At 35.0% G+C, this 242,676-nt stretch overlaps 8 protein-coding genes and 1 long non-coding RNA gene across 13 annotated transcripts in view; 3 read left to right on the top strand and 6 right to left on the bottom strand.

Annotated features, from left to right (window-relative positions):
- The window catches only part of prkag2a (protein kinase, AMP-activated, gamma 2 non-catalytic subunit a), an 84,359-nt gene extending 78,321 nt beyond the window's left edge, over positions 1 to 6,038 (bottom strand). Inside the window, exon 1 of the mRNA XM_051097743.1 lies at positions 5,630 to 6,038. Within this exon, the coding sequence (XP_050953700.1) occupies positions 5,630 to 5,760 (131 nt within the window). The 5' untranslated portion in view covers positions 5,761 to 6,038. The remainder of the gene's footprint in view (positions 1 to 5,629) is intronic.
- A 2,037-nt stretch (positions 6,039 to 8,075) lies between these two features.
- On the top strand, positions 8,076 to 21,593 carry sh3glb1a (SH3-domain GRB2-like endophilin B1a). Its single transcript, XM_051098746.1, has 9 exons — positions 8,076 to 8,332; positions 9,970 to 10,111; positions 12,061 to 12,189; positions 12,426 to 12,559; positions 14,860 to 14,952; positions 18,431 to 18,520; positions 18,629 to 18,729; positions 20,946 to 21,165; positions 21,238 to 21,593. Exons 1-9 carry the CDS (start codon positions 8,270 to 8,272, stop codon positions 21,343 to 21,345), a joined length of 1,080 nt encoding a protein of 359 aa, XP_050954703.1. The 5' UTR covers positions 8,076 to 8,269; the 3' UTR covers positions 21,346 to 21,593.
- An 8,500-nt stretch (positions 21,594 to 30,093) lies between these two features.
- Positions 30,094 to 35,139, bottom strand: nrros (negative regulator of reactive oxygen species). Its single transcript, XM_051098647.1, has 3 exons — positions 34,674 to 35,139; positions 33,682 to 33,802; positions 30,094 to 32,362 (listed from the first exon to the last, which is right to left on the bottom strand). The coding sequence occupies exons 2-3, from the start codon at positions 33,787 to 33,789 to the stop codon at positions 30,422 to 30,424; spliced, it is 2,049 nt and encodes a 682-aa protein (XP_050954604.1). The 5' UTR covers positions 33,790 to 33,802; positions 34,674 to 35,139; the 3' UTR covers positions 30,094 to 30,421.
- Positions 35,140 to 42,137: 6,998 nt separating this feature from the next.
- Positions 42,138 to 47,806, bottom strand: fbxo45 (F-box protein 45). Its single transcript, XM_051097528.1, has 3 exons — positions 47,160 to 47,806; positions 45,186 to 45,542; positions 42,138 to 43,031 (listed from the first exon to the last, which is right to left on the bottom strand). Exons 1-3 carry the CDS (start codon positions 47,490 to 47,492, stop codon positions 42,846 to 42,848), a joined length of 876 nt encoding a protein of 291 aa, XP_050953485.1. The 5' UTR covers positions 47,493 to 47,806; the 3' UTR covers positions 42,138 to 42,845.
- Positions 47,807 to 49,892: 2,086 nt separating this feature from the next.
- On the top strand, positions 49,893 to 104,866 carry arhgap29a (Rho GTPase activating protein 29a). Of its 4 annotated transcripts, XM_051098152.1 has the most exons (23): positions 49,893 to 49,998; positions 52,070 to 52,442; positions 78,208 to 78,351; positions 83,715 to 83,811; positions 85,626 to 85,698; positions 86,063 to 86,123; positions 88,057 to 88,203; positions 89,065 to 89,129; positions 89,275 to 89,385; positions 89,501 to 89,581; positions 91,245 to 91,415; positions 92,688 to 92,825; positions 94,285 to 94,475; positions 96,564 to 96,736; positions 98,493 to 98,621; positions 98,911 to 99,009; positions 99,197 to 99,360; positions 99,467 to 99,655; positions 99,756 to 99,893; positions 100,364 to 100,596; positions 100,693 to 101,008; positions 102,634 to 102,739; positions 102,825 to 104,866. In XM_051098152.1, exons 2-23 carry the CDS (start codon positions 52,160 to 52,162, stop codon positions 103,787 to 103,789), a joined length of 4,074 nt encoding a protein of 1,357 aa, XP_050954109.1. In that variant the 5' UTR covers positions 49,893 to 49,998; positions 52,070 to 52,159; the 3' UTR covers positions 103,790 to 104,866. The 4 variants fall into 4 exon arrangements, with proteins under 4 accessions (XP_050954109.1, XP_050954112.1, XP_050954111.1 ...); XM_051098155.1 differs by lacking the exons at positions 49,893 to 49,998; positions 52,070 to 52,442; positions 78,208 to 78,351 and adding an exon at positions 78,571 to 78,721; XM_051098154.1 differs by lacking the exons at positions 49,893 to 49,998; positions 52,070 to 52,442; positions 78,208 to 78,351 and adding an exon at positions 78,666 to 78,815.
- Positions 104,867 to 106,549: 1,683 nt separating this feature from the next.
- abca4a (ATP-binding cassette, sub-family A (ABC1), member 4a) lies at positions 106,550 to 152,917 on the top strand. Of its 2 annotated transcripts, XM_051097897.1 has the most exons (51): positions 106,550 to 106,694; positions 107,246 to 107,358; positions 107,611 to 107,704; positions 109,159 to 109,300; positions 109,380 to 109,519; positions 110,284 to 110,411; positions 115,511 to 115,708; positions 120,320 to 120,409; positions 122,563 to 122,803; positions 122,900 to 123,039; positions 125,299 to 125,415; positions 125,515 to 125,712; positions 127,404 to 127,609; positions 127,691 to 127,867; positions 128,824 to 129,046; positions 130,637 to 130,858; positions 131,004 to 131,208; positions 131,288 to 131,368; positions 131,441 to 131,656; positions 136,413 to 136,590; positions 136,674 to 136,805; positions 136,911 to 137,050; positions 137,180 to 137,317; positions 138,535 to 138,725; positions 138,799 to 138,904; positions 138,994 to 139,199; positions 139,640 to 139,694; positions 139,831 to 139,905; positions 141,310 to 141,485; positions 141,603 to 141,727; positions 141,805 to 141,903; positions 141,988 to 142,177; positions 143,415 to 143,509; positions 143,595 to 143,627; positions 143,736 to 143,841; positions 143,938 to 144,012; positions 144,105 to 144,274; positions 144,395 to 144,572; positions 145,284 to 145,399; positions 145,926 to 146,073; positions 146,212 to 146,335; positions 148,118 to 148,247; positions 148,327 to 148,447; positions 148,531 to 148,593; positions 148,677 to 148,783; positions 148,916 to 149,057; positions 149,139 to 149,273; positions 149,350 to 149,453; positions 151,425 to 151,517; positions 151,636 to 151,885; positions 152,228 to 152,917. In XM_051097897.1, exons 2-51 carry the CDS (start codon positions 107,293 to 107,295, stop codon positions 152,342 to 152,344), a joined length of 7,002 nt encoding a protein of 2,333 aa, XP_050953854.1. In that variant the 5' UTR covers positions 106,550 to 106,694; positions 107,246 to 107,292; the 3' UTR covers positions 152,345 to 152,917. The 2 variants fall into 2 exon arrangements, with proteins under 2 accessions (XP_050953854.1, XP_050953855.1); XM_051097898.1 differs by lacking the exon at positions 139,831 to 139,905.
- Positions 152,568 to 163,029, bottom strand: tecrl2a (trans-2,3-enoyl-CoA reductase-like 2a). Its single transcript, XM_051097908.1, has 13 exons — positions 162,728 to 163,029; positions 159,477 to 159,527; positions 159,332 to 159,383; positions 158,226 to 158,270; positions 156,719 to 156,822; positions 156,534 to 156,649; positions 156,321 to 156,426; positions 156,060 to 156,132; positions 155,945 to 155,988; positions 155,741 to 155,798; positions 155,574 to 155,662; positions 153,821 to 153,866; positions 152,568 to 153,607 (listed from the first exon to the last, which is right to left on the bottom strand). The coding sequence occupies exons 1-13, from the start codon at positions 162,749 to 162,751 to the stop codon at positions 153,480 to 153,482; spliced, it is 936 nt and encodes a 311-aa protein (XP_050953865.1). The 5' UTR covers positions 162,752 to 163,029; the 3' UTR covers positions 152,568 to 153,479.
- A 27,969-nt stretch (positions 163,030 to 190,998) lies between these two features.
- On the bottom strand, positions 190,999 to 208,563 carry olfm3a (olfactomedin 3a). The gene is made up of 6 exons (XM_051097906.1): positions 208,227 to 208,563; positions 199,693 to 199,836; positions 195,515 to 195,670; positions 195,087 to 195,306; positions 192,152 to 192,258; positions 190,999 to 192,047 (listed from the first exon to the last, which is right to left on the bottom strand). The coding sequence occupies exons 1-6, from the start codon at positions 208,293 to 208,295 to the stop codon at positions 191,370 to 191,372; spliced, it is 1,374 nt and encodes a 457-aa protein (XP_050953863.1). The 5' UTR covers positions 208,296 to 208,563; the 3' UTR covers positions 190,999 to 191,369.
- Positions 208,564 to 237,873: 29,310 nt separating this feature from the next.
- LOC127155586 (uncharacterized) overlaps positions 237,874 to 242,676 on the bottom strand; it is a 10,625-nt gene continuing 5,822 nt past the window's right edge. Inside the window, exons 2-4 of the long non-coding RNA XR_007825623.1 lie at positions 242,265 to 242,330; positions 239,379 to 239,443; positions 237,874 to 238,341 (exon numbers count right to left, since the gene is read on the bottom strand). This is a non-coding gene — a long non-coding RNA (uncharacterized LOC127155586). The remainder of the gene's footprint in view (positions 238,342 to 239,378; positions 239,444 to 242,264; positions 242,331 to 242,676) is intronic.

The following is a 242,676-nucleotide window of genomic DNA, read 5'->3' as shown; positions in this document are numbered from 1 at the left end:
TTCTATTTAAATATTTATTAAAATGTAATTTATTCCTGTGATTTCAAAGATGAATATTTAGCATCATTACTCCAGTCACAAGATCCTTCAGAAATCATTCTAATATTCTGATTTGCTGCTCAATAAAGTGTTTATTATTATTATAATGTTGAAAACAGTAGAATTTTTTCAGGTTTCTGCACAGAAAGTTCAGAAGAACAGCATTTATTTGAAATAGAAATCTTCTGTAACATTATAAATGTCTTTATCATCAATTTTGATTAATTTAAAGCATCCTTGCTAATTTAAAAATATTAATTTGTACAATTTATTTCCCCAAAAAATCAAATAAATGCTGATATTTGGATCTTTCTTTTCCTGAAAAAAATAAACAAAATTATTTTAAATATTAATAATAATAATAATAAACAATAATGTCAAATCAGCATATTAGAATGATTTCTGAAGGATCATGTGACACTAAAGACTAATGATGCTGAAAACTAATCTTTGATCACAGAAATAAATTAAATACATTCAAATAGAAAACTTATTTTAAATAGTAAAAATATTTTAAAATGTAACTGTTTTTGCTGTTTTGAATCAAATAAATGCAGGCTTGGTGAGCAAAGAGACTTCTTTAAAAACATTAAAAATCTTACTGTTCAAAAACTTTTGACTGGTAGTGTACTTAGACAAAAATGTATAAAATAAGTTGGCCATAACATGTAAATAATTTTCAGAATATCAGAATATTAATATCAGTGCATCCTTAATAATAAATACTTATTTTAATACACCAGCTTTACATTAAACTAACAAGCATGCAAAACAAACCAAATATAGCAACAAAGTTGAATAAAGCTGATAATTATAAGCATTTAATTAATTTAATAACTGAATCATACAGTTAATGTCAACCTCAGCCAATGATACCTTTCTCACTATTAGCACTACTTTTATTCCCATATCCGATGCATTTGTTATTCATTTTTTTCACAATTTTAAAATCCAAAACTGGCTAATTGCTTTTAACATCCTTTCTGTGTCTTCCTCATTACAACCATCCATTATGGCCTGACTCATGTTGCTCCTCAACATGCAAATCTTCTCTTGTCTCACAACAGGTCAGTCATATCCATGGTAACAGGATTGACTTTCAAAGCCTGAGACAGCAATTCCACTCCCGACTGATAGAAATGTGAGTAAAAGCCAAGAAAAATCAAACCCATGAGTTAGAATACAAATCAATGTCTTTGAAAATCTTTTCACAACATGAGAATCAACAGTGTTTGATTTCAACACCATGATCTCCCAACGTACAAACCGGTCAACAATAAAAATCCGAGTCAGTTTCCTTATCTAGGAAAGAAGGACCACAGCCAAAGTAGAAAAGCCATCTGTCCTGTAGACGGGAAGCTCAAGGCACCCCGCCTCCATATCCTCGGAGCCCGAGACCCGATTACAAGCCCATATTTGCAGGCTAGAGATCAGTACAAAATATTACCTCTGCGAACAAGCACTGGAAAGCGATCAAATAAATAACACCCCCTCAGATTCACAGAGTTACAGCTGTGCATTGAAATGCGAGCATTCGGGAATCCCATTAGTCGAATGCAGGGTTACTCCAAGAAGCAAGGACAGTCATAACTCACTGACATGATACAGCACCTCCCTTCACTAACATGGAGGTCAGTGGGGCAGGTCTGGGGATTTGTGTGTTTATGTCTAAATAAACTTAAATACAGGAAGGTAACAAGACAGCTTGCAGCTCTGTCTGTTTGTGTATGGATAAACAGAGAAAAATACACTGCAGGTAATGACCGAGGGAGAGATTCAGCCTGGCGTGGGTCTGCAAATCAATTTGAAACATGACAAACATCATCAAATTGCATCAGGCATGTCCAAGGCAACCATTCAGCATCTCACTGTTGCCATGAGTCACAAAAAGACACAATGTAGCAGCATATGTGATTCACAGACACAAAATACAAGCACTTGTTATGTTGAAGTTCTTTTGGTAGTGTTTACACAGACAGCAGGTTGTGTACAGATCAATTAAAGTACAATATTTGAGACTTGAAGACTCATTTTTACCCTCAGCAAACTCCGGAAGCACAAAAAAAATGATCATAAATAAATCTCAGGACACATATGGTCACACAAACGTGGGAATCCTTGTCAAAAAGTAGTGCGCTTTAGCATTTAACACAAAGGAGCACTTACACTTTAATATAAATGTTGTAGCCTACTTTAAAGTCAGTGTAAAGGCAATGCAGAGAATTGTTTCTAGACACATTATAAATGTCAGAAATGTATTGCTGAAAACACGTTACAAAGATTGTAAACTGTGTAACGTTAAAGCTAACTTAGTACTGAATTGTGGAGTTCAACCGTTTTTCACAATTTTTTTTTGTTCAGGATTTTTTGGGCGGGCCTGAAATCATGTCTTGATGACACACCCGGTTTTTACCGTGGGAACCCCCTACCGAAACGCGACTGGGCTAGTTTTAGGCTAGTTTTGAGTAGCAATTTTGCGTGTTTTGTTGTGAAAACCTGGCAACCCTGTGCCTGCTCATTCGCCAGTTACTGTCATCACCGTTAGTTACTACAGCCTATAGTTTGCTAGCTAGCTATGCCTTCATCACGTAAATACATTACCTGGTTGCGTAAAGTTACAAAACAGCTCCGTCATTCATTCAAGCTTGTAACGGTATTTGACAGTTGAGAAAGGCGGCAGCCGCGGCATTACAGCGAGTGGGCGTGGTTTCGGCGTCGCCAGCGGACACGCCCCCAGCGTTTGAATACTATTTATTTCTTCAATATTTTGATAACTTATTTTATTTACTTCGCGATTTTTTATAATTCAGATTTGGCTGGGCGGCTAATACATTTTCTGTGTTGTGACAAACTCAGAACACATATTTAATATTGCTTTACACGGACTTTAAAAGAATATATTTACATGCAAACTGTTTTCAGACACTTTGATATTATTTACAATTAAATGAAAAAGCATTAGACTTAAGTACATATTATATGTAATTTTATAATTCTGTTGTCTTTGAAATAGGTTAAAGTGAATTATCACATATAGTGAAAAGCACTTGTGGTAAAATAAAATATAGACTACCAGTCAAAAGTCTTTGAACGGTAAGATTTTTGATGTCTTTTAAAGAACTCTCTTCTGCTCACCAAGCCTGCATTTATTTAATCCAAAGTACAATGAAAACAGTAAAAAATTTGAATAGTATTTTTTTAAATAGTATTTTTACTATTTAAAAGAACTGTTTTTATTTTAAAATATTTAAAAATGTAATTTATTCCTGTGATTTCAAAGCTTAATTTTTAGCATCATTACTCCAGTCACATGATCCTTCAGGAATCATTCTAATATTCTGATTTGCTGCTCAAATTATTATTACATTGAAAACAGCTGAGTAGATTTTTTTCAGGCTTCTTTGATGAATAGAAAGTTCAGAAGACCAGCATTTCTCTGAAATAGAAATCTTTTGTAACATTTTAAATGTCTTTGACATCATTTTTTATCAGTTTAAAGTATCCTTGCTAAATAAAAGTATTAATTTTTATAATTTCTTTCCCAACATTTTTTACTGTTTTTGCTGTACTTTGTATCAAATAAATGCAGGCTTGGTGAGCAGAAGAGACTTAAAAAAAAAAAAAAAAAAAAACATTAAAAGTCTTACTGTTCAAAAACTTCTGACTGGTAGTGTACTTTAATTTTATTTTTATTAAAACTTTAAAGTATTACAAAAGATTAATAAATCAATAATTTAAAATGTACTTTAAAGTAATGCATTTAAATTTACATTATTACAAGGTGCACTTTTTAAGTGTGTACTCTGGTAAAGTGTTCTTTTATTTCTTTAATATCTAAGATTTAATAAGTGCATTACAAGTGCACATGCAATACAATTATGCACACTTCTTTGTCACAAGTCTGTAGTACAACATTGCAACAATTTCAGAATCTCAAATAACCAAAGTACACATCAAAAAGCATTCAGAAAGATATATTTGTGTCATTTTGATATTAATACAAAATGTAGGGAAATCACTGAACCTATTGCTTATGTACACAAAAGTGTATGCGGGTTCATCCGGGTTGATTACAATAAAAGTATGTGTATACATAGTAACAATGCTGACTTTGTGACCTTTAGTTTAGTCATTTATTTATAACATTTTAAGAGCAGTAAATGTGGTTAAAGACCCTAATAGTTTACCAATTCAAACTTGAATGACCATAAATGTCATATGTCAATATGACAGAGTTAATTTTGGACATTTTATGAGTGACAAGAAGTTCCAACCCTGATTTTTATATTAATCCTTGATGCAAGATTCATAAAACATTAAAAACCTATTCATGCATTCTGTTCAAGAAAGCCAGAGTAGCTATAAAGAGATATTTTTCAGTGGACATTTACAAAGTGTTCAACTCTATGGCTCAAGATTGTTTACCCTCACACATATTTCACATACACCTGTTAAAATGTCAGGAAACTGGCAAAAATGTCATGATGAAACAAATTATGCTTGCATGCCCATGCAGAACCTGCATTCTCTACCGATAAATATTGTTTATATATTCATAGGATTACTCAGTAATGACACTGATCTGATAATAACTGTAAACAGCTAATTAGCAGGTGATTACTCAGTGGCTCCAGCGCTGGAAGAAACAGAGACTTATGGCTCCATTACAGCTTGAACTGACTGAACCAAAATGCTGCTTATTGTACAGGGATTTATTTTAAATCTAATAATTATACCTACTTCTTATGCTATGCTATCTGTCACATATGTCGCTCTCACTATATATCTGTCTATACAGGATCAGTACTAATCTTTATTAGATCATAAAAAGACTTTGTGTTTCTATAATCATTCGTTTTAGGAAAACCACACATTAACTGATTGACATTTGTGGTTTTTGAAGCCATTAGAGATGATGACAGACTCCATGTTTAACTCAGTCAGGTGTGGCCAATTGAAATATGGTCCACACCTGGTCAAAACACATTCATTACTATTTATGTGAAAAGGTGGCTGATTTGAATATAATAATGCTTATTAGGATAGCAAGTGCTAACATTAATTATCTTGAGGAGCAAGAAACTTATCTGTTTAGCTAAAATACAGGTACATATGCAAACCATTATATCTAGCTAATATCTCAGAGACCATGCAGTATATGATGATAATGATAATAATACAAAACATAAATAAATACCATATTCATCTAAATTTATATTTATTATACTATATTTATATATTATATTTATTACTATAAAAAAACAATCATGATTAATCATATCCATATATATATATATATATATATATATATACATAAAACTTTTATTTTGGATGTGATTAATCGTGATTAATCCATTTAATTATAATAATAATAAATCTAATAAATACAAATAAAACGTAAATACATTTTTGCTGACAATTTTGCAAACATCGTCTGTTTAAATATGAATATATTAAATAAACACAAGACAAAAATATCTGAAATAAAAGTAATACAATTTACAGGTCATTTCGCAATGTCATTGCGAATATGAATTAAATATGATTGCCATTTCTGTGTTTGTATTATGTTCCAGTCCATGTCCACAACTTTCGGCTTTGGGAATCTGTGAGAAGAATCGTCAGATATGAACTTACAGGCATGTTTATCCGAAGCGATCTCCTTTTCTTTGAATTTTTCTTCTCATCTTTCTTCTTAGGATCCATTGCAGTGCTGCCCATCTCCCAAAATAATGTTTTTGTTCTTTGGCAAAACCTCACTTAACGCTGGCAACGAGAACAAAATTCATCGCTCCTACATATGAGAGCAACAGAATAATAATTATAAATAATATTAAAAATAGATTTTTACATTTATTTAATTAAGCTCTGGTACGAAATAATATCGTGTTCATTTCTGTCGGTGTCTGAAAAAACACTTGCACCCTCAGCTGCAAGCGCACGAACAGAAAAGGTGTAGATTATAAGATGCTCTCCGGTTCTCTGTGTGGAAGCATCAGTGTGCGTGTGTATCGAGCATGGTGAAACGGCGCCGCATCCTCCTGTCAGTCAAATGACGTGGAGTGAGGGGGGGCGTGGCTACGAGTAATATTCAGTTACTACGGTTACAAGCGCGGATGCTGCAGTGATCAGAAACAAGGTACGAAGAAAAAACTCATTAACTATAAAAACACGCGATTGCTTGCTCCAATTAATACGTAACAACTTGTCTACCTGACCTTTATAAAAAATAGAACACAACCTATCACTTAAAATAGATACTTTTCTTTATATCCTTCTATATTTATCAGTATATAGATGTAATAAAAGATCTGAAATCCCTATTTAAACAACAGATGGGTTGAATATTAACATCAATGGCCTATAAATAAACTTGACATTTAATATGACGCGATTTATTTTAAGTATACCAAATGTCATAACCTTCCTTGATCCTTTTCATTCTTCTGTTATTAAAGTCTTATCTCTAAATTACAGGCAGGTGAGTCGAATTCAAAACACATGAATTAAGAACACTAGCCTACTGTTCTTAAATGCTGCCATCTAGCGATGATAACCATGCTGTGAGACGAAAATACTTACCACACACAGGAAATACTGCTTTTCACACTGAACGACAAACTAAAAAGGTCATTTAAAGGTCAGTATTTAAGTATTGGCATATATAGGCTAACTTAATTGTTTAATGTTTACATATCAATAAAAGCAGTGTCAGTGTCAAAGCAATGTCAGTCAGATAGATAGATAGTCAGATAGACAGATAGATAGATAGATAGACAGACAGACAGATAGAACAACAGAACAATTGATGGATAGACAGATAGAATGATAGATAGATAGATAGATAGATAGATAGATAGATAGATAGATAGATAGATAGATAGATAGATGACAAATGATAGATAGATAGACAGACAGACAGACAGATAGAACAACTGATGGATAGACAGATAGATAGATAGATAGATAGATAGATAGATAGATAGATAGATAGATAGACAGATAGATAGATAGATGACAAATGGATAGATAGATAGATAGACAGATGATAGATAGATAGATAGATAGATAGATAGATAGACTGACAGATGATAGATAGACTGACAGATGATAGATAGATGATAGATGATAGATGACAAATGGATAGATAGACAGATGATAGATAGATAGACAGACAGACAGATAGAACGATAAAACAATAGATAGACAGACAGACAGACAGATAGATAGATAGATAGATAGATAGATAGATAGATAGATAGATAGATAGATAGATAGATGACAAATGGATGGATAGATAGATAGACAGATGATAGACAGACAGACAGACAGACAGATGATAGATAGACAGATAGATAGATAGATAGACAGACAAACAATAGATAGTTAGTTAGATAGATAGACAGATAGATAGATAGATAGACAGAAAGACAGATAGATAGATAGACAGATAGACAGACAGACAGATGATAGATAGTTAGTTAGATAGATAGACAGACAGATAGATAGATAGATAAATAGATAGATAGATAGACAGACAGACAAACAGAAAGACAGACAGATAGATAGATAGATAGATAGATAGATAGATAGATAGATAGATAGATAGACAGATAGATGACAAATGCATAGACAGACAGAAAGACAGACAGACAGACAGACAGATAGATAGACCGATTGATAGATGTAAACAACCCACCATCATCTTGCATACTACTCTGTAGACCCGTAGAGGGCGCTATACACAAATAATTACATAGACAAACACACATCCTGATTAAAGTTTAACTACATAAGAAAAGAGCTCAGCATGACAGCTTGACAAAATAAAAACATGCTACGCAAGTCTCAAACCTCAAGCAACAAGTCTGACTAACTATGGCAGTCTGGGCTCTAAAACACAATATCCCGGATGTATATGCCACGCAACAGAATATTAATAAAAAATTATTCAGTGAAAAGTCCCGACAGCGCATTATTTGATATAATGTTAATGATATTAGCACACATATGATGATACCGGACACTTTTTGTGGTCCAAGTCCGGTTCTGTGCTTGCAGTAATCAGATCTGTGGGTGGTTCTTCCTCTTCTCTGCCGGCTGTCGCTTCAGTCATACTTTTACAAAAAACCCGGCCGTTGTAATAAAGGACAAAATTGATGCCATCACATTTATTTAAACCATCCCGACGTGCGCACTCCTTTTTAATAAATAGTTTTATATAGAAAGGATGGATTTTAACGTGAAGAGACTGGCAGCGGACGCTGGTACTTTATTCAGTCGGGCGGTGCAAGTAAGTGCCAATTCAGATTCGCTGTGAAGACGCTTAAAGTTTTTATTTAAGTTTTGTTTCAACACTTTGATCCTAAACGCTTGCGTTTTGGGGCAATAAGGCGCTTTGGGGGAATTTTAATGTACTGGAATTCTGTGTCTTCCTTTCTCTCTTACTCAGGGCCTTTCTTTCTCTCTCGTACTATAAATCTGTTTTGTTCATTGCACTGAAATGTCTTATTTTTCATTTTACTGCAAAAGCAAACATTAAATGCTTAGTTATGACGATTAGGTATGTAAACTTTGTTACATGGCCAAAATATAGTGATAGTTTCACTTTTTATCCAGGTTCGGTTTGTGAGGCTAACGCTAACGGGCTAAAGAGGAGTTTAATCCGGCAGAGCTCAGCACTTCCACACACAAAGGCTGTGTCTCAAAACCTACCGAGCGGTCTAGCTAGACAACATTTTTAACCATCAGCATAGAGATCATATTTGTGATATTTGCTGATGACGTGTAAAAAAACGCGGATATGATGCCTAAAAATGCTGCTAACTAGGATTTGAGACACAACCACTCACATAACACTTTGCAAAACAGACACCTCAGTGTGTTCATCAAGCGTCAAACACTTAATACGCCTGTTATTGGTATAATTTTAAAAGTAGATACATGTTTGGACACTTTTTTTCATTTAAATCAGTCAGGAATACTTTTAAGTATACATTTATTTTGTGTTTTGTTGTTGTGTAACTATACTACCAGTCAAAAGTTTTTGAACAGTAAGATTTTTAATGTTTAAAGTACAGCAAAAACGGTACAATTTTGAAATATTTGTACTATTTAAAATAACTGTTTTCTATTTGAATGTATTTTAAAATGTAATTTATTTGTGTGATTTCAAAGCTGAATTTTTTGGCATCATTACTCCAGTCACATGATCCTTCAGAAATTATTCTAATATTCTGATTTGCTGTTCATTAAACATGTATTATTATCATTATTATCAATATTTAAAGCAGCTGAGTACATTATTACATTATTATGTTAAAAACATCTGAGTAGATTTTTTTTTCAGGTTTCTTTGAATAGAAAGTTCAGAAAAACAACATTTACCTGAAAATATTTTTTGTAACATTATATCTTTATCATCACTTTTGATCAATTTAAAGCATTCTTGCTTAATAAAAGTATTAGTTTCTATGATTTCTTTCCCCCCATATATATATATATATATATATATATATATATATATATACACTGACAAAGCTTTTTATTTCAAATAAATGCTGATATTTGGATTTTTCTACTCAAAGAATCCTGAAAATAATGTACTCCACTGTTTTAAATATTGATAATAATAATAAATGTTTATTGAACAGCAAATCGGCATATTAGAATGATTTCTGAAGAAGTAGTGATGCTGAAAATTAATGACATTTTAAAATATATTCAAATAGAAAGCGGTTATTTTAAATAGTAAAAATATTTCACAATGTTACTGCTTTTGTTGTATTTTCGATCAAATAAATGCAGGCTTGGTGAGCAGAAGAGACTTATTTAAAAAAAGAAAACATTAAAAATATTACTGTTTAAAAACTTTTGACTGGTAGTGTTCTCCTCGAATTTTAAAAAATGTTATCTTGTCTTTACAAACAGTTCACAGAAGAAAAATTCGGCCAGGCTGAGAAGACCGAGTTGGATGCACACTTGGAGAATCTCCTCACCAGAGCTGAAACCACTAAACACTGGACAGAGAAGATTTTAAAGCAGACTGAAGTGTTACTGCAACCAAACCCAAGTAAGATCCATTTCAGTGATCAGATGATTCGTTAGCAATGACATCTGCATCTAATTAGAGATTCTAGTGTTTGTCATTTGTATGTGATATAACAGTACAATTTAATTAACATTTTTCTCTCAGAAAGTTCATCTTCCTTGGATAAAATATCATCATAGTGTTCAAATTTCACAGTAATGTCAGAAAGTCTCTATAACTATAACTACAGCTGCTTTCCTCACTATGGTGCCACAACACTTTAAAAAAAATCAGCAGGACAGAGAAACACTCGCACAGCAGGAGGGGACAAACAGCTGGTCTAAACACAGAACTAGCACGCACACCTGTCGACTCAATCACATCTAGAAAATCACAGTCCGTTACTTTTTGTTGTATTTAGAGATTGCTTTGCAGGGATGAAACTGTGATGCTTTTAGTATTTATTAGGGCTGTCAAACAATTAATCGTGATTAATGGCATACAAAATAAAAGTTTGAGTTTGCCTAATATGTGTGTATATGTATTTATTATAAATTTTACATAAGTTATATTATATATAAATAAAAATATTTAGTACATAAATAACATAAGTCTCTTAAAAAAAAAAAAAAAAAAAAAAAAAAAAAAAAAAAATATATATATATATAAATATATGTAAATATTATATGTATATAAATATTATCTATAAAAAAAATATATATATATATATATATATATATATATATATATATATACACTACCGTTCAAAAGTTTGGGGTCAGTAAGACTTGTAATAGTCTTTAAAGAAGTCTCTTATGCTCATCAAGGCTGCATTTATTTGATTAAAAATATAGAAAAAAACAGTAATATTGCAAAATGTTTTTACAATATAAAATAATGTTTTTTTTATTTTAACATACTTTAAGAGAATTTATTCCTGTGATGAAAAGCTGAATTTTTATCAGCTGTTACTCCAGTCTTAAGTGTCACATGATCCTTCAGAATCATTCTAATATGCAGATTTATTATTAGAATGATCAATGTTGGATAATATCAACAGTTGTGCTGCCAAATATGTTTTGGAACCTGTGATTTTTTTTTTTTTTTTTTTTTCAGGATTCTTTCATGAATAACAAGTTTAAAAAGTACAGTGTTTATTCAAAATATAAATATTTTATAACAAAGTAAATTATTTATTATTAACTTTTAATAAACTTTTAATTATTAACTTAATACATCCTTGGTGAATAAAAGTATTAATTTCTTAAAAAAAAGAAACAATAAAAATGTACTGACCCCAAACTTTTGAACGGTAGTGTATATAAGTTAAAATATTATTGAACACCACTGAATCTTCTAAAAACATAAAGATACACCAATGAGATTGATCAGGTAAAAAAAGTAGCTTTTTTTATATATAGTGTACTTATAAATATTTGAATTAGTCTTTGTATGTAAAAAAAAAACCTTTACCTGTGACCCAGGAACACAAAACCAGTCTCAAGGGGCAATTGTTTTTATTGAGATTTATACATAATCTGAAAACTGAATAAATAATCTTTGCATTGATGTATGGTTGTTAAGGATAGGACAATATTTGGCCGAGATACAAATATTTGAAAATCTGTAATCTGAGGGTGCAAAAAATTCAAAATACATAGAAAATCGCCTTTAAAGTTGTTCAAATGAAGTTCTTGGCAGTGCATATTGCTAATCCAAAATTAAGTTTTGTTATATTTACGGTAGGAAATTTACAAAATATCTTCATGGAACATGATCTTTACATAATATCCTAATGATTTTTGGCATAAGAGAAAAGATAATTTTGACCCATACAGTGTATTTTTGACCATTGCTATAAATATACTTGTGCTACTTATGACTGGTTTTGTGATCCAGGGTCACATATATAAACAGAATCAACCAATTTAAGAGTTTAATAGTTACATAGGTTTCCATTGTAATGTTATTGATATTATCTGCATTTTCAGATGTCAGAATAGAAGAATTCCTGTATGAAAAACTGGACAAAAAGGTGCCCACACGGATGAACAACCATGAGCTTCTGGGTCAGTCCATGATCGACTCTGGGAATGAATTTGGGCCTGGAATGGCCTACGGTAAGCATCAAACACGAGTGCAGCATAGTGACCCAATTACCCATAGTACCTCATTCAATAATAGTAGTCCATTGCTGTGTGCCAATGCCCCGTTTTCACTTGCTTGAACATAAACGCCTACTAAAGCACTAGTTGTCTGTGAATTAGATGTGAAAGCCCATTTACTGTTATGAGAATAGCCTCTAGGCGTCTCAGAATTTTGTTAGAATATTGATTCGGTCTGTTTCTGTCCACAGGAAACGCTCTGATAAAGTGTGGTGAGACGGAGAAGCAGATTGGAGGAGCAGAGCGAGAGTTCATTCAGAGCTCTGCCATCAATTTCCTCACACCTTTCCGCAACTTTTTAGAAGGAGACTTCAAGACTATATTGGTGAGATCAGCCAACCCTAACAACACATGGATTTAAAAAAAAAAAAAAAAAAAATTGTAGGAAACATTGCTATTTACATGAGCGTTCATATATATACACTGGCATTCAAAAGTTTTGGATCAGCAAGATTTGTAATGTTTTTTTTTTTTCTTTTTTTTAAGTTTGTTATGCTCATCAAGGCTGCATTTATTTGATCAAAAATCCGGGAAAAAATAGTAATATTGTTATATTACTATTATTTTAATGTAAAGTAACTGTTTTCTGTGTGAATATGTTTTAAAATGTAATTTATTCCTGTGATGCAAAGCTGAATTTTCATCATCATTACTCCAGTTTTTAGAGTCACATGATTCTTCAGAAATAATTTTAAAATGATGATTTATTCCTGATTCCTGAAACAGATTCAGGATTTTTAATAAATAAAAGGTTAAAAAGAACACCATTTATTTAAAATAGAAATATTTTCGAACAATATAAACTGCCGTTTAAAAGTTTGTGGTTGGTAAATTTTTCTTTTTTTTTTTTTGGAAGAAATTAATGCTCTTATTTCTCAAGGATGAGTTAAATTAATAAAAAGTGATAGCAAAGACTTACATTGATAGAAAAGATGTTGAATAATAACTTCTTAATAACTTTTTATTCATCAAAGAATCCTGAAAAAAGTATCACAGGTTCCAAAAAATATTAAGCAGCACAACACTGATAATAAAAGTAATAAATCAGCATATTAGAATGATTTCTGAAGGATTGTGCGACACTGAAGTGTGGAGTAATGACAGATGAAAATTAAAAAAATAAAAATTAAATAAAAAATATGTTAAACTTTAATATTTCACTCATTACTGTTTTTTTCTGTATTTTTAATTAAGTAAATTCAGCCTTAATGAACATAAGAGAATTCTTTAAAAAACATTATATATATAAAACTCAACATTAATGCATTAAAGTGATAAAAAAAATATAGGACAGTAATAACTTTTACATTCATATTTCAAATAATACTGTTTTTTTTAAGCAGCATAACTGTTTTAAACATTAATTAAAAAAATAAATAAATTAAGTAATAAATGTTTCTTGAGCACAAAATCAGCATATTAAAATGATTTTTGAAGAATCATGTGACACAGAAAATTCAGCTCTGCCATCACATGAATAAATGACAATTATTTCATTATTTTAAAATATATGGGGGAAAAACAGTAATTTTAAACTGAAATATTTTTTTATAACATTACTGTTTTTGCTGAATTTTACAGGATAAGAGACTTATTTCAGAAAGTCAAAATTCATACTGAGATTAAACTCGGTAAACTGAGATGCATAAAATCAGATTTTGATTCAATTTTTAAACCATATATGGATTTGCTTTGTAAGTTTTCACCACTGAATAAAAAAGGTTATTGCAACTTTTTATTTCACAATTCTGACTTTTTGTCAGAATTATGAGATATAAACTCAAAATTGTAAGTTATAAAGACAGAATTGTGAGGTATAAACTCACAATTCTGACTTTAATTCTCAGAATTGAGCAATATGAACTCACAATTGTGAGAAATAAATTTAAAATTCTTTTTTTTTTCTTGCAAATGCGAGTTTGTGTCTTGAAATTTGGACTTTTTTTCTCGCAATTCTGAATTTTTTCTCAAAATTGTAAGATATAACCTCGCAATCGTGAGTTATAAAGTCCAATTTTAAGGGGGAAAAGACTGATGTTCTCAGAATTACATTAAGTTATTATTCTGACTTAATAACTTGCAATTGCGTGTTATAAAGTTAGAATTTTGAGATTCTAAGAAAAAAAGAAGCAGAATTAATTTTATATCTTTTATATTCTTTATATTCTAGTAATTCTGATTTTATTTCTCAGTATTGCATTACATGTTAACAGGTCATCAAAATCGCAAGTTATATCATGCAATTCTGACTTCATTTCTGAGAATTACGAGTTTATATCATGCAATTCTGAGAAAAAAAGTCAGAATTGTGAAATAAAAAGTAGCAATGTCCTTTTTTTATTCGGTGGCAGAAAGGGGCTTCCATAGCTTTTGTAAAAATGTGTGTGTGTGAGTTTTTTTTGCCATTAAAACTAAAGAAAACTAAATTGATTTGATTTGGATACACTAAAAAAGACTAATTTTGCAATCTGTCTGAATAAAAACTATAGTTTGTTGTTTTGTTAAAAGGTCAAAAACCATCCAGATGTGTGTAAAGCTGCAACAGGTTTAACTTAAAGAACTTCTGAAGGTATTTTACAACAAAAATCAAACTTTAACAAGCAAAACTCAACTATTCCTCTACAGAAAGAGCGCAAACTGCTTCAGAACAAACGACTGGACCTTGATGCCGCGAAGACCAAGCTAAAGAAAGCCAAAATGGCTGATGCCAGAGCTCTGGTGAGTTATTATTGCTTGTACACAAGTTAGAATTGCAATTTCCTATTGAAACGTCTTTACAAATATAAGCTACAGCCTAGACAACTAGTAATCAGAGACTTGCGGAAATGCGTCTCTTCACTCTCTTTTATTTTTGTGTCGGCACTCGGTAGCCCCTCACAACTACCCCTCCACCAGGGGACGCTGGCTATGTTGCCAATTTCTCCTTCATGGTGAATTTCCTCCATGTGAAGTGGCTGAAGGTTGGTCTATGTGTTTCACTTGAGTGCCAAGCACTGTTCTGCTTCAGGAGAGCCACCTTTAAGACGCACTAGTTCCTCTTCAAGCTGTTGATTAAGCTCTTTTGTCCCGGATATTAGCAGCGTGTGTGTTCCCAGGTTCCTTTTTTGTTGTGCATATAGAGTTTGGAAAGAGGATATCCATGTTTGCTCAACATCGTGATGACATTTCAAAACTGCTCTTCGCTCTTGGCCCCAGTTTCAAAAGAGAAGTAAAGAAGTGCTTCAAGATCTCCTCATGACTAGCACTCATCCTACACACACACACACATGTATATATATATATATATACACCCACTTAAACCCATCAGTACCCAAACAAACAGCTGCCTTCTTCCAAATATGGGAAGTGTTTTGTTTGCTTCGATTCGCTGTGAATTGCACAAGTAATTTTTCAGCGAGTTTCTGCAAATAGTTCATTTTCCCTGCAGTGGTAGTGATTTGTGTTGAATCCTTATTCATGCTAACCATAGTTTTTGACAAAATACCATGTTTTGATGATTATTACTATGATAAAATTGTGTTAGCTTGGTATGTGTATTACTATAATCAAAATAAGAAAATGAGTCTCAAAGTGTCTGTTTGAAAATATCACATAATTTTTTTAAGTTTTAAAGGGGTCACCGGACGCAAAGTTCACTTTTACATGTTGTTTGAACATTAATGTGTGTTGGCAGTGTATGTACACATCTAACCTATAATTATAAAATTATCCATGCAGTGGTTTTTAATTAATCTGTAAAAATAATATCCCCTTTTTCAAATGTGGCGTCACACAGACAGAGGCTGCTTCCACGATAGTTGATTGACATGAGCCTCTTACCTCAGACTGTCTCTAAATCAGCTGTATTTTGCAGAGCTCATTTTGACACGGTAAAAAGGGTGTTGTTTTACACTACCATTGAAAAATTTTAATCAAAGTATATTATAGACTTTTCATTAAGACCCTAAAATCATATCAACTTGTGGAAAATGGGCATCCGATGACCCCTTTAATTACAATAACTAAACCAAAATAATAATTACATTATTGTACATTATTGTAATTATTGTATTTAATTACAATAACCAAAAACTGGTATTTTGGTAGAAACTTTGGTTGCTATGTTAGCTGCTATTAGATGTTTAGTGTTAACGTTCAGGTCTGTCTCTTAATATATTATTGATGTTTTCAAATGCTGTGCAGATGTGGGCAGAGGAAGTGACAACGGTAAGAAGAATGTTCTGAATGTTCAGACATTTTGGTTCAGCTGTGAATCTTGGCACTAATGTAAAAAGTGCAATCTGTGTCGTGATGTGTTGCTTTCTTCAGTGCAAAACTGGAAATAGACCAGTTGGACTTCATTGCTTAATGTGTCTGTTTTAGCATTTTGTGTTTACAGGGCTTTTTTCTGTGTCTGTAGTTTCCAACATCATTTTAAGTTTTCAGTGTCATATGTGACCCTGGACCACAAAACCTCTTAATTAGCATGGGTATATTTGTAGCAATAGTCAAAAATGCATTCTATGGGTCAAAATTATCAAAATTATTTTCGTTTATGCCAAAAATCATTAGGATATTAAGTAAGATCATATTCCATGAAAATATTTTGTAAATTTTCTACCATAAATGTATCAAAACTTATTTTTTGTTTAGTGATATGCATCGCTAAGAAGGTGGTTTTCTCAATATTTTTAATTATTTTCTTTTTTTTTTTTTTTGAACCCTCAGATTTTAGATTTTCAAATAGTTGTATCTCAACCAAATAGTGTAATATCTTAAGAAACCATATATCAAAGGTTATTTATTTTTTTTAAAAATCGACCCTTATGACTGGTTTTGGGATCCAGGATCACATATAGGATTCCTCACAATGCATAGTCAAAAACAGCAAAATATCCTGTTCTAGGCAATCTAAAGAACTTTTCTTTCAAATTTAGTAATGTGCTAAGGTGTTAGGTTGCAAACTAGAAATACAAAGTAAATGCAAGGTCCACACAAAGAAATCTTGCATGTCACTGACTTTACTGAGGTTGACTGGTTTATCACTTGTTTTTTTTTTATATATATATATATATATATATATATATATATTTATAATGACCACACCAGTATTATTTTAGTAGTATTCTTTTAGTTAATAATGTTTTGAATTTTAAATAGTTCTTATGTATATTTTCAGTTTTTCATTTTGATTCACTTTTATTATTTTATTTGTTTTTATTAGTGTTTTAACTATTCTGTTAGTTAATAATATTTTTAATTTTGAATTATGTAGATTTTTTTTTTATTTTTTTTAAGTTTTAGTAATTTTTCTGTCATTTCAATTAGTTTATTAATTTTTATTAGTCTTTTAACTTTGACTATTATTTTAGTATTCTTTTAATATTTTGAATTTTGAATAGTTTTTATGTATATTTTATCATAATTTTAGTTTAAAGGTTTATTAATTTTTCTGTCATTTTTTTATTAGGGGATTTAATTAGTCTTTTAATTCTTATTACGTTTGACCACACCAGTATTGTTTTAGTATTCTTTTAGTTTAAAATATTTTGAATTGTTTTTATGTATATTTGTTTTTGTTTTAATTTTTGTGTTTCTGTTTTTTGTTTTCTGTTATTTTTAGTAGGTTTTTTTTTTTTTTTTTTTTTTACTTTTTCAGTTTTAGTCATTTTAGCACTTAAGTTATAACTAAAAGTTATTTTATTTTAAGTAGTTTCCATGTAGCATTTCTGATTTTGTAAGTTTTTCCATCTAATATTTAATTTCAGCTTTATGTCATTACCAAAAATAATTTTATTTGTTTAAGTTAACAACACACTGCATCCAAAATCCCCATATTTCCCTCATACGCTATTCACTTCCTAATCTCAGCAGAAGCACTACTTTTCACACACAGGAAGTACACATATTCAGACACGGGTTAAAGATACAACTTCTCAAGAGAATTTATGCAGAGCTTCCTTAATACCGACTAGCTGACTGCTCATCTATCAGCTAGTAAAATACATCGCTACGACTCCAGAAGATTGTTTTCTCTATAAAACCTCTCAACAACATCTGTATGAAAACACACCGGCTGTTTTTCGGTTCCCAGGTGCTTTGTTCCCTTTGAACAATGTGAGGTCTTTTAAGTGCACCAGTTGTGATGAATCTCACATCTTCCACTTGCCTCAGTTGTATATGTGAAACATTCATTGTCTCTCTCTTTCTCTTTCAGGCTGAGCAAGACCTAAAAATGACACAGAGTGAGTTTGACAGACAGGCAGAGATCACCAGGCTTCTTCTGGAAGGAATCGGCAGTACGCATGTGAGCTCAGCTGAAAACCTGCCGCCCAATACAGTTTTATTCTACAATCCCAAAGTCTGATCTATAACAAACCATATAATATTTCCCCCAACCTTCTTCTTGTCCCAGGCCCATCATCTCCGCTGTCTAAATGACTTTGTGGAGGCTCAGATGACATATTACGCCCAGTGTTACCAATACATGGTCGACCTCCAAAAGCAGCTGGGAAAGTAAGACATTTTTATCAGTATGTATTTTTACTGTATGATTATACGGAAGTGGACTTCTCCTTTCAGGGAGTTTGTAAATGAGGTACTGATTTAATACAACAGTTAAATACAAGAAGTTAATATTAAGTGACTTACATTGTCTGACTGTCACTATTGCTCGATTTTGCTCTATTTTGTCGTTAAAAATAGTCTAAAACAACTCACAACCAAGCCGCTGCACATCTCCATTCAAACACAGCGGTGTTTAGTTTATGAATGAATGTGCGTTCAGGAGAAGTCCACTTCCAGAACAACAATTTACAAATAATTTACTCACCCCCTTGTCATCCAAGATGTTCATGTCTTTCTGTCTTCAGTTGTAAAGAAATTATGGTTTTTGAGGAAAACATTTCAGGATTTTTCTGCATATAATGGACTTCGTTGGTGCCCCGAATTTGAACTTCCAAAATGCAGTTTAAATGCAGCTTCAAAGAGCTCTAAGCGATCCCAGCCGAGGAAGACGGGTCTTATCTAGCGAAACAATCGGTCACTGTTTTCGAAAAATAAAAATTTGTATACTTTTTAAGCACAAAAGCTTGTATAGCACAGGCTCTGGGGTGCACGTCCACGGGTCGTTCTTGAATGATTCGTTCATTTTGATGTGACTTGGGAAGAACGAGTCGTCTCGGGGAGTGATTCGTTCAGTTGCACAACATCCTATTAGGTTCTGTAGTGGAATTAGTTCACCTGTTTCGAGTCTTTGTTTTTTGAATCGTTCGTTCGTTCATCTTATGGGGCTGTCACGTGATGCTGATTTTGTTAAAATTAACGAAATGACTCGCAAAAAGTTACGTTCATTTTGCTGAACAAGACTCAAAGGTCCGAGTCGGTAAAATGATCCGAACTTCCCATCACTACTACGAATCATGTCTTCGAATCACCAGAAGTTCATCGTCTGTGTACTCCGGCTCAAAAAGGTAGAGTATGTTGAAAAACTGCATGTTATTTTCTCCTTCAACTTCAGAATCGTCCGACATCGTTGTACCTTTTTGTTTGTAAACAGCATTTGACTTATTTGCACTTTCTTAGACTTTGGGCGTTCGCTTTGTAAACAGTGGGTCTGTAGTTCCGCCTACGTTCTGCATGACCTTGCGACGTGATTCAATAGTATGTGAACGCGCAACCCAGAGCCTGTGCTACACAAGCTTTTGTGCTTAAAAAGTATACAAATTTCTATTTTCCACAAAAAAAAAAAGAGCAATCGTTTCCACTAGGTAAGACCCTTCTTCCTCGGCTGGGATTGTTTAGAGCCGTTTGATACTGCATTTAAACTACATTTTGGAAGTTCAAAATCGGGGCACCAGTGAAGTCAATTATCGAAAAATCCTGAAATGCTCAAAAACCATAATTTCTTCACAACATGACATGAACATCTTGGATGACAAGGGGGTGAGTAAATTATTTGTGAATTGTTGTTCTGGAAGTGGACTTCTCCTTTAATCTAGTCAATGAATAAATTTCCCATTCATAAAGAGTCACTTGCATTCATGAATGAATTAGCCATTCAAACGAATGGAATGATTTGGTAATTAAATCAGTGACTTGCTGCCACCTACTGGCAGTTTCACTTTTAAAGTATCTTTTCAGTTATTTAAATCATTTAATATTTCTGTATTCAAAATTTTATATTTAAAACATAAACATAAACATCTCAACATGAGTTTATGAATTTAACTGCACTCATGCCACCTCTGAGCCTTATTAAACATATGAAAATACACCTACAAGCCACTTCTGTGTTTTTCTGTGGCACCTTTGTAGTACAAACAAATTGTGTTAGTACTGATTTCATTTGATTGGTAACTTATTCTACTTGTTCTTATTCAGTTTTAATTAGAAATTTTAAAATGCTTAAAAACATATATATATATATATATATATATATATACATTAAATTTGACATAAAAGATGACAATTTTAATAAAGTTAGAAAAATGCCATTACAAAGGTAAAAACAAAATTACCCTGTTAATCGCTTTAAGGAGTCAAATATCACCTCGTAATGGGAAGGCTAATTTTTTTTTAATCAGATTTTTTTGATTATTGATTAGAAGGTGCTTCTGAAATTCTGACTGTGCTTCTAGATTTTTTTAAGTTAGGAGCACAAGTACTCCTAAAGAGAAGAGTAAGCGTAGAACCCTGTATATAACTCATCCGGACTTTCTTTTCTCCTCCAGCTTTCCTTCGGCTTTCTCTTCCAACAACAACCAGTCAACCAGTGGCGCGGCTAGTGTCTCCATACCCGTCCTGCCACTCTCAACTTCTCTTCCTGCCAGCTCAGCTAACGCGTCTTCAGGTTTCACCGAACTGCAAAACTTCAGCGGGAGTCGCAAAGCACGGGTGCTGTATGATTACGACGCTGCGGGCAGCAAAGAGCTCTCGTTATTGGCCGATGAGGTGGGCGGCGCATTTTTATTTTGTACAACAGTCTTTCAATTTGAATTCCTACTAACTTGTCTCTTATTTTAGGTGATCATGGTGAGCAGCGTTCCAGGCATGGACTCTGATTGGCTGATGGGCGAACGTGGGAATCAGAAGGGAAAAGTGCCTATTACTTATTTGGAGCTGCTAAATTAAGAGAAACCAGAACCAAAACGAAAAGTTTAGTGTATTCCAGCTGTGCTGCGTACCGTATATGCAACCTTGACGTCTTGTGCTGCTCACACACAACAGTATTTTATCAGACGTGACGTCTTGCGGTTCCAAAATGGGACGAGGTTCTAACCAGACGAGTGTTTACAGATTAAATAATGCAGATTTTTTTTGTTTAAAAATGCTTTTGATGTGACATGCCTTGATTTCATAGAAAAAAAAAAAACAAGCAAGAGTCTTATTTGAGTATTTACATGCGTTTACAACAAGTAAGTATTAAGACTGATTGTCATTTTAATGTTTTTAAAGCGGTTTCCATTATGTACATGAGCTCATTTCAGGTTCTAGAACATTTCAGAGGAATTCCTGTTGAGGTGGAGACGTAAATATGCCATAATTTATTTTCAGGGTCTCGTATACGGCCCCACCGTAGCTGACATGTGCCTCAACTATTATCTTCCGCGGTTTACGTTTCTCTTTGTGTTAAAAGGTTGAGCACACAAAGAAAATGCTTTATTTGCACGCAGACAGCCTTTCCTGTTACACATTATGCCGTCTTCAAAAACCACATTTAGCATACATCCAGTTATGATCAAATTATTCATTTCATGATAAAAACAATTTATCTATTTAGTGATAACTGTACTTTTTTATACCTATGTGCCTTACATTTGTCTTGGAGTTGATGTTTTAAACTGTTTAAAGCAAAAAAAAGACATCGAGTGCTAATTTTATGCATATTGTGCCATCCTCTGTCTAATAAAAGCACATTTTTTCGTTTACTCTTTTACAGTATAACTACAAAAGCACAGGTTATCTAACTGCTTAAATTCTGTGATTACTTCTGTAGATTTATAAACAATGTTTTTGTTACATAATAAACAAAAATGTGTTTACTCTTCTGTTGTCTCGTCTCATTTCATGTGCTGTTCAAATTATATATTTGTGACCCTGGACCACAAAACCAGTCTTAAGTAGCACGGGTATATTTGTAGCAACAGCCAACAATACGTTGTATGGATCAAAATTTGGCATTTTCTTTTATGCCAAAAATAATTAGAACATTAAGATCATGTTCCATGAAGATATTTTGAACATTTCTTAGCGTAAATATATCAAAACTTAATTTTTGATTAGTAATATGCATTGCCAAAAGCTTCATTTGGTCAGCTTTAAAGGTGATTTTCTCAATATTTAGATTTTTTTTTTTTTGCACCCTCAGATTACAGATTTTCAAATAGTTGTATCTCGGCCAAATATTGTCCTATCCTAACAATCAGTGGAAAGTTTATTCATTTAACTTTCAGACTATGTCTCAATTAAAAAAAAATAAATGACTCTTATGACTGGTTTTGTGGTCCAGTGTCGCATTTAATTATTTCTGCAGTAACGCGGAAGTAAGGCTATGGCTGAGACATCCGGTTCTTTAGCCGCTATGGGAATATAATGCGAAGAATAACAGCAAGCAGTAAACGGTGAAACTGTTTGCACTACAAACCACTGTGCTCATATAATACATTAAAATAATATGGCAAGACACAAATTTGCAATATTAAGGATCAAAACAAGCTGTTTTGTCCAGCTAGCTGGACTCTGATTAAACCAAAAGCCACACCCATAAAATTTCCAAAAGGTCACGCCCACTTACGGGGTTAAGGCCAGTGTTGCCAAGTCTGCGGTTTTCCCGCGGAATTGGGCTACTTTTACACTGTTGCTGCTGGTAGTTTTTGATGTCCGGGGGTTGAAGCAACCCCAATATTGTCATATTTATCCCCTGAAATGGGAATTTTAATGGGAAACCTGCCAAAAAACGTGTATTTTACCCCGCAAAATTCGTTTTTTTAACGGGGACCCCCCTCGAAACGTGATTGGGCTAGTTTTGGGCTACTTCTGAGTAGCAATTGCACAGGTTTTGTTGTGATTATATTATGAATAGTATCTTTCCAAATGCACAAAATACAATATTGTATAACTGTAATATATGCTTCTAAAGTACAAACAAAAGGTAATTATGTGGCCAAATTTGCCAGGGGAACACAGTCAAAAAAATGTGTATTTTATCCCCCGGAACACGTTTTTTAACGTTGACCCCGTTATGCAATGAGGGTAGTTTTGGGCTAGTTTTGAGTAACAACTGGGCGGGATTTGTTGTGAAAACCTGGCAACCCTGGTTAAGGCTAGGCGGGATACAGCTGCGGCTACTGGGCAGGCGTACAACAATATAGCGTAATTTTTGACACTGTACAACAGTGATTACTGTTTTTGCATTATTGTAAGGAGTAGGTTTAGAGTCAGTTCCTTCCCGAAAACAGCAATGTGAAAGCCGACCTCCGAACTGCTCCTTTCTGTTTCTGCAAAACACTCAAAGCCTGATGACCAGTGAGACATTAAAATTTAAATACAGCTCTGACTACACACAAATAGATTGATTTTTAGATAGATATATTTTGGTGTATTTTCATCTGACTGCAATACTCAATCTATTTCCTCACTCAGATATCGAATCAATTGAAGTTTGAGTATTGGTTTTAATGAACACATCACTATACCACATTCAACCACATCACGAGGTAGGTTTATACGTTAATAAAACATAATCTAATATGTATATAAAAAATGAATTTATTTATTATTGCCACTAATTTATATGTATTTATTGATAGCTTCCGGCCGTAGCTGTATCACTGTAGCGGAAGAAAACGGTGGATATACTTAACATTAATAAACTCAAGATGTTTTAACTTAAAACCATTGTTTGAGGCTAAAATATGGGTCCTCTGTCCATAATACTACTTTCTCCATCTACAGTTTTGGGATTTGTTTTTACTTATAAACACACACCTTTTCACTTCACAAGACGTTAATTGATGGAGTGGAGTCGTGTCGATTACTTAAATACATATTGTGAAACACATGGGAAACACACATGGGACCCACATAAATTGCCCATTTTCAGCCTATGCCCACATAGATCCCATGAAGGTCCCATATGTTCAAACCTATATGGGACCCACATAAATTGCCCATATTCAGCCTATGCCCACATAGATCCCATGAAGGTCCCATATGTTCAAACCTATATGGGACCCACATAAATTGCCCATATTCAGCCCATGCCCACATAGATCCCATGAAGGTCCCATATGTTCAAATTGCCCATTTTCAGATCCCATGAAGGTCCCATATGTTCAAACCTCTATGGGACCCACATAAATTGCCCATTTTCAGCCTGTGCCCACATAGATCCCATGAAGGTCCCATATGTTCTAACCTATATGGGACCCACATAATTTTGCCCATTTTCAGCCCATGCCCACATAGATCCCATAAGGGTCCCATATGTTCAAACCTATATGGGACCCATATAAATTGCCCATATTCAGCCCATGCCCACATGGAACCCATGCTGCCCAGGTATAACCCATATGGGGCCCACATATCAATGTTGGCTGGGTTGTGAATGTTTTTATCAGCCGTTTGGACTCTCATTCTGATGGCACCCATTCACTCCAGATAATCCAGTGATGGTCCAAATGATGAAGAAACAAACTCATCTACATCTTGTTTGGCCTGAGGGTGAGTACATTTTCAGCTAATTTTCATTTTTGTACGAACTATTAAGACTATTATGACATTCAAGACACTAACTAAAACCGTTTTATTTCAGAGATGACAACTGGACTCCACGCACTGAATTAAACATGAGGTAAACTGAAAACAGTATAGCATACTACTACTATATAATCACATGCTAGTTTCATATGCTATTAAGCGGCGTATTAGTATTTAGCACAACATCGATGTTAAATATAAATAACTGTTCTGTCAAATGTCAGTAGAGGTCAGGCTTTTCACTAGGTTGTCATTTTTGGTTTCTAAATGAATATTAAAAAATCGGAAAGTACCTTAAAGTTACACATAATGTGTTAATTCATACATACACCTGTATAGGCCTTTTTTTTAGTATACGTCTTTTCATTGAACAGAGAAAAAGCATCTAAATAGTCACTGACTCCCCTTCACTGTTAATCATAATTAAATCATACGTCATTATATATATATATATATAACATGCTGTTGTTTACATCTTGTGGTGTGGTGAAGATGACAGCCTCATGTGTTGGTGTTGCTCTTGTGTAAACAGTGTGTGGATGGTCAGCAAGGGGAGGGTTAAGAGGAAGTTGTGCTAAACAGGCTGTTGACTTCCTGTGCTGTTGTGGCTCAGCAGGCGTTCATTCTTGCTGTCCGTTACTCAGCCTCACATGCCGAGAGGGCAATGCTCAGTTCCTTCCCGAAAACAGCAATGTGAGAGCCGACCTGCGAACTGCTCCTTTCTGTTTCTACAAAACACTCAAAGCCTGATGAACAGTGAGACATTAAAATTTAAATACAGCTCTGTCTACACACAAATATTCATAGATAGATTTTTAGATAGATATATTTTGGTGTATTTTCATCTGACTGTAATACACAATCTATTTTCTCACTCAAATATCAAATCTCTTCAAGTTTGAGTATTGGTTTTTAATGAACACATCACTACACCACACTCAACCACATCACGAGATTTCCCTCTGGTATACATATAATGATTCATAATGAAAACAAAATGCAAAAGCAATGCCTGTATATGCTAACAGTGCAAAAAAAAAAAAAAAAATGAAGCAATAACATACTTATGTTTGCTTTCCCATACCAAACTACAATCCAAGTCGTCACAGATTCTCACGGAAGAAAACAGCACATTGGTTAACTTTTTTTTCTTGTCATTAAAATGACTTTGGTTAAACATAACTGTTTCTAAAAGCGCATTTCCTCTTTGGAGAAAGTATCTGACAACAGCTCAACTTTTATTCTTACTTTGAAAGTCATGAGCTTCAGCTGAAGCTTGAATACTGACAGATATTTGAAGGCCTACTCGTAAAACCCCTACTTCCTACCCCCTACCCATTTCAAAAACAGACTTTTTAAGACTGAATTTGATCCAAACTATGGCAGATGTGCCTCAGAGCCCACGCTTGTGACTGCACTCCCTAGTTTCTCTTTTTCTCTCTCTTTCTCTGTTCAAACCGCCATGACCTAGAGAAACACCACAGCGGTATTCTGGTTACACTCTGGTTTAACATGCACACATGGCTCTCAGTGTAAACAGCACACTCATACATGCCGACACACAGTGCCAGGTTCCCATGCTCGTTGACTCACTGACATTTAGCTTTCCTTTTGTCTTCTTGTCGCACACTTTGTGCCGCAAAATCATGAGAAATCCCACGTAGGCTAAGGTGCTAGTCTGCGTGGTTTAGGTTTAGTGGTCTAACCCTGATGATCCCTACAGTGAGAAGTCTGACAGTGAATCCTTGCATTGGTCAATGTGGATACTCACTGTGGCCACATAATTACCTTTAGTTTGTACTTTAAAAGCATATATTACAGTTATACAATGTTGTATATTGTGCATTTGGAAGGATACTATTAAAGGGGAAGTCCACTTCCAGAACAACAATTCACAGATAATGTACTCACCCCCTTGTCATCCAAGATGTTCACGTCTTTCTTTCTTCAGTCGTAAAGAAATTGTGTTTTTTGAGGATACATTTCAGGATTTTTCTCCATATAATGGACTAATATGGTGCCCCGAGTTTGAATTTTCAAAATACAGTTTAAATGCGGCTTCAAACGATCCCAATTGTGGTTGTAAACAATCCCAGCTGATGAAGAAGGGTCTTATCTAGCAAAACGATTGGTTAATTTCTTGAAAAAATACAATTTAAGTACCTTTTAATCTCAAATGCTCATCTTGTCTTGTTCTCCCTGAACTCTGTGTATTCTGACTCAAGACAGTTAGGGTATGTCGAAAAAATCTGATCGTATTTTCTCCCTCAACTTCAAAAATCATTTCAAAATCATCCTACATCGCTACAGAAGTTCCGACCCAGTCTTTGCAAAGTGAACATGCAAAGAAGATCAAACACTGTTAACAACAAAGGTAAAACAGCGATATAGGACGATTTTGAAGTTGAGGGAGAACATGAGATGGGAGTTTTTTGACATACCCTAACTGTCAAGAACAGGAAAAAAAACAGAGGTTGGGAAGAGCAAGACAAGACGAGTGTTTGACATTAAAATGTATATAAATAGTATTATTTTAAAGAAAAAAAAAAAAACGATAGTTTCGCTAGATAAGACCCTTCTTCCTCGACTGGGATCGTTTACAACCCTCATTGGAATCGTTTGAAGCCGCATTTAAACTGCATTTTGGAAGTTCAAACTCGGGGCACCATATCAGTCCATTATATGGAGACAAATCCTGAAATGTTTTCCTCAAAAAACATAATTTCTTTAGGACTGAAGAAAGACATGAACATCTTGGATGACAAGGGGGTGAGTACATTATCTGTAAATTGTTGTTCTTTAAGTGAACTTCTATTTTAATAATATAATCAGGGTTGCCAGGTTTTCACAACAACAAAAACCCCCCGTCCAATTGCTACTCAAAACTAGCCCAAAACTAGCCCAATCAGGTTTAGTTAAAAAACACATTTTGCAGGGTTAAATACACATTTTTTGGCAGGTTTCACCTGGTAAAATTCTCATTCCAGGGAATAAATATTACGTTTTTGGGGTCGCTTAAACCCGAGGACATGAAAAACAACCCGTTGCAACAGTGTTAAAAGTAACCCAATTCTGAGGGAAAACTGCGGATTTGGCAACACTGAATGTAATCTCCATCATATGATTGGATATGACAGGTTGTGTTCGGCTGTAATTGGTTCATGCGATAAATCCCGCCCCTTGTGTTCGTGCGCATACCACGTTCGCGAATTAGTCTGAATGATCAACAATATGCTAATGAAAGACTCATTTTAATGGAAAGACTCAAGTGAACAACTCACACACTTGGATATAACCACTTTGTTATGTCAAAATAAGACTTAAAAGGCATGAAAATTAGTTTTTAATGAGTAATCGGCTTGGTGAAATTTAAAGTAAATCTCGGTGATGAATATTTACTGAGCGTTGATGACTGATGATCTGAAAAATTTAAAAATAGTTAAAAGTTAACTATTAAAAAGAAAAGGTGAACATAAGTTAACAAAAAATATATATTGCTTAAATTGTTACTGCCTTGAGTTATTATTTTGGAATAAATGTAAAGTGTTTAAAAACACTAACTTAATGAGATTCATACTTGGCTTTGATAAACAGAATATTGATTACATTGTTAATGTAAAAATACAAAATGTATTTTTTTTCTTTTTCTGATAGTGTAAGTAATGTTTATTTAACCAAGGAAATGTGACATGAATTTACATTTAATTAAAAAAAACAACTTTAAGGACTTTACATCCTCATTTCAGAACACCACTCACACCGCTGATATATATCAGCGGGGTTTAGAGTTAAATCCAGAATTGTTTTAGAGTAATTTGATCGTGTAAATGACTGTGAGCCGCTAGCAATATTTCAGATGAAAGATGTGCGAAATATGATAGCGATCCTTTACGTCCTGCCACAACTGCCTCTGAGAACTCGACATGGAGCAAAACCACACCACCGCCACCCCCTCTGTGATACCGAGAGCTGGGCAGTTGCTACAGGTCTTAGCAAAACAGGAAATTTCATGTTTCCTTTGCTACTTTTAGCGACTGCTCTTAACGCACAACTTCTGTGAACCTACATACGAGCACTCGCACAACTGGGACTGATATACAATAAAAAAAGTCTGTACAAAGAGCAGGCTTGTAGTAGGTTGCTCCCAAAATCAAATCCAAGTCAATCAGTGTGACTATAACAAGTGTTAAATTCTTACCAGTAGTCGAGTATGGAGATTTTAAAGACGTGTTTGTGAAAGCTTTATGTATTTGAAACAAGGACATAATGACGTTTAATATATAGGGTAACCATATTCACACGTTTAAAAATCTGCGACTGAAAAACCCATGTTGATCGGCCACTACCGACGTCTATCATGGTTACAGACCAGATTTGAAATTTAACCTCACCTCACACATTAATATTTGACTATTAAATAAATGAAATTAACATTTAATATAGCTCTGTGCTAGAAAGAACAAGCTCATGAGTTTGATTGCCAGCGAACACATACCAATAAAATTCTCACCACGTTCTTTAACAGTTCTATAAGTGTTAGGATTAAATTTTTTAAAGTAATGTTAATGGAACATTCTAATAACTTCATTAATATTATATATACCTTCTCATAACGTTGAGAGAAAACGTTCTGAGATCAACATTCTCAGAGCAACATTCTACGTTTTAAGTAACATTTTTGTAACCTTTAAATAACATTCTAATCACAAGATTAGAATGGACATTTCAATGTTTTTAGAATTTTAAAAATAAACATTCAAACACAGTTATATTTTGGATAAAAATAACGTTTGTAGAGCACTGTAAGAAACGATTTTGTAATATTTACACTACCCGTCAAAAGTTTTTGAACAGTACGATTTTTGAGCAGAAAATCAGAATATTAGAATGATTTCTGAAGGATCATGTGACTGGAATCACAGGAATAAATAGACCAGAATAAAACAAATAGAAAACAGTTATTTTAAATTTCAGAATTTTACAGTTTTTGCTATACTTTGGATCAAATAAATGCAGGGCTGGTGAGCAGAAGAGTCTTTAAAAAAAACATTAAAAATCTTATTGTTCAAAATCTTTTTGATTGTGTAAATAATCATGACAAGAAAACATTTCAAAACAATGTTTGTTATAAAGAAAGTTTTTATAACCTAACTTTGTTAGGATATTGAAGTTCCTTAGAATCAAGCTTTTACTAAATGTATAAATGCATATCTAAAACATCATAACTGAAAGCATAACTGCAATATCTTTCACATTTACAAACTATCAAATAAGCAAACACTTTCATGCATTTCAATTATGATAAAATGAAATACATTCACATTTACAGACCAATATGGCCTAAATCTTTCACACTGATATCATATTTTTCTTCCGTTACGTCCAGTCCTCTAAAAGTAGCAACCTTTAAGAGCATATTTAATATGTCAGCCTTATATTAGCATGCTTCTCAATAAGGAGCCGGCCTCCAGCATCTCTTTTTAATAGCGCGAGGCAACATTCTTGGCTTAAAGGTGAGCATGTAAATGATGGATATACCCATAATGGAAACACTGACTGTTACAAAGAGAAGAATGTACCAAACAACAGACTCCTCATTGCTAGAACCACCACAATAGACGGCGTCCAAAAGCACGACCTTGTGACGCCTGTGGTTTAAGTCCAAACATGTAATCTCTGAGAGATCTACAATACTGATGTCTCTATTCTCCCCGAAGGTCCTGTACCAGTCTAAATGGCAACAGTTGAAAGCATTTCCATTCATATAAACAGTCTGCAGTCTTTGAGCTAACATGCCAGCATGTTGGGACGGGATGGTTGTCAACAAGTTATCCCTCAAGTCCAGAAGCTTCAGGTTTAATGCCATTAGAGATTCAGGAAGTTCTGGTAGTGAGTTTCTACCGATGTTTAAAAACTTCAAATGGCTGTATGGAGAGAAGTTGAAGTCTTGAAGACCGGTATTACCAAGTCCCAAATGCTGCAATGTGTTTGCGAGACCTTCCAGAGATTCCTGTTTGAGGTTCAAGTCTGGATTGTTGGAAAGTTCGAGATGGGTTAGTGGCGTGCCTTTGAACGCTGAAGACGGGATGTTCTGAATGCTACAGCTGGCAAGATAGAGCTGTTTTAGGGAAACAATATTAGTCCACACAAGACATCCTGAGGAACTTGGCAAGTAACACACGTCCACAGCGTTGTAACTCAGATCTAGTGTCCGAAGTTTTGGTAGACTGGCAAAAATCCTAGTTGGAAGGTTCTGAAGGTCATTTGCACTCAGATTGAGATGTGTGAGATTGTTCAGCTCGCTAACAGAACGTTGGCTTGCCTTCAGCTCGGTTAACCTGTTTCGACTAACGTCCAGTTCATAAAGGGTAACTGGTAGATCTTCAGCCGTCAAACTGAAGGACTGTAAACAGTTACTTCTCAGCCTCAGCCAGTAAAGATGCGGCATCTGTTGAACGAATCCCTGAGGGAAGTAGTTCACCTTGTTTTCACTTAAGTCCAAGAGCTCTACTGAGGAAAGATCACCGTGAAGGTTCTCGTTCCAGAGCTCTACTGTGACACTGCTTACATTTTGTGCCAAGTTGTAGTACTCAACACTAGTGGTCCAATTTGCACTGGTGTAATTTGATAAGTGCTGGTAAAAACCGACTCGATTGTTGGACAAGAGCAAAGTTCTTATTCGGTTTTTTGTCGGAAGGAATGGAAAGAACATCAAATGGTTGTCGGAGAGATCCAGCGTCTCCAACTGAAAGGTCTCAGTCAAGTTTTGATTGGTTATGAACCATTCGATGGAATTGTGGCTGGCGTTTAGGACCAGCAGTTGGGTCATTTCAAAGTTGACCAAACATGGTAAGCAGTTGAAGGCCAGGTTTAACCTCTGGAGCTTTGTCATGTGATCAAACGCTCCATCGATCTCAAACAACAAGTTTCTCTCGACGTTCAGCTCCCTGAGCTGATGAAGGTTTCTGAATGTTGACTCATCCAGCCTCAGCATGGTATTCCGTGACAAGTATAGAGACTCAAGCGAGGAGAGATTCTGTACCAGCACAGACACCATATCCTCCGACAGGCCATTACCCGAAAGATCAAGGGCTTTTAGCTGGGACAGAGAGCTTAAAGACTGGGCCAACTGCTTGTGTCCATTGTAAAGCTCGTTGTTAGCTAAATTGACGTTTTCTAAACGGGAAGTTTCAGAGAACACACTCTCTTCCACCGTCTTTAGCCAATTGTTCGCACAGCTGAACGTCCGTAGAAGAGGATACCTGGAGAGACAACCATCTTGAAGATTTAACAGAAGGTTCTTGTCTAAGAAGATCTCCTCAATTTGATGTGGTAAATGATCTGGTACGACGGAGAGCTGACAGCTGCTGCACAAAGCTGTGCTTTGGATCTTGAGACGTGAAGAGAGACAAAAAAAAAAAAAGAAGGAAAGACTGATTTAGATTATTTGTACACACAATGGAAAATAATTTAAATAATATCATAATGAGATTAATAATTTCCACTACAAGTCATTTGGAGCTCACGGAGAACATCAAAAATAGACAAACAAACAAATGTAGCCCACTTGTGGTTTGCTGTTTAGACTTGCACTAAAAGTCAAATGTTTTTGAACTGTAAGATTTTTAATGTTTTTGACGAAGCCTTTTCTGCTATTTGATCCAAAGTACAGCAAAACAGTAAATTCCTAAAATAGTTTTACTATTTAAAATAACAGTTTTTTATCTGAATATATTTTAAAACATAATTCATTTCTGTGATTACTCCAGTCTGATACTTCAGAAATCATATATATATAATAGAATAATATACTATGCTGATTTGCTGCTCAAAAACATTATTATTATGTTGAAAACAGCTGAGTAGAAATTTTTCAGGTTTCTTTGATGAATAGAAAGTTCAGAAGAACAGCATTTATCTGAAATAGAAATCTTTTGTAGCATTAAATGTCTTTATTATCAATTGAAACCATCCTTTTATTAAAGCTACATAAAACTATTATTATCTATAATTTCTTTTTTAAAAAATACTGACTCAAATCTTCTAAATGGTATAGGTTATAATGTTACAAAAGCTTTTTATTTCAGATAATTGCTGATCTTTTGATCTTTCTATTCATCAAAGAATCCTGAAAAAAAAAATTTTAATAGTGATAAAAAAAATAAAAATGTTTTTTTGAACAGCAAATAAGCATATTAGAATAATCTCTGAAGGATCATGTGACACTGAAGACGGAAATAATGATGCTGAAAATTCACCTTTGATGGCACAGGAATAAATTACATTTTAAAATATTTTCAAATAGCATTTTTTTTTTTAAATAGTAAAAATATTTCACAATATTACAGCTTTTACTGTATTTTGTATCTAATAAATTCAGGCTTGGTGGGCAGAAGAGAATTCTTTAAAAAACATTAAAAATCTTATTGTTCAACTTATAATAGTCTGTACGTGGTAAAAATGTTTAGTCAGTTAGCCTAAAAAAAAATTCTAAATGAAATGGTTTTATAAAATTTAAAATAACCTGATCAACCTGAATACATCAGGTTACGCCACAAGATAGCAACTGTAACGTCATACTTTAAGAACTTTAAAAACTTCTATGTAATACGCTTAAGCAATAAGTTTATTTCCCTTCCAGAGAATTATCATGCACATCAGTGTTGTTCATCTAGATGTATATGTACAGTCTTCCTTTTTCTCACATACCAGTCTGCAGGGGAAGATCTGCGGATGTCCTGAGACCGAAAGCAGGATGACCAGCAGCGGCACCACCGCGTGACAGAGCACGATGGACAAGCGATCGAACACCGGCATCTTAACATGATCACTGTGATAAAGTAATAAAACATCATGACCACAATTGTACATATATAATATTTATATATAGTGTCCATGTAAAGGTGCACTTACATAAATAAGTACTTTCAAAGTTTTAAAACATAATTTTGCAAATCCACTTGAAATTACACATTTCTGTTGCATCTAAATGTCATTTTTCTAATATAAAATGCATCTCAAATTCTTCCTTTAAGACACACTTTCAATTTTTATTTCATAACTGAAATTACTTTGACACCTAGTGGTCTACCTGTGGCAGGGACAGCGGAAATCTGTGGCTACAACTAACATGAATCTACTCCAGCCAACTGTAATACAGGTTATAAATCAGATCGAATAGGCACACGTTCTGTCACAGTCAATATTCGATATACAATGCACTAAAAACATTTGGACACTTAAGTCAAATTTAAAAAATCGTATTAGCGTCACTGCATTACCAAAAAACAAACTAAATGGCATTTATGCAAAAGAAAGATTCGTTGTGAGCTTAAATTAAATAAAAGTAGTTTTGGTATAAGTCTAAAAGGTCATTACTGAAAGATCTAAAAAGTCATTTGTAGATGCCAGTTGGTTTGATATTTTGTTATCTACTTTTTTTGACATTTTAAGTGTGCAAATACTTTTGGCTCCACTGTGCATCAAAAGTAAGTCACAAAAACTTGCAAGCAGTCAGAACGTTCGATCGCCACACAAATTGATAATATTGCGCACTTGAGTAAGATACGACAGGTGACTGTCCCTGTAATGAGTGTACTGAAAGTCATACCGAATCAAAAATAACCAGCTGGTATTAAACGTTCACCCTGTCCGTTTCATATTTACACACAATCTCACGTGGGTATAACGTGCACACTTACCCCAGTGGCCAGGATCGCGCCCTCCGCTCTTCTGTGAAGTTCACAGAAGACCATTACATCGGTTTGCGGGGAGGTTCTGTTGGCTTGGTCTCTCCGGAGATGCAAAGTACATCTGCATCTCTGCAATGTCTTTAGTAATTGCGGAAGCAAGCAAGCAACGGAAACGCAGTCACATGAAGGCAGCCAAGATCATAAATTTCACACACACTCAACACACGCACACTACAGGGTCAGAAATATGCACGTTAAAAATGTAAAAATCTACCACATCCCACAACAGCAAGAGTATTTCGGTTTCGGTAGACTAACGGAGCCTAGGAATGCGCGTGAAGCACATTGAATATTTCTTCCATAAAAAAAATTTGAAAAATATTGACGCGATAACCGTCATGCAAAAGGTGCAACAGCACCTGTAAAAAAAGTGTATGTTGCACAAACATTTCGACCTTATTTCTGTCTTGTTCAGACCACAAAACCTACCAAGTGAACACACCCAAAGCACCCACTACTGGTTTCACTCATCAGATACTACTCAAGAGGAAACCACCAAGAGCTCACACCCTTCCTGCTAGAAAGATGCAGGCCCATCACTTCTGCTCGTTGAAACTGTCGCGTTCTTCTCACAAGCTGTGCTATTGTGAAAACGTGTGAAAACGTTCCCGTGTGCCATATTGCTTCATTTACAAACACCTCTGCTGATAGCCATCAGCCTAAAAGTGATCTAGTTTGTGCAAGTACACACAATTAATTTGCTGACAGTAATGTACCTCCCCATAGCCTATTTTAATTTCTCTGCAGGCTAAATTGCATAGCAAATAAAAGATTATATTGTTACATCTTAAGTGAATAATAAGAATTAGGTTGTTTAGGGCTTCTAAGTGCAGTTATTAAAAAGTTAAAGAAAAAAGAAAAAAAGAAATACCATGTGGAAAGTTGGTCAACTGTGACCTGTTTTACAGAAGTAAACAAATGTGGTATGCATGCAGTTTTCACACAGATAAGGCATTTCAGTTTCTGAAGATAAGGACATTTGTGCTTATGCAAAACTCGATGCTAGCCTGTTGTGTATGGTTTCTACATGGTTGTAGTGCGTTGCTATGGGGTTGCTAGGTTGGTCGTCAATTTTGAGTCATTTTAGTGAATTATTTGGTTGCTAGAGTCATTTTTTGTGCAGTATAGTGTTTGCTACGGTGATCCGAATCCTTTTTAGTGTGCTCCATATGCGGTTGTTAGGGTGGCGAGTCCTTTTTAGTGCAACAGTGTTTTTTTAGTGCGTTGCTAAGGTGATCTGTGTCATTTATAGTGCATTTCTATATGGTTTTTATGGTGTTGAGTCGTTTTTAGTACTGTAGTTTTTTTTAGTGAGTCGCTAAGGTGATCCCAGTTGTTTTTAGTGCACCCCTATGCGGTTGTTAGGGCGTCGAGTCGTTTTAGTGCAGTAGTGTTTTTTAGTGCATTGCTAAGGTGATCCTAGTAGTTTTTAGTGCGTTTCTATGCAGTTGTTAGGGTGTTGAGTCGCTTTTAGTGCAGTAGTGTTTTTTTAAGTGCATTGCTAAGGTGATCCTAATAGTTTTTAGTGTGTTGCTAAGGTTATCCTAGTAGTTTTTAGTGCGCTCCATATGTGGTTGTTAGGGTGGCGAGTTGTTTTTAGTGCAACAGTGTTTTTTTAGTGCATTGCTAAGGTGATCTGTGTCATTTATAGTGCATTTCTATATGGTTTTTAGGGTGTTGAGTCGTTTTTAGTGCTGTAGTTTTTTTTAGTGAGTCGCTAAGGTGATCCCAGTTGTTTTTAGTGCACCCCTATGCGGTTGTTGGGGCGTCGAGTCGTTTTAGTGCAGTAGTGTTGTTTAGTGCGTTGCTAAGGTGATCCTAGTCATTTTTAGTGTGTTGCTAAGGTGATCCTAGTAGTTTTTAAAGGGGCGTCAATGCGATTGTTAGGGTGTTGAGTCGTTTTAGAGCAGTAGTGTTTTTTAGTGCATTGCTAAGGTGATCCTAGTAGTTTTTAGTGCGTTTCTATGCAGTTGTTAGGGTGTTGAGTCGTTTTAGAGCAGTAGTGTTTTTTAGTGCATTGCTAAGGTTATCCTAGTAGTTTTTAGTGCGTTTCTATGCAGTTGTTAGGGTGTTGAGTCGTTTTTAGTGCAGTAGTGTTTTTTTAAGAGCATTGCTAAGGTGATCCTAATAGTTTTTAGTGTGTTGCTAAGGTTATCCTAGTAGTTTTTAGTGCGGTCCATATGTGGTTGTTAGGGTGGCGAGTTGTTTTTAGTGCAACAGTGTTTTTTTAGTGCATTGCTAAGGTGATCTGTGTCATTTATAGTGCATTTCTATATGGTTTTTAGGGTGTTGAGTCGTTTTTAGTGCTGTAGTTTTTTTTAGTGAGTCGCTAAGGTGATCCCAGTTGTTTTTAGTGCACCCCTATGCGGTTGTTGGGGCGTCGAGTCGTTTTAGTGCAGTAGTGTTGTTTAGTGCGTTGCTAAGGTGATCCTAGTCATTTTTAGTGTGTTGCTAAGGTGATCCTAGTAGTTTTTTAAGGCGCTTCAATGCGATTGTTAGGGTGTTGAGTCGTTTTAGAGCAGTAGTGTTTTTTAGTGCATTGCTAAGGTGATCCTAGTAGTTTTTAGTGTGTTTCTATGCAGTTGTTAGGGTGTTGAGTCGTTTTTAGTGCAGTAGTGTTTTTTTAAGTGCATTGCTAAGGTGATCCTAATAGTTTTTAGTGTGTTGCTAAGGTTATCCTAGTAGTTTTTAGTGCGGTCCATATGTGGTTGTTTGGGTGGCGAGTCCTTTTTAGTGCAACAGTGTTTTTTTAGTGCGTTGCTAAGGTGATCTGTGTCATTTATAGTGCATTTCTATATGGTTTTTAGGGTGTTGAGTCGTTTTTAGTGCTGTAGTTTTTTTTAGTGAGTCGCTAAGGTGATCCCAGTTGTTTTTAGTGCACCCCTATGCGGTTGTTAGGGCGTCGAGTCGTTTTAGTGCAGTAGTGTTTTTTAGTGCATTTCTAAGGTGATCCTAGTAGTTTTTAGTGTGTTGCTAAGGTTATCCTAGTAGTTTTTAGTGCGTTTCTATGCAGTTGTTAGGGTGTTGAGTCGTTTTTAGTGCAGTAGTGTTTTTTTAAGTGCATTGCTAAGGTGATCCTAATAGTTTTTAGTGTGTTGCTAAGGTTATCCTAGTAGTTTTTAGTGCGCTCCATATGTGGTTGTTTGGGTGGCGAGTCCTTTTTAGTGCAACAGTGTTTTTTTAGTGCGTTGCTAAGGTGATCTGTGTCATTTATAGTGCATTTCTATATGGTTTTTAGGGTGTTGAGTCGTTTTTAGTGCTGTAGTTTTTTTTTGTGAGTCGCTAAGGTGATCCCAGTTGTTTTTAGTGCACCCCTATGCGGTTGTTAGGGCGTCGAGTCGTTTTAGTGCAGTAGTGTTTTTTAGTGCATTTCTAAGGTGATCCTAGTAGTTTTTAGTGTGTTGCTAAGGTTATCCTAGTAGTTTTTAGTGCGTTTCTATGCAGTTGTTAGGGTGTTGAGTCGTTTTTAGTGCAGTAGTGTTTTTTTAAGTGCATTGCTAAGGTGATCCTAATAGTTTTTAGTGTGTTGCTAAGGTTATCCTAGTAGTTTTTAGTGCGCTCCATATGTGGTTGTTAGGGTGGCGAGTTGTTTTTAGTGCAACAGTGTTTTTTTAGTGCGTTGCTAAGGTGATCTGTGTCATTTATAGTGCATTTCTATATGGTTTTTAGGGTGTTGAGTCGTTTTTAGTGCTGTAGTTTTTTTTAGTGAGTCGCTAAGGTGATCCCAGTTGTTTTTAGTGCACCCCTATGCGGTTGTTGGGGCGTCAAGTCGTTTTAGTGCAGTAGTGTTGTTTAGTGCGTTGCTAAGGTGATCCTAGTCATTTTTAGTGTGTTGCTAAGGTGATCCTAGTAGTTTTTAAGGCGCTTCAATGCGATTGTTAGGGTGTTGAGTCGTTTTAGAGCAGTAGTGTTTTTTAGTGCATTGCTAAGGTGATCCTAGTAGTTTTTAGTGCGTTTCTATGCAGTTGTTAGGGTGTTGAGTCGTTTTTAGTGCAGTAGTGTTTTTTTAAGTGCATTACTAAGGTGATCCTAATAGTTTTTAGTGTGTTGCTAAGGTTATCCTAGTAGTTTTTAGTGCGCTCCATATGTGGTTGTTAGGGTGGCGAGTTGTTTTTAGTGCAACAGTGTTTTTTTAGTGCGTTGCTAAGGTGATCTGTGTCATTTATAGTGCATTTCTATATGGTTTTTAGGGTGTTGAGTCGTTTTTAGTGCTGTAGTTTTTTTTTGTGAGTCGCTAAGGTGATCCCAGTTGTTTTTAGTGCACCCCTATGCGGTTGTTGGGGCGTCTAGTCGTTTTAGTGCAGTAGTGTTTTTTAGTGCATTGCTAAGGTGATCCTAGTAGTTTTTAGTGTGTTGCTAAGGTTATCCTAGTAGTTTTTAGTGCGTTTCTATGCAGTTGTTAGGGTGTTGAGTCGTTTTTAGTGCAGTAGTGTTTTTTTAAGTGCATTGCTAAGGTGATCCTAATAGTTTTTAGTGTGTTGCTAAGGTTATCCTAGTAGTTTTTAGTGCGCTCCATATGTGGTTGTTAGGGTGGCGAGTTGTTTTTAGTGCAACAGTGTTTTTTTAGTGCGTTGCTAAGGTGATCTGTGTCATTTATAGTGCATTTCTATATGGTTTTTAGGGTGTTGAGTCGTTTTTAGTGCTGTAGTTTTTTTTAGTGAGTCGCTAAGGTGATCCCAGTTGTTTTTAGTGCACCCCTATGCGGTTGTTGGGGCGTCGAGTCGTTTTAGTGCAGTAGTGTTGTTTAGTGCGTTGCTAAGGTGATCCTAGTCATTTTTAGTGTGTTGCTAAGGTGATCCTAGTAGTTTTTAAAGGGGCGTCAATGCGATTGTTAGGGTGTTGAGTCGTTTTAGAGCAGTAGTGTTTTTTAGTGCATTGCTAAGGTGATCCTAGTAGTTTTTAGTGCACTTCTATGCAGTTGTTAGGGTGCCGAGTGTAGTAGTGTTTTTTTAAGTGCAGCTCATTAGAACTTTGTGAGCACGTCATAAATAGTATGCAGATTTTTAGTGCGCTTTTATGCAGTTCTTAGGGTGTTGAGTCATTTTTAGTGCATTTCTAAGATGATCTGAGTCATTTTTAGTGCGCTTCTTTGTGGTTGTTAGGGTGTAGAGTCGTTTTTAGCGCTGTAGTGTTTTTTTTGTGCGTTGCTAAGGTAATCTGAATCATTTTTAGGGTGTTTCTATGGGGTTGTTAGGGTGTCAAGTCGTTTTTAGTGCTGTAGTGTTTTTTGTGTGTTGCAAAGGTGATCTGAATCATTTTAGGGTGTTTTTATGGGGTTGTTAAGGTGTCGAGTCACTTTTAGTGCTGTAGTGGTTTTTAGTTTGTTGCTAAGGTGATCCAAACCATTTTTAGCGCACTTCTTTTTATTAGGGTGTCGAGTCGTTTTTAGTGATGTAGTGTTTTTTTGTGTGTTGCAAAGGTGATCTGAATCATTTTTAGGGTGTTTCTATGCATTTGTTAGGGTGTTAAGTCATTTTTAATGCTGTAGTGTTTTTTGTTTTGTTGCTAAGGTGATCCAAGTCGTTTTTAGCGCACTTCTTTGTGGTTGTCAGGGTGTGGAGTTGTTTTTAGTGCTGTAGTGTTTTTAAGTGCGTTGCTAAGGTGATCTGAATCATTTTTAGGGTGTGCTTCTGTGTGGTTGTTGGGATGTGGAGTTGTTTTTAGTGTAGTAGTGTTTTTAGTGCGTTGCTAAAGTGATCCAGGTCATTGTTAGGGTGTTTCTATGGGGTTGTTAGGGTGATGAGTTATTTTTAGTGCAGTAAGTGTTTTGAGTGCATTGCTAAGGTGATCCTAGTCATTTTTAGTGAGCCTCTTTGTGGTTGTTAGGGTGTTGACTTGTTTTTAGTGTAGTAGCATTTTTAGTGCATTGCTAAGGTGATCCTAGTTGTTTTTAGTGTGATTCTATGTGGGTGTTAGGGTGTTGAGTCTTTTTAAGTGCAATGCTAAGGTGATCTGAATCATTTTTAGGGTGTGCTTCTCTGTGGTTGTTGGGGTGTGGAGTTGTTTTTAAGTGCATTGCTAAGGTGATCCAGGTCATTTTTAGTGTGTTTCTATGGGGTTGTTAGGGTGTCAAGTTGTTTATGGTGCCTTAGTGTTTTTTAGTGCGTTGCTAAGGTGATCCTTGTAGTTTTTAGTAAGCTTGTTTGTGGTTGTTAAGGAGTTGAACTGTTTTTTGTGCAGTAGTGTTTTTTGGTGCATTGCTAAAGTGATCTGAGTCGTTTTTTGTGCACTTCTTTCTGGTCGCTTGTTGCTTTATAGTGCGTTGCTATACAGTTGCTAGGGTGTCAAATAGTTTTAGTGCAGCGCTATGCACTAAGGTGATTTGAGTCATTTTGAGGGTGTTTCTATGTGGTTGTTTGTTCTTTTAGTGCACTTCTTTTTGGTTCTCAGTGTGTTGCTGTGGTGTTGAGTGGTTTTAGTGCAGTGCTAAGAGTGACAAGTTGTTTTTAGTGCAGTGCTATGCACTAAGGTGATTTGAGTCATTTTGAGGGTGTTTCTATGCGGTTGTTAGGACGTTGAGTCGTTTTTAGTGTAGTAGTGTGCATTGCTAAGGTGATCCGAGTTGTTTTTAATGCACTTCTTTTTGGTTCTTAGTGTGTTGCGTGGTTTTAGTGCAGTGCTAAGAGTGTCAAGTTGTTTTTAGTGCAGTATTGTTTTTTTAATGTGTTGCTAAGGTGATCCGAGTCATTTCAAGTGTACTTCTATGCAGTTGTTAGCATGTCCAGTTGTTTTAGTGCACTTCTTTCTGGTCTCAAAGCTATTTTTAGTTTGTTTTGCTATGCACTCGCTAAGGTGTTTTAAGTTTTAATATGTGTCTAATGCACTTGTTAAGGTGTTTCTAGGTCAGTAGTGTTCATATAAGAATTTTTACAAATATTTTTTACTCACAATTGTCATCTGATGAAATGTTTTTTATGTTTTTGAATTTGACATGAGTAGAAAAATGTATGAATGTGTAAAAACACTAGTGGATATAAGTTTTAAGATTTTATTAATTCACATGACTTTTCCAGGTCTATCAATCTCCAATTTATAATTAGGTTACTTTATATATTTAGATTTTCCAAGACAGTGGGAACCCTGGTTCTTCAAAAAAATAAAATAAGCCAATTTTTCATTGTTTTATCTTATTTTAAATAATTTTAAGTCATCAAAATGATGGAATTGTATTTTCCTGCCATTTTAGGCAACCCGCAGTAAACATACTAAACACTCACAGTGTTTAGCAGTGACTGTCAACCATTGTTTTGCCTTGTGGAGGAACTCAAGATGACGGATGCCACCTTGTGGTGAAATAACAACAATATGGGCTTTTCATGAATTCCTAGACACCAATATGATAGACTATTATACCACCAGATTACATTAATCCACATCAAGGGCAACAAAAGAACAGGCTGGGATACGTTCACAGTCTGGCACAATTTAGAGTTTATTTGGAGTCTCCTTAACCTCAGTTATAGCAAAGATAGACCTCAATAAATAAATACTATACACTTCTACATCACAGTTAAGATGTACAGTAACAAATGGAATAACGACATACTACCTTTGCCTCTCCTGAAAAATAATAATAAAAAACAGAGGAAGAGACTGGTATACTGCATGCAGATAACTGCTCTGGAAAAAAAAAAAAAAAAAAAAAACGGTAATATATCAGTACGTCGTTTTGGCATGTTTACTTCATGTCGTTTACCTACACGTACATTTTTGTATTTGTGTGCGACAGCTCGAGCCGTCCTCGTACTCGTATAGTAGCTTCTCGTTCCATGCGTGTGTAAAATGTTTGTAATGAATTAGAAAACTTTGCCACTTGTTTCTTCTGGTTTGGCTTCATTTTTTAACATTTCATAAAATAGTACAGCTGCTCCCTGTGCGATTTCATAAATTAGGTTAAAACCAGGTTAAAAAAAATGTCCCAGGTCTTCAAAAAGGATTAAAAGCAAATAGATGTTCAACTGAAATCCGCAGTTGTGTGTTGGACATCCATCAACAAGCCCGCCACCAACCACCAATTTCCCAATTTTTTGAGTCCAGATGTGAAAAGCCAAGAGTCTTATCTATGTCAAGCAGCAGTTCCTATGATGCTCTCCGGTTCTAGTAGTGGCACCAAGGTCCTACTTATCCATCCAGGGGTCTCCCCAGATACACCATAGTCACTTCAGTGTTCCCATAGACGGCTGACACAGCTGGAAACAGGCATGTTTTGGGCAGCCCTCGGAACGCCACTCCAAGGAACTCAAAACCTCGCTCAAAGGCTAGTGTCTTATCATCCATGTCCAGGATTACACGTATTCTCTCCCCGATCTGAAAAACAAATACAAATGTATTATAGATATTTAGCTTTATAAAATTACAGTTAAAACACTGATGTCACATGGACTATTTTGTTGATGTTCTTGGTACCTTTCTTGACCTTGAACGTGGTAGAACCCTTGCTGTCTATGGAGGGTCATAAAGCTCTCAGATTTAATCAGAAATATCTTAATTTGTGTTCCGAAGACGAACTAAGGTCTTGCGGGTTCGGAAAAACATGAAGGTGAGTAATTAATGACAGAATTTTCATTTTTGGCTGAACTATCCCTCTGTAACCATTTACAAAAGTTGGGAAGTGATGCATAGTATTTTAAAATCTATTACGATTTTAGAAGTCGTGTGCTGTATTCTAGTCTTTTGCAGCAATGAAATAGCTTTGTACAAACAGCATTTGATAGTTTAGACTAAAGCTTTGGCAGAGATTCTCATCGAATAATGGATAATCTGGTGGATAATAGTGTTTTTTCCATTTGTGCCAAAAATCATTAGGATATTCAGTAAAGATCATGTTCCATGAAGATATTTTATAAATCCCTAACGTAAATATATTGAAACTTAATTTTGATTAGTAATATGCATGGCTAAGAACTTCATCTGGACAACTTTAAAGGCGATTTTCTCAATTTTTTGCACATTTAGACTCCAGATTTTCAAATAGTTGTATCTCGACCAAATATCGTCCTATCCAAACAAACCATACATCAACTGATGTATAAATCTTACTTATTATTAAAAAAAAAAATGACTGGTTTATGGACCAGGGCCATATTTTGGAGCTTGTGGTCACTTTAAATGTTGTAATGACTGCACAAAGAGCTGCACAAAATTATTCTAAATATCTCCTTTTCACAGAAGAGATTACATGTTTAGAAACAGTGTTTTCATTCCCATTTTTCGAGGTAAATTATTTCATTATTTATAAATGAACATTTAATACATTGAAAGTCTGACATAATTTAACTTCATGACATTTCTCTCTTCTGTTTTTAGCTTTTCTGTGAAACACAAGAATGTCTGAATGTTTGAAGACTATTTCAGCTGTTGTCCTTCTTATGAAAGTCAGTGACCTTCAATAATCCAAAAAGGACATAAAGGTAACGTAAAACTAATTCATATGACTTGGCTGGTATATTGTAAGTTATTTTGTATGATAAACAGAATTGTACACAATTTTCAACTTCAGATCAAATCAAAACATTGATATATGCACACATGAAGAAGTTCTGACACAACTGATGCACTATAGGCTATGTTTTCTTTGTTTTCTATTATAGTGTATGGATTTTGTAATCGAGCATTGGAGTCTGATAGCGTAAAAGTGGTCAGCTTTGACCACTGAGTGTCCAACATTTCACACTTAGTCTTTTCAGTTAAATGGACAGTTCACCCAAAAATTAAAATCCTGTCATTAATTACGCACCCTTATGTTGTTCCAATACCTTAAGACCTTTGTTCATCTTTAGAACACAAGTGAAGATACTTTTAAAGAAATCTGAGAGATGTCTGACCCGGCATAGACAGCAATGCAACTACCACGTTCAAGGCCCAGAAAGGTAGTAAGGACAGTTAAAATAGTCCATGTGTAGTCCAAATGGTCCAAAATAGTGGTTCTGCCGTACTGTTACAAAGCTACGAGAAAACTTTCTGTGTGCAAAGAAAACAAAAATAACGACAGCAATTTATTCTCTTTCCTGTCAATACCTTTCTGGGCCTTGAACGTGTCAGTTGCTGTCTATGCAGAGTCAGAAAGCTTATGGATTTCATTAAAAATATCTTCATTTGTGTTCCGGAGATGAACAAAGGTCTTACGGGTTTGGAACAAAATGAGAATCAGTAACTGATGACAGAATTTTCATTTTTGGGTGAATTAACCCTTTAATTAAATGCAGTGTGAACACACTAATTACACTCTTTATACTACAAAATGGCATAGAATAGTGCATAAATATGCACTATTCTAAAAACTACATCAAACATGAAAAGCCTAAAGCCCAAACCTAAAGCAACCTCTTTTATGTTTTGCAGAAGAAAGTCAATCATACAAGTTTGGAATGACATGTGAGTAAATGATGACAGAATTTATTTTTAGGTGAACTGTCCTTTGAAATGGCATGATTTGTTTTATACAGTATATTCTCAAGCTACCTGGTATTTTGGTGCGTTGTTGCACTGGGGGAAGTTGCCGTTGACCTCTCCGTTGTGAAGCAGGTTGTTGTCTACTAGATTCCATCCCCAGCTCTGGTCATCGCTGCCTAGAAGCGCCACGTAGCCCTGGCACTGCATGGGAGCCCTCTTGGTCGCGATGCCGATCACCGCCACCGTGCCAAGAGGACCCTCCCACCAGATCTCCCAGGCGTGCCGGCCCTCCGAGAAGCCGATCTTCCCGCGGGCACCATCTGTGCTTTGGGCGATGGGGTTGCGGTGAAGAGTGAACCCGTTTTTCTTTATATACACATTCCTGGAGCAGTCATGGGAGCTCAGAGCGTGCTGGAAAGACTTCAGCTGAGGACAGAAGAAAACGAAAGTTACGCCAAACTTACCTCCAATAAAATGTTATCTAGAATGAGATGGTAATACTATGATACCACACTGTCTCTATCAGTGCTGGGAAGGTAACTTTGGAAATGTAATAGGTTACATATTGCAAGTTACTTTATTTACAATGCAGTAAGTTGTGCAACTATTTTAATTATTTAATTAATATAACTGATTACGTTTTTTGATTACTTTCTAAATTTCTGTCAAATGTTTTCAACTGTTAATCAGTTCTCAGACAGGTTGTAGCCTAAAGCTTTTTCTGCTCACCAAGCCTGCATTTATTTGACCAAAAATACAGCAAACGCAGTAATATTTTGAAATATTATCAAATTAGCAGTCTTCAGTGTCACACGATCCTTCAGAAATCATTCCAGTATGACATTTTTATTATTACCAATATATTTAAAACAGTTGAGTACATTTTTTTATGCTCTTTGATGAATAGAAAGATCCAAGATCAACATTTATCTGAAATAAAAAGCTTTTGTAACATTATAGACTATAACATTCAAAAACTTTTGGGAAGGAAATGATAGAAATCAATACTTTTATTTAGTAAGGATGCTTTAAATTAATTAAAAGTGATGATAAAGACATTTATAATGTTGCAGATAAATGCTGTTCTCCTGAACTTTCTATTCAAGAAACCTGAAAAAAAAACACTACTCAGCTGTTTCAACCTAATAATACTAATAAATGACTAATAAAAAATAAGCAGCAAATTAGAATTTTAGAATGATTTCTGAAGAATCATCCGACTGGAGTAATGATGCTAAAAATTCAGCTTTGAAATCACAGGAATAAATTAAATTTTAAAACATATTCAACTAGAAATCAGTTATTTTAAATAGCAAAAATATTTCAAAATTGTACTGTTTTTGCTGTACCTTGGATCAAATAACTGCAGGTTTGGTGAGCAGAAGAGATTTATTTAAAAACATTAAAAATCTTACTGTTCAAAAACTTTTGACTGGTTATGTGCATGTTCAAAAAAAAGCATGGTAATACTACGGTTTATTTATTTGGTTGTTTTATGCCATATCAGCATCTATTCTAGTGTCAAGGACTGGGTAAAACAACTTAAAATAGGTGAATAAAATTATTAAACGTATTTAGAAATACCATGGTGTTTTTGCATGTTCAAAACACCATGGTGGTGGCAACGTAAATGTCTAATAAAACACGATAGTACCATGGTACGTTTTGTAACCGTGATGATAGAGGCTTTTAATAATTAAGTGATTTTAAACGACCAATTTTCTGTAGCTCTGTGTCTATAAATTGCATGCAAGCTATTGATGTTACAGTATTTGGGTCCAATATTTACAAATGACGTCATACATTGGAGACCATTTGCACTGTTCTGACGGTCACCTACTAACATAACTGTATTCATAAAAATATTTAATATGTTTGTTAATCAAAACATAAAAGCAAATAACACAAAATCTAGTCTATTTAATAAAAAAAATAAATTTTTAGAAATGCACATTGACACGATGCATGCTTTTAAGCACTGCATTACTGATTCAATTAATGAAAATAAATTAATAACATATGAACTGATTGTAACAATCTTACTTTTGATTTATATGAAGCCAGGTTGCAGAGGATATCAGAACGCAGCGCTTCTTCACTGAGCGAGCGGGCGCACAGACTCCGCCACACCTCGCTGTTTTCATCCGCCAGACAGTTGTACCAGTGCCAGCAAACGAGCGAGCAGTTCATGAGATCCGGCAGCTCCAGATATGACAATACATGCTCGAGAACTCGGGTGGGTAACCGGCCCGCGATGCCCGATCCTCCGCCTAATAATGCGGCAGAACCGGCGCCCGACGAGGAGGAGCAGCAGCCCGCGGCGGCAGCGCCCAGCCCCGCAGACTGCGCCCCTCCACCGGCCCCTGCGCCAGACATGTCAAACTCCTCCGCTGAAAGCAATCGTTATTACAACCGCACAGCCGGATCGCACAGCGGGTCAGAACCCCACCGAGGTCCCGCGAAACGCTTTCGGCTGACACATCTCCCGGTGTTATTGCAGTTGCGGCCAAATGGATCAAAATCTAAGCTATGTGACTATTGTAAAGGTCCTGGACGGCGTGCGGTCAACAAATCCGAGTTCAATAACCAGAATCGATTGTTCGAAAGTATATCGTTCAACGAAGTCGCTTTATAAATTAATATTAATGATCCACTTATGGAATGTAACACGTTGTACGTGCTACTCTTTCTGTTTCTGTTTCACAATAATGATGATTCATTCTTGAAAGTCGGATTTGTTCAGTGAATTGATTGAACTGGTCCACAAAGCCGTTTGAACGATTCGTTCGCTTTTTGAGTCTCAACTGACTCGTTGAATCGACTCTTTTGAACAGGTCTTATTTCGAATCATTTGGAGTGAATCGAAGATTTAACCAATGAAACCATATGTAAATTAGCAACAAAAAAGCAGAAATATTTAATATAAAATATTCTGTGAATAAAAGACTGTATTGGGTTAAATGGGATTATATGACTATGAAATATAATTCAAATTATAATTCGTTTTTTAAAATCCTGTACGAATTGTTTAAAAGAACCGAATCGCCGAAATGAGCCTACTATTACTCTTTTTTATTATACACTTCTTTAAGGACCTCGCAGTTGGCTAGATTACGTCTGCAAGGGAGGGGGAAATGTGACGTTACAGGAAAGACCACTAGAGAGCGCCGTTTAATTTACAATTCTGTAAATATATCAAACAAACACAATTATACTGTTATTATAATCTAATATAAATTCACATTTTGATACATAATATAATTTAAAAGTATTATTAAATATGTTTTTAAATTAATATAAAGGCTAGCCATTGCTGATTAAATGTTTAAAATTAAATAAAAGAGACATTAACTCACATGAGGTGAATTAGTTTATTATAAAAAGGAGAAAAAGATCATATGCATGGTTTATGTAGCCTAGTACATGCCTTCAGTGTGTTTCTCAGAAAAACAGCAGCTGGGGTTTGCAATTATTTTACTTCCTAAATGGCCTATTGTTAATTATTAACTATTATTAAACCTCTAGGGTTATTTAGTGGCTTAAACTGACAAGGGCTAGTGATGTAATTTAATCTTAACACTTAAAAAAAGATAAGATGTCCTGATATTCTGTGATATTTTATAGGATGTGCTGTTTTTTCACCTTGGTTATGTAACTGTCTGTATGATTCATTGCTGTTGCTTGAATGCTGTCATGCCTGATGGATCATTAGCTCCATACACAGGGTAAGGTAGTGAATGCTTATATTTTCCCCAGAGGAAGATGAGTATATCAGAAGTAGCCGACATCTACTACAGTGGGTTTAATGGGTTTATTTATGCATACAAGTTTAAATATTGTAAAGTCAATGTTTTCATATTCTGTGGCTGTTGGGCCGGATTGACTGGTTGACGGCGTACGATGTATGCTGCTTTATGTAAACCACCACCACTATATGCTGAGGGTGGGATGACAGTATTAGTGCGACTGTATTGACTATAAATAAGGGAGTAAATATGATTATGCTCCTGAGCTGTGAGCAGGGTAAACCATTTAAACTTTTTCGTCTGCTGCATTGCTTTTGTTTTTATTTTTCTGGTATTTTAGTGTGGTTGATCATGCAAAATAAACCAATAGTTATCATTTATTTATTACTGCTAACTAAAACTAAAACCATAAAAATATTTTCATTACTTGACATAATATAAACATTAACTGAAATAAAATAAAACATAAAAAACTTTAAAATGTAATTTAGTTATTTTATTAAAAATAACTATTTATTTATTTATTTTTAAAAAATAAAATTATTTATTTAAAAATTAGTTATTTACTTAAAATGTAAAACATTAAAAAATAATAATAATAAAAATGATAAACTTTTAACTAAAAAAAGAAAAAGTTTTAAAGCTTAAGCTTTGTGCTCGCTTTATACAGATCCTGTATAAAGTAACACTAAAAAGCAGCCACTAGATGGATCAAATACCTTTCCAAATCAGCCTTCCCTTCGATTTCTAATCTTGAGCAGCTATTTTAATTTCCCTAGTGATTCGTGATAACCTTAAATATCATATATGAACAGTAAATTCAGGAAAATTATTTATATACTCCAAAAGAAGAGAAGCCTTGTATATCAATAAATCGTCCATAGTGTACGTACACCTGTTGTTAGAGGGTGGAGACCAAGGCCCCGCCTCTTTTCTCACCGGGACCAATCAGAAGTTATAATTCCGCTAGAGGGCGGGGCGAAGCCGAGCGGAATGTGAAGCGCACTTTAGACGGCATTATTTCGGTTTACGGGACAGGAGCGATAGAGCAGACCGGGGATTTAACGGTATTTCGGATATATTGTGGTTTCCAGTGTACCTGCATATCTGTGCAATGATCGAGATATGCTCCTCAAGTAAGTATGCGTGTTTTAATTTCATATTTTATATAACTAAATTGCTTAAACTGGTAGGAATTTGATTAAATAGCTTTGTTTGAAGAACTACTGCCTATTTTCAATAGAAACTGAGGTGCTAGATGTCGCATTAAAAGCACTGACACAGAAAAAGTTAAACAAATGTACAACTTTTGAGTTAGTTTGTGGATAGTTTCATAAAAGTGTTCTCCTAACATTCATTACAGTCTTTTAAAGAAATGTTGTGTTGTTCAGTCTGTGTTAGAATTTACTCGTTTTATGTGATTGTTTTATTCTTTCAGTGCATCGTTATTTCACTTTATTTCAGTGAAGGTAGACTATGGTATTTAAATTTCAGTGTTTTTTTAGTTAGGGGCATTTAAGGAGTGCATTTAGGTAGAAATTGTGTTGTGGATTTGTCATTCTGTGTTTTGGTTGTTGCTGAAGAAGCTTTAGACATGCTAACACAAGAAGTTACATAGAAGTCAATTCATGTTTCCTTCTTAAAATTCTCAAATAGTGACCCGTTTGGCAATGACATGAAGCAACTAATGTAAACATGTTATATTAATGATATTTCTGATCTTTAAACTGTCTTTCTGCTCATCTGTCACTTCTCAGTTTCATCATAACTCAACAGAAACCTTTTTAGGAGAAAACAGTTGCTCTGTAAAACAATTAGTGTGATGGTAATGACAGCAACATTAAACTGTTAACATAAACACCAGTTATGCATGAAAATTGCAAAGCAGTATTTCCATGAAAATGTCTGGGTAAATGTTACCGTTTCTGTGAAGTTCTGACTTTATTTTTATAATGTGATTAGTAGATTTTAATACTTAAGACTTTATTTATACAGAATAACTTGCTTGGCTGGATCTTGTTTTGGTGGAAAAATAGATGTTTGGAATTCGTTTTTACTAACCTTGTTTTATCTCCTTTCTTATGAATAAGAGCAACAGGTTTATTTACAATCCACAGTGTGAGTTCTTTCAAAAATGAGGGAAATCTTAAAGATAAAGTGAGATGTTGCTTCATTTTTAATCTCTGAAGTTTGTCATTTGGCTTTCCTTAAAATGTTTTATCTTGAGCAAAGTTTAGACACTGGAATTGTATTTACCTATATTTTTAAGCACTTGCTATAAAGATTGCAAGTCTTATACACCACCAGTCAAAAGTTTTTGAACAGTAATATTTGTAATGTTTTTTAAGTCTCTTCTACTCACCAAGCCTGCATTTATTTGATTCAAAATACAGAAAAAGCAGTAATATTGTGAAATATATTTTACTATTTAATATAACTGCTTTCTATTTGAATATATTTTAAAATATAATTTATTCCTGTGATCAAATCTACATTTTTAGCATCATTACTCCAGTCTTCAGTGTCACATCCATTAGAAATCATTCTAATATGCTGATTTGCTGCTCAAAAACATTTATTATTATTATGTTGAAAACAGCTGAGTAGATTTTTTTCAGGTTTCTTTGATGACTAGAAAGGATCATGTGACTGCAGTAATGATGCTAAAATTTCAGCTTTGAAATCACAGGAATAAATTACATTTTAAAATATATTCGAATAGAAATCAGATATTTTAAATAATAAAAATATTTCAAAATTTTGCTGTTTTTTTCTGTACTTTGGATCAAATAAATACAGGCTTGGTGAACAGAACACTAAAAATCTGTTCAAAAACATTTGACTGGTTGTGTATGTGAAACAATACAGTCGGATAGAGAGGTTTAAAGCGAAATAAAGACTTTTCCCAAGCTTTTCCTAAGCCTCAGGTCACAGTCAAATTATGCTTTTGAAATTCCAGGTTTGCTTGTAACTAATATCCCCATCCCAAACCATATCCCTTTAAGTCGTTTGAAGGTTTCTTTATTTGAGATGTAAATCACTGTTAGGGCTCAGTGAAGGCTAAACCAATTTGGTGTGTAAAACATCCCTATTAGAGCACAGCTTAAATTTCCCCATGTGTATGTGCGGTAAAGTCCAGCAAATAGAAGTGTTTTTGTCTTTAAACATTAGAGGTTTAACCATACGTTGACTCCATTGTGCACACAGGGCTAACTGTCAGTGGTGAGGAAACTCTTGGAATCTGAGAGTCTCCAGGGAGCGTTGCACTGGGATCCTTTCAAACTGGCTGCAGCTGGGATGTTTGCTGCCGGGATGCTGCAGCAAAGCAGCGGAGGACTGAACAAGCGATCGCAGGGAATGGCACGGCTTCCCAACTCCCACTTTTTCCCCCTGTCCTCGGGCTCAGGGTCGTGGGGTTTGGGGCGTTCGGCGAAGAGCGGCTCTCTGAGCTCTGTGAGCTCGGGGTCGGACAGCGTGGACATGGTGGGTGCCGATCCCGACTGCATTATGCAGCTGGTCAATGATGTGCGGAGGTTTGCAGATGTGCTGCTCCACCTCAAGGAGGCTTTTAACACCAAAGGTAAGAGTGAGACCGTATTGAGTTGGTGAAAAGAGCTCGTTTTGTTGTTGTGGGTCAACGTTAGCCTTGGTTTCACGGTCACTAACCTCTCGTTATCTTTTTTGGATAATGGCAAAGGAAAGTTTGTTTGCCATTGACACTGTGAATTCATTCAACAATGCCAGCAATCTTAAACAAATATAGTCACAGTTGGAAATAACTTTCTCTGTGGTGAGTAAATAGGCCCTATCATTTTGAGGTAAATGTGTTCAGACGTATGAAAAATCTGTGTGTAACTTTAAAGAATGTCATTACTGAACAGCATTTTTTTATAATTAACTTTTTTGGGAGTTATTTCATAACATTTACTTTTTCAGAACTGTGCTGGCCAACCATGTGCTGATTAGCATCTTTAAGCTAGGTTTAAAAATATCTAAAATTGCCACTACTGAAACTTCAATCAATTTGGTGAAGTTTCGGTAGTGACATCTTTGTTTTTTTGGGGTTGTTATCCCATAAAATTGTAACTGCCGAAACAGTCATGACCGAAACATGTCATCAGTGTTTTGGAAATGGCAAAGGGAAACACATAATCCTTTATTTGGGGGAAATAAACAACATTTTACTACAGTTTTGCAAATTTGTAGTATTTTAATATATTTTAGTACCTGTATTTGAGTTACTGTCACTATTGAAAATGTGCAGTTACAATTGAAACATGGGATATTTTGACAAAAAAATATTATACTGAATTATCAACTAAAGTGTTATGATAGTGTTTGGTTCAATGTCTATTTAAACTAATGAATCCTTAAGTTTGAAATCAGCATGATCAACGTTTTCCCTTTTGCGAAGAAAAATTGGATTCAAAATACAATAAATCTTATAAATCACACTTGAAATATTGTTAAAATTGTAGTTGTTATTGATTTACCCCTGAAAACCTTTTAATAAAATAGAAAAAAATATTTATAAAAGGTAGATGTAAGCAAAATCTTAATAGGTCAATATAATCCTTCTTATTAAATTATAAATAACAGTGTTTTGGTAGTGACAAATTTGTGGAGAGGACAAATATTCCAAAACATTCTGAAAATACAATATGAGAATTAACTGCACAATTACTAGAAATGTGTACCTTTAACATTATACAAGTTGCATACATACAAATTTGTGGAAGAAGATACATTTTTTATTTTTTTCAAGATTTTTCCAACTTTGAACCAAATATGTAGAATGTTATACAAAAAAAACCCCATAAATTAAAAATGGCTCAATGTCCTTCTTTTCTAAATAAAATACAGTCATTTATATATATAAATGATTATTATATAAATATATATTTATATATATATATATATATATATACATAAACATATTTTACTGTTACTGTGTTGTGACCAGAAAAATAAAACTTAATTGAAAAATATTTAATATATGTATTCAGTAAACATTGTGGAGGAGTTATTAATGGCTTATTAAAGGAGTAGTTCACTTCCAGAACAAAAATTTAGAGATAATGTACCTCGTTGTCATCCAAGATGTTTATGCCTTTTCTTCAGTCATAAAGAAGTTTTTTGAGGAAAATATTTCAGGGATTATCTCCATATAGTGGACTTCAGTGGTGCCTGTGTGTTTGAACGTCCAAAATGCATTTTAAAGGCAGCGTCAAAGGGCTCTAAACGATCCCAGCTGAGTAATAAGGGTCTTATCTAGCGAAACGACTGGTCATTTTCTAAAAAAAAAAATTATTATATATTTTTTAACCTCAAATGCTTGTCTTGTCTAGCTCTGCTGTGCGCATGCGTATTCTGTGTAGTCCGGGTCTGTACAGTCAGGGTATATTGACAAACTCCCATCCACTTTGGATGACAACGGGGTGAGTACATTATCTGTAAATTTTTGTTATAGATGTGAACTACTCCTTTTAGTATTAATATGGCAATGTGAAATTGTGGGAGTATTTGATAAAATAATACTAAGCTTTTCCTCTATACTCCGTAATCTTAAGTGAAGTGTTTTAAAACAGCAAGAAATGTTTTTATAATAGAGGAGTGAATGAAGATTAACGGGATGATTGCTCTTGCATGTGCGCTTACTGCATTCCCAAGGCAGCGGCGTTTGGGTCCGTTTGGATCGCATCCAGTGCTCTAATCCTCGCCTTTGCTTGAGAGTTCCTTAATAAGGAGGAGATGGAGGGGTGGCTGTGTGTGTATGTGGTGGGGGGTGTTTCCAGCCTCCCATTGTGTCTGTGCCATGTTGTCCAGGGTTTGTAGGAATCTCTCCTTTTGTTCGGTGGGGTGATGGAGGGTCCTTGACCCCGGCTGGGTAGGAGAGTTACTCTGAGAGCCGCCAGTGTGTGACCGGTGCTTTTGGCCTCCAGGTCTCTCCTTCCCAGCAGCTTTGGACCTTGAACAGTAGGAACACCAGATCTGAGCCGGGGGTGTTGCTCTCCAGATCACTGAAGACTTACAAACTATGTGTCAGTCTTACATTGTTGTCATAGTTCTGAAAGTGTGGCGCTTTACAAATCCGTCTCAGGCGTGGAATCTTTCCGTAGAGTGACCTTATTAAAGATCTGAAAAAGACCATTGGCAAAACAGTTGCACTTTTAGAGAGGAAAGGTTAACGGTTAAACACGCGTGTTGCATTTCTGAAAAGATCTCTTTGTGTGTCTGCCTTGGTGGCATATATATCGGCAGGAATTATGTAAATAAGCTTAGTAACACACTAACATATGAGTCATGGCGCAGTGCTTTTGCCGTAATCGGCTGAAATTCAGCTAAATGCAGGAAAGGAGACTAATTGGACAGGAAGTTGATTTTGAGAGAGTGCTGAGAACGCAAGAGCCACCTTGCCATGGAAATGCTTTAAAGTGCAAACAAACAGTAAATCCCTACTTTTACTTTGTAAACCGTAAAGACGTTTGCGTCATCATAGAAATGCTGTTGTCAGTGTAAATTTATTACATTTATTTAAGGCTGGGCAATATAGTTACACTTTTTTTCTGTCAATTTTTCTGTCTAATATAATATAATGTAATATAATATAATATAATATAATATAAATTATGTTTAATTTTATATTTTCAGGGCTTTGAAAAATAAATTAAAATATGATCTATATTTACATTAACTATATTAATATTTAAATGTTGGTGTATATGTATATATATATATATATATATATATATACATACACACATATAATATATCATATAATATAAATTGTTTAATTTTATATTTTCAGCCTTTTGAAAAATAAATTAATATATGATCTATATTTATATATTAACTATATTAATATTTGAATGTGGGTGTATACATAAATGTATATATACACACATGTAATATAACATAATATAATATAACATAATATAATATAATATAATATAATATAATGATATATTTCTGCCTTTTGACAAATAAATTATTTTAAATCAATATATTTTAGTTTGATTAAATATATATGATATATTAATATATTTATATTATATTAATATTTAAATGTGTGTAAATAAATAAATGCATATATATACAAACATTATAATATAATATAATATAAAATATAATATAATGTAATATAATATAATGATCTATATTTATATATATATATATATATTTATATTTATACCATTTATCATTTATATTAATATTTAAATGTGTGTGTATATATATATATATATATATATACAGTGACACACATTATAATATAATATAATATAATATAATATAATATAATATAATAAATTATGATTAATTATATATTTTCAGCCTTTTAAAAAATGAATTAATATATTATCTATATGTATATATTTATATTACTTATATTAATATTTAAATGTGTGTGTATATGTAAATTTATATATACATACAAATAAATATATATATATATATATATATATATATATATATATTATATATATATACACACACATTAATATAATATAGTATAATATAATTTTAATGTTTAATTATATATTTTCGGCCTTTTGATAAATGAATGAATATTTAAAAATAAATATAATTTAGTTTGATTAAATATATAGGAAATATATTAATACATTTACATTAATTATATTAATATTTAAATGTGTGTGTACATGGAAGTAAGTAAATAAATAATATAATATATATACACACATTTTGACAAATAACTAAATAAAAATATATTTATTAGTTTAATTTAATATATGTATACTATTTATGTATTTATATTACTAATGTTAATATTGAAATATGTGTATATATATATATATATATATATATACACACACATATATAAACACACATACATAAATAATTTTTATATAATGTATAAATAATGATATTTTAAAAATTCATAACATTCTGTATATCACCCAGCTTTACTTTCATGTATAAAGGCAGCACCAATCTTCACATATCATTGTATTCCTTCCACAGCCACTGATTTATTCCCAAATTGTACATGAGGCACTTCAAATGTCCATTTAAATGAAGAAATACCCCAAGTTTCCATTCACAAGTGGCTCTTGAGGCTTGTTTACACTGGTGTGCGTAGGAAATGAACATTACGTGGCCGGTATCTGGGTGATTAGTGTTTTGCATCAGCGCACATCTTCAAAGTGGTAATTGTTGGTAGTGAACTGGGTGGGTCTGAAGCAGAGCATAAAAGAGCTTGTTGGGAATCAGTTGCTCTGGTGTGATTAGAAGTGATTTAGATCCTTTCAGTTTATGGCTGTATTGTCTCTGCAGTGCGTGGCAGCAGAAAGACACCCCTCGTTTCTCAAAGCCTCCAGGAAGAGAAACCGTAGGGCCATTATCACACTGCAATATTTCGGCCCATTACAAAACAACTGCTTTATTCACTTGCGCTGATGTGAGGGCCACTTCCTTTGTCTCTCATCCTTAGTTTTGTTCTTCGAGCAAACTGGCAGCTTCTGGCAGTGAGTCGACTTTCCCATGCAAGAATAGCAAAAAACCTTGAGATCCCTCCTTAGGGAGTAGTGGTCTGCTATAGTAGGAATTCATTTTTTTTTTTTTCTCCGTCTGAAGTCAAGCATGTCACCTTAAATGGCAATTATTGAACAGCAGCTCTCATAGACAGCGCTGTTGAGAAGCCGAGGCTGGTCGCTGTATTTCATAATCAGCTTTTAATAGTTTTTATGGATTCGAATCAAGGAAAAAAATCTCGGTGGCTTGTTTTCACATCGTTCCTAGTTATGAGGTCTAGACAGCTTCCATAAAGATGTCTTCACAATGAGAGGGATTTTTGAATATCTTGAAAAGGTCGCGACCCTGCCTGGGGGCCGCACATGATGGACATGTTGGTAATTGGATTGGATTATTTTGGGGTCTGCACTGGCCTGGGACATAACTGGCAGTTTGGGCTCTGAACTCAGAGGTCAGTATTGAAGTATGTAGTTTAATGTGGGGGGTAGAGAGTTACTTCTTCTTTTTTTTCCACCTATTTTAAAGATCAAAAAGCTTTGTAAATTGTGTAGATTTGATGTGTTGATTTATGTTGTGTGGAATTTTTTTGTGACATATTGTGACAATCTAGGATGCACAATACATATCAGTACTAATATACCGGTTATCAGCAGATGTTAGTGTTTTTTTGTTTGTTTGTTTTTTTTTAATTTTGAATTGCAAATGTTAATTTGCCCTGTTTTTACATTCAGATTATCTTTGCCGTCATTTAACTTTTACTTAAAGTTAATCTTTAAAACACCAGTACTTTAATAACACTGTTAAATGCAGTAAATATCAAGATAATAATAACAGTTTTTCCGTATTTTATGTAATGTTGTTGTTATATTACCTCAAATGCTTTGTTGTCAGTATGAATTTATTAAACTTGTTTATTTATTAAGCTTTTTTTCTCTCCTTTTTTGGCTTATAATGATGTATATTAAATATGTAAATAAACTACCAGTCAAAAGTTTTTGAAAAGAGATTTTTAATGTTTTTTAAGAAGTCTCTTCTGCTCACCAGGCCTTCATTTATTTGATTCAAACGTAAAAATTTGAAATATTTTACTATTTATAATAACTGTTTTCTATTTGAATATGTTTTAAAATGTAATTTATTTCTGTGATTTCAAAGCTGAATTTTTAGAATCATTACTCCAGTCACATTCTCCTTCAGAAATAAGTCTGATATTCTGATTTGCTGCTCAACATTCATTATTATTATTATTTTGTTGAAAACAGCTGAGTAGAATTTTTTCAGGTTTAGAAAGTTCAGAAGAGCAGGATTTATATCTTTTATAAATGTCTTTATCGTCACTGTTGTGTTTCGATCAATTTAAAGCATCCTTGCTAAATAAAAGTATTAATTTCTATAATTTCTTTCTCCAAAAAAAAAAAAAAATATATATATACATACATATATATATACATATATATATATATATATATATATATAAAATAAAAAATGTTTCTTGAACATTCAAATCAGCATATTAGAATGACTTCTGAAGGATCATGAGTAATGATGCTGAAAATTTAGCTTTGATCACAGGAATAAATTACATTTTTAAAAATGTATTCAAATAGAAAGCAGTTATATTAAATAGTATATTTAATATATTTTAATATTTTACTGTTATTGCTGTTTTTGTGTTTTAGATCAAATGAAGTTTTGGTGAGCAGAAGAGACTTTTTTAAAAAACACTAAAAGTCTTACTGTTTAAAAACTTTTGACTGGGAGTGTATATTTATATTTTATTACATATTTTCAGCCTAACAAGATAAATACATAATTTATATACAAATTACTTTATAATATAAATATAAAAATTTATAAAATATTTAAAAATTTAAAAATGTGTATATTTTTAAATTTATTTAAAACATAATATGACAAAATTGTAATTTTATCTATTTATTGGCTATACAAATAAAGTAAATATTTGGCTTATTGTATTGAGTGTTTATTTTACATGATTTGTGTAATAAACAATACAGACCTCTTAAAGGGGTCATCAGATGCCCATTTTTTCACTAATTGATATGATCCTTTAGGGTCTTAATGAAAAGTCTATAATATACTTTGGTTAAAAATTCTCAATGGTAGTGTAAAACAACACCCCTTTTACCTTGCCAAAATCAGCTCTGCAAAAATCATCCCATTCTGGTCGAGGTTGCTTTAAATGTTAATGAGCTCTGCTCGCCCCGCCCCTCTCTTCTCTCTGTGGAGTGACGAGCCTGTTTACTTCAGCCACTTTTACCCGCACGCCACTCTAACAAGCATCTGGGAATGGCTCGATTTAAAAAAGAGGATATTATTTTTACAGATGAATTAAAAACCACTGCATGGATTTTTATCATTATAGGGTAGATGTGTTCAAAGAACATGTAAAAGTGAACTTTGCATCCGATGACCCCTTTAAAGGGATAGTTCACCCAGAAATAAAAATTTGTCACTAATTACTTGCCCTCATGTTGGACTATTTTAATGATGTCCTTACTACCTTTCTGGGCCTTGAACATGTCAGTTGCATTGCTGTCTATGCAGGGTCTCGGATTTCATCAAAAATATCTTGATTTGTGATGAACAAAGATCAAACGGGTTTGAAACGACATGACATCATTTTCGTTTTTGGGTGAAATATTCCTTTAAAAAATATTACCATGTAGAATTGCATATGAACAAACCCTGACATACGTCTCTGTATTCAAACACAGTACTAATGCTATAACTATAAAAGCATGGCAGGTGGCAATTACAGAGCATCCATTGTTGCATTGACCTCTAGTCTTACATTTTGAGACTGGTGTCTTTGATTTGCTGAGCTGGTCAGGTGTTGCATTTATCCCATGGGCGACTCATTCAAGCAGCAGGATGGTTGGCATGTGTCAGCTATTTTGGAAATGAAAAACAAGATGGGCTGTAATGAATACCGGCCCTATTCACAGAGGGAAATAAAGTGTGTAAGGTTCACTGCTCTCTTTATGATGTTTCAGAAACCCTCCATTCACGCTTGCTCGTTTCTGACGGGAACCGCGGCGAGCTTTTTGCCTTTTGGAGAATCGCTGTGTGAATGCACAACTTCCAGTGTCGTTTCTTCAAGACGCTTTGTTTAGAAGGCATCACTCATATTGAAATTATACACAACTGTCCCATGCTGAGAAATTGACACAACCGCCCTCACATACACCAGAATCCGCTGCGATTGGTTGACGGCGAAACCTGTTATTCAGTTTTTCTGTGTTTATCAATGCACTAACTGCTTTAGTCGCCCTGAAGTCTATGTGAACTCGAGGCTTCTCAAAGCGGAGATTTGTTTATTAGCAACTCCCAAGAGACAGTAAATTGTTTCTATTTTCCCCAAGTGCGGGACGGGTAAATAATCAACTGGTCATTTATGTAATTTCCCTCATATTTCAAATACTTGCCTTATAGCTCACAGATGTTTCAAAGGCTTCCCAAACATAAACACTTGTTTGGTTATCTCAACTTTAGGACAATCAATAAATCTCATGCTTTATAATATCTCAGCATTGTGTGGTTCCTGTTTGATTGTGCTGGTGTAACCTTGAGAGGACCAACCTGGTGTATTTTTAACTGTTAAATCAATATTGACCCGTTCCCGGTCGGCCGTTACCGCAGTCTGGGCGCATCATTTTGATAGGGGTGGGAAACGCAGTCCTCTCCTCTCCCATCCCCCCCACATACTCTGCATTCCTCCAGAACAAACGCTCACTTGTTGCTTTAGTGTCTTGGATCAACAGTTGCTGAATGTTGGACACTTTGGACAAAAAGAACCGGCATGAAACATTGACAGCGCTACTGTCCTGTCCTAGTACAGTGACTTTATAATGCGTTATGATGAATGTTTGAAGTCAAAGAAAAAAAAGTTTGTCTTTGTAATAATCAAAATGTGCTGTTGTTGTCATTGAGGCCATACAGGCTGTTGGGTTACCAATAGCTAAATAGCATTTTAGCATGGATTTCATTTTTTACATTTACATTTTAATCATTTATCAGATGCTTTTGTTCAAAGCGACTTACAAATGAAAACAATGGAAGCAATTTGCAGTTAGCCTAACGGAGTACACGCAGCAAGTTTTTTTTTTTTTTTTTTTTTTTTTTGTTAATTGTATAATAAATAAAAAGAAAACAAATAGAATACAAAAAGAATAGAGAAACTACAGTTTTTATTTTTTTTTAAAAACAAGCAATTAGAAAATGAATTTAGTGCAAGTCTTGAAAATTTTTTTTTTTTTTTTTTTTTTTTTGTTTATTTAATAATATGATAAAATGTATATTTGAAATGCAATGTAACTTGCTTTGGATAACAGAATCTACCAGACACACAAATATAAAGTTAATTTTATTTATGCAATATAAGTATAATTAAATATGTGTGTGTTTATTAATAGTTATAGCATATTCATTAGTATTTTGAATTTGCTTTTATTTTATATTTGTTGTTTTATTTTCACTTTACTTTGTCATAAGAATTTTGGTATGTGCTCTTGTCATGTTTACCATTTTCTTTATGTTTTTTTTTTTTTTTTGCATTTAGCTTTCATTTATTGTATTTTAGTTTTAGTAATTTTAGTGCTTCTTTTATTTCAGGCAACATTTAAGTTTTGCATTTATACATTTATAATATGAAATAAATAATAAATATATATATATATATATATATATATATATATATGTTATATTTTATATTCTATATTATAAACTTTTTTATTTCATATTTTAGATATGTATTATATTACATTTTTTATATATACTGCACACATAATACTAAATTCTATATTTTTATATATTATAGCTACTGTATTATAAAGAAATTTTTTTGGTCTATTTTTTTTAATTATTCACGTATATTTTTATATTATAAATGCAAAACTTTAACTTTGCCTGAAATAAAATAAACTAAGCCCTAAAATTACTAAAACTGAAATAAAAATAAATGAAAGATAAACGTAAGATATATATATATATATATATATATGAAATGTTATATTATGAAACACAATTAAGTAATAATATTAAATTCTATATTATATAAATAATTTTTTATAATTTATTTGTAATAAAATTATTACAAATAATTTTATAAATAATTTTATTTGCCTGAAATAAAAAATGAATTTATTTGCCTGAAATAAAAAATGAATTTATTTGCCTGAAATAAAATAAATTAAAGTAAAAAAAATTCAATGTAAAAAAGTGTGTGTGTGTGTGTGTGTATATATATATATATATATATATTTTTTTTTTTTTTTAAATTATGATACACAATAAATAATAATATTAAATTCTATATTATTACAAAATTATATTAAAATTATATTAAACTTTATTAACTATATTAACTACATTAAAAAAAAATATATATATATATATATATTTTTTTTTTTAGAATTCTTACATTTTTTTTAGAAAAGTATAATATACAAAAGGTCAAAGAATTTTTTGCATGTAGCCCATGACAAAACAATGTAAGATCAAAGTTCACTATTTTTTTATTTTAGTGTACAAAAGGAAAACACTTAATTTCCAATACTGTGCAAATTTGTTGAAAATGGCTTGGAAAGGTCTCAAATTGTGGCTTTGGACTTTGTGGAGGGTCCAAGCTGCCCTCGCAGTGGGGTGCGGGCCCAGTCTATGAGTGGGATTAGACCCCTCTTCATCCCCAGTGGCACCACATTGTGCTCCAGCCTGCTGTGCATGGGGGGCTTCCTCTGATCGGCTAAAACTGATTTTCTGGCCCCCATTGTGAGGTGATTTGGGGGCTGGTGACCCTCACCATTTGCCCTATGAACGTCGACCTTCAAACACAGGCGTGAGGGTCTACATGCACCATATGCATGGGCTGCTTTGATCCGAAAGAGATTTCAGATGCGTTTTGTTCTAGGAAACATTGCTCATTCATTCATTCATTCATAGCACGGCTGATTTTATGTTGTGAGTCATGAGTGCTTTACATTTAAACTGAGTCATATCTGCATTTTAAGTGTTTGGTTGCATAAATCTTTCAGTAGTTTCAATGAATCATTAGTATCAGATGACTTCATTGCTTGGCTGAACAGTAAAAGGTGAGCAAAACGGTCATTTTTTCACAGTATTCCTGTGTTTTGTTTGCTAATATGTAACTAGGCGCTGAGAACTTCTCACCAGGTGTTTCACAGCACCGTCATTTGTCAGACGTCACCGTGAGTAATTCCTGGTATCGAGCCAGGAATGTTTGCAGGATTACTCTTTCTTTCTTTCCCATGTGATACTCTCGAACTGGCACGCTTATGCTGCGTCCATTGAGAACTACAACTTCTTTTTGTCCCACTGTGAAGTTTTATGGGAAAATGGCCTCTGAGAAAACCAATATGCTGTTTCAGAGATTCATCCATTGTAAAATTCCAACCTAAATTTAGCCGCCCGTGTCATTTCAGTGGCTTGTTCTGGCTTTTTATTGCAGCTGTGATCCAGCTGTACTCCTGGTAAATAGGCGATCTCCTCTTATATGGTGTAGCCACCAGTCAGTTCTCTAATGAAGAGGTTGCTTTGAAGATATTTCTGTTCAAAGGCACTCGTAAATTAGTCCAGATCATCTTTGAAGATCACATTACGCTTTCTTGGTTCATTAAAGTAGAGTTTAGAAGATGTTTGATTTCATTTACATGTACATGTAGCAGTTTAAAACATTAGTGCAAATGTTTTCTTCTTTTGGTCTTAGACTTATCTGTGGTGGAGTTCAGATGGGCATGAAGCAGAGATTACAGCCTGTAAGGAGAGTTGAATGTAGGGCAAGGTGACATATTCATTTCTAGCCTGAGCAAAAAGAGAATAATAGATAAGACACAAGTGTGCGTTTTCAGGGCTGGCTGTACCAGTGCACACGTGTGGGCTGCGAATAGCTGTTTACTGCCTGGTCTGTGCTGATTTGTGGCATTTTAACAGTTAGACACCATGAAACAAGATTTGTAGGCTGATTTTTTTTTTTTTCCATTCTATATCATTCTGCAGATTTACAGTGGCGTGTTTTTTTTTCTCAGTGTGGATTTATTTTATTTTATTTTATTTTATTTTATTTTATTTTATTTTATTATGTCATTTTATTTTATTATTTCATTTGTGAATGATATCTCTGCTCCTGTCTGTGCAATTTATTTATTTATTTATTTTATTTTATTTTATTTTATTTTATTTTATTTTATTTTATTTTATTTTATTTGTGAATGATATCTCTGCTCCTACCTGTGCACATTTGTTTTATTTTATTTTATTTTATTTGTGAATGATATCTGCTCCTGCCTGTGCATTTTATTTTATTTTATTTTATTTTATTTTATTTTATTTATTATTATTTTATTTTATTTTATTTGCGAATGGTATCTGCTCATACCTGTGCATATTTTAATTTATTTTAATTTATTTTATTTTATTTATTTTTTTTGTGAATGATATCTGCTCCTACCTCTGCATATTTTATTTTATTTTATTTTATTTTATTTTATTTGTGAATGATATCTGCTCATACCTGTGCATATATTTTATTTTATTTTATTTGTGAATGATATCTACTCTTACCCATGCATGTTTTATTTGATTTGATTTGATTTGATTATTTTATTTTATTTATTTATTTATTTATTTTTGTGAATGATGTCTCTGCTCCTACCTGTGCAAATTTTATTTTATTTTATTATGCAACGCAACTGACATGTTTAAAGCACAGAAAGATAATAAGGACATCATTAAAGTAGTCCATGTGACATTATTGGTTCAACCTTGATTTTATGAAGCTACGAGAATACTTTTTGTGCGCCAAAAAAAAAAACACACCAAAAAAATTTCTTTGTGCACAAAACGTATTGTTGTAGCTTCATGAAGATGATGAACAAAGGTCATATGGGTTTGGAACGACATGAGGGTGAGTAATTAATGACAGAATTTTCATTTTTGGTTTAGCTGTCCCTTTAAAGCACAAGTTCCAAAGAGAAGTAACCACTGATTATGTAAGGCTTTCACATTAATGCAAAGCCCTAAACATAAGGAGCTCTGGAATGAGGAATGTTTACAACAGGAAGTCAAGTTTGGAGAAAACTGTAACCTAGTCAAACATAGGACACAAAGGAATGTTAAACAGTTGTTGAGAAACTGAAATGATAATGTTGGTCAATGGTAACAAGATACCACACCTGAGGGTCCCAGTAGCTTTGTCTTTTATCTGCAAACCAACCTAGCTAATATGCTCTACAGATTAACCTAATACTTGACAATCCCCAATCAAGCCCACCGCTCTGGATTAACTTCAATCCAAGATGGCAAATTTATCTGTAGATTAGATTAAAGTGGCCCTGGATTAAAATAGTCTGGAAAGCAGTAGATGTGTCCCCCCCAATACGGTACCGCCAGGAATAGATTATTCTCCTCCGCTCTTCCACACAAACACACACATGCTGAGGGGTTCTAGCGTAGCTCTGCAAGACCATACAGGCCAGGCCACTTGATCTGACTCAAATCCTGTTTTCGAGCAGTGGGTTCCTGGTACAAGATGAGTGGGTTGAAGATTAATTGGCCCCTGTTTTGCATCTGAGGCCTGAGCCCTGGAAAGCCCATCAAAGAGACACAGCTTCATGTTGAGAGGGGAAGCCCTGTCCGTGGCTTATCCTTGGCCGAGCAAAGGCTGTCTGGTTTTTCTCACGGACTTTATGGCCAGTTGCACCACTGGTGTTAAGATAAAATGAAATATATATGTTTCATAGAAGAAAGAAGTGTGTACAGGTTTGGAACGACATGAGGGGAGGTGAACTATCTGAACTATATTCGGGTGAACTATCTCTTTAAGTGCTCAGTGCACCCATGTTTACTCACAAATGTAGTTTACCATGTATGTTTAATGTTTAATTAGGGGTTCAAGCATGTAGTGCTGAAACCCTATTGTAATTGTTAGAATTTTCACAGATCAGCGATCTCCATGTAAAACTGATCGTGCAGACCAAACTGTAAATTGCGGAGACTTGAAACTTGGAGGGATGGTAGTACTCACACCACCTACAATGTGACCAATGCTCGCCCCAATCGGCCTGACGGGGGCACTACAGCGAACAAAAATAGAAAATCGCTCATAACTCCTAAATCATCAGTCGCAAAATTTTCAGGTATTTTGCATTTTTTGAAAACTAGTCCTAGGTTTTTCGCCACAGTTGGAACCAAACCCGTGCAGAAAGATTATCTGGAGAGTGAATATCGATAATTATCAAAAAAAAAGTTAAACTTTTGACTCACCGTCACAAAGGAACACCAAAATATTTGAAAGGGGCAGGGCCACTTTTAGTAAAATGCCTATAACACCTGAACGGAATGAGATATTTCCGCCAAACTCAGAACACTTATGTAAGAGCTCAATCTGAGGTCATAGGAAAAAAATCACAGAGCTTGGCCACTTGGTGGCGCTACAAGAAGGAAAAAAACATAAAAATGGCTATAACTATGCAACCATTTGTCCTTTCAATATGAAAATTGGTGTGCACGGTCTTGGTCCAAAGTGCCACACATGTGTATAAGGATATTCGTGTATCTCAAAAAACATGGCCACCATTGGCCGACAAAATTTGAGCACCTGTTAGACAAGGAACGAAACTTGGTGGACCTGCATTTTTCATGGGCGTAAACGATTGTACGTTGCACGGTTTTTCGCACATGCGCACAATATTCATATTATACGATAGAGCTCCTCATTCTGGACAACTTTGCCTCTAGAACCACTGTTGTCAGTCAAATAGTGTTAAATGATTGAGAAGTTGTCAAAAACCTACTTTTGTGAACTAGTTCTAGGTTTTTTGCTTAATCTGAAAAAAAACACTGCAGTATAATTCTCTGGACTCTCTAGGTCAATAATTATCAAACAGATGTTGAAATTTACTCTTTGGGAGGCTGTAATGGGGTCATTTATAAAAGGGGGCTGTCCAAATTTACCCAAAATCCTATAAAACCTAAAGGAAAACTCAAAACTTCACAAAACCTGCTGAGCACATGCGACAGATTATTCTAAACAAACATGCAAAGTTTTAAGGAGATTGGACCACAGCTGGCGATAACAGATAAAAATGACTCAAAACACTGTATTTTTATGGTAAATGACCTGGATTTGTCAAAAAAGCGCTTTTTTTAGTCATTGATTTAGGTGGGTTCAGCCTTGCCAAATTATATGTAATGTTTTTTTCCTTATATGCTTGAAGCCCGGTAATCACTGCTTGCAGCTATATTGTTGTCATACACATTTAGCATAAACATCTTGTTTGGAATGTGAGTTTTCTGTCAGATTTCTGTAGATTAGAACCTCTGTGAAACTTTTTTGCATTTTGGTTATTGACTTAAAACTTAAGGATTAAGCAAGTAACCTGTGTAGCATCTTGTTTTAAATAGGATTTTTGTGGCAGATTTCTGTTTTACTTCTGTTTATTTCTATTTTTCAATTTTACTTGCTTGACTTTTGATGATTCCCAACCACCTTCATTTTCTCTGCTCTCTACCTTGGATGTCAGGTTTGGCTGGCCTGAGATGAGCCGGTTGTGGCTATTCTGGTCAGCGTTGCTCTGTGGGAGATTTTCAGTCATGTTGAATGCAACATAGCTGGACTGCTGAGGTTCAATTCTCCTCATAAATGTGGGTAACAGGAGGGAGTGGTGGTTGTCTTTTTTCCCGCTCTCGGAGTGATCGACAGTCGTGTGGACGAATGAAAGAAACATGCGCATTCCTGTTTCCACGCGAGGCACCTGATTTATATGCAGCAGGAAACTTAGGAGGATAAATACTTGGAATTTGTAATGCCAGTGAAGATATTATGGTTTGCCAAAATTGGTGGATTTAGCAAATACGTTGCTCGGTTTCACAATCAGCTGTCCTTCAGTGCCTCTACAAGTAATTCAAAGTCAGTTTGAGGAACATCTCAAAGTGGAGTGTTTTGGCTCCTCAACAATCAAGACATATTTGTACCCTGATTACTAATGGCACTTGATGAATGATGAATTACCATGACATTCAAGACAAGGTTAATTTCTACACAGCTTTTTGTTTTAACCATAGTTTTTGTGTTTTGACAACAATATCTTTTAAATTTAGTCAATATAAAAATTGCCATGTATGCGTTTAGTCATATAATTGAATTATATTATAAATATAAATATATACATTTACATTTTATATATTTTAAATTTGTGAGAGTGTGTGGGTATATATATAATATTTAAATGTATATATATATATATATATATTTTTTTTTTTTTTTTTTTAAAAATATATATATATATAAGTTTAATTATATCATAAATATAATATAAATTAACATTTTATATATTTTAAATTTATGTGAGTGTGGGTAAACTATATATATATATATATATTTATTTATTTAAAAAATATATATACAATATATATATATTTTTTAAATAAATAAATATATATATATATATAGTTTAATTATATTATAAATATAAAGACTTAAATTTACATTTTATATATTTTAAATTTATGTGAGTGTGTGGGTTTGTGTGTATATATATATATATATATATATATATATGTATATATATATTTAAATTTATATATTTATATATTTTATTACATATTCTATACATAATTTAATTATATTATACATATACATATATAAATTAACATTTTATATTTTATATATTTTAAATGTATGTGTGTGTATATATGTATATTTAAATATATATAAATATAAAATAATTAAATTATTAGATTTTTAATAATTAAATTGTAATATATATATACACACACACACAAACAAATTACCATTATATATATATATATATATATACAGTATATAGAATATTAAATGTATATATTTATATATATTATTAAATATTTTTTATTAATATTTTTTTTTACAATGTAATTATTATATTTTATTAAAAATCAAATAATTTAATTATTTTATATAATATAAATATTCAGTATATATTATATTTTAAATGTATATATTATTAGATATTTTGTGTATATTATTATATATATATATTAAAATTTTAGATATTTTATATGTTTGATCTGACTAGCATGTTCAAGTGCTGGTGCATTTGCATCATTTTGTGCAGATGTATGTTTTGTAAGTAGTATTATTTTAGTTTAATTACCTGCTGGTAAAGCACTTCAGTTTACTGGTGCTCATTTACTCTTCAGCTTCAGCTCAAGTAGGTCAATTGAGTATAATTGAATTATTAGAAACAATCACTCTATTTATAGATTTTTCGTCTCCATAAAGCACTGTTATTGCATTATCAGTATCTTTTTTCTTCATATATTTGTCATATATAATTGTGATTCATATTAGTTAGATCATGATGCACATTTTTAGACTCATGTTCATTTTCCTTGACCAAATCACCAGTGATTTTGTTGATGAGATCAAGACTGATTTATTTGCTAATTCATTTGCGAGATATTTCACTTACAATGGCGAATGGTCTACCTGCAGTGCATTCTCAAAATCCCGTTTGACCTCCGAGGCATGTCTATGCGAGTATGTGTGTGTGCATACAAGGGGCTCCTTTAAACGTTGGCCCTTTGTGTGCAGTCATGGGAAAGAGTGGATGAAAGGTGGATCAGCAGGGTACTTTGGGGCAGGGGGAGATGCTAAACGCAAAAAGGCCCCTTTACCGTGGAGCATGTAATATCCTGATCCCAGGAGCTTCCCTGTCACAGGGGAGGACCTGGCCCACCTACCTCAACAGAAAGTGCCCCAGGGTGGGCCGTAAGCGCTGAGGAACGCATTAGACCGTCCACCCTGGCAGCTCTGGTCAAAAGGGCATGTTAAAGGCTAAGTAGTCTGATTTTTACCAAGTCTTTTGACTTTTAAGACAAAAAGGAGGCACGGAACCAAAGATGTTGATCACCAAATTACAGACTCCTACACTCTGGAGCTGATTGTAATGCTGTTGACCCCTGATCAGATGATGCGGGCAATCAACATAATGAGTCGTGTTGCTGCTCTTTGTGTTGACTTTTCAAGCAGGTGGGTGTTGTGCATATTGGGACGCTATTTTTAAATGCTATCGTAGTATGTTTTATAATCTTTTGTCAGCTGGAGTTGACATGAAAGACTATAAACTCTTTATAATCTGATTGGGCCTCAGCAAGCTCAATTGTGACATGTTTAATGATTTTACATTGGACCTGGACCAGAAAGGCCTGCCATCCATCTCTCATATTCTGAAGCTTTATGATTACATTGTTCTCACGATAAGTCATGGATGATTGAACAGGGTTGGGGTCACAGGAAGAGGAATGTTGCAAATCATATTCTCTTTGTCTATATATTTTTATTAATATACATTTTTTTATTAATAAAAATAAATTATCAATATTGGTTGAGACATTATTTTTTTAATTTGGATTTTTTTTTAAAATTGTAACACTTAATTGTGCATGCTTATTTAGATTTAGATTTAGATTTTTTAATTATTGATTATCAATATTGGTTGATACATTATTTTTTATTTTTATTTTAACCCTTAATTTCATGCGTATTTACTTTTATTTACTTTCGTATTTACATATTTACTTTTTTTCATTTAGTATTGGTTAATATTGGTATTTTTTATAATATATAATTATTATATTATATTATATTATATTATTAGAATTTTTTAAATAATTAATTGTTTTAAGATTAATTTAAATATTTAATTTTATTTGCCTTAATTTAATACTGAAGGTTTTTTTATGAAAAACATGTTAAATATAATTTTTAGCAAATCTCAAAATAATATTTGCTTTTTTTATACTGTATATTATAATGTTGTGATGCCTATATTCATTTGTAGATTTAAAACAGTTATTTTCATTTTTTTTTTTTCTAATAATTTTTAGTATAATTTTAATATCAACCATTCATTGTTATTGGCTATTCTTAAGAAGCTAATAATAATTATGATTTATTGGTTGTATTGGTTGATACTGTATTTTGTTATTATTGGTTATTAACTGATTTTTATCTAGTTAAATTATTATAATGTGTAATTTAATATTATATTAATTATTATACTTTAATTTTAAAAATAATTAATTGCTTAAAAATGAATTTAAACACTTAGATTTCATTTGCCATCATTCAATACTGAATTATTTAAAAAACAAACAAAAATGAAAAACTGTTAAATGTAATTTTATCAAATCACAAAATAATATTTGCTTTTTATACACCATATTATAATGTTGTGATGCCTATATTCACTTGTTTTATTTTTAAAACAATTAATTTAATTGTTTTTTATTGATTTTTTTATTTATATATTTTTTTTAATTGAATTTTAATATCAACCATTCAATGTTATTGTCCATTCTTGAGAAGCTAATTATAGGTATGATGTACATTTATTATATTTATATAATTATTATTATTATTGTTAATGTAAAATTAAATTAATTTAAACATTTAGATTTCATTTGATGAAATTTAATACTGAGTTATTTGTTAAAAAATGTAAAAATAATAATATTTGTTGCCTAAATTCACTTATTTTTAAAACAGTTCATTTCAGTTTTTATAGATTTATTTTTTTTTACATTCATTTAGGCAATTTTATAGAATTTTAAAATTGACCATTCATCGGTTATTGGCCATAACAGTAAAATAATTATCAGTAACTGCCAGAATTTTGAAATCAGTGCATACGCAATTGTAAACTGTCCATGCTACTCATTGTTTACTTTTTATTAGGTTTCTTAGTAACTTTTGAAGAACATCGTCTTCCCAGAAAGCAGCCTTGGCTGCTGTACTTATTTGGTGTGTGTTCATGTGTTTACATGTGTGGCCCCTCTTTTCCCACTCCTACACTTGACGAGGCGTCTCCCTCCTGGAATTCTGGGTTTCCATGACGTTAACGGGGTAAAAATGTGCCAATGTCTCTATGAGTCCAGAGTGGGTTTGCAGGGCGGTTTTATTCCTAGAAACACGCGTCCCATAGGTCTTAACCCAGGTGCACATGTTTAGATCCAGGAAAACGATCCCAACGTCCCCCTTCCTTCACTTTTCTGCTCCCTTTAGCGTCCACAGTCCCATCTTTGGTTTCTAAAAGCCTCCCAGATTTATTGTTCCATAAATGCCTCATGCTGCAGGCCCCAAAGAAGACAGCCCCACTGTTTGCAAATGGCCCCCGGAGACAAAAGGAAGGTTCCCCCAATCAGAAGGGCTTTTCTTGTCTCGCTGAAAGCTCGCTCTTGGTTAAACAAGGTTTCCCGTCATCACCGGCGAGGGGTCTCTTCCTTGCTATATCAATCTGTTGGTGAGTGATCGTGTTTGGCCCCGGTGAGAACAAACTCAGTGCTATTGTAGCCATCTCAAACGGGGAACCGCAGGGTTAAAATCATCAACTTCCCATCCTTCCCGCTGTTCCAGCGCTCAGTTGTGCTAATTGGTTGTTTTTTAGGACCGGCCCAAACGAGCAGGGAGCCATTTAAAGTGTTTGATGGCCCTGGGTCTTGTGGCCTCTATTCTCTCTGTTCAGCCACAGTGAACCCTTTCGGGATGCGTGACCGTGTGTGCATGTGAATGGGATTGCTGTGTGGGGATGGGGCAGTGCTTTGTGTTTGTGTTATTGTCATTCAAAATGTAATGTCTTTAAAAGAGGGTTTTTAATTTGACCCCCACCAATTAAGAGATTTAGGCTTGGGCTGGCTGGCGGTCACCTTTGACCCACCTGCTTATTATACTCGCCATCTTCACATCATGGAGTGAAATCCTCCTTCTGTTTCTCTGTATATCTCTCTGTTCGCTCTCATTCTCTCTTCACAAGATTGTTTTCTTTTGGGAGTAACGTAAAAAAGATCTTTGTTGCCAAACTGATGGAGCTGGAGGATTTCTTTTGGTAAATGTTCTCGGTCTCGTGTTTCGCAAGTGAAACTCAAGCTTAATATAGCAGGGAACATTCTAGAGCACATATTTTGCAGACTAGTAGGGCAGTTGCAGCATTGTGGTGATTAAGATTAAGATTATACTTAGTCAGCTAGTTAGTCCCATACTTAGCTCTGAGGTGTTGAGTTTTTGCTGCTGAGCAAAACAGGGTAGTGTACTGTTCAAAATTTTTAAATTTTAGTTCAACTAATGCATTGAAATTCAAATTCATATAGCTGTATTTTTTTACTAGAAAAGCAAAATTTGTTAAGTCAACCTTATGTAGACATAGATGGATAGATAGAATATGGATGGAAGGATGGATGGATAGATGATGGATGGATGGATGGATGGATAGATGATGGATGGATGGACGGATGGAAGATGGATGGATGGATGATGGATATATGATGATGGATGGATGGATAGATAACTGATGGATGGATAGGTAGATGATGGGTGGGTGGATGGATGATGGATAGGTAGATGGATGGATGGATGGATGGATGGATGGATGGATGGATAGATGATGGATGGATAGACGGATGGAAGATGGATGGATAGATAGATGATGATGATGGATAGGTAGATGGATGGATTGGTAGATGATAGATAGATAGATAGATGGATGGATGGATGGACTGGTAGATGATAGATAGATAGATAGATAGATAGATAGATAGATAGATAGATAGATAGATAGATAGATAGATAGATAGATAGATAGATAGATAGATAGACAGATACATGATAGATGGATGGATAGATAGATAGATAGATAGATAGATAGATAGATAGATAGATAGATAGATAGATAGATAGATAGATAGATAGATAGATAGATAGATAAATAGATAGATAGATAGACAGATACATGATAGATAGATAGATAGATAGATAGATAGATAGATAGATAGATAGATAGATAGATAGATAGATAGACAGATACATGATAGATAGATAGATAGATAGATAGATAGATAGATAGATGGATGGATGGATGGATGGACAGATGGATGATAGATAGAGATAGATAGATAGATAGATAGATAGATAGATAGATAGATAGATAGATAGATAGATAGATAGATAGATAGATAGATGAATGATGGATAGGTAGGTGATAGATAGATAGATAGATAGATAGATAGATAGATAGATAGATAGATAGATAGAGAGATACATGATAGATAGATAGACAGATACATGATAGATGGATGGATAGATAGATAGATAGATAGATAGATAGATAGATAGATAGTTGGATGGATGGACTGGTAGATGATAGATAGATAGATAGATAGATAGATAGATAGATAGATAGATAGATAGATAGATAGATAGATAGATAGATAGATAGATGGATGGATGGACTGGTAGATGATAGATAAAATAGGATAGATAGATAGATAGATAGATGATGGATGAATGATGGATAGGTAGGTGATGGATAGATAGATAGATAGATAGATAGATAGATAGATAGATAGATAGATAGATAGATAGATAGATGATAGGTAGGTGATGGATGGATGGATGGATGGATGGAAGGATGGATGGATTGGTGTATGATAGATAGATGATGATGGATGGATGGATGGATGGATTGGTAGATGATAGATAGATAGATGGATGGATGGGTAAATATATAGATCTATATAATTATTTATATAATCTATATAGTTTATATAGATAGATAAATAGATATTCATGTTGCATACACAGCCAATAAGCTTGCAGCTTTACACTTAAATGGCTGGTTAGCATTCACTAGACCATTTCGCAACATGCTTTCATAGTTTCTCTGAAACCCTCCACCTCCCCAGCTCCACCTGTATAGATCTATGGGTTATTAAATATGCTATTCGTGCAGCCAAGACATTGTCATATCCATTACCATGCCAAAATCCCCCTAGAGTTGTCATGACAGAACTATATAAATCTTATTGTTCCTCAGATACAAACATAAAGCACTCTTTATTGAGGCTTCATTGACTTATTGAACTGTAGATGATTTAACTAGGAAAGCATGGTGACTTCACCATCACCTAGAGTAACTGCTCTCTGCTCAGAGTAAGACATTCAATTGTAGAGGAACATATCCTGCACACTCCCACATGCAATAACCTCATCAGATGTGTAATAGCTTTCATGGCGAGGGGTCTCTGGGTCAGAAGCGCAGTGTTGGCCTCTCTCGAACAGGAGGGGAGATGGTAAAGATTGGCTGCCGTCGATTGAAACAAAAGCTCTGTTCAGTTCTCATAAGAGAGCACCAGGTTATCTCATCAGGAAGTGGTTATTCATGACATTTGATGAAGATGAATGAGTGCTAAAGCTACAGGACAGTGGCAGACCTGCTGTTCGTGTTGGCAAGGGCAGCAGGGGTGAACATCAGTGTTATGTAGATATGTCACTCTATGAGCTTGGCATATTGACTCATGCTGTGGTCATTTAGCCCTTTTATTTTATTTTATTTTTACATTTTTTATTTTATTTTTTTTAAATAAGAATTTTTAAATCCACAGAACCTAGTTTAAAAACCCTGATTTAGCCTTTTTAACGCTGCTTATTTGTATTACTGACAAGCTAATGGTTATTGGCATACGACTGAAAATGATTAGTTCGTATGATGAAAGTATGATGATGAAATTGTTTTTCTATGACTTCCCTTGCGTAACTATAATGTGGTCAGACAGCGTTGGCCCTCTGAGGCCAGAAAGCAGCTGTCATTTCCATGGTAGTCACCATCCACGGCAGCATTAGTTCCACCGCGGGCTCTTTTTGTTGCTTTACGGAAAAGAGATGGAGCGAAAAAAGAGGGTAGAGGGGGTAAAGTCTCCCTGATCCCCTTTTCCATGCGCCGGGTAATCCGGAGGCCACCGTCAGCACAAATGTGGCTTTGATAGCCGGGAGAGGGTGCGACTGAACACGGTGCCCCTGAATGTGTTTATGGGTAAGCGAGTGTGTGGGTATGTGTTTGTGTGCAGTTGCAAATCTAGGGGGAAACGGGTCAAAAGAAGTTGTATGGAAAGAAGGCCCCATGTGGGAAGTTCAGTTTGAATGTGTCTGGAAATTGGACAGCAATTGTGTTTGGTTGTCCAGTGCATGCGAAATTACATAATGAAAGCACTGAATAAGAAATGGTTGTATCTGAAGCACTGAATCAGTATGAGGAAATGAGATTGGGTTGACGTAGATGTAGTGATCAGACAGGTTCATGCTATTGTATTCTTGCAGACCGCAGGTTCCTAATCTAAACAAAAGATTCATTCAGAATGAGTATAAGCTCCTTCCTCCGTCAGGTCATTTTAGGTGTTTGATGACATATTTGTTGGCATCAGGTGTCAAAATCACACATGATAACCATTGTTGTATGAGTTAGATGTCTGGTATTTGCACTTGTGTTTGTCCTCTGCGTCCCAAGCAAGCACCACTATTATTATTGCTCATATTTAAAGTTATGGATTTGAACAAACACGTAACTCCAGCATTATGGTGTGTAGTTGTTTTGCTGCTGACGTGAGGGATGCCATAAATCCTGTGAGAAGTGATAAAACGAATCAGTTTTGCCCTGTGAACATATAACATGAATGGGTTGGATGCTTGAGCTAGTGAGCAGCCACCTAGCAAAGCCATAACAACTACCCAGAACACCCTAGCAACCACATCACAGCTACCTTGCAACTCTATCTCCATCAGAGCACTCTAGCAACCAACCAGAACATAATGAGTGCCCTGGCAACCACCCAGAACACCCTACAATCGCCTACAGTAGCAACGCCTTAATAACCGCTCTGAACATCCTAGCACTGCCATAAGAACCACCCAGAACACCTTAGCAACCAGCTAGAAATGCCTTAGAAACCATTCACAACATCCTAGCAACCACCCAGAGCATCCTCACAACCAATCAGAACATCCTGTCCTAGCAATGCCTTAGCTACTACCATGAACATCCTAGCAACACCCTAGCAACCACTCAGATCTCCCTGGCAACAACCAGTACATCCTATCGGTGCCCTAGCCACTACTTACTATTTAGTACACCCTAGCAACCATCTAGCAATGCTATAACAACCACCTAAAACACTGTAGCAGTCCCAAAACACCCTACCAACTAATGCCCTGGAAAAAATACAGTACAATCATCTAGACATGCTCTAGCAACCACGCAAACACCCTAGCAATCACATAGCAATGCCCTGGAGACCAGTCAGAAGCAACCACAGAGGAACATCCTCGCAACCAATTAGAAATGCCTTGGAAACCATTTAGAACATCCTAGCAACCAGCCAGAACATCCTATTGGTGCCCGAGCCACTACCTAGCAACACCCTAGCAACCACCTTGAATATCATAACAATGGTTTAGCAAACCTCCCAAAACACCCTATCAACTAATGCCATGGCAACCATCTAGAAATGATCTAACAACTACACAAACACCCTAGTAACCAACTAGAAATGCCTTGGAAACCATTCAGAACATCCTAGCAACCACCCAGGACATCCTAGCAACCACTCAGAACACTTTAGCAACCAATCAGAGCATCCTATCCTAGCAACACCCTAGCAACCACTCAGCTCTCCCTGGCAACCAGCCAGAACGTCTTATTGGTGCCCTAGCCACTACCTAGCAACACCCTAGCAACCACCTTGAATATCCAAGCAATGCCTTAGCATCCTCCCCAAACACATCAACTAATGCCCTGGAAACCATACAGTACACTATAGCAACCATCTAGAACTGCTCTAGCAACTGCACAAACACCCTAGCAACCAACTAGCAATGCCTGGCAACCACCTACAGCACAAGCATGATGGTGGCAAGTTTTGAATAATCAGACACCAGTCAAGTTTTTCTAAAAATGTAAAAAGTTAGTGTGTTTTTCGTTAACTGTAATGCTTCCACATGTGTGTTTCAGATCAGCAGGACTGTTTGCACCAGGTGGTTCATGAGCGTCTGGGAGAACTGTTGCGTGTATTAAAAGCGGTGATTTCCAAACATCACTCCCTGAATTCCGTGGAGATCCTCAGCGCGGCCGGGACCCTCATCGCAAAGGTCAAAGGTAAAGCATTGTCTCACTCGACTTGAATATGACACAGCGTAGAGGAATGAGGGAGAGACACTTTTTGGCTTGATATCTTCCTCTCACAATCCTCCCACTCTTATTTCTCTCTTATTCTTACTTAAAATTGTCACTAGTAACGATAAACCCGAAATTGCCAGAGATGATTCTCCAGTGTGAAGCACAGAGATCTTTTAAAACGAGACATTGTTTGTCAAGGTTCTCAGAGGGCTGACATTGGAAAAGCAGAACAATGCACGTCTGCAAGTGTGTTTTTGTGTGTGTGTGCATGTATGTGTGGGGGCAAACACTTGCTCGGAGTACAATGTCCTTGTCAGAGCAGAGGAATCCCGTTTCACTCGGTTCCACGGTGAGAGATTAGCATCTCCATGCATGGCGTTGCTTCACTTGGCTTGCGGACAAGAATCTCAGAAGTATCTGCATAGCATCTAAACTCTTTTTTTGTGAGTGTTTTGATTGTGCTGTCTTGGAAGCTACTTAGTTTGGTATTTTATTATCTAAATCAATAACACTTGAAGTGTTGTCGAAGTGTTCATGGGCTGCTTTATGCACATGCATTAATTTCATAGAGAGATATTCATTTAACCACTTATTTTGCTGTGTAGTGTCAGAGATGTCAAAATTTTCAGTGTTGAAGTGGCTGCGGGTTCTGAACACAAACAAGGGCAGGACTTGGTAAATGGCGTGTCTTGGTTTATTATGTGGTCACTTTACTTGCACTCTGCACTGTTATTGGGAGCTGAAGCTGAATGCCTGGCTTTGTTTTGACAGTTGGGCTCATAGCGGGTCATGTGATGTTTTTGTATAAACACATCTCCAAACCTTTTGGTTTCCTCTTTCTAAATAGTTATGTTGCTGAGCGTACCTTTTGGTTTCCTCTTTCTGTGCAGCTAGGGAGTTTTCTCTGTGTAATCAAATTCATGGCACTTTGTTAGTCTATTAGTATGAGTCAAGTGTGGTTCTAGCATATATGAATTTTTATATGTGTGCATAAATAATAAAATGTAGAATATCAGTATACTGACAGCAACATAAGCTTTAGATGTTAATGAATATAGAGAAATCCTTTGAGGTATTATATAAATATCAGAAAATTAAATCATAGATTAATTTAGATTTAATTGGTTTCATTTAGATTTATTGTAATTATAATAAATTATATAAATTAAACATTATATTATATTGTTATATTTTAATTATTAATTTCATTTATAAATAAATACTGCACTTTCCTTGTAAACAAGTGTCCTTGTATAATATATTATTATATTATATTATATTATATTATATTTATAAATAAATACTGAATTTTAAAATCTCAGTATTTCTCAGAGGTTTCTCCACAATTCACTGATAAATATTTGGAAAACGTTCTAGAAATTTCTGTTTTTGAAAATCTTGTCAAAGAGTGAAATAATATGGGTCCTTATATATTATATTATATTATATTATATTATATTATATTAATATACATTTTATAATTTCAACAATGTAATATAATTTGTATAATAGTTTTATTTCAATTTTTAAGTAAGGAAGGAAAAAATATAGAAATCTTGTCAAACAATGAAATATTGTGGGTCCTTGTATTATATTATATTATATTATATTATATTATGTTGTATTATACATTTTAGAATTTTAACAATGTATTTTATTACATTAAATGTATATTGAATATATTAAATAAATTAATATCATTTTAAGTTTAATTTTTAAGTTTAATTTATAAATAAATTACATATTTTAAAAGTGTTAGTATAAAGTTTCTCCACAACTGACTGATACAGTAAATATGTAAAATGTTGTAGAAGTTTATATTATATTATATTATATTTATTATATTAATTATTATAAAAGTCTTGATAAGTCATATTGTACATTGATATTATAAATTTTCTGTCACATTTTGTCTTTATTTAAATGCTCAAAAAATAGTATGTTCCTAAATCAATTCCAGTTCAGACACAAATAGTATGTTTCTAAATCAATTCCAGACAGTTCCAGCTTCTACCACTAGAGGGGCAAAATGCTTCTTATGTTGCCTTCTCTTTCCAGTCTGTCTCTCAGACACACACACACTGAAACCTTTGTAATGCGACACTTGAATAATCAGTGTTCTAGCTCTGTGGCTCGGAGATTAGAATAAGAGAAAGTTGAATATCCGGATCGGGGAGCTCCAAGCATGATAAGAACTCCGCCGTGGAGTTTGAACAGGCCCGAGTCTCTCATGTTCATCCCGGCACATGCGTCCGCTGCAGAAATGTGACACTGACCCTCCTGGCTGGGCCTCAGGATGAGATAGGGACCAGCAGGAGTTTAGGCAAACCTTCACGGAGACTCTAGGGAGGACCGCGGTCCAGAATGTTATGTGAACATTGCAACACAAACTCCCCAAAAGGCGAATATCCTGATGCGAAGATATGCGCTGATGTTGACGAACCTCGCGCAACGTGTCCTTGATGATTTTAGCGCTCGGCTCTGAGGAAATCAAAATAAAGCTTGTTTTCTTGAACTAAAGCCACGAGGAGGTTTTTCACCTCTTCCTCTTTTCGTCCCGCATCGCTGTTATGCAAGAACTTTCAGGCTTTCTCATGCAACGTATTGGGTTTCAAAAGTAATTGAAGTTTCTCTGTGGTACGGCGTCTCTCATGGGCTGCCAACAGAAAGGGGGTGAGTTTGTTCCCATCAGCCCTGTGCCTCTTTACCTCTCATCACCTACATCCCTCAGGGAAACTCCAAACCCCCTTCTTCGGGACCTTTTAACCAACTCCTGCTCTCCTACCCTACCCAGAATTCTTCTTCACACCCAGTTAGGTGCATTTTAACCACCTCCAATGTGAAGACGTGTCAGTGTCATCCTTATCTGAACAGATACGTCCGGTATCTTCTGTGGGAAACGTCCAAACTGCATCTCCAGGGGCTCAGTGTTTGGTCCCATCCATGCTTTATCAGTTCCTCCCTCTAGATTTAGAGGCGAAATTGATTAGCAAGCCTCACTGGTGCCTGATTTCCCAGAGAGAAGGGGGAAAACGTGAAAAAAAAACAATGCCATTTTTGCATGGTGATGTAACTTCCACGTTTGGATTGTGTGTGGACGGTGAGGGCTGCCATTGTGTTCTTGCGAGCTTCAGGATGTCCTGTTGGGGAGGGGTATGTGGAGGGACAAGGGGACGTGAGGACCAGACAGAACTTCGTAAACGGTGGTAGAAGGAGCTTCTGATTCGCATCACGTACGCTTGGGAATCTAAAACTGTTTTGTGGAAGTTCTCAAGGAGTCAAGCTGTAGATCAACCTGTCTGCTTTGGTTTGTACGTTTAGATGAGGATTGTCTTCAAGCAAAGCTTGTTGGAGAATTTCGAGGAACAACCCTAAAAAGTGTCCTGGGAACTATTCGATCTTGACTTTCATCTGTCTGTTCCTGGTGGTTTGGTGTTTGCTAACTGGATGGGAAGTGTGGTGGTCGGTAAGTGTTCGCTTTGAGGAACTGGTTTGTGTTTTGAAGGAAGGTTCTTCATTTGGTTTTTAACCTTGCTATGATTTTTTAAGTGTATTTCGGAAGTTCTTGAAGCTTTTTGGTTGAATGAAACCAGAACGCCAAACTGAGACAGTAATGATTCAATGGTAAGTTAGTGGAGTTTAAACCGATGCTGACCAGATACTGTATAAAACAGGTGAAATCTGCTGGAATGAGGCACCTGGACATCTACTGGCCTCCCTTCTCTTCATAAATCTTTGTTCTCCTCGTTTTGGAGGGTGTGTTGGGGTGGATTTGGAGCCGAGGGGGGAGGGTGTTGAAATAGGAATGGCGTCAGTGGTTTTGGCGAGGTCTGCCACTTGTTTATTTTCACAGTGTTTATTATTGGAGCTGATTGTAGCTTATTTACACTGCTGTTTAGTTCCTCCCCATCTTTAGCAGTCCGGTGTTTAGACTCAGGAAGCCAAGTTTTTTGCAGATTGCAAACTGAGCCGTTATTTTACTGCCAGTCTTAGAGTAGTATTGGACTTTATCATTATATACACTACCAGTCAGAAGTTTTTGAACAGTAAGATTTTTAATGTTTTTTTTTTTTTTTAAGGAATTGCTCACTTATTTGATCCAAAATACAGCAAAAGCAATAAATGAAATATTTTTACTATTTAAAATAACTATTTTCTATTTTAATATATTTTAAAATGTAATTTATTTCTGTGATCAAAGCTAAATTTTCTGCATAATTACTCCAGTGTCACATGATCCTTCAGAAATCATTTTAAAATTCTGATTTGGTGCTCAAAAAACATTTATTATTATTATTAATATTTAAAACAGCTGAGTACATTTTTTCAGGATTTTTTGATGAATAGAAAGATCCAAAGATCAGCATTTATCTGAAATAAAAAGCTTTTAGCTACACACAATACCAATTTTTTGGAAAGAAATTATAGAGATTAACACTTTTATTTAGCAACGATGCTTTAAATTGATCAAAAGTAATGATAAAGACATTTATAATGTTACAAAAGATTTCTGTTTCAGCTAAATTCTGTTCTTCTGAACTTTCCAATTATCAAAGAAAACTGAAAAAATTCTATTCAGCTGTTACCAACTTAATAATAATAATAATAATAATAATAAACATTTTTAAGCAGTAAATCAGAATATTACAAGGATTTCTAGAAGGATCATGTGACTGGAGTAATTCTGCAAAAAATCACAGGAATAAATTACATTTTAAAATATATTCAAATTGAAAGCAGTTATTTTAAATAGTAAAAATATTTCAATTTTTGCTGTTTTTGCTGTACTTTGGATCAGATTAATGCAGACTTGATGACTTCTTTAAAAAAAAACATTAAAAATCTTTTGACTGGTAGAGTATTTTTATGTAGTAAGTGACTAGAAAAACTGATAAAAGTTTATTTAATTAGTCATTTTAAAATGTTTAAGTTTGGTTCTGTCTATATTATTATGAGCATTCCCTGCTGAACCAGCCTAAGATCGTTGGCTGGTTTTAGCTGGTTTAAGATGGAAGTAGCTGGTTTTAGCTGGTCTTCCAGCCTGGCTAGGCTGGTCAATCTGGTTTTATCTGGTTGTTCCAGCTGGTCTCCTAGCCTGGCCAGCTAAGGAACCCCTCTAAAACCAGCCTGCTGACCAGCTAAGACCAGGCTGGATGACCAGCAAGGTTATTAAAGCGTCTGTGATAAATGATAAAAAAATCATTAGATTTTTTCATAGTTTATCATTTAAGATTTATATAAACAATACATTCAATGTTTATTTGTTTTATTAATAGCCATGTAATAAGCAAGAACATGTATTTTAATATTTTCATATCTAATTTTTGTTCTAATTTTCACAGGTGTGAACTTCAAGGAAGTGAATGAAGACAATAAGCAGACGCTCTTTTCCGAGATCTACACTTCCATAGATACATTGGCCTTCACGTTTGGCAATGTGTAAGTGCAGCACACTTGTTTCATTATATGTTACTGTAAATTAATTGCTTTGTCATAAAACATCTGAACATCTGATTAGTCATTACAAAAAACCTCTGAAACATCTGCACACAGGATAGCGAACTCCCTGAGTCAGCAAGCTAAATGTGTGTTCAGCTCATGTCTGTTTTATAAGATAACACAGACTCTACGTGGTTTAGGTGTTGCTTGTTGTTTTTAACGTCAGGAGTGCGCCTGATGGTGTGTGTGAGTCATTAGCTTTGTTCCAAATCCTGGCAAGCTTCAGCATTTTAAGGCATCATAGGGAAAAGCTGTTTCAAATGGAAACTTAATGACACTGTGTCCTAAGATATCTTGTTTTTGGAAAAATTCCAAGAAAGCATTGTATTGTTTGCATAGATGGCAATGGCTCCATTCGAATAGGCATACTTTCCTACTATATAGTAGGCAAAAAACTGTATATGAAATATCCAAATTCAGAGTGATTCTGAAGCGTGCATCCATTTACTGTCCCATGAGGCCATGGGGGTGGAATTGAGAATTGCAATGAAGTGACACAACTGATGATGTGTGTCACATGATAATGATGACATGATGAGTGTAGTACGTCTGGATTACATTTGTACTACATACATTCATATATAAAACATTTTAATGGTCGCAAAGTACACTACCAGTCAAAAGTTTTTGAACAGTAAGATTTTTTATGTTTTTAAGGAAGTCTCTTCTGCTTACCAAGACTGTTTATTTGATCCAAAGTACAGCAAAAAACTGTAAAATTTTTAGATATTTTTACTATTTAAAATAACTGTTTTCTATTTGAATAATTTTAAAATTTAATTTATTCCTGTGATCAAAGCTACATTTTCAGCACCATTACTCTATTCTTCAGTGTCACATGATCCTTCAGAAATCATTCTAATAGGCTGATTTGCTGTTCAAGAAACAATATTATTATTATCAATATTTAAAAGAATTGATTATATTTTATTCAGGATTCTTTCATGAATAGAAATATCCAAAGATCGGCATTTATCTTAAACAAAAAGCTTATACACTATACCATTTAGGAGAAAGAAATTATATAAATTATAGAAATTGATATATTTTGGGAAAGAAATTACAGAAATTAATACTTTTATTTTAAATTGATCAAAAGTGATGATAAAGACGTATACATTTATAATGCTACAAAAGATTTCTATTTCAGATAAATGCTGTTTTTCTGAACTTTCTATTCATCAAAAAAACCTGGAAAAATTCTACTCAGCTGTTTTTAACGTAATTATAATAATAAATGTTTTTTGAGCAGCAAACCTGAATATTAGAATGATTTCTGAAGGATCATGTGACTGAAGTAATGATGCTAAAAATTCAGCTTTGAAATTACATGAATAAATTACATTTTAAAATATATTCAAATAGAAAGCAGTTATTTTAAATAGTAAAATATTACAAAATTGTACAGTTTCTGCTGTACTTTGGAGTTAAATATGCATCTCTAGTGTTTTTTAAAGTAGTTTTGGTTTTTAAGTAGGTCTGTATTGAGTGAGAGCATTTGCAGTGTTAGCTTAGCCACATGCTAATATCAAAACTCCTGTGTACTTTGTGTAAATATTGCTAACTGTTGCCTATGTAGAGTGTTCCAAATCACTCACTTAAGGTTTCATGACTGTTTGAATGCTTCCTTTAAAGCTAGATATCTATGTAGGCAGTAGATAGCAAAGATAACACTAGGGCATGAAACATAGCTGTCTTGCTGTATGTATGTGTTTTTTTTAATGCTGAGTAAGTTTTTATCTTGTCTTCCTCAGAGTGTCTGACTTCCTTATGGGAGATGTAGAGAACGGCTCAGCCTCGGGGCTTCCTCAGGCCCGCAGGAGCAGGGTGAGATTTCCCGCTATTTCCTCCTAATCACACACTTTAAAGCAGTCAGATCAACAGGTGGTTGAAAGCCACGTCAGAGTCTGAAAGCTGTGGCCTCTTTCTGTGCTGTAGAGATGGGGGTCAGAGAGTGCAAAGCTCAGTAAAGAAAAATAGAAACAAGGTCTGTTTTGGAGAAGAGTGCGCTTCCTGTTTGGACCACCCTTGTGATATATCTCATGGAAAAAGCCAGTGACATTTTGGCATTGTGATTTGACTGAGTGCACTCAGATAAAGCAGATATGGGAGATAAAACGTGTTTCCTTTTCTGTCTTGGATTGTTTGTTCTTTCGGCTGTCGTTTTATTGTCTCCTGTGTCTTATTTCAGTCTTTTGAAAACCTGACGGTGGAGTCTGGCGGGTGTGGACCGGAAAAAGATGACCCTCCAGGTAAGAGTCAGTCCATTTTACGTTCTAACTATCTATCTATCTTCTCTTTTTTTTTCTTTCTTTCTTTCTTTCTTTCTTTCTGTTTTCTTTTTTCTATTTTCTTTCATTTATTCATTCATTCATTCTTTCTATCTATCTATCTATCTATCTATCTATCTATCTATCTATCTATCTATCTCTCTTTTTATCTTTCTCTTTCTCTATTTTTCTATTTTTTCTTTCATTCATTCATTGTTTTTTTCTATTTTCTTTCATTCATTCATTCATTCTATCTATCTATCTATCTATCTATCTATCTATCTATCTATCTATCTATCTATCTATCTATCATCTTTCTCTCTTTCTTTCTTTCTTTCTTCTTTTTTTCATTTTTCTATTTTCTTTCATTTATTCATTCTTCTATCTATCTTCTCCTTTTTTCTTTCTTTCTTCTTTCTGTTTTTTTCTGTTTTCTTTCGTTCATTCATTCATTCTTTCTCTCTCTATCTATCTATCTATCTATCTATCTATCTATCTATCTATCTATCTATCTATCTATCTGTCTATCTATCTGTCTATCAATGTCTATCATCTTTCTGTTTCTTTCTTTGTTTCTTTGTTTCTTTCTTCTTTTTGTTTTCATTTTTCTATTTTCTTCCATTTATTCATTCATTCATTCTATCTATCTATCTATCTATCTATCTATCTATCTATCTATCTATCTATCTATCTATCTATCTTTCTATCTGTCTATCTTCTTTATCTTTCTTTCTTTCTTTCTTCTTTCTGTTTTCTTTTTTCTATTTTCTTTCATTTATTCTATCTATCTATCTATCTTTCTATCTGTCTGTCTGCATGTCTGTCTATCTATCTATCTATCTATCTATCATCTTTCTCTTTCTTTCTTTTTTCTTTCTTTCTTTCTTCTTTCTGTTTTCTTTTTTTCTATTTTCTTTCATTTATTCATCCATTCTTTCTATCTATCTTTCTATCTATCTATCTATCTGTCTATCTATTTATCTATCTGTCTATCTATCTGTCTATCTATCTATCTATCTATCTATCTATCTATCTATCGATCTTCTCTTTTTTCTTTCTTTTTTTCTTTCTTTCTTTCTTTCTTTCTGTTTTCTTTCTTTCTTTCTTTCTTTTTTCTGTTTTCTTTTTTCTATTTTCTTTCATTTATTCATTCATTCTTTCTATCTTTCTATCTCTCTATCTGTCTATCTATCTATCTATCTGTCTATCATCTTTCTCTTTCTTTCTTTCTGTTTTCTTTTTTCTATTTTCTTTCATTTATTCATTCTATCTATCTATCTATCTTACTTTCTGTCTTTCCTTCTTCTTTCTTTCTTTCTTTCTTTCCTTCTTTCTTTCTTTCTTTCGGTTTATTTTCTATCTATCTATCTATCTATCTATCTGTTCTTTCTTTCTTTCAAATTTCTCAAGCAAATGTCTTTTTCACCTAATGTTACCAAGCTTTCTTCAACTCCACTTTTATGATCCACTTGATTTCTGATGGATAAAATGATGTTTTTTCTTCTTTAAATATACTTTGTTACTCAGTAAAATCACATTATGGAAATAAAAAAACAGTTGCAAAGGTTTAAATTTAGCAGCACTTTTTATACCGATCACACCCATGTAGACACACATCAAACAGCTGTTCTCAGATCAGATTTCACTGATCGTTCTCAGCATGTGTAAGTAAGCTCTCGACTCACACATTCGCCGTCACTTTAAATCCTGTCAGGGCTGCTTAAGGCCAATCCACTCTAATACAGCCCCAAGGTCAGTAAACACTTTCCATCTGTCACACACGCACAGACACGCAAGCACCCTGCCCCTGCTGTAAACACACACATGTCTGGGGTGGGCTTGCTGGGATCCATTCGCCAGCCCCTTCCGCTCATCCTTACTGATGTGTTTGGCTGTGTGTCTGTCCTCTTCGCAGGACCCTCTCCGCCCGCGAGGGTGGAGGAGATGGACGGAGCCCTGCTCCGCAGTGACAGCGGGGTGGAGTCGGCCCTGCTCTATGCCAAAGCCTGGTCAAAATACACCAAGGAACTCCTGGCCTGGGTGGACAAGCGTATTAATATGGGTGAGTAGAGCAACATTAGTAAATGAGGAAGTTGCAGTTAGTTGTCAATCAAATTGCAGTCATGTTTAATGGGTTTTTTCAGTGTAATAAATAAGCTTTCCACTGATGTTACTTAATATCCTAATGATTTTTGGCATCAAAGAAAAATAGATTATTTTGACCCATACAATGTATTGTTGGCTATTGCTACAAATATACATGTGCTACTTATGATTGGTTTTGTGGTCCAGGGTCACATAAACTATTATATGTAACATATGCAATGGTCATGATAATATAATTCACAAGACATACATTACTATTCAAAAGTTTTGAGCTGTTTTTTAATGTTTTAATGCTTACCAAGTCTGCATTTATTTGATGAAAAATACAGTAAAAACTGTAAAATTGTGAAATATTATTACTATTTTAAAAAACCTATTTACTATTTTAATATATTTTAAAATGTAATTTATTTTTGTGATGCTAAGCTGAATTTTTATTATCATTACTCCAGTCTTCAGCATCACATGATCCTTGAGGAATCATTCTGATATGCTTATTTGGTGCTCAAGAAACATTTATTATTATTTTATTATTATCAATGTTTAAAATAGATGTGCTGCTTAATATTTTTGTGTTTTCAGAATTTATTGATGAATAGAAAGTTCAAATGCATTTATTTGAAATTGAAAGCTTTTGTGTCAAAAATAAAAGTCTATACTGTAATTTTTGATCAAATTAATGCATCCTTGCTGAATAAACGTTTTAATTTCTTTTAAAGAACATTATTGGCCCCAGACCTCAGATAGCCATTAAAAGTTCTTTCAGCCAATGAAACCTTGCCCTGACAATCAATGACTCCTTCGCTTTTATTCCCAGACATTGAGTGTGCAAAAAGCTATGCCAAGATGGCTGAATCTGCAAAGGCGCTGGCGTCTCAACAGGTCAGTGTTTCTGCTGTGATATGCACTTCATAAAAGTACAATGCAACTTACACATTTCCATTCTGAGACTACAAAAATTCTTTGCTAAACAAATGATGGTATTATCTTTTTATCTGTTTGTTCAATACCGTGTGCTTTATTTCAGGAGCACATGCCATTCCGGGATATTTACATCTCTGCCTTCAAGAATGATATCGAATACAGTCAGCTGATCATGCAAACCACAGCTGCTCTACAGTCCAATAAATTCATGCAGGTACGACTACTGCTCCTTGTTTTGATTATAATCTTAACCGTTCATTGTGTAACCGATTAATAGGAAATGTACCACTTCTTCAAAAGTGTATTTGCTTTCCGTGTTTGCATTTCAGCCTCTGCAAGCTCGAAAAAATGAACTGGATAAGTTGAGGAAGGAGGTGAAGGAACAATGGCAGAGAGAGCAGAAGAAAATGGTGGGTAAATTTTAATGCAGTCAATCAAAAGCAGTATTTGCGAAATACGTCGCTCATTTTTTCTGAAAACTGAGCTGTCTGAGCTGTCAGGCTGCTTGTTGTTTAAATTCCACTGCTGATCTAATAGGGGCTCAGTGTTAGCACTAATTACATCAGATTCTATTGCAGAGACTTCATTCTGTTGGTTTACAGACGTGTTTTTGTGTGAGGTATTTATAAGCAGCTGTTTAGCACCTAAGCATGACTTATTGCGAAAAAGGGAACAAACAAAGTTTGAGGTAGTGCTTATGTGCACCTGCGCTCTGAAGTGCGATTGTTTGTGTTGTAGTGCCTCTGAACGGGCAATGTGTATGTACTTCCTTGTGATTTGATAATTATATAAATGTGTTATGGATCTGTATATGTGACCCTGGACCACAAAACCTGTCGTAAGTAGCACATAAGTAGCCAAAAATACATTGCATGGGTCAAAATAATTGTTTTTTCTTTTATATTAAGTAAAGATCATGTTCCATGAAGATATTTTGTAAATTTTCCTAACATAAGTATATCAAAAATTAATTTTTGATTAGTAATATGCATGGCTAAGAACTTAATTTGAACAACTTTAAAGGCGATTTTCTCAATATTTTGATTTTTTGCACCCTCAGATTCCAATTTTTAAATACTTGTATCTCGGCCAAATATTGTGCAGGGGTCAGATATGCAGAATTTTTTGTGAAGCTTTGTATTATCTTTAGTTCACTTTTAATATTTGTCAAAGATTTTTGCACATAAAATAGTTAGTTTTAAAGTCAACATGGAATCTGATTTTACCCTAATAACATTTGTACATTTTTATGTTACATTTTCATTTTAATTAAAATTCATAGTGTTCTTTCTTTTTTATTTTTAAACAATTTCTATATCGTTTTTATTTCAGTTTTAGTTTAGATTATTTTAGTATATTAAGTTAAACTAAATGAAAATGAGAAAAATAGCTTTGGCAACTAGCTGAAATAAATAATTTTTTATATTTTGATTTGGGTAACAAACATTAAAATTTTTAATTAAATTTTTTGGTTTTAGTTTTAGCTTCAAGGGATAGTTCACCCAAAAATGAAAATTCTGTCAATAATTACACACCCTTATGTCGTTTCAAACCCGTAATACCTTATTTTTTATTACAAATTAAGATATTTTTGATGAAATCCGAGAGCTTTCTGATCCCACATAGACAACAACTGATACATTCAAGGCCCAGAAAGGTAGTAAGGTACGTGAGCGTGCGTCAAAGACTGACACAGAAAAGAAGAAATTGTTGAATAAAGAAGTTTTCTTTACACACAAGTATTCTCACAGCTTCATACTATTACGGTTGAATCACTGATGTCACACGGACTATTTTAACCATATCCTTACTACCTTTCTGGGTCTTAAATGTGTCAGTTGCTTTGCTGTCTATGCAGGGTCAGAAAACTCTCGGATTTCATCAAAAATATCTTAATTTGTGTTCCGAAGATGAACAAAGGTCTTACGGGTTTGAAACGACATGAGGGTGAATAATTAATGACTAAAGTTTCATTTTTGGGTGAACTATCCCTTTAAAGTTTTTCTTGCGTTAAACATGCTATTTTCGTTATTGTTCCTTTAACATGTTTCTGTTTATATTGTATATTTCCAGCATGAAGCCGACAGTGCGCTGAAAAAGGCCCAGATCCTGAAGGCACAGAGGCAGGAAGAGTACGAGAAAGCACGCTGTTCCACCAATCGAGTGGAGGAGGAACAGATCGGAACGGCGGGAGGAAAACAGCTGGAGAAGAGACGCAAACTGGAGGAGGAGGCTCTGCAGAAGGTCAGACACAGATACAGCACACACCAAATTCCTCAACACAACCGTTGCTTTATTCAAGACTTCGTAAGTGCCAAATGGATACTGTATTGCACACTCTACTGTCATGAAAATGTAAATCTGTGTTAGGGAGTGATTTGATAAAAGCAGTGATGCAACTGACTTTGTTTCAAAAGTGTATAGTGCATCTCAGCTGTTCTGAAAATAGCTTAACTGGTCCATTTACAAGCAATTTTTCCATCAAAAAGTGGTCAAGAAGTGCTTTTTTGTGTCATTGTATCATTGGGAAGTCCAGTTCTTTTAAACTCAAATAAACCATTTTTTACTTCCAAAATTATTTGCTGATTGCTTTAAATTAGAACTTTGATTCATTTGAATTAGAGAGTGTTTTTTTTAAATAAGTTGTACATTTAATGTATTTTAATTTTAGTATTTTTGTTATGCTTATGTTATGCTTTTTTTATTAGTTTATTTCTATAAAGCTTTATTTTTATTTCATTTTTTTAATTTAGTACTGCATGTTTTAATTAACTGAAACTGCATTTCAGTTAGTTGTCGAGACAACACGTTTTGTTTTTTAAAATTAATGTTTTGCATTTAATAATTATGTTTTATTCTATGTCAGCTTTTTCAGTTAATTTTTAAGTTTTAGTGAACAATAACAATGTTGAATCTAATTTATGTTTTCTCCTTAGGTTAACATTAAGATCCTTTTTCTTTAGTGTCATTAAATACAGCTAAAAATATATTATAAAAATCGTTGGTAATATAATTAAAACATTAAATAGGTTATAAATATTATATATGTGAGCCTGGACCCCTAAGTAGCATGGGTATATTTGTAGCAATAGCCAAAAATACATTGTGTGGGTCAAAATTATGCATTATATTATTTTTTATTATATACATATTATATATTTCTATTATATTACTATATATATTATTTTTATGCCAAAAATCATTAGGATATTGAGTAAAAATCATGTTCCATGAAGATATTTTGTTAATTTCCTACCGTAAATAGATCAAAACTTAACTTTTGATTAGTAATTTGTACTTTTGTATTTGTACTTAATAAAGCTTTTCCTATACTATAGTCACAACTATAGTTTAACTATAAATTAGTCTCTTGTGGCTTACCAAACTAGTTTCAAATGTACTTTCTCCTGCTGTAAATAACCTGTTGTTTTATGGCACAAATATAATCCAGAAATGGAATTTAACAGGAAGTATCCTGGTCTAAATATAAGTGTGTTTGTATTTGGCTGTTTCTAGGCAGAGGAAGCCCAAGAACATTACAAGCAGTGCATCACAGATGTCGGGGTGAAGAGAGTGGACCTGGCCAACACCAAGAGCGAGATTCTCACTCAGATACGAGAGCTTGTGTTTCAGTGTGATCTAACCCTGAAAGCAGTGAGTAATAATGTACACACACACACTTAGATAAAATCTAACTTATTACTGGTCTTTCAGACAAAACGGGCACACCTGGACTCCTTAGGGTGGAGTGTAATTGGTTGACCGCACTTTAACAAACTGACCTCAGGCTAGAGATTAAATTTCACAACGTATTAACCAGAAATGTTAACCAGAATGGTCAAGGCATAAATCTTGTATCATTAAAACTATTAATTTGTAACGTTACAGTTGAAGTCAAAAGTTTTCATACACCTTGGAGAATCTGCAAAATGTTAATTATTTTGCCAAAACAAGTGGGGTCTTACAAAATGCATGTTATTTTTTATTTAGTTCTGACCTGAATAAGATATTTCACATAAAAGATGTTTACATATAGTCCATGAGAGAAAATAATAGTTGAATTTATAAAAATTACCCTGTTCAAAAGTTTACATACACTTGATTCTTAATACTGCGTTGTTACGTGAATGATTCACAGCTGTGTTTTTTGTTTAGTGGTAGTTGTCCATGAGTCCCTTTGTCCCATGAGTTTGTCCTGAAGAATTAAACTGGCCGCTGTTCTTCAGAAAAAATCCTCAGGACCCAGAAATTCTTTGGTTTTTCAGCATTTTTGTGTATTTGAACCCTGTATTTGATTTTGAGATCCATCTTTTCACACGAGGACAACTGAGGGACTCATTTCCAACTATTACAGAAGGTTCAAACGCTCACTCATGCTCCAGAAGGAAAAACTATGCATTAAGAGCCGGGGGGTGAAAACTTTTGAATGGAATGAGGATGTTTACATTTTTCTAATTTTTTTTTATTTAGTACTGCCCTTCAGAAGCTACAGAAGATACTTACATGTTTCCCAGGAGACAAAATAAGTTACATTTACCCAGATCTTCAAATTCAAAAGTTTTCACCCCCCGGCTCTTAATGCATAATTTTTCCTTCTGAAGCATCAGTGATGCTAATAGTTACATATGAGTCCCTCAGTTGTCCTCAGTGTGAAAAGATGGATCTCAAAATCATACAGTCATTGTTGAAAAGGTTTCAAATACACAAAAAGCCTGAAAACCCAAAGAATTTGTGGGATCTGAAGGATTTTTCTGAAGAACGGCAGTTGAACTGTTCAGGACAAACAAAGAACTCATGTACGACTATTACTAAACAGTGGATCATTCATGTAACAACACAGTAGTACAAAAACAAGTGTATGTAAACTTTTGAACAGGGCCATTTTTATAAATTCAACTATTATTTTCTCTTGTGGACTATTTTATGTGAAATATCTTATTCAGGTCAGTACAAAATAACATGCATTTTGTATGATCCCTCTTATTTCAGTAAAATAATTCACATTTTGCAGATTCTGTAAGGTGTATGTAAACTTTCGACTTCAACTGTTTTTTGTGCATTTAGGAAGAGGTATTTGTGTCATGATAATAAGAATTTATTTTCTTGTTTGCAGGTAACAGTGAACTGGTTTCAGATGCAGCAGGCGCAGGTGGTTTCCCTGCCTGTGAATTTCCAGTCGCTCTGCGAGAACGCTAAACTGTACGAACCGGGTCTGTGTTACACTGATTTCGTGAAGAGTCTCCCCTCTGACAGAACCAGGGTGGAATCCTTCTCCTTTGACACCTGTGGGACACAAAACACAGGGTAGGCTTACATAACTATCTGTAACTTCCCAGCTCAGAACGTTCCCACAAAGATGAGTATCCTGGAAAATCTATGTTTTGGAATCACTATGCCAAATTCTGCTTCTCAAAACTGGCAGCAGCCTGCTTATTTTTTTCCAGATCTTTGACTTTTAAGTCACTGAGTGATGGAGAAAGAGAGAGAGAAACTGAATTGTGTTGGTGAGAATGTCACACAATTGTGTGGTCGCCCTCAGGTCTTCCTGAGGAAATGGCTGTGGTCAGGGCAAAGAGGGATATAGGGAACGGGACAGGAGTGAAAGGAGGAATGTTTCTATTTATCAGATCTCATGTCTACACACACTCCTTCTGGCACACAAATCCGAGTTGTTGATATCCTGTTTTGTGTAGGGGGCCATATTTCAGAGCAACCTGTTTAAAAACACACCTCTTAGTCCTGAAACGAAACTCAAAAGCAGTCCAGTCAAAACACCCACTTTTTTAACACAAGATACTTTTTTATTCGTGGATTGGTGAGTGATTTGCAGGCCTTTTGTTTTGAACTGTTAAGAGGTTTTACTGAAAATGGCTGGAAGGTGGTGAAAACTGAATTTCATCAGTATCTCTCTTTTAAACACACACACACACACACACAACTGTTGTCTATAAATGTCTATAAAATTCAACCTAGTAAGCAAACATTAGTTGAGATGCCTGTGGACTAGCCTAATTTGTATACAGACATCTCATAAGCAGTGCATCTTGCAAAAACATCTTGAATGTTGTTCGAACATCTGACTGGTAATGTTTTTTGCATTGTGTTATATAAATATCACTGTTTTTATTGTTAACTAAAAGTATTAAAATAATTTCAGATCAGAATCTGAATTTTGTTAAATAGTATAAAATATTTAACATATTAATCGTAATTATCTGTGTTGTTATTGCTAACTGAAACTGTCAAATATTTTTTGTTTAAATAAAGTTGAAATTAAATAAAATATAAATATAAGATGAAAATGCTAAACCTAAAAAATAATTAAAGATATCTAAAAAAGTTGTAGTTAAATAGAAAAAATGACAACAGCATATAACAAAATGACTAAAACAGACTAAAATTAAAATAAAAACTGAAAATATAAAAATAAAAGCTAATTGAAAATATTAATAAATTTTATAAAATATATAAAACAGTTCTGTCAAATTGATTAATCATGACTAATTGCATTCCAAATAAAAGTTTGTTTGCATAATATATATATATATAATATATAATATAATATGATTTATATTATATATAAATATAATTATTGCGTATATTTCTTAAACATATACATGTGCATATAAATATATAGTTCACACATATATTATGTAAGCTTATTTTTTTGATTAATGATTAATCGCGATTAATCGATTTGTGATATAAATATTGTTAGTTATTGTTATATATAGTTATTGTTAACTAAAACTATTAAAATTATTTCATTATATAAATTGTAATATGTAATAGAATTTTATTAAATAGTATAAAGTATTATATAAAATATAAATCAAATATAAATATGAGATGAAAATGCTAAACCTAAAAAATAATTTTAAAAAAACAAAACAAAACAAAAAAATTGTAGTTAAATAGAAAAAATGACAAAAGCATATAACAAAATTACTCACGATTAATTGCATCCAAAATAAAAATATGTATAAATATTTTATATTTATTATTTTTTTTACATATATATTATACACAGTAGACACATATTATGTAAACACAGACTTTTGTTTTTGATGTGATTAATCGCGATTAATCAATTTGACACCACTAAATACTAAAATAACACTGGTTAATATAGATTTTGTGGAAGAAATGCGTGTTTTTGGCCACATTTTAGATTTGGGAACACATTATTAACTAGTTTGCATGAGCAAAAACTATTAGTTAATACTGAATGTGTTCCTAATCTAAAATGTTAACATATTTTTACTACATTTTTAATACATACACATTTTTTAAGCATTTTAATGACCAACAGTGTTCTTTCTCATATCAGGTTTGTGGCTGTCTAAACTAGTCCAAACTGGTTTTCCAAAATTCTGTTTTATGTTCATGCAGGTTGCCCCACTCAAAGCGAGTGATGAATAGCGGCCACTCAACCCAAGTTCACTTGTCCCAGGTGTCTCTCACACCTGGAGACTTTCTGAGCGCAGACGAGGTGGAGAGTCACGTCCAAGCACGCACCGGAAAGATGACAGACGGACGCTCGAACAGCAGTACGGATATTCAAGGTAGCGCATCAAACACACTCTTTCCTAGTGAACAAATTTTCCTTAAAAGCGCTCGTTTCTGTGAGGTCCAGTGAGGCTGCGTCACTGCGGGACTTGGATGACTTCCCTGGAATGCAAAAAGCGAATCAGTCCCTCAGGATGCGCCCTCGTTTATCTCTTTCATGAAAAAGTTAGTTCTTTTCACTGATGACAGATCAAACCTCTGCTCTGAGATACGCCTGTCAGACCTGCTTTTATCAGAGATCAATTGGACACATTAGTGTTTTAAGACTTCTCATTAAGGTTTACGAGAGTGTGGAAGAAGAAAGGGCAGAGGAAGTGGGCAGCAGATACACATGCAGCACTCAGCTGATCATCTGTGGAGATGTTCTTGACTCTCATTTCCTATTTCCTGAATCAACTTATCATCCTATTTATTGTTAGGGCTGGGTATTAATACTATTTCAGTAATTATTCAGTTTATTTCTGACTTACCAGGTTTGGATTCAGTTGAATCCTGATTTAAATTTAATTTGATTCGGTTTGTTTGGGTGTATTAATACCGTAATACCGCAACTTTTACAGTGCACTCTTTCAAACTGATTCAAACAAAGTACTTCTTAATGAAAATATCCAGTTCGTAAAAGTCATTTGTTTTCGGAATTGGTCTAAACTGGTAAATTATATGGTTCTGATTTACTAAAAAGAACCAGTTCGTGACAGTCATTTGTTTCAGGAAGCAGGCTACACACTGGTACTCTATTTGGTTATGATTCACTAAAAAAAGGCTGATGTGTTTCAGGAATCAGAAATATATATATTTATGATTCAATACAAATGAACCAGCTCATAAGAGTCATTTGTTTCAGGAGTCATACTGCACTGGTACACTACATATTTAATGATTCGCTAAAAGGAACTGATTCATAAGAGTCATTTGTTTTGGGAATCTGCCTATTACTGTAAAACTCCTTTGAGGCCTTCTGTAAAAAGAAACTGTTTGAAAGAGTCATTTGTTTCAGGCATCACTGTACACTGGTACACTATTTGATTGTGATTCACCAAAAAAAGGCTCATGTTTTAGGAATCAGGCAAACTATACATTTATGATTCAGTACAAATGAACCAACTCACAAGAGTCATTTGTTTCAGGACTCATACTGCACTGGTACACTATATGTTTATGATTCACTAAAAAGGAATCAGTTTATAAGAGTCATTTCTTTTGGGAATCTGCCTATTACTATAAAGCTGCTTTGAGGTGTTCTGTAAAAAGAACCTGTTCATAAGATTCATTTGTTTCAGGAATGACTGTAAACTGGTACACTATTTGGTTATGATTCACTAGAAAGTAACTGCTTCAGAAGAGTCATTTGAAAAAAGACTTATTTGCTTCAGAAATCAGGCAAACTATATATTTATGATTCAATACAAATAAACCAACTCATAAGAGTCATTTGTTTCAGGAGTCAGACTGCACTGGTACACTATATGTTTATGATTCACTAAAAGGAATCAGTTTATAAGAGTCATTTGTTTTGGTAACCTGTCTATTACTGTATATCTGCTCTGAAGACTTCTGTAACAACGAACCTGTTCAGAAGAGTCATTTGTTTCAGGAATCACTGTACACTGGTACACTATGATTCACTAGAAATGAATTGCTTCATAAGAGTCATTTGTTCATGAATCAGTCATGTATGTTCTATCTTATATAGTTAAACACAAGGATGGACATACATACAACATAAATTGAATGTTATGTTGTGTTCAACAGCTCTGAGGATCCAGGGTCCGTTTCGGGTCTGGAGGACCAGCAGTCAGGGTGGAGGCATGTGCAGTGACTCGGAGAGCGCTGGAGGAAGCAGCGAATCTCGCTCTATGGACTCTCCTACGGCAAGCCCAGGTACAGCAACACTCACTCCTACTCTTATAAATCTCTTAACGCTTGAGGTAAAAAACACATGATCGACAGGTCTTGTGTCACAAGTGTGTGTAGCATAGTTATGGTAAACCAACCAGTCATGCTTTCTAGTGTATAATTACCCAGAAAGTCATTGAGTGCTTACAGTATTCTCTCATGTTTTCTCTCACATACATTACCGTTCAGATTTGTTTAAAGAAATTAAACATTTTATTCAGCAAGGATGCATTAAATTTAATGCATTAAATGATCCCTTTCTGACATTTTCCAGGTGATTTTAAGAGAAGGCTTCCCAGAACCCCATCCACAGGCACCATGTCTTCAGCAGATGATCTGGATGAGAGAGAACCACCATCTCCTTCAGATAATGGTGAGCTTTTGCACATTGAATAACACAAACATGCTTGCTAGCCGTTTGACATTGCATACATATTGTACAGAATGCACAGAATGTCATCCAAGCATGTTGACAGTCAGCTAGAATTGTTGCTAGAAACATTTTTCAAAGAAATATCTTAATGAACAGAGAAAAAAAAACTCTAAATATTGTATTTTAGGTCTGAGCGAAATGATTACAGAGGCAGCCAGCTCTCCTGGACCCTTCCGCAACACTCAGATGTCTAAAGCGGCACAGACGCACAAGCTGAGGAAGCTCCGTGCACCGTCGAAGTGCAGGGAGTGTGATAGTCTTGTGGTATTTCACGGTGCTGAATGCGAGGAGGTGAGTTCTTGCATGCGCACAGATCTTTTAAACACAAATTCTGTGTTGCAAATTCATTTCATGCCTTTAGAGTGAAGAATAATGTATGGGGATTTGCTTTTTTCAGTGTTCTCTTGCTTGTCATAAGAAGTGTTTGGAGACTCTCGCCATCCAGTGTGGGCATAAAAAGCTGCAGGGAAAAATGCATCTGTTTGCTATCGACTTTGCTCAGGCAGCCAAGAACAGTCCTGATGGAATCCCCTTCATCATCAAAAAGTGCACCTCAGAGATCGAAAACAGGGCTCTGAATATCAAGGTGTGTACTTCCTCTCCGTGTCTTGTGTGTTTCCTGGAGGATATGAGGATATTGTAAATGCTGAGCAAGACTGAAAGGAGATGTTTTGTTTTTTAAAAAGGGAATTTACCGTGTTAACGGTGCCAAATCGCGGGTGGAGAAGCTTTGTCAGGCCTTCGAGAATGGCAAAGACCTGGTGGAGCTTTCAGATCTATACCCTCACGATATCAGCAACGTCCTCAAACTCTACCTACGACAGGTGTCTGTCAAACGTATTTTTATGATTTTTTTTTTATTAATGTTTTTTTAAGAAACATTTTTAAAAATGTTAATTATTAGCCCCACTTCTCAATTTTTATTTTATTTTAATTATCTGCCCTGCCCTGCTATTATTTATTTTATTTTATTTTATTTTATTTTTTCATTTGCCCTGCTATTTTTTTCAGGAATTTGTAGGGTTTTTAAAAATTTAATTTAATTTAATTTAATTTTTTTTTTTTTTTTTTTTTTTTTTTTCATTTGGCCTGCTATTTTTTTTCAGGATTTTATTTTATTTTATTTTTATTTATTTATTTATTTTTATTTGTCCTGCTATTTTTTTTCAGGATTTTATAGTTTTATTTTATTTTTAAATAAATATTTTAACTTCATTACCTTATTTAAAAATAAAATTAAAAACAATTTATATATTTCTTTTAATAATAAAAATTATCTTTTTATACCCCTCAGCTCCCAGAGCCCCTGGTTCTTTTCCGATACTATAACGACTTCATCGGATTGGCCAAAGAGAGTCAGAGTATCATTGTTGACGAGGTAGAGGCGTCAAGAGGAAGTCCCGCCTCTGACAGCCCGCAGATCAGCGTAGAGCTCAACCGGGTCCTCTTCAAGATTAAAGACCTGCTGCGTCAGCTTCCTTCAGCCCACTACAAAACACTGCAGTTCCTTATTCAGCACTTGCACAGGTGTTTGACTCCCACACAGATCCAACCATGCACAAATATGTAAATCTGTCACGTTATTTGTGCATTTATTTTAACCAGTTTGTTTCTTTATAATAGGGTGTCAGAAAGGGCAGATGAGAACAAGATGACTGCTAGTAATCTAGGTATTATCTTTGGGCCCACACTGATCAAGCCCCGACAGGCCGATGCAGAGGTCTCCCTGTCCTCACTGGTGGACTACCCCTACCAGGCCCTGATTGTGGAGCTTTTAATCCGCCATTATGAGATGATCTTCGATACTCCTCTGAGTCCTCTTCCACCTTCCTCACCTGTCGCAGAGAGCTCTCCGCTCCCCATCAAATCACGCTTCACTCCACAGGAGAAAGAGCAACAGCTTAGCCGACATTCAAAGTCCCTGGTGGACATTAAGGAGGTGAGACGGTTTGTTGATATTTATGTTGTAAATTAGTAAAAATATAGTTGTTGTTTTTTATATAAAAAAACAATAAATATACATGAGCAATATCACATGAGTAGCAGGGCGATATGGCTATATATCAGTCGTAGGTAATCACAGCGTGCCTGTATACAGCCATATAGCACGGCTACGAGTGTTATATTGCATTTATACAACAGTTCGATGGCATGAGTGTATAAATACATAAGAAACAGAGTGTCTTTAAAACCCCCTTTTGTGCAAACTACTTCCTTCGGCCATGGTTTCAAATCTCAAGTTGACAGTTAAATCGTTACTTATTTGAAAACGGCACTTTAGAACTAGTAACAAAGGAACGGTGGGTGTTAATGTTACATAAAATATAACGTGATGAGATTTTGCCGTCAGCCAAAACAGTTTGCTCTGGAACAAATAATCAATTAAAGAGACCAAAGACTGCCCATTAGGTTTACCCAAAACAAACTATATCTCATGTTTAACCACTATAGAGACATCAGAGCCAGTGGCAAATTCCAGAAGAACTGGCTGAGGTAAGGCTGCTCTCGGCGGGTTCATGAGTGCTGAACGGCCGCTGCACCCTGTAACTCACATCTCCGAAAACATCAAAGCAAATTTTCAAATAGACATTATTTTTATTAACAAACTGCATATTTGAAGTCTAAACAAGTACATTCTCACCTAAAAAAACTACATTCTATGAGTATCCCTGTGAGAAATACCGCAAATGGAGTGATAGAAAGAGTGAAATGGTTGGAGTTTCTCTACAACAGGGGTGCCCAAACTTGGTCCTGGAGGCCCAGTGTTCTACAGAGGTCAGCTCCAACCCCAATTAGACACATCAAGCTCTTACTAAGCATACTAGAAACTTCCCGGCAGGTGTTTTTAGGAAAGTTGTAGCTAAACTCTGTGGGACACCGGCCCTCCAGGACCGAGTTTGGGCACCCCTGCACTAGAATATCACGCTTTTCTCAGCCAATCAGATTCGAGGACCAGAAAGAACTGTTGTATAAAACTTGCTATCTTACTGCAAAGTCCTTAAAACCAGCTTCTGAAACAGTAGTTTGATAGGTTTCAAACTTGTCCAACCTTGTCATTACCTGGTCAAGATGGTTGCTTAGCTGGACTACCAGCTGGTGGACCATCTTGATCAAGCTATTTAGGACCGGTGTTGCCAAGTCCACGGTCTTCCCACTGAATTGTGCTTTTTAACACTATTTCTGTGGGCTGCTTTTCATGTCCGTGGGTTGAAGTGACCTCAAGAACGTGATATTTAGCCTCTGGAATGTTCATTTTACCAGGGGAACCCTGACAAAATATGTGTATTTTACCCCTAGGAATGTGAGAGCCCCCTCAAAACGCGATTGGACTAGTTTTGAGTAGCAATTGGGTGGGTTTAGTTGTTAAAACCTGGCATCCCTGCCCTTGTGGTCCAAGATGGTCCAGTTCTATCCACCATGCCTGATGAAAAGTCCTCCAACTGTTTTTTCTTGCAGAAAAGACCAAACCGAATCTTGGAAATAAAAATTCCTTGAGTCTAATGAAAACTGTATCTACTAAAGGAGCAGTAATTCATATTTCTTTGTTTCATTGTTTCAAAACAGCCAAAAGCTAAGACGTATAAAAGACACTCCTCTGTAATACCTTCTACACACCTAATGGATGAGGTGAAAGAGGGGAAGATTAGGTCTGACAAAGACTTTGCTCCAGGTCAGTATTGTTTTACTTGGCTAATAAGCAGTTATTGTCAAACAACCATGTTTCAACTTTTCTCTTTCGTCGTCTTTATGTCCAGTTGGCGATACAGTGGACATCAACAGGCTCCTATCGTCAAGCGTTCCTGAAATGCGAAACTCGCCCGGTCTCAGTCGACGTAACCATGTCACCAGAGTTCAACTACGGCCTCCGAGACCCAAGCTGAGCTCTCGACCGATCAGCATGCCGGCAGAACGGCTTCTCAACCTCGCCAAGGTGGACGAATGTAACGTGAAGAACTCCGCAGAGCAGGATGACAACCACGGTCGAGATCCCGTCATCGAAGAGGTGTCCGAAGAAGAGAAGCCCAAGTCCAGAGCGGGAAACCATTATAGGAAATCTTACATCGATACGCAGACTCTACGCCGGACGTGGGATAAGCAATATAAGCATCAGGAGATCACTCCAAAGACCTTCATGAATACAACCAACTGTACTGCCGATTCCGGGTCAGATGACGCCGCTGTTCATAGCACTCCTCTCACGTCTTTGTCTTTCTCAGAACACACCAAAACGCCCACCACAGTTCTTGCTAACAGACCCTACACCATTGCTGTGAGGCCTGGGCGGACTTTACGTAGAGAAGGAAACGTTAGCGAATACTGCCCCGTTCCCACAGCCTTCAGGCCTCCCAGAACTCTGCAGCCTCCTCCTGGAACGTTCTACAAACCTCCAGGAAGCAGAACCAAATCTTTAACAGAGGTTGAGCTTAAGTCTATTAGAGCAACCGCAAACAGCACTGAGGAAGAAGAGGAAGATGACGACGATGAGGATGAAGAGGAGGAAGGGTTTGGGGTGGAAGTCTCGGTGGATGAGCCCGAGCCAGATTTGGAACCGGAACCATCGCCAGAGTCCGATGCCCACAATACAGACCCACTTCCTCTCCCCCAGTCTCCCAGCTCCAGTACGGAGGAGCTCGGACAAAATGAGACCAAACCCGTGTACCAGAGACTCAGATCGCGTCGTATGCAGGATCTCGAACACAGGGAGGCTCATTTTGTTTGAGATATGGACACGTGTGAGTCAGTGAACGGGGAACAACCAGGAACGTCATCCTAGGATGAGGGGATGCTCAGTGGGTCCAGGGGGCCTGCTTGCGACGGCCTTGTTTTGTATATGTGGAAATATGTTTCCATAACTGTGAAGAGATCCAAGGATGTGTTGTATATCTATATATTAATATATTCTGCATCTGCTGTTTGTAATAATCAAACAAACCCTTTGGACAAGAATTTTTACACAGTATGCACTTAATGTTTTTTTACTTTATCACATCACTTATGCACAAACGCAAGGTCAAAACAACCTGTTTTTACATTGTAACTCCAGAACATCACTGTCACTGTGCAATTTCATTTACACTGTATATGAATTTTTTTGTTGTTTAAAAAATATATAAATATATATATTCTGTGTATTTCTGTATTTTTTTATGTTTCACATCAAAACCAAATTGACCAAGCTGTTACAGTTGAGTATCGTCACTTTATTGTAATCATAAAATGCACTTATTAGACTTGGGAACCACATGTTTTTTCGCTACTGAATTGTTGCTCTACATGCAGTGTTAATTTTGTTATTCAAGAACAACAGACGGATGTACAATACAGAGGTGTTTTTTTAATTTTTGTCTTGTTTCTTTCTTTTTTTTTTATACAAAAATGTTCATGTTGTTTTTTAGTCTGTTAATAGAGTTTTCATTTTTTTTGGCCCATATGTATTAAGTGTTCATATACTATTATAACAGTTTGCCCAAAGGTTTTTTATTATTATCTTTAATGGTTCATATCAACAACAACTGAAATGTCATTATACCCAAAACAAGCAAATCAAGCCAAAGCAAGTGCCTTTGTTTATAGGAGTCCACTGACTGGTTGTCCAACATGAATTAGCTGGTCTAAATCACATTTTAGTCCAGTTTAAGACTCAATCAGTGTCTTTTGTAAATGGCACCCATGTATCTGATGTGATGATGATAAATTGATTACTGCAACAGCAAGATGTCTTACCTTTCTTCAAGTGTAAAAACAGGTACATGTGAGAATACACACTTGTAACTTATTAAAACCACAGCTGACGTCATATTTGATTTCATGTTTTTTACTTGAAATTGCTCTGATAAATGCTTTTCAGATTGTGCGACCCTCATTATGTGCATTTTTAAGCTCTATTCCTAAATTTGACCTATATGATTATTGTTACATATAAAAATTCTTTAAATATGATTAGCACTGGTTATTATTGGTCCTTATTTATGATCATAGTAGTGCATCCTGATAGCATTTTATATACTATTTTATTTGTTGTAATGGTAAAGATAATTAATTCTGAGAACATATATGTAACATTTTGTTTTTAATGCTAATACTAAACAATGGCCATTGTAATGTTTTGAGAGTTTTTGCATGAATGAATCACCTAAAATATAGTTATATGTGTGTCGCCATTGGGGCATGTTGTCACAACTGGAATTTTGGTGAAATTATCTTTTTCCTTTTTTTTGTAGTCTTTAATACTTTGACTTAAAGGATTGGATCGCATTGGAAAGGTCACACGTGAAGTAGGCAGAAGTACCAACCCAATGTTTACAAAGCTAGATAAGACCCTTATTCCTTGGCTGGGATTGTGTAGAGCCCTTTTAAGAGCATTGAAATTTGCAATTTGGAACTTCAACCCATTGGCTTCCATTTAAGTCCACTAAAGAGTGTTTTGAGGACGCGTCATCTATCACCATATTAGCGGCACTGAACATAAACAATGCCAGTAAACTGAATAAAACTTGCATATTTTGCTGATTACTGCTGCTGAAAATTGTCAATTATTGTAATGTTTTGAGCTGTACTAATCGGTCGGACCGGAAAAAAACATTTGGAGTACAATAGACTGCCAAAAGTTATAACAAATCAAGGAGAAGAAACAGTCTGAGGAACAAAAGGCGTTTGTGGTTGGCCAAACTGAGCCAGGATTTCCAGGGCAAGAATCCTGATAACATTTGTGTTTGTTTTTATCATTTCTGGTCAGGTAGCCCTGGTGAAAAAACAGCATGTGCTGGTAGGTATGTTTTGATGCTGGTTTAAGCTGGTCCTTTGCTGGTTTATGCTGGTCCTTGACCAGCAACATGACCAGCATAAACCAGCAAAGGACCAGCTTAAACCAGCATCATATCATACCTAACCAGCATCCCAGCATCAAAACATACCTACCAGCATATGCTGTTTTTTTCAACAGGGAGGTGAAATATTAGGTGAAAATCTTAATACTGCTCGTATGTATCTTTACCACCTATTAACTTTAGTTTGTCAAAATAAAACGCCCTTTCCTGCTTTCTAAGTCCTTCTCTATATGATTTAGCAGCTTTTTTTCCGTGGTTTACACAGCATAACTTAGAAGAACAACATATTCAGAAGTACATTAATCGTGAAATCCATGCCATTGTTTACATTTGAGTATCGCCAATATGGCCGTGCATCCGGGTAACTGATCAAACCCTCTACGGAGAAAAATCCTGGAATGTTTTCCTCAAAAACCTTCTTTTCGACTTAAGAAAGAAAGACATAAACATCTCGGATGACATGGGGGTGAATAAATCATCAGAATTATCAGCTTTTATTTTGGAAGTGAACTAATCCTTTAACTTGCCCCGGGGTACACAATATATAGTATATCCACCACTAGTAAATGAGATTACATTTATAATTCTATATATTCCCCACCAGTTGGTTGTTAGTTAGGTCACGGGTCCAACAAAGCATAGACTGGGCACAGAGCATTGGCTCTTTCACTGGTGAAAGCAGCTTAAATCAATCAGATTAGAAACCCGCTTTGCATTTGCAACAAACTTACAATCAGCCAAGTGAGATGCCCATGAGCCTCAGCAGATGTAAGCGTAAAAGAGCGTTCTTCTCCTGAGGTGAGTTCTTCCTGTTTAATTATGTTTTACATGTGTCTTATAGCTGTTTCCGAGTGAATGGTGATTGGGTGTTACATAAAGGAGCATTCAGGCCTGTTATGTAAGAGCACTGTGTTTGTCTCTAACATGCTGAACTGTATTGACAGCCCACACAATTCATTACTTGTCTCATTATGTCTCATGATTGGTCTTATGATATGTGCAGATACACTTTTAACTTGTTTCTTAGCCACTGTGTTTATTTTTAAACTTTCTGAGGGGTAGAAATCAGACACTGATTTGGTTGCTACCACATCCTACATGGCAGCGGGTTTTTATTTGCCCTTTTGTTGTTGGGTTGCTTATTTGGGGCTTGTGAGGCAATTTTCTGTCAAACTGTTTAGGTGTAATATATATGAAGTGTTATGTGGATTCTTAGGATGGGATTAGACCACTGGTGCATTTGACGCATACATTTCTTACATTAATCAGACATGCATCTGTGTTTGAATATGTTTGATGGAGATGAAATGTCTGTGAGTGTCTTGTCTGTGGTTGTTGTGGTTGTCCAGGTAGGCCACCTGTATGTGACCCCCTGTGGGGGTGAAGAGCAGCGGTCATGGGAACCAACAGCCAGGTGCGGCTGCTCCTCTGGAAAAACTGGACTGTCCGCAAGAGACAGAAGGTGAAAAGTTCAGCTTGTTTCCTCACTCTATGCATAGAAAAACTGGAAATGAATGCATTTCATTGACCAAAAGTAAATTCCAGTCATGTTATACAATGAATATGGGTTAAGATTTTGTTCTATGACTCAAACAGCTTCATGTGACTAGCTGGATACAACTCAAGGGTTTTGTACGGTATATATTCACCAAAAGGATCTGTCTTTACTGTCATCTTAAGCATTTCTAATGTATTTCCTACATTTTCACACTAGACGCGGCTCTTTATGGAGATTATGTGGCCTGTGGTGCTCTTCATCGGACTGGTTTGGCTGAGAAGAGCAAACCCCCTTTACCGCCAACATGAATGTATGAATGCCTAAAGACAATTTTAATGTTTAGAATTAAATACATTTGTAATATATATTATTTGTATATATTTTATATATATTAACATTTACAGAATAGTTTTATTTTATACACACACACACACACACACACACACACACACACATAATATAATATATTTTATATATATATATATAACTTTATTAAATATTAGTATTTATTTTTAATTAATTTATAAGTAATAATTATTTTTATAACATCTATTATATATAATTTAATATCTTTAAATGCAGTTTAATTTTATTTTATAATGAATGAATAAATAAATAAATATTTATTTTCATTATTTATTTTTACCTTTATTAATTTTGCCTTTATTTTATACCTTTCTAATAAAAAGTGGGTAGATATTAATTAGTAAGTATATAATGTGTAATTTAAAAAAAGTTAAGTATAGTATATATTTATTTTTATAACATTTATTATATATTATATAGTATTTAATATCTTTAAATACATTTTAAATATATATACATGCATACATACATTAAATAAATGTATATGTATCTGTATAAGTAAAAATAGTATATATTTTTATAATATTTATTTTCACAATATCTATTATATATAATTTAATATCTTTAGAATCATTTTTTATAATTATATTTAAAATTATTTTATTATATAAATAGATAATATACACTACCGTTCAAAAGTTTGGGGTCAGTAAGACTTGTAATAGTCTTTAAAGTAGTCTCTTATGCTCATCAAGGCTGCATTTATTTGATTAAAAAAAAAACAAAAAAAAAAAAAACAGTAATATTGCAAAATGTTTTTTACAATATAAAATAATGTTTTTTATTTTAACATACTTTAAAATAGAATTTATTCCTGTGATGAAATGCTGAATTTTTATCAGCTGTTACTCCAGTCTTAAGTGTCACATGATCCTTCAGAAATCATTCTAATATGCGGATTTATTATTAGAATGATCAGTGTTGGATAATATTAACAGTTGTGCTGCCAAATATTTTTTGGAACCTGTAATTTTTTTTTTCAGGATTCTTTCATGAATAACAAGTTTAAAAAGTACAGTGTTTATTCAAAATATAAATATTTTATAACAATGTAAATTATTTATTATTAACTTTTAATAAACTTTTAATTATTAACTTAATACATCCTTGGTGAATAAAAGTATTAATTTCTTAAAAAAAAAAAAAGAAACAATAAAAATGTACTGACCCCAAACTTTTGAACGGTAGTGTATATATATACATTTATATATGGTATTGTATAGTACATATTTTCATAATATTTATTATAAATGAAAAATGCCATTTAATATCTTTAAATATATTATTTATACACAACATTTCCAGTGTCATTTTCAAAGAGCAGCAGCTCCCACTAATGTTGGCTGATGTTTGTGATGCTCCTTTGTTGGCAATAATAACCAGTTTTCTCGACCTCAGGCCACTTCCCAAACAAAGCAATGCCCTCCACTGGCATCCTTCCATGGATCCAAGGGATCTTCTGCAATGCCAACAACCCCTGTTTCCAGCACCCAACCCGTGGAGAGTCTCCAGGCCTGGTGTCCAACTACAACAACTCAATGTGAGTTGATTTCCATGTACAAACAGCTACTTGAACTAGTCCTCTCTCATCTAACACACGCTCACCCCTCTCTATTCAGACTGGCTCGTTTTTGGGCGGACGCACAGGAGCTGCTGTTCGAAGATTCTGAGTTTCTGCAGTTGGGACGGTTATGGCGAGAACTCATGGCCATGAGCAACTTTATGGACACCCTCCGGACCAATCCTGAAGTGATCGCGGGTCAGCAAACCTTGGTTTCCCAGGCGTTCCTTTGTTGTTTACACCGCTCTATCAGATTACATCACATGCTCAATCTGCCTTGAAGAGGTCCTTTCATGGGGAATGCTAAGAAGCTTATGCTCGTTCCATACTATTATTTTTAGAGAAGGCACTTCCATTTGTTTACCTCTCGACGGGACACACAAATAGAAGTTGTCTAGGTTTGAATCAGACATTCCTACGCTGATAGCCCTAATGGGCTTGTCCTCGCTAGAAAAACAAACGCCTGTGGCCATCAGAGGAATGTGATTGATTGTCCTCTGGTGCTCTTTTTCAGAGCATTATGGAGAATGAACTTTTGGTTCCTGGCAGAAGAACATGTCTTAAGCTCAGTCCTACGTGCGACAAGTTGCATTCGAAGTACTAACATCTCCGTAACCCTTGAGAAAAAAGGTCTATGGCTTGGTTTTTGTGTCGTGTGAAAGAGTCTCTGGCTCCTCTAGGTTCCTGGCACTGATTCACACCAGAATCTTTCTCTTCTGTCATTCCCTCTTCTCGGTTTCTTTCAAAAATAAGCACAGAGAGAGCAATATCTTGGCCAAATTTCAGCAGGCCATGGATGCCTGGCATACCAGAGCTGTTGTCTATCTGTTCGCCTCATCTGAATGATTGTCATGTTGCTGAAATCCTTCCAGCTGAGCATCTCTTAAGTGTTGAAGTGTCGCGTTCTTTCATCCTGTTGAAATTCTTCACTCTGGCATCCTTTTTGTTTACTTCGTCTGCAGGTCGAGGTGTGAAGGTGGAGGACATTTTGAAGGATGACGAAACTCTCACTTCGTACCTGCTCAGAGATGTTCCTCTCACAGAATCGGTCGTAGATCAGCTGGTCCGTGCACAGATCCGCCCTGAACAGGTAACCAGTGCTGGTTTAAATTATTAGAAGCAGAAAATTGATTTTTCCCCATTAAGTCCACTTGTTTGTAATTCAGTTTCCAAAAATTTGTTTTTGATGAGTTCTTTTTGACTCAGAGGCCCCCATTGTCCAACACAATATTTGATATTTGACGTTTCTGCTGTGAATATGATAACGCTGTTAGTTTTAAACTTTTTATTAACAGAAACTGGGAGTGTTAATATATTACATATATTACATTTATATTAATAATATATTTAACAATTTGTTTTGAGGTTAAAGATTCTAATTTTAATGTTTCTCAATAAAAATAACCATTCTTGATTTTTTTTTTAAATTTGTTTTTTCAGTTTTAATTAAATATACATGTAAAAAAATAAATATAATGCTAAAAAGTTTACATTTTTTTTTAAACAATAATAATTCAATACCACTGTTAAATGATCTTTAGCAAAATGAATATTGGTGGATTTTTGTTTTTTTTTTTTTTTTATGAATTTAATGTATTTATTTAATTTAAGACTTTAAAAGTCTTTTGCTAATCAATATTGATTGGATTCTGGTTTAAGTGTTTTTTTAATTAAATTAAATTAAATTTAAAGTTAAAATTAATTTTAATTTTAATTTATTTTTTTTAAATGGCCTTTAAAAGGATTTTTTTTAGAATTTAATTTAAAGCTTTAATTTAATTTCAGTTTACTTTTTAAAATGATCTTTAGCAAAAGAAATATTGATTTGTTTTGTTTGTTTTTTGTTATTTTGTGCTTTTAAATGTTTTTTTTAAATTGCATTTAATTTAATTTAATTTTTTTAAATGATCTTTAGCAAAATGAATATCGATTTGATTTTGGTTTTTAGTGTTCTTTTTAATTAATTTATTTTTTTTATTAAATTAAATGTAAGGTTTTATTTTAATTTAATTTAAAGTTTAAATTTCTTTTAATTGTAATGTAATTTTTTTTATTGATTTTAAGCAAAATAAATAAATTAAGTATTTTTATTCTTCTTCTTTTTTTTAGAAAATATTAATTTAATTTAATTATTGTTTAATTTTTTTAAACAATCTTCAGCATGGTTTTACACTGGTTTTTAGTGTTTTTTTAAATACATATATATTTTTAATTTAAGTAAATTTAATTTCATTTAAAGTTTTAATTAAAAAAATGTAAATGATCTTGAGCAAAATTAATATTGATTAATTTTGGTTTTTAGTATTTTTTTGTGTGTGTTTTTTTTAATTAAATAATTTTAATTTAAAGTTTAAATTAAATTTACAGTTTTGATTTCATTTAAGTTTAATTTAATATTTAATTTAATTTTAATTTTAGACAAAATAGTAGTAATTTATTAAGACATAAATTCAGTATCTGCTTTGTATTGTTTAATATCTATAATATGAAAAAAATGATTGTCTCCTCTGTATTTCCCAAAATTGTAATATGGGTGCGTCCTTAATTAGCACTATATACAGGATGTCTCTGAGATCTCCGAGAGGTCACTGACCTGTAGCGTCCTTTTTTGTGATTGTCTAATTAAGTCGTGAATGATAAGCAGATTGACTTTGCCGCCGAGACAAAAATCCATCTGCTTTCTATGCATGTAAATAGACTTTGTTGGTGGACTTGAATGTCTCTGTTTGAGACTGATAGAATTTTGGCTGGTCCTCAAGTGCCCGTTTGTTCAGCATCACACTGCATGTTTGGGTTTCTCAGCTCTCTGTACGGACCCTTTGTGATGTATATATTAGTCATCCCAGGCCCCTGTGAGTAATCAGACCCCCAACCTAAAGCAGAACGACTCTGGTCAAACCTGGCCCCCGTGTTACCCAACCCTCAGATTCTTTGCGGGTTTATTTTCCAGTGCGAACAAAGCATGGAAGGTGGTTTGCACAAGACCACGTCTCCTTTGATCTTGAGGTCAGCGTTGAGGAGCTGGCTTAGAGGAAGTGATAGTATGAACACTAGAACATCAGGGTCTGAGTCACTTTCATATGGAAATGTAAGGGAGAGGAATGCAAGGCATTTTGAAGACTTTCTCAGAGGTGCTGCCAGTCAGCCAGCAGGGGCATACAGAGGAAGATGGAATGTTCTGGTTGGATAAGTCCTTAGCTACTAATGAAACGGAGAAACAGAGGAACACAAGGAGAATGAAAGCTGGATGCATGAAGCTGGAGGTTTTCCAGTTGGGTTTTTGCACACTGATTTGGAGTCATGGCTTGCATCCATGCTTCATCTCATTGTAAAGGCAATGAGACACATTTAGGGTTTAAAACATAAGGGAATCAAATGTGGAGGAGAGATATATAAGTATGAAATAATATGAATTATATACTGTGTATACACCATTCAAAAGTTTTAATTCAGTAAGTGTCATGCTCACCAAGGCATGTGCATTTATTTGATCCAAAAATACAGTAAAAACATCTTTACAATTTAAGGGTGACATATCACAAAAATCTGACTTTTTCTGTGTTTAAGTGCTGTAATCGGGTCCTTGGTGCATCTACCAACCCAGAAAATGTGAAAAAAAAACCAAACAAGTTCTTTCCCAGCTGTTTACCTTCACAGACATAACTGACTGGTGTGTATTTGACAGTTTAAGCGCAATAAGACATGAAAGAGAACTTAGTTTTGTACTCACATGCCGTGTGACAGCCGCTTTCTGTGCGTTCGCTTTGCATGTGTGTGCTTAGAAAACCCAATATCAGAGATTTAAACTGATATGGATTTAAAACCCATGATTTCAATGAGATAGACATGATCAAATCAAAACCAAACAGATGTTTTTGGCACAATATCTGAGGTACGAGTTGTAAAGGCAGAGCTCTGTCCTGGAAAAGTGGGTGGGGAGCAGCAGCTCATTTGCATTTAAAGAAACATGCATGAAAACAGTGTGTTTCTGCTTTCATTCAAAATAGGTGTTTTCAAAATGATAAATGAATAAGTAATCTGTGGGGTGTTTTTAGCTGAAACTTCACAGACAGCTTCACTTCTGATGACACCTGAGACTTATATTGCATATTGTTTAAAACGTCTTTAAAGAAGTTTTTTTTTTCTTTAAAACAACTCTATTTTAAAATATTTATAGATATAATTTACAATGTTGAAAACAGTTATTCTGCTTAATATTTTTGTGAAAACCATGATTTTTTTTTAGGATTCTTTGATAAATGGAATGTGAATAGCAAGCAATATTATAAATCTCTTTAGTGTCACTTTTGATCAGTTTAATGTGTCTTTGCCGAATGAAAACATTAATTTATTTTAAAAAATCCTAAACCCAAACTTTTGAATGTTACAATTTTTTTCTACGGTATTAAAATTGTGAACCTGGGCCACAAAACCAGTCTTAAGTAGCACGAGTATATTTGTAGCAATGGCCAAAAATACATTATATGGGTCAAAATTATTGTTTTTTTTTTTCTTTTATGCCAAAAATCATTAGGATATTAAGTAAAGATCATGTTAAATGAAGATATTTTTGTAAATTTCTACCATAAATATATCAAAACTTAATTTTGGATTAGTAATATGCATTGCTAAGAACTTCATTTGCACAACTTTAAAGGTGATTTTTCTCAATATTTACATTTTTTGCACCCTCAGATTCCAGATTTTCAAATGATTGTTTCTCAGCCAAATATTGTCCTATCATAACAAATCATACATCAGTGGAAAGCTTATTTATCTCAGTTTCATAAAATTGACCCTTATGACTGGTTTTGTGGTCCAGGGTCACACTTATGTATGACATATATATAAAATTCTATTATGTGTCACCTATATATTACACACATGTGACGGACAATTTAAAAAGCATATGGATTATGTAAATATATATGTAGTAATGTATATGCAGCAGATATTATAGTCTAATGGCAGCAGGCAGCAACACCTCAGAAGTGCTCCAGGATGTCTTGGGATGTTAACAATTTCCACCAATTTTGTTGCCATCCTCTTCTGCGCCCCTTCCTTGAGTTGAAATGCTATTCCACAGGGAACCTGATGGTATTTTATTGTAGAAATATTTGATGAAGGTTAAGCACAGTTTACATCTTGCTACCTAAACTGCGTTTGTCTGTTTATGATTTTTTTTTTTTAAGCTGTGTGCTTATATGAGAAAAATTAGCAAATTTTCAAACCTGCTGGTGAAACACGTTAGTGTTGCTAATGCTGAAATGTGACCCTGGACCACAAAACCAGTCATAAGTAGCATGGGTGTATTTGTAGCAATAGCCAACAATACATTGTATGGGTCAAAATTATTGATTTTTCTTTTATGCCAAAAATCATTAGGATATTAAGTAAAGATAAAATATCAAAACCAATTTTTTTACTAGTAATATGCATTGCACAACTCTAAATGCGATTTTCTCAATACAGTATTTTGATTTTTTTTTTTTTTACACCCTCAGATTCCAGATTATTTCGACCAAATATTGTCCTATCCTAACAAACCATACATTAATAAAAAGCTTATTTATTTGTTTATTCAGATAATGTATAAATCTCATTTTCAAAAAAATTGACCCTTATGACTGATTTTGTGGTCCTGGATCATATGTCTTTCTAGTGCAGCCAAGGCATGCTAGCATAACATGAAAAGTAGCCTTGATGCTAATAGCGTTGGTGTTTAATTTTTTAAGCACCAGTAAGAGCCTCAGCCAATCAGATCACCTTATGCCAATACACTAGTGCAAAGGTTATCACATTTATGCTACACCAGAAAATAGTCCAAACTGTATGTGATTGGCTGTTGTCACTATGACGGTCACATCCGTGCGAAGCTTCAAATACGCCCTACGTCAGGCGTCGATGGTGTGAACGGGACGTAATGTCTTCAGTCATATGATCAAGTTAGTATAAACTACTAAAGCATTATAGCAACTCATTGGTATTTTAGTTTTGGTATTTGTTTTATATTAACCCTAGACTAAAGCATGATATTTTATGCAACACTCTTTACTGTCTATTTTTTGTATTCCTGAAATATTTTACTACTGCTGAAAGTTTAAGTCCGGCTCAGACTAACACAACAGCATTAACTCCCCTCACCTTTTAATCTTTTCTGTTTATACTGTCTGTCACTCTCTCTCTCAGTTTGCATATGGAGTTCCTGATCTCCGTCTGAAGGACATCGCCTGCAGTCAGACTCTTCTTGAGCGTTTCCTTATTTTCCCGAGCCGTTGGGGCCTGTATACCGTGCGCAATGCCATGTGTGTTCTCACCCCGCAGCGTCTTCAGATCATTGAGGACAAATTCTACGCCAACCTTGACTTCTTCAAACTTTTCCGCTTGGTCAGTCTACTTATACACTCAGTAAAACCAGTAATAATATCTGTAAATGTTGGAAATGGGTTTGGGTGTAGAGGAAATGCTGACTCAGATAGCTATGCCAACTATGAGGGAAGTCATATCAGCGCTTGTTTTGGGTGGAGGCAACAAAGAATTATGGGTCAGAATTTAGTACATACTGAAATAACCAGCTTGAAATGAAAATTCTGTCATTTACTCAAACCTGTATGAGTTTCTTTCTTCTGTGGAAGACAAAAGAAGATATTTTGAAGATGACAAAAATACCTTAAATGTCTTATTGTTCAACAGAAGACCGAACGTCATACAGGTTTGAAGTTATGGCAGAATTTAGATTTTTTTTTGCTCAACTTGAATGCAGTCAAAATGTGTTTTTGCATTAAAAACATATTATGTATATCAGTGGATTTAGCAAAATGCAAAGTCTGAAGACACATTTTTTTAAAAGTTGAACTTTTAATTTGAGCAGTGTGTTTTAGAACACGTTTTTTTGCAACGTGTGCAAGATGTTGTAAAATACGTGAAACGCAATGATCAAACATGTTTGTCTAGTGTATGTTTACATAGAAAAACTATGCAATAGCAGCATAGCTTAATGCAAAAACAGGTTCTGTGTCAAAAGTCCCTAAGCCTGCATTAAATTCCATGCAGGTCTTGCCTGGTTTATGACGGTCTAGCATGTTGATCAGCAAAATGATGCTGGTCAAGCTAGGGTACAGGGTGCTTAAAGTGAACGTGAATTTGACTTTTTGAAATTGAAGGCTTGGAAAACCCTCGAAAATAGGAATATTTTTGAAGAGGTACTTGGAAAAGTGCTTGAATTATTGAAAGACAGTGTATCTGATCTGTTAAAGATCTCTTGATCTGGAAAGCATCTGCTGTGTACAAACGTCTGACAGACATCTTTTAGATGTCAGTTTTACATACATTGTAAGTCATAAACATCTTAAAGACGTCCAATATACGTCTATTAGACATCTGATAGGAAACTTTTCACACAAAATTCATGCAATTTTAAAAAACATCCTACTTTTTTTGCTTATTACAGTTAATGTGAGAAAACAATTGAGCTAAGCAAGTAGTAGTACTGACAGTGTCGTGTAAACATGGCTGAAGATGCGAAAAGAGGAATAGATGAACCAATTGAATAATTTATGCTGGAACCACTCTGACTGATTCAAACTCATGACTTTGATTATTAATTTCAAACGATTTACTAGCAAAAACCAGATTAAATTAAAAGAGCCATTCATTTTCGAATTTTGACATCACTTGTAATGATTTTAAAAAAGCACGTAGTGATGGGTAAAACAGAGCTTTTCAAAACTCCAAATCATGCATCGCAAAATGGTTCCGAAGCGTTCCAATCAGATTGCGTATTGCAAATCATATGATTTAGATCAGAACGGGTTTGTGAATCATTTAGCGAATTGAATGAATCAAATCAAATGATTCGCGATTTGAAGTCCCGATCTAAATCAAGACCATGGGTGGCGAATCATGTGATTTAGATCTGAACTTTGGAGCGGAATCTTTTGATTCAAATCGAGATTTCAGAGCAATTTCAAAATCTTTTTTTTTTTGTTTTTCTTAAACAGTAGAAAACATCAAACCATTAATACAGTACAGTTATATAAAAAAGTATACACAAATACATCCCATAAGAAAATTATTTGTGGTTTTACTATAGTAAAAGTGTAGTATACTTTGTTAATGCTTTAGTAGAAATACTTTGCATGTGCTTCACTGTATTTTTGCCGTTTCTTATTAGTATACTTTTATTTATATATTTCTCTTGTTTTAGACTTTTAATTGGAAGACATTGTTTGATAAGTGAGATCTCTGAATGAAGTCCTTGAAAATCAAAAAAGTGCTTGAAAGTCCTGGAATTTCATTTTACAGTATCTGTATATAAACCCTGCCAAGCTGATTGAGTTAGTATCCTAGTATCCTAGTTAGGATAGTTAAAAGGCCTGATTGGGTTACTTTAGGTTTAATTTATAATAAAAAAAAAAAAAAAATTTTAAGAAATCTTATATTTGTGCTTATAAATATTACAAAAGACTAGGAACTCATGTTCAAAAATATATATAAAAAAAACAAAAAAACAACAACATGTATTTTTGATTTTTAAAACTTCTTTTTTCACTCTTTCCAGTTTCATTTTATTATCATTATTCAAATTCAGTCATTTATAAATGAAACTGAATACAGGAAGAATGATGATAGCAACAGTAAGTGTTCATTTTTGGACTTCCTGTTTGATCAAAGCTTCTGAATTTTTGTAGAATTTGTAACAAAATCCCACACACCCTTCCTGGTTGTTCTTGGTAGTTTATGGTTTCAGAATGAGCGTGGGGAGAGGACAGAGGGGCGTTAGCCTGAGTCACCAAATCGGTGTTAGTGGAGTGACCCGACTTGGCCTATTTCAGTAATGAGATTACAATCAACACACTTCTGCTGGACTAAACCCTGTGAGAGCTTTAATAATAATGCTGAGAGTCTATATTGAATAACAAACTTTATCCTTTATGAACACATTAATGTTTATTCATTTTTATTTGATACCACTCATGACCTCTGTGATGTTGTTAACTGTTTTTGTCTAAATGTCAGTCATAATAGGCAAAAATTGATGGCTAGGACAAAATAAAACATGTTAGAAGTCGGTTCCTTAGAATTAGAGATACGAAAAAGTCTGATAGGAAGGATGTCTCATATTTGGGTTGCTTCTGTGACACCCACACGACATTTCCTGAAGCTGCTCCATCCTGATCCATTGTAAAGTAGCTTGGATACGGTTCCTGGGGCAGCCCCTGGAAGAAACGTTATTTCTGGAAGTGTTACATCTCGGAAGACAGGATGTGAGCAACACGCATTTCCAGAACCCTGCTTTGCAGCTTCAGCTAAATTGATTTGGAAACAGTTTAAAATGTTAGTTTAATGTGTGGCATTTATTTTATATGTATATGTTTTAGGCTTAAATGTAACCCAAACAAATCCTGTTTCTAACAATCCTGTTGTAATTGTTAGAATAGGCAAGGATCAGCAATCTCCATGTAAAACTGATCGTGCAGACCAAACCGTAAGTTGTAGAGACTTGAAACTTGGAGGGATGGTAGTATTCACACCGCCTACATCACCACCAAGGCTCGCCCCAAACGGCCTGACGGGGGGCGCTAGAGCGATCAAAAGTACAAAATCGCACCTAACTCTTAAACCGTCAGTCGCAGACTCAAGTGTCTTATGTTGTTGGAATCTTTGGATAATGCGGGACAAAACAGATGCCTCAGATTTAATTGTGAGCTTGACGAAATTTCGGGTATTTTGGATTTTTTTTGAAAAACCCTACTTTTGCAAACTAGTCCTAGGTTTTTTTCACCCGATCGGAATCAAACCAGTGCAGACAGATTCTCTGGAGAGTGAATATTGGAAATTATCAAAAAAAGTTGAACTTTCGAGTCACCGTTGCAACGGGACGCCAAAACGTTCGAAAGGGGCAAGGCTGTGAGAAGTTTAAAAAAAATATACAAATTTTCAAGGGAGTAAACGATTGTACGTTGTGCCCTTTTTCGCACATACACATGATTTTCATATCATATTATAGAATTCCTCGTTCCAGACAACTTTGCCTCTGGAACCACTGTAAAAACCCTACTTTTGCGAACTAGTCCTAGGTTTTTCATTCAATCACACAATTTTCTGGACTCTTTAGGTCAATAATTATCAAAAAAAGGTTGAAATTTACCCTTCGTTTAGAAAAGGGGCCTGTGCAAATTTACCCAAAATCCTATAAATCTTAAATTAAAACTCAAAACTTCACAAAACCTGGTGAGCACATGCAACAGGTGATTCTTAACAAGCATGCAAAGTTTTAAGGAGATCGGACCACAGCTGGCGCTATAACAGTCATAAATGTAAAAAAAAAAGAAAAAAAAAAAAAAGAGATTTCTATCGTGAATTACCTGGCTTTGCCAAAAATGCTTTTTAAATCCTCGATTTAGTTGGTTACAGACTTGCTACATAATGTCTTTTCATATGTGCTTAAATGCCTTAAAGCTTGCAGTGTATTTATTTTTACTGTTGTATTTATTGTTACTATTTATTTATTGTTGCTTGTATTCACTTGCTTGCACACAATCTGTCAGTCATTTTAGATTTTGATACTTAATCCTGTAAAGTCCGACATATTAAAAAAAAAAAAAAAAAATTCATAAAAAATTGTTAAAAAAAAAAAAAACAATTTGGTCAACTATTATATTTCTTAATGAAATGTTTATTGAAAAAATGACTGTTACAGCATATGAATATAAGCATTCCTTAACAGCCTGATGTATCATATTTGATATTTACATTTCAGTAATCCATAAAAAAGAGGGAAATTTTTTAAATGATAATAAAAGACCTTTCATTTGCTAAAAAATTTACTTGTTGACTGATAAAACATTGGAAACAATGACAATTTGTCTTTTTAAAAAATTTCCTGTTGCCAGAAAACTTGTTAATGTATTGAATGTACTGTACATCTATCCGTCTATGCCGTCGACCTTGATTAATATAGATGGTCTCATTTCCTTCTCTCCTCTTGTTTCCCAGCTTCCTCTGGTTCTTGATAACTACTCCAATGGACTCGACCTGCACTTCTGGGCCCGACATTTGCCTGCAGTGTCTGAGAAGCTGAAAGCGGTGCGTATGAGGCCCTTCAAAAGTTCATCTGTATTTTTAGCCATCAGGAAATCACAGTTTCCTCCGCTCTGCTTTTTACGCAAGCATACGGATATGGAGATATCACTCCCGTGTTCTGCGGAAAGCTAATTCCGGCTGCTTCTCAGTCAGTTTGTCGCTGTAAATAAATCTGAGGTTCATGTGCGATTAGTTTGCAGGTAAGGGCATTTTGTACCATGCTGAAACAGAGAGGAAACGCCTCATGGAGAGTAGACGTCAATGTCTGATGGTAAAATGGTGTCCGTGTGCCTAAAGCTCTACGGTGAGGGTGACTTCCTGTCGGTGTGGCTGGTCTTTTGTCTGTTGCCCGGCTGAGGGGACCCCGACGCCAGTTAGTCATTTTCCGAATTCCTTTTCCTTCATGTTCTCCGTGCCGTGGGGCCAGATGTGCTGGGACCAACGTGATGGAAGAACTCTAGGAATTTACAGTCTCCTGTTTCCAAAAATATTCCTTTTTATTAACATGTGCGGAAGCAAATATGTGTTTTGCAGAACATGCTGGCTGTTTGACGGTGTTTGAATGTTCTCAAAGCGCTGTTTTCCCTCTCTCTTCACCTGCTGTAGTATCATGGACCCCAGAGGCTCAGATTATCTGTTTGGTATCTGTAGGCTTTGACGTGTTTTAGTTGAAAGGATAATGGATTTTCCCACCCAGGGGGATTTTAGTTTGGTGCCAAACGGTTTGGTTTGCTTTTTGACTCTATGACAGACTTGAAATTCATACTCCAGCTTTTTGTCTGCATTGGAGCAACAAAAAAAGTCCCAGCAAAAAAGTGTGCCCATATTTTGATACTTGCTGAAAAACGACATTTGCAAGTTTTGTTTTCTACAATGTATTGTAGGTAAATAGATGGGGCCTATAAAATCCATTATTCCACCCAAATTCATTTTTTTCCCTGTTTTTTGTTTTGTTTGTTTTTTGTTTTGTTTTGTTTTGTTTTGTTTGTTTTTCCCCCAATATTTTTTTTTTCTGGACTGTTTTTAATTTTGTGTGTGAACTTTTTTTTTTATAAAAAATTTCTAGACTTTGTTTTAATGGGTAAATCAAGAAATATTAATCAAAAAGCATTTCTTATTCATTTTTTTATTATTAATTAATTTCTTATTAATTCTTATTAATTTTTTTAATGGACTCTTGTTTTTTGGTTTACATTTTTCTAGACTTTGTTTTAATAGTTAAATCAAGAAATATTAATCAAAAAGCATTAATTGAATTCATGAAACATACACAATGTAACACAAATTTATTAAAATTTGAACAAAAATTATATTTTTAAGGCCCTATGAAATCTGTTTTATTTTTTCCCAAATTCTGTTTTTTCAGATTTTTCTTTATTTCTTTTCTGGACTTTTTTTTTTTTTTTTTTTTTTTAATTTAAATTTTTCTAGACTTTGTTTTAATGATTAAATCAAGAAATATTAATCAAAATTGAATTCATGAAACATTTATTAAAAGTTGAACAGAAGTTATATTTTTAAGGCCCTACGAAGTAATTACATTTTTTCTCAAATTCTGTTTTATTTATTTATTTATAATTCTGTGTTTTTAGATTCCATTTTAATGGTTTAATTACATTTTAATCATCAGTAAGCATCTGTAATTTATTTATGCTATTTTAAAAAATACTTTATTCTCATTTTATTTATTTATTTTATTTTTTTCAGATTTTTTTTGTTGTGTGTTTAGATTTTTCTGGTAAAAAAAATAAAAAAATAAAATAAAATTATATAAATGCATGGTTTGTTAGAATAGGACAATATTTGTCCAAGATATAACTATATTTGAAATATTGAGAAAATCGCCTTTAAACTTGTCCAAATTAAGTTCTTAGCAATGCATATTACTAATCAAAAATTAAGTTTTGATATATTTACTGTAGGAAATTTACAAAATGTCTTAATGAAACATGATCTTTACTTAATATCATAATGATTTTTGGCATAAAAGAAAAATCGATAATTTTGACCCATACAATGTATTGTTGGCTATTGCTACAAATATACCCATGCTACTTATGACTGGTTTTGTGGTCCAGGGTCACATATAAAAATTATGTTTTTAGGAAATGAAACACATTTATTTTAATTAAAAATGTATCTTTTTTTCTCAACAGTTGTTTGAAAGACCCAGCTCTCAAGACCTGTTGCAAGTGGTTTCTCCATTGTTTCGATCCCATGAATCTCCATCTTTCAGCCAATTCATGGCCGCCACCTCCAGCTTGTTCTGTGGCTACACAGGAGAGGCCTTTTCCAGGGTCACCTCCTTCAACTGGTACGAGGATAACAACTACAAAGCCTTTTTGGGCATCAACAGCACACGGGGAGAGGGAAAGTACAACTACGATCACACGGCCAGTGAGTACCATACCATACATACGTTTCAGACCGATGTGGAAGAAAAGCGGAGAAGAGAATGTTCTCGTGTTTCTTACATTTCCACATCTCTTTCAGCTCCATTCTGTAATGACCTCATGAAGGATTTGGAGTCCAATCCGGTCACAAGGATTGTGTGGAGTTCACTCAAGCCTTTCCTGATGGGCAAAATCCTGTACGCTCCCGATTCCCCCGCTGTCAGACAGATCATTAAAAACGTAAGAGAAAAGCTCTTCTTTGACTACACGCACACCTGGAACAACAGTAGATGAGTGCATTAATGCAACAGCTAATCTCGCTCCGGGCCTGTCAGATAAATCAGCACATTGCTGCAGACATGTCAGCGGGTTAGCTAGAGGGGAAATGACGCAGGTTTAACAGGTTCCCATGGAGGCTACGTGTGTTTTAGGAGCACTGCAGAACATACGACCCAGCTGACTGGCTTTTGCTCCCTTGAAATCTTATGTAAGCAGGGCTGCAGGTTTTTCGGCTGGGTGCTTTGCAAATGAGTTTCCTCTCTTAACACTACTGGTGTACCCTTAGCATTCCTGTAGCTCAGAAGGCCCTAGTAACCAATGAAAAATACCTTAAAAATAAGAAAATTTATGTTTTTGAAATTTTCTTATGCTCACCAAAGCTGCATTTATTTGATCCACAGTATAGTAAAATATTATTTTACTTTACTTTATTTGAGATATTATTACAATTTCAAAAGAACTGTTTAATTTAATATACACTAGCAGTAAAAAGTTTTTAAAAAGATTTTTAATGTTTTTTTTTAAAGAAGTCTCTTCTGCTCACCAAGCCTGCATTTATTTGATCCAAAATACAGCAAAAAACAGTAAAATTCTGAAATATTTTTATTATTTAAAATAACTGCTTTCTATTTGAATATATTTAAAAATGTAATTTATTCCTGTGATTTTAAAACTGGATTTTTAGTATCATTAATCCAGTCACGATCCTTCAGAAATCATTCTAATATTCTGATTTGCTGCTCAAAAAACATTTATTATTATTATTATGTTAAAAACAGGCGTATATTTTTTTCAGGTTTCTTTGATGAACAGAAAGTTCAGAAGAACAGCATTTATCTGAAATAGAAATCTTTTGTAACATCATAAATGTCTTTATCATCATTTCTGATCAATTTAAAGCATTCTTGCTAAATAAAAGTAATAATTTCTAGAATTTTTTTTTTTCTGAAAAAAAAAAAGACAAAAGTCAAAAAAGACTCCAAGCTTTTGAATGGTATAGTGTATTATGTTATTTCAGATAAATGCTGATCTTTGGATATTTCTATTCATCAAAAAATCCGGAAAAAATGTATTCAGCCGTTTTAAATATTGATGATGATGATAATAATAATAAATGTTTCTTGAACAGCAAATCAGCATATTAGAAGCATATTATCCTTTTCTGAATAATCATGTAACACTGAAGACTGGAGTAATGATGTTAAAAATTTAGCTTTGATCACAGGAATAAATTACATTTTAAAATATATTCTAATAGAGAAAGCAGTTATTTTAAATAGAAAAAAAAAAATTGCACGATATTACTGCTTTTGCTGTATTTTGAATCAAATAAATGCAGATTTGCTGAGCAGAAGAAAATTCTTTAAAAAACATAAAAAATCTTACTGTTCAAAAACATTTGACTGGTAGTGTATTTTAAAATATTATTTATTCCTGTGATGGCAAAGATGATTTTACAGTCTTCAGTGTCACATGATCTAGAAATCATTCTAATGTTATGATTTGGCACTCAGTTATTATCTATAATTACTGGTACTTGATTATTAGTAGTGGTTGTTTTTTTTATTATCAGCAATTTTGTAAAAAGTTTTTGCTGCTTAAAGGCATAGTTTACTCAAAAATAGAAATTCTGTCATTATTTACTCACCCTCATGTTGTTCCAAACCCGTAAGACCTTTGTTCATCTTTGGAACTTAAAATAAGTTTTTTTGATGAAATCCAAGAGCTTTCTGACCCTGCATAGGCAGCAATGCAACTTACACATTCAAGGCCAAAGGTAGTAAGGACATTGTTAAAATAGTCCATGTGACATCAGTGCTTCAACCACAATGACTTTAACAATGACTTTAAGGAGTGAAAGAGCGATAGAGGTTGAGAATGAGGGTAAGGAGGGAGGAAAGGCCTTTGCCCCTGGGAGAGAGCTCCGGTGTGGACATGCTTGCCCTGGGCAATGGGCCATGGCTGTGGTCCCATCAGATCAGCTTTAGAGGGCTTCGGTTTCTCTGTTTATGCAGCAGGGCTTTCAGTGGGACTGTGTAAACTGCTCCTGGTGGGAATTCAGTCATTCTGTGGTCAAACTCGAAGCAGTTGCCACCACTGTCTTTATTGTTACTGTGCCACTGAATGCAGAACAAACAGATTATTTCATTTGTTCTTGCCTACTTTTATTTGAATGCACCTAAACTTTGTATGTTTGTGTGTTTGTGTGTGTTTATCCAGGCAAACACCACTTTTGAGGAGTTGGAAAGACTTAGGAACATGGGTCGGGCCTGGGAGGAGGTGGGCCCACAGGTGTGGAGCTTCTTTCAGGACGGTGTACAGATGAACATGCTTCGGGTAAACACTGTGTTTAAAAAGATGAGATTGTTTCATTTTTAGCACCATGTTTCATGCACCGTTTCATTCAGTTACATAATGTTGTGCTTTATATTACAGGAGTCCATTAGAAATCCCACAGTGATGGATTATATCAACAAAGGCCTCAAAGACACTCCATTCACTGGGCAACACATCCTCAACTTTCTGTACACTGGCCCTGAGGAGGATCGAGACGAAGACATGCCTAACTTTGACTGGAGGAACATCTTTAACCTGACTGACCAAGTTATTCGCCTTATAAACCGATATGGAGAGGTATCACTCATGCATAAAATGTTTTAACAATGTACAATGTTGCATATTGCTAACTTTTTGTTTGAAGCATCCTTGCTATAATAAAAATTTCTGTCAAAAATAAATAACTTGACCCCAAATATATACACACACACTACCAGTCAAAAGTTTTTGAACAGTAAGATTTTTTATGTTTTTTAAAGTCTTTTCTGCTCACCAAGCCTGCGTTTATTTGATCCAAAATACAGAAAAAACAGCAATATTGTAAAATATTTTTACTATTTAAAATAACTGCTTATTGTTTGAATATATTTTAAAATGTAATTTATTCCTGTGCTCAAAGCTAAATTTTCAGCATCATTACTCCAGTCTTCAGTGCCACGTGATCCTTGTTATTTAAAGAAACATTTATTATTATTATTATCAATATTTAAAATAGTTAAGCAATTTTTTTTTTTCAGGATTTGATAAATAGGAAGATCCAAAGATCAGCATTTATCTGAAATAAAAAGCTTTTGTAACATTATACACTATAATATTCAAAAGCTTTGAGTCAGTACATATATATATTTTGGGAAATTATAGAAACTCATACTTTTATTTAGCAAAGATGGATCAGAAGTGATGATAAAGATATTAATGATGTAACAAAAGATTTCTATTTCAGAAAATGCTGTTCTTCTGAACTTTATATTCGTCAAAGAAACCTGAAAAAATTCTACTATACTGTTTTCAACATAATAATAATAATAAATGTTTTTAGCAGCAAATCAGAATATTAGAATGATTTCTGAAGGATCATGTGACTGGAGTAATGATGCTAAAAATTCAGCTTTGAAATCACAGGAATAAATTACATTTTAAAATACATTCAAATAGAAAACAGTTATTTTAAATAGTAAAAATATTTCACAATTTTACTTCTTAAAAAAAAAAGAAAAGACAAGAAAAAGACATTAAAAATATTACTGTTCAAAAATATGCTTGCATTTTTTTTTTAGAACAATCAAGTCAGACTTTCCAAATTCGCTTGTCATTTAGTCCTTCAAAAGAGACAGATCTGCTCAGAAGCCGGATGGTGAAAAGCAAGCGGTCACTCTCAGTCGGCTCTGCCTCTCTGATGTCAAGTAGAACAAAGAAAAGCGTTTGATTTCTCACTGAGAGTCTGCCAGTGTGGGAGAGCTCTTTAATGGTAGAGTTCAATGCTGAATGCCTTCAATACAAATCAGGGTGAGCTTAAGGCAGCCTGTGCCAGCGAGAGCAGGACCTCTGCTATCTAAACCGTGTGTCTTTTAGTCTTTGTCTCAGCCAGCAGCACTTGAGGAGTGACAGACAAACCCAACGAATGAGTCCAATTCGATACAGCTGTCAGTCTACTCTGCCTTCACAAAGAAAAAGCACAGGCTGGTTTATGGCAGCACATACCGGCCACATGGAGAACAATGTCTCCAAGATCTCAAATAGACTCCCACCATCTTATGCCAAGCTGAAAACAAATTAACAGCATACAATTCAATTAAGTCGTTTTGGAGACTATGATTCTGATGCAGATCTAAAACAGTGGAACGGCTTGATCTGATTGAGTTTGACAGTCTGGGACTGAACGTGATCTCATTAGTAATTTTCCATTAGGTTCATGCAGGAATATTGAAATTATGGAATTAAAAGGTTGATTTTGATCAGTTGTATTCATATGTTGGCTGTATTTACAGTGTCTAGTCCTGGACAAGTTCTCCGCCATTTCTGATGAAGACCAGTTGACCTATCGAGCACTGGACCTTCTTGGGGAGAGCAAGTTTTGGGCAGGGCTGGTATTTGTTGACATGTACTCCTGGACCACCAAGGTGCCTCCTCATGTTAAATTCAAGATCCGTATGGACATTGATGTTGTGGAGCGCACTAACAAGATCAAAGACAGGTTTGTAACCAGTGTTGAGCCATTTTTCAGATCTTGATTCTCTTTGCCTTTTTTCCACTGTATGTTCTTCACTGTGATCAGATACTGGGATCCAGGGCCAAGGGCTGATCCAATGGATGATCTGCGGTATATTTGGGGAGGATTTGCCTACTTGCAGGACATGATAGAACATGGAATAATAAAGACCCATACAGGGAAAGAATGGCCTTTAGGAGTCTACCTGCAGCAGATGCCCTATCCCTGCTATGTGGATGATCTGTGAGTATCACATTCAGTATTAGATAGGAATTCATGATATATCGGAACTATATTGGTATTAGACGGAATCTGAATGTTGTAACTTAAAGGATTAGTTCACTTCCAGAACAAACATTTATAGATAATGTACTCACCCCCTTGTCATCCAAGATGTTCATGTCTTTCTTTGTTCAGTTGTAAAGTAATTATGTTTTTTGTGGAAAACATTTTAGGATTGCTCTCCATATAATAGACTTCTATGGTGCCCCCAAATGTGAACGTCCAAAATGCAGTTTAAATGCAGCTTCAAAGGGCTCTAAATCTAGAAAAGGGTCTTATCTAGCAAAACGCTTAGTTATTTTCCAATGCTTTCCAAGTTATTTTCCAGTGCTTAAACGCACGTCTTGTCTCGCTCTGTCTTGACAGTTAGGGTACGTCTAAAAACTCCCATCTCATTTTCTTTTCCAACTTTAAAATCGCCCTACATCGCTGCAGAAGTACCTACCCAGAGTTTATAAAGTGAACATGCAAAGGAGATCAAACAAACTTAAAAAATAAAAAATAAAACAGCAATGTAGGATGATTTTGAAGTTGGATGAGAAAATGGGATAGGAATTTTTAGACGTACCCTAACTGTCATGACCGGAAAAAACAGAGTTCACGCAGAGCTAGACAAGACGAGCGATTAAGGTTAAAAAGTGTATAAATTGTACTTTTTTTTTTTTTTTAGAAAATAACCAATTGTTTTGTTAGATAAGACCCTTCTTCCTCGGCTGGGATTGTTTAGAGCACCATAGATAAATCCTGAAATGTTTTCCTCAAAAAACATAATTTCTTTACAACTGAAGAAAGAAAGACATGAACATCATGGATGACAAGGGGGTGGGCACATTATCTGTAAATTTTAGTTCTGGAAGTGAACTTGTTCTTTAATCAATGTTCTATCCTCTTCTCCTCATTGACAAAACATGCTACAGCTTTATGCTCACCCTGAACCGCTGCTTTCCGATCTTCATGGTGTTGGCCTGGGTCTATTCTGTCTCTATGACGGTGAAGAGCATCGTGCTGGAGAAGGAGATGAGGTTAAAAGAGACTCTGAAGGCCATGGGCGTCACTAACCGTGTGCTCTGGTGCACGTGGTTCATTGACACCTTCTTCATGATGGCCTCCAGCACAGCCCTGCTTACTCTTATTATCATGGTAAGAGATGATGTCCAAAACTCCCTAAAACGAGCAAGCAAGACCAGCTAAGATTATTAAAACAGCGTTTTATTTTCTTTCTTTTTCTTTCTTTCTTTCAGTAGAATAGTGGTTAAAGAACAATAGGTAGTTTGTTCCAGTTCTATGAACTTTAACTACTATGTCTTTAAGAAAAATGGGTGCCCTCCCTGTAAAGTATTATTTTAGGTTTATTTCACCTACAGCAAAATTGCCAAGTTAGATTTTATATTTTCAGATTACTATACTGACCTCTTGTGGTGACCATCATAAATGACATTTGATGTTGAAATTGTTTAGGCATACCCTCCAAAAGATTTATTTTTCTAATGTTGTTCATTTCAATCTCTTCATGAAAGAATCCCGAAAGTGAAGTATTACAGTATCCACAAAAATATTAGGCAGCTGATACATCCCTGTTAAAAAAAAACTGCATATGCTGGTTAGGTATATTTTGAAGCATGATAGCTGGTCATGAGCTAGTTTAAGCTTGTCATGTGACGGTCCTAAGACGCAACTAGCTTCTGCTCAGGACCAGCTTAAACCAGCTCAGTGCCAACTAAGAACCAGCTTGAACCAGCTCTAACCAGCTGCCATGCTTCAAAACATACCTAACCAGCATATGCTGTCTTTTTTTTTTGACTGGAGTAATGGCTGCTGAAAATTCAGCTTTGCCAGCACAAGAATAAAGTAGAGAAGTTTGAAATTGGTTCAACAAAGCTTATAAAGAAAAAGCAATAAACAAAGCAATAAAGAAAAAACAGCTGGCAATAGCATGATTTGACATGCTATTAGCATTGTTGCTTTAGCATGTTGCTAACATGTTTTAAACATGTTTTGAGATATTCTTAACATCTTTTAGCACATTGCTAGCTTGTTTAACACAATGCTAACATGTTTTAGCACCATGCTAGCGTGTTTTAGCATGTTTATTTAAAGCTTAAGCTTGAAAAGACAAGTTAATGTTAAAATCTGGTCTCAAAATCATCAGAAGAATAATCTTAAATAGTAGATCAGCATGCGGCTTTGTCAGTAAGCCAACTTAGTTATATTTTAAGCAGCTAATCAGGATATTGGAATGATTTCTGAAGGATCATGAGACACTGAAGACTGGCGTAATGGCTGCTGAAAAATCGCCTTTGCCATTACAAGAATAAACTAGAGAAGTTTGTCAGGACAAACTTTGAAGTTTGTTTGACAAATCTTTTTTATTTGAAAGTTTAAAGTTTGATGATTATATAGCTGGAATAAGAAAAAAACAGTTTAACATGTTTCTAGCATTGTTTTAAATATGTGGTTTTGAGATCATGTTAGCTTGTGTTTGCTTGTTTCAACTCATTAATAACAACTTTTAGCACATTGTTAGCTTGTTTAACACAAAGCTGCATGCTTTAGCACAATGCTAGCATGTTTTTAACATGTTCTAGCGTGGTTCTTAAAAGCTTAAGCTTAAAAGGACCAGTTTATATTTGAAATTTGGTCTCAAAAGCAGCAGAAGAATAATCTCAAATAGCTGGTTACATTTTAAAGTACTTGTAAAGAACATAAAAGAACATCTTTGTTTTCTCACAGGGAGGAAAAGTGCTGAACTACAGCAACCCCATCATCCTCTTCTTATTCCTGCTCACTTTCACCACAGCAACCATCATGCAGTGCTTCCTCATGAGTGTGTTTTTCAACAAGGCTAACCTCGCGGCAGCCTGCAGCGGGATCATTTACTTCACTCTGTACCTGCCGCACATAGTCTGCTTCGCCTGGCAGGACCGCATCACCAAAGATATGAAAATCATGGCGGTATGTCACATGATAACATTTCCTTATGGAATTGGAACAAATGATATACAAAACTTCTCTTAAAGGTTCTAAATTTGATTCTTTCTTTAAAAAAATTCCACTTATATGTGATATTCTGCATCTAAAATTCTTTATTGTGCATCAGAGTTTGATGTCCCAGGTGGCTTTTGGCTTTGGTACGGAGTACCTGTCTCGTTATGAGGAGCAGGGTCTAGGTCTTCAATGGGACAACATCCAAACCAGCCTTTTGGAGGGGGACGAGTTCTCCTTTCTCATTTCGATTAATATGATGGCATTGGATACGGTCCTTTATGGTGTTCTCGCATGGTACCTCGATAATGTCTTCCCAGGTAAACTACTGTATGTTTATTTGATAATAAAAAGAGGATAAAGAGGATCTCAAATAACATAACTTGTGTTTATCATCAGGCCAGTATGGTATTGGTCGCCCTTTTTACTTTCCAATCCAGCCTTCTTATTGGTTAAACCGACCTGAGCCTTTAAAACAAGGTGAGTGACTTTTTGGCTTATTATATGTGGCAGCATCAGCTTTTTTTGATCAACTAATCTTCCTTTCCACAGTTCCTGGAAAGCCAGCAGTGGAGAAACCTGCTTTTGATAATCTGGTGAACCACACTGATGATCAGGCCAAGAATCACACAGCATCCGAAAAACCTCCGGAGCCGCCAGGGTCTTGCAAACATGGAGACATACGGGAAAAACTAGAGAAGGAGAAGGAACAAAAGAGGCCTGATGAAGAGGAGACGACCAGTAAGAGCATGAGCACAGATTCATCAGGTGCGTTGTACTATGCTACTATGAAAAACAACAAAACTTAAACCAAAAAGGTGGTTTGCTAGTCGTATCTTGTTCCTCAAGCCTAGTTTGCCTGGTTTGGTGAAGTCTAGGCCAACTAATCCATATAAACTGACCAGCTTAAATCCCAAGAATCAATTAGCCCTAGCCTGTTTTTAGTTAATGGAGTGAACATTGTAGCACACCTCCCAGCCAATAAATCACAATAAGCTTTGTGCTTTGTTACTTTTGATATGAAACAAAGTCTAAAATTTCAAATTCCATTCATTTTATAACAATATTCAAAGATATTCAAAGAAGAATAAATACAGTTTTGGCGCTATTTAATGTGGAAGGACAGATTTAATACCAGTTTTAGCACGAAAATAAACATGAATAAACATCTTAAAGTATGTTAAAAGAAAGAGTACAACTTACTGAAATTTGTACTCGTCTCATGTAATTGCTCAATCAGTGTTTTAAAGGGTTCATCGGATGCCCATTTTCCACAAGTTGATATGATTCTTTAGGGTCTTAATGAAAAGTCTATAACATGCTTTGGTTAAAATTTCTCTATGGTAGTGTAAATAACAAATTTTTTATCTTGCCAAAATCAACTCTACAAAAATCATCCTGTTCTGGTCGAGGTTGCTTTAAATGTTAATGAGCTTTGCTTGCCCCGCCCCTCTCTTCCCTTTGTGGAGTGATGAGCCTGTTTACTTTAGCCGCTGAACTTGCTAACTAGCACGTTATTAGGAAAGGCGATCGCAAAGATTCATAAAAAAACCTTTATACTCACTTCTGCTGTAAGTGAAGCTGGATCATGAATGATTAGCGCAAACATAGACGGATATATGTAGATCGGGAGCTGCATTCCATTTCACAAAGAAAACATAATTCCACTACATCTTCTGCGGCTCAGATTTGGGATCGTTCGAAGACACATTTAAACTGCCTTTTGGAAGTTCTAAATCGGGGCACTATATCAGTCTATTATATGGAGAAAAATGCTGATTTTTTTTCCTCAAAAAATAATTTCTTTACGACTGAAGAAAGAAAGAAATGAACATCTTTACATGACAAGGGGATGAGTACATTATATGTGAATCTTTGTGTTGGAAGTGGACTTCTCTTTTAAGCTTCAGTATTGTAACCTTCAGTGTTTTTTTTCAATATATAGTGCTTTATAAAATGCAAATGGTTTCAAAGCAGCTTTACAGTGATAAACAGGAAAACAACTGAATCAGTGATGCAAACTTCATCAAATATGAGGCTTCACAAAAGCTTCTGTTAAGCAGCTCATTCAGTTCAAGTCAGTTCAGTGTTAATTCAACTCAGTTCAGTAACCATTAATGTTGCGAAGTTCATCAATTATGTAATAAATTTGATTCAGCCATTAAGCAGCTCTACAGAAGACAATAGTGTCATTATTCAGCTCAATTTAGTTAAAAGTTTGTTCTCATCTGATGGTGTCAGTGCCATCAAATCGATAATGTTACTAAGCAAGCCAAAGGTGACAGTGAAGAGGAACCAAAACTCCATCAGGTGACAGAAATGGCTCAGTTATTTAACTTGTAAACTCAGATACAGTGCCTTGTGGAAGTATTCATACCCCTTCATTTTTTTCATGTTTTGTTGCAGCCTTATGTTAAACTGCTTTAAATTACTTTTTTTTTTCCACATCAATCTACACTACATACACCGTAATGACAAAGCACAAAACAGGTTTGTAACAACTTTGCAAATTTATTAGAAAAAAAAAACTGAAATAAGTCCACTGTATTTCTGGGACTCTGGAAATTTAGCTCAGAAGCATTCATATTGCTTGTAGATGTTACTACACTTCGAGTGGATTTAAACTGTAGTAAATTAATTTGAATAAGTATGATTTGGTAAGGCACACACCTCTCAGAAAAGGTGTAACAGCTGAAAATGCACATCGGAGCAAAAACCAAGCCCTGAGGTTAAAAAAACTGCCTATAGAGCTCAGAAACAGGCTTGCATCAAGTTGCAGATCTGGGAAAGAGTTCAGAAAAAATTCTGCTGCATTGCAGGTTCACAGAAGCATGTAGCCTCCATTATCCACAATGCTGGCCTCCTGGTCAAACTGAGCAATTGATGGAGAAAGAGCTTGGTTATAATGGTGACCAAGAAGCTGATGGTCACTTTAGCTGAGCTCCATGATCGTATTTGCAGATGGAAGAAACTTACAAAAGGACAAACATCACTGCAACACTCTCCTCAGTGAAGACGCATGAAAACACACTTGGAATTAGCAAAAAAAGCACCTAAAGGACCCTCAGGCTGTGAGAAACAAGATTCTCTGGTCAGATGAACCTCAATTCCAAGCATCATGTTTGGAGGAAACCAAGCACTGCTCATCCCCCATAGAGTACCATCCCAAAAGTAAAGTTTGTGGTAGCAGCCTCATGCTGTGGGGCAGGTTTTCAGCAGCAGGGACTGACTGACTCGTAAGAGTAGAAGGAAAGCTCAGTGCACCAAAATATTGAGATAGCCTTAATGAAAACCCCGTCTAGAGCATTCAGAACCTCAGATTGGCCACCTTCCAACAGGACAATGACCCTAAGCACACAGCAAGAGTGGTCCAGCCATAGCCTTGGCTTGAACGCAATCAAAATGTGCATGAAAATGCCTGCCCCCATCCAAGCTGACAAAGCTTGAGAGGTGAAGAGGTGAGGCGAAGAATGGCAGATAATTGCCAAATGCAGATTTCCAAAGCTTGTCGCATCATACCCAAAAAGACTTGAGGCTGTAAAGGTGCTTCAGCTAAGTAATGAGTTAAGGGTATGAATACTTACGCAATATACTTATTTCAGTGTTTTGTTTGTAATAAATTTGCTAAGTTGTCACAGATCTGTTTGTGCTTTGTCATTATGGTGTACAGAGTGTAAATTGATGTAAATTGAAGTAATTTAAAGCAGTTAAACATAAGGCTGCAACATAAAACGTGAAAAAAAATGAAGGGTATGAATACTTTTGCAAGGCACTGTATATTGTTAATATTTCTTTTTGAAATGGCGGTGATACAGTGGGCTTTATTATTTAACAGGGGAAACCTTTCATTCTACTGTATTTTGTAAAGCAACCTATTACACCAAACAGGAAGGTGGTGTTTCTCTTCTTACGCCTGGAAAAGATCCCATCAGATGTATTCAAAGAGCTAACCAGGCTTATCTGCTTGACTAGAGCGCAGGCATCCAGCAGGTTTCTTGGCTTTGAACTGATGGAGCCCCATGGGAGTAATTACTGCAGTCTTAGTTTCGCTGGCGTTATCCATCAGCACTTGCCAGCGCTCTGTCTTAAGTTCAAGCGCACTGTATAAGGTGGCGCCAGGCATGTGTGCACGAGCACATGTACACTAGTATAATCTCACACGATGCACAAACACACACACCTCTGTGTGTGCCCTTTGTGGGAAGCTGGTGGCCTTGTGTATATTTGCTTGGCTGGCAGGTTGGAATGCAGGTTTCTGTTTGTCTTATTGCAGGTTAATGGATATTAGAGACGTTAGAGATGTTTATTCCATCACTGTGACAATGACATTCCATTTGCCTCACGAATTACCATTTCCTAACAAAAATTTACTGTGGTAGCCATGATTTTAAACAAAATAATCGTTACTTCTTTTTTTGGTTTTGTTTTGTTTTTTTTGTAAAAATATTATATTTGTATTTTATATATTTAAATAAATTGTATTGTCGTTCTCTCTATGCATATATTCTCTTTTTCTCTCTCTCACTCTCTTTATATTTATTTTATTTTAAAAATATAATATATAATTTATAATGCCAGACAAAAGATTAATCGCGAACCAAAATAAAATCCAAAATAAAAGTTTTTGTTTACACGATATATGTGTGTTTACTGTGTATATTTATTATGTATATATAAAGACACACACATACAGTATATATTTTGAAAAGATTTACATGTATTTACAGGTATATATTTTAATTAATATAATTAATATTACTTAAATATATTAAAAATATAAATAAAACACATTTTTCTTAAATAAATTCATATAAATATATATATATATATATATATAATTAATTATACTTTTATTTTGGATGTGATTAATCTTTTGCCCGGCATTAATTATGTAGATATAAATACATTTTGTTGTTGTTTTATATATTTAATATATTATTTATTTTTTATTATATATATAATATAATATAATATAATATAATACTATATATATATATATAATAAATATATAAAATAATTAATATATAATAATAATAATGTGTAATAAATAATAATATATAATTAATATATAAAATAAATATATAAAATAAAAACACTCCTAAATTAGTATTTTATAAATTGTATTTTATATATATATATAAAATACAATTTATAAAATATTAATTTACATAAAAAATTATTTATGTGTGTGTATATATATATATATATATATATAAATATTTTATATTTTATACATTTATTTATGAGTTTGTTTTTATGTTTTGTATTTTTTGTATGTTTTGTTTTTTGTATTTATTGTTAGTGTATGTTTTTTATAATAATAGACATTTTATATATATATATATATATAAACGTATATGTATATGTGTGTGTGTGTGTGTGTGTGTGTGTGTATCTAATCATCATGTAATTACTATGTATCGATAAATATGGATGACATTACTAAATTTCATAAGGATCTCAGATGTTACTGTTTAACATTGTGTATTTGAATAACTTTACAGTTTCTGATTCTTGTCTCCAGGGAGGCACTTTTTTGAGCCTGAGCCATCAGGTTTGGTGGTTGGAGTTTGTGTAGAGAACCTCTATAAGATGTTTAGCGGGGGCTCTAGACCCGCTGTGGATGGTTTGAGTATCACCTTCTACGAAGGTCAGATCACTGCTTTCCTTGGCCACAACGGTGCAGGAAAAACCACTACCATGTATGTATCCAAAACCTAGTGAAATGGATCTTTGTTTATCTATGGGAATGTTATAAATGTAAGTTTTCTTCTGTCTCCCACAGGTCTATTCTCACCGGCATGTTCCCTCCCACCTCTGGCACAGCGCGTATTTATGGGAAAGACATTCGAACTGACATGGATGCCATCCGTAAATCTCTGGGAATGTGCCCCCAACATAACATCATCTTTCACCAGTTCGTAAACCCCTAGTGTGGTTTCACTTTGAAGGATGTTGATACACCTGCTAAAGTAAAATCTGTCTGAATGCTGATATGTTTTGATCTCTCTTTCTCCTGCAGTATGACAGTAGCAGAGCACATTTTGTTTTACTCTCTGCTGAAGGGTCGGCCATTACCTGAGGCCCAGCTAGAGGTGGAAAATATGCTAGAAGATCTCGGGCTGCCTCACAAGAGGAATGAGGAGGCACAAAACTTGTCAGGTTAGATCATAAATTCCTCTCTGACAATCATTTCCTGTGCAGACCGAACTCAATTTTGTTTACTCTGACAAACTTTTCAGTAAAAAGGCGATTTGTCTAGATTTGTGAGCATGTTGTCTTTCTGTGTAGATGGAATGCAGAGAAAACTTTCTGTTGCCATGGCTTTTGTTGGTGGTGCTAAAGTGGTGTTTCTGGATGAACCCACATCAGGAGTGGATCCGTATTCAAGACGCTCCATCTGGGACCTTCTGCTGAAATATCGAGCTGGTACGCACACGGAAATATAAAGTGGATGAATTATATTCCGAATTATCATCCGTCCATCTATCCATCCATCCAAAACGTTCGATTTTTTTTAATATTTATTACATTTTTTTATTACATTTATATTTTTTTATTTTTTTATTTGAACACTCCATGTCTAATAAATGTTTATTTGTTTTTATTGTATATATTTATGAGTTGTATATATTTATTTTAATATATTTATTCTATTTATTTTTTTTTATGTATTTCATAATTGTATTTTTTTATTTATTTAAAAAAAATCTAAATTTTTCGTAAATACCCATCCATCCATCTATCCTCTCTTTCTCTAGTTATTTTTTATTTTATTTATTTAGTGTTTGTTTTTTTTTATTTTATATATTTATTAATTGTATATATTTGCTATATTATTATTATTATTATTATTATTATTATATTTGTTTATATATTAAGCATATTCTATTAATTAATTTATTTATTTAATGTATTTCATAATTTTATTTTTAAATATTTATATATATCCATCCATCCATATGTCTAATATTTTTACAAATTTTATTTTCTAGTATTTTTTAAAAATATATTTTGTTTTAAATATATACTTTTTTCTTTATCTTTCGTTTTAGATATTTTATATATATCCATGTATGTCTAATAAATTGATAATTTTATACATTTAGCATATTTATTTGTTTTTATTTTATATATTTATTATTTGTATATATTTGTTATATTGTTATTATTATTATTATACATATTATAATCTATAATATATTTGATATATATATATATATATATATATATATATATATATATAGTTTATTCTATTAATTAATTAATTTATTTATTTGATGTATTTCATAATTTTATTTTTACATATTTATATCCGTCCATATGTCTAATATTTTTACAAATATTTTCTAGTTTTTTTTTTATTATAATATTATTAATATGCATATTATTATAATGTGATTTTTTTTTTTTTTTTTTTTTAATGTATTCCATAATTTCATTTTTATATATTAATATCCATCCATCCATATATCTTCTCTTTCTCTAGTTTGTTCTGTTTTTGTACTATATATATTTACTAACACCATTTTTATACATAATATATTTTTTAGTTTATAAGCTATGTTTTTTCAGCTATGACCAAATTGTCATCCTACATTACCAGTGGAGGTGTAAAGGTGTGCATATCTTTGTGTGTTATTAAGGACGTACAGTGATTTTATCCACACATCACATGGATGAAGCTGACCTGCTAAGCGACCGTGTGGCCATCATCTCTCAGGGTCGTCTGTACTGCTGTGGCTCTCCTCTCTTCCTAAAGAACTGTCTGGGTGCCGGTTTCTACCTCACTCTGGTGCGGCGCATTAAAGAACAGCCGTCCCATGTCAAAAAGGAGGTGAGACTTTTACCATCTCTTACAAAGACTGTATAAGGCAGCTGGATTCACAAGGTTGCTCTGGTTGTTACAGGGTCCGTGTGACTGTACAGAGGACTGCTCCTGTAAGTGCTCACTCTGTACCAAATTTAAAGAGAGCTCCATAGAGCAGCCCAGAGTTACAGAAAGACAGATGGAAGGTAAAAATTTCATATAGTATGTTTATATTAGATCCATGTAATCAAACTGCAATTATCATAATGTAGGATATGTTATCTCATTCTCTCAGGGGACATTGAGAGCATCATGGCCCTCGTCCACCATCACGTCCCGGAGGCCAGGCTTATAGAGGTCATAGGGCAGGAGCTGACCTTTCTGCTGCCCAGCCGGGGCTTTAAACATCGTTCTTACGCCAGCTTGTTCAGAGAGCTGGAAGAGACGCTGGCAGACATGGGGCTGAGCAGTTTTGGAGTATCAGACACTTCATTGGAGGAGGTATCTTATTTTATTTTATTTTATTTTATTTTGCAGTAAGGGATCATTGTTGATTTTTTTTTTTTTAATTAATTAATTTATTTATTATTATTTTATATCATTTTATTTTCATTTTTTATATTTGTATTATTTTTATATTTTATTTTATATTTTTAATTTTAACTTGATCTTGTTTTGCAGTAAGGCATGATTGTTTATTTTTTATTTTATTTTATTTTGCAGTAAGGGATCATTGTTGATTTTCATTTATTTATTTATTATTTTATTTTTATTTTGTTTTTTTTTATGTGTATAATATTTTAATATTTATTTTATATTTTATTTTTTATTTTATATGGATTTTATCTTGTTTTGCAGTAAGGGATCAGCGTTTTACAAAGCACCATCATCTTCCTTTGTACAACCTAAATCTCAAGTTTTGTCTCTTTTGTGTCCCGTAGATATTTCTGAAAGTCACAGCTGATGGAGAGGCTGCTCACATCAACACTACACCTGGTAAGATTTTAGTCTACTATTTGTCATTCAATCTCAGACGTGCTGATTTTGTATATATGTGTCAGTTTGCTGTGCTTGTGAGTGTTACTGTATATGTTGTGGTTGTGATGTCTGTTTTTGTGGTTGAACCCCTTAGACATCAGAGTTCTGCAACAGCAATCTTTTGCGAGTCTCTATAGAGAGAACACAGTCAAAGTGAATATAGAAGAAGGTGATGACCAACTTAGTGTGTCAGGCTTATCTCAGCAAAAGCTACCAGCTAAAACACAGAACAAAGAGTACACAACAAATAGATATTCTCAAAACATAGCATTAGACACTATGCTAAATAGTGCATATGGTGCTGTTAACCCTTTGACGCATTAAGCGCTACTTTTTTTTTTTTTTTTTTTTTTTTTGACAATATATTTCACAAAATAAGTTAAATGTGTGACAAAATCATCCACTGGACAGATTTGTAATTCAAATTTTTCCTACCTATTGTAGGAAAAAAATTACAGGAAAATATTATTGTTATTAAAAAAAATTGTTATTATAAAAATGATTGCGTCCAGGGGTTAAGGTTGCTTTTTATAGTTACAGCTATAGTTATTTTTGAATAGTTGAAAATTCTTGAATTATATATTGCTCACTATTATGGTAAATCATCAAATGATATTTGAATTTTTTTTTAAGATTTTATGTGCAAAAAACTATTTCCGCCACTGAATAAAAAATTAAAAAAGGTACTTTTTCTCTGATAGTTCTGACTTTTTTTTCTTGCAATTGCAAGTTTACATCAAGCAAATCTGATGTTTCTCAGAATTGTGTAATACAAACCTGCAGTTCTGACATTTTTCTCAGAATTGTGATATAATAAACTTGCAATTGCAAGAAATGAAGTCAAAATCGCAAGATAAAAATGTACAAATTTGACTTTCTTTTGACGTCCTTTTTTTCTCAGAATTGCATGACAAACTTGCAATTGCGAGAAATGGCTAAAATCGCAAGAGAAATTTTTTTTTTCTCACAATTGATGTTTTTTTTTCTTAGAATTGCATGATATAAACTTGCAATTGTGATCAATTTAATCAAAATCACAAGACAAAAATTTTACATTTATTACAATTCTGATGTTTTTTCTCAGAATTGCGTAATACAAACACAATTCTGACATTTTTTCTTAGAATTGCGTGATATAGACTTGCAATTGCGAGAAATAGTCAAAATTGCAAGATAAACACTAAGAATTTTGACTTTTTTTCTCGCAATTGTGACTTTTTTTCCTCATAATTGCATGATATAAATTTTGATTTAAAAACTCTCATTTCTGAAAATTTTCTTGGAATTCTGACGTTTTTTTTTTTGAGAATTGCATAACATAAACCCGCAACTGTGAGATGTAAACTTGTAACTGGGAGCTAGAAAGTCCAGTTCTGAAAGACTTTTTTTTGTTTTTGCATTAAATTAATGTAAAAATTCAACTACACTACTTTATTATTATTATTATTATTATTATTATTATTATTGTTTTGTCTATATCATATCATTAAAATTTACCACTGTACATTTTAGTTAACCAAACTATATAAAAAAAATAATCTTGACTATCTTGACTGCGTTTGATTTTGTGCAGATACAGGTCGGTCGGTGTATACTAATGGCCAGTCAAACTCTGGAGGTTCAACCACCAAAGGTGGCAGACGATCCCATCAGGTGAAGGGAATCTTTCTGGTCTTGAAACAGTTTTTTGCTCTTTTAATTAAGAGGTTTCATCACACCACACGCTCCGGCAAAGACTTCCTCGCTCAGGTCAGAATAACAGCTTTGCTTTGAAAACATCAGTAGTTTATAACATCAGTAATAAAGTCCATAGGATTTGATTGAAAAATGACAGTTTTAAGTGTCCACTGATCTTCTCTTCCTCAGATTGTGTTGCCTGCTAGTTTTGTCTTCATTTCTCTGATGTTCACGCTGATTGTTCCTCCATTCGGCGAATACCCCAGTCTTACCCTAAGCCCGTGGATGTATGGCCGACAATTTACCTTCTTCAGGTATAGTACTGTACATTTACGCTGGAACAGAATTAGTTTATTCACTGTATAGTTAACTAAGCAGTCTTGTTTTTTAGTAATGAACAAATGCAAAGCCCAGATATGAGGTATTTTGGTGAGGTTCTTCTAAACAGACCTGGATTCGGGACTCGCTGTATGGTGGATGAGCCTCTTGAGTATGTGCACTTGCATTTTAATGATATTAATGAATATCCAAACGTGTTTGTCCTGCCAACCATATTCATTCTTATTTCCCACAGAGAGTATCCGTGTAATAACATAACCACAGAGTGGGAGATGCCCCTGGTGAACCCAGCGCTCATTGAGATGCTGGATAAGCCAGAATGGATCGATATCAGTCCGTCTCCCAGCTGCCAGTGCAGCACACCCAACAAACTCACCATGTTACCTGTGTGTCCAGAAGGTGCTGGAGGCCTTCCTCCTCCCCAGGTTTGTCTCTCATTTATATATATGAGCAGCTTCCAAATCTTAAGTGCATGTCTTGCTGGATCTGCTGCTTTTGACACAATTAACCACCAGATCCTCCTGTCAACCCTCATGACAAAGGGCATCTCAGGAATCCCATTCCAGTGGTTTGAGTCTTATCTCTCAGATAGGTCCTTAAAGGTATCTTGAAAGAGGGAGGTGTCTGAGTCGCAACATCTAGCTACCGGGGTGCCTCAAGGCTCAGTTCTTGGACCATTTCCCTTCTCTATCTTTGTATTCTTTTTATTCATTAAAAAAAAAACCCTTGCTACCTTTGCATTAGACTAAAAAGGTTGCTCTTTTTAGAACCCTATTGGAATTACTCAGATTCGTTTTTTTATTCTCCAAAATGAATCGCATTTTTGAAGGCCTGAACATGGTTGAAAACTCAAGAAACTTTGCACACGCCAAAAGTGGTGAAAATGTACATCATCTATGGGTTTCAGAAATGGGCATGACAAAATGGCTCAATAGCGCCACCTATAACATTTCAACAAAGTGGCCCTCAAGCTATATTTCACATACATGTACGAAATTCAGTAGACAAATGTAACACACCAATACCTACAAAAATGTCCCAATACCTACGAAGTCCAAAACCCAACAGGAAGGTTGTTATTTTGAATTTTCTCAGAAAGTTTTATGTCTTTTTTGCCATTTCCAGGCATTGTCTTTAAACAACAGATCAACACCAAATTTGGTCAGTGTAATCTAAAGCCCTTTGTGACGTTGTTAAATTAAAGTTGTTAAATTGCGAAGGAAGTTGTTATAATTCAGGCATACAATGTCTGATCTGCCCCAAACTTCTATCGTTTGATCGTTAAGTCCAATATCCTGTTATAATCATAGCGCCACCTGCTCGCAACACAAAATGTCTTGTTTTACACTAACTTAAACATGCAATGTCCAATCTGTACCAAACTTATGTTTGGTAAGAGTCCAATATGGCAGCAGGAAGTTTGGCACATATAAATGCCTTTGACATATTTCTCCTATATTTAAATGCATATTGCTTACCGTTCGCTGTTTTCCTAAAGCCACCGGGTGACGATATGCCGGGTACGAGGGGCCCTTTCAAGACTGCTTGCAGCTTTAATGTTTTGATTGCTTCTATTACCCTTATTTTGGATAAAAGCTAAATAATTAAATATAAATGTGACATTGTAAAGTCATTAAAATGGTTCATAATGATATGTTTCAGAGGATTCAATCCACTGGTGACGTGTTGATAGACCTGACTGGCAGGAACATCTCTGATTATTTGGTGAAAACCTACCCAAACTTAATACGGACAAGGTATCGTGGCCCTTTTGTGACTAATCATTCATTAACTTGCTCTTATGTTTCTAGGAATTCATCTTACTTGTGTTTTGTTGTACAGCTTGAAGAGCAAGTACTGGGTGAATGAACAAAGGTATGGGTGACTTCAACATGGAGTAGAAAATACAACAACTCCCTCTTGTGGACAGTTAGAGAACTGTGATTTAAATATGGGGAAGAATGACAGTTCTGTTTTCTACAGGTATGGTGGCATTTCTGTCGGAGGGCAACTTCCTGTTCTCGATGTGGATCCTAAAACCATCCAGAATGTAGCTGGTCAGTTAGGACGTCTGTTTAACGTCACAGGGGTAACTGTTTTGATCGATGTTCATTCAAGTTATGAATAACAATTACATTTAGTTTTTCTAATATAATTTAAAAAAAACTGTTGCAATCATATACAGGGCAGATACTCAAAGCTTACTCTGCAGGAGTTTGGGACTTTCTTAAGATATATGGAGACCGAAAACAACGTCAAGGTGAGATTTCTTTCAGCTTCACTTCCCGTCACAGTTTGCTGAGCTCGGCTTGTCCCATTCAAGATAAATGACCCATTTGTTATCTCCTCTAGGTGTGGTTCAATAACAAAGGCTGGCATGCTATGGTGGCCTTCATGAACGTGGCGAATAACGCCATCCTTCGAACCAACCTGCCTCCCGGTGCCGATTTAAATGAATACGGCATCACAGCCATCAATCATCCACTAAACCTGACCAAGGAACAGCTGTCGGTGGTCACAGTGTGAGTGTAACGCTAACAGTACTTCACACAGTTGTTTTACTTGCAAATCAGTCTCAGTAGAGCTTTTTATGCATGTAAAAAGCCTGTATGTAAGTATTCTTCACTCATTCATTCTTTCAGACTGACTACTTCAGTGGATGCAGTGGTCGCTATCTGCGTGATTTTCGCCATGTCCTTCGTTCCGGCCAGTTTTGTGCTTTATCTGATCCAGGAGAAAGTGACGCAGGCCAAACACCTGCAGTTTGTGAGTGGGGTCAGTCCTCTGGTATACTGGATTGCTAACTTCTTCTGGGACATGGTTAGTATAAAGACTCCACATCCAACCATAACTTTTTTTACTGTCCCTACAATCAATCAATTAATACATTAATTAACTTTAACATATTTGCTAAAAATATTTACATTTTTCATTAAATGTTATGTTCTATACCATTTCTTTTGTTCATTAAATTGTTTTTAATTTAAAAACAATTCAATTTTTTATTTTAAAAATAACAGCTGGCCCCACAATATAAAAAAATAATATTACATTCTTTACCATTTACTACATACTTTATTAAATTAAATGTATTTATTTATTTTTCCAAAAAGAAAATATGCAACAAACTGGAAATTATACTGCTATAAATGTAATGGCATAAATTTATAAACATACTTTGCTAAAAATGCCTTACTGTTCTAATTTTCTTGCATATGCTTTCAAACTATCACAAATCATTTTTGCTATTTTAAAAAGCCTTTGTTAGCCAGCTAGAAAACATTATCTTGGTGATAAATCGGCACAGTTTGCAACTACATCCTTATTGTTGAGCACTGGATAAATATCATAAATTAAATACTAATAAACCAGTAGCTTGTTGTTTTGATCAGTTAGTGCCTTTATAGTAGAATAAATATTCTAGTGTATTTATTCCATAGTAATATGGAATATAATATCAGACAATAGCATTGTCTGATGATCTCTGAAATTATCTTATAATTCAGTTTTGCTGTTGTCTTGTCATTTCAGATAAACTACGCTGTCAGCGCAGCGATGGTTGTGGGGATTTTTATTGCATTTGACAAAAAATGCTACACCTCGCCTGGCAACTTGCAAGCCCTGATAGCTCTACTGATGCTTTATGGGTAATGGCACAATATATGTCATCTTTCATTGATCCTTTTACATTTCTTTCAGTAAAACAGCATTTATGGGTATATTTGGAACTGTCTTATTAGATATGTGGATCAAAATCTAAAAGTGTTCTGTGTAAAAAGATCACCCTTAGTACGTAGCTTTAACAGTACAAACTGGGCTGAGAGATAAGTAGACCCCACTGAAAGGTTTGAAGGGCGATTTGTCAGTGTCTTATTCACACTGCCATTTCCCAGAGTACATACTTGGCCCTCGATCACATCAGCAGTGCAATCGAGAGCCAGATGTCTCTTAGGCTCTCCTCAGCTCAGTGAGTCTTCTAGTGTGAATCCATATTCTGAAGATAAAAGTCTTTTTGTTTCTGATAAGGAAGCATATCTTGACATAATCAGAATTATTCATGCATTCAAAGAAAGAAGTGGAAATTTTTTCTGAAGATAAAAATGCATTCTCTATAAATCTGACCTGTATGAATATTTCTAAGATATGCTTATCAGTCTTTTTCTTATTAAATAGTTGGTCTGTGACTCCAATGATGTATCCGATGTCATACGTATTTAACGTGCCCAGCACGGCATACGTCTCTCTGTCCTGCATCAACCTCTTCATTGGCATCAACAGCAGTGCCATCACATTTATATTAGACCTGTTTGACAATACGGAGGTAAAACATCCCAGAATTTTCCTCAGTTTCCACTAATATCATAATTAGAATTCCTATCATGCTCTAAATGCATTAGTTGTTAGGCCACTTCAAATGTAAAGCTGACATTTCATCCTCCATCTGTCTCTATGTTCGCAGGCTCTGTATAAGTGTAACCAGGTGCTGAAGAAAGCTCTACTTGTCTTTCCTCACTTCTGTTTGGGCCGCGGGCTCATTGACATGGCAATGAACCAGGCCGTGATGGACGTATATGCACGCTTTGGTGAGTCCTGCTCCTGTCCCCACCTCGCATTTCAATCGGTCTGCCACGAGCAACCCTATCCTGGCCCCTGGCAAGGTTTGGACCCAGTGATCTGGCCTCCATAAAAGTCACTGAGCTTTAATCTATATGTCAACATGATGGAAATATAACACCTAACATTTGTCAACCGTGTCTTCATAGGAGATTCACATTGCATCTAATGGCTATTTAAATCAACAATTATTTTGGAAAACCACATGGGTCAGATTGTAAAAACTGCTTAAAATCTACAAGGACTCACTTGAGATTTCTCTCTAACTAACTAGAGACTTATTTAGGATTGGATGGGCAATAAAAAGATGTTTTCTTTAGAATACATCCAAGCCATACTGTATCTTGAGACTAGAAAAGTAGAAACTTGAGGAATTGGTTAAAACTTGCAAGGCGGCACATTAACAACCACCCAAAATTCCCCAGGAACCCCCTGGCAGCCACCTAGAACATCCAGGAAACTGTTTGGCAACACCCTAGCAACCACCTACAATACCATCAAATCCCCTTGGCAATATGCTAGCCACTACCCAGAATACCATAGAAGAACTGCTTGGCAACACTCTAAAAACCACCCAGAATACCCTAGAAACACCCTAGCCACTAACCAGAATACCATAGAAGAACTGCTTGGCAACACCCTATAACAACACCCTAGCATATAAACTACTTAATAACCACCCAGAATACCCTAGCAACACCCTGGCAACCAGCCAGAACACTCTAGTGTTGCAAAGCAACACACGACCAAATATCCAGAATAGAAACTACATAGCAATATCCTAGCAACACCCTGGCAACCACTAAGGGCACTCTTGCAACCACATAGAACTTATTAGAAACTTCATAGCAACATTCTAGCAATTACCCATAACACCCAAGCAACAACCTGGTGACACTCTTAAAAATTCCCTAACAACACACTGGCAACCACCCAGAACACTCTAACATTGAAAAGCAATACATGCCTATCTAGAATAGCGCATGCATAGTAATGCCCTAGCAAACACTCAGAGCACAATAGAAACTGCACGGCAACAGCCTTATAACCATCCATAAAACCCTAGCAACACCCTGGCAACCACCCAGAACACTCTAGCTTTAAAAAGCAACACACTAGCAACTATTCAGAACAGCAACTGCATAGCAATTCCTTAGCAACCACTCAGAGCACAATAGATACTGCTTAGCAATACACTAATAACCACTCAGAAAACCATAGCAACACCCTGGCAACCACAGAGAACACTCTAGCTTTGAAAAACAACACATTAGCAACTATCCAGAGCAGCAACTGCATAGAATTGCCCTAGCAGCTACTCAGAGCACAATAGAAGCTGCTTGGCAACACCATAATAACCACCCAGTATACCCTAGCAACACCCTGGCAACCACCTAGAACACTTTAACATTGAAAAGCAATACACACCTAACAATCACCCAGGATACCCTAGCAACACCTTGGCAACCATGCAAAGCACCCTAGCATCTGTGTAGCAACCACTCAGAACACCCTAGCAGTGACAATACCATAGTAACCACCCAGAATACCCTAGCAACACCCTAGCAACCACTCAGAATGCCCTAGCAACACCCTAGCAACACCCTAGCAACCACCCAGAACACCCTAATAACCATGAACACAACTGCACATAACTAAACAACAATTTATGTAATTTATAGTTGGTTCTAAAAATGTGAATGTTTGTCAAACTTCTTGTGAGGTTCATGTACATCTAATGTGCGTCTCAGGTGAGGACTTCAGTTTGGATCCCTTCAGCTGGGACTTTGTGGGAAAGAATGTGACGTTCATGGCGATAGAGGGGTTTGTCTATTTCATCCTGAACGTTCTGATACAGTACCGATTCTTCCTGGATCACTGGTGAGAAAAAACACATTTAGAAGAGGTCACTCCAGCGGACATGTTGCACCATATACACATATGCTGTCTCTTTCAACAGGATGTCAGATTTGAAGAAGCCACCAATAACTGATGAAGATGTGGATGTGGCCAAAGAGAGAGAGAAGATTCACAAAGGAGGAAGCTCTAGCGACATCCTCCAGATTAAAGATCTATCAAAGGCAAGTCTGTACACTTTATACTAATTCATGATGGTTAATGTTTCACACAGTAGAGATCATAAGTGTGTTTCTTCTCTCTGTAGACATATATTGGAACGATCAGACCAGCGGTTGACAGGATATGTGTAGGAGTGTCACCAGGAGAGGTAATCATTGGAGACGTTTGAGACGTTTGGTCATTGTTGAGAGCACCATGAGCTTTGCATAAACTTTTTTTCCCCCTTCACAGTGTTTTGGACTTTTGGGTGTGAATGGTGCTGGAAAAACAACCACATTTAAAATGCTGACAGGAGACATAGATGTCACTTCAGGGGAAGCTGTTGTGACAGGTTACAGGTTTGTTTTGCTAACACAACACTATAGTGAAGATTTTTCTCCTCAGCGGGTTTGGTGGTGCTAGTGATGTGGCAAATTCAGAACTCAATTCGATTTTCTCATTAACTTGGTTGATTTCTTGTGACGCTCCAGCATTCTGACCAACATCCTGGATGTGCACCAGAACATGGGCTACTGCCCTCAGTTTGATGCCATAGATGATCTTTTAACAGGAAGAGAACATCTGCACTTATACGCTCGGCTCAGAGGAGTCCCGGAATCCGAGATCAGCAGAGTGAGACCGTATTTCACTTTCTTTCTTATTTCTTTCTCTCTGAGGATTTCTGACAGAGACCTCTATCTCTCTTTGATCCAGGTGGCTGAATGGGGAATTCAGAAACTGGGTTTATTTGAGTATGCAGGCTGCACTGCCGGCACATACAGCGGTGGAAACAAGCGGAAACTCTCAACAGCTATTGCAATGATTGGCTGTCCAGCACTTCTGCTCCTGGTAAGAGCCTTTCTGTGCAATTTATCTGAGAATAGGATAAGGATTGTTATCAGTATGTTTTTTTTTTCTGTGCCAGGATGAGCCAACTACAGGAATGGATCCTCACTCTCGGAGATTTCTCTGGAACTCCATAATGAGTGTGATTCAGGGCGGGAGGGCAGTGGTCCTTACATCACACAGGCAAGAAATTGTCAAAACACATGAATTTTTATATAATACTAATTTTAAAACTATATACTAACACATGAAAACCTGTTTCAGCCACAGAATTAAAAAAAGAGGTAATGAGTGAAAGTTGTGAATTTTTATCTTACAATTCAGATTCTGAGGGGAAAAAAAGTCAGAATTTCAATGTATAAACTCAGAATTGTAACTTTATCTAATTCTAGAATTTTTTTCCTCCGAAACATGAGTTTATATCTTGCAGTTCATTTTTCATTTTGGGCTGCCACCACAAAATGAAAAAGTAATTGTGATTTTATCTCTTAATTCTGAATTTTTTCTTGCAATTTTGAAAAAACAGAGAATTATGACAGACAGTCTGAATTGTGAGATAAAATCACAATTACCTTGTTTATCCTGTGGCAGAAACTGGCATCCATACTAACCAACACCTTAACCTTTGGTGAAAAACTTTTTTTCCACTTTAAGAAAGTGTTTTTGTCAGACATAAATTTGGCTGTATTTATATTCATAATATCTGGTGATATTGTGCACAATTTAGACTACTAGCTACTACAGAAGTCCTAAGAAGCCATGCGTTAGTATTATTATTTTTTTTCGTTCTTGTTTTCTCGTAAACACAACTTAATTTTTTTGTGATCTCGTTATAAGTTTTCTCATTATCACGACTTAATTTGATCTCAACATAAGTTGTTTTCTCGTGATCGCAACTTAATTTTCATGTGAGCTCCATAAAAGTTTTCTAGTAAACACGACTTAATTTTCTCGATCTGAACACAAGTTGTTTTCTCTTTATCACAACTTAATTTTCTCATGATCTTGACAAAAGTCATTTTCTGGTGAACACAACTTAAATTTCTTGTGATCTCGACATAACAAAAGTTGTTTTCTTATTATCATGACTTAATTTTCTCGTGATCTCGACAAGTTGTTTTCTTGTGATGACAACTTAATTTTCTCATGATCTCAACATACAGTAACAAAAGTTGTTTTCTCATTATCAAAACTTAATTTTCTAGTAATCTCGACATAAGTTGTTTTATCATTATCACGACTTCTGGATCTCCATAACAAAAATTGTTCTCCAAGTTACACAACTGCATCACTAAAACAACTTTTATACCATGTCGAGATCACAAGAAAATGTAGGTCACGATCATGAGAAAACAACTTATGTCGAGATCACAAAAAAATTAAAAGAGACGTCCACTTCCAGAACAACAGTTTACAAATAATGTACTCACCCCCTTTCATCCAAGATGTTCATGTCTTTCTGTCTTCAGTCGTAAAGAAATTATTGTTTTTGAGCAAAGCATTTCAGGATTTTTCTCCATATAATGGACCATTCGATTTTGAACTTCCAAAATTATTTAGTGAAACGATCAATCATTTTTTTTGAAAAAATAAAAAAATGTATACTTTTTAAGCACAAAAGCTTGTGTAGCACAGGCTCTGGGATGCGCGTCCACAATGCTACGAATCACGTCAAGTTCATTGTCTGTGTACTCCAGCTCAAAAAGGTAGAGTATAGCGAAAAACTCTTAGTCTTTGCGTGTTCGCTTTGTAAACACTGGGTCTGTAGTTCCGCCTACGTTAGTACATAGCGTTGTGGACGCGCATCCCAGAGCTAGTGCTACACAAGGTTTTGTGCTCAAAAAGTATACAAATTTGTTTTTTTTCCCAAAAAAAAGGACTGATCGTTTCACTAGATAAGACCCTTCTTCCTCAGCTAGGAATGTTTAGAGCCCTTTGAAACTGCATTTAAACTACTTTTCGGAAGTTCAAAATTGGGGCACCAATGAAGTCCATTATATGGGGAAAAATCCTGAAATGCTTTCCTCAGAAAACATAATTTCTTCACGACTGAAGACAAAAAGACATGAACATCTTGGGGGTGAGTAAATTATTTGTTAATTGTTGTTTAAGTATAATAAATAAATAGTGTGTGTGTGTGTGTTTTATTCACAGCATGGAGGAATGTGAAGCTCTCTGCACACGACTGGCCATCATGGTGAACGGAACATTCAAGTGTCTTGGCACAATCCAGCATCTCAAATACAAGTAAAATCACAAATCTTTACTTGTTCATATACAGATTTCCAGTTGCACACCTCTTCCACAATACAAAATCTGTTGCATTTATATTCTCCGAACATCCCCTACAATGTTTTCCCTGCAGATTTGGTGATGGATATGTGGTCACCATGAAAATCAGGGCAGCTAAAGCGGGCACCGTACCAGATCTGAATCCGGCTGAAGCATTTATGGAGAGCACATTTCCAGGTTGTATTCAGAGGGAGAAACACTATAATACTCTACAGTACGAGATTGCTTCTTCCTCCCTGGCCAAAATCTTCCAGCTCGTCTTGGCCAACAAGGAAATGCTGAATATCGAAGATTACTCAGTGTCCCAAACAACACTGGACCAGGTATTTCATATAGACCCTGTTAGCCTACATCAACTAGATTTTCAAATATTTGTCAGTATCTACTCATGCAATACATTTAAGCTTAGAAATTGTATGACTCCAAAATGTATGGACTCCAAAACAGCAGTATTTTTGATGCCGCTTTCCTCCTTTTGAGACAGGATATCCTAAACTAGACAAGCACAGAATAAAACAGTCCAGTTCAGGGTCAGATTGCCACAAGCATCCATCTATCTTGTAACCGCCACCATTTGTTTCCAAGCCTGCATGTGACAAATGCACTGGAACAAGGGCATTTTGGCTTTTTATGTAGTCTCGCTCTCTTTGTTTCACACCCTGTAGGTGTTTGTGAATTTCGCAAAGCAGCAATCCGGAGAAGATGATGCCATTGTGTTGCACCCGAGGGCAGCCGGCGCCCGGCGGGACACAAGAGTGTTTCCAGTGAAAACGAAGGCCTGAAATCTTCACTGAAGAGGGTTATTTGAGCAGGTCAATTGGAGTCATCTGGCAGGGCGCACAAAAGAGAGGAGATGATTTTTTTCCTTCTTTACAAAACACTCAGTTTGAGACTCCTGAGCGTTTACGCAGTAACGGCTTTGCACACCTTCTTCGCTTGGCCTTTTTTTTATAGAAATGCAACCAAATCACAACAAAACACAGACAGAACTGGACTGAGCTAGTCTTATGAATACTGTAGCACTTTATTATGTCAATGTCACTTTTTTACAAAGATTTTTGTTTTAAAAACAAATCAAATGATGCAATAGATTTTATTGCAAAGGCTATTGCTATTGAAATGCATATTGCATTGTGATGCATTGCAAGTGACAGCTTTAATAATTTTTGCCAAGTTAGAAAAGTGTAGCATACAAACAGATGTCGAATGTTCAGTTAGGTAATTTGACTAGAAATGGCTTGTAGCAAGAAATTGTACAAAGTTGATTATCTTTTTGTTTCTATCTTTCTTCCTTTTTCTTTTTTTTGGAAAAATACCCCAAAATAATATTATTAAAAATGTTATTGCTCACTGTCCACCTTGTCAAGAATTAATGCGGTAACATTATCATCAGCAGTACAGGAAATAATTAAATGGTATCACTCAAAATTATTTTATAACCATTTGAACCAGTTAATGAGATTTCAGGTAAAACTAATTATTTTTGTTTGACTCCAAAAGTATTTTCATATAAATATTGTAGCTAATTAATGTAGCTCAGTGTCTCCCTCTGTTAAAGAAAAACTCTTTTCTTTCATGCTGAAGTAGTGGGTTTACAGAGGTAGAGTACTGTATTTTGCACATGGATATTCGTGAAAATGATTTAACCAACAAAAACATGTTGTGTCAACATAAATTCCTATAAATCTGCTTAATTAAATTCCCAAGTGGCATATCATTGTAAACAGAACAATGTTCAACATCATCTTGCATGATAACAGTCGGATATTGTTGAAAAGCGGATTTAACTTCATAATCCTTTCTAAAGGGTGTCATAAATCAGCTTCATTTACATGCAGCTGTTCAGATGTGTTCTAGTTTTCTCAGCCAAAATCGTAATGTCTGTGGATTTCGACCTGAAATGGGTTTATATGATTGTCAGAGAATGAAAGGGAGAATTGACATGCGGAGGTTTGGGTAGTCCTTAAACTCCCGGATGTAAGTTTTGTGTTTTCCTTTGGCCCAGATGGTCATTTGAATGAAACCTACAAACGTGAAGAGAGCCAAAAAAAAAAAAAAAAAAAAAAAAAAAAAAAAAAAAGAAAAATAAATAAATACATAAATTAAACCACATATTGTACATTTACATTTTTCTGTAATAATATATATTTAATGTTATTTATAATAAAATATCAAATATATATAATTGTATATATTTCTGAATCTCAGTATATGTATCAAATATATCAAAATCACAAAGTTTAATGGCAGTTGCTCACCTGGGACACACTGGGTCATGATGGACAGGCCCACCCAAGCACCCACCTGATGAAAAATTTAAAAGAAGAAATGATGGATCCTATGGAAGCCGAATAAAAAAGGGAATTGCGACTTTTATCTCACAATTCTAACTTTTTTTCTTGCAATTCCGAATACACTCACAATTCTGACTTAGGTTATATTGCAAATTGCAATTCTCAGAAATCAAATGAGAATTGTGTGGTATAAACTTGCAGCTGAGAGTTATATAGTCAGAATTGTGAAATAAACTCACAATACTATAACAATTCTAAAACAATTCTATTTTCTCAGAAACGCATGATATAAACTCGCAATTGTGAGTTATAAAGTCAGAACTGCGAGACAAACTTGGAATTCTATAATAATTCTATAAACTCACAATTCTGACTTTTCTTCTCAGAATTGCGTGATATAAACTTAAAAAATTACAAGTTATAAAGTTAGAATTTTGAGATCAACTCGCAATTCTGAGAAATGAAGCCGCAATTCTAATTCTATAATATATACTCAATTCTGACTTTTTTTTTCAGAATTATGAGTTTATATCTCTCAATTGTGCCTTTTTTCTCAGAACTGCATGATATAAACTCACAATTGCAAGATATAAAGTCAGAATCCGAGACAAACTTGCAATTCTACAATAATTCTAAAACAAACTCAATTCTGACTTTTTTCTCAGAATTGCGTAATATCAAATTTGCAATTGCGAATTATAAAGTCAAAACTGTGAGACAAAATTGCAATTCTACAATAATTCTATAACACTCTATTCTGACTTTTTTCTCAGAATTGTGCGATATAAAATCGCAATTGTGATGTATGTCAGAATTTCGAGATAAACTCGCAATTCAAAGAAAAGCAGTCACAATTCTATAATAATTCTATAATATAAACTAATTTCTGACTTTTTTCTCAGAATTACATGATATGAGCTCACGATTGTGAGATATAAAGTCAGAATCCAAGACAAACTTGCAATTCTACAATAATTCTAAAACAAACTCAATTCTGATTTTTTTCTCAGAATTGCGATATATACGTTTGCAATTGCGAGTTATAAAGTCAGAACTGCGAGACAAACTTGTAATTCTATTATAATTCTATACCACTCAATTCTGACTTTTTTTCTCAGAATTACATGATATAAACTCGCAATTGTGAGTTATAAAGTCAAAATTTCGAGATATTCGCAATTCTATAATTCTATCATATAAACTCAATTCTGAGTTTGCCTTGCAAACAACTCATAACTAATGTCATTAACATAATAAGATCACCAGTCATCGTCCAAATCCTTTGATTTAAAACGGCGAGCTGCAAGAACAGCTTACATTTCTAAAAAAACTGCAGTACCCTCACATTAAAAAGTGTGTACGTCTGCTTAGACGCTAACGTGATGCTAAGGTTTTACAAATATGAGCACTGACATGGATTTAAACATACACACACTTTAAGATCAAATCTGTGCATACACACTTCATAACGCCCATGAACTCGCAATTCTGAGAACATACCAGTCTTTTTTCCCCCTCAAAATTGGACTTGTAACGCACAATTGTGAGTTTATATCACAGTTCTGAAAAAAAGTGGGAATTGCAAGATATTCTGACAAAAAAGGTCAGAATTGTGAGATAAAATGTTGCAATAACCTTTTTTTTTTTATCTTTTATTCAGTTTTTTTTAAAATCTTTTATCAATTTATTCATTTGATTAAAATAATCATGCTGTTACCTCATATGTGTAGTTGGGACATGAAACAAAGAAAAAAAGCCACGTAAAAGGGTTTTTAGATGGATTTGGGAACCTCCGACATTTTGTTCCTTTAAACAATAAAAAATTGTGTCATACACAAATATCCTGATTTGTAATCCCATAGAAATTTGACATAATACACCCACCTTCACATTTTAAACTGTTCAGTGACCAGTGGATGGAAAAATTACCTGCCTCACATAACTGGAATACAAACATATACATCATATTTGTTAATTTATCTTTAATGTGACGCAAACATAATAGGTTATGTTAGATTTTTAAACTGCTAGCAGATTTTTGGACACTGTAACCTATGTGGTGTTTATTAAACCAGAACAATCACATACCACAAAGATAATTAGTGCATAGTTGACCTGTGTGTCTCCATATGCTGTAAAACATAAAAATAAGCTTAATATATTAAACTGATTATTAAATTGATATGTCTCTACTGGTACTCACATGGTGGTGTGTAGAGAGGATGGTTGATGTAGTAAGCTAACCAAGCTGCAAAACCCCAATAATACACACAGTTCTGTGAATTCAGAGAATTTGCTTCAGCTTTGAGGATTTAACACTTTTTTTCCTAGTATTGATGAATTTGCCAAATTGCTCAGAAAATAACTGAACTGTATAATACCTTTCTGAAGTAGACAAATTACTTCTCAGACTAATTTTCAATTGACACAGCAGCAAACCAGACCAGCGTGACCAAACGCTCACCTTTACAATGGCTCTGAGAGGCATCGTGCCATTAGAAAACCGATGCACAAAGACTGTTTCAAATAACCTCTTGATATAGTGGAAGGAGTGACACGCACAAGCCAAACTGAGGAGAAAATAAAAATCGGGTTATTGACTCATCCTCATGCCATTCTAAAAACTATATGACTTTATTTCTTCTGTGGTACACAAAAGGCAATTTGGAGAATGTACTTGACGACTTGATGAGAGCTGGAGGTGAAGGTGTATTTGTGGTTATAGATGTACGGGACACGGATGTAGAAGAGGAGATATATCAGAAGGGGACCCATGTACTCCACCAGAAAAACCTGCAGATCAATGATGTTTTTAAAGATTGTATATTTGAGTCAGAAATACATTTTGCAAATCACTCTTACCATCGTCCATCCCAGTTGTGGGCCGAGGTCTCTGAAATACAAGGTCGCTGAGGTCCCGACTGGCAGGTTCTGTAGCATGTCATCATCTCGCAGTGCTTTTCCTTCTAAAAACAGCATGCGCAGAACTTGATTTGTAATAGGTAGTGTTAAAGTTTTAGGTAAGTGTAGGTTTTGGTCCTGCTGCATCAAAGTGGCTCGTGGCAGATAGCACTTATCTTGCTTTCTGAAACCTGAAAAATGCTGCCTTCAAAAGCGCTAGAGGTAGGAACACATCAAGGCACATCTGAGAACATCCACAATGTTTGTGTAACATTCTGTCTACCACATCTTCATCTGGTTAGATTTAAAAAGCAGCATAGATGAATAATATCCCTCAATTCAGTGTGTGGGTTTAGCAGCTGGTGGAAATGGAGCAGATGAAAGTTTTTTTATGATTCCATTTCCTCCCTAGGAATAAACAAATCTATAAATATTTTCTTGGTTATCTCTAAAGAAACAGACTTGAGAAAAGCATCAGGACTGATATTTTAGCTGTAACACTGAAATGGAAGTAATGAAAAAGTGAAATTGTCTTCCATATTGTAATGTACATCCGAGTGTAACAGATGATAAAAAATAAAAAAGGATGGGGATTTATGCATTGGTTGTTGGATTTTGAGATGTGGATGTTACACTCAGAAGTTTACATATGCTTGATCCTTAATACTGTGCTGTTGCCTGAATGATCCACAGCTCTGTTTTTTGTTTAGTGATAGTTGTTCATGAGTCCCTTGTTTGTCCTGAACAGTTAAATTGCCTGCTGTTCTTTAGAAAAATCCTTTCAGCATTTTTGTGTGTTTGAATCATTTCCAACAATGACTATATGAGTTTGAGATCCATCTTTTCACACTGAGGACAACTGAGGGACAAAATAAGAAACATCAAACACATCTTCATTGTATTCAGAAGTTTACACCCCTGGCTTTTAATGCATCATGTTTCCATCTGGAGCATCAGTGAGCGTTTGAACCTTCTGTACTAGTTGCATATGAGTCCCTCAGTTGTCCTCAGTGTAAAAAGGTGGATCTTAAAATCATACAGTCATTGTTGGAAATGGTTCAAATACACAAAAATGCTGAAAAACCTAAGAATTTGTGGGACCTGAAGGATTTTTTTGAAGAACAGTGGGAAGCTTAACTGTTCAGGACAAGGGACTCAAACAAGGGACTCATGAACAACCATCACTAAACATAAAAACACAGCTGTGGATCTTTCAGGTAACAACACAGTATTAAGAATCAAGCGTAAACTTTTGAACAAGGTCATTTTTATAAATTCAACTATTATTTCCTCTTGTGGACTTTATCTTTTATGTGAAATATCTCATTCAGGTCAGTACTAAATAAAAAAATAACATGCATTTTGTATGATCCCTCTTATTTTGGTAAAACAATTAACATTTTACAGACTCTGTGAGGTGTATGTAAACTTTTGGCTCAGCTGTATGTAATAAGTTTCTCATACTCACTGGGGTCCAGTCTCAGGGCTTGTCTAGCTGGGTACCATTTGGGATCTGACAGTGAGAAAGACAAAATCATACAAATATTACATATTATGTATCGAATATCAAGCTCTACAACCCACTGTCATAAAAAGAAACTTAGTATTCATATAATTCAAACGCTAACTTCAATAATAATATACACAAACATTATACTAACATTTACATTTGTTAAACATAAAGTTTATTAATACCTGTTGTACAATATAATTTCTTTCATTAGTACGCGCGATCTAGAATACTTAAATGTGATTGGTCAATAGCGGAATTCAGGAGTCAGGAGATTTCCTCATATTAACCGTCACTCCATAGCAACACAGTTTAATCAGACAGCTCGTCCAAGTAAAAGCAACCAATCAGATACCGAATAGAGTCCGCTTATAAGTCCTTTCAGCCAATAGAATTGCTAAGACCTATTTTCGTTCCAGACAACGGCGCTACTTTCAAGTTTCTCCTCTCACACCGCGAAAACGCGACAGGCGCCATCATGTGTCTCAGGTATGGATTTTACTGGAAATAACTTAATTTATTAGTATTACTGTAGTATTTTACAGAGTTCATCTTGATGCTAGATCGAATGTTTTGTACATTGTAAATAGTCTATTTCAGCGGAAGCTTTACGATAGTATCCACCTCATTCTTTAACGCGGAAGTAAGCCTGTGAATGAGATTTAAATAATAAGTGCAGTAAACGGTAAATCTGCACTACGAACCAGTGTGTTCACAATTAAGATAATACATTAAAATAATATGGTAAGACACACCAGTTTGCGATATCAAGCAGAAAAACAAGCTGTTTTGTACAGCTACAAATCGCTGGACGCGGATGAGACCGGAAGCCAGACCCATAACATTTATAAATGGTCACGCCCACTCGTCCAAAAAAAGGTGGGTATGAGTAAAATTACAAAACAATTTAAACTCTAATCAGTAGGCCTATTTAACATGTACGCGCTTGTTAATTTGGTAAATAAAGCCACAACCCTGATGCGTAGTAGAAGAAAAAAGAGACCAAGATTTCATATTTGACTAGGTAAAATTATATCACAAAGCCACTGTGGAGTAAAACTTACATGATTTATGAAACAAACTCTTAATATCACCTACGCTTGAATGGGGTTCAACCTGAATTAAAAGCAAAATAAAATAATTTACCATTAAGTTCTGGTTGAGTGCAGCAATCACTGTCATTGATTGTTAGAGGTAAAACCTGCGTACCTTGTCAAGAAAACAAAGCTGTTCTTTGGTTTTTGAGTCCAGAATTTCGACCTGGAAGATTAGAGTCATAAATTCAGCTGGGTCAGTAGCTGCACAGCACAGACACTACGAAGCATACTTACGTTTTAATTCAATCAACATAAATCAAGTTAATTTACTGAAGGTCTGCCCTCAAGGCGAAGCTGGCCATCACTTCCCCCAGAATTTTCTGCCTCAGAGATGCATCACAAAACTGACAGCTGAGGAATAAAATCTTTAGCTGTTAAACATAGTTTTATATTAATAGGAAATAGGGAGAGTTTAGGACTAATTTGCAATGTGTTTCCCCTTGAGTGATTGCAAAAAACATGCTGTGAAGTGAATACCCAAAACTGTTTAATTCTGACACAATTTTCCAAGTGTATCCGAGAAGCCGATGAGCACCTAATGAGGGCAGGACAGTCCAAGCGCTGTATTTATTGATCAGAGCTTCTGTTTTGACAGCTCTGTCCCTGTTTAGCTCATTGGATTCACTTCATCAGTCATGCCCAAAAACAAACACTGAAACTCCACCATTGTTTGTTTCTGACCAGAGCTCTGAATGACAAAGATGTATCTGTTGCAGTATAGGGATCTTTTTAATCTTAATTAAAAGGTGTCAGTGGTGATCTAAAGAGTATGCGCTGTGAGTTGACTCTGCTGCAATTTGCCTTGAAAGCACTACGTACTGTGGAGCTCAGCAGAGCTGTCAACCTGAGACTGCTTTTATACTGGCTAGTGTAATAATCGTCTAATGGACGCACAGGATTAGCCTAATGCTCAACTTAAAGAAAGAATCCCAGTGGAGTTGTTGAGGGTATTCTGCAGATGGAAATGTCTGGGATCATTACTTGCACATGTTGCACCTGATGCTGATCCACTTGTCTAAATTCAACAGGGAGTTTTCTAAACTCTTGCACATTTTATGGCACATGTTTGTTGAAAAGACATCTATTGCATATAGATATAATTTATATTTTTGCTTATATACACTACCAGTCAAAAGTTTTTGAACAGTAAGATTTTTAATGGTTTTTAAAGAGATCTCTTTTGCTCACCAAGTCCAAAGCACAGCAAAAACTGTAAAATGTTGAAATATTTTTACTATTCAAAACGACTGTTTTCTATTTGAATATATTTTAAAATGTAATTTATTCCTGTGATCAAAGCAAAGTTTTCAGCAACATTACTCCAGTCTTCAGTGTCACGTGGTCCTTGAGAAATAATTCTAATATGCTGATTTGCTGTTCAAGAAACATTTTTGTTATTATTATCAATATTTAAAACAGTTAAGTACATTTTTTCAGTATTCTTTGATGAATTGAAAGATCCAAAGATCAGCATTTATCTGAAATAAAAAGCTTTTGTAACATCATTTTTAAAAATTTTAATTATAGAAATTTATCAAGAATGCTTTAAATTGATCTAAAGTGATGATAATGACATTTATAATGTCACAAAAATTTCGATTTCAGATAAATGCTGTTCTTCTGAACTTTCTATTCATCAAAGAAGCCTGAAAAAAGCTGTTTTCAACATAATTATAAATGTTTTTAAGCAGCAAATCAGCATATTGAAGAATAATGTGACTGAAATAATAATGCTAAAAATTCAGCTTTGAAATCACAGGAATAAATTACATTTTAAAATATATTCAAATAAAAAACAGTTATTTTAAATAGTAAAAATATTTCAAAATTTTGAAATATGTTTTTGCTGTATTTTGAATCAAATAAATGCAGGCTCGGTGAGCAGAAGAGACTTCTTTAAAATAACCACTAAATATCTTCCTGTTCAAAAACTTTTGACGGGTAGTGTAAATAATACACAGATCTAAATATAAATTTATACATTTATAGATATATATTTATGGTGAAATTGACGTGATATGTAACTTCACGTACAGTGCAAAATATTGTCTAGAGAAATTTTCGAATGCACTTTTGCTTTACTTTTTCTTCTATAGAAATATATGTGACTCACTCATTGTCATTCTCATGTATAAAGACCATGCAGTAAACCTGTCCTGTTTTCAATCAGACCGAGTAATCAATAAAAGCACTCTCTGAATTTCTGAGTGAAATTGACAGGACGTCCTGCCTCTGTTATACCCATCCCCCCGGTACTGTAAATACAGCAGTAATGATGAGGACTGAACCAGGCTTGAAACATAACATAATTCTCCATCTACATTGGTTTTGTTGAAGGTTTTTCTCAGTTCTTTCATTCTTTGCTTACTTCTTGATGAGAGAAAAACAATTCAGGGCATTAGATTTGAATGTATAAGATATGTACATTTAATTTTGTTGTTTAATGTTAGATTATATATATAGAGTGTGTGTGTGTGTTAATCAATAGCACAGCAGTCTCTGGTGGTGTTACAGTAGGCTCTGGAAACGCCTGAGAGGGTCATTAATCCTCCACAGATGACAGGCCTGCCGGTTATGTGCTGAATTATATTTACTTTGTTTATGTTCAGCAGGCGTAAAATTAAAGCAAACCAGCGTACAGCAAATTTGCTTTTACAGTATGACACCCAATTTGGAAGACCTGAGGAGTGGTGTGACAAATTTTCAGCAACTTATGAAATGCTGTGACTGTTTTTAATTAGACTTACAAATAGTAACATAGTTAATTATTTTAATGTCACTCATCTTAATAGTTAGATCATGGATTTGAAATTTGTTGAAATTCTTATCTTGAATAAGCCTAATCAAAACGCCCTAACAAATACCTATATATCGCTAATTCTGACACATCTCTGCAGGTTCATGAGCACTGAAAGGCTTATAAATGCATAAATGAAGTCTAAACAAGTACAGTCTCACCTAAAAAGTCTTAAAACTACATTCTCTGATACAAAAACATTATTATTTATAAAATTATAGCAGATTTGGGTGTCCGCCATGACATTCGCTTGAGAAATACTGCAAACGGAGTAATACAAACGGTTAAATGGTTGGAGTTCTGATATCACTAGAATATTGCACTACTATCAGCCAATCAGATTTAAGGACCAGAAAAAACTGTTGTAATAATATATATATTTAGATTTAGCCATGTTCTTGTCTTCAAAGTATAGCTCAGTAAACCTACACACAGTAAAGGATTTCCATTGCATTTTCACTGCTAAATAGGCTTTTAATCTTTAAACTGAATTCATTGCCTTCCACACCCTTAGTTTAAAGTTTATACAAAAGCATGTAATCTTGTAAATTAACTTAATGCCTTACCTCAAAAAATATTGTTCTGCTCATTCCTGGGCCCTTTTCTGATGTTGGACAGGCTGCTCTGTCCTTTCCTGTGGTAATGCCAGTGTTAATTCTCCATTCTAACCCTCCTTCGTCATCTTTCTCTCCTCCCACACTCACCCCCACCTACTGCCTCTGCTTTTTTTCTGTCTTTTTTTTCTCTCTTTAATCTGTTGCCCTTTCTATCTGAAGAGAGCGCATAAGGTTTCTAAAACCTGTCTTGATCTGCAGTCTTGTCGTGGATGTGTCTGTCTACAGGCCCTCAAATAGATGTGAATGGATGATTTAAGACTGTGTTTTAATGAACACTTTTTAAAAGCTAAACTAATAGTGCTATGATGAACTAAACAAATATTTTATGAAAATAAAAAATGAAAAATAAAATATTATAAGTTAATCAATCAGTCAGTTTAAAGCATGTTTGAAAGGAGATCAATGCGTCTGTCCCTAAGAAAATCCTTCACTGTCCACTGGGACAAAAATAGAAAACACCCTCAGGATTGTGTTGTGATGGGCTGTCGTCTTGGAATGAATGAGTGAAATGTAGAGCAGGGCATGTTTTGATCCCCTGTGTCATCTAAAGGGCTGTTGCTGTGAATTATTGGGGAAGAAAACATTTCTTTCCTTAAACATCTTGCCAATATGGCTTGTTAATCTCAAGTTAACATCAGTGGGTCAGCCGTAATGTTACGAACTTACGAGAATACTTTTTGTGCATATCAAAAATCAGAAAGTCAGCTGACGCATTTGTCATGGTGCTTTTATGAATGCACGTCGAAGACTGACACAGAAGAGAAGAATTTGTTGAATACAGTTATTTTTGTTTTCTTTGCGCACAAAAACTATTCTCGTAGCTTGACAATATTACAGTTGAACCACTGATATCACGCGGACTATTTAAACGATGTCCTTGCTACTTTTCTGGGCCTTGAACATGGTAGTTGTGTTGCTGTCTATGCAGGATCAGAAAGCTCTTGTATTAAATCAAAAATATCTTAATTTGTGTTCCGAAGATGAACGAAGGTCTCACGGGTTTGGAACGACATGAAGGTGAATAATTTATGATGTGAACTATGACATGAAGGACTTAGTAATCAGGAAAGGGTGCAATATTTTGACGAACTAAAGTTAATAGGTAGGTAAGATACCTACGTATAAGCAGTATTAATTAAGATATTGGTCTAATATTGATATGAACAAACACGAATGTTGTCAAGACTCTTGGAATTTTTGGTTCAGTTTGGCCAACCACAAACACCTGTTGTTCCTCAGTGTTTTGCACTCTTATTCCTATTTTGTTAAAACTTTTGGCAGTGTATGGTACTCCAAATGTTTTTTCCAGTGTGACCAATAGAGACAGAGCTCATTTAGACCACACCCACACTAGGGGGGGTCAGTGTTCTCCATTGACTTTGTGTTGCGAAAAGCTGCCTCCTTGTCATTTCTGCTGCTATGTGACAAGGTGTACAGCAGAGATGCCCAACCCTGTTCCTGGAGATCTACCTTCCTGCAGAGTTTAGTTCCAACCCTGATCAAACACACCTGTCTGTAATTATGAAGTGCTCCTTCAAATCATAATTAGTTGGTTCAGGTGTGTTTAATCAGCTGAACTCTGTAGGAAGGTAGATCTCCAGGAACATGGTTGAGCACCCCGGTGTACAGCAAACAAGCTAAAAAACACAGAACTGCATTTTTATATGCTGTCGACCCCCAAAAAAACGAGTGTTTAAGAACACAAATAGTTGTCAGTGTATTTCATGTTGGGCCATTCAGTTGGATCATTTCTCCAACAAAAGGAAGGTAAGGAAAAGGAGCACTGACATAGACCAATGAAATTTAGTTTTTCAATACATCACCTCCTTTCAGGTTTACATAGGTTGGTTAAATAATCCTTTGACTTGTTTAAAAATAATACATTTTTCCTGTCGCTGATTAAGTTTCTCTCCAGTAGTAATATGACACGTTGCACTTTACTTTTGTGTCCTTAAACACTCGTTTTTTTGGGTCGACAGCTTATAAAAAGGTAGTTCTGTGTTTTTTAGCTTGGTTACTGTACACATAGCAGCTTTTAGACGTTGTTTTTTTGTTATAAGTCACAAATGACAAGGAGGCAGCTACCCTGCAATCTGCGTTTATTCCTAATTATTTCTACTTTCATCATGTGGTACGTTTTAGTTTTACCAGTGTTTCACAGTTGTAGCCTTTTCTGTCTTTGTTGTCAAGAGAGTCTAGTCACGTCAAGTGGCTTAGACATGGTGATTGAAGCTTGACTCTTTGTTGAAGTGTAGCGCAGAGGCAAAGAGCTCTTGGTCTCAGCTCAGCAAACTCTGAGTGCAAGGCATGTATTCAGAAAGCTTCCAGCACTTCAGAGAGCTCACATATCTGCAGTGCTGACCACGTTCAGTGGCCATGACAGCATCTGCTGCCACTCTGAAGAAACCCCAACCTTTGCTGGTATAGACAGAAAGACAGATAGATCATTTTCATTCTTCAGGAGTCTTGATGACGTCCTCAAGGTCAATTTAGCTCTCCTATCATGATAGGGATCCTCTATTTCTCATCTTTTTCACGGCTGTGATTGCTCGGCCACACAGGCAAACCCACCTCACAGAATTTCTGACCTAGCTGCTATTGAGTTGTGAAATTCAGATGAAGAGACTCTCTGAATTGCCAGAGGCACTCAGGCCACTTCAGGGAAAGTGAACAGGAAGTCCGCTGACAGAGAGTTCCTCTTCAGCGTTCAAGGGCAAAATGAGCACACAAGTATAGCCCAGAGAGTGTTTATTTGATAAAGGGCTGCATGAGTGTCTCACTGACAAATCGTGTGAAATAAAAAGGTGGATTTACTAGAAACAAGGAAGATGAGCAGGAAATGTCTTTATCACACTGTTTGATAATAAGAAGTGCTTATTAAATTTGCCACTAGAGGGTGCTGTAATCTTGTTAAACCACCTGTGATTGTTCACACCCTTCACTCGTGGAGGAACTTAGAAAGTGGCCTTCTGAAGATATGCTGACCTAAGTCATCTATACAGTATAATATGTGGAGCTATCAGGTTACATTTCTTGTTATCTCAGTGTCAGTTTATGCTGGTGCATGACTAGTTTATTTAAAGGATTAGTTCACTTCAGAATTCAAATTTCCTGATAAATTACTCACCCCAATGTCATCCTAGATGTTCATGCCTTTCTTTCTTCAGTCGAAAAGAAGGTTTTGAGGAAAGCATTCCAGGATTGCTCTCCATATAGTGGACTTCATGGGGATCAGTGGGTTGAAGGCCCAAATTGCCGCTTCAAAGGTCTCTTTAAAAGGCTTTTTAACCAGAAACGCTCGTCTTGCACTAGCTCTACGATGCATGTCTACAACTTCGCATTTTCCTAATTATGTTCTTCGTCTGTATATTCTGGTTCAAAAAGGTAGGGTAGGGTGAAACACTCCATCTCATTTTTTTCTCCTCCAACTTCAGAATAGTCCAACATCATTTTTTGTAAACGCCGCTTGACTTTTTTTGCACGTTTGCTTTGTAAACACTTGGTTGGTACTTCCGCCCGCGTGACCTTTTCAACGAGGCTACGTAACACGTGAAGTCGAGCTAGTGCAAGATGGGCATTTGTGGTTAAAAAGTTTATTCATTCTTAAAAATAAAGGTGCTTCACGAATCACGATGGCATAGAAGAACCTTTTTTGTCTAAATGGTTCTATAAAGAACCTTTCTGTTTCACAAAAGGTTGTTTGTGGCGAAAGAAGGTTCTTCAGATCATAAAAAAGTAAGAAAGGGATGGTTCTTTAAAGGACCTTTGACTGAATGGTTCTTTGTGGAACCAAAAACGGTTCTTCTATAGCATCACTGTGAAGAACTTTTTAAAGCACTAGATAAGATTCCTTGGCTGGGATCGTGTAGAGCCCTTTGAAGCTGCGCTGAATCTGCAATTTGGGCCTTCAACCTGCTGACCCCCATTGAAATCTACTATTTAGAGAAAAATCCTGGAATGTTTTCCTCAAAAACCTTACTTTCTTTTCGACTGGAGAACATCTTGGATGACATATGGGTAAGTAAATTATCAGGAAATTTTAATTCTGGAGTGAATTACTCTGGTGAAAAAAACAGCATATGCTGGTAGGTATGTTTTGATGCTGGAATGCTGGTTAGGTAGGTTTTGATGCTGGTTTAAGATGGTCCTTTGCTGGTTTATGCTGGTCCTTAGCTGGTTTAAGCTGGTCCTTTGCTGGTTTTTGCTGGTCATGTTGCTGGTCAAGGACCAGCATGAACCAGAAAAGGACCAGCATAAACCAGCAAAGGACCAGCATATGCTGGTTTTTTCACCAGGGTAATCCTTTAATGCATCCTAGATGATCGAATTATGGCCAACCCCTGAACCCAGCCAAACCCTGAACCCTGAAGATGGCCTTCTGAAAGTCTTCTTGATGTTATGCAACTAAAAGTGAACATTTACAGTATGTCTTTAGTTGAAGGTTTAACTAATTAATTTTAGAATTAATTATTTTTATTATTATTTCAGTTAACAGATTTGGCCTTGAACCTGCAAGTCTACTTGCTCTGCATCTTAATATTTTTTTTTTTTTTTTTTTTTTTTTTTTTTTTTAGCAATTTTTGCTGCTTGTTATCTGCTTAGAATCTCAAAAGAGCATCTCAAGGCACTGCCAATTTCAGTTGCCCAGGTAAGGAATCAGTTTTGATTTTAAATCGGTCCTGATTATCTATTCTTAAATAATAGAAAACCTAATCCTGCAATATAATAACACATTTAATGGCACTATTATGAAACTGACTTTCTAATGTAAGCATTTTCAATATTTAATTTCATCATTCTGAATAATGGCTATTTTTGACAAGTGGAAAGTTCAAGAAAAGAAAAAAATTCAAATGTGCCATCTGTTATATACTTTTTCAGCACTTGCTATCTGTTTTGAGCATGGTGCTGCCTTGGGCTAATTTATGATGTTTATGATGTATGATGGTGTTTGTTGTACCTCATGGCTTTGTTGCATATAAGCCTTCATGTTCTTTGATATTCCCTTTGATTTTGGTGAGCTGTCTGCCATCTCTTGCTCTGTTTTGATATCTGATAGGATTTCAATCTCAAGGCTTGTGAAGCGTCAGAGTTTTGTTTCACATCTCTCTAGTAATTTCGCCTCAACTCATACAGGCTTCATCTGAACTCGCCAACACCTGTTCATTTGCTTCCCTCACCATCTGTCCATTTTCCATTGTGCCGTTTAAGATGGCTCATTAGAGAAAATCCATATAGATCTGAGGTGCTGCTGCTGAGTGTTTCCTGGTAGGTGCGTTTTGGCTGCAGTGGATGGAGCGCTAAATTAAATTTTCATGGAGGGCCTGAGGAAGGCTAATTGCTGCCTCATCTTAATGTCACCGAAACCGACGTGAATAAAAAGAGCTGATATGGCATTAAAAGCAACCGTTGTGCTTCACGCCAGTTTCCCTTCGTCAGTACAAGGGACTTAACTTAATTTGTAAATTAATGTTATTGAGCTGGCACAGCAGGGAAATCCCTCCAGTGTTCCTCGTTTTAGGGAGCTTTTTATTGGTCTCATTTTATGTTCTCCATATCCAATAACGGGATTCTTTTCTCTCTCTGATTTGTTTTCTTCTCTTGTGCTTATGCTTGGCTAAAAATAAGAGTACTGTCATTAAAGGATTGAACTTCATTTTTTCTAGAGAGGATGTAAACAAACTCATTCAACATCTCTCATTCCACAAAGTCATGTTAACGTCTCCATCTGTGAGAGGCTGCAGGCTCCAAACTATCTTACAGTGCCACGTCTGTGTTTTCTAATACATGAGGACTTGCCTCACAGACCGACCTCCTTTTTTATCTGTCTTTGTCTGACAGATACCCCAAATTCTGGCAAGTTGAAAAGACTTTTGCAACTTTATAAATCATTTGCCTCTTAACCGACGTTCTTATTTCAGTAACTTGCATCAGCCAGACTTCCGGTGATTTATTACCCAATTACTCTGCCCGCACACCTTGCGTTTAAACTCCTGAATCTTTCCCAATCATTCGCGTCTGTCTTTGCAGTTTCACATATGAGTGCTCGCAGGCATTTGGTCCGTTTGTGAGCGCGCTGAGCAATGGAAAAACCTGCGGTCCTCTCTGAACGCCCCACCTTCTTCTGTGCACCTGCATTTGCATGCAAAGCGAGCAGCCGTGCGCTGCACTGAGGCATCCAACGCTGTGAAATGTGTAGAGCGCTGTTGGTGTTTTGGTGGTGATCAGATTTATTGCCAGAGGCGCCTGAGTCACAATACGATAAAACAGGGGTGGGTGACAGTCGGGGACGCTGTGTGGCCATTAGCGTTTACGTCCAGGCATATACCCCACACGATGAGGATGAAAAAATGGTGTCTAGTCAGCTGTACTCCTGTGTTGTAGCAAAAGCAAAGCCAGAAGGGCTCTAAAAGAGCTGCTGTTATGTGCATCTGCAGTTAAGAGAGTCATCATATCTCTTCGGATCTCATTATCAAACCATGCTCTGTTAGTGAGCCCTCAAGCAATTTAGAATTAAAAGCAAAACATTTAGAGCTAAAAACAAACTTTAGATTCCATATCATCAAAAATGATCCAAAAAGAGAACATGTTCAGTTGAATACTATGTAAAATGCATGCAAATGTCTATGTCTGATGAAGACATACCTACCAAAGCTAACTATATTTGACCTTTTTAAGGATGCTATGTATTTTAAATGCACTAATATCACATGATGTAATTTTTTTTTTAGAATGAGTGCAGTATTCATTGGGCATATTTTATAACCAGGGCTACACATTAGTTTTTCATTAAAGCTCCTGAAGATGTGGTTTGGTGCTTATACTGCACATAGTGCAAGCTAATAAATATAACTATAAAAAATAAAACAGTGAATAATAGTAATAATAGTTGTATTGCACTTTATTTATTTTTTGTTTTTTTGCTCATTATTTTGTAATATTTAAAAAAACAAAAACAAAAAAGTGTTATATATTTTAAAATAAATAATATATTCATATGAATTTTCAAAATTTTCAAAACTAAAATTAGCAAGCTTTTATTTTTGCAGGTTGCCAGTAAGTAAGTATATGCACAGCCAGTTTTAGCTCAGTTGAGTGAAGCGTGTCATTTCGAAGTCTTATACAGTATTACAGTTAGTTGATCTAAGACAGTGATTGTGCATTAACAGCTGTCAACCATGTCGGTACGCAAATAAGCAGTCGGAACTTCTTTACACTCGCATTTTTAAAATTTTGCATGTGCAAAAGTTTGGGAACCCTTTGCAGAATCTGTGAAAATGTGAATTAATTTTAACTAAAAAGTGAGATCATAAAAAATGCATGTTATTTTTTATTTAGTACTGTCCTGAGTAAGATATTTTACATAAAAGATGTTTACATATAATCCATAAGACAAAAAAATAGCTTAAATTATTAAAATAACTTCCTTCAAAAGCCCTTGGTTCTTAATACTGTGTGTAGTTACCTAAATGATCTATGACTCTTTTTTTGTTTTGTAATGGTTGTTCATGAGTCCATTGTTTGTTCTGTACAGTTTAACTGAGCACTGTTCTTCAGAAAAAAATCCTCCAGCTACTGCAGATTCTACAGTTTTCCAGCATCATTTGCCTACTGGAACCCTTTACAGCAGTGACTATATGAATTTGAGATCCATCTTTTCACACTGAGGACAACTGAGGGACTCAAACACAACTATTAAAAAGGTGATGCTCCAGAAGTAAACACAGTGTATTAAGAACCAGGAGGTCAAAACTTTTTGAATTTGAAGATCAAGGTAAATTGTACTTAAGCTGCATGTTTCTTCCGGGCTGTCTTCTGTTGCTTCCGAAAGGCAGTACTAAATGGAAAAAAATTATAGTTCAACAATATAAGAAAAATTTGGACATCTTCATCCTGTTCAAAAGTTTTCACCCCCCCCCCCCAGCTCTTAATGCATCGTGTTTCCTTCTGGAGCATCAGTGTGTGTTTGAATGTTTTAATAGTTGTGTTTGAGTCCCTCAGTTGTCCTCAGTGTGAATAGATGGATCTCAAAATCATACAGTCGATGCTGGAAAGGGTTCAGATATGCAAAAGATGCTGGAAAACTGAGGAATTTGCAGGAGGTGGAGGATTTTTCTGAAAAAGAGTACACAGTTTAACTGTTCAGAACAAACAAGGGACTCATGAATGACCAAAAAAAACAAAAAACAAAACAGTCGTAGATAATCCAGGTAACCACACATAGTATAAAACTAAATAAAAAAATAACATTAATCTTGTGTGATCTTGTATGATTTTGTTAAAATTATTCACATTTTCACAGATTCTGCAAGGGGTTCCCAAACTTTCGCATGCCACTGTATGTCAGGTTGCCAGGTTTTCCCAACAAAACCCACCCAAATGCAACTCAAAAGTAGCCCAGTTGAGTTTGAAAGAAGTCCCCCTGTAAAAATCATGTTCTGGGGAATAAAATAAACATTTTTTTTGGCAAGGTTCCCTCTGTAAAATTTGCATTCCAGGGGCTAAATATCACATAATTGGGGTTGCTCTAACCTGCGGACATGAAAACAATCCATGGCAACAGTGTTAAGGTAGCCCAATTCCGTGGGAAAACCACAGACTTGCCAACACTGACTTATGTGCACCCCTGTTTATAACATGTTTCCACTAAATTCAACAAATAAAGCTACAAAATATACTAGGATATATTCAAAACAGTGATTTAAAAACCGTTTAATCTCTGTAATTGCTTTTTGCTACAAAATGATAGACCAAAATTGCATGGATTTGAATAACATTATAGATCCATTCATTTTTATATTCATGACCTTACACTTTTAAAGGAATAGTTAAAAATGAAGATTTGATGGAAATGTACTCACCCTTAAGCCAGCCAAATCTGTTCTGATGAAAAAACAAACCCATCTACATCTTGGATGGAAATTTGTATTTTTGGCTGAGATATTTATTTAACAAATAGAATTTTAAAATTATTGATTTAATTATTTGCTACAAAATAATAAGCCTAAATGCAGACTCAAATAAATCAATAATGACATTTTTATATAAACTAATTACACTTAATAATGTGCAAAACCAGGTTTTTAAGCTAGGAGAAGCGAGTGATCTGTGCACTCAGATGTGTGCATTCTTGATATTCTGTCTGATGTTTACAAGCCTAGTTTCATTCATTCACATTTTTGAATAGTGAGGGCTGAATACATCATGTTCTATTTCTCTCTGTGGCCCATTTTCTGAGGCTCGGTCAGTCCCCACTCACTGTTTTATGATGAAGTCATTGCTTGTTCCAGCCTGGTCAACCATGACAGTCAAGCTCTTATTAACAGCGTGGCAAGATCCCTCACTCAAAGCAACAGAGACCTAGAGCTCTGCCACACCTGCTATGTCGGAGTACATCATTGCTCCTGGCATATTGAATGTCTGGATGGGCTCCAGACTCTCTCAGCTCGGTGGAGGTGGGGAACAGCCAGAGCTGTTTGCTGAATGGGAGAGATATAAGCAAATAACCTCAGCTGAACTTAGCTATGCTAATCATTGGCAAGAGGAACGCCAAGGCTGAAAAACAATAGAATACCAATCTGTTTACTAGGTGATTGTTTAGTGGCCCAAGTTACAGATAAAACCTGCCCTGTGTTCATAGGCAGGTGCTCAAGAGTTGTTCAATACATTGGGAAAAAAATAAAGCACTAGACAGGCAAAGCTTGCAGTCTTTATTAAATAACACAATGGATTAGTCAAAAACTGTCTGATCAACCAATGTTAGCTAGCCACTTTGAGTATGTTTAAGGTTCACTAACAGGTAACCTTAAAATGAGATGTTGCAATATAATGTAAATAACAAGAGATCTTCCATATTCGTCCTATCTTCATCCTAGCATGTGTCTCGCATTGGTGGAGGCTCTGCTTGTTTGCACGCCTTTCGCCATTTGGCTCGGTCCAAGACATTGTCAGAGGCGGTATTGACTACACGTATGTCTTCCACCGATTTGCCATTGCTTCTTCAGACAACGGTCGTTGTCCAGGTGGTGATAAATGGTGCCCGTTTTAGCCACTTGTATCATCACTACTTTTGATGACGTGGCCATACCAGCAGAGTTGGGCTTCTCGTATCTTGTCAACTATAGGAGCCACGCCCATGCGTCTTCAGACATCTTCGTTCATGACTCAGTCGAGTCACGTAAGGCCAAGGAACCATTGGAGCATCTTCAATCTCCATACTGTGGAGCAGTGATTTTCAATTCTACCGCTCTTCACATTTTTATCTGACAGACTTGGTGCAGTTCATGGAGCTCTCACCTAAAGAGCTGATGATCTGAATCAGGTGTGTTAAATAAGGGAGACACACAAAATGTGCAGAGCGGTGAGTCCCCAGGACCAGGATTGAAAACCACTGCCGTGGAGGGTCTGCCCATGGTTGGTGGTGGCTGGCCAGCACTTGGAATCGTACAGTGCGACTGGGCGTACGATTTTGTAGATCTTGCCCTTGGCCTTGAGTGCTATGGGGATTTGGTGGTCATAGAGAACGCCTGTAACTTGACAGTTGAGCCATGCCGCAAGAACAGTTGACCTGGCTGCGGGCGTCAGGGAGGGACATGTCATCGCTCCTGATGAGCGAACCGAGATATTTAAATTCGGTGACCTTGTTCAGTGGCTGCCCTCTAACTCTGATCGTCCCATCAGCCTTGGGCCCGCATTTCATATTCTCAGTCTTCTTGATGTTAAGGCGCAATCAGTGCACATCTAGCTGCTCGCTCCAATTTTGCACTTGACCTTTGAGCCCAAAATGGAATTGATAGCTTGGAAGATATCATCAGCGAATTGAATAGCCTGCATATCTGCTGTGGTCATGCAAAGGATGATAGGAGCGGTGCACGCCGACGGTGATTGAGAACGATTTGGACAAGCTGGTGGGGCATTGGATGACGCTGGTGGTGTTGGCATAGAAGAGCTGGATCCACTGTACGTACTTCTTGGAGGTGCGGTGAGAGTGGAGGGAATGCAATTGTGATGTGTATACAAGTGGAACGGATTATCAAAAAAATAAAATAAAATAAAAAATTAAACATGCATGGATGAATTGATCCTGATAAGATCAATAATATGCATTTACAAAATAAACTGCGGGAATTTCCATTTTATCTCAAAAGTGTACCTTGTGAACTGAAAAAAACACTGAGGGTGATTTATTGTTAATTGTAGCTGTAATTCCCACCCCTGTCCAGTGGGTGACGAGTGCGCTCCAGTGTGGCAGCAGAGCAGGGGATACAGAACAAAAACGAAACAATCACGAATGTTTTCCTATGCGTTTGATTACGTACAGGCTCATGCCTCAGATTCGATTGTGAGCCGGCAAATTGTGGGTACTTCCCATTTTTTGAAAAACCCACTTTTGCGAGCTAGTCCTAGGTTTTTCGCCCGATCGGAATCAAACCAGTGCAGAAAGTTTCTCTGGAGAATTCTCTGCCTATAACTCCTGAACGGAATGAAATATCTCTGCCAAATTCAGAACACTTATATAAGAGCTCAATCTGAGGTCACAGGAAAAAAAATCGCAGAGCTTGGCCACTTGGTGGCACTATAAGATTGGCTAGAACTGCACAATCATTTGTCCTATCAACACAAAAATCGGTGTGCACAGTCTTGGTTTGAAGTGCCTTAAGTGTCTACAAGGACATTTGTATATCTCAAAAAACATTTTCAGCACCTGTTAGACAAAGTTAATGAAGGCAGATTGGAACGAAACTTGGTGTGCCTCTTTGACTCTCGGCCCCAAAGGTCTGAGAGAAGTCTTAGCGATATTGCATTTTTCAAGGATGTAAACAATTGTACATTGCACGTTTTTTCGCACATAGGCACAATATTCTTGTTGTACGATAGAACTAATCATTCCAGAAAATTTTGCCACTGATGTCAATCAAATCGTTTGTTAAATGAAAAAACACAGCAGTACAATTCTCTGGACTCTCTAGGCCAATAATTATAAAAAAAAAAATGCTGAAAATTACCCATTTGGGAAGCTATAACAGAGTCGTTTAGAAAAGGGGCCTGTCCACATTTACCCAAAATCCTATAAAGCCTAAAAGAAAACTCAAAACTTCACAAAACCTGCTAAGCACATGTGACAGGTGATTCTAAACAAGCATGCAAAGTTTTAAGGGGATCGGACCACAGTTGCCGCTGTAACAGTCATAAACATTAGAAAACATATTTCTATCGTAAATTACCAGGATTGGCCAAAAATGCTTTTTTTTTAATCATTGATTTAGGTGGTTACAGGCTTGCTAAATGATGCCAAATGCCTTACAATGCTTGAACCCCGATGGTCGCTGCTTGCAGCTATATTTATTTATTCTTTTTTAAATTTTGCTCAAAGTATAGGTGATAATAGCAAGCACCACAAATAAATTTAAATTACACAAATGCCGAAACAAAGTCTTACTCTGAAATATAGTAGGGCACAATATGACCTCACAGACACTTTGAAGCAAACATGGACAAAGCAGGGCGCTACATGAGAGAAATGGAGGACAGCCTGACAGCCTGAGTCGTACTGACTTGTTTTTATGTTTGTGTTTCAAGAAAGACTTGCCTGTAGCTCTCGGTAAGCCTTCATCACCCTCTATCTGGCGGTTACCATGGCACTCGTGCGTTAGGTCAGGCCGGACCCACAGACCTTTCCTCTGAACACAGCAATCCCAGAGGACCGTCTGATGAGAACTAAAATGACAAAAACAAAGCAGATGAACAGCCGGCCGCTGCCACTGCATTCCTTTTCATTTACCGCTTCTCTTTTGCTTCAGCAAAATAGACTTCAGATTAGGTTTATCCATCGTAGCAGAGAACGAACATCCAGTCCTTGAAATGCAGCAGACTTTAAAAACATCTTACGTGATTAAGCATCTTTCATCTCTGCGGCCCATCTATCATGTCACAGGCTGTTTCTCTCGGTCGAGAAGCAAGATTACATGATGTTATTTACAAAGAAAGGCGTGCGCTGAACCATGCGCTCGGTGACACATTCACATGTTCCTTTTCGTTGTGGAACAAAAAGTTAATTCGTTTAAAGTCTGAGCATAGAGGGGAAAGTAATTACAGAGCCGAAGAACATTTTCTGTGCCATACAGAGTGTTCACTAATGAAAAAACAGGTGAGTGACTCCGGTAATTAATTTCCAAGGAGACTGAATCAACATATTGAAATTATCAATGTTTATTTGAAGTCCTCCCTTCTGTGGCACATTTATGATGATGCTTTATGGAGTTGGATTGGCTTTTTTTATTTAACTTTTTAAAGATGTAAGTACTTGTAATTAGATTGTTACATTTTAAAATTCATGTCCCGGTTGCATTTTCTTAGTTAATATAAGCATTACTTACACTATCATAAAAATGTAATCAATATTCTGTTTATTAAAGCCTAGTATGAATCTCATCAAGTTAGTGTTTTTACTCATTTTACTTTTATTCCCAAAAAATAACTCAATGCAGTAACAATTTAAATTTTTAAAATATATTTTATTTGTGAACTTTTTTCAGCTTTTCTTTTTAATAGTTAACTTGTAACTATTTTTGAATTTTTCGGATCATCAGTCATGAAAGCTTGGTAAATAATGGTCACAGACACTGAGATTTACTTTAAATTTCACCAAGCTGATTACTCACTAAAAACTCCCAGATCATGTTTTCATGCTATTTAAGTCTTATTTTGACAAAGTGGTTATATCTACAGTTGAGGTCAAAAGTATTCATACATCTTCCAGAATCTGCAAAATTGTAATTATTTTACCAAAATAAGAGGGATCATATTATTTTTTATTTAGTACTGATATTTCACATAAAAGATGTTTACATATAGTCCACAAGAGAAAATAATAGCTGAATTTATAAAAATGACCCCGTTCAAAAGTTTACATACACTTGATTCTTAATACTGTGTTCTTACCTGAATGATCCACAACTGTGTTTTTTTGTTCAGTGATAGTTGTTCATGAGTCCCTTGTTTGTCCTGAATGGTTAAACTGCTTGGTGTTCTTCAGAAAAGTCTTTAAGGTCCCACAAATTCTTTTGATTTTCAGCATTTTTGTGTATTTGAACCCTTTCTAACAATGACTGTATGATTTTGAGATCCATCTTTTCGCACTGAGGACAACTGAGGGACTCATATGCAACTATTACAGAAGGTTCAAATGCTCACCGATGCTCCAGAAGGAAAAACGATGCATTAAGAGGCAGGGGTGTAAACTTTTGAACAGAATGAAAATTTGTACATTTTATTATTTTGCCTAAATATCATATTTTTTCATTTAGTTCTGCCCTTCAGAAGCTACAGAAGATACTTACATGTTTCCCAGAAGACAAAATAAGTTAAATTTACCCTGATCTTTAAATTCCAAAAGTTTTCACCCCCTGAATCTTAATGCATTGTGTTTCCTTCTGAAGCATCAATGAGCATTTGAACCTTCTGTAATTGTTGCATGTGAGTCCCTCAGTTGTCATCAGTGTGAAAAGATGGATCTCAAAATCATACAGTCAATGTTGCAAAGGGTTTTTTTTTGAAGAACAGCGGGCAGTTTAACTGTTCAGGAAAAACAAGGGACTCATGAACAACTATCACTAAACATAAAAAAACAAAAACAAAGCTGTGGATCATTCAGGTAACAACAGTGTTAAGAATCAAGTATATGTAAACTTTTGAAAAGGGTAATTTTTATAAATTCAATTATTATTTTCTCTTGTGGACTATATGTAAATGGCTTTTATGTGAAATGTCTTATTCAGGTCAGTACTAAAAAATAACATGCATTTTGTATGATCCCTCTTATTTTGGTCAAAGAATTAACATTTGGCAGATTCTGCAAGGTGTATGTAAACTTTTGACCTCAACTGAAAGTGTGTGAGTTGTTTACTTACTTTTTAAAATTAGTCTTCCCATTAATGCCATTTTATCATTCATTCAGACTAATTTGCGAACATGAACCAATCACAGCCGAACATTAAAATCACAATTAAAATCATATCGCGAATAAGACGTGACTTTCCCCCATTCATTCTCAATTACCTCCTGCCAAACTCACTGCATGCTTTAGGGGGTTTGTTAAAACTCAAGGCGAGAGAGATGCGGACTCCTGGTGTAACTTTACCTGCTTGTGTCGCTGTTAGACAATGTTTCTTAAAATACAGTGGCTACTTTGAATATAATATCCATGATAATATTATCTTGTTCAAAGGGTTGCCAACCGATTGGCTCTTTCCGAAATGTGAACTGACCAACATACTGCATGCAAATGTGTCCTTGGCCACCACATGTACGTTAACACAATGCAATGTAAACATAGCCAATCAACAAACAGCACAGTCCTTGCACAAACATGCATGTTCATCTCCCACTGTTGGAACAAGATAAGAGGTCAGGGCAAACAGTGATGGTCTTTTTGGAGAGAGCTCCTTTTTGTTTCATTTGACCTCAGATGGCAAGCAAATAAAACCTTCAATTTTCTTCTGGCTTTGGACTTGCCTGCATCTGTTTGGAATCAACCGTTTCCAAAGTAGTGTTGCATTTGTTCACTGCTGAGAGTAATTATAGAGGCAGAAGAACCTCTGTATTGCAGATAAACCGTGTGCGATGGTTTAATAAATATCTTCACTGTGCAGTGGCTTTATTGCAGCTGCAACAATTATTCTTTGTTGCTTGCAATATTTCTTTTGGCTTCCCTTAGCTTTTCCTCCCTTGGGACTAGGGCTGGGCGATTTGCCTAAAAAAAAAATCTTCGATTTTTTAAAGAAAAATTCGAGTTTCGATTCGATTTTCGATTTTTTTTTTTTCAATGCACTTAAAAAATGACTGCAGACATCAGATATAGTGTCAAAAGTGCAACTTTATTGCTATGATTGTCCTCAAGAGTTAAAATGCGTAGAATCCCAAAACAAAAAGTAAATGAGGCTGTCATTCAACAATTTCAAGCTTTAACCCAGGTTTAAGCAAAAGTGCAACAACTTCACAGTAGCTTAAATTTTCTGTTCAAGAAATCAGATAATTACAAATTTTGTAACATATAACATTACAATTAAAAAAATAAACTCTTCTCAGTATAGTGTGAATATAAAAAATGAAACATGCCTGTGGCAGACATATAGCCTGCTCAAAGAGTAAACAATTGTAAACTTTTATCTAGAACAACAAAACACGTGCTTGTTAGATCTCTGAAACATTATGCTCATTCTAAACATTTTTTGCAAGAAAGATGAGCCTGTCCACAACCTCTGGCTTAAGGCAGGCCCGGTTGCAGGTAACTATTCCCCCACCCACACTAAATACCCTCTCTGAGGGGGCACTAGTGGCTGGAATAGAAAGATATTTTTTAGCCAGTAAGCTTAGCCTTGGAAAGTTGGGCTGATGCAGCTTCCACCATTCGAGAGGATCTGTGTCTGGCTCTATGTCTGTATTGTACAGGTGAGGCAGCGCTACATCGGCGAAATACTTGCGACTGGGGACAACGTACCTCGCATCTAATACTTTCAGCATGTGATTAAAGCCTCGCTTTTCGACAGAATAAATTGGCAGCATGTCTGTGGCAATATAAAACGTGATCGCCTCTGTAATCGCTTTCCATCGCGCTCCGTTCTTATCATAAGGCACACAGTTTGTAAAGCTCTCAGGAAGTGTAGTTTGCTTTTTAGCAGGTGTGCTAGAGGAGCCGTTTTCGCTGCGGAGCCGGTTGCACTTCTCCCATTCTTCGGGATGTTTATTCCTCAGGTGCTGGAAAAGATTTGTTGTACTGCTGCTTCCAGTAGCAACAGCTTTGAAACATATTTTGCAGCAAGGCTTCGTCTGTGTTTTGTCTGCTGCATCAAAACCAAACCAGTTCCAAATTACGGAGTTACCTGTACCTTTCTTTGGAAGTAATTCTCTGCTACACGCTGCCATGTTGTTTTGACTGTGTTACGCGGGGCGGGGGCTGGGCCTGGCTCATATCGCGCTACGGTAACGCACAAGGACGAAACGCGGAAAAGTCCGAAAAAACTATTGTGGCAAAAAACTCGAGTTTGCAAAATAAAAATCGTTTTAAACTACAAAATCGATAAATCGATTAAATCGATTTTTTGCCCAGCCCTACTTGGGACCTTGTTGTGGTTTCAGCTTCAAGCTGAGTGAGCCTCTTATTCGACTCATCAAGGAGTGTGATCAACAGGGGAGTGATGGGTTTGGAGTGAGACGGTTGCTGGCAGTGCACCTGGATGGCAGAGACAGGCACTGGACTCATTATTCTCAATGACATTTTAAGCACCCCTTTATAGCGAACTGCCATTGTAAGTCAATGCCAAAGAGATGATAAGGGAATTGTGCGCAGTACAGCCAGCCAACTAGGTTCAAGTGCTGATTTTTTTTTGGGTAGTCCCAGTACTGCGAGTTACACTATCCAGCGTCAGTCTGTGGGCCAGATTTACTGACAGCTTGCGCCAGGGCAAACCCTCTTTTGGCATTAAAAACTACTGTCAGGATAAAGCCACACAGTGAAAAGTTCGCACTGAAAGGCACAAACACAGTCATTTGTCATGGTATTGTTGTGAACATGCGTCAAAGACTGACACGAAAGAGAAGAAATTGTTGAATAAAGTTGTCGTTTTTGTTGTCTCATAGCTTTATAAAATTAAGGTTGAAGCACTGATGTCACATGGACTATTTTAACAATGTTCTTATTACCTTTTTGGGCCTTGAACGTGTCAGTTGCGTTGCTGTCTATGCAGGGTCAGAAAGCTTTTGGATTTCATCAAAAATATCTTAATTTGTGTTCCGAAGATGAACGAAGGTCTTATAGGTTTGAAAGGACAGGAGAGAGTAATTAACGACAGAATTTTCATTTTTTTTGGTGAACTATCCCTTTAAGTGACCCATATAGTGATCAGACTTGCAAGCGCATAGCACTCAGAACAAAAAAAAAAATTTTTTTTTTTTAAAAAAGTTGTTTGTATTTTTTACAGCTCAATTCTTTGAAACAGCACTTGATCAAACGCTGTCTCTTTGATTGGAACTGATCATGTGGAATCTATTAATTTTCCAATTAAGTGCTGTGCTCAGTCTGCCTTCTGATGCAAATGTGATGGTATTTACATTGTTCCCTCAATTTGCATTTATAGTGCTTCTCAGCCTGGATGTACAGACATGTTTAGCACTTAGTTTTAATATTAGTTGACCACCCATTTAAGTAGGTTAAAAAAATATACATTTTCAGAAAACCCCACAAACACTCTTCAGTGCCCGAGAAGAGAAATCCATACAAACAAAGCCTTCTAACAACTTTATGAAGCTTCAAAGGAAAAGGACTCATTCATTTGGAACAGGAAGTAAAGTGGTGAAACTAAGATTTATGAGGACAATTTAATTTAAACTGGAATGTAAATAACAAACAGAATGATTAATTCTTTCTGAAAAGTGACACATCAAGTTTGTGTTGCATTCACTAGGAATGCTGGGAATAAATGTAATCAGTTTTCATTAAAACAGACATAACTTTGCTCCTTTATCCTGGAGGAGGCCAACAGTGGCAGACTCACGTCATTCCCAATCCCATCTAGTCTATGGGATTTACTAGAACATACACTGGTGCTCAAAAATAAAATAGTACGATTTTTAATGGTTTTTTTTAAAGAAGTTTCTTGTACCTATCAATGCTAAATTTATTTGATTAAAGAAAACAATCAAACAAGAATATTGTAAAATATTGTTATAATTTAAAATAATGGTTTTACGACAACGTTATAGTAAAAATAAAAATCTAATATTATGAGGCTGAAGTCATAATATTTAGAGAATAAAGTCTAAATTACGAAAATAAAATTGTAATACTACGAGAATAAAGTCGAAATATTTTGAGAATAAAGTCGAAATTACAAAATAAAGTCAAAATAATTTGAGAATAAAGTCGAAATGTTTCAAGAATAAAGTTGAAATTATGAGAATAATGTTGAAATATTTTGAGTATTAAGTCGAAATTATGAAAATACAATCAAGCTACTACAAGAATAAAGTTGAAATATTACAAGAATAAAGTCAAAATATTATGAGAATAAAGTCGAAATATTACAAGAATAAAGTCGAGATACTTCGAAAATAAAGTCAAAACATTACGAAAATAAAGTCGAGATATTACAAGTATAAAGTCGAAATTTTACGAGAATAAAGTTGAGATACTACGAGAATAAAGACAAAATATTACAAGAATAAAGTTGAAATATGTTGAGAATAAAGTCGAAATGTTTTAAGAATAAAGTAGAAATTATTATGAAAATAAAATCAAGCTACTACAAGAATAAAGTCAAAATCTTTTGAAAATAAAGTCAAAATCTTTTGAGAATAAAGTCAAAATTATGAGACAAAATGAAAAAAAAAAAAATATTTCAAGAATAAAGTTGAAATGTTTTGAGAATAAAGTTGAGATGCTACGAGAATAGTGTTAAAATGTTTCAAAAATAAAGTAAAAAAATGTATGAGAATAAATTAAAAATTACAAGATTTAATTAATAGCAATTACGAGAATAAAGTCGAAGTATTTAGAAAATAAAGTCAAAATGATGAGAATTAATTTGTAGCAATTATGAAATTAAAGTCATAATATTTTGAGAATATATTTTAGCCTATTGCCTATTAAATACACATGAAGAATGAAAGGTTGGACGCCACCGATGTTTTTTAGGGAGTAGGTGGTGGTATTTTTACAAAGAAAACAGTATAATTTAATGAATTGATTCACATGAATACAACGATCTGTCATCTTTGGAACCTGTTATACTTTTTTCAAGATTCGTTGATAAATAGAAAGTTTAAAAGTACAGCATTTATTTTAAATAGACATCTTTTCAAACAGTATCTACAGGGGTTGGACAATGAAACTGAAACACTGGCCAATATAGTGTTGGAGGTTTTATGGCTATATTTATGCAGCCTGGTGGCCAGTCTTTACTGATCGCACATTCCACCAATAAGAGCAGAGTGTGAAGGTTGACTATGTGCACCCAATAGCTCAAACATTGTACCCTGAAGGTGGTGCCGTGTATTAGGATGATAATGCACCAATACACACAGCAAGACTGGTGACAAGAGTGATTTGATGAACATGAAAGTAAAGTTAAACATCTCCCATGGCCTGCACAGTCACCAGATCTGAATATTATTGAGCCACTTTGGGGTGTTTTGGAGGAGCGAGTCAGGAAATCTTTTCATGCACCAACATCACATAGTGACCTGGCCACTGTTCTGCGAAAGGAATGGCTCAAAATCCTTCTGGCTACTGTGCAGGACTTGTATTTGTCATTCCCACGATGAAATAATGCTGTATTGGCTGCAAAAGGAGGCCAGACGGCATACTAATTGTGGTCTAAACCCAGGTGTTTCAGTTTCACTGTCCAACCCCTGTAAGTCTTTACTGTCACTTTTTATCAATTTAACACATCCTTGCTGAATAAAAGTATACATTTTGATCAAAAAAGAAAGGCAAAAATTTACCGACCCCAAACTTTTGAACAGTAGTGTATGTTTTTAAAAAAGACTGTTAAAAAAGACTGTTATTTCTAACGTGTTATTCATCAACGAATCCTAAAAAAAGTTTCACACGCTCCACAAAAATATTAAGCAGCACAACTTCAACATTGATAATAAATCAGCATATCAGAATCATTTCTGAAGGATCACATGACACTTAAGACTGGAGTAATGATGCTGAAAATTCAGCTTTGCATCACAGAAGTTAAAACACTAGCTAAATATAATATAAGATTTAGAAGCCCATTGCCTGATTCTTCATTGACTGTGCATTGGGATGTCAGATTATGCATCCTGTGATTCAATATTGATTTTTCGTTCTCTCAAATATGATTTTCTCCCGTCCAAAAGTCTACACCCCAAATAGCTGGAGCTACTCAAACACAGTCGTTCATTTTCCCAGGACTATGTGAATCAAAAATAGCAAGAAAAACATTTTTAACAATTCAGGATAGTTAAAAAGACAGTTTTGAATAACTTCTCAAACATAGTATGCCAGAGAAATGTTGAACAGTGAAGGTGAATCTTTTGATTTCCGTATTCGCCTCCCTCACAGTTTCATTGAGTTGTATTGCATAACTTTCATTCGAAGATTGATTTGCCTGTGCTTTTGTTTCATTTCAGTTATGAAACTACTTTTGTATGCACACAGCACAATTGAGGTGGGCACACTGATTTTATGCTCATATTTTCACCAACATATGACCGCAAATGATTCGAGTGTCACCCGCCAACTTGATTTATGTCCATTTTATGGCTCTCGATGATGTTTCACCAATATTTTGGCGACAGTAATCTCACATTCTAATCAGTGGCACAAACCTCAAGGATGAGGAACGTGGCCTGCTGGCACGTAAAGACAGATAAGAAACCGGAATGATAAGGATAATAATTGGAATTTTTTTGTGGAAAATGCAGTAATTGGACATTGAGGGAGAGAATATTAATCTAACACTGTTATTTTCGATGTGACCTGATTAAGCAGAAATGGACTGTGCTGATTGTACCGTGTCTTTCCCTTGCGTCTTTATTGAAATTCATGGCAGCGGAAAACCTTTCCCTCAGGCGCTTACCTCTCTCCATTTCAAAGATCCCTCACAAAGATTTGATGTGCCTTTGTTGGAGGGGTGAAACCATAACACTTTACATTTCCTAACATAACACTGGGCGACACCAGCAGTGGAGGAATCATAAAGAATACCAATAATACAACACTGGGGAGCTGTGCGAAGCGAATCACACGTACACGCGCACACGAGTACATAGAGAAATAACAGGTTAGCGTGATTGATATGGAAATGAGCTGTGGTTTTTTAAAACTCTTTTCAATGTGAAATGAAATGCAGGCCGCTGTTGATCTGCTGGTGAATTACTCTCGGCTTTAGTTTGGGCCGGTGACAAGATGGCAAAAGGCAATGTTGGAATGCTAGGCTTGTGTGGGGAAATAATCAAAGGTTGTTCAGTAAATATCGTTCTACATTCATAATGTGGTGAGATATTGAGTTTGAACATGTATCACTAGGCTTGGCTTTCAAACTGGGTTGAATTCTCTAGAGCAGTTGGGATTTTGGGATAAAAACAAATGATCAGTGTCATGAATATACCTTTTAGGGCTGTGAATCTAACATTTTAATTTAGTGCCGTCAATTATACAAACAATAAAGAAAGAAAATAAAGGGACCCATATAAAAATCGTCTAACTGACAAACTTACTCTACATGGAATAATGTAATTTTTTATCTTCATTTGGGGTATTTTCTTACCAACTATACTCTTAAAAATAAAGGTGCTTCACAATGCCATAGAAGAACCTTTTTTGTCTAAATGGTTCCATGAAGAACCTTTAACATCTGAAGAACCTTGCTATTTCACAAAAGGTTCTTTGCGGTGAAAGAAGGTTCTTCAGATTATAAGAAGGTAAGAAAGAGATGGTTCTTTAAAGAACCTTTGACTGAATGGTTCTTTGTGGAACCAAAAATGGTTCTTCTATGGCATCACTGTAAAGAACCTTTTAAAGCACCTTAATTTTTAAGAGTGTATTGCAAAAAATAAAAATAAATAAATGAACACAAACAAATAAAACTTTAATAGAAATTTAGAAAGTTAAGCCTTTAAGGGGTATTGTATGGAAGCCCGTTTTTGCCACTGAATAAAACATTTAAAAAGGTAATTCCAACTTTTTATCTCAGAATTCTGACTTATTTTTCGGAATTGCGTGATACAAATTCACAATTCTTACTTTTTTCTCAGAATTGCATGATATAAACTTGCAATTGCGAGTTCTAAAGTCAGATCTCACAGTTATGAAGAACTCACAAATCTGACTTTTTTCAGAATTGTGTTATATTAACTCACAATTGGGAGTTATAAAGTCAGAATTGCAAGATATAAACTCACAAATCTGACTTTTTTCTCAGAATTGCATGATATAAACACAATTCTGAGAAATAAAGATAGAATTGAGTGATACAAACTTGCATTTGCGAGAAAAAGTTAGAAAAGTCAGAATTCTAAGTATATGTTTTGCAACTCTGACTTCATTTCTCAGAATTATGAGATTTATCTTGCATTTGTGACTTTTTTTCCTCATAATTCAGAGAAAAAAGGCAGAATTAAGTCAGATTGCGAGAATTACAGTCAGAATTGTGAGATAGAAACTTGGATTTCCAAGAAAAGTCAGAATTACGTAATTTCTCAGAATTTCTCAGAATTGTAAGATAAAATGTTGCAATAACGTTTTTTTATTCAGTTGCGGTAAAAGGCTTCCATAGTACTGAGTGAAAATTTTATATGGAAAAAAAAGCATTTTAGCATTTTACATAAAAAGTTTGAAAAAAATGACTTGTTTTTAGACCAAACTCTATGGGAGTTTTACATTACAAAATAATGTAGGTGCAAACTTACTGATGAATTATTTTGTGGAAATGTTTGAACCCAAATGTAAAAAAAAAAAAAAAAAAAAAAAAAAAAAAAAACAATTATTGGAGTACATTTTACAAGAAAATTATGTCTTTCTACATCAAACTTTCCTGATTAATTCTGTGTGTTACTTTCCATTTTTTTGTAATTTATTTACTGTTCAATTTACTAGCAATTTCTGAGTGAAAATTTTCTAAAAAAAATTTTTTTTTTCCAATTTAGTCTGCAAAAATAATTAATAATATTATTATATATAATATAAAATAATTAATATTCATATTTAGCATTCACTATTAGTGAATGTGAACCATTGATTTGTGTTGTTGTTTAAACTGTTCAATGTTAAACTATTAATCTGCATATCATTTTTTAAAAAAAATCTAATTACACATACAATCATAGTTTAACATGCAATGTCTGGCGATGCTGCATATCTATAAGTCATTTGCCAATGATGTTTAGAACTTTAAAACCAGTGTGATTAAACTAGTAATTGCCCAATTTCACAAGAAAAGCAAATTCCTTTAATCAAGAATCAAGTCGACCATCAGATGTATTGTGTGATGTGAATCTCCTGCTGGGATGTAAGCCTGCTGTTAAAAGAAAAACATTTGAGACATAAAAAGTCTTGTTGAACACTATCTGCCTTTTAATTGGTGGTTCAGAGGGCCAAAGAAATTCCCTTGAGAAGCAGCAGCACTTTAAGAAGTTTATATCTTTCTAGTGAAGATCTACCACTCACAAACGTGAGACTCAAACTGCTGCAGCACTGCCATATTCACATTCATTTGCATAATCACATAAGTAATGATCTTTCTGAATAAGACGAAAGCCAGTTTAGCATTAAGGACAGATGCTGTCGGCTCAGGCTACAGACAGATGTCTTAGATCAGTGTCGCAAACAGATGTTATCAGCATTGGTGTTACTTTTTTCTTCTCATTATATAATTGACCCAGTGCGAGAAAACTCAATAACATCAGAACGATTTCAAAAAGTCACTGAATAGTCAGAAGTTTGTTCTTTTTACTATGCAGTCTTCCTTCCGGCATTATTTTTCTTTATAACTCAGCCTCGACTAGTCAGTGGAGAGAAAGCTTGAACAAATTACTTGGATGGAGAATAGATTTAAAATATGATTGCATTTCACCAAAAGATTGTGGGAATTCTATGCTATTGATTTTTATTTAAACTCAAAGTTTAAATTTGTGGAAAGTTACTTTGGAGAGATCGCAATCATTTTCATGCCATTACAATTTTCTACACATCTGTTGTCTGAAAAAGCTTGCAAAAATTAAATCCCTGGTAAGGCTAGAATTAAATGTCTGAATATGAATGTTGCTTAAAGGAGAAGTTCATTTCCAGAGCAAAAATTTACAGATGATGTACTCACCCCCTTGTCATCCAAGATGTTCATGCCTTTCTTCTTAAGTCGTAAAGAAATTATGTTTTTTGAGGAAAACATTTCAGGAAATGTCTCTATATAGTGGACTTTAATGGTGTCTGCCAGTTTTAACATCCAAAATGCAGTTTCAATGCAGCTTCAAAGGGCTGCATGCAATCATTTTTCAAAATGTCATGTGTGTGGAAATATTACAAACTCTATAAACATCCGTTAACAGAGGCAAGAGATGCTGAAGATGCACGCAAAGAGGAAAAAAAACTGTAGCAGGCAGAGCAAGATCAGGGTTCACAATGCACGAAATATTGGAAATATCATCCTAAATATTGAAACGGGAGTTTATATAAATGTATCTCTGAGAGGAACTTACTGTTTTAAGAAAAGTTAACATTGGGTTTTCTTTTCATTTGCCTCTGTATAATGCATTTAAAATAGGGTTATAAGCATAAGCACAGCCCTGCTTTGTTTACAGTGGTAGCCAAGGAAACATAACATCACTGTTATTATTCCATAAGCGCCACCTGCTGGCAAAGACTGAAATTTGCGTTCTCCGTCTGCTGTTTTTCCCTAAAGCATCTTTTCATTTGTAATAAAATAATAATAATTTTTGAACAAACAAACAATGTTTGAACTTTATATTTGTTAGGCTAGTAGGTTTTTCTGTGGTAGTGAAATTGTACAATTTAATTGGTATGTATAATTTTGGTGTCATATTAACTTATTTATTAAAATAAAAGATAACATGGGTCAAAAACAATGATAACAGCAACTAATTTATTTTTTTGTGCAGGGCCAGTGAAAATTTTGACCGGGCAAGTAAAAATTTGAACCACTGTAGAAAAAATCCTTAGTGTTAAGCCCTGTATATACTTTTTTTTCAATTATTTTATTTTGGGGGGGTTTTATGGCTTTTTTATTAGATAGGACAGTAGAGAGCAGACAGGAAAGTATTGGGTGGAGAGAGTGGGGTGGGATCAACAAAGGACCTTGAGACAGGAATCGAACTCGGGTCGCCACGAGCACAGTTGTGCTATATGTCTATGCACTAACCACAAGGCTATCAGGGCCGACAGCCCTGTATATACTTTTTAACCTCAAATGCTTGTCTTGTCTAGCTCTGCCATGCACGTATGCACTCTGTGTAATCCTGGTCAATACATTTAGGGTAGGTCAAAAAACTCCCATCTCATTTTTTCGTCCAACTTCAAAATCATCCTACATCACTATTTTGTAAATGTATTTGTAAAGGGCATTTGACCTTCTTTGCATTTTCACTTTGTAAACACTGGGTCGGTACTTCTGCAGCAATGTAGGTTGATTTTAAAGTTGGAGGAGAAAATTAGATGGGAGTTTTTTGACATACCCTAACTGTATTGACCCGGATTACACAGAGTACACATGTGCATCGCAAAGCTAGGCAAGAACAGCATTTAAGGTTAAAAAGTATATAAATTGTATATTTTTTTTTAGAAAATTACCAATTGTTTTGGTAGATAAGACCCTTCTTCCTCAGCTGGGATCGTTTAGAGTCTTTTGAAGCTGCAATTAAACTGCATTTTGGACAATCAAACTTGCAGGCACCATTGAAGTCCACTATATGGAGATTATTCCTGAAATGTTTTCCTCAAAAAACATAATTTCTTTATGACTGAAGAAAGAAAGGCATGAACATCTTGGATGACAATGGGGTGAGTACATTATCTGTATGTTTTTGTTCTGGAAGTGAACATCTCTTCCAGATAGTTCACCCAAAAATAAAAGTTCTGTCATTAATTACTCACCCTCATGTCGTTCCAAACCTGTAAGACCTTCGTTCATCTTCCGATCACAAATTAAGATATTTTTGATGAAATCAGAGAAATTGTTGAATAAAATCATAATTTTTTTTTTTTTTTTTTTTTTTTTTTTTTGTGCACAAAAAGTATTCTCGTAGCTTCATAAAATACATACTGTTGAACCACTGATGTCACATGGACCTTTAACAATGTCCTTACAACCTTTCAGGGCCTTGAATGTTGTAGTTACATTTTTGTCTATGCAAGGTCAGAAAACTCTTGGATTTCACCAAAAATATCTTAATTTGTGCTCTAAAGATAAATGAAGGTCTAACAGGTTTGGAACGACATGAGGGTGAATAATTAATGACAGATTTTTCATTTTTGGGTGAGCTATTTCTTTATAAAACTATAAAATAGTAAAGTGGACTTGTCTGTGAATTTAACATCTCTGTGTGAATATGTCTCATGGGATTGATATAAAAGGATTGGCGATTCTTCCACAGGCAAGTTTTTCCAGCAGCTTACAGAAAGAAGGGTAAAATGGGACTAAAAATATCAGTGAAAGGATGGAGAATAGAAATAGTATGGCATCCCACAGAGTTTCTCATTTTTTTCCGCACATTCTCTGGAATTTTAAACGGGTTGCAATGCGGAGTGCAATACACATTGCCTTAACCGAAACTGTCAGGTGACTGCAGAAGAGATAATGCGAATATCAGCCTGTATTGGATTTATCATCTGATAAAACAGCATTGTGAAAAAATGTGAAATAGGCCTCATTATAATGAGGTCCAAAAATACCAACCACTAATAAACAATTTCTTGGCTTCCTATTGCAGGGGTAAAAATATTGAAATAAATATTATTTTTTTGACTTTAAATGAATAGTTAACTGAATTTAAATTACTTAGAATTAAGTTTGAAATGGGGAAAAACACAAACATAAAAACTGCTAGCAGATATGTTGCAAGCAAATATTCATGAGAGCTGCACTGGGTGTGATGAGAGGAAACAGCAGTAGTAAATCCCTACGGGTGATCTATTCCCAGCGCTGAATTGATGGCGGTAAAAGTGCATTTAAATTCTCAGTGCCCAAGCAGACAGGGAGTCTTGACACAGACATGAAGGGAGAGGAAATTGCAGAAAGGAGTTGGAATCATCTCCTCCCAGCTCCTGTGCCCTTGATCTTGATTGAAAATGCCAAAGGACAGCATTCAAAGTCATCAACTAAGAAGGGCTGGCAGTAAATGAATGTGAATGCGACCGCGGTCGGGCTTGTCACAATCATCGGCAAATGACCTCATTATAACCCAGGCCGAATGCCGACAAAATTGCTCTGTGTCGCACACGGCCCTTTTCCCTTCTGTTGTTTACATTTATGGATGTAGATTTGTGGCTTCGTTCGAGTTGATTTATTGTTTTGTTCTAGATTTAATATAAAATATTTCCTCTCACAGTGACAATGAATGTTACAATCATTTACATAGGTTCATATTCAGGGCTCTACGGTTTGTACAACTAAACTTGACACAGCATTAGATTACCAGGAGCGTCTGAAGAAATCAAAGTGTTCAAAAACACATCACTATTTAAGAAAATGGAATTTCTGATATACAAAGACCACGTAACGGAGAACAAATGGTGAAAGAATCAGACATTCATGCAGTAGAGCAATCCGTCTTCGGCTCACGTTGTGAAATATTGCAAGTAAGGCCTAACTTTCAGAGCAGCTATGAATAAAAGAACTTCAAAATTGTTCTGTTCGTAATGGCGTTGCATCATCCAGTCTTCATGTGTCATCAGTCATGACAAAGACGGTGCTTGACTCAAACTGCAGTATATGGTGAAGTAAAGGCAATATGTCTCATTCAGGACTTTGGGAACAGAACCATAAACGAATAGAAAATAACAACATAAATTCAAACCAAACTGTCTGTCTTTCTCAAATCCATAAGTCCATTAGGAGTCGTCTTCGGTTTTGATGACGTGAAAAAGCGTGACGTTGAAAATGACCTGATGTCCGTTGTTCCAGGCGTAAAGCGCCCGCTCTCGAGCATTGTAGTCGAGCATGGAGATGTGAAAGTACTGGTTGTGGAACGGGATGTCAATGTACTCATACGTCGAGGTCTTTGTGTTGTACGAATAATACACCTTGGCACCGGTCAGGTGGGAATTGGTGATGTAGAGCGTGCCGCAGATCATGAAGGACTCGCCTGCGTTCCTTTTGGAGTATTCCGTGTTCCATGTCTGGAGAACTTCCAGCGTCTGCGGTTCTAATTGAGAAATCACAATGTTTCCTGCATTCTGATTGGTGGCGTATACAGCCCACAAACCCAGCTCGTCCGCCATTAGATCGATGTCAGAGAAGCCTCCCCAAGTGTAGGGGTAGACGTTATGGAAGCCGGCGTACTCCAAAGCACGTTGGGCGAGAACCCGTCCGGTCTCAAAGCTGTATTTGACAATGATGTTGCTTTGCTCCTTGTTGTAGTATAGAGAGCCATTGTAGACAACATGGTTGGTTCCGGCCCATTTAAATGGAAGGTAATAGGTTCGCGATTCCAGGCCGGATATGAAGTCTGCGATGCTTTTGTACTCTCTAACCACCTTGCTGTTGGTGTAAGTGTCCATGTACCAAACCTGTGGGAATATGACATTTAACAAGCAGGTGTTAGTGATCCTGAGGAGGAAGAAGATTAATGAGATATATGGCAGAACAGAGTGAAGAACATCGCAGAACTCACCCGGTTATTTCTTGGAGATGCTAGAGGGTCGGTCATCCATGCGCCAAACCGCGTTCCAGATGTCTTTATAGTCACAGGGCCCGTGATTTTCATTAATTTCCCACATGCTGAAAAACAAACACTCTTATTTTAATATCATCATCTTCTCTTTTTCAAACGTCTGATTTTGCAAAAGCAATTTCATGCTTTCTAAAGACTGCTGCCTTTGGTGCATGTGAAAAACAACAGCAACTCTTAATGATGTACTAGCTTGGTGTATCCAACCCCCAGTACTAGGATGTAATTATCAGAAATATTAATAACATATTGGAACATCTGTTGAATTTGCCTAACCAACTTATTAATACTGTAAGGCTTTTTAGCACTTTATCTTCAGAATCACAGGTGTTATTTGAGGACTGCTGAAAACACATTGTTATTTAATTGCAATGAAATAATTAAATTGCAATACAGAAAAATATGTGACTTTTTTTTATTTTGCTTTGAGCAGGATGTTTTATTTTTTAACTGAGACATCACTTTGTGGCTTTATTTAGCAGGCTGTACTGTAATGCACTTTAAGTAAAAGTAATTTAGCGTATTAAAGGAGTAGTTCACTTCCAGAATAAAAAATTCTGATAATTTACTCACCCCCATGTCATCCAAAATGTTCATGTCTTTCTTTCTTCAGTTGAAAAGAAATTGAGGTTTTTTGAGGAAAATATTCCAGGATTTTTCTCTATATAGTGGACTTCATTGGTGTCCAACGGGTTGAAGGTTGCAGTTTCAATGCAGCTTCAAAGGGCTCTACACGATCCCAGCCAAGGTATACTACTAAAAATGTAAATTTATATGCTTTTTAACCACAAAAGCTTGTCTTGCACTAGCTTGACCTCACGCATTACGTAATCACACACACGTGATGCAGGCAGAAATACCAACCCAGTGTTTTCAAAGCGAACGTGCAAAAGAAATTCAAATGCGCTTTACAAAAAACAGTAAAACTGGAGTTTTTCGCCCTACAATACATTTAAACCAAAGTACACAGATGAAGAACTAACCATTTGTGACTTTTCCAACATAATTACGCAATGCGTGAAGACACGTGTACGCATTGCATAAATGTTTTTTTTATTTTTTGAAGAATTACAGATTGTTTCACTAGATAACACCCTTGTTTGTGTAGAGGGATTGTGTAGAGCCCTTTGAAGCTGCACTGAATCTGCATTTTGGATCTTCAATCCATTTCTTTTCTATTGAAGAACACTATATGGAGAAAAATCCTGGAATGTTTTCATTCAAAACCTTAAAATTTCTTTTCGACTGAAGAAAGAAAGACATGAACATTTTGGTATGACATGGGGGTGAGTAAATTATCAGAATTTTTTATTCTGGAAGAAACAGGAAATGTTTCTTAAGCACCAAATCAGCATATTAGAATTATTTCTGAAGGATCATGTCACAGATAACTGGAGTAATGGCTGCTGAAAATCCAGATTTGCCTTCACAGGAAAATATATGACAGAAAAAAGTTATTGTACATTAAAATAATAATTCACAACATCACTGCTTTTGCTGTATTTTTGGTAAAATGCATGTGAAATAAATTGTAAATGTTTTGGAGCAGTATCGCTATAGCTATAATCATTCAGACAGATGCCTTTGGCTGTTTGGACCCGTCTTATCATTTTTTGAGCATCCTGCCTGCCAAGAGTGTAGCACTTTTAAAGATAGCATGTCACATTGAAAACAGTGCAACTAAAGTTCAAACACTGCATTTTATTTACATTGCTTCATCTCAGTCTACCTGTTTTTAAATGCAAAAACCCATCTTATGAAAACACCCCTTAAAAAATCTAATTTGGGAAGGTAAGCCTGATAGCAAATTAATCATGTTGGTCCTTAAACGAAATGTTCAATCAATCATAGCAGAGTACATATAGACGTTTTGAAAGAACATTTAGCAAAATGTAGGGCTGCCCCCTAATAGTCAACTAACCGTTAGTCGACAAGAAGATGCTTGGTTGACCAAAATTTTATTAGCCGCTTAGTCACAGAAAAAAAATTCCACAGGAAGTGGCGAAGTCACGCAGTTCGTGACGGACAGATCGTTAACGGCTGATCTATGTGGTAAAACAGTACATTGGGCAGGACATCCAAACGCTCACCTATAATTCATCGACCTCAAATATTGCTTTTCATCTGAAAGATTGTAGTAGCAACTTTACATGGACCCTCAATGTAATGTTAACCTAAAACAAAGTGCGCTATTTAAGTCTCTGTGCGGAGCTGAACAGTAGCGCGCTCACTGCATGACAGATGGAGGCGCCGGTGTGCTCACTTGCTCTTAAAACACTGTCATTTTTAGTCATCCAGATAAGAGTAATACATCTTTAAAATCTGTTAAGACTACATTTATCTGTGCGCACTCAATATAACAACGAAACGTTATGCTTTTGTAAAATACAACAAACAGTACGTTCTTTTTGTTGTCCCTTTTTGCTGTGAAACTTCGAAACTCTGTGTATACTTGCCTTACAGACATGAAAAATATAGAGAGTGAAAAGTCTACTTTTAAATGAACCAATTCAAATAGAAAACAAATGTTTTCGGATTATGAATCAGTGTCGTCAACTTCATCTCTTAACCCGAAGAAAAGAGAAAGCACTAGTATTAATAAATTATTAAAATGTTAATGCAGTCTGCTTACTGTTTTTGCGTGCACTTGAATGCGTGTTATGCTCAGTTAAAGGCTCATTATTATGATTTATGTGGTTTATTAAAAAACGTACCACTAATAGTTGACTAATGCTAAAAATGGACGACTACTAGTCGACCAGAAAAATCTTTAGTCAAGGGCAGCCCTATAAAAAAGTGAAACAAAGTTGTAGAATATTGCGCTTTAAAATGACACAAAAATGCTTTAACTGTGCATAGCATAGTGGAGTATACGTACTGAGTTTGCTCATGCAGTTTCGTAGGCGACTGTCCAAGCTGAGGACTCTCTGATAGAGCTGCTCGTAGTCATAAGCTCCCAGCTCCTCCTGGATGCCCGTCAGCACGGCAGACAGATTCCTGATTTCCTCTTTGAACTGAGAGATCAGCTTAGCATCTGTTTTGTACTGCTCTAGCACAGGAATCAATGGCTGGAGTTCATCCATGCGATCTTTCAGCTCCTGTAGACATACACACCCACACAGATGTTGTTACGCTTGACACGTTGGTCGCAGTAAACAACGTTTAGCTGTAAAACACATTCCATTTTGTAATTATAGTAAAATTCTTTACATATATTTCACCTTTTGACATAACACATACAATATTCATGTCTAATGCTGATGTTAGCATTTCCATCAGGTTTTTTGTAACCTAATAAAAACGTACCTTAAAGTTTCTAGCCATTATAGTTTTTCTGTCCTCTTCAATTTGCCGGAACTTGGTCCGCAACCCTTTCATTTGATTTTCCATTTTCATGACATACTGGAAATCACGCTGCGTGCGCAGATTTAGGACTTCGATGGATTGCGACATGTTCTGCACCTACAAAAACAGAAGTTAGGAATAAATAAAAATCAATAAAAATAAATAAATACAGTTGAAGTCAAAGGTTTACAGAAACTGCAAAATGTTAATTATTTTACCAAATTAAGAGGGATCATACAAAATGCATGTTATTTTTTATTTAGTACTGACTTGAATAAGATATTTCACATTAAAAGACGTTTACATATAGTTCACAAGAGAAAATAATTGTTGAATTTATAAAAATTACCCTGTTCAAAATTTTAAATATGCTTGATTCTTAATACTGTGTTGTTACCTGAATGATCTACAGCTGTGTTTTAGTTTTTTTTTTTTTAGTGAGAGTTGTTCATGAGTTCCTTGTTTGTCTTGAACAGTTAAACTGCCTGCTGTTCTATAGAAAAATCCTTAAGGTCCCACAAATTCTTTGGCTTTTCAGCATTTTTGTGTATTTGAACACTTTCCAACAATGACTGTATGATTTTGAGATCCATCTTTTCACACTGAGGACAACTGAGGGACTCATATGCAACTATTACAGAAGGTTCAAACACTCACTGATGCTTCAGAAGGAAACACAATGCAATAAGAGCCGGGGGGTGAAAACTTTTGAACAGAATGAGGATGTGTACATTTTTCTTATTTTGCCCAAATATTATATTTTTTCAGTTAGTACTGCCCTTTAGAAGCTACAGAAGATTCTTACATGTGCCCCAGAAGACAAAAAAAGTTAAGTTTACCCTGATCTTCAAATTCAAAAAGTTTTCACCCCCCGGCTCTCAATCCATCATTTCTTGAACCTTCTGTAATAGTTGAATATGAGTCCTTCACTTGTCCTCAGTGTGAAAAGATGGAGCTCAAAATCATACAGTCATTGTTGGAAAGGGTTCAAATACACGAAATGCAGAAAAAACAAAGAATTTTTCAAGGTAACAACATAAGAATCAAGTGTAGGTAAACTTTTGGACAGAGTCATTTTTATAAATTTAACTATTATTTTCTCTTGCGGAATATATGTAAACGTTATGTAAAAAATGTTATTCAGGTCAGCACTAAATAAAAAATAACATGCATTTTGTATGATCCCTCTTATTTTGGCAAAATAATTAACATTTTGCAGAATTTCTGCAAGGTGTACGTAAACTTTTGACTTAAACTGTAAATACCGCATAATGTTTTCAACATTGATAATAAGCAATGTTTATTGAGCAGCAAATCAGCATATTAAAAAAGATTTCTGAAGGATCATGAAGACTGGAGTAATGGCTGCTGAAAATTCAGCTTTGCATCACAGAAATAAATTACATTTTAAAATATATTCAAATAAAAACAATAGTTAGTTATTTTTATTGTAATAATATTTCACAATTTGATACAGTTTTACTGTATTTTTGATCAAATAAATGCAGCCTTGGTGAGCACCAAGACACCTTTTCACCAAAAAAAACAAAAAACAAAAAACAGCATTGAACTGTAATGTTAACTAATCTACAATATTTGAACTTTTGCACCAGTAAATGGTAATCCATAGATAATTTCAATTAATGGTACTTTTTTGTTCATTTTGTTGCTTGACAGCAACTGGTCACCATTTTTTATGGAAAACAATACATTACTTGGTCGCCATGAGAGTGAGTAGATTAATTTATTTTTGTGTGACCTATCTATTTCACCTCAGCAGGTCTGCGTAAGACGTAATGGGAATCACTTTCCAAAGACGTTTCTTTGCATACGCTATGGATAAACTGACTACAATTAATGAATCTTTAAAAAGGGGCCGATAAAACCCCCCCCTGCGCAGTCGCTCCAATCTCACTGTGTTTGTCCCCGTCAAACGGTCTGATTAGCTACCTTGACTGGGGAGCGAGAAAAACGGAAATCCATGAATCATGAATGAATGGCGTCCTCTGTAGGCCCGACTTTTTTTCAGGCTATAAGGAGAATGGAAGCGTTAATAAATGTACATATCAATATTAACGGCAGTCAAGCTCCCGCTGGATTGAGGCATGTATCATTTATCATAAAATCAGGTATTAATGACCTGCATAAAATCAGCCTCTTGCGAACACAGCTGAAGCACCCATCAGCGCTTTTTATTTTTTACTTGTGTGCATATGTGTTTAAAGGTCCTAAGTGGAAATGAGACTGATAAAAACTGATGGGGGAAGGGAATATGTAATGTGTGATTGAAAGGCTCGGAAAAAATGAGCAAAAGGACAAGTGTGTGTGTGTACTGTATGTGTGTGTGTGCATTCATGTCAGTGTTAGTGGCAGGCTACAGTAGCTCCTGAAATGTGCGAGTCCCTAAGGCAAAACAGTACATTAGTTGTCCACACAATATATACTAGCCAAATGAAGCCTGTGTGTGTGTAGATAGAAAGAACAGAAAGCGAGAAGAAATGCAGAGAGGATAAAACGTGCTATTATTAGGCTTTGTAATATTTAGAATATTCAAATTATTTTTGTAATGCATGTGGTATTGATATTAAACTAGGACAATGTTAATGATTATAATATGCCATTTTATTAGCCCATTAAAAGCATAGTTCCCCCTAAAAATGACAATTCCGTCATTAATTACTCACCCTCATGTCATTCCAAACCCGTAAGACCTTCGTTCTTCTTCGCAACACAAATGAAGATATTTTTGATGAAATTTGAGAGCTTCTGACTCTACATAGATAGCAGAAAGGACATCAATAACATTGTCCAGGGGACATCAGTGGTTCAGCCGTTATGTTATGAAGCTAATTGAATCTTTGTGTGCAAAGAAATAATATATAGCAACTTTATTCAACAATTTCTTCTTTTCTGTGTCAGTCTTCGATTTGCGCTTATGAGAGTATGACTTGCATTGCTGTCTATGCAGGGTCAGAAAGCTCTCGGACTTCATCAAAAATATCTTAATTTGTGTTCTGAAGATGAACGAAGGTCTTACAGGTTTGGAACGCCACGAGGGTGAGTAATTAATGACAGAGTTTCCAAAAGACCATCCCAGTAGACTAGATTTTCACCTTTTTATGTATGAGAACATGAAGACAAAGATATTCTAATAGCATTAAATATCTCAAGTATTCAGTTGCAAAAATTAGAGTTGTAAATTTAAATAATTGTGTGTAAATATGTATTACTGTTCAAAGAGAGAATTTTTGGTCTGTAAGAATCATCTTTTCCTCACCAAGACTGCATTTATTTGATCAAAAATACAGTAAATCAGTAACACTTTGAAATATATTGAAATTTAAAATAACTTTTTATATTAGTAAGTTTTAAAATGCAATTTATTCCTGTGATGTCAAAGCTGAGTTTTTTTAAGCAGCAATTACTCCAGTCTTTATGTTGTCACACAATCCTTCAGAAATCAGTCTAATATGTTTATTTACTGCTCAAAAAACATATTTTTATTATCAATATTTTATTATCAGAAACAGTTGTGCTGCATAACTATTTGTGCGGAAACAATAATCCATTTTTCAGGATTATTTGATGAACAGATGGTTTAAAAGAACAGCAGTTATTTGAAATCTTTTTTTTTTTGTATGTAAAATTATTTACCGTCACATTTTATTTATTGCTAAATAAAAGTATTTATTTATTTTAGTGCTGTGAAACGATTAATCGTGATTAATCGCATCCAAAATAAGTTTTTGTTTACATAATGTATGTGTGAATACTGTGTATATTTATTATGTATATATAAATACAAACACATACAGTATATATTTTACATATTCATATAATTGATATTATATAGAAATATATTTAATCTATAAAAACATATTTTCCCTAAATATATGCATGCATATATGTATAATAAATATTCAGTACACACACATTCATTATACAAACAAAAACTTTCATTTTGAATGCGATTAATTGCAATTGATCATTTGACAGCAAACTCTTATTGATCCCAAACTTTTGAACGGTAATGTATATACTGTAAATATTTTTTCTCCAGTATACAGTGTGATTGAGATATATATGACATACATCAGAAAAGTAAAGAAGTATGATATGTGTGTGTTTATGCATGAGACCTTCTCCAGCAGCTGTCGGAGCTGTCTGCTTTTGGCATCCCTGGAGCAGAGGTTTTGTTCCGGTGCGACCACAGTGCAGATACAGCGTCCGTCAGCATCCTGTGCCGAACTATACACCTGCCATCCTTCCTTAGGACCAATCGTCTGCAGAGACACACACACACATGTACTTTAAAAGACTGGTTCGACCAAAAAAATGACAATTCTGTCATCACTCATCCTGATGTCTTTCCGAAACAGTATGATAAGACTTTGACAGTATGACTTTCTTCTGCTCGAAAGAGAAAGCTGCTTTCCATAGTCTTTTCCATGCAGTTACAAAGAACAGGGACATTAATGGCACAAAAAGCACACTAAAGCACCTTAAAAGTACTGTGAAATTATCTGTCTTATTCACCTTATTCCAAAATCACCTTAAAGGGATAGTTCACTCAAAAATGTAAATTCTGTTTTTAAAGGAGAAGTCCACTTTCAGAACAAAAATTGACAGATAATGTACTCACCCCTTGTCATCCAAAATGTTCATGTCTTTCTTTCTTCAGCTGAAAAGTAATTATGTTTTTTGAAGAGAACATTTCAGGATTTTTTTTTTCCATATAGTGGACTTCTGTGGTGTCCCGAGTTTGAACTTTCAAAATGTAGTTTAAATGCGGTTGTAAATGATCCCAGCCTAGGAGGAAGTGTCTTATCTAGCAAAACGATTGGTTATTTTCATAAAAAAATAATACAGTTTATATACTTTTTAATGTCAAATGCTTGTCTTGTCTTGCTCTGCCTGAACTGTTTTTTCCGGTTCATGACAGTTAGGGTATGTCAAAAAATTCCCATCAACTTCAAAATCGTCCTATATCACTGTTTTACCTTTTTTGTTAAGGGTGTTTTATCTTCTTTGCATGTTCACTTTGCAAAGACTGGGTTGGTACTTCATCAGCGATGTAGGATGATTTTGAAATGATTTTTGAAGTTGAGGGAGAAAATACGATTGGAGTTTTTCGACATACCCTAACTGTCTTGAACTAGAATACACAGAGTTCAGGCAGAGCAAGACGAGATGAGCGTTTCAGAATAAAAAGTATTTAAATTGTAGTTTTTTAAATGAATATAACCAATCGTTTCGCTAGATAAGACCCTTCTTCCTCGGTTGGGATTGTTTACAACCGCATTTCGGATTGTTTGAAGCCACATTTAAACTACATTTTGGAAGTTCAAACTCGGGGCACCATATCAGTCAATTATATGGAGAAAAATCCTGAAATGTTTTCTTCAGAAAACTTAATTTCTTTACAGCTGAAGAAATACATGAACATCTTGGATGACAAGGGGGTGAGTACATTATCTGTAAATTTTTGTTCTGGAAGTGGACTTCTCTTTTAATTACTCATCATGTCATCCCAAACCCGTAAGACCTTTGTTCATCTTCGGGACACAAATTAAGATAATATCTAAAATCTAAAAATTATTGTTTGTGGATTGGGCATTGGTACTTTTCATAAAAATGGCAAGGAAAACTAGGCAAGATGTCAAGATTTTCAGTGAGTTTCCATCTATTTGTTGCACAAAACTATCATACAGTATGACTTCAAAAGACTAAATATTTCACACAAGTCATACGGACTGCTTTTATGGTGCTTTTGCGTCCTTTTTGAAGTTTGAGAGCTTTTAAGCTATGGCAGAAAAAGTCATACTGGTTTAGACTGACATGAGGGTGAGAAACTGAGTGAATTTTTATTTTGGGGTGAACTGTCCCTTTTACTTATCATTGAACTCATTTATTTTGCTGTAGGCAGGTAAATATGACAGATTTTATCCACCGAACGAGTTCAAGGGAATGTCGTTGTAAATTATTTTTCTTGTGCACCCGTTAGATCACCTTTAACAACAAGACTACGGCACGAATGCTAAAACCCACGGTTGTTGTTTATATGAAGCGCACAAGGGCCTTGCTAACTGTTAAAGGCTTGTTTTTGCCGAGTGTAACAGTCAAGCAGACGAGCCATTACCCCCAAATGGCAGTTTCTCAGGAGATGAATAAAATAAATCGCTTGGGTGGACTGAAAAGCCAAGGAGACCACATCATAAACCTGCTTTTATCTATTGGAAATCTGTCTAATACTGGACCCCAGTGCACGTGACATCATAAAGTGGGTGTGTCCCTGTCAGTCACAATAATGCCAGTGTTCTCCCGCTCTAATCCACTTGCGCTGTAACTGATCCAATTCTCCAGCTTTGATGTATAATTTGTACAGTCGAGTCTGAGAGTTGATATGCGAGACATGTAACTGTGCGCTCAACGGATCCACAAATACAAGCAGGGCTTAGAAAATAAACAAAAACAATACAGGAAGAAAGAATTGGGATAGCGAAAAGACAGAATGGAAAGCCATAGGGAGGTTTTGAGGGCTCACTTGAGAGGACAAACTGATAAGCTGAGGACAGAGGCTTCCCATGTCATACATGCATGTGCACACACTCATTTTACTGCCGCCATCCTTGACTGCCTCTGCTTCTTATTTTTTTTCTACCACTGTCATATATTTTCAATTTCTTAAAAACATTTTCTTCTCCATATACTGAGTAACTTACATTGTAGACACTGCTCCGTCAACGAAGATTAACTTAGCCAAAGCATCACACAGCTGCATTACTTAATCATTATTGTTGAACGAATCAAATTAATTAACTGAATCACTGAATTGTTTCTTTCTGAATGAATATGTGCTTTTAAAGAATCAGTTGATAACTCATTCATAAATGTTTGGTACAAATTGGTACATGTATGATTCAAAGCCTCACTCATAAAAATGGTTACTTGTTTTGATCCTGAATTAATCTGTTTTGAACAGATTTTTGGCCACTAGCTTCATTCTCAATGAATTAGAGTTTTGAATGAATCAGTTGAGTGAATAATGACTCACTTATAAAGACAGTCACATCTTTCAGTCCTGAATGAACTGGTGTTTTGAACAAATTACTTGAGTGAATCTGTTGACTCGCTCAAAAAGATAGCCACTAGTTCTTTTCCTAAATGAATTCCTACATTTTTTTTTGAACAAATCGGTTAAGTGTATAATTCAATGACTCACTCATAAAGACTGTCTTGCTTCATTCTTGAACGAACAGGTGTTTTGAACAAATCCGAATCAGTTGAGCGAATCGAGACAAATCTGTTGAGTGAATCTATTGACTCACTCATAAAGATGACCACTAATTGAATTGGTGTTTTTGAATCAATCGATTAAGGGTATAATTCTGTGACTCACTGATTAAGGAAGTCTTGTTTCGTTTCGGAATAAATGTTTTGAATGAATCAATTGAGTGAATAATGACTCACTCATAAAGACAGTCACATCTTACAGTCCTGAATGAACTGGTGTTTTGAACAAATTACTTGAGTGAATCTATTGACTCGCTCAAAAAGATGGCCACTAGTTCTATTCCTAAATGAATTCCTAAATTTTTTTGAACGAATCGGTTAAGTGTATAATTCAGTGACTCACTCATAAAGACTGTCTTGCTTCATTCCTGTTCCTAAATGAATTCCTAAATTTTTTTGAACGAATCAGTCAAGTGTATAATTCAGTGACTCACTCATAAAGACTGTCTTGCTTCATTCCTGAATGAAGTGTTTTGAATGAATCCGAACCAGTTGAGCTAATCAAGACTCTTTTATAAAAGTGGCCACCAGTTTCATTTCTGTATGGTGTTTTTAGAATGAATCGGTTGAGTGAATGGTTACTTCTTCATAAAGGTGGCCACTAGTTTCATTCCAAAATAACTTAGAGTTTTGAATGAATCAGTTGAATAAATGATGACTCACTCATAAAGTCACATCTTTAAGTCCTGAATGAACTGGTGTTTTGAACAAATCCGTTGAGTGAATCTACTGATGACCTAAATGAATCTAAAGATGACCACTAATTGAATTGGTGATTTGGAATCAATTGATTAAGGGTATAATTCTGTCACTCACTGATTAAGGAAGTCTTGTTTCGTTCCTGAATAAACTGGAGTTGTGAATGAATCAGTTAAGTGAATAATGACTCACTCATAAAGACAGTCACATCTTTCAGTCCTGTATGAACTGGTGTTTTGAACAAATTACTTGAGTGAATCTACTGACTCACTTAAAAAGATGGCCACTAGTTCTGTTCCTAAATGAATTGGTGTTTTTTTAATGAATCGGTTAAGTGTATAATTCAATGACTCACTCATAAAGACTGTCTTGCTTCATTCCTGAACAAATTTTGAACAAATTAGTTCAGTGAATGGTAACTTATTAATAAAGGCGGTCATTAGTTTAATTTCTAAATGAATTGATGTTTTGAATGAATCAGTTGAATGAATGATGACTTACTCATTAAGACGGTCACATCTTTCAGTCCTGAATGAACTGGTATTTTGAACAAATCATTTGAGTGAATCGATTGACTCACTCATAAAAAATGGCCACTAGTTCCATTCCTTAACGAATTGGTATTTTTAAATGAACCAGATAAGTGTATAATTCAATGACTCACTCATAAATCAATCTTACTTCATTTCTGAATAAATTGGTGTTTTGAACAAATTAGTTCAGTGAATAGTGACTCATTCATAAAGACAGCCATTAGTTTAATTTCTAAATGAATTGGTGTTTTGAATGAATCAGTTGAATGAATGATGACTCACTCATAAAGACCGTCACATCTTTCAGTCCTGAATGAACAGGTGTTTTGAACAAGCTGAGTGAATCAATTGACTCGCTCATAAAGATGGCCACTAGTTTGATTTCTAATGAATTTGTGTGTTTTTTGTAATTAATTGGTTGAGTGTGTAATTCAACAACTCACTTATAAAGGCAGTCTTATTTTATTCATTACATTGTGGAGTTTTTAACGAATCTGAATGTTGTTTTTTGAAAAAAAAAGTCAATTGACTGATTGGTGACTTGTTTATAAAGGCGGCCACTAGTTTTATAAATGAATCAGTTGATGGAATGATGACTCATAAAGATCATAAAGACAGTCACGTCTTTCGATCCTGAATGAACTGGTGTTTTGAACAAACTGGTTGAGTGAATCAACTGACTCGCTCATAAAGATTTCCACTAGTTCTGTTTCTAAATAAATTGGTGTTTTTTGAATCAGTCAGTTAAGTGTATAATTCAACGACTCACTCATAAAGACATTCTTGCTTCATTTATGAATGAATAGGTGTTTGAACTGTGGCTTGTTTATAAAAGCAGCCACGTGTTCTATTTCAGAATGGAACATGTCGCCACCTTCTGGTGAAACTGTATAACTTGCATAAAGAATGACTGAAAAAGTCCTTACCACTAATGCAAAGACTGACAGCCTGTCTAAACCAGTAGTGAAATAGCTTCTATTCTGCATTGCAATATTTTTTGAAATAGAGTAATTTATGATAAATGCAGTGTAAGGCAGTTATACATGTACCTTACATTACAACATCAGCAGTATCTCAACAAAGCACTTCAGTTATGAAATGATGGATTCTTTTACAGTCACGCACAGTACGACATTCACGTCCACTTCCATTTAAGTTGATGAAAACAAATCATGCACGCCATCCATCCAGAAAGATAGAACAGAATATATTACTACAGAGCGTGGAAGAATATACATTGACCATACAGCTACTGATGATCATGTCTTTTAAATGGACTCCCATTTCTGTCCTGATGGTGGAAATCATCATGTTTTCAAAAAGGTCTGTTATGACTACATTTAAATAGTTTGGCAGGAAATTTGATGATCACACACTAAATACAGCGATTTGTGATATTTGTACTGTGATAATTAAATACAAAGCAAAGAAAACAGTCCTCAAATCTTTTGTTCTCACTAGTATTTTGCTCTGCCAAGTGCTGATTTCAACAACACCTGTTTGAAAATTAAAAGGCTTAGCCTGCTGCTTAGAAATTGCAATTATTTTTTCTTTCTGTGGCTTGCGTACTCTAGCTTTCCTGTGCTCTGACCTCTAGACTATATCTCCATATCTGAGTGCACTTCTGAAAGCTAGCGAGGCATAGAAAGATAAAAGAAATGCTTTCATTCATTATCAGCCATCTTTAAAAAGTCTCAGCAATAAATCTGTAGAGGAAAAATTGAGGGTGTGGCAGTGTTCGTGCATAGCAGATTTATTATTTATTGTACAGGTATGAAGGTTTATTTCATTCATCATATGCATGTGAGCTATGGTTATCAGTACTGCAAAGGTGAATGAAAATACATGTATGCAGTGTGCGGTGACTTGTATTCATTCGTTGTTGTCCGTAATGTTCGGATTAGAAAAGTAGATAGTCAGCAGACATATCTCTTGAGATTTCATAAAGTCAGCCATGCTCCAGACATCATTTATTAATGTCACATATAGACTACGTCAATACTTTGGGTGTATTCTAGGTCAGATGACAAAAAAAACGATATACAAAGCAATGTTATTTTAGTTCCAACTATTAATTGTAATGAGTTTTATTTTTGTATTTTCTGTTTTTGTCATTTTTATTCGTTTTTTATTTTCAAGTAATGAAAGTGTTTATGGTTTTAGTTTTTCGTGAACGTTAATATCTCAAAACACCACATTAAGAATCATAATGACATTGGATCAATACATGACTGAATTGACTTTTCCATTCAGACTCATACAAAAACTGTCCTGCTATAAAACTAAATGCTGAATGCTAAATGAGGTAAAGGTTTGTATTATTATGGATCCCTCCATTGACATTAGAAAGCTGTGTCCCGTAGGTATGTAATGCAATTTGTCACCATAAAAAGCACATTTCAGCACGTCAAATTAATCATCATGAATCACTCATCCCGCAAGCAACAACACTGTAATTAGAAGCCCATTACGCTACTGTCCATTCAGTTTCATAGTCAAATAGCTCAAATACCCTCTTGTTGGGGGTCAATGGGGGATTTGCTATTTATTTTGCGTGCGCTTTTTTAGGATATTCTGAAGACTTATGTGGGGAGGTCAAAAAGCCAGCATAGTTAAACAAACGTTTTTGACTAAAAGCAATTCACTGTCTAGTCCATACAGACATACAGTATGTCTGTATGTGATTAGTTCACTTCAGCACCACGGCAGTGTGGACAGCTCCTGTCCGCCTATGACTAAACAGCTGAAGCACATCACCACACTTATTTTAGCACTTGTTACATCTCTTTCTTTTTTTTAATGAAGTATTTTTAAATGAAAATGTCATGCAGTTTTATATGAAATTACTGCATGAACTGCTTAAAAAATAAGTAGATTTCATAAAAATGCTATTTGGAAATTAAATGTTTTATTATTAAATAATTAAAAAATAATTACAAATAATTAAATAATTTATTATTATATTTATTGTTTTATTTTATTAATATTTTTAATACTAAAATTTAGGATAACCTTTTCATTTTTTTGTTGTTAAGGCTATAATCCAATCAAAAGGAATCCAACATAATGCAAATAAGCAGTTTTAAATTTACATGCATTTCAGTCCCATTCGTCCCCTTCCCAGAGTGCACTGGGGTGTGAATAATTATGGTTGCATTGTCTAACCATTTGCCAGTTTTATTTACGCTGCTTTTGTTGTCAACTGTTGGTTTGTGCATCTGTTTGTACCTAAAATTATCATTGTTGTTACCTTGTTTGGTTTCATCTGTGCGTTACGTTTTAGGTATTCCATGCATATTTTTTGTCATGTTTATGTGATGAATATTCATATGATGTTGTTATTAGACAAGCACTTGGCTTTCCAACAAAGGGAACAGTTTGCTTAACATCTGATATTGCATTATGAAAAATATTCTTAGTTAATTAATCTATTTCCTATTAACATGGAAGCTGTGCAACAGCAGAATTGTTTTTACATTTTTTTTTCTATTTGTGCTGTTGCTCATTTTAATTATTCACTTTTGTGGAGCCCATTTGATTAATAGTTTTAAACATTTTGTTTAATTAATAATATTGCGTTATATTGCTTCCTCTATCATTTTTACAGTGACAGGTTATTTTGCTTATTTACTGTGGTGGGCAGTGGACCAGAATTTAGCAATACACCATTATATTCACTGGCTGCTGAAATCATAAGTATGCGTCTTATGAATCCACACTGGCGACAATGTAAAAAAAATGCACATTTCTAATGCTTATACATATTTGCTGCATGTCACTTCATCTGTTTGTAACTCTCTAATGCATTCTTAGCAAAACTGGAAAACATCTGTAAAGACAAATGGTGCTTCATGCTTGAATAAGCCAAAGTTTATTATCTGTGGACCTCAGATGCAATAGATTTATTTTTCTATAACACGCACATACATAATACTGAGGACTCCAGTGTTAGAGGACCCTATGAAATTAAGTTAAATAATCTAGATTACATCTTTGAAGCCGCAGTAGACAACTTGCTGTAATTTAAAATAACAAATCATACATTTTCCACTAATGCAGACCGTTAGATACACCCATACAGAGAAACAAAAATCAAGAAATGCGTTATCCTAAAATCTTTTCGCTTGCAACTCATCACATGAACTTACCATGGATGGATACAGTCCGAAGACAATGAGGAAAAGCAGGGGTTTTAATGCACCGAACAGAAGGATCATGCTGTCACGGCTCTATCGCACTTTTCTGGCGTTAATATCGCGTCCTCGGCGTGGCAGATGATGCCCGAGCAGAACAGGGCGGATAGATCCACATTCATTACCGTGCTGCTCCGCCGCGCGAGCTCCCGCGTGCAGCCAATACTGAGCGCGCGCTGTCCAAAGTTACGACCGCACGCGCGTGAGGATTCAGCAGACACAGAGCAAGAGCATCCAACACCAAGGAGACCTTCACGGCGGATGTGACATCATTTGATTATTGCAAACGTTAACTTGTTGAGCAACGTTGGCGAGTGCATGCGGTCACTGCAGCGTCAACACACCCTGTAGTTCCAAATGGACGCAACACTTTGGTTATGTGAGCTGAAATGGTCATGTTGCCAGGGTCGCCTGTGGTGGAGCAAATGTATACGGCAAAAGTTCAACCATGCAGTTGGATACAGGCTACAATGGGGTCTGTTTTAAGTTTTTGGAATTAGATTTTTTTAATGCACAAACAAACAAATGTAAACGCCATTCTCACAGAACGTGGGTAGTGGAGGAAAACGCAGACGCGTTTTTAGGCGTCGCGTCATGGGCGAGATGCGGCAAAAAACGCTAGACTCGAGCGCAGCGGTCAAACGCGTCCGTTTAACGCGTTTACATAGAAAAACGAAAGAAATGTAGCCAAGGAAAAACAAGTTCTATGTGAAGGGCTCCTAAATGCACTATTCTTAGTAATTTACACGCTAAACAAAGCAAAAATGCTACCTGTTAACTGTAACTTACCTACTCATATTTTGCTAAACTTATATTTATTTTGATTTAACAGGAGAACACATGCAATTTTACTTCATATTATAGCAAAAAGATATTTTGTAAAGTAAAAACAAATACTTTAATAATTTAGAGCGAGAACATTTAACCCACAAATACATGTATGTCTACTTTTAGAGTAAAATATTTCTGAAGCAGCTTTAAAGGAATAGATAACCCAAAAATGAAAATTACCCCATGATTTTCTCACCCTCAAGCCATCCTAGGTGTGTATGAGTTTCTTCTTTCATACGAATATAATCAGAGATATATTAAAAAATGATCTGGCTCTTCCAAGCCTTATAATGGCAGTGAATGGGTGTTGAGATTTTGAAGTCCAATAAAGTGCATCCATCCATCATAAAAAGTACTCCACACGGCTCCTGGGGGTTAATAAAGGCCTTCTGATGTGAACATGCATTTGTGTGAGAAAAATATCCATATTTAAAACTTTAGAAGGACACAGGTGTAGTGTAAGCTCAGATGAGAATATGTGACCCTGGACCCCAAAACCAGTCTTAAGTAGCACTGGTATATTTGTAGAATTAGGCAAAAAATACATTGTATGGGTCAAAATTATACATTTTTCTTATATTCCCAAAATTATAGGATATTAAATTCATAGTTCTACCATAAATATATCAAAACGTAATTTTTGATTAGTAATACGCATTGCTTTTATTTTATTTATTTATTTATTTTTTTGGCACCCTCAGATTCCAGATTTTTAAATAGTTGTATCTCAGCCAAATATTTTCCTATCCAATGCATCAATGGGAAGCTTATTTACCCAACTTTCAGATGATGTACAAATCTCACTTTCACAAAATTGACCCTTATGAATGGTTTTGTGGTCCAGGGTCACATATGCCAGTCTCGAGAGAACCAAGTTTTGTTTTCTCCTCTTGGCTTATGTCAAAATCCTCCAACATTTTTCTGTACAAATCTTGATTTTCTACTTCGTATTCTTCACTGGTGTTTTGTTTTGCTGTCCTCGCTGCGCTTCCATGTTCATCACTTTCGTCTTCACCTACGTCCTATGTCCAGTCTGCTGAAACGCCACTCTCTTGTGAATGTGCGTACGACAGTTAGCGGAAACTAGAGATTACGTTTTTTTAAATATGGATATTTTTCTTACACAAGCACATCAGTTTGCTCCAGAATGTCTTTATTAACCCCCTGAAGCTGTGTGAAGTACTTTTTATGATGGATGGATGCACTTTATTGGACTTCAAAATCTCAACACCCATTCACTGCCATTATAAAGCTTGGAAGAGCCAGGACATTTTTTAATATAACTCTGATTTTATTCATCTGAAAGAAGAAACTCACATACACCTATGATGGCTTGAGGGTGAGTAAATCATCGGGTAATTTTCAGTTTTGGGTGAACTATCCCTTTAAGCATGAGCATGATAGTTGAAAAGAGTAGTAGGATGTAATACACCTGCTTTACACATCAAATTTATTATTTTTTAATATTCATTCATTTATAAAGCAAATGTATGTAGTTTTGTGTATTTTTGCAACTTTGGAGCCCCCTACAGTTAAATGAGTGGCTTTCGCTGTCGTAAATATATACGTACATACATATAAGTACATGTAAGTACAGTTACAATACATACAAATATAACCAATTTCAACGTAGGTTTGACTTGTACAGTTGTACAGCCAATTTGATTGCAACTCAAAAATGTTAAGTAGCTTTTTATTTATTTCAGTGAGATGAATGTTACCTTGGTGCTTTATGTCTGTACCACTGAACAGTGTCTACATATGTTTATTAGTCATGGCTCACGGAAAGGGTAATTTTGATGAACTTTAATTCATCATGTGGCCTGCTATTTTACCACCTGTATTATTATGCTAAAGTGCAAAGCAGATTTTAGTAGTTGAAGTAGGTTGTTACTTAACAATGTTAATAAAATAAATGCTTATGCAAAATAAAGAGGTACAGAGACAATATTTCAATTCAAATTTTAACTCAAATGATTATGCTGGTAATACAATGCAGTTCTGACAGAGACAGAATATACTAACATACAGCATACTAAAGTGTTAATGGTTTATGCAAAATGGATCTTCTAAAACCACCCACATCTGTTGAACTGATGTCCATGAGGGACGTCTACATAAGATTAATTCAGGCAAAGGTGGTTACTCAACACACCTACTGCCAACATAATATTTCAGTATGACACAGTAGGTATTCTTTAAAGACCTGGTCATACATTGTTATAGATAACTACTACTTCCTTTCTTTTTTGGATGAATGCAGTTTTTAACCACCTGCATTTCACTCACTTTTTGCAAATGTTAGGCACATCAGTTAATTATACATCCAACAGCATAATTAGACCTTTCTCCGGTCTCATGTAGAGCAAGTAAAAGCTTTCCGTGAGAGTTAGCAGCTTGGGTAAGACAGCAGCCTCCAATTCAAGCTAATACTAATAAATACTAAAGCAGTTAAGGAATGAGAGTTTCTATATGATATACTGTATATACATCGCCTTCAGGCTTATATTCTGAGCTGTACGAAAAGTTATTGTTACTCTAGTTAATGAAATAATACAAATCAAAGTTATGAAAGTTTTCCGCCGACCGCCGTACAGGGTAATGGTTGTCGGATGATTTTGTTCACACACAGCAAATCCTCATCGCGGGCAAATTATGCTCGGCAAACAATTTGAGTTCATCGCTGGCAGAGCGTCTTGTTTGAGGACGGTAAATTGGAGAAATTCTCATCTCGCGTTTATTTGCACATACAGCCTTCTGTGAGAAAACAAAGTCAAGTGTTTGAAAATGAGCTTTTGTTGAATCTTTCTCCGCATGTTTATGTAAAACTTATTGTAATTTGCCCTTTCATATTTCACTTGCATTATTCATGAGTCTATCAGAAGACTCTATAAAACTGTTTACTTTTGCTAATGATCAAGAGACGGTGTTGTTCCTTACAAATTCTCCTCCTGCTTGTCTTCCTATCTGTTCAGCTCACTCTTGTACACTTACATACTAATAAGGCAAGTTTGAGTGCTCCTGGTCTGTATTTTACTTGTGAATATATGCTTGCGGTGTTTTTCCAGAGTAGGTGTGCGTGTTGCGGTCTAGTGTTAATGAGCTGCCGAGCACCTGAGCTTCCCACACCACCTCACGATTGCATTAATCTCACTTGCCCTCCTTGATCTTTTCCCGCTCCCCCATTCTCCTTTCCATGTGACTTGGCATGGTGTCTTCTCTGTCTTATATTCATTATTGCTTCCCTCAAGAGTTCAGTTGCTCAGCAACACCTACCGATGGCTTTCGTCGGCTTTAAAATTTTGTATTTTGTTTTACTGAAAAGCTAAAAGGCACAGTCGTGTCAGGCGGGTCACCACACCGATCAGGTGTGCGTTTCCCAAAAGCATCGTTAGCCAACTATGGTCGCGAGTTCCGTCGTTACCAACATAGTTCAACGATTCTGTGTTTCCCGAAACCATAGTTCAAACGAACATTCGCAAACAGCGTCACAAACTTGCTTGGTTGGAACTACAGCTCTCGACCTGTGGTTAGAAGCATAGTTCCTTGCTAGTAAGACATATGGGCTCAATAAATTATGCTCTTGGGCACAATAAGCAAGCTAACATGCAGTACAATCTATATCTTTCACTTGATCTAAATATAAATGCATTTTAATCTATGTATTTTTAAGCTTCCTCTACAAGCGACATTTTTTGAATAGTGCGCATGCACATAAATGCCTACGGGAACCCCGGAGTATGACGTAAGAGGGAACCCACGATGAATCAAACATCAAATAAAGCCATTTGTTTCCACAACATTGCATCGTACTATAGTGGTTAATCAGAGAGTTACATCATTGTACGGGAAACGCACCCCTGTACAGTTCTTCAGTCCAGGCTCAGAATTCATCTTGTGTGTGATTCATTTAAGGAATAGTTCACCCAAAAATAAAAAAATGCTGAAAATCATGCCAACTAAGATGTAGATGAGTTTGTTTCTTCCTACGATTTAGAGAAATTCAGCATTACTTCACTTGCTCACCAATGAATCCTCTGCAGTGAATGGGTGCCGTCAGAATGAGAGTCCAAACAGCTGATAAAAACATTTTATGAACACATTGTGAAGCAAAAAGATGTGCATTTAGAATTGTAAATTGTGCTTGGTCTGTGCATAGTTCCCTCCTGATTCAGACAAGATGACTTTTTTACTGGAAAAAGCAATATTGTGGATAGAGGACTCTAGGATTTTAGCTGGAAGCAGTGAATTCAAGTTAAAAATGTCTTAATAATTAATCTTCTTACAAACACTGTTCAATTGATGGATTACTTGTGGATTATTGTGATGTTTTTATCAGCTGTTTGGACTTTCATTTTGACGGCACCCATTCACTGCAGAGGATCCATTGATGAGCAAGTCATGTAATGCTAAATTTCTCCAAATCTGATAAAGACACAAACTCATCTACAACTTTGATGACCTGAGGGTGAGTACCTCTTCAACAAATTTTCATTTCTTTGGGAAATGTTCCATCTAAATAAACTGGTTCATGCAAGTCAAAAATATCACGATCAGTCATTCGTTTTGTGACCCTAGACCACTACCAAGGTAGTATGTGTATATTTGTAGAAATAGCCACAAATACATTGTATGGGCCAAAATGATCGATTTTTCTGTTATGCCAAAAATCATTAGGATATTAAGTAAAGATCATGTTCCATTAAGATATTTTGTAAGTTTCCTGCTGTGAATATTTCAAAACTTATTTTTTGATTAGTAATATGCATACTAAGAACATAATTTAGGTGATTTTCTCAATATTTTGATTTTTTTTGCACCCTCAGATTCCAGATTTTCAAATAGCTGCATCTAAGCCAAATATTGTCCTATCATAACAAACATCAATGGAAAGCTTATTAATTCAGCTAATCTTCAAGAAATTAACCCTCATGACTGGTTTTGTGGTCCAGGGTCACAATTCTGTTGGGGTTAATCAAGTAGAAATATCTCTTTAAAGCAACAGTTGCTTGTTACCACTATTTACAGTGTATCACATTTTTCACCTACGTGTAAATGTAAACTTTTAGATGGATTTGATGTCTAATTACTGCAGGTTTCTGCAAGAGGAATCTAATGTAGAACAAACAAGGAACATTATTTTTCCCTGGCTGAGTCATTCTCCAGTAACAGGCCACAATTTAGCAGTAGGCTGGCAGGTGGGAAAATAGCAACTACTACATCACATGCATACACACAAAACTCCTGAGATTCATATTTCCGTTGTGTATGAGTAATAATGACATATATTAATCTGCAGTGGAAAATGTCTGGAAACAAATGTTATATGCTGCACTGAGAATTAATAAACTACACTTCATTATAAACCACAGAAGCTCAAGTGTAGTGGTACCGCACTAATTACCGCAGCGAGTCACAGGAGGAACCCAATGCAGCAAAAACAATTTTTCCCTGCCTGAGCCGCTCTCCAGTGACAGAGCACAGGGAAGCAGAAAGAAAATGATTGCCTGAAATGGTAATTTTGCACTAGCACTTTTTAAATGATTATAGATTTTAAATGCAAGTTTGTTAGTAGTTGATTTTGGGATTGATTTTTCTCAGGTTTAATTTAGGTTTATCACTGTTTAATATCTGACTGGAAGAGAGAGGAATGACACGGGTGGTTTCTACAGTATTTGAGATATTAATAGAGTGCAGTATTTGAAAGCGTGTGTATTTATTAATGGCATTGCATTGAGATATAATCTTGTGCGGTCGCAGCTATCTGCAGTAGCACATACTGATTCAAAATAATGATACAAACCCCAAGAAATGTAGAAAACAAAAGCAGCTACTTTCCCTCTCATAAATCACTGAAAACCTCTTTTCCATTACAGCTGAACAAATAACAGCTCCGTATTACAAAACACCTGAAGCGCCGGGGGGCTTCTGCAACAGTCGATGTTCTATAATAATCACATTTTAGCTTTATCACAACTCTCAGCTTTGTCGAGGGGACAGCAATGAGAAGCAGAAAGACAGTATCAGAAAAAGTGAGCGACAGAGAAAAAATGTGGATGGAATGAAGAGAAGGAAGTTCAAGGTGACGTGTGTAATTTCTGCTTCTTTAATACTGTTTATTATTATATATACATATATATAAATTTTAATGATGTAACAATATTGTAATATAATATTAAAAGGTGTATAACTACATAATATATAAATAATAAATAAATAAATGATCGGCTGTGATTGGTTCATGCGATAAATCCTGCCTCCTTTGTTTGTCCTTGTTCGGTGTTCATCAGTCCGAATGAACAAAATAATGGCGTTAATGGAACAACAATTTTACAAAAGTAAGTAAATGACGCACACACTTAGATATAACCACTTTGTTACGTCAAAATAAGACTTAAAATGGCATGAAAACATGAGCTTTGGGAGTTTTTACTGTGTAATCAGCTTGGTGAAATTTAAAGTAAATATCCGTATCTGTGACCAATATTTACCGAGCTTTGATAACTGATGATCCGAAAAATTGTCAAAATTGAACAATTAAAAAGAAGAGCTGAACATAATTTCACAAATAAAATAAACAGTTTAAATTGTTACGTTGTGTTATTATTTTGGAATAAATGTAAAATGCTTAAAAACACTAACTTGATGAGATTAATATACACTGTGAAATGTAAAAACACAAACAATAATTGTTTTTTCTTTTTCTAATAATGTAAGTAATATGTATATTTCATTGATTTATTAATTTGTAAATATATATAAATATATATACATAGTCAAAGGATTACTCCACTTTCAAAATAAAAATTTCCTGATAATTTACTCAGCTCCATGTCATCCAAGATGTTCATGTCTTTTTTCAGTTACAATGAAATTCAGTTTTTTGAGGAAACATTCCAGGATTTTTCTCCATACAGTGGACTTCAATGGTGCTGAATGGATTGAAGGTTAAAAATGGAGTTTCAGTGTAGCTTCAAAGGGCTCTATACGATCCCAGCCAAGGAATAAGGGTTTTATGTAGGAATCGAACAGTTTCTTAAAAAAAATGTACAATTTGTATACTTTTTAACCTCAAATGCTCATCTTGTCTAGCATGTGATGTGCATGTGAAGCTGCTTTTTTAAACTTCAATCCATTGAGCACTTTTGAAGTACACTATATGGAGAAAGATCCTGGAATGTTTTTCTCAAAGACATGAATATTTTGAATGACATTTGAGTGAATAAATTATCAGGAAATTTTTATTCTGAAAGTGGAGTAATCCTTTTACAGAAAAAGTGCTTGTTTGAAACTTGAACTTGAAACTGGTTAGAGCACTGTTTATGATTGGATTGTTTGTCCCATTACTGCCACAAATACATACTCCAACCTACGTACTTTCACCAGCGAAGTACATAATTGTAGTGCGTAGTAGCAGTCAGAGAATTATGATGCAGCCGGTGAGCTGTTAAACTGATTTCCACTGTCTCTCCTTTTCTCTTTCTCTCGTTTTTTTTCTCTCTCACCTCTGCAGAAAATGAAAAACAACAGTTTATTCCAACACAGAGTTCGGTCAGCCCATCCCATGATGCACATCTCAATCATCCCCGTCATTATCCTGCGTTGATTAGTTTAAACAAAGTGTCGACGGAGCGCATCAGGGAGAAACGGCTCTCAGGGGTACTTTCGTTTAAACCCCCAGCATGGCGCAGTGCATCCAAATGCCTCCTCACATCACTGTCTGCCTGCAGGGATGAGGAAGACATGGTTGATCTTCCTCACACCCTGCGTTAAATTCTACAGGCTCTTCTGTGCGCTTGCTTCACAGATCCCCGCTCAAACAAAAATGGCTGAAGGAGTGATCTGTCTCACGGCCCATCAGACCGAGGCATCCTGTTTCTGTTGTTAAGGTGCTGCTTCATGCTTGCACTGGGGATTCGGTGAATCCCTTTGTTCCCAATTTCCTCCTTCCTGTTTTTTCTTTTCTGCCCCCTCTACGCTCGCCCCCAGTGGAATCAGAGTTCTTCTCACGCAATCACTGATTTTTAGGAAGGCTTATTTTAAAAAGTTATTCTTTCATTCGCCCTCCCTCTGGGCTCTGAGTCTGACTTTCTGTAACGGATCCAGAGAGGTCACGTTTGATCTTACATGAAATACAGACAGAGCAATGTTTTAAGAATTTGAACTAAAGTTTCCTACAGTTCAGAAGTTAGTGAGTCGTACTGTAAATGTCCCTCATTGCACAAATCCCACCTGACTCCTTATTTTAGTGGAGGCTTGGAATCTAATCGTATACTGGAGTCAGTCTGTCTACAAGTACTCAGTTTGAACAAATGGATTCTGACCATAGGACTGGACACTGCCAGACGTACGGTTTTTGAGTACAATTGATTGCAGTTTAAGTTAATCTACTGCCAGAGTGTAGGTTTCCAGACTGCTGTGCAGGACATCCGATATAGAGGGAAATATACTCTGGAACACAAGATAAATTTAAGTACAAATGTGAGAAAATTTTAAACAATGTTTCATTTGAGTCCATTAAATTAAGATTAGTTCTCAAGCAATTCTAGGCGTATATGACTTTCTTCTTTCAGACTAATACAATTGGAGTTATATTAAAAAAATATCCTGGCTCTTCTAAGCTTTATAATGGCAGTGAATGGGTGTTGAGATTTTAAGGTCCAATAAAGTACATCCATCCATCATAAACAATACTCCAAGGGTTAGTAAAGGATTTTTGACACAAATCGATGCGTTTGAAATTGTAATCTCTAGTTTCCGCTAACTGTTGTGCGTGCATTCACGAGAGAGCAAAACAAAGTGGAGCGCAGTGGAGAGAGCAAAACAAAACACCAGTCAAAAAGTACAAAACAAGGATTTGTAAAGAAAAATGTTGGAGGATTTCGATATAAGCCAAGAGGAGACTGGTTTTATTTTGCTGTAAATAAAACTTGGTTCTCACTAAACTAGCATAGCATGGAGCTTATGCTGTGCCTACATTCTATGTCATCCACTGGAATGTCACTCTCTTGTGAACATGCGTATGACAAACAGTTAGTGGAAGCTAGAGATTACAGTTTATAAAGTTTATTTAAGGATATTATTCTTACACAAATGCATCAGTTCGCATCAGAAGGCCTTTATTAGCTCCCCGGAGCCATGCAGAGCACTTTATATGATGGATAAATGCACTTTATTGGACTTCAAAATATTAACAGCCATTCACTGCCATTATAAAACTTGGAAGAGCCAGGACATTTTTTGTTATGTAACTCTAACTGTATTTGCCTAAAAGAAGAAAGTCACATCTAGGACGGCTCGAGGGTGAGTCAATCATAAGGTAATTTTAATTTTTGGGTAAACTATCCGTTTAATTGCACTCTTTTTAACTCTTCATACAGTCCAAATTAAAACCTGCTGGGAACTAGAATCAGGGTTGGCAGGTTTTCACAACAAAACCCAACCAATTGCTACTCAAAACTAGCATTTCGAGTAGGAGTGTAACGGTACACAGATGTCACGGTTCAGTATGTACCTCAGTTCGAAGGTCATGGTTTGATACGATTTTGGTGCAACAGAAAAAAAAAAAACCAAATCTACTATGCTAGGTTTGTTTTCATTTATTTTAAGTAGACAGTAGTACAAATTACAATTTTTTCCACCTACATGTGAAAATACTAAATATTATATCAAATTAATGTCATATATAGGCTATAAAATCTGCAGTACATATATACAAACAAGGAATAAATACTTGAAATATATTTAATTTAGTTAACTGATAGACAAGTTCTGTTAGAATGCGACTGAAGTACAAAGTCTGTAATTTACATAATAAATAATAGTTTAGCATTTGGATGCATCGCAAATATGGAAATATTATGGAATATTTGGATTTGTGCCGAATGAGAGAGGTAGGATACAAGAGCACAAAGCTACATTTCGCAGACAGTTGAGTGTGCAAGCCTTTAGAGTAATCTTCCTTTTTAGTGAGAGACGCGTATCAAGCAGAGTTGCATTACTGCGAGCACCCCCTTCTGGATTGAGGGTGAATTGCCTTCGTTGTAAGGCCTCATGCACCGAACCGAGATGCGCGTACCGTGACGGTCCAGTATGAATACATGTATCGTTACATCCCTAGTTTTGAGGGGATAAAATACACGTTTTTTGTTAAATTCCTGTTAAATTCGCATTTTAGGGGCTAAATATTGGGGTCTTTTCAACCTGCGGACATCAAAAACAACCCGCGGCAACAGTGTTAAAGTAGCCCAATTCCATGGGAAATCCTCAGACTTGGCAACACTGACTAGAATCTGCTTTTCAAATTCAATATTTAAAAAAAAAAAAAAAAAAAATCCTTGAGTATTACATACAGTGAAATTAAGCTTGCAGGAAATATGCTGCATTAGCTCATTTTAACATATTTTCTGTTGTTTTTCTTGCCATTTTCCATCATTGTCTTCAACTCTGACTTAACAAGCAACTGTGAATGTCTGGTGGTGACATCAATTAGTGCAGTTAAATCTAGGCACGTGCAGACAATACACGTGCACAAGGATTCAAAACCTGGACATGCACAGTCCAGAAGACGCTGCTGCTGATGAAATTTCCATTATTTTCATTGTTTTTTTGTTTTTGAGCAAGATGGCTGATGGTAATATTTCTATTATTTCTATTATTTTGTGTGTTTCTGAGTAAGATGGCTGATCATGCAATTTAAATGATGTGTTTTTTTGAGCAAGTTTATTTGCAAGGCTATTTATTAGTGTTTAATACTCTGTTTTTGGGGGGTTACGATTATGCTAAAGAGTTGTGCTTAGGATGAGGATCATTTTCAAACTGATAGAACCAGATTGTTTATACACAATGCCGAATAGGCTCTTTCAGGAGGACACACAAGTTTTTCATTTTAGAAGAAGATCCACCAGTATGTTCTTTCTGTCAAAACCCCTTATCCTTAAAACATGTTTTATTAGATTGTGCTGGTGTTAACCCTGTGAGAGACCTTTTTTGCTCAAGTTTTTTTTTTTTCACAAAGTTGTACCAAATGTAGCTTTAGAGTTTTTAACAAAACAGACTTTCTCACCACATTGTAAAAAAAAGTTATTTCAACTTAAAAACGTAAGTGTTCAAACTGCCTTCAAATTTTAAGTTTAGTAAATGTGAAAGGTTAAGTACTATGTGATAATTTGGATTTTATTTGAGTTGAGTAAACTTAAAATTTAAAGGCAGCACAAACACTTTTTTTTTTAAGTTGAAACAACTTTTTATACTGAAATTTGTTTTACTTTTTTAGATGTTGCTACTCGATTGGTAATTGCAAATATATCGTAATGCAAAGTCACCTTTTCTTGCATTTCCTACCAGAAGCATGTGTTATTTATAGCAAAAGGATGGGAAAAATAGCATTATTAGCTATAAAACACATTTTCTCTGAAGCTAAAATAACACTCAGAAACTGAAAAATCACAGCTTTAAAAGTGAAATCTAATTACACAGCAAATCATTTTGTATGTGTTCCTAAATAGTTTTTGCCACTTTTTGTGTTGCAACAACCCAGGATGTAAGACGCTAATTCATATCAGACCTTAGGCAACTTCAGCATAAAACGTTTAATGAAATATGCTAAGCGGAGTGACTCTAGCCTGGGGAGTAACATAAAATCCATATAATCCTGTTACTTTCCATGTTGTCACCTCCTGTCAACGTACAAAAATACATTCCTCATATGGGAAATAACAAGGTCTAATTGACTAACTATATGCATGCGGTCTGAGTGTTAGAGCCGCAGGAGCTGTCATCGACAGACTGCTGGAAACACAAAGCCACGCCAGACACTATAGCGGCCATTGTTTCTACAGTTTCCAACTTGCTGTGGATAGAGCAAAGAAAGCTTCTGCCCAACAAATGAACATATGGTAACAGATGAAGCCTGTATGAGCCAAACAAATGAGGTTCCTTCCACAACTGATGAGTCTTCATACGCAAGTCTGTTTATTTGAAACTTTATTGGAAATATGAATGGAATCTCGGGGTTGTGGGTTGTTTAAGGATATAAAAAGCAGTTATAGATGTTTTATTGAGTCAGTGTCTGTGTGAGTGTCTGTTGGTGGATATCTGATCCATTTATTAGAGCTGCTTTCTGAGGCTCATATTGAGCAATTAGACTGTAATGATTTTCCCTTGGTGACCAAGAACATTGGCAAAAATCCCAAAGACTTGCACTGAAGGAGGGATCCAAAGTATTTTAAGAGATCAGACTACACAGAGACTTGGAGTGGGCTCTTTTGACTCTTTTGAGTCTTTCGACAATTAGCAATGACCTGAAAAAACAGATATGAAATGTGAAAATCTAAAATTACATAAAAATCGGTCTTAAATGTTTCACAGTTTTGAGATTTGAGCTCTATCTATCTATGTATCTATCTATCTATCTACACTGACCAAAATTATAAACACAACATTTTTGTTTTTGCCCCATTTTGCATAAGCTGAACTCAAAGATCTGAGATTTTTTCTATGTACACAAAAGGCCTATTTCTCTCAAATTTTGTTCAGAAATCTGTCTAAATCTGTGTTAGTGAGCACTTCTTCTTTGCCGAGATAATCCATCCACCTCACAGGTGTGGCATATCAAGATGCTAATTAGACAGCATTATTATTGCATAGCTGTGCCTTAGGCTGGCCACAATAAAAAGCCACTCTAAAATGTGCAGTTTTAGTGTATTGGTGGGGTCTGAAAACCAGTCAGTATCTGGTGTGACCACCATTTGCCTCACGCAGTGCAACACATCTCCTTCGCATAGAGTTGATCAGGTTGTTGATTGTGGCCTGTGGAATACTGGTCCACTCCTCTTCAATGGCTGTGCGAAGTTGCTGGATATTGGCAGGAACTTGAACACGCTGATGTATACACCGATCCAGAGCATCCCAAACATGCTCAATGGGTGACGTGTCCGGTAAGTATGCTGGCGATGCAAGAACTGGGATGTTTTCAGCTTCCAGGAATTGTGTACAGATCCTTGCAACATGGGGCCGTGCATTATCATGCAGCAACATGAGGTGATGGTCGTGGATGAATGGCACAACAATGGGTCTCAGGATCTCGTCACGGCATTTCTGTGCATTCAAAATCCCATCCATAAAATGCACCTGTGTTCGTTGTCCATAACGTACGCCTGCCCATACCATAACCCCACCACCACCATGGGCCACTCGATCCACAACGTTGACATCAGCAAACCGCTCACCCACTCGACGCCATACACAGTGTCTGCCATCTGCCCTGTACACTGAAAACCGGGATTCATCCGTGAGGAGAACACCTCTCCAAAGTGCCAGGCGCCATCAAATGTGAGCATTTGCCCACTCAAGTCGGTTACGACGACAAACTGCAGTCAGGTCGAGACCCCGATGAGGACGACGAGCATGCAGATGAGCATCCCTGAGACGGTTTCTGACAGTTTGCGCAGAAATTCTTTGGTTATGCAAACCGATTGTTGCACCAGCTGTCTGGGTGGCTGGTCTCAGACGATCTTGGAGGTGAAGATGCTGGATGTGGAGGTCCTGGGCTGGCGTGGTGCGGTTCTGAGGCCGGTTGGATGTACTGCCAAATTCTCTGAAATGCCTTTGGAGATGGCTTATGGTAGAGAAATGAACATTCAATTCATGGGCAACAGCTCTGGTGGACATTCCTGCAGTCAGCATGCCAATTGCACACTCCCTCAAAGCTTGCAACATCTGTGGCATTGTGCTGTGTGATAGAACTGCACATTTTAGAGTGGCCTTTTATTGTGGCCAGCCTAAGGCACACCTGTGCAATAATCATGCTGTCTAATCAGCATCTTGATATGCCACACCTGTGAGGTGGATGGATTATCTCGGCAAAGGAGAAGTGCTCATTAACACAGATTTAGACAGATTTGTGAACAATATTTGAGAGAAATAGGCCGTTTGTGTACATAAAAAAGTTCTGCTTACATATTGACATATTGCTATGATTTACTTTGAAAACCTTTTACTTTACTTACACTTTTGGTACGATTTTCAACAATTTCGACTCAGATCATCTTCACACCATGCCGACAAAAAGTTATCCAAAGCTTTTTGATAGAACAAATTGTTTTCGAATACGCATCAATGAACCCAAACTGTCCCTTCACACTGACCACACTATAACAAATTGACAATGGTGCCACATTGGTCAAAAGTGATAAACCAGTAAATCATATTACTAGTGATTATATTTATGATTTTTCAGCTATTTTGACTAAAGTATTCCTGAAAGCTTGCTTAGCTCCATGCTTAGCTCCTTATTTTGCCCCTTGCAATGTGTATTTATGTATTGTCATTTAAAAATGCATTCCAACTTATGCATTGGTGATTAACAGTGTCTTTAACTTGAACGGGTAAATTTATACTCAATGCAACAAAGAAACACTCCATTTAAGATTAAGAATTGAAAATATAGTACATAGTAGAGTGAATTGAAGTGGTGAATAATTTTTATGGACCTGTTTATTTACATCTGACAAAATTAAAAGAACTTTCCAGTGCTACTCTCTCCAGTATGAAAGACGGATGAATCGATTTTACACATTTGAGAGAAAGCACTATTTAGAACAGATTCAATAGAATGAATCAGTCTATATGTAATTAAGAGACCAATTAGGAGAACTGATTCGGACTTCCCAGTGCTAGATATGAAAGAAAGTGGGAGATCGACCCAATTCACTAGAATGAATATAAATAGCATTTTCTTGCATTTGAAAATGTGCAAGAAAGCAACAAGACCATTAGGTGAGCACATTTGATTACACCCCTCAGGTATAAAGTAGCCTTCGATCAAGCTACACCGCTATTCGCTGGATAAGTAGCTACATTATTATGAAAATAGCTGAACTACTGTCACACAACAGAAAATGTGGTTAAATTAGTGTGAAGAGTATGCAAATTTGGACAGAGGGCTTGTTTTTATTTGTTGTGTCATTCGCTTGCGGTATGGACATGTAGTGTTAAAGTGGCAGTCTTGAGAGAGAAAAAAAATAATGTCTTCTGCGAAAATCCCTGAGGGCAAAAGCCAAAGCACATTCATATCTTAAAAGAAGCACTTGCAATGACTGTGCGATAGGCTAATTGCCCCAGACCTCAAACCATTTAAACGATTGTTTCTTCATTTTTTTCCCCCACTGAAGTACACAGAAATCCTTATCACCAACATCATCAATTAAATGCTGAATCAAATGGAGATACACGCTACAAATGGCATCCCGGGAGCCAACAGAAACCGAAAACAACAACAGTTCAATAGAATGAAGAGACAGACAGCAGGCTAGCTTTCCATCTCTAACTGAACACAGGCTGCTTTTTCTTTTAACAAATGACAGTTTGACCCAATCAAACAGTACACAATTCATATACTGAACGCTAATTCACAAGATATCGTTTTATAAATCATTCTAAATAACAATAATGGCACAGAGGAATGATATCACTGGAACTGCTTTCAAAATGATTTTTTTTCCAGCTGACAAACAATAAAATATTTGACGATTAGAATCCATCTTGCTTTAAAGGAGAAGTCCACTTCCAAAACAAAGATTCACATATAATTTACTCACCCCCTTGTCATCCAAGATGTTCATGTCTTTCTTTCGTCAGTCGTAAAGAAATTATGTTTTTTGAGGAAAATATTTCCGCATTTTTCTCCATATAATGGGCTGATATGGTGCCCCGAGTTTGAACTTCCAAAATGCAGTTTAAATGTGGCTTCAAATGATCCCAAATGCGGTTGTAAACGATCCCAGCCAAGAAAGAAGGATCTTATCTAGCGTAACGATTGGTTATTTTAATAAAAATAATACAATTTATATACTTTTTAATGACAAACGCTCATCTTGTCTTACTCTGCCTGAACTCTGTTTTTTTTTTTCCGGTTCATGACAGTTAGGGTATGTCGGAAAACTCCCATCTCATGTTCTCCCTCAATTTCGAAATCGTCCTGTTTTACCTTTGTTGTTAAGGGTGTTTGATCTTTTTTGCATGTTTATTTTGCAAACACTGGGTTGGTACTTCTGCAGCGATGTAGGATGATTTTTAAATGATTTTTGAAGTTGAGGGAGAAAATACGATTGGAGTTTTTCGACATACCCTAACTGTCTTGAACCAGAATACACAGAGTTCAGGGAAAGAAAGGCGAGACGAGTGTTTGAGATTAAAAAGTATTTAAATTGTATTTTTTTAATAAAAATAACTGATCGTTTTGCTAGATAACACCCTTCCTTCTTCGGCTGGGACTGCATTTTGGAAGTTCAAACAACTGCATGTTTTTGGGACCCTTCCTTCTTCGGCTGGGATCATTTGAAGCTGCATTTTGGAAGTTCAAACTCGGGGCACCATAGCAGTCCATTATATGGAGAAAAATGCAGAAATGTTTTCCTCAAAAACATAATTTCTTTACAATAAGACCCTTCCTTCTTCGGCTGGGATTGTTTACAACCGCATTTGGGATCGTTAGAAGCCGCATTTAAACTGCATTTTGGAAGTTCAAACTCGGGGCACCATTGCAGTCCATTATATGGGGAAAAAAATGCTGAAATGTTTTCCTCAAAAAACATAATTTCTTTATGATAAGACCCTTCTTCCTCGGCTGGGACAGTTTACAACCGCATTTGGGATCGTTTGAAGCTGCATTTTGGAAGTTCAAACTCGGGGCACCATAGCAGTCCATTATATGGAGAAAAATGCAGAAATGTTTTCCTCGAAAAACATAATTTTTTTTATAATCAGACCCTTCTTCCTCGGCTGGGATCATTTACAACCGCATTTGGGATCGCTTGAAGCTGCATTTTGGAAGTTCAAACTCAGGGGCACCATAGCAGTCCATTATATGGAGAAAAATGCAGAAATGTTTTCCTCAAAAAACATAATTTCTTTACGACTGAAGAAAGAAAGACATGAACATTTTGGATGACAAGGGGGTGAGTACATTATATGTGAATCTTTGTTTTGGAAGTGGACTTCTCCTTTAAAGAGCTTTAGCATTTAAAACGACAGATGACAAAACTGCAGCACACATATAATAAACATCATTATAATGCACTGATGCATTGGACAATAATATGAATGGGGCTTTATGCTCATAAGCGTGTACTTTGAACACCAGCAAAGTACACACGATAATTTCAGGTCATAGTAAAAGTATACAAATTGGTACGTAGCCTGTATCGCTCCCATTATTATCAAGCTGCAAGTATTGTGACGTAGACGGCATTGTTGATTAAAATGGGAGCAATCTAGTTGTCGCATTGCTGGCTTGCAGTTTAGACACAGCGGTACACTAAAATTGAGGCCGTAGGAGTCATTCATACACGAACCCATAAAATATTCTAGACAGTCTGCGATACACAGCTGATTGATTTTTTTTTTCTTTTCCGATGTTGTTTGCCTCCTTTGACATAACTGTGTCTGGGACGTGTACTCATCAGCCATCTAATCTTTTTAACATGAGCAGGGAACTGTAGTCAGGTTGGAAGATTCTCTGTGGTTAAAGCTGAGAAAGACTCTCTTGTGGCTGTTGTGGTTTGGTATTCACACAAATACCACGTGCACATTAACATAAATATGAAAGCACGTAAACGCTCATCATTCTGTGCAAAAGACTTAGCGCATTTGCAAACTATAATTCAGGTGAGGTCAATGTAATTTTCTTCTTCGTTCTTTCAAATGAGTTTGAGAACAGTATTGTATTCTTCCTTGAAATTATATTTTTGTTTCAAAAGTGAAAGTCCCCAATAGCGCGAGGACAATAGAGATTTCTGCTTTGTGCAATGTCTTGTGTGTTTATAATTAAATTGGACCTGATACTTACTTACGTGCATGTTTCATCAGTGCACATTTGTCAAAAGAAAAAAAAGTTTCTATTTAAAACTTTTTATTGAAGTGAAATTACCTCTGCCTGTAAAATGACTCCTTTTCAACTTACATCATCTATTTTACATTTAATGATTTAAAGGTAAAAAAAATAAATATTTCTTCATTCATTTTAATTAAATGTTAAAATGTCAAAAATAAATAAATAAATAAATAAATAAATAGAGGGTCTGTAATGCAATGTTTGTTGTCCAATCTACAGTAAAAATCTGAGCATGTTTTTTAATTAAATTAAGTGAAATTATTACCTCTGCCTCTAAAATTATTTTCATTTTCAATTTCCATCATCTAGGTTGCTTTCAATGATACAAGGGTAAATATTTATTTACTAGTTTGTTCATTCATTTATTCATTTATTCATTTATTTTAATTAAATGTTAAAATGTCAACAATTAATAAACAATTAATAATTAATTAATTAATTAATGTATTTATTCTTGTTAAATAAATGTTAAAATGTCAGCCATAAATAAATAAATAAGAGGGCCAATGATGCTATGATGAGCTTGTTTTTAAATTAAATTGAATTAAATTAATAAAATGTTTTTTTTCTTTTTTAATTATCATCATCTATGTTACATGCGATGATATGAGGGTAAATAAATAAATAAATAAAATATTAATTAATTAATTAATTAATTAATTAATGTATTTATTCTTGTTAAATAAATGTTAAAATGTCAGCCATAAATAAATAAATAAGAGGGCCAATAATGCTATGATGAGCTTGTTTTTAAATTAAATTGAATTAAATTAATAAAATGATTTTTTTCTTTTTTAATTATCATCATCTATGTTACATGCGATGATATGAGGGTAAATAAATAAATAAATAAAATATTAATTAATTAATTAATTAATGTATTTATTCTTGTTAAATAAATGTTAAAATGTCAGCCATAAATAAATAAATAAGAGGGCCAATGGTGCTATGATGAGCTTGTTTTTAAATTAAATTGAATTAAATTAATAAAATGATTTTCCTTTTTAATTGTCATCATCTATGTTACATGCAATGATATGAGGGTAAATAAATAAATAAAATATTAATTAATTAATTAATTAATTAATGTTAAAATGTCATAAATAAGAGGGTCAATGATGCTATTATAAGCATGTTTTAAATTTTAAATTAAATTAAATGATTATCCTTTTCAATTGACATCATCTAGGTTACGTGTAATGATATGAGGGTGGGTAAGTAAATAAATAAACAATTCTTTTAAATAAATGTTAAAATGTCATAAATAAACAAACAAATAAGAGGGTCGATGATGCAATGATTTTTGTCCAATCTATTTATTCAAATAAATAAATAAAATTCAAATATTATAGCTTTTCTAAGATTAGCATGTTTTTAAATTAAATTAATTTATTAAATTAAATTAAATTGAAATTTTGATTATTTTGTATGAATGAAAAATTCCTGGTATTTCAATTAAAAAAAAAAAAAGAAAGAAAAAATAAAAATAAAAAAAAAGGTTTACCCTGAAAAAAAATTAAAACCTTGCCATTGTTTTTGGGTTTGTGCTTTTTTCAGTCAGTATTCTTAAGTATGTCACATTACGGAAGGAAAATGGCTCGCAGATGCTGTTTTGCGTCTGCTTAAACCTGTTTGTGTTTACTGTGAAGTAATCAACTTCCAAAGAACAATTTTAGCTAATGACACTGAGCAGAGCCATGTTTAATTCTTAATACAGATAGCAGTAATTACTAAGCCATCTAAACACAGCCTTTCACGGTCATCAATAATTCAGCCAATCAATTCCAACAGCACTTGGACAGCAGCGGGCTCGACAGAAGATTTATACCGATCTGTGGAGAGCCGCACTGTCAAATAACCGCCAGATTCTGCCTTAACGGCTCTGAGCCGACGCAATAACGCTTTCTCTCTACAGCACACCGTGTTAGATCTTTATGTGCCTTCGTTGTTTAATGTGAGTCCTAACTTCATCAGTCAGCCAGTCTAGAAACTAGGCACTGATTCATCTTCAGAGCGTTGATATGGGTTTAATGTAACTTTAATGTTATGTATTGACTGCTGGCCGAGGCCCAGAAGTCAATTTTTTCTCTACTGGCTTCAAACCAACACGGAATAGGTTATTTTCTCCTAAATAGGATCCTAACCATCGTAAGGTTCCTGTATGAGTGTAATTTTGTACAAAAAAAAAAAAAAAAGTCAGCTCGAGAGGACATCCTTGAAACATCCATAAAACATCTTTTCACAGAGTGTTCTGTGATGAGAGCCACTTTGCATTCAGAACCCGTCTTTTGATTCGTCCTTTGATCGTAGTTGTCAAGCGATCCGCCTCTTCTCACCTGTTCTCTGCGCGCCCAGCGCTCGACCCGTCCCGCCGGTGTCGCTGACCATCTTCTGAGAGCCACTAGCGTTGAGCCGGATGAGCCCGGAGGTTTGAGCGTAATTCGCCTCGACACTCGGCTGCGTCACGTTGCAGTCCGTGGCAGCAGGACCTGATTGAACTTATTCAAATGCTGGGGTGTCTTTGAAGAGGGTAGATGGGAAGCTTTGTAAGGCAGCCCAGTGGGGCTCCGTGTTGACAGTCTCTCAGGTCTCTGAGAGAGGGAGACCTCGCGGAGCGCCTCGGGCCCTGTTCAGCATCGCTTTTCTTCTTTCTCTGATCACCTCGCCTCTTGTCTCAGCTTTACCCTTGAAGTCCGCCTGCGCTATGAAAGACAAACAAGTGATGAGGGCTCGCTTTCTGCCAGATTCACATCAGTGTCAGCGTCTTCCTTACATTTCGAACTTGGTATCCTTGAGTACTGAAGGTAGTCGAGATGAGAGAGAGCGGACACTGCTTTGCAGAGGCGTCAACTTTGGAAAAGACAACTTTGAAAGAAGGGAAGATCCCTAGGTTCGAGTTTGAATAGAACTTTCAAAAAAAAAGAGAATCATTAATAATTAAGAAAAAAGGGTTTATCAGTGTCATGAATTTTGACGACGTGTTTCATTATCCGAAAAAAAGTTTCTCTTTGTAATATTTTATTGAAATTAAGTTATTACATTCACCTCTAAAATGACTTTCCTTTTCGTCATCTAGGTTACATTTATTTATTAAAACTTTGAAAATGTCAGCAATAAATAAATAAGCAAATATGTAAGTAAAATTTTAGGGTCAATAATGCAGTTTTTTTTTTTGTCCAAACTATTTACTTAAAAATACACTGAAAATGCAGATCTTGTACATTTTTTTACTAAATTAAATTAAAAAATTAAAAAAAATAATTTAATTTAAATAAAAAAAAAAAAAGAATGAAATTGGATATTTGATAAATGTAATTTTAATTAATTAATAATTTGTGGTATTTAAAAAATAATAATTAAAAAATAATTTAGAACTTGAAAAATAATTAAAATCCTAAGGGCTTTTGCTTTTTTCAGTAATAATCTTTAAGGTAGAAAAAAATCATTATTATTAGGGAAAAAAATGGTTGGTTCATGTGATTTTATTTATGTATTTATTTTTCTATTTTTTATTTCATCTGCTCATCAGAAAACATTTATCCACAAAAAATGTCCAATTTTTTTTTTTTATCTAATCTGTTTATTCAAAAATAGACGTTTTTTATGATAAGCATGTTTTTAAATCAAATTAAATTATACATTTGTAATAAATAGAATAATAAATTTGATATTTGGTACATTTAATTTTAATTAATTAATAATTCATAGTTTATAAAATAATAATTCATGGTATTAAAACAAACAAACAAACAAACAACTTTACCCTGAAAAATAATTCAAACCCTAAAGATTTTGACATTGTTTTTGGGCTTTTTTGCTTTTGTCACATTAAGGAAGGGGGAAAAAAGAATCATTAATAATCATCTTTTTTTTTTTTTTAATAAATAGTTGTCATAAGTGCAAGCAAGTATGTGCATAATAACATTTATGATGCATTGAACATTAACATTGAAGTGCAAAAAAAAACCAAACAAAAAAAAAAAACGTTACAAACACATCACATTTTGACTGATTTTGATTAAATTTAGTAATTTTGTTGTGTATTTTTGACATATTAGTAGTTTTAGTAGTTATTTTTATGTCTGTATGATTTAAAAAAAAATTCAGTTAAAGTTTATTTTATTTAATGCAACTTTTTTTTAATTGATTTGAGTTTTTAATTTTAGTTTTATAATAACCCTGCTTTAGTGTTGGTCACATATTGAATTGGTTTAATTTAGGTGAGTTAATCAGTTAATTTAGAAACATGTACATTTTTGCATTTTATAATTTTAGAGCTTTTGTCCATAGTGACTTGCATTCAAGGTATATATTTTATATTACAATCCTCTTTAAATTTAAGTTTACCTGCTGTTTTGCTTTATTTATTTATTGTTTGTTTATTTAAAACTGGAGCTGTTTAGAAATGTTTTTAAAAATGTTTTAAAATGTGCACAAAGCAGTGAACCTGGACTGTTATTGCCTCAAAAATAATAGGTGCATGGCACCACTAGACACACACGTACAGCACTGCTATCACACACTCTAAGATGCACACAAAAGCTGTGATTACAGTGTAGTTCAAAGATCAGATGCTGTCTTTGGTTTGTAATGACACTTGTGAGCAGTAACGGCTCATTAGTCGATGCCTCTGCCATAATGAACACTTTTCCACCCATTAAACTCATGCGTTGTCCACATGAGAACACGGGGCAGGTGAAGGAGATTAGCAAGCCTTCCCCCCACTAAGCGAAAACCATTGGCTAGTCTCCCCACTCCTCCCACACACACTCGCAGTCTTTGAGACTGAGCTGCCCTGACCCTTAACAGCCTCAAATAACACGATCGATAAACAGCAGACCAGTTGCACTTGTATCTGGATTTTACAGCAGACTCATCAGAATGTGGCTATGTTTTCTGTTCGATCCTTTACACTTACACTGAAAAGTATATGATAAAGCTTTCAGGATATCATGTATTTAAATTTAAAGAGGCAATTAAGGGTTTAAACAAAAAATATTTATTATTTAAAACTACTCAATAACATGTAGCCTACCTTAAAAAAAAAAACAAAAAAAAACTTTATATACGATTTTCTATCTATACATATATTTATTTTAATGCATTATAGATATTTGTTGGCTTTTTAATATTTAAATTTTAATTGTAGTATAATTCAAATATCAAATATACACATACATATTCAAATTTATAATTTATATAAATATACATATTTAACAATATCTTTAGCAACGTTTAAATGTCAATATTTAAACAGTAAAACAAGTATGTATTTAAAGTCAAAAAGGCAGTTAGTGGTTTAAAAAAAGAAATATTGATTTTTGAGAAATTTGAAAATACAAAATATTTTTATTATATCCATGAACATGTAGCCTACCTTAAAGTTTTTTGTTAACGTTATCATTATTATTTATTTATTAACATACATTTATTTTAATGCATTATAGAAATATTTGTTGGCTTTTTAATATTCAAATTTAAACTGTAGCAAATATAAATATTCAAATTTACATAAAAATATTTAAATATCAATATATCAACATTTAAATGTCAGTATTTAAACAGTAAACAATCATGTATTTAAATTAAAAAAGGCAGTTAAGGATTAAAAAATGTATTTTTTTTTTTGAGACATTTGAAAATACAAAATTCTTATTATACTTTTATTATATACACTAACATATATTTTTTTTATCTTCATGTATTTTATTTACTAACATTTATTTTAATGCATTATAGATATAGGCTTTTTTAATATTTAAATTTAAATTGTAGTATAATTCAAATTTCAAATATGTAAATATAAATGTTCAGTTTTATATAAAAATAAATATTTAAATATTAATATATCAACATTTAAATGTCAATATTTAAAGAGTATAAAACAATTATGTATTTAAATTCAAAAAGGCAGTTATGGGTTTAAAAAAATACATATTTATATTTTGAGATATTTGAAAATACAAAGTACTTTTATTATACCCACTAAAATATATTATTTTTTTCTTCATGCATTTTATTAACTAACATATATTTATTTTAATGCATTATAGATGTTTGTTGGCTTTTCAATATTTACATTTAAATTTTAAATTTAAAGTATAATTCAAATATAAAATATATAAACAGAAATGTTCAAATTTATATAAAAATAACTATTTAAATATCAATATATCAACAATGTCAATATGTAAACAGTAAAATAATAATGTATTTAAATTTAAAAAAGGCAGTTAAGGGTTTAAAAAAATAAATAATTATTCTTTGATACATGTAAAAATATAAAATACTTTTATTATATCCATGAACGTATCCTACCTTTGAAAAAAAAAATGTTAAACGCTTTTTTTTAATATTCGATTTTTATTTTATTCTATATTTTATTAACTAACATATATTTATTTTAATGCATTATAGATATTTGTTGGCTTTTCAATATTTAAATTGAAATAGTATAATTCAAATATTAAATATAAAAGTAAATATTCAAATTTACATATATTAATATTCAAATACTTATATTTATCAACATTTAAATTTCAATATTTAAAGACAATCAATCATGTAAATTCAATTCAAGAAACATTTTTTGAGACATTTAATATTATGTAATATACATTTAATATATATTTAATAAAAAAAAGTGTTAAACAATTTTTTTTTTAATATTCGATTTTTTTTTTATTCTATATTTTATTAACTAACATATATTTATTTTAATGCATTATAGATATTTGTTGGCTTTTCAATATTTAAATTGAAATAGTATAATTCAAATATTAAATATAAAAGTAAATATTCAAATTTACATAAATATAAGTATTTGAATATTAATATATCAACATTTAAATTTCAATATTTAAAGACAATCAATCATGTAAATTCAATTAAATTCAAAAAACATTTTTTGAGACATTTAATATTATGTAATATACATTTAATATATATTTAATATAAAATAGTTTTTTTTTTTATATCCATTGATGTGTATCCTACCCTAAAAACATTTTTGTTAACATTATATTCTATTTTCTTATTTATATACTACTACTAATTTTTACTTAACATATTTATTTTAATGCATTAGGATATTTTCAATTTTTAAATTGCAAAATTTAAATAGAAATATATCAATATTTAAACAGTATCAAAATGAATCATTGAACTGATTCATTCAGAATCGCAGAAACAAGTGATTGTCTTTATAAATGAGTCACTGAATCATTTACTTAACCAACTTATTTTAAACACTGTGTCATTCAGTGCTATAGTTGTTCTCCTGTGGCTTTTGTTTGAAACTATTTTGGTTAGTGGATCAAAACAAAGTTTTTAATTTAATGTAAATTTCTAAATCTACTAAATCCACTGCATAAAGTAGTACAGTAGTTTGGTGTTTTAACCTTGTTAAAACAAACATCTGTAACAAAAATTACGACTCAGAACCTGATGGTTACAGATTTATGTGACACTAGCCCTGGTCACTTTTACAGTAGTGTTTTTCATCATCTATTTTTCGTTCAGCACTGGTATGAAATCATGCTTGGACTGTTTGTGAAATTGCCTGTGAATTCTGATACCCCCAAGTATAAAGGAATTTTTATACTCTGGTGTCAGGCCTGTAAAGATGTGTACCAGCAATAAAGCCCAACCACCATTATATACAGAGAGCTTATGTCCCTCCCAGCGACGAGATGTTAGTGGCCATGAAGTTCTGAAGGTTATGTGTACAATTACATCTGCCCAGCAGGCGTTAAATGCTCATTTCTGTAAATGGCAGCAAATCCATACACCACCTGCTGTACTTCCCATCATAATCAGTGTTGCTTTTACAACACCTCTCCGCTTGTGCATTTTTCTAATAGCCAGACTTAATTACCTGCACAGAGCTTCATATCCTCATTGCAGCAGTTATGAAACGTCCCAGTTATGCTGAATTTCTCGTTAAGTTCGCTTTAGAGTCCTTTTAATGCACGGCTACCTTTCAGCTTAGCAATTCAGAATATCTGCTGCTCTTCTTTTAGCTTTTCTCTTTGAGGATTGCCTTGACTGACAGCGACGGAAACTCTCCTGCTTTTTATTTTTTAAAATGGGTGGCTGTTTTATGATTTGAGGCTTAGCGTTTCTTTTGAGGGAATTATGGGCTGACAGTTTTCGTGGCGTCTCTCTCTGTACCCGTGCGGCTTGAATATTCAAAGTTAATGCCATTGGCCAGCCCGTTTGATCTTTGTTCATCTGCCTTTGAGGAGACGGAGAAGAGACAGGCAGGTCCCGTACGGCCCCTGAAGAGAGATGCGTGGGTGTTTTTTTCCCCCATTCCACAACAATGCCACAAAAGACAGCACATGCAGGGAATTAATTAAACGTTTTCATTGTTGGACGGCTCAGGTAATTACTGATGAAGTGAGGTGACAAGGCACAGGCAAACAACTCTGTTACGGCGAATCTTTTAGAACAAATTAGACAAAGTACATCTTTCAAGTGTCCATGCAACCAGCAGAGCAATACAGGTGATGGCCAGCGGGGAGTTTAGTCGCACCTTCTCAGGATCGGATTATACGTGTGTCAATCAGACAGAAGCGTTCTGTTGAATCTCAGGAGGGTGTTTCCAATCACTGACTAGACTATCAACATAAAGTCACATTTATAGCTTAGTCCAGCCAAAAATCACTTACTAAAAAATTCTGGCTCATTTTTCAGCGATCTAAGACTCTAATGCTGTGTCTGAAACCGCTCCCTATCCACTATATAATGCATATTGGGTGTCAGTCATTTTGTATTTCGAGTGTACAACCGATGTAACTCGCTGAAGCACTATATCCCACAATCCAATGCGGAGAACCGGCGAGCTGGAAGATTTATTATTTCTGCTTTAATGTTTATTTCATGTATTATATATCAAAATATATTATATAAGAATTTACTCAGTTTAATATTTTACTAATTTACTGAGCTAGCATCTTTAAATAGCATCTATTTAAAAAAGTTCGTTGGTAGCGTATTCATTCTGATGTAAAATTAACGGTCGCCTGAGGGCCCTCTATGACTATTGGCATATTACGCTGCTCGGGAGAGTTTCAAGGTATGCAAACAATAAATACATAAAAGTATGAACGTGTTAATGTGTGATTATTTTTGTTGACAGTATTTTAATAGTATTTAATGATTATGAACATATAACAATTACCAAACAAATACCATTAATGAAACCATAAAGCTCAAAGTCATTTAAAGTGTTATTGCTGTTCATATTATTTTCTAAAATAAGGTACATGTAAAATAAAAAGTACATATTTGACAAAGATGTTTTCTGCAACAGTACGTCTCATGTGAAGTGCAACGTACGTCACTGTCCGAATTCGTTCACTCCTCCTGATATAGTCCACTCAACGGCCATTCACTATATAGGGATTAGTGATTTAGTGAACGAGTGAGCGATTTCAGACACAGCTTAAGACTCGCTCCGTCCGGAGCCCATAACTTTTGTGATGGTTAAGCCTTAGACGCTCAAAAACTGAGACTTTCGAAAATGCTGCAGACCCAGTTTTGAAAATGATGGTCTGAGTATCCTTGACAACCATGTAAACAATAACATCATGCTCATCACGTTTTTGATTGTGTAGTGTAGACAGAGATTGTTTCTAAAACACATTGAAAACGCCAGTGTAGACGAGGACCATTTTAAAATGAAAACACACTAGTGTAAATGTAGCCTAAGGCCCTGTTTACACTAGTGTGAACGCATAACTTTTGCTACGATTACAGTACTCTAGCATTTTCGACACTCGAAAACACGGCAGACCTGTTGTAGTTTGAAAACTACGGGGTTGTGTTCAGTGTAAAATTATAGCATGGCTGCCCACATTTACTCTAGTGTAAAAAGACCCTAAAACGGCATCTGCAGCATTTTTGAAAAACTCCATTTTCGAGGGTTGAAAATGCCGGAGTATTGTAAACAACAGACTTAACTGTAGCAAAAGTTATGCGTTTTAACACAAAAATGCACTAGAGTAAACGGGGCCTAAAACGAAGTCTGCAGCGTTTTCGAAGGTCGAAAATGCCGGAGTAGTGTAAACGTTAGGCTTAAAACAAAAACGCACTAGTGTAAGCATACCCTGAAATGCAGTGAAAATGGCGGAGTAAACGAGGATCGTTTTCAATTTATAAAGCCGTTTTAAAACGAAAACCCACTAGTGTAAACCGAGCCTAAAACAGGCTCTGCAGAGTTTTTGAGGGTTGAAAACGCCGGATTAGTGTAAACGATAGGTTTAACCATACACGGTTAAAAATTTTCCTGTATTTTTACAGTAAGTTATTGGCAGCAAGGTTGCCAGCAAGTTACTGTAATTTGTTTTACAGCAATGTACTGTAATGTATCTTTACAGTATGTAGAACAATGTATTGTATACTGTCAAAACAGTATTGTACTGTATTTTTACAGTACTTAGTAATTTAGTTTCTACTTCAGGGGTGCGCAACCCTGGTCCTGGAGATCGACTTTCCTGCAGAGTTCAGCTCCAACCCTGACCAAACACACCTGAACCAGCTAATTAGGATCTCAAGGAGCACTTGATAATTACAGACAGGCATGTCTGATTAGGGTTGGAACTAAACTCTGCAGGAAAGTCGATCTCCAGGAACAGGGTTGGGCACCCCTGTTCTACTGTAATTATTATTGTGTATTGTGTAGTTGGAATAGTACGTACAAATATTTAGTAAAATTGTGATACTACTGTAATTCAGAATAACATTACAAATCAAAAGACAATCCAAACATATTTACAAAATTATTTTTATTAAAACATTTCAAAACATTTTAGCAGTGTTGGGGGTAACGCATTACAAGTTACATAATATTACTCAAGATAATCTAACATTTGTTTTCCTTTTTTATTTCTGAAGAGTTGACATTTTTTCTTCAGCGGTCTACTGTACAGACGTGAATTTACTTTTCTCAAAGCCTGGGGCTTTTGGTGTGAAAAGGCTTTTACATTTGCCAAAATGAAACTTTTCTATTAAAAACACAAGCAACCCCTTCCCAGAGATAAAAAGTAAAGCAAAAGTAAAGTAACGCATTACTTTCCATAAAAAGTAACGCAATTAGTTACTTTTATAATATTGTAATGCATTACTTTTAAAAGTGACTTTCCCCAACAATGCATTTTAGTATGGTGCAGGGCATGTGGGTGGCGGAAACAAGCCACTGACCCTCTTTGTGAAGTCCTCCATTTAAACATTTTTGACTGAATGAAGCCGTTGACATGCAGGGTTGATGGCCATCATTCTGCACCACCGTCCTAATCTTCTGCTCACTCCCTGCCTGGCAGTATATTTATTCCCATGGTGAAACTGAAACAGTTATAGAACACACATAAGACATAACCTGTTATTCACAGCACCAAGAAAAATGAACAGACAGCATGGGGAAAGAGGAAAAAAAAATAAAAAAAATTCTGTAGCGTAGATGAAACACATAAACTGCCCACTGTTCTTCAAAAAAATCCTTCAGGTCCCACAAATTCTTTGGTTATTCAGCATTTTTGTGTATTTGAACCCTTTCCAACAATGACTGTATGATTTTGAGATCCATCTTTTCACATTGAGGACAACTGAGTAACTCATATGCAACTATTACAGAAGGTTCCAACGCTCACTGATGCTTCAGAAAAGATCAGGGTAAATTTTACTTATTTTGTCTTCTGCCAAACATGTAAGTACAGTATCTTCTGTAGCTTCTGAAAGTCAGTTCTGAATGAAAAAATATGATATTTAGGCAAAATAAGAAAATTGTACATATCTTATTGGATAATTTTTCCTTCTGAAGCATCAGTGAGCATTTGAACCTTCTGTAATAGCTGCATACGAGTCCTTCAGTTGTTCTCAGTGTGAAAAGACGCATCTCAAAATCATACAGTCATTGTTGGAAAGGGTTCAAACACACAAAAATGCCTGCAAAAAAAACAAAAAAAACAAAAACAAAAAAAAAAAAAACAAAGAAGAAAAGAATCTGTGGGACCTGCAAGATTTCAGCGGGCAGTTTAACTGTTCAGGACAAACAAGGGACTCATGAACAACTATCACTAAACAAAAAAACGACTCTGGATCATTCAGGTAATAACACAGTATTAAGAATCAAGTGTATAAAAACTTTTGAATGTGGTCATTTTTATAAATTCAGCTATCATTTTCTCTTGTGGACTATATGTAAACATCTTTTATTTGAAATATCTTATTCAGGTCAGTACTAAATAAAAATAGCATGCATTTTGTATGATAAGCCCTCTTATTTCTGTAAAATAATTAACATTTCACAGATTCTGCAAGGTGTATGTAAACTTTTGACTTAGACGGTAAATAAAAATTAAATTAGTTTAAATAATACTTACAAAAAACTGCCTTGTGACAGCATTGCCCTTCCAGGGTGCAAAGACAAGTGGACCACACTGCAGAGCTGCAAGAAATCAAATAAATTTGACTAAATAATGTGTTAGCCAACTTGTTGACCATGTACAGGATAAAGTCATACTGACTATTGCTATATACATGTTATTAGAAAAAACAAACATACTATTCTTGACATTGCTAAAGATTTTGGGATGCATTTTACTTTTCTTTGTTGACTACTAGATCATTAGTAACTGATAAAAGTAATTGTCCACTAATCATATTTTTATCATCATAATTATTTTTATGAATCCCCATGCTACAGAACTGGTTTTCCGCCTACTTAACAGTTAATAACCTGTGATGTTACCAATATCTCTGACCCCAAACCACCCATTTACATCGCAAGTGAAACTGTATTTCTCAGCCATGTTTAAGTAAGCGACTACATCCAGTATTAACCGCGACCGTGAAGCAGAATGCAAACATCATAATAATAATAATAATAATAATAATAATAATAATAATAATAATAATAATAATAATAATAATAATAATTATTATTATTATTATTATTATTAAAATAATTGTATTATTAATCGTATTAACTGTGTTATTTACAGCGTTTTAAACGTCAGAAAATGCCGTCAGTTGTGGCACTCATTATCCCCTAAACCAGGCCTAGGCAAACTCGGTCCTGGAGGGCCAGTGTCCCTGCAGAGTTTAGCCCCAACCCTAATAAAACTCACCCGTTTGTAGCTTTCTAGTAAACCTGAAGACACTGATTAGCTTGTTCAAGTGAGTTTAATCAGGGTTGGAGCTAAACTCTGCAGGGACACCGGCCCTCCAGGACCGAGTTTGCCCAGGCCTGGTTTAGGGGATAATGAGTGCCACAACTGACGGCGCTTTCTGACATGTAAAACATTATAAATAACACCTTAAATAATGCCGTTTGACAATTTTCAAATAAAGAAACTAGTAAAGTGAAAAAAAAATAAAAAAAAATAAATAAATAAAAATGTATAAATAAATTTAAGTTACGTAGTTTAGGGCAGACCTGGGCAAACTCAGTCCTGGAGGGCCGGTGTCCCTGCAGAGTTTAGCATCAACCCTGATAAAACTCACCTGTTTGTAACTTTCTAGTAAACCTGAAGACACTGATTAGCTTGTTCAAGTGAGTTTAATCAGGGTTGGAGCTAAACTCTGCAGGGACACCGGCCCTCCAGGACTGAGTTTGCCCAGGTCTGCCCTAAACTACGTAACTTAAATTTATTTTTTCTTTTCCATTTTACTAGTTTTTTTAATTTGGAAATAGTCAAACAGTGTTATTTACGGCATTTTAAATAACAGAAAGTGGTGTCAGTTGCGGCACTCATTATCCCTTAAACAGTGTAACTTATATTTTTTTTTTTTTATTTTGCATTTAACTAGTTTTTTTTTTTTTTTTTTTTTTTTTTTGAAAATTGTCAAACAGTGTTATTTTCGGTGTTTTAAACGTCAGAAAACGCAGTCAGTTGTGGCACTCATTATGTAACTTAAATTTGTTTTTTCTTTTTTTCCTTTTCCATTTTACTAGTTTTTTTATTTTAAAAACCGTCAAAGGGCATTACTTACGGCATTTTAAACGTCAGAAAGTGCCGTCAGTTGCTGCACTCATTATCCCCTAAACCAGACCTGGGCAAACTCGGTCCTGGAGGGCCGGTGTCCCTACAGAGTTTAGCTCCAACCCTCATAAAATTCACCTGTTTGTAGCTTTCTAGTAAACCTGAAGACACTGATTAGCTTGTTCAGGTGAGTTTTATCAGGGCTGGAGCTAAACTCTGCAGGGACACCGGCCCTCCAGGACCGAGTTTGCCCAGGTCTGCCCTAAACTATGCAACTTAAATTTAATTTTTCATTTCCATTTTACTAGTTTTTTAAATTGAAAATAGTCAAACAGTGTTATTTACAGTATTTTAAAATGCAGAAAACACTGTCAGTTGCAGCGCTCATTATCCCTTAAACAGCGTAACTTATATTAATTTTTTTATTTTGCATTGTACTAGTTTTTTAATTTGGAAATCGTCAAACCGTGTTATTTACAGCATTTTAAATAACAGAAAGTGGCGTCAATTGTGGCACTCATTATCCCCTAAACAGTGTAACTTAAATTTGTTTTTTCTTTTTTAACTTTTCCATTTTACTATTTTTTTTTATTTGAAAATCATCAAAGGGCATTATTTACGGCATTTTAAACGTCAGAAAGCGCCGTCAGTTGTGGGATTCATTATCCCCTAAACCAGACCTGGGCAAACTCGGTCCTGGAGGGCCGGTGTCCCTACAGAGTTTAGCTCCAACCCTCATAAAATTCACCTGTTTGTAGCTTTCTAGTAAACCTGAAGACACTGATTAGCTTGTTCAGGTGAGTTTTATCAGGGCTGGAGCTAAACTCTGTAGGGACACCGGCCCTCCAGGACCGAATTCGCCCAGGTCTGGTTTAGGGGATAATGAGTGACGCAACTGACGGCGCTTTCTGACGTTTAAAACACCGTAAATAATGCTGTTTGACAATTTTCAAATAAAGAAACTAGTAAAGTGCAAAATAAATAAATAAAGTATAAATAAATTTAAGTTACACCGTTTAGGGCAGGCCTGGACAAACTCTGTCCTGGAGGGCCGGTGTCCCAACGGAGTTTAGCTCCAACCCTGATAAAACTCACCTGTTTGTAACTTTCTAGTAAACCTGAAGACACTGATTAGCTTGTTCAGGTGAGTTTTATCAGGGTTGGAGCTAAACTCTGCAGGGACACCGGCCCTCAAGGACCGAGTTTGCCCAGGTCTGCCCTAAACTACGTAACTTAAATTTAATTTTTCATTTCCATTTTACTAGTAGTTTAATTAATACTTACAAAAAAACTGCCTTGTGACAGCATTGCCCTTCCAGGGTGCAAAGACAAGTGGACCACACTGCAGAGCTGCAAGAAATCAAATAAATTTGACTAAATAATGTGTTAGCCAACTTGTTAACCATGTACAGGATAAAGTCATACTGACTATTGCTATATACATGTGTATTTCATACACTCCAACACTACATCAGAGTTATTAAAAAAAAAAAAAAACAAAAATACTATGCTTGACATTGCTAAAGATTTTGGGATGCATTTCACTTTTCTTTGTTGACTACTAGATCATTAGTAACTGACAAAAGTAATTGGTTAAAAGTAATAATTATAATAATAATAATTATTATTATTAATTATTAATTGTATTATTAACTGTCAAACTGTGTTATTTACTGCGTTTTAAACGTCAGAAAAC

The sequence above is a fragment of the Labeo rohita genome, chromosome 24 (assembly GCF_022985175.1).
Source record: "Labeo rohita strain BAU-BD-2019 chromosome 24, IGBB_LRoh.1.0, whole genome shotgun sequence".
Lineage (NCBI taxonomy): Eukaryota > Metazoa > Chordata > Actinopteri > Cypriniformes > Cyprinidae > Labeo > Labeo rohita.
The sequence above is the reverse complement of the archived record's forward strand: the minus strand, read 5'-3'. Positions and strand labels throughout refer to the sequence as shown.

Bases quoted from the DNA above. Each gene is read 5' to 3' on its own strand.
- fbxo45 (XM_051097528.1), bottom strand. From the start codon at position 47,492: ATGTCTGGCGCAGGGGCCGGTGGAGGGGCGCAGTCTGCGGGGCTGGGC. The intron at 45,543-47,159 runs GTAAGATTGTTA...TTCTGTCCTCAG, and splicing joins TGGCTTCATATAAATCAAAA to CTGAAGTCTTTCCAGCACGC. The intron at 43,032-45,185 runs GTAGCTTGAGAA...TTTGTTTTTCAG, and splicing joins ACAACGCACCAAAATACCAG to ATCGGGGAGAGAATACGTGT.
- olfm3a (XM_051097906.1), bottom strand. From the start codon at position 208,295: ATGATCCTTCTGTTCGGTGCATTAAAACCCCTGCTTTTCCTCATTGTC. The intron at 192,259-195,086 runs GTACGTATACTC...TTTGTTTTTCAG, and splicing joins AAACTGCATGAGCAAACTCA to CATGTGGGAAATTAATGAAA. The intron at 192,048-192,151 runs GTGAGTTCTGCG...ATATTCCCACAG, and splicing joins CATCTCCAAGAAATAACCGG to GTTTGGTACATGGACACTTA.
- arhgap29a (XM_051098152.1), top strand. From the start codon at position 52,160: ATGTTTGCTGCCGGGATGCTGCAGCAAAGCAGCGGAGGACTGAACAAG. The intron at 86,124-88,056 runs GTAAGAGTCAGT...TCCTCTTCGCAG, and splicing joins GGAAAAAGATGACCCTCCAG to GACCCTCTCCGCCCGCGAGG. The intron at 102,740-102,824 runs GTCAGTATTGTT...CTTTATGTCCAG, and splicing joins TGACAAAGACTTTGCTCCAG to TTGGCGATACAGTGGACATC.
- abca4a (XM_051097897.1), top strand. From the start codon at position 107,293: ATGGGAACCAACAGCCAGGTGCGGCTGCTCCTCTGGAAAAACTGGACT. The intron at 123,040-125,298 runs GTAAGAGAAAAG...GTGTTTATCCAG, and splicing joins TCAGACAGATCATTAAAAAC to GCAAACACCACTTTTGAGGA. The intron at 143,842-143,937 runs GTAACTGTTTTG...AATCATATACAG, and splicing joins GTCTGTTTAACGTCACAGGG to GGCAGATACTCAAAGCTTAC.
- sh3glb1a (XM_051098746.1), top strand. From the start codon at position 8,270: ATGGATTTTAACGTGAAGAGACTGGCAGCGGACGCTGGTACTTTATTC. The intron at 12,560-14,859 runs GTGAGATCAGCC...ATTCCTCTACAG, and splicing joins GAGACTTCAAGACTATATTG to AAAGAGCGCAAACTGCTTCA. The intron at 18,521-18,628 runs GTGAGCTCAGCT...TTCTTGTCCCAG, and splicing joins AAGGAATCGGCAGTACGCAT to GCCCATCATCTCCGCTGTCT.
- nrros (XM_051098647.1), bottom strand. From the start codon at position 33,789: ATGCCGGTGTTCGATCGCTTGTCCATCGTGCTCTGTCACGCGGTGGTG. The intron at 32,363-33,681 runs GTATGTGAGAAA...TCACGTCTCAAG, and splicing joins AGATCTTCCCCTGCAGACTG to ATCCAAAGCACAGCTTTGTG.
- tecrl2a (XM_051097908.1), bottom strand. From the start codon at position 162,751: ATGAGCAGAACAATATTTTTTGAG. The intron at 155,799-155,944 runs GTATGTGATTGT...TTTGTATTCCAG, and splicing joins ATGCACTAATTATCTTTGTG to TTATGTGAGGCAGGTAATTT. The intron at 153,608-153,820 runs GTGAGCAACTGC...TTTTTTTTTTTT, and splicing joins CATGACCCAGTGTGTCCCAG to TGGCTCTCTTCACGTTTGTA.